Source organism: Malaclemys terrapin, chromosome 5, assembly GCF_027887155.1.
Source record: "Malaclemys terrapin pileata isolate rMalTer1 chromosome 5, rMalTer1.hap1, whole genome shotgun sequence".
Classification (NCBI taxonomy): domain Eukaryota; kingdom Metazoa; phylum Chordata; order Testudines; family Emydidae; genus Malaclemys; species Malaclemys terrapin.
The window spans coordinates 134,496,275-134,784,632 of record NC_071509.1 but is presented as its reverse complement, the minus strand read 5'-3'; the positions used below and the strand labels follow the sequence as shown (position 1 = coordinate 134,784,632).

The 288,358-nt window shown below is 44.9% G+C and overlaps 4 protein-coding genes across 5 annotated transcripts; 2 read left to right on the top strand and 2 right to left on the bottom strand.

The window, feature by feature from the left end:
* Positions 1-93,551: 93,551 nt before the first annotated feature.
* On the bottom strand, positions 93,552-102,357 carry PURG (purine rich element binding protein G). The gene is made up of 2 exons (XM_054028871.1): positions 102,270-102,357; positions 93,552-101,017 (listed from the first exon to the last, which is right to left on the bottom strand). Exon 2 carries the CDS (start codon positions 101,002-101,004, stop codon positions 99,988-99,990), a length of 1,017 nt encoding a protein of 338 aa, XP_053884846.1. The 5' UTR covers positions 101,005-101,017; positions 102,270-102,357; the 3' UTR covers positions 93,552-99,987.
* Positions 102,358-102,618: 261 nt separating this feature from the next.
* WRN (WRN RecQ like helicase) lies at positions 102,619-222,208 on the top strand. Its single transcript, XM_054030237.1, has 36 exons — positions 102,619-102,673; positions 115,760-115,881; positions 126,279-126,394; positions 127,386-127,531; positions 131,109-131,257; positions 139,498-139,647; positions 142,547-142,619; positions 144,387-144,501; positions 149,831-150,251; positions 150,995-151,075; positions 152,110-152,254; positions 153,103-153,178; positions 154,654-154,721; positions 154,935-155,043; positions 157,164-157,232; positions 162,532-162,614; positions 164,272-164,378; positions 165,636-165,823; positions 176,392-176,566; positions 179,057-179,238; positions 179,957-180,058; positions 180,416-180,508; positions 184,895-185,036; positions 190,576-190,746; positions 190,826-190,923; positions 191,568-191,643; positions 192,607-192,680; positions 193,846-193,918; positions 194,296-194,408; positions 197,181-197,295; positions 200,908-201,039; positions 206,556-206,718; positions 210,631-210,854; positions 214,138-214,230; positions 214,869-215,018; positions 220,612-222,208. Exons 2-36 carry the CDS (start codon positions 115,807-115,809, stop codon positions 220,726-220,728), a joined length of 4,464 nt encoding a protein of 1,487 aa, XP_053886212.1. The 5' UTR covers positions 102,619-102,673; positions 115,760-115,806; the 3' UTR covers positions 220,729-222,208.
* A 2,777-nt stretch (positions 222,209-224,985) lies between these two features.
* On the top strand, positions 224,986-283,708 carry GTF2E2 (general transcription factor IIE subunit 2). The gene is made up of 8 exons (XM_054030262.1): positions 224,986-225,090; positions 235,583-235,749; positions 256,202-256,293; positions 256,968-257,075; positions 258,751-258,933; positions 266,870-266,963; positions 281,599-281,714; positions 282,840-283,708. The coding sequence occupies exons 2-8, from the start codon at positions 235,587-235,589 to the stop codon at positions 282,957-282,959; spliced, it is 876 nt and encodes a 291-aa protein (XP_053886237.1). The 5' UTR covers positions 224,986-225,090; positions 235,583-235,586; the 3' UTR covers positions 282,960-283,708.
* On the bottom strand, positions 240,872-247,360 carry SMIM18 (small integral membrane protein 18). 2 transcript variants are annotated; one of them, XM_054030263.1, is made up of 2 exons: positions 247,295-247,360; positions 240,872-241,760 (listed from the first exon to the last, which is right to left on the bottom strand). In XM_054030263.1, the coding sequence occupies exon 2, from the start codon at positions 241,713-241,715 to the stop codon at positions 241,422-241,424; it is 294 nt and encodes a 97-aa protein (XP_053886238.1). In that variant the 5' UTR covers positions 241,716-241,760; positions 247,295-247,360; the 3' UTR covers positions 240,872-241,421. The 2 variants fall into 2 exon arrangements, with proteins under 2 accessions (XP_053886238.1, XP_053886239.1); XM_054030264.1 differs by having other exon boundaries at positions 247,291-247,310.
* Positions 283,709-288,358: the final 4,650 nt, after the last annotated feature.

The following is a 288,358-nucleotide window of genomic DNA, read 5'->3' as shown; positions in this document are numbered from 1 at the left end:
TCTAACCACTGGGTTATGGGGTATTTTGATGTGGCACTCCCTCAGTCTCTCCTGTTGCACTCTAGATAAAGAGTCACCAGAGCAGGTGAACTGGATCCTGGTACTCCCACATGAGCACACTAACCACTAGCCTAGTTTTGAAGCTGTACCACGGTGGATAAATAATGAAAGACGCATTGGGCACTCACATGAGAGGTGACGGATCCCTTCTTCCCCACATTTGGAGGTGGGGACTTAAACGGGGGGGGTCTTCTACATCTCAGGTGAATACCCTAACCATCGCCTGATGTCTAGTGTAAACTTCTCTGTAGGGGCTTCCCACTCCAGTAGGCAAGGTCAGAGCACACTTACTGGATCGGGTTCCACAGGTGAGTTAGGTGGAGGAACACTTGTCTTCCCCTGGTTCACACATCACTCTGGCCCTTCAGCATTCACTCAAAAGCTGAAAACGCAGGCGTATGGGGAACTTTCACTATGAAAATTAAGATGCCAAGAGAGTTTAGGTATCTACCAGGGTTCAGGTAGCTGAGTGGGAGCTTTGTGAGTGGCAGTTATGCACCTAATCTAGCCCTTGGTAGCATCAACCCGTGGAAGGAAAGATATCAACTGGCTTCTTTTCTTTTCCCTTTTGATTATTTTCCAGAGTAATTCCAGAGTGCAGGGTCTAAGATCCAAGTGAAAGATAATCATGACTAAGGCACGAGCAGTAACACAAAAGCATCTCAGCAGAGAATCATAAAGGAAATCAGCCAAAATACTTGACAGGCACAAGAGAATCCCCCAGTGGAAACATACTTTTGAAAACAAATCTTTTTACATGAACCACCAAATTTCAGAAACAGTTTTCACCTCGGCTTCCTCCATTCTTTACAGCAAATACCATTTCACTTAACTTTAAGATCTTTTACATATTTTGGATATTTAACATTAAATATTTTATGATGCTTCCATTTACTTGAACAGCAACTTGAATTTTTAACTCTTAGAAGTCTCTCTCTAACTTCAGTCCAAGCTGTTAAAGAATAAGCAGCAGCATCTCTTATAAAGACAATAAATCAATATTTGCTATGACAAAAGCAATAAAAATTAAGTTTACTTATTTGTAGCTAAAGCACTTGGAATAGATTTCCTCCTCCAACCAACACTTAAATCTCAAGGAAAAATCCTAGCCTGTCTTGTGCAGGAACAGTGGAATAGCACTGCTCTCAGAATTAGGCAACTGCCCTGGATAACACATGCAGCAGCCCTTCGGGGACCTGAAGGGAAGCACTCCCTTCTCCTCTGCATACTTGCTGCCATCGGTTGCTGGAACTGGGAGAAACATATTGTTCCATTTTGAAGTGGTAGCGTGGAGTGCTGCAAAGCATAATTTTGACATTAGGGGGTGAGATATCCATTGTGGAGGGAGAACAATAACAACATAAAGCTGTTTAGAGAATTAGCTCCCCAATGCACTTTTAACATCCTATAGTTACTACATGTAGCTAAATGAATCTTACCAGAATACTTAGGAAATCCTTTAGACAGAAACCTCACAGATGTTATAAGAGGGTCAGTTTCCACCTTCTGGCCAACAAATCTTACTGTTACTACTGCATATGGAAGGCATTGCCTAGGCTTATCCACTGGTTTTGAGTGTATATTGTATTCATAGAAGTAAACCTGTAATTTGAAGAAGAAGAAGAAGAAGAAGGTCACAAAAGTAAGTGGCTTGTTTTATCAACAGCTAAAACTGCAGGAACTCTGGCATTTTATTACAGAACATGGGACTGGCCCTACTGGGTCACATCAGTGGTCTATCTAGACCAGGATCCAGTCTTTTAACAGTGGCCAATGCCAGATGCTTCAGAGGAAATGAACAGAACACAGTAATCATGGAGTCATCTATCCCCTATTATCCATTCCCAGCTTCTGGCAAACAGAGGCTATGGACACTCAGAGCAAGGGGGTGCATTCCTGACCATCATGGCTAACAGCCATTGCTGGAGCTATCCTCCATGAATTTATCTACTTCTTTTTTGAACCCTGTTATAGTCTTGGCCTTCACAACATCCCCAGCAATGAGTTCCACACGGTAACTGTGTGTTGTGTGAAGAAGTACTTCCTTTGGCGTGTTTAAAACCTTCTGCCTATTACATTTCATTAGGTGACCCCTTGTTCTTGCATTCTATGAAGGAATAAATAACATTTCCTTATTTCTCTTTCTACCCACCAGGCAAGATTTTATAGACCTATATCAGATCCCCGCTTAGTCATCTCTTTTCCAAAATGAAAAAATCCAGTCTTGTTAATCTCTCCTCATATAGAAACTGTTCCATACCCCTAATCATTTTTGTTGCCCTTCATTGTACCTTTTCCAATTCTAATAACTTTTTTGAGGTAGATCGACCAGAACTGCAGGCAGTATTCAAGGTGTGGGCGTACCATGGATTTATATAAAGGCATTATATTTTCTGTAGTATCTATTCCTTTCCTAATGGTTCCTAACATTGTTAGCGTTTTTGACTACTGCTGCACATTGAGTGGATGTTTTCAGAGAACTATCTACAATGACTCCAAAATCTCTCTCGAGTTGTAACATCTAATTTAGACCCCATCATTTTCTTTGTATAGTTGGGATTATGTTTTCCAATGTGCATTACTTTTGTGATGGGGCAAGGCCAGATGGCTATAGTAAAGTAGTGAGGAACAGGTATGTTAGCCCCAGGCTAAACAAATCCCTGGTACCATGGTAACCAAATGGCAGTTGCTCCAGGTTAATCAAGACACCTGGGGCCAATTAAGATCATTCTAGAAGGCAGGAGAGACAGCTAGATTGATTGGGACACCTGAAGCCAATCAAGGACTGGCTGGAACTAGTTAAAAGCCTCCCAGTTAGTCAGTGTGGGGTGGGTGTCAGGAGCTATAGGAGGGAGCTGTGCTGTTGGAGGAACGAAGTAGTATGAATCCATATCAGGTGCAAGGAAGGAGGCCCTGAGGTAATTGTGAAGAAGATATTGAGTGGGGGCTGCTGTGGGGAAGTAGCCTAGGGAATTGTACACGCCCTATTTCCAAAAACTCAGCTTTCATAGCTGCTAAGTTTAGGGTCCCTGGGCTGGAGCCTGGAGTAGAGGGTGGGCCTGGGCTCTCCCCCCACCCCCCGATTAATCACTGATACTGGGAGACAACAGAGACTGTGTGAGGGAGGGTTGTTTCTCCTCACCTCCCTTGCTGGCTTATGATGAAAATGGCTCAGTAGACTGTGACCCTTGCCTCTAGAGAGAGAAGGGCTATGTGGAGGGTCACAGTGAGCCTCTGAGGCTAGCAAAATCCGTCAGGAAATGCAGGACCCATGGAGTCAAGGACAGAACTTTGTATTAATCAACATTGAATTTCATCTGCCATTTTCTTGCCCAGCCACCCAGTTTTGTGCGATCCCTTTGTAGCCCTTCACAGTCTACGTTGGACTTAACTATTTTGAGTAATTTTGTATTACAGTACTATAATCCCTGCAAAACCTCTTCTAAAAATGTTAATCTCAGAGTGGATTAAAAACAAGATTTAAAAAAAATTAAACCGCGTTTAAACGCGATTGATTTTATTTTCCTGTTGCTAGTTCTTTCGTCCCACTTTCTAGTCTTACGTCACTAAAGTGGATCTTCTGCACCTGTTTCTTTAATTAGTTTCCTAATGATTGGTAGAATCGGTTTCACAGTTGTGGTTTTATTAGCCGCTCTCACACTTAAAATGTTCATCTACATGGAAAATGAGAAACCCCGCTCCTCATTAACATCCTTATTGTGAGACTGCCACAAACTTACACACAAAACTGACGAGTCAATAGCCTGTGCTACATTTTCAACCAACAACACTTTCCAACGTACTGAACTTCTACACATCAAAAAAGCGTTGACTGGGCTAGAGGACACCAGTGCTTTTGAAAATCCCACCCGTCGGTGCTTAACTTTAAGCTCCGATTTTTAAACATGTTGGCCTTTGTGTATAAAAAAGTTCCTATTAACTTTGTTAAAGTCTTCAAGGTTTAAACAAAGAAGTTAATTACATGTTGTTAACACTGAAGCAATTGTGTTTGAAGTGACAAGGATTTTATGTCACTAAAATGAAAGATGTTAGACCAAGACCAAGCATGTGGACCAAGGGGATCCAGTGGATATAGTATACTTAGATTTTCAGAAAGCCTTTGACAAGGTCCCTCACCAAAGACTCTTACGCAAAGTAAGCTGTCATGGGATAAGAGGGAAGATTCTCTCATGGATTGGTAAATGGCTAAAAGATAGGAAACAAAGGGTAGGAATAAATAGTCAGTTTTCAGAATGGAGAGAGGTAAATAAATAGTGGTGTCCTCCAAGGTTCTGTTCTGGGACCAGGCCTATTTAACATATTCACAAATGATCTGGAAAAAGGGGTAAACAGTGAGATGGCAAAATTTGCAGATGATACAAAATTACTAAGGATAGTAAAGCCCCAGGCAGACTGCGAAGGGCTATAAAAGGATCTCTCAGAACTGGGTGACTGGGCAACAAAATGGCAGATGAAATTTAATGTTGATAAAGTAATGCACATTGGAAAGCATAATCCCAATTATTCATATAAAATGATGGGTCTAAATTAGCTGTTACCACTCAAGAAAGAGATCTTGGAGTCGTTGTGGATAGTTCTCTGAGAACATCCACTCAATGTGCAGCAGCAGTCAAAAAAGCAAACAGAATACTGGGAATAATTAAGAAAGGGATAGATAATAGGACAGAAAATATCATGTTGTCTCTATATAAATCCATTGTACGCCCACATCTTGAATACTGTGTGCAGATGTGGTCGCCCCATCTCAAAAAAGATATATTGGAATTGGAAAAGGTTCAGAAAAGGGCAACAAAATGAGTAGAGATATGGAATGGCTTCCATATGAGGAGAGATTAATAAGACTGGGACTTTTCAGCTTGGAAAAGAGACGGCTAAGGGGAGATATGATTGAGGTCTATAAAATCATGACTGGTGTAGAGAAAGTAGATAAGGAAGTGTTGTTTACTACTTCTCATAACACAAGAACTAGGGGTCACCAAACAAAATTAATAGGCAGCAGGTTTAAGACAAATAAAGGAAGTATATTTTCACACAATGCACAGTCAATCTGTGGAACTCCTTGCCAGAGGACATTGTGAAGGCCAAGACCATAACAAGGTTCAAAGAAGAACTATATAAATTCATGGAGGATAGGTTTATCAATGGGTATTAGCCAGGATGGACAGGAATGGTGCCCCTAGCCTCTGTTTGCCAGAGCTAGGAATGAGCGACAGGGGATGGATCACTTGATGATTACCTGCTTCTGTTCATTCCCTCTGGGGCACTTGGCACTGGCAACTGTCGAAAGACAGGATACTGGACTAGATGAACCTTTGGTCTGACGCAGTAGGGCCATTCTTATGTTTTCATGTTCTTATGTTAATAAAAATACAACAATAGCCCCTGATGTTAAGCACACAAGTCATCCCATTTAAATTAATGGACTATTCATGTATGTAAAGTTACATACCTGCTTAAGTGTTTGCAGGATCAGGGCCTCAATTTGCCATATCTTGTATTTTGCCTACAACACTTTTGTGAAATTCATATAAGATGCCCTACCAAATATGGTATTTCAAAAACAATAATTCATCATTACATTTTAATCTGAAGCTACAATAGCACAATTTTTCAAAACTGATTTTACAACGCCTCAACATGATTTAAATCAGTGATTTAATCACCTTGATTTAAACTGTTCCACCCTGATCTCAAATCCATTATGCTGAAAATTTAAGGGTGAGGGGGCAGGTGGAAGGGAAACAATCTTTTTAAAAGATGAGTACTATTATTTAAATTTAAAAGATAAATATCTTCATTATAAAGTTGTCCAACTAAATATAAATCTGATTTTGATCACATTATGTATAAAAAAATTATTTATTGAGCAGTAAACAAAACTGTCTGCAAATATTTGAAATCCATACATGCGTCATATGTATATTCACAATGCATTATTCAACTAAACAAATTAAGAGGTTGGAGTTTAGGTTGAATGTTGCAGCAATTGTCAGTTCTTGGATATATGCAATAGTACTGCTGGAATGGAAAGTGCGTTAGAGATACTATTAGTATATTGGTGTGGTTGAGTTACTGTGATGGTGTGCTGAGTGGACACAACACAATACGTTCAACTGTCATTGCGTTGTGGAAGGAAATTGTTGTAAATAATATTATTAATAAACTTCAGAAGTAGGCTATGCTACGCATTTTGCTAGAATCTGGAGAGGAGAAAGTTTTCAAGTCTGAGAATTCAGTAATTTATATGCTACAGGGATCTGAAGAGAGGTTAGATTTAGAGTCATTGAGTTTAAGGCCAGAAGGGACCACCAGATCCTCTAGTCGGACCTCCTGTATATCACAGACGACCAACACCATCCAGCTACCAAAATTAGACCAAAGTATTACAGCCCACAGAAGACCAGACTATTATGTGCCACAGGCAGAGATTTTAAGGGGCTGAGGTGTACCAGAGATTGAGGCCCCCGCAGTGGGAGGGAAAAGATTAAGTGAGATATACCCAGATAATCCTGGCAAGTGACCCCACCTACACACTGCAGAGGAACGTGAAAACCCCCAAGGTCACTGCCAATCTGACCTTGGGGAATATTCCATCTCAACTGCATACAGGGTGATCAGACCCTGAGCATGTGAGCAAGAACCAGCCAGCCAAGCCCCTGAGCAAGAAAATGCTCGGTGCCCCCTCAGAGCCCCCTCTGGCCCTCCCTGTCTAATGTCCCATCTCCAGCTGTGAAAGTCCCTATTGCTTCAGAAGGAGGAAATAAAGAAAAAACAACCCAGAATACACTGAGGGGAGGGGAATCGCTTCCTGACTCCTGCAGGTGGCCAGCTGAAACCCTGAGGCATCAGCTTTTAGAAACATAAGACAAACTGGAAACGAGCCCCAGGGCTGCTGAGCCCTTCACTCCACCCAGGCAACCCCGTCATATAATCACCCCCATACATTTGTCCAGCCTTCTATTAAAACTAATTCAGTTGCTTGCCCCCTACAACTTCTGTTGGGAGGCTGTTCCAGAACCTCACCCCTCTGACAGTTAGAAACCGTCTTCTACCTGCCAGGCGGAGTTTGTTCATGGCCAGTCGATATTCATTTGTTCTTGTGCCAACACTGTCCTTCAGCTTAAATAGCTCTTCATTCTCCCCCATTAACCTTCCCCCACCCCAACGTATTTACAGGCCCCCTCTCAGCCTTCTTTTAGCCAGGCTAAACAAGCCAAGCTCTTCCAATCTCCTCTTGCAAGACCCGTCCTTATGAAAACATTTTCTTAAAAAGTCCATAACTATAGGTGTTGCTATCTGAGCCACCTACAATACTTGATATACACATACGACAAACATAAGAAGTTTTAAAAAGTTACAGAACGTATCATCAGCATTTCTAAGGCTGCATCGTCGAAGGTAGCCAAGACGTTGAAAAAGAAGGTGAGCTTTCACCAGGAAGACATGGTTAGAGACTTTGTTGAGAGCTGTTTATTTGGAGTGCAGGGGGCAGAAGCTGCTTGGGAGAGACAACATGGTCCACAGGATAGGGCACTGTTCTATTTGCTCTGCCACTGAGTTGCTCGCTGAGCCTGGGCAAGTCACTTCCTCTCTCTGTACCTCCATGTCCTCTCCCATCCCTTGTTTTGTCTATACAGCTTGTAAGTGCCTCTGGGCAGGGACTGTGCCTTCCACTAGGCACTACTGTGTTATAAATATTGAACAACACTGTATCTATAGAAGAACTGGCAGAGGCAAACCACAAGGAGATCTGGGACAACTGGTAATTTTTGAAAAGAAACATTTAGGATTAAGGGTCCTTTTTGCCTTTATTCTTCCTAACGGAAAGTCTGTGTCTCACCACAGGCTGGCAACTGAAATCTTCACAGGCACTCATCAGGAGCACTCCTTCCAAAGCAGCTACCATCTCCCACTGTACGCAATGGGACTAGTGACAGGCTGCCATTTCCCTACGTGTGCAAGAGAAAGATTAGACTGCCCCCGGCCTCTAGAGTGAAGCTATGCTGCCCTCAGAGAAGATGGAGGCCCCTATGTTGTCAGAAGGCATAGATAAACATGGATGGCAATGGAATACAAGCACAGATGGAGAAGGGGGAGGTGTGTCTTTTCATTATTATTCAATTTAATTTTTTTAAGGTGACCGTATCATTAATGGTCCATATTCGGAAAGTAACAAGGTCTGTATTTTGACTAAACCGAACGTTTTTACAAGCGATGAATACAGCTGAAGGGAAAAAATGTTTTCTGTAGATAGTTGCTACCAGAGATCACCACTCTTGGTTTTTTGCTCAGCAATTGTGACTGGTTCACCCCATCCCTTGATTTAAAGTTTGAGCTAACTCCGGCACACCCAAAGCTGAAGTATGGGTAGCAACTGATTTAGCCACCCATTCTGGATTTTGGGGGCCAGTTTGTGATCTCGTTTACACAGATTAGTAATCAGTAGAGTTACTCTGAATTTACATTGTGTGAATGAGATCAGACAGCCCCTCGAGTCTATCCACAAATTGGAACTGGAAAACTAAATCGGTTTTAGTTCCCACCTTTCATTATTTTGGTGCAAATCTTTGTGTGGGTACTCTTATTCTAGATTAAGAGGATCCACACAGAGATTTGCACTGAAATAACAAAGGCTGTCAATTCAAATCAATTCAGCGATTTTGGTTCTAGTTTACATACACAGCACTAGGTTTTGGAGGCGAGAATGCTCCAGAGGATTGCTATAAAAACAGCTATAGTAAGTAGCCAAAATCTTCTTACAGCAGAGTAACAGCCGTGTTAGTCTGTATCCGCAAAAAGAAGAACAGGAGTACTTGTGGCACCTTAGAGACTAACAAATTTATTAGAGCATAAGCTTTCGTGGACTACAGCCCACTTCTTCGGAAGTGCATCCGAAGAAGTGGGCTGTAGTCCACGAAAGCTTATGCTCTAATAAATTTGTTAGTCTCTAAGGTGCCACAAGTACTCCTGTTCTTCTTCTTACAGCAGAGTGTAACAGAGGCAACATCAACTATATAAGCAAAATTACCCGTCATCATCACCACCATTATTTGCATCACCGTAGCACCTAGGAACCCCAGTCTTGGCCCAGGACCCCGCTGTGCCAGATGCTGTACCACACAGAACAAAAAGGACAGTCCCTGCCATGAGGACCTGACAATCTAAATACAAGACAAGACACACCAGATGGATGCAGACGGATGGTGGAATATAAGGAAACAGTGAGACAATCTTGGTCAACATGATGGGCAGTCTCAGCAGTGTCTTTCCCAGCCCCTGAAGACAGTAATAATAATAGAGCCTCACAATCGGGTTGATTGTCCCAACATGAGACAGTGAAGAAATTCCTATTACTCCAGTTCTAAGCCATTAACATGTCACCCCCATTAGGGTCAGGGCAGCACACAACTGCTCGCTTGTGAGACTGTGATCTTTGTCGCAACATTCAGTCTCTTTATTCCCAACAAAAGAAAAGATCAGAAAAACAAATCCCCCTCGCTTGTGAGACTGTGATCTTTGTCGCAACATTCAGTCTCTTTATTCCCAACAAAAGAAAAGATCAGAAAAACAAATCCCCCCTAACTGCAGGGAAGGTGGATAGGCAATCAGGAATCTATTATCATGCATAGCTCCTATAAACAAGGAATTATATGTCCTTTGTACTCTCCAGAGTTTTATGTGACACCAGTTTGGTTCCAATAAAGCTCCAGGGAAGTCTCTCTAAAACTTCCTAAGGAAAAGAAGAAAAGTTCTTGTACATATCTGCAATAAACAGCAACAACAATCCAACCTAACAGGCACAGAATGCAATGATCATAAGACCATCTTTTTAGTTTTTGTTGGTTTTACACAGACGGGGAAAACTATTATTCAGACAAGACGCAAAACTAGCTACTCGGGGTCAAAATCTAGTGCGTAGGATAGCGGTGTCACGCACAGCCCAAAAACAGGCCCAGAAACATGGAGACACCAAACTCACATTTATGCCATTGTTACTGAACTAAGCAATGCTACTTTGCAAAGAGTATGAAGAGAATTGCCTTGTCCCTACACATCATGCCTGTGACCAATGGGACCTGAACACTCCCTAATGGGTTCAGGACACCTAAAATATAACAATGAGAGAGATCCAGTCACAGTCACCTATATCACACAGAACTGGTGATTTACCACCTAGAACCAGTCAGGCAGGGGCAGCTGCAGCCCAGTGGGAAGTTACCACCACTGTACCAAGGGGTTTTGTTGGGGGAGAACAGCCTTACGTTTCAGATGGGGTTCTACAGAAGGTGCTTGAATCCTCCTGATACACTGGCCTCACCCACTTTTGGGGCTGTCATCCAGCTTCAGGCCGGTAGTAACGGAGGGGGCAAGAGGAACCACTCTAACCTCCACTGGATAAATTTTCCACCTTCAGGTGCTGGCAGATCAGGCTTCAATAGCAGAATTAATAGGGTCTGTTGCTGTTTTGTGTTGGGTTGTTTAATTTGACCTGTTATATTAGTTTCAAATGAAAATTTTTGAGTGGATATTCTAAGGCTTTTAATCCACTCCAGATGAAAACCAAGGGACCCTTAACATCTAACTTGTGGAGATATTGGGCAGGGAATGCCCTAGAGCTAGAGACGTATCTTTCGCTTTTTCCATGTTCAGGTTTAGTTAAATTATAAACAGTTAAAAAAAAAAATCACCATTTCCCTTCTATTGCTTGCGTTCCTCAGAAAATTGTTGGCAGCCTGCCAAAATAATACCACCACCCAAACATTCTACAGCCGGGCCCATGCTAATGCCAGAGCAGCAACGTCACTTCCCATCACCACCCACTGCACTAGGAACCATGTGAGATGCTGGAGCAAGGAGCAGAGAAGGGAAAAAGAGCCAGGCCGGGCTCTTCGCGACATCTTCCCTGCCCCGGGAGACATCACACCCTCCCGGGTAGCAGCATTCTCCTGCTGCCAGCTATTGTAGTCATGTCGATCAAGGCACAGAAGTCTGTGCTGAAGATTCAAACTCTGCTCATGAAGTTCTTGTTGCAGTTGAATGCAATATAATTTGTTTTTACCTTTTTCCTTCTTTAAAAAAAAAAAAAAAGAATTGGAAAACAGGTTGCAAAGCCAGGCAGCTGAAAGTTAGAAAATGGCAGATTTAAGGTTGCCTGTGCCACCATCATTCTGCCCCTTTGGGCATAAGTATTATCATCTTTAAATACACATTCACATACTATTCCTCATTCAGTGCACAGGATGGATCCACAAGGGGACAGAATTTAGGTCGCAGTGTGTCACAGAGTTAGAGGGGCAGGGGCAATCCAGACCAGTGAGGGGTTGTGTCACCACCTACCCTGTAACCCTGAATGCCTCACAATGCTTTGCTGCTGTAGTGCCCACGCTGGAAGACTCACAACCAGCCTGCAAGCATGCAGGTCACACCCTGAGTGTCTGTGGGCTTAGACAGACCTGGTTCAGCAGCTCTGACCCCTGCACCCTGGCTATAGCCCCAGTCTGGCTTCCACCAGCCTTGGTTACTACCTGCAGGGTGACCTGAACACATTCCCAGTCCCAAGTTTTCCCAAAACCATGTGCTTTGCAATGTCCAGCTCTCCCTTGGACAGTTCAGAGATACAATAAGGTTTGTTTGTTCCTCTAAAGACAAAATCCACCATCTTGCCATATTAACTGGTGTTAACCTTCACTTCAATTCAAACACAGCACTGGTGGTTTAGATCAGTGGTTTTAAACCTGTGGTCCACAGACCCCTGGTGGTCTGCAAACTAAGATCTCCAAAGGGGTCAACACCTCCATTTGAAAATTTTTAGGGGTCCACAAATGAAAAAAGGTTGAAAATCACTGGTTTAGATTAATAGTAAAACAAATTTATTTACAAAAGAAGATGGGATTTGAAGTGAGTTCAAGTATAAGAGATAAAGTTAGAAATGGATACAAGTAAATTAAAGTGAAAACACACAACTAAAAGTCTAAAGCTTAATCTCATAAGGTACAGGCTTTGTTCAAGATGGTTTCTCTCCTATATTCAGTTTGCAGAGACTGTCTCTCTCTCTCTGGCCCAATGAATATTCAAGTATTTTGTACAAAGTCAAACAGCTTCAGTAGGAAAAACTGAGACAGACCCATTCCAGAATAGCCAATTGCCATCAAAAATGGTGCCAACCTCCCCTTGGCTGAAGGACCCATCTTTCTCAGCTTGCAAGAGCTCTGTTCCCTTGTTTCTGTCTAGGGATGGATGCCCAGGATGGCTCCTGTCTTTCATAGAATCTCAGGGTTGGAAAGGACCTCAGGAGGTCATCTAGTCCAACCCCTGCTCAAAGCAGGACCAATCCCCAACTAAAACTTTGCTTATATCTTCCAAAGGTCAGTGACTTTGTTTCAAGAGGTAGGATGACCTCATGTTGTTCTTTTCTTCCTGTGGATTTCCAATTCCCCTGTATGTAAATGAGACTTCTATTGTTTTGATTCTACCATGCTTAATTTACATAGGAGACAGGAAAATAGCTACCTTCCCTCCTGTCTAGGAGGGAACCTGTTTCTTCCTCTTTGACCACAGACTTTAAAACATAATATCATTAAGTATACGCATTTCCTCATATATTTCACAATGATATTAATCACCAGGGTGTCATTTGCTTTCAGAAAAGCCCTCACTCTATACACTTTCTAATATAGTAATATTGTAAACAATCACTTGATGCAATTGCTTATCACTTGAGGTTCAGCCCAATTGTCTTGATACCCTGGTAAAGCTTTGCAATAGATTGTTTGAAAAGTAAAACCCAGACCAAGCTTCTCTCTCCTGGTAGATGTTGCTGCCTTCTCCTCCACTTGTTAGCAAGAAGTTTTTCTCCACTCTCTTATTAGTGAGATGGGTCTGTTTATGTGATACGCATTTACATTCTCATTGTCTTTCAAAGTACTCGGAGGTGTCTAGTGCAGACCTGTTTACCAACACCACCGACACACTTGGTTTAAACACACTTCGGTCATAATTGTAGCATATCTCTATAATGCTTAATACCCACCGCGTACACACCTCACACAAGAATATTAATGCTCAGTGAATTATTGATTTTCAGACTATAGCTCACAAGGCATATTTTGTACAAAAATATTATTACAATAGAGAGTAGGGTGGGGTACAGGGGTATTTAGTGTCACACCTCCACTCTCACAAAGCTGCAGAAGGGTTAACCACTGGTCGACCCAGAGCAGCAAGTTAGAACCCACTGTTCTCCAACTCCTCAATATGTTTAATTATGTCCGAAGTGACCATCCTAAACCCAGATTAAGGGGCACCTTTCCACCTCCTTTAACGTCCATACTTCTGCCAGTGGTTGCTTCACATCATCTGGGTCACCCAAGCCACCGAAGAGTTGTCACCCCTGAAGGTGTTTACTCAGCTCTTACCACGCAGTCTGCCCTGCTCTCAGTGGAGTTCTGGCCCACAGCTTTCCCAGCTGTGCCAGAGTCTTCATCGCATCAGCAGTTTCTGGACTACAGCACTATCCAGCTATGCCTTAGTTTCCCCCGGTTGCCTTGATGATCCTCTTTACTGCTTACATGTACATACAGACCTTCATTATCTTTGCCTGACAATCAGGCTGATCCTAACTTTCCAAAACTACTGAAAAACACCAGTGAAAAACACCAAACCAATCACAAAGGTTTTATGAAACAACTCACAGAATACGTACTACATGATTCACTTTGTCAAGTAGATTTACTCCTTAAACACAAAGACGCTCACACTACCCAAGGGAAAAGCATAGCATTTTGTAAGCAAAACACAAGAACGGTGTGACAGAGGGGTGCGAGGGGGCACTCACCTCCTGAGCCATTCAACTAACAACAGTCAGGATGAATAAATCAGGAAGCCCCCACCTAAGACAAATGGAGGTTGTGAACCCACCCAGGAGTTTGGACTGGGGGTGGGGTGGGGTGCTGAGACAGAGGGACAGAGGGAGGGAGAGAGAGTGTGAGAGTGTGTGTGGTGAGAGAGATATCACAGAAAAGAGGGATGCAGAGGCAAAAGCAAGGAAGTCAGGCAACAGCCTGTGAGCATCTGTCTGTTGGCTAAACAGGCTTGTGGCTGTAAGCTAAAAAAACTGCTCCTTTTGTCCTTGGTTCCTCCTCCATTAGGAGAAGCAGGGTTTTGAACATTCCTTGTAAATAAACAAGATTGCTGCAAAGAAAATACCAGACTCCATCATCAATTTCTACTTCATCTGGAAAATCCCCAGGCCCTCAATTTCGACTAGCACTATCTTACCCATACAGACAGATATGGAGCCAGATCTTCAGCCTCTTGCCTGCCAGCTTTGCAACAAGGGACCAAATTCCTGACATTTCAGATTGCGACAAAAGGGGGCTGGCATACTGAAGGGGTTCCTCGTAGAGACTGTCCCAGGCTGGGGGCATAACACCGATCCTATGGAGCCATGACACAGATCACCAAATTTTTTTATACAGTGATTTATTATTTATGTAATCTAATGCGTCAGACCATTCCTAAGAATCTGGAGGCCACGTTTATTGGTATGTTCCAGCTCCGTTGCACTACTCCAGTGACACAAAGCAGGCTGTAAACCCATCTTAACCATCCAGTCAAGCTGACTTTACAGTTACTTTGAGTGGCACAAAGCAGACAGAGTACCAGTGAATCTGGCCCTACCATTTTATTCTCACTTCCAGGGTGGGAACAAGGAAAGATGATCTATACAATTCTATTTAGACCATGTAATAAACAAATCAAGTGAAATGAAAGGTCAGCGTACCGACGAGCCAATGGCCTGCACATCAACTGGATCTTTAAGTGTAGGAGCAATTCTAGACATGTGGCAATCGAAGTTTGGGGTAGGATCCAGGGCAACTTTCTTTTTACCCATAGGAGGCTGAATTTTTTTTACCTTTCCAAAGAGAACCTGTTCAAATAAAGCAAAAGATTTCAACAAGGATGTGCCAAAATCAATCTATTATAGTTTAGGTTAAAGCGAAGGTACACTACCCACTGCCAGAGGAAAGCAGGCAAATTAGGAACACAACAAAAGGGAACGGCTTCCAAGAAATAATAACTGTCTAAGAAAATAGAAGTATTAAAAAAATGAAACCGTTTTAAGGCTTCTGTTGTCAGCATAGCTAGATACTTAGAAATGGTACTACCTGCACACCTGTTCTTATTTTAAATCATCTCCATAACCTCTCCTGTTTACATACTTGATGGAATGTACAAACGGGTGCACTGTTAGTGGTATGTCCCTTGTATACAGTGCACCAGTTTCCAAATAACATTGCTTAAATAAGAGGCAAATGACTCATGCGCACCACAAAGCAATTAGCTTGAAAGAGTATTCACCGGGGTAAAACCTTCAGAAGTGCTTATGTGACCTAGGAACCCAAGTCTCCTTTTCAGAAGCAACTCAGGCACTTAGGAGCCTAACTCCCACTAAAAGTCAATGTGGCTTCTCGGTAACTTTTGAAAAGAGGATTTAGGCTCTGTGACCGAGTGCTGAGAGCCAGCAGCTGACCCGGCCCCCTGGTCACTAGACACCAACTAGTTCCCCCAGAGAAGCCCTAATTGAGGAGCAGAAGACTATAATCAGACTGTGGGCTGATGAGCTAAGGAGTTAATTATCTAATCAGTTGAGAAGGTAGTTAAAAAGCCTAAGAAGGAAGCCCAAGGGGAGGAGAGAAGACTAGCAAATCCCAGGGGAAGCCAGGTCTCTGGCTGGTGAGATTGCTTCCTCTTCAAGCAGAAAGCTGCGGACAGACTGAGGGTGGAAGGACACTACAGGCAGACATGCTGCGTGGGAACTGTGACGGGGCAAACGGACGCTGCAGGTGGAAGTGCTGCACAGCGACTGAGTTGGTGTCAGGAGGACACTGCAGGTAAAAGTGTTACATAGAGGCGATGATGGTGGCAGAGGAACACTGCAGGCAGACGTGCTGCACGGGGATCATGATAGCAGCTGAGAGCAGAAGGATGCTGCAGGTGGCAGTGCTACATGGGGTCTGTAGTGGAAGGATGCTGCAGGCAGAAGAGCTGCACAGGACTGACAGTGGCGGAAGGACATCGCAGGTAGAAGTGTTGCCTGGGGACTCTGACAGTGGCAAAAGGACGCGGAAGGTGGCAGTGCTTCGTGGGGATCGTGACGGTAGCGGAAGGACACGGTAGTTAGAAGTGCTTCATGGGGACTGTGACGGTGGTAACAAATAAAAACTCACTCAGGTGTTGACAATCAAGAGGCGTCCAAGACTGTGTGTGAGGGACCCCAAGGTGGGAGAGGAGCCTGCCCTGTTATCAGGGCCGGCTCCAGGCACCAGCAAAGGAAGCAGGTGCTTGGGGTGGCCAATACAAAGAGGCGACACTCCGTCCGGTATCGGGGCGGCACCTCTGGGTCTTCGGCGATGGGTCCCCCAGTCCCTCTCTTCCTCTTCCGAAGTGCCACTGAAGAAGAAGACAGGGAGTGAAGGATCCGCCGCCGAAGAATGAAGCGGCGCAATTGAGCTGCCGCCGATCGGCTGCTTTTTTGGGGGGGCCGCTTTGGGCGGCAGAAAAGCTGGAGCCGGCCCTGCCTGTTACCGGCGCCTAGAGCACTTGTACACTTTTGAAAATGTTCTCCCTAACTCTGTACATGGCACTTACCTTGAAAACTAGGATGTTTTCTGCACTGATCAATCTGTTTGCATAATTCAAAGCAACATCAACATGTCTGAATAAATAAACTCCAAGGAGGGGATTTCCCAATTCCTTCATTGCAGACTCGCTGGTATGTATTCCACTCTGGTAAATTTTTGAGACCTCATCCCAAGGCAGCACCAAAAAGCAAAAATGTTCCTCAAGTTCTCTGCCTTGCCTTCCTTCCTCACGCATTTTGGCCCTAGCAATGAAATAAAAAGAGGTTACACACTTTGACAGCTAACACAGCCATCAGGTTTCAAAGACGTACATAGATAATACAAGTAAATATTATAGATATCCCAGGGTCCTATTGGCCCTGCTTTTCCCTCCCCTTTGGGAGGCTTGGCTCTGTACGGTTCTGCTCACAGCCAAGAGTGACCCTTCTGCCACACTGAAAAGTCCTACTGGTAGATTTTTAGAGTCCTCTGCTGCCAGGATGGTGTCTGCAATGCAAAACCTTGAGGGTGAAGCATGTGAAGGGGAACAAATGAACAGATCCCAAGGTGCTGAGAAAGGTTACAGAAGTTCAGGGAGCTGGGACAATGATAAGACAGCACTCCTCTGTAGACACAGTGGCATAATTGGTGACAATGGGAGTCATGCTGATTATCGGGAGGAATTTGACCCCTGAGATCTTGTTTTAAAGATTTCAAGGGATGAAGAAGCCACCACACCCCTTGGTAAATTTTTCAGTGGTCAATTACCCCAACTGTTACCAAAACTGGCACCTTATTTCCTGTTTGACTTTGCCTAGCATCAGCTTCCAGGTACTGGATTTTTTTTATGCCTTTGCCTGCTAGATTGAAGAGCGCTCTTCTCCTCATGCAGGTACGTACAGACCACAATTAACTCATCTCTTAACCGTCTCTTGGAGAAACGAAACAGACTGTGCTCCTTGAGTCTCTCGCTGTAAATAAACGACACTTGCTGGTAACTTGTTCTTCAAGAGATACCTCTGCACATGGCCATTCGTGGGATTTGGCGCCCCCGGCATCAAGCTCGCAGAACCACTACCAAAGCTGTGTCCATGTGGCCTGCATGATCGCTCCCTGGTGAGGCTTAGACTAGACCTCTGAGTCTATATAAAGATGTGCAGCCCCAACTGCCTCCGTTCCTTCTCCTAAACTCAGGAAAAACTTCCTAACTGTAAGAACAGTTGGACAATAGAACCAACTGCTATGGGAAGGCTTGGCAGCTCCTTCACTGGAGGTTTTCAAAAGGAGGCTGGACAGAGCCATCTGTCTTGGATGGCTTAGACACAACAAATCCTGCATCTTGGCAGGGGTTTAGACTAGATGACGCTTGTGGTCCCTTCTAACCCTATGATTCTATGATTCTCAACTGCAGAGTCTCTGAGTGTGACAAGAACTCAGAGGACAAACGGAGGGAGGGCAAGGGGTGTGAGTGCATAGAGGGGATTCTCAGACAACAACAGTTACCAAAGTAGCCTCTCCTTTGAAAGTGCCTGTGCATTCCCACCTGTTGGAGATGAGCCAGCCCTACCATGTAGAACGGACACGGGCCAAGAGGTTCTCCAGTTAAGCAGAGACCGCAGCACTGCCTACCCAAATCTAGCATGTGAACAGTAGGCCAGGGCTAATGATTGGTGCTTAGGGAAGCTGTAACCCAACGCCAAGTGGCTGCTGCTCTACAAATCTCCCCTATGGACAGGCATAAGCCTGAAAAATGCCATTGAAGTGGCAGTAGCCCATGTGAAATAGGCTGATTCCTGTTGCTAAGGGGATTCTGGCTCAATAACAACATATACAAATAGATAAGGTGACCCATTTGTCCAACCTCTGCAAGGAAAGAGTCTGACCTTTACTCTGCTTCCTGTTTCCACAACTACAGTCTATTGCACTTCCAGAAGGGCTCAGTTCTCGCTAAGCAGCAACAGAGTGATCTTTTCATGTCCATAGTGTGCAGCTAGGTTTCCCAGTGAGGTTTTGAGAAGAAACCCAGGAGGGAGTTGACCTACTTAATGTGGAAATCTGTCACTCCCTTTGGAATGCATTTCAGGTAAGAATGTAGGGATACCTTATCATTACTAGAGACTGGGTACACTGCCAGCAACTCCCTGGCCCTCACAGCCAAAACAGTGGCTATGGGGAAGGCGGTTTTATAAAACAGGTAGGTAAACCACACCACACTCCTCCCATAATTCAAAGGAGGTTCCCTCAGTTTTGCTAGCACCAAGATCAAGTCTCAGAGGAACAGGCGCTCTCACAGCGGGAAACGCATTGTTAAGGCCTTTAAAGAACTGTATGGTGTGGAGTGGAAAACATCACCAGAGGTTTGCACAGGAAAATGGTATGCAGAAATTGCAGCTAAATGGATCTAAAGGGAAGCAGAGGCAGACGGCTTCCTTGAGGTATAGTAAATAGTCCAGGACAGGAGAAATAGAGGACGACTCTGGAACAATCCCCCTTAGTAGGTGCCAAGGAAGAGAAACCTCTTCCATTTCTGATTGTAGTCCTTGTAAGTGGCAGGTTTTCTAGCCTGAAGAAGGATCTCTCATGATCTTGCAGAACAACAAAAGAAATCAGAGTCAGTTCAGACTCTATCATTTAGGCATCCAAATGCAGGGTGTCGCCCTGATATAATTAAAGAAACAAGCAGGGGCCTGTTAACCAATTCATATATGTTAGGCATAGTATACACCACATTAAGAGGTATTATGTGCATAGTATTAATATAAGTGTCGGGAAGTTATATTAACTTAATGTATTATACTTTGCCACAATTCTGTTCACTTATGCTAAGTATCCCAGAATATCTTGCTTTAGCTGAAGTAAGCTTTTGTTTAAGTAGATAGGAAAACTGTCAGGCTAGGGCATATGGGTGTTTTACCAAAGCAACAAAGCAGGGAGTTACTCTCACAGGCCAGTATTGGAATGTCCCAAAGGAAGAGGACAAAATATATGGTTAATCTACCTGGCACAAACTTAGGAGATGGCTTCACACCCCTTGGTATCTGCACTGCATGTGCTCAGAAAGAGATGAGAGATATAACCATGGTACCAGAAAAACAAGGTAGAAGGCTGGTTATATCTAGTTTCAGAATACACACACAGTACCCTTTTAGTTGTAAACAGGATGGGTATAAAAATAATAGCTTTAGGAGTGTAACTTCAGAAGAACACCTTCTGTGTAAGGTGAATTTAACAATGCTGCACAAGATGGCTTCTCAGAAACTGGTCGCGTTTGAAACTTTCTTCCTGTACTATACTATTATTGACTTTTAGCAATAACCCTGACTGATATTATTTGGTCTCTTGAATCTATTTTATAATGAACCAAAGTGTAGTCAAGCAATTGACTGTACAAGTCATCAAAGCTTTGATCATTCTCATGGCTCTTCTTTGACCCCTCTCCAATTTATAAATATCCTTCTTGAATTGTGGGCACCAGAAATGGACACAATATTCTATCGGTAGTCGCACCAGTGCCAAATACAGAAATAATAGAGTCTCTCTGCTCCTCCTTGATATTTCTGTTTTTAGGGACCACTTTGCAAACCCGCAGCCACACCAGGGCTGCTCACTCAGCAGCACAACCCGGCCAGGAACCCTCCTGCTGCCTTGCAGTGTATCAGACTCCCAGCCGGCTCCTGATCCAATCCCTGTTCCTGCCCCAGCCTTGATGGAGTACCTGGGTACTGCAGCCCCAGAGTTGGCTTCCCTATTCCAGAGCCTTCAGAACCACTTGCCCATCCAGAAGAAGCTTGTCCCACAGCAAGCGGAAACTACTGATGGCAATATGCTGACCTCCTGGCCAGTTGCCTATGAGATAGCCCCTCTCCAGATCAGGACTGGGGACCACTAATAAATATGAAATTCAACCCGATCCTTTCATCGCACTTTCAGGTCATATTGGGCCTCCCCTGGCTCTCCCTTCACAACCCAAACATTTCATGGGCAGTGAGGAAGATATGGTTTAATTCTGGATTTTGCCAGCTGCAATGCCGAGGGAAGACCCAGCAGGGAGAAGCTCGAATCTGAACTGGGAAGGTGTCCTCCCTGCTCGGTACTACCTCAGCCTCCAAAGAGACTGGTTCATCAATCCCGGACAAGTACAAAGATCTTGCAGATGTGTTCGATAAAATGAAGGCTGATGTCTTATTCCCACACTGATCCTATGTTTGCCCTATAGACCTGCAGCCAGGGGGCAAAGATCCTCTTTGGATGCATTTATCCTTCATCAGAACCTGAGCTCAAGGCCCTATGGGATTACCTGGATGAAAATTTGGCTAAAAACTTGATTCAGCCATCCAAATCAACTTCTGGGGTCCCCATCCTGTTTGTTAAAAAGAAGGACAGGACGCTGTGCCTCTGTGTTGATTATCATCAGGAACAAATAACCTTTTCCACTGATCAACAAGCTCCTAGAACAGGTCAGCGAAGCAAACGTCTTCACCAAGCTCAACCTGCGCAGTGCATACAGCTTGGTCCACATACAGGAGGGCAATGAGTGGAAGATAGCCTTCCATCCCAGGTATGGTCACTATGAGTACCTGGTTATGCCCTTTGGCCTTTCCAATACCCCAGCCACATTCCTGTGTTTTGTGAATGATATCTTCCAGGATATCCTAGACCAATTTGTTTTATCTACCTAAACAACATCCTCATCTTCTTGGAGAACCAGACTCTGTATGACCAGCCTGTCTGACAAGTGCTGGAACACCTCAGGAAAAATGGCCTATATGCAAATTTGATTACACCACCATCTATTTCCTAGGTTATATTATCTCACCAGACAGGATCAGCATGGATCCGTAGAAAGTCACTGCCACTATGGACTGGGCCCCGCCAAGGTCCGTCCGTGACATCCAGTGCTTCCTGGGATTTCCAAATTTCGCCTGGGGTTCATCAAGGAATTCTCCTGAGTAGTGGCCCCAATTACCCCAACTCCTCCATAAGAATTATGCCTTTATCTGGACAACAGAGGCCCACCAGGCTTTCAAGCAACTGAAAAGGACCTTCACCTCTGCACCTATATTGAGGCATCCGAATCCATCCAAGCTCTTCGTTGTCCGCAGATGTTTCCAATTATGCCATGGGGGCAGCACTATCACAACCGCAGGGGTCACCAACCATTCTTCATCCAGGCTCATTCTACTCCAGAAACCTAAGTCCTATGGAGTGGAGCTATTAAAGCTGTGACAAAGAGCTGCTGGCCGTCAAGGCCGCCTTTGAGGAATGGCATTACCATTTGGAGGATGTGCGTTTTCCTGTTCAAGTATTCACTGACCACAAAAAAAAAAAATCTTTATGCGCCTGCGATCTATGAAGGCCCTCAACCCGCGCCAGATCTGATGGTCTGTGTTTTTTTTCACGCTTTGAGTTTACGCTGCATTATTGACCTGGAGGTCAGAATGGCAAACCCAACATACTCTCCTGCAAGGGGGAATACCTTGATGGCAAAAAAGGACCATCAGAACCTTCCACCATGCTGAAGCCCCACCATTTCATCAACATATTAGTGAACAGGGATGTTAGCCCTTCTAAAATTCTCCCTGCCAAGTGACCAATTGGTGACTAAACAGACATCGCCCAATGCTGAGCCTGACCCAAGAATGGGGTACTTCTGTTTCACAGGCATGTTAATGCCCCAAAGGCCCACCTGGTATTGCAATCCTCTGACTATGCCACAACTCACTTCTGGCCAACCATTTTGGACACTGGAAGACCATGACACTGATCATGTGCCATTTCTGGTGGTCCAGACTGCACGCCTCTGTGAGGTTATACATCGACTCATGCAAAGTAAGCTGCTGCATGAAGGTCCCCCATACTAAGGCCCTGGTCCCACCACCTACTCCTTCCTGACCCTGGGACTCTCTATCAATGGATTTTATTGTAGAATTCCCTAACTCTAAGAACCACATTGTCATATTAGTGGTCGTAGACTTCCTCTCCAAGATGTCCCACTTCGTGCCCTGTCACAAGATTCCCACTGTAGAGGTGACAGGCCGTCTATTTTTTTTTTTAACCATGTTTTCAAGCTTCCTGGGTTACCTCGTGTGACGGTGAGGGACTCACCCCTGCGGTGCCTCCTGCTGGTCATCTCAGGGAATTAGCGTTTCCAGCCTCCAGAGCGCCCTCTCCAGGCTGGTGTCCTGCTGCCGCTGGCACCCGTGTCCCTCCCAGGACGCACTGCCCCCTACCAATACCCCTGCAGTCTCAGGGTCTCCCCACCCAGGGGAACCCCCAACCCTCTATCCCCACCTTGCCTCAGTCGTGGGCTACTGCCAGTCACCATCTAGCCCCCTTTCACTGAGGCCGACTGCAGTCTGTATAAGCCAGTCATCATAGGCAAGGGAGGTTTTGACCTGCTGACTTTCCCTACAACCCAGTACCTCCAGGGGCCTTGTACAAGGCCCTGCAGCTGGGGAGTTGCTGGCTCAGAGCTCCCCAGCTCCTCTGGCCTTTCCCCAGCCCTGCTTCACTCCAGTACCGTTTAGCACTCAGGCAACTAGGTCCATCTCCCTCCTCAGCTAGAGGGAGACCGTTTGCTCCTGGCCCACTGCCCTCTTATAAGGGCCAGCTGGGCCCTCATCAAGCCAGCTACAGCTGTGGCTGCTTCCCAATCAGCCCAGCTTTCAGAGCTGCAGCCCTCCCCAGGGCTGCTTTTACCACTGCAGCCCTCCCCAGGGCTGCTTGTACCCTGCCAGGGCCGGAGCGGGGTGATCACCCCGCTACACCTCCTAATAGCACATGAGACTGCGGACCACAGTTCCTGCCAAAAGTGGGAGATGAACACTTCTGCCTCTTAAATGCTGACCTATGTCTCTCCACTGCCTATCATCCCCAAATGGATGGGCAGTCGGAATGAGTAAATTAAGTTTTAGAGAAGTACCTGTGGTGTTTTATCAAATTCCACCAGGATGACTGGGTCCAACTTCTATCCTTTGCAGAGTTCACCTACAAAAACTCAGAGCCTAAGTCCACTCAGCGGAGTCCCTTTTTCTCCAACTACCATTTCCATTCCTGGTTCTACCCATCCCTCCCCTTAACTTCCCACGTTCCTGCTGCCTCTGACCGGGTTGAACACCACCATCATGTTCAGGAGAAGCTAAGAGCCTAGCTGGACACTGCCAAGGCAGACTACAAGCAATTTGCTGACCACCACCGCCAGGCTAACCCTCCCATCGCCATTGGAGACAAAACACCCGGACACCTCCCTTCCCTCCTGCAAACTTGACTATCGATACTTTGCTCCCTTCCTCGTCACCCAGAAAATTAACCCAGTCACTTTCCACCACTAGCTAACCCCCATGATGTGAGTACACCCTGTGTTCCATGTCTCCCTACTGAAAACACTTCCCCCCCGCCCAAGCCTCTGCTGGGACAAAAACAGGCCCCTCCTCCTCCAGTAACTTCCACTTGTAACAAGCTGCCAGGGTCCCAGAAGCAGGACAGGCCAGGGGTGTGGGTAAGGGGTAATGAGTGCATTGGATGGGGTAGCCATGGGTGATGATCTCTAACATCTGTCTGTCTGACATCATGTCAGACCACATCCAGCGGAACGGGGCAAAGTGGCTGCATCTCATGTGGTTCCTGATGCATCATCAAGTGACAAAGACAAGAGGTCCTTTGGTGGTGGTACAGGACATTGGTGGTGCTCTGCCCCGGCACTCCGGCAGAGGTGGTCTGGCCAGTGACACCAATGGTGAGAGTAACCTCTTTCCTTTCTCCAGTGTGGTGGAGACCTGCTTCTCGATGCAGGATGGAGGACGCCAGTACACCCAATAAGGCCAGGGTGGCATGTTGTAGGAACAGAGCTGGCTCGTTTGATAGTGGTCAGTCCAGTGCCATTCCAGACAAGCTGGCAGTGGCAGAGCCCTGTAGGGCACATGGACAGGTCCCTCTATGTAGTTGACCACTGCCTGAAGAGAGAAGACATGAATTTATACCCCAGTGGCGGTGAGGTGGAAGACCTCATCTGGGGGCAGCACCAAGGGATTTAGTGCTCTTGGTCCCGGGGTCTGTACTAGAACCTGTAGGTGCGTCAGCATTGAGGATTGCCCTGGTTTTCCCAGAAGCACATCCTGCAAAGTAGGTGTCAATGTCAAGAGGTATGTCACTGGAGCTGGAGTCAGAGGCGTCTGTGTGCCATAGGCTGTTCCTTATCACCAGCCCTCCACATCATGCAGAGCTTGGTGGATTTCTCTCTAGAGGCTTTATGACGTCTGTCCTTATGGGAGGACACTGAGCTCCACCTCCGTACTCAGAGCAGCATTCTCAGTGCTGGACTTCAGTACCAGAGGTCTCAGTGCCAGCTTCAGTGCAGATGATGCTGGGATTGGTTTTGGTGCTGGGGGTGCCAATGCCAGATCCTAGTTTCGGTACTGCTTTGTCTGCACTGGTTTTCAGTGTCTCTTGTTTGCTAGACAGGAAACTGGATGAGGCTGGCTTGTCCACGAGCAGGACTCCGGAGCGTGTGTCCTCAGGGTCTGTTGAGATCTTCATGGATAGCTCTAGGAGATGGAGCTTTAGACTCATGTGTTGGGTATCTCACATACTTGTGGGGAATGACAGGCACACCGAAAAGGTGCTCAATAGATGAGTCTCTCCTAAACAAAAGAGACACCTGCTGTTTCCATCTTTCAGGGAAATTAGTCCATCACATGATGGACAAGGCTTGAAGCCGACAGGTTTAGAGCCTGTCAAGCTATGTAGCCATCTGTAGGTGTTTCTAACCATCAATACTCAATCCAGATGGGTCAACATACACCGTGGAGGGCGTATGTCAATTCAGAAGAGTTCTAAAGGTTTGTAGGACATTTAGCCAATGCTAAGAAACAGCAGGTGGGACCTGCAGCAGGTTCCATTCACTGCCAGAGGCAGAAAAGGGGAACTGAGAGAGGGTAACAGGTGTTCTGCCCTTGTACAGGAGCATGAAGTTGCATAAGGCACGCGTGCAGCCTTGACGGACACATCTAGTCTGACAAACTCCAGTCTTGTGCACGAGGTGAACATGGAGCTAGTGGCGTCCACAATGGCACATGTCTGAAGAACCAGCAACCAGAATTGCTAAAGGGCCTGGTCTTTTCTAGATAAAAGCAGTGCACCTTCTTTACATCTAGGGTAGAGAGGCAAGTTGCCCCGGGAGGAAATGGGATCTGGAAAACAACATGGGCAGAGAAATGCATTGAGATAGGTGGAAATCTGAAAGCACCTTAGGCATGAAGCCTCGATGTGGCCTCGTGGTGACTTTGTCCTTGTGGAGCCACTGTAAGGTGGAGTACCCATCCAAGCACTGAGCTCACTATCCCTCCTAGCAGATGTAACAGCTGCCAGGAAGGATATTTTTGATCAATACCCACTCAAGAAAGGCATGTCAGCGCAAGATTAAAGTCCCATTAAGACATGGGCTCCTTAATGGGGGTGGGGGTAGGGAACAAACACATTTACCAAACCCTTAAGGAACCAGCAGACTGTAGGGTGAGACAAGATGGGTTTGTCCTTAACTGAACTGTGATACTGCCTCTGGGTCTGCATCACTTACTGTGGGGAAGAATCAAATCAACAGACCCTTTGGATTCGTTTTTGAAGGGGTCAAAGGTACCCAGAAGCAGATTGGAGAAGTCGGTACAGGCACAGAGTCAAGCAGCTGAAAACATGCAGTGAAGCAGGTCTCGCCCAGACATACAAGGCACTGGAATTGGGTGCTGGTTTCTGGTATAATCAGTGGGCAGCAGGCACATCTCCAAAGCCTTTAGGGGGCTTGGGACCAGACATGGTCCAGGTGGGGGCCAAAGACTCCTGGTACAAGAGCAAGCTAGGCACAACACGTTCTGTGCTGTGCCACACAAACTAACTACAAGAAAACTATGATGACGACAAGCTAGATGAAGGCAAGAGGTAACTGAGACAGGAAGGCAAGTTCCGCTCTCTGAAGCACTGGCACAAGTGCTCAGGCAGATGTAGGGGGCGCAAACCCTTAGCGTAGGACAATGACGTCCCTCTCATATGAGAGCCTCACACACACCCCAACACATGCAGCTTTTCAAAGCTCTGGGGAGCCAGGCAGAGAGGCCTGTGAAGAACCACCAACTACTACCCCCAACATCCACAACTGCTAGCATGGGGAGAGGAGCCCGATAAAGGGGCACATGCAGAAAGGCAGAAGAGTGGCAGAGTTCCAGTTGCAGGGCACGGTGTGTGGCATAGGGCATTGCGGTAATGGTAAGGCACATGCTTGGGGGTGGAGGAGGAGAAAGCACACACTGTTAGGTGCCCTAACTTTTCATTTCCTTGCTTTTATGGGTTTGCCTCAGTTATGCTGTGTGAGTAATAAATAGCTTCACAAAGCTTTTTGTTCGTTAATATAATAAACTTTTCATCATCAGAATGGTGCCTTTCTAATGCTTCTGACTTGTAAGCACCCAACCACGATAGTGGATCTAGAACTGGTTAGCACGTACATGTGTGTGACAGCAGTGCTGAAATGTATGGGCGTCATAAACCAAAGAAATGTCTCACCCCCTTCCAACTTGTGTTAATAAATAATAATATCCAAGGTAATCACAGATGTGCTGCAAAGCGGTTTTCCATCCCCAGTAATTCCCTAGGAGACCTGCCCTCCCTCAGGGCTGATCTCATCCTCACCTCCAGCCAGTGAACAGAAGTGTCACATGTGGATAGACCAATTTACCTGATCAAGTAACAGGAAAAAACTGGAAACTTCTGGTCAGTTATGGGTATGTGCTTTGCCCTATCATAGATGATATTTTGTAGATTTTATTCTATTTGATATGCTTTTAAATGTTTGGCATGAAACTACAAAAACCAAGGATATTATTAATGAATAGTCACATCGCATAACATGCCTATGCTGTTCAAAGATTAAGGAGATGGGCTGCAGTGGAGGGAAAACTGTCACAGCCAGTTATGGCTCCCTGATCCTCTATCTGGTACAGGTTAATGATGCCTTGGGTCTGCTCTTATTTGCAACTGTTGATGGATGGTGCCCAAGGGACTGTCTGCAGATAGCCGGGGGCAGTGCACTTCGGTCGCACCAGCTCTCCATTCCTTTGTACCAACATGCTCCCTGTGCCTGGAGCTGCCAGGAAGATTACAGTTCTAGGTCTGCCAGCAGCACCCGTAGGAATCATCAGGAGGGGGGGACAAGGCCAGACTCTGCAAAGGGAATGTAGCAGGACAGAGAACCTGGCTCACAGTCTCCTGAAGATCTTGTAAATAAAGAACATGTAGATAGATAAAGAAAGGAGGCAGGAAAAGCGGGGATGAAATTTAAAACAAAATAAAGTAATGGAAGTCGTATTACGCAGCAAGCAAATGCCCAGAATGCCCAGAAGGACACTTTGTAAAGTGAGCACCATGGTAGCGCTGGCATCCCTGACTTGCCATGGGAAGAAGGTGGTCTCGCAATGGAAAGAAATGATGAAAGAATATTAAGAGCAAAGGGATATGTCATGAAAAGTCACCATGGTGAATTCACTGCCATTCGTTTTGCAATAACCTACCTCTTTGCAGCAAATTTTTTTTCCAGATCTTCATTGTGTACCAGTTTTATCTCACCAAACTGCCATGTGGACTGCAGGTCACATCCTGTGTTGAGACGAGACTGGCTCAGAGTATGGCTGATGCTGCTATATTCCCTCTGATTAGTGTAGCAGGGTGTTAAAGAAACTAGAAACACAACAAAGGAAATGGTGAATATATGATGGATTTTCCAATACCCTTTGCAGACGGACATAAGTAGATTTCATTGATAGCAAATTCACTACGGCCTGGTCTACACTAGGAAATTAGGTCAGTATAACTATGTCGCTCAGAGGTGTGAAAAATCCACACCCCTCGCCAATGCAATTAAACGAACCTAACCACGGTATAGACAGCACTAGGTTGATGACAGAATTCTTCTGTCGACCCGGCTACTGCCTCCCAGTGAGATGGATTACCCCTCCCGTCGGCACAGGGAGTGTCTTCACAGAAGCACTACAGCTGTAGTGGTTTATGTGTAGACAAGCCCTAAGTCTGTTAAATTAATTATGGCAAACATTAACCCAGGGCGAGGCAGCGTGGCACAGTGGATACGTTAAAACAATGTGCCTTTGCTGTCTGTTCTGAGACCATTTGTCATGCTAATTACTTTGCCCAAGGATCTTGGCTCTGCGGCTGAGAAAGTTCTGTCTCGTATGTCTCACATAACAGTACAGTTCATTGCTCTTAAGGAAGGTTTCTGTTGTAAGAGATGGTGCTCATAGAGAGGAAAGAGAATCTCTCAGGTAGCTAGGATCAATCCCATGGAAGGTTTAGAATATCAGCATTAAGTGTATGGTCCATGCTCAACAGAAAGCCAGCACAGAGAGCAGAGCAATGGGTGTCCTAGGTAGGCAGGGATCTGCATTCTGTACCAACAGGACAATGTTCAGGGTTGGCAGCTCCACTCTTAGGTGCAGTGAGTCGCAATAATCCGGCCTCACTGCGGGATGGCTGTGGCCAAGTCCACAGCTGCTAAGAAGGGGAGCAGCCCCTGGCCAGTCTCCCCAGGAAGAGGGTGATTTCAAAGGTATGGTAATTTGGGCACTCAGTAGGAGCGAGGATCTACCATGCCGAGCAGGACAAATTACAGTCGGCAACTGCAGGTCTGACCCTTCTGAAGGGTGAAGCTGTGGGCCAGAGAAAGGGTCTTGGTGCCAAACGTTTGACACCCCAGTACAGGAGAATTCAATACCTGTTTGAGGGATTATAGAAAAATCAACTAGAGGGTACAAGTGAGGAGACTCTTGAGTAAATATATAAGCAAAGAACATACACAAAGTTTTCCTTTACACGACAGACTAGGGAGGCTTGGGGACTTGTTATTCCCACTTCTCCTTTCACCTTGAGTCTTCGGCTTTCTCCCTTCCTCCTGACTACTGGGAGGGAGGAGGACTCCTTTCTCTTCCTCTCCCACAGCTCCTCAGAACTCTCCATGTGAGGGAGACCTGGCGTCATCCACAGAGCCAAGTCTCCTTGTTCCCCACACTGCTTGGTAGAGTGAGTGAGGAGTGCACCTTGGATTGGAGCTCCACTGGATTGAACTAAATTCAGGCAAAGGGGGAGGACAACTGAATAATGCACAATGTGACAAATTGAACTATATGACTGGCAGGCCAACAAGAGCCTGACAGGAGGCTACACACAGCTCACTCACCATAGCCATCTTGAAATGTGTTAACTGTCATAACTAGCTACAATTAAATCTTTCTACACAATTCAAAAAAACACCACAATACCAAATACACAAAGCCCCCACAAGAAATGGTTCTACACTCCTGGTCCAATGGAGGCAGAGAAAATAACTGAGGGGGGTGTGGTTATGCCTTCGTCCATGGTCCATGACCCTGTGGGTACGTTTCAGGCCAATGGCTCTAAGTCACCACTTTGTAGGACCTGACTTCAACAGAAAGCATCTCCTCTATTTCAGAAACTGACAAACTCTCTCTTTAACTCCATGTATTGGTGCTCATATGTAACAGAACATATGACATTTGAGAAGGGTTTTCTGGATGTGTTGGCAAAACTGGACAAAACTAAAAAAAATATATTTTAAATTCAAGATATTCATTATAGTCTGTAACCATAAAATCATAGAAGATTAGGGTTGGAAGAGATCTCACGGGGTAATCTAGTCCAACCCCCTGCTCAAAGCAGGAGCAACTAAATCATCCCAGCCAGGGCTTTGTCAAGCTGGGCCTTAAAAACCTTTAAGGATGGAGATTCCATCACCTCCCTAGGCAGGGCCGGCTTTAGCAAGAGCGGGGCCCGATTCCTGGGGGCGGGGCTTGAGCCACGCCGCGGGGGGGGGGGGGAGAGACACGGGGAGACCCGAGCTGCGCCGTGGGGGGGACGGGGGGGGACGGACACGGGGAGACCCGAGCCGCGCCGCAGGGGGGCGGGGACACGGGGAGACCCGAGCCGCGCCGCACCGCGGGGGGGGGACACGGGGAGACGCAAGCCGCGCCGCGGGAGGGACGGGGGGGGACACGGGGAGACCCGAGCCGCGCCGCGGGGGGGACGGGGGGACACGGGGAGACCCGAGCCGCGCCGCGGGGGGGGGGACCCGAGCCGCGCCGCAGGGGGGGGGGACCCGAGCCGCGCCGCAGGGGCCGTGCAGGGGTGGGGGGGACCCGAGCCGCGGGGAGGGGGCGGAGCGTGCAGGGGAGGGAGGAGGGGCCGGGGAAGTGAGCTGGGGGCAGGGTGAACAGCTGCAGTGCAGGGCCCTCTTGACGCGGGGCCCAATTCAGCCGAATCGGCTGAATCGGCCTAAAGCCGGCCCTGTCCCTAGGTAACTCATTCCAGTGCTTCACCACCCTCCTAGTGAAATAGTTTTTCCTAATATCTAACCTAGACCTCCCTTACTACAACTTGAGACCATTACTCCTTGTTCTGTCATCTGCTACCACTGAGAACAGTCGAGCTCCATCCTCTTTGGAACCCTCCTTCAGAGAGTTGAAGGCTGCTATCAAATCCCACCTCCCTCTTCTCTTCTGCAGACTAAATTAGCCCAGTTCCCTCAGCCTCACCTCATAAGCCCCCATATCTACAGAGCCAGTTATCTCATCCTAGAAGGCAATTAGGTTGGTCAGGCATGACTTGCCCTTGGTGAATCCATATTGACTGTTCCTGATCACCTTCCTCTCTTCCAAGTGCTTCAAAATAGATTACTTGAGGACCTGCTCCATGAATTTTCTGGGGCCTGAGGTAAGGCTGACCAGTCTGTAGTTCACCCGATTCTTTTCTTCCCTTTTTCAAAGATGGGCACTATATTTGCTTTTTTCCAATCATCCAGCACCTCCCCTGATTGTCACGAGTTTTCAAAGATAATGGCCAATGGCTTTGCAATCACATCAGCCAACTCCCTCAGCATCCTCAGATGCATTCCATCTGGCCCCATGGTCTTGTGCATGTCCAGCTTTTCTAAATAGTCCTTAACCTGTTCTTTCACCACCGAAGGCTGCTCACCTTCTCCCCATATTGTGCTGCTCAGTACAGCAATCTGGGAGATGACCTTGTCTGTGAAGACTGAGGAAAAATAGCATGAAGTACTTCAGCTTTTTCCATATCATATGTCATTAGGTTGCCTTCCCCATTCAGTCAGGGTCTCACACTTTCCCTGATGTTTTTCTCGTTGCTAACATACCTGTAGAAACCCTTCTTGTCACCCTTCACATCCCTTACTAGCTGCAACTCCAATTGTGCTTTGGCCTTCCTGATTACACCCCTGCATGCTCAAGCAATATTTTTATACTCCTCCCTAGTCATCTGTACATGTTTCCACTTCTTGTAAGCTTCCTTTCTGTGTTTAAGCTCACCGAAGATTTCACTGTTAAGCCAAGCTGGTCACCTGCCATATTTGCTATTCTTTCTGTACATTGGGATGGTTTGTTCCTGCGCCCTCAATAAGGCTTCTTTAAAATACAGCCAGCTCTCCTGGACTCCTTTCCCCCTCATATTAGCCTCCCAGGGGATACTGCCCAGCAGTTCCTTGAGGGAGTCAAAGTCTGTTTTTCTGAAGTCCAGGGTCTGTATTCTGCTGCTCTCCTTTCTTCTTTTTGTCAGGATCCTGAACTCTACCATCTCATGGTCACTGCTGGCCAGGTTGCCACCTGCTTCCCCTACCAATTCTTCCTGGTTTGTGAGCAGCAGGTCAACGGCCCCTAGTTGGTTCCTCCAGCACTTGCACCAGGAAGTTGGCCCCAACACTCTCCAAAAATTTCCTGGATTGTCTGTGCACCGCCGTATTGCCCAGCAGATGTCAGGGTGATTGAAGTAACATGCAGGTTTTTCTGAGCTTTAATCAACTCGGTTCATAATATCTGGTAGGTGCTAAATATGAAACAAGTCAGTTGATTTCAAGGCTTGAGGTTTTACCATGTATTGATTGAGCTTTGGAATAACACACATCACTTACACACGGTTATGCACAATTTTCACTTGACAAAAATGCTCCGTTTTGATTTTTGTTACCAGTTTACCGTACCTTTATCGGCAGTCCTCCTTATTTTAGGGATGGTAAATTTTTTCAAAGGGTTTGCTTCTGCACCAACAGCTGTCATGTATGGTAGCTTCTCATTTGATCTTATTTTTTTCTGCACTTTAACTCTATTAGTTTCTTCCATTTCCATCCTGACGCCAGCCTAAAACAGGAATGAAAGCCATAAGTAACCACCTAAGAAACAGTCCATTGGTATTTCTGCTTTTCTGCTCAACTCTATCCATGTTGCCATCTCATCCTCCCAGCTGCACTGTGTGGTCAGAGAGGCATCAAACTGTACCTGCTTAACAGCCAACTAGGGTATCACTTCCTATCCAGAAGTCCCTGACTTTACTAAGTTCCTCCGACGATACATCTTCATGCTCTGTGGGAAATAGAGGACCAAGAACTGTACAAGTTTAATTCATCTCCACGTCACTGTTCCCTGCCCCATTTGTCTGTCCTGACAGCCTGTTGCATCCTGCCTGTCATGTTGTAAATAATAACATCTCTGGGGCAAGAACTCTCTTCTTTCTTACATGTTTGTACAGCACCTAGCACACTGAGACCCTGATTCTCTAAAGGAATACGTAGGTACTATCACACTACAATGAATAAATTATCAATAGCCAACCTCCTCCTCTGAGAAAATTCTGAAAGCCATTGTTTAGAAACTTTTCTGCTTGCGTATCATACAGCACTTTATTTCTACATTTTTATAGTATGATTACATACACTGTACAAAGAATCTTTGTCACTTAGCATTTTTCCTGTCTCTGCTGCTGTTGAAATAAGAATTCCCTAGGACATTATTCCCCAAAAAGGAGTTGTGTTTATCTTACCACACCTCTTTGTTTCTCTCTTGCTGGAAAAATATGTCTGAGTGACTGTACTTCTGTAATGTCTAAGAGTTTTGCTAGTGCAGGCTTAATGAGCCATCTCATCACCAGAAAGTCTTTAAAGGAACAAAACAAAACACATAAGCTCCTTGGAAGAGCAGATTTGAAGAAGAAAGGAAGTGACAGCGTTAGGAAAGATTTAAGAATTCTTTATCCTAAAGATTTATTTGCTGATGTTATATTTTGAGGTTAGTAGTTTTACCTCGTTACCTTTTTCTCATCATATAAATTTGAACATGTTTCCACACACTCCTTTTTGCCTTTTGGTCTCATTTTTGGAGAGCTGTATTTTTGGTGTCAGCCATTTTGATTTTTTTTAAATTTTCATTTAAGTTTATCTTTATTGAGTGTACTAGAAATAACTGAATAAATATAGCTTTCACACCTTTTAATTTTTAGAGGAAAATGTCCATTTTACCCATTTATTGTACAAAGTCTGAATGACAGAAGATTAAAGGAGATGTGTTAAAATGCATTTTTAGAGAAAAATCATTTTAACAGTACATTTCTAAATAAAGTCACTACAGTCACAAAATCTTAGTAATGACCAAATACATTGTTAATACATACATATGTGATAACAGGCATTTTTAGAGAAAAATATTTTATATGCAGTTATAGGGTTACCATATTTCAACACTGAAAAAAGAGGACACTCCACGGGGGCCTGGCCCTGCCCCAACTCCGCCCCTTCCCCCACCCTGGCCCCGCCCCAACTCCACCCCAGCCCCGCCCCTTCCCCAACTCTGCCCCCTCCTCTGAGCACCCTGCATTCCCCCTCCTCCCTCCCGCTCTGATCTTGGTTGGGGGTTGCTAAGTGCTTCCCTGCTCCCCACTTGCCCTGCAGCCCCTCCGCCCCTACAGCCTCTGTGACCCCTGCTCCCCATTCACCCTGCAGCCCCTGCACCCCCCGCCCCTGCAGCCTCTGCACCCCCCGCCTGCCCTGCCCCTGCACCCCCCCACCCCTGCAGCCTCTGTGAGCCCTGCTCCCCATTCGCCCTACAGCCTCTGCGCCCCCCTGCAGCCTCTGTGACCCCTGCTCCTCACTCGCCCTGCAGTCCCTGCACCCCCCCCACTCCTGCAGCCTCTGTGACCCCTGCTCCCCACTTGCCCTACAGCCTCTGTGCCCCCCGCCTGCCCTGCCCCTGCGCCCCTCTGCCCCTGCAGCCTCTGTGACCCCTGCTCCCGACTCGCCCTGCAGCCTCTATGCCAAGCTACGCGGGGCAACGGGGCCACAGGAAGGGTCCCCCAGTGGCTGGGGGGCCCCCACCCGCGAGGGAAGCCCGAGCCCTCCCCGTTCCCCGCCTGAGCATTGTAGCTGGGGCAGCTGGGCTGCGCTGTGGACCCGGCGGATCGTGCTGGGCAGACCCTGGCTTATGCCTCCCTATTTCCCCGAACATGTCCAGCTCTTTGGAAATTCCCCCCGGACGGGGATTTGAGCACCAAAAAGCTGGACATGTCCGGGGAAATCCGGACGTATGGTAACCCTATGCAGTTAGTCCATTTTAAATAAAGCCTTAAGGTCGAAGGAGTAAAGGATAAGCATCTCATACATAGACAGAATCTTATAAAAAATATGATTTCAGGCATTTACTGTATTTTTAAAGTCATTACATAATTTACAAAATCTTAGTAATAGCAGAATAAAGAAGTGTTAATACATATAAGAGCAGGTTAGACAAACACCTGTCAGGGATGGTCTAGATAACACTTAGTCCTGTCGGGGGTGGTTCTGCTTCTCCTGAATGACTCTCCTTAGTTTGTTCTCAGTCAGGGCGGTTCCTGGACCCTCACCTCCAAATAAGTCTATCAACCCTACAATTTTATGGCTTGCAGTCAGCTTTAGTCTCCTGGCTGTTTTCTTGGGGGCAGCCCATAGGCGCCAACTTCTGCTGGCACCGGAGAGTGCTTGACCCTGCTCTGCCCCCAGCCCTGCCCCAACTCCACTGTGCCCCGCTCCCTCCCGCCCCGCCTCCATTCCAACCCCTTTCCCAAAGTCACCGCCCCAACTCCGCCCCCTCCCTGCCCCTAGTTCAACCCCTTCCTCAAATCCCCCCCCTGGCCCCACCTCTTCCCCTGAACACGCCGTGTTCCCGCTCCTCCCCCCTCCCTGCCTCCCAGAGCTTGTTACGCAGCAAAACAGATGTTTTGCGGCGGCAAGCACTCGGAGGAGAAGCGGGGATGCGGCGCACTCAGAGGAGGAGGTGGAGGTGAGGTGGGACAGGGAGGCAGAGTGGGGAGGGGAGCTTGGCTGCCGGTGGGTGCAGAGCACCCACCAATTTTTCCCCGTGGGTGCTCCAGCCCTGGAGCATCCACGGAGTCGGCACCTATGGGGCAGCCTGGTGCAGGGCTGTCACCCCTTTGCTAGCCCAGGCTTTTCTGCCTCCCCTTCCTTCTGTATATTCTTCCTTTTATAGCAGACCTTGCTTTCTCTAGTGCAGGCCTGCACAACTTGTGTGTGTGTGTGTGTGAGTGTAAGTGTAATATATTATATGCATATAATACAGTGTTAATGAATACATGTATTACTAATAAATGTGGCGTTTTGCCTTATTCCCCCTGAAAAGATCCTGTGCAGTACTTTAAGTACAACATTTTGGTGGAGAATGCGAAAGGGGGAGCAAGCATAGAATCCACAGTTATTATAAAACTGGTGTGCACACCGCCAGCTTTAGCAAGCCTGGCACTATAGGAAAAAGAGTGTAAACTTTCAGTTAATTAACCAAACTCTGAAGGATATAGGAGTTTAGGTTTAAATTGTGTTATAGAGGTACATACACCCTCAGCCGTAGCAAGACTGAGCTAAAGAGGAGAACTTAGTGTTTCTCACTCTGATCCGGGGAAGGATTTGTATAATTGGTGTATGAACCCTCAGTGGTAGCAGACCGAGTAATACAGAGGGAAGCTTAGCGTCTCTCCCTCTGGCCCAGAGTGGGTTAAAAACATAAGATACAGATCTTGTTCTGTTAAACCAAACTCTGAAGGATATAGGAGTTTGGGCAGTGTAGTGTGGTTTATGTTTTTTTTTGTTTGTTTGTTTGTTTGTTTTTTGTTTGTTTGTTTTTTGTAAGTAATATTGTGGTAATTTCACAATTTTGCAGAAAATGTTTAAGGAATGGGACCAGGAAGGGTGGGGGCTAGTTGGAAAGCCCACCCTCCTGGCTAAATTGGTAGTGGAACAAGGCTTGTGCCCATGGAAAGGAACTGTTTATTGGAAAAAGCAGGATCGGGCCCAGGCAAGCAACAGATAGAGAAACTGGAAAACAGGTTGGGTACAGAGAGTTAAAACAGCACTCTCAAATCTTACAGCAGCAGTAACATCAGGAGAAGAAACATTTAAGACCCCAGAAGGGGGCAGACCTTTGGGACCCCTCTGGAGATTGGGAAGGGAGATATTTGAAATATTTGGGTAAATTCCTCCTCCCAGGGCCAAAATGCCATTGAAACAGTTAACAACAGTGCCTGCTTCTGCCTCAGATCTCCAGGCCATGGCAAAATGGCTGGAGATTTTAAAACAGATTTTTTTTTTCTAGATGGAGTGTTAACGCCCTTTTACTGGGAAAAAGGGAGGATTTACACTCACAAGAAATGCACCACTTAATTAGCATTTGTGCAGCCCCAAGTACCAAACACACTGTGGCAGAGACCAAGCAGGTTCTGCCAGGGTAAAAGCACTGTACTCATTTGTTTCCAAGCTTCTATCTTTCAGGCTCTGAACCAGAACATCAGGAGAGCTGGTACCAGCTGAAGAGTTATAAAATACCATGGTCATAGTGTCATGACAAAGTCTGTGTTCAGTGTTGTGTGTTGCATGTTCTGTGTCTGTCTCTAGTGGTGCCCTGTGCTAGCATTGGGTCCAGAAAAAGAGGGGATACTACACTAGACAGGGCAAATGTCTTTTCCTCTCTCTACTTCCCCCATGTCTATCCAATTTATCAATCACCACTTGTGTCCAAAAGACTTTGGTCCCCCGTGCATCAGGGTTATTTTGTTTTGTTAGGTTCTCTAATAATCATTTTGTTGTTAATTTTTGTTCTTGATACATTTGTATTGTTAGTTACATTTGCTTGTATTATTATTAATTCCACACTTTCCTCTATGCACTCTGGTTCTATTTCCCCAAGCCCTGAAGGGTAGTTCTTGGGCCTCCATAACCTGTAAGACCTTGGCCCATAATTGTATGGCCCCATCTTTCAGGTCCCCAGAAACCTCTAAGAACACCTGTTAAAAATAGGGAATTCTACAACATTTTAGCAACTAAATGTTAATTTAAGTCCAAATCAGCTTAACCTTGCATAACAACTGTGGTACTCCTACAAAATCTTATTTGTTGTGTGTGCTTAAGAAGGTCCTGACCTCAGTGACTTTTATTGTTTAATGCCTATTGAAGCATCAAATTTGGGACTCATTTTGTCAATGTACCCAATTATTGGAATGGTAATGGTTTTGTTGTATTTCCAATTATTATAATTATAATTGTTTGCATTTGTGTTTATGTTATATCTGGTGTTTAGTCAATTGTAATGGTTTTAGTTATATTCACCTGGTTATAATTGTTTGGTTTGTTTGCAACAAATACAAAAGATTTATATGGTGACCACTCAAGAATTGTTCTTGAGAGGTCAAAAGGGGGACAATGTAGATAAATCTCTGATAATTTTCATATGACTTTACATTGTGCCTCTTCATATAACCTTGTGGTGGGTCTACCCACGTGTGACCTCTGTTTTCATGGGACTTTGTATCAAAGCCTCATTTAGAAACTTTGCATTGCCCTTGGTATAATATTATAGCCCCTAAGGATAGAATAAGATAGATCTATACCAGATTCAAACTCTGTGTCTGTGTCCATTGGTCCTTTGTGCTGCTTTCTTTTGAGTGTTGTCCCAATGCTGCAAAGAGGGTGTTTCCAAAAGAAGGTGCTTGCTTCTAACCCCCGAGGCCCTCGGTATGTCTGCTTGTCTTTAATGAGCCCACTTGACACGTTTTATTGTCCTTGGGTCTGGCTCCCAGCCCCTCTCCAACAGTTGAGGCTGTCTGGAGGTGCTGCCTTCCATGCCTTCCTCATTCACACCTCATTCATTCAACAGGGCAATTGATTAAGAGTGGTGGGGGAGAGCTCTTGTTCTACTGCTAGCAAAAAGAAATTTTTCTTCCATCTTATTCCAGGAGAACGCGGAGGCAGTGCTCGATAGCGTGGCTCGACCTGGCCAACGCCTTCGGGTCCATCCCCCACCATCACATCTTCGACACCCTACAGGAGTTTGGGATGCCAGAGACCTTTCTCCATCTGATCCGGGAGCTATATGAGGGCTGCAGCACCACCATCCGATCGGTAGAAGGGGAGACCGCAGAGATACCGATCCACAGCGGTGTGAAGCAGGGTTGCCCCCTCAGCCCCATCGTCTTCAACCTCGCCATGGAGCCGCTCCTGCGGGCGATCTCCGACGGCGTCGACGGCTTCGACCTGCACGGCGAGAGGGTGAGCGTCTTGGCCTACGCGGATGACCTGGTCCTGATCGCGGACGACCCCGAGAGGCTCCAGGGCATGCTCGACACCATCGGGAGAGCCGCGGACTGGACGGGACTCCGCTTCAATGCCAAGAAGTGTGCGTCCCTCCACGTTGACAGGAGCAAGAGGGACTCGGTACTGATGACGGAGTTCCTCATCCAGGGCGAGTCCGTCGTTCCTCTGGCGGAGGGGCAGGCGTACCAACACCTCGGCACGCCGACAGGCTTCCGCGTCCGGCAGACCCCCGAGGACACCATCAGGGGGATCCTGCAGGACGTCGCCAAAATCGACACATCCCTGCTGGCACTGTGGCAGAAGATCAACGCCATCAACACCTTCCTGATCCCCCGCATCGCCTTCGTCCTGAGGGGATCCGCCGTGGCAAAGGTGCCACTCAACAAGGCGGACAACGCCATCCGGAAGCTGGTCAAAAACTGGATGTCCCTGCCCCGGAGAGCCAGCAACGAACTCGTATACATCAAGCACAGGCACGGTGGTGCCGGCGTCCCCCGTATGGGAGACCTCTGTGACATCGCGGTCCTCACACACGCCTTCCGCCTCCTGACTTGCCCGGACGCCACGGTGAAGAACGTTGCAACGACCACCCTGCACGCCGCCACCGAGAAACGAATCGGCAGACCTCCCTCCGACCGAGATGTGGCCACCTTCTTGAGCGGCTCCCTGGACGGCGACTTCGCCCGGGACAGGGGAGACTTCGCCTCGCTGTGGACCCGCGCCCGCAATGCCACGCGCCGGCTGGGAAAGCGCCTGGGCTGCCGCTGGGAATGGAACGAGGAACGGCAGGAGCTGGGAGTCCTGATACGGATCGGAACGGAGGACAACATCATCGTCACCCCCGGAGCCAGAGGCGTGCTGGAGAGATCCCTGAAGGCCGCCGTCCACGCGCTCTACGTGGACGCCCTGAAGAAAAAGCCGGACCAGGGTAAAGTCTTCGAAGTAACCAGCAAGTGGGACTCCAGCAACCACTTCCTCCCCACAGGCAGCTTCACCCGGTTCGCCGACTGGCGGTTCATTCACCGCGCCCGGCTGAATTGCGTCCCGCTCAACGGTGCCATCCGCCACGGGAACCGGGACAAACGCTGCAGGAAGTGCGGGTACGTCAACGAAACCCTGCCCCACGTCCTATGCTGCTGCAAGCCCCACGCCAGAGCCTGGCAGCTACGCCACAACGCCGTCCAGGACCGTCTAGTGAAGGCCATCAACCCGCGTCTGGGAGAGATCACCGTCAACCGCGCCGTCCCCGGCACCGACAGCCCACTGCGCCCGGACATCGTCGTCACGGACGAGGTGGGGAAAAAGATCATCCTGGTCGACGTAGCGATTCCGTTCGAGAACGGGACCCCGGCCTTCCGCGAAGCCCGAGCCCGCAAGCTTGAAAAATACGCCCCCCTGGCTGACACCCTGCGGACTAAGGGCTACGAGGTGCACGTCGACGCTCTGCTCGTTGGGGCCCTGGGTGCCTGGGACCCGTGTAACGAACGCGTGCTGAGGACCTGTGGGGTGGGCCGTCATTACGCGCGGCTCATGAGACGCCTAATGGTCTCGGACACTATCCGTTGGTCCCGGGACATTTACATCGAGCACATCACCGGCCACCGCCAATACCGAGAGTGAGCCGGGGAGACCTCGTGCACCCACACACATCCCCTCTCTCTCTGGACCCAATGCTAACACAGGACACCACCAGAGACAGACACAGAACATTCAACACAGAACACTGAACACAGACTTTGTCATGACACTATAACCATGGTATTTTATAACTCTTCAGCTGGTACCAGCTCCCCTGATGTTCTGGTTCAGAGCCTGAAAGATAGAAGCTTGGAAACAAATTAGCACAGTGCTTTCACCCTGGCAGAACCTGCTTGGTCTCTGCCACAGTGTGTTTGGTACTTGGGGCTGCACAAATGCTAATTAAATGGTGCATTTCTTGAGAGTGTAAATCCTCCCTTTTTCCCAGTAAAAGGGCGTTAACACTCCATCTAGAAAAAAAAAAATTCTGTTTTAAAATCTTCAGCCATTTTGCCATGGCCTGGAGATCTGAGCAGAAGCAGGCACTGTTGTTAACTGTTTCAATGGCATTTTGGCCCTGGGAGGAGGAATTTACCCAAATATCCCCCTTCCCAATCTCCAGAGGGGTCCCAAAGGTCTGCCCCCTTCTGGGGTCTCAAATGTTTCTTCTCCGGATGTTACTGCTGCTGTAAGATTTGAGAGTGCTGTTTTAACTCTCTGTACCCAACCTGTTTTCCAGTTTCTTTATCTGTTTCTTGCCTGGGCCCGATCCTGCTTTTTCCAATAAACAGTTCCTTTCCATGGGCACAAGCCTTGTTCCACTACCAATTTAGCAAGGAGGGTGGGCTTTCCAACTAGCCCCCACCCTTCCTGGTTCCGTTTCTTAAACATTTTTTTCAAAATTGTGAAATTACCACAATATTACTTACAAAAAAACCCAAACCAAAACAAACAAACATAAACCACACTACACTGCCCAAACTCCTATATCCTTCAGAGTTTGGTTTAACAGAACAAGATCTGCATCTTATGTTTTTAACCCACTCTGGGCCAGAGGGAGAGACACTAAGCTTCCCTCTGTATTGCTCAGTCTCCTACCACTGAGGGTTCATACACCAATTATACAAATCCTTCCCCGGATCAGAGTGAGAAACACTAAGTTCTCCTCTTTAGCTCAGTCTTGCTATGGCTGAGGGTGTATGTACCTCTATAACACAATTTAAACCTAAACTCCTATATCCTTCAGAGTTTGGTTAATCCTTCCCCGGATCAGAGTGAGAAACACTAAGTTCACCTCTTTAGCTCAGTCATGAACACAATTTAAACCTAAACTCCTATATCCTTCAGAGTTTGGTTAGTTAACTGAAAGTTTACGCTCTTTTTCCTATAGTGCCAGGCTTGCTAAAGCTGGCGGTGTGCACACCAGTTTTATAATAACTGTGGATTTTATGCTTGCTCCCCCTTTCGCATTCTGCACCAAAATGTTGTACTTAAAGTACTGCACAGGATCTTTTCAGGGGGAATAAGACAAAACGCCACATTTATTAGTAATACATGTATTCATTAACACTGTATTATATGCATATAATATATTACACTTACACTCACACACACACACAAACACATTCCGTCTTGTTGTTACCAATTAGTTGCTCCCCTTAACTTCACTGGCAAGGTGAGTTAGATGGGGGAGGGGGTGGCGGGCTTCTGCCGATCCGGATCGATGCTCCCATGTTGACAAGACGAGACCTGGGGTTCTCTGCAAGACACCTCACTTTTATAGAACAGGAGTACTTGTGGCACCTTAGAGACTAACAAATTTATTAGAGCATAAGCTTTCGTGGGCTACAGCCCACTTCTTCGGATGCATCTTTTTGCGGATACAGACTAACATGGCTGCTACTCTGAAACCTGTCACTTTTATAGCAGCTTTCCTCTTATGCAAATCTATACCAGATTCAAACTCTGTGTCTGTGTCCATTGGTCCTTTGTGCTGCTTTCTTTTGAGTGTTGTCCCAATGCTGCAAAGAGGTGTTTCCAAAAGAAGGTGCTTGCTTCTAACCCCCGAGGCCGTCGGTATGTCTGCTTGTCTTTAATGAGCCCACTTGACACGTTTTATTGTCCTTGGGTCTGGCTCCCAGCCCCTCTCCAACAGTTGAGGCTGTCTGGAGGTGCTGCCTTCCATGCCTTCCTCATTCACACCTCATTCATTCAACAGGGCAATTGATTAAGAGTGGTGGGGGAGAGCTCTTGTTCTACTGCTAGCAAAAATAAATTTTTCTTCCATCTTATTCTATCCTTAGGGGCTATAATATTATACCAAGGGCAATGCAAAGTTTCTAAATGAGGCTTTGATACAAAGTCCCATGAAAACAGAGGTCACACGTGGGTAGACCCACCACAAGGTTATATGAAGAGGCACAATGTAAAGTCATATGAAAATTATCAGAGATTTATCTACACTAGGAGGTAGTATCAAAGACTCTCTATTTCCCATTTGGCAGCCAGGCACTCTCTTTCTATCAGTGAGTATATTTTTCATGGGGGAAGAGTTTCAAGTGGATACAAGCTATTGGGTGTTCTTCTCCATTTATCTTTGGAGAAAAGACCACCCCTAGTCCTACCGCCTGTGTGTTTGTTTGTAGTACAAATTCCTTTTTGAACTTCAGGCTATACAGCACGAGGTGTCTGCAGAGTATGGTCTTGAGTTTTTGAAAGGTACTTTCGCAGGTTCCACAGCACCCGTGTTGGGGTGGCATCCCTAGTTAAGTCAATAGCGGGAATGCTATGGTGGCAAAATGGGGTATGAACCAGCAGTAGTAGCCAGCTAAGCCTAGGAAAACATGCACTTGCCTTTTGGTCATGGGTGCCTTTTATACCTGTAAGGCATGAACATTATCCACCAAGGGGCAGATTTGTCCTCCACTGACTCTGTCCCTGAGGTAATGACCTTCTTCCTTTCCTATTGCACATTTAGTGGGGTTTGCCGTTAACCCGGCTTCTCTCAGTGATTGGAAAATGGTAGCTACTTTGTCCAGTCCTTGCTATTGATCGGGGTGGCCAAACTTACTGACCCTCGAAGCGCATAAGACAATCTTCAGAAGCTCGAGAGCTGGGGCGCGCTTGCTGGGGCTTAGGACTTCTGGCCCATGGCAGGCACCTGTCGGGGCTTCAGCCCCACTCCTGCTTCAGCCCCGAGCCCGGCAGGGGCACCCCATATGGCTGAAGCCCCAAGTCCCCCCTCCCCGCTTCACCACCCTGCTGCAAGGCAGAGGTCCCGAGCTCCCCTCCATACAAGTTTGATTTTGTCTTAACCAAAGAGGAATAGGTCTATTGAAATAAAAATGACATTACAGAGTTTAAGAGATATAGTATGCCAACCTTTAAAAAAATATGGGTCACTTGTTCTGAAGTTTTGCCTAAATGAATTAGACAATATGAAAACAAAAAATAAACAAAAAAAAACCCAACAAACAAAAACTTCTCTAAAGGCAGTTTAGAAAGATAGGACATATGCCTCTTAATAGGTTCATCACTTGTAAATTGTAAAGAAATCTTTAGATTCTGGGGTACAGTATAAAAACCCTCATGTTTGGTACCATTGTGTTAATAAGGTCGGTGAAATCAACTGATCTGAAAGTGTTTCTCCAGCTCCTTTCTAGTGGCAGGACCATACAGAAGATAACAACCTCCTACTGCTACCAGTTACTCTATTAGCTCAAGTAGTAGAGGACTGTGCTATGGGTCTAACAATCCCACCCTGCTGATGACCCACCACATGGGGGGGTCAATATGGTTCCATCGGATGAAATTTTTGTTTTTCCAATTTTTAAGTTTTTGGGGTTTTTTTTAAATTACATCCAAAAACAAAACAAAACAAAAAAAAACCTACATTAAAAGGACGTTAAAGTTCCATAGTTAACACTCATAAAATTAAGCAAAAACAACAAGGAGTCCTTGTGGCACCTTAGAGACTAACAAATGTATTTGGGCATAAGCTTTCGTGGGCTAAAACCCATTTAATCAGATGCATAAAGTGGAAAATACAGTAGGGAGGTATAAATACACAGCATATGAAAAGATGGGAGTTGCCTTACCCGGGGGGGGGGGGGGGGGGGTCAGTGCTAACGAGCCAATTCAATTAACCCACTCAGATGAATAAACCCTACACTTACACAGTCTTTTGGAAGGAACTTCTTCCGAGCACAGATAAACACAGATCTGCCTTTGCTTTAGATACATTTTGGTATGACTAAAAAAAAATAAAAATTCATATGCTGAAGATCTCCTAGATTACAACATAGTTCAATAGGACAGTCTACTTGAATTAGAGCTGCAGAATCATGTTCTCTTTAGCCAAGAAGGGCTTTTGAGATACTTTCTCGGGCAAGTGTCAGCTACTGGGGTTTGACAGTAAGTATATTAAGATTTCAGATAAACAGGCTCAATTGATCTATTGATCGGAAGTAAAGTCAGCATGATACAGAAAGGTCAATACGTTACCAATCGAGAGAATGATTTTGCAGTGGCTACATCTTCCCTGTTGCAAATTATGAGCTCAGTTCCACTCATATTTATTTTCCCTTTATGACAGACAGAAAATTCCAGATTCCACTGTACAACCACAGAACTTACGCACCTTTTCTTATCTAGTTTTATACATCACATTCCCAATGTCAGTAGAAATACCTGCACTAACCGTACCTAGCACACAATCCATATTTTGCATACCTCAACAGGATACATTTTGCTTCTGACAGTTTAACTGCTAATACATTTCTACAATAAAGATTAGCATGAGTACAAAATGCTGTATTCTGGAAGATTTTAACTAGCTCAGTATACTAGCACTAGATTAACACTTACCATGAACTAATTATATACTCGCATAGGTTCTTTTTCCCCTCTCTTTTCAAAGTATCATATTGGGCAATAACCATTAAACCTGAATGTGAACCGTAGAAGTGTATAAATAATTTTGGATCTCTGAGACATACAGAGCACTAAGCTATCAAAAAACACAAGCAAAAATGAAAAATTTAAATCTAGACCATAATATTCACTGTTACACTGTTGACAGCTGCAGTTCCCTTTTCTGTTACTTTTTCAGCTGTATTAATTAAGGAAACCCCAGGAACAGACAGGATTAGTTTTATAGTGTGATAATCAGAGCCTTCTTACTAGATGTAAGCGGGGGAATGGTCCCGTTATTGTGGGGAACTTTCCTGGCTTTTGCACTACCCCGGTGAAATGGGCTAGCGAAAGGATCTGAGTCCTCGCTCCCACTTCCTTCACCCAGAGGCCTGCCTGACCTCGAGGGCTCCCCTTCCACTCTCCTGTCTGGCAAAGCCCTCGTAACCCCAACAAGGCTGGGCCCAGGATTCCTGGGGGGCTCGACCCCCAACCCTGCTGTGATCACCCAGGACAGGGGCTAGGGTGTCCCCACTCCAGGGTGCTCTCTCTGCACTGGGCACCTCCCCGACCCACTGATTATTCCATACAATTTAAAGCAAATACAAAAGTTGTTTACTTAACAATTAATCTAAAGAAAAGAATTAGGAAAAATGGGAGAGGTTAAAGGAAAACACATCACCCCGCTCTGTGGCAGGGACATCACAACCAGTGTCTCTGGACATCAGGGCACTTTTCAGTCTGTTCCTTGTACGTCCCAGGCTCCTTCTCAGGCCCTGGTTGTGCTGCAGGGATGCTGCGGGTTGGACACTTGCAATGGTGGTGGCCACACACCTCCGGGCTTTGGGTGGTGGGACCCTTCTTCCCAGCATCAGCCCCCCGTCGGGTTAAGGTCCCCCTCCCGGTCTCTCCTGCAAGGGCCCTTGGCTAGGGGTGTCTTTCTGTGCTGGGCCCTTTGCCCAAGGTCCCCCCTTGGCTGGCCCCACTTGCTCACCACACCTGGCTCTGTGGCTGCAGCTCTGCTCCCCAGCTCAGCTCAGGTCCCTGCTTTCTCCTTAGCTCGGCCCCACTCAGTCTGACCCAGGCAATTCCAACTCACGGGACCCACCCCCAGCCTTCTGACTCCCTGATTAGCCTGCCCGCCCTGTCAATCAGGCTCAGAAGCTGAGGCTGACCTGGAGCATTGGCCTCTCCCCATTCTTTTAGTGCTGGGAGCTAGCCAACCAAAACACCCCCACTGAATGTTAGTAAGGGGGCAACAGTCCCCTTACATAGAGATTGCACATTTCAGACATAAGGGTCCTATTGCACTATAAGGAATACCTTAACTTTAAAACTACCATTAGTTCTTAAAGCCTGGCATAGTAAAGTATGAAAATTTGCCTAGTTTTTGATTTATTCTCCCCCCTTGCGATATTAATTTCAAGTAACAAAGATTACTCTTAGCCTTCAGATTTCATCCAGACAAATTTGAAGTACCAACATCCTTCTTTCTTCTTCCCACTTCCCCCCCAAATATAGGGGGGCCCAAAATCCTTCTCCGTAAATTTTATAGGTGTTTTACCATTGACTTTAGGAGTTTGGGAGTGAACCTTAAATTAGGGTTACCATATTTTAAGTGTCCAAAAAGAGGACACTCCACGGGCCCCGTCCCCATCCCAACTACACCCCTTCCCCGCCCCCCTCCCCCATCCCTGCCCCTTTCCGGCCCCACCCAACTCCGCCCCCTCCCCTAGACGCTTCGCCCCCCTGCCCCTCCCCCTCCCCTGCTTCCCGCGAACATTTGATTCGCGGGAAGCCTGAAGCAGCAGGCAAGCTGGGGCGGGGGGGGGGGCGCGGTGCAGTCCGCCCCCCCGGCCGAGTGGGTCCCTCTGGCGGCTGGCCGGCCCAGGCCAAGAGGCTCTGGCCCTGGCATCTCCCGCCCAGCTTGACTCGGGCCCTGCGGCGCCGGCCCCCGGCCAAGCACCGCCGGCCGCTGACCCCGGCCCCACACCGCCGGCCCTGGGCCCTGCGGCGCCGGCCCCCGGCCGAGCACCGCCCGGCCCCGCACCGCCCGGCCCCCGGCCGAGCACCCCCAGCCCACTTCCAGCCGAGCACCGCTGGCTCTGCACCGCCGACTCCGGCCCGGCCCCCGGACGAGCACTGCCGGACGAGCACCACCGGCCCTGGCCCCCGGCCGAGCACCGCCAGCCCCAACCCCCGGCCGAGCACCGCCGGTCCCTCACTCCCTCCCTATTTTCCCGGACATGTCCGGCTTTTTGGGATTTCCTCCCGGACGGGGATTTGAGGCCCAAAAAGCCGGACATGTCCGGGAAAATCCGGACGTCTGGTAACCCTACCTTAAATCAGCAGATGAAAAAGTGATTTACAAATAGCAAGCTACTGGCTCCCACTTTTCACAGAAGAACTTCATTAATTAATACTACTGAAGTTATCTATTTTTGCATATCAGCAAGTAAAGCAAGCAATTAAAAAAACATCAAGATGTACATGGTTTACTTATTGTAACAAGTACAATTTAGGTTTGATTATTCTTACCAATACCTCACAGTACATTAATAAATACACTGTAGAATACTTCAAAAAAACAACTAAGTCTGAGGCTAGGTCTACACTACAGGAGGGAGTCGACCTAAGATACGCAACTTCAGCTATGTGAATAGACGCGGTAAGTCGATCCCCGATAGAGCGATTGCTACCCGCCGATCCAGCGGGTAGTGAAGACATGCCCTTAGTAACAGGAAAATAAAGAGGAAGGATGATCTTTCGTGCACAAAACCGACAGTCAGGTGATTTGGATTCTATTGCCAGCCCTTTTCTTAGGCAAACCTCTTAATTTTACACATGGAGAAACTAAGGCACAGAATGATTAAGACAATAATAATTCTTTCCTACCTCAAGGGATTACGTGACCAAATTAATTGTTTGTAAAGTGCTTTGACAGCCTGAGATGGAAGGTGCTACAGAAATATTAATGTGGAGACCTCATTTATGCACTACCTCTGTTACTAAACATTTGCCAAAGGAAAATTTTCAGGGTTGCAGATTAACAGAGTTAATGAAGTTCTACTGCATATGCAAACGACCTCTGGCAGAAAGTGGCATGTGTTGAGAACTATTTTTAAATCACTACAACACAAAAATTAAAATATGTAAATTCCACTTAAAAATACCAATTAAGTAAACTTTATATGACCACGGTATATTTCTCCCAGGGTTTGGTAAATGTTGCAGCCAAACTGTCCATTATATTTAATCTTGCATTAGTCTCACAAGCATGCTCTTTTTGAATATATTTACATTAAAATTCCAGACTGGGTAAACTGTGCAGTCTACATATAACAGAGAACGAGGGACTCACAATATACCCAGTGAAAACCTAGGGAGAGTCACTTTTCCTTTTGTAATAGTAACACTATTGAAAACTGTTTGGGCTCCCCCCCAATGACACCAGTAGCCAAATTACCTTCAATGCCAGCTGAAGGGGGCCCAGGAGACCCTGGGACTGATAACCATTTTTTAGCACACCAAAGGCTATTGAGAGAGATACAGGCAGAGGTGAAAGTAAGCTGGTCCGGTCCGGTCTGGTGTACCAGTAAGAAAGTGACAACTGTACCGGCTGGGCCGCTGATGGGGATGGGGCAAAACGGGGGAGCCCCGGGCCCTTTAAATCATCGCCAGAACCCCGGGGCTCCCGGCCGACGCTGCTGCTACCTCGGGGTTCCAGCGGCAATTTAAAGGGCCAGAGGCTCTTGGCCGCTGCTGCCTACCGCACTAGCGGCCAGAGCCCCAGGCCCTTTAAATCGCCACCAGAGCCCGGGGTGGCGCAGGCCGAGCAGCGCTGAAGGGCTGGCTGGGGAATTTTTACCCCAGCCCCACCACTTCTGCTTGAAGCCCTGCCCCTTCCAGGGGCCCAGAGGCCCCCCGCCCCCACATTTCCCAGGACCCCGGCCACCCTGCGTATCGGTAAGTCATGTAAGTTACTTTCACCCCTGGATACAGGTCACTGTCTGAGGAATGAAACATGTTCTGCTAAATTATTTAAAGTTCACATGTGCCTATCATGTGCAGGTATGGGGCGGAAGGTCACACTAGAGACAGGGGCAACAGACATGGAGGGGGGGTCACTCCGTGGGCACGGAGTACGCAAGGGGAGTCACACCGCCAGGTGAGGGCACCCTGGCCAGCACCACGGACCTGGGATTGTCCCCCATATGCCCAGGCTCCGCAGCCCCCAGCCCAGCTGGCAGCTCTGCAGGGCGAGGCTGCTGCTTCCTCCAATCCTCCCCCAGCCCATTAATGACCATCACCACCCCATGTCACCACCATGCTGTGGACAATGTGAATGAAATCAGGGCGGGGCCCAAAGCAACCCACCACAGAAGGAGATACAGCCTGGCCCACCTACCACACCTCTGTGACACTTCCCAAGTACCCAGGGTTGTGAGGCACCTCACTACCACCTGCCCATAGTGTGAGGGAGACTTGTCTGGGCACCCCAACCACAAACAGCTCACATACTCCCCTCTCATCCCCTGTGGGCTCCAATGTCCCCCACACAGGCTGACAGGCACACTCCAACCCCCGAGTCCTCTAGCGTCCCCCTGGAGTGCCCAGGCCCTGATCCACTGGACACTCACCAAATTCCCAGATCCTCTGCTCCCAAAGGAACAGTACAGCACAGCTAGCTAGTTACACCTTAGACCCCACCCAGCTACACTTAACATCCAGCACTTAGATTTGTTTACAGTGAAAACAGGAATAAGATTCTTTAATAAATAACAGATTCAAATGATAGCAAGTAAAATTAATGGAAACAAAGGCTTACACATAAAATAATATCACAACACACATTCTAGAGCTTAAATGTAACTAACAAGATGCCTGCCTCTTGTCTAATAAGGTACTGCTCACCCAAAGTCTTTCCCACCACATTTTTCAACCAGGATGTGGTCAGAAACCCTCCTTTCACAAGATCAAGCCCACTGGCAGCTTGACTTCACTACTGAAGGATGCTAGGATATCTCACTCCAGATATACCAAACCAGGCCTTTGATCTTCACATGAAAACAGGGGCCCCCATTCTATGTTGTTCACCTCTTCCAGAAATTATAAATAAATAAATGGAGATATCCCATCTCCTAGAACTGGAAGGGACCTTGAAAGATCATCGAGTCCAGCCCCCTGCCTTCACTAGCAGTACCAAGTACTGATTTTTGCCCCAGATCCCTAAGTGGCCCCCTCAAGGATTGAACTCACAACTCTGGGTTTAGCAGGCCAATGCTCAAACCACTGAGCTATCCCTCCCCCAATTCACACAGTCTCTTTTGAAAACCTTGCAATCTCTTCATTAGCATTTGACTAATGATAAAACCAGTATCCCAACAGCCTTTGATTGTCAGCCACACAATACACAATGCGGGGGGGGCGGGGGGGGGGGGAAGACGACCCTACTTCCTGCCTGATGAAATCTGCCTTAAGGCATCTACTTCTGGGTAACCTGCATTTAAGCCCTTATGGAAATGATTTCCAGTATATACACACTATCACCGTGCCTAGTAGCCGCACATGCATTTCGCACAGATGCCAAGGAGCAGTGTGACACAGGCTTTGAGCACAAAGTTGACATGAAGCTCTCTGGTGAACAACTAGGATGTACATACCAGACCCAGGGAATCCCCGTAACTCACACCCATGCCTGTGTCTTCCGCCAGCTGGCGTCAAGAGATCCTTGGGTCACAACCCACACTATACACTGCCCATCACTCCATTCCCACGGTACCCCAGTGTCACCCCCCCACGGTACCCCAGTGTCACCCCTCCCCACGGTACCCCAGTGTCACCCCCCCACGGTACCCCAGTGTCACCCCCCCACGGCACCTCCGTGTCACCCCCCTCCCCACGGCACCTCCTGTTACACCTCCCGTGTCACCCCCTCCCCGCGGCACCCCCGTCCGTCACCCCCTCCCCGCTGCACCTCCCTGTCACCCCCTCCCCATGGCACCTCCCGTTACACCCCCTCCCCGCTGCACCTCCCGTGTCACCCCCTCCCCACTGCACCCCCGTCCGTCACCCCCTCCCCGCTGCACCTCCCTGTCATCCCCTCCCCACGGCACCTCCCGTTACACCCCCTCCCCACTGCACCCCCGTCCGTCACCCCCTCCCCGCTGCACCTCCCTGTCACCCCCTCCCCATGGCACCTCCCGTTACACCCCCTCCCCGCTGCACCTCCCGTGTCACCCCCTCCCCACTGCACCTCCCTGTCATCCCCTCCCCACGGCACCTCCCGTTACACCCCCTCCCCACTGCACCCCCGTCCGTCACCCCCTCCCCGCTGCACCTCCCTGTCACCCCCTCCCCATGGCACCTCCCGTTACACCCCCTCCCCGCTGCACCTCCCGTGTCACCCCCTCCCCACTGCACCCCCGTCCGTCACCCCCTCCCCGCTGCACCTCCCTGTCATCCCCTCCCCACGGCACCTCCCGTTACACCCCCTCCCCACTGCACCCCCGTCCGTCACCCCCTCCCCGCTGCACCTCCCTGTCATCCCCTCCCCACGGCACCTCCCGTTACACCTCCCGTGTCACCCCCTCCCCGCTACACCTCCCGTTACACCTCCCGTGTCACCCCCTCCCCACGGCACCTCCGTGTCACCCCCCTCCCCGCGGCACCCCCGTCCGTCACCCCCTCCACACGGCACCTCCCGTTACACCTCCCGTGTCACCCCCTGCCCGCTACACCTCCCGTTACACCTCCCGTGTCACCCCCTCCCCACGGCACCTCCGTGTCACCCCCTCCCCGCTGCACCTCCCGTTACACCTCCCGTGTCACCCCCTCCCCGCTACACCCCCGTCCGTCACCCCCTCCCCGTTAAACCTCCCGTGTCACCCCCTCCCCGCCTACACCCCCGTCCGTCACCCCCTCCCCGCTGCACCCCCGTCCATCACCCCCTCCCCGCTGCACCTCTCTGTCACCCCCTCCCCACGGCACCTCCGTCCGTCACCCCCTCCCCGGTGCACCCCACGGCATCTCCCCACGCAAGCCGCCTGCACCCCCCCGTGCCACCCCCCACGGGGACTGGGTCCAGGGACAGGCACTGGGGGAGACTCACCGGGGGGGAGAGCACCGCTCCCCCCGGGGGAACGTGCTCCGCAGCCCGGGACACCGGGCCCGGGATTCCTCCCCGCACCCGGGGCTCTGCGTCCCCCGGCCCGGAGCACCGCTTTCCCGACCCTCCCCGATCCCGTTACCTGCTGCCAGCAGCTCCTGCCCGGCGCAGCCACTCCGGGCCGCCCCACGTGCGGCGGGCAGGGCGGGAGAGAGCCCGGGGCGGCCCACGGGGGGCGGGGTCCGGCCGCCTCGCTCGCTGCCTCCCGCTGCAGTGCGGCCGGTGTCAGCCGCTCACTGCCCGCCCGCCTCACGCCCCCGCTGCACCCCTGGGTCGTCCCACTGCATCCCCGATGCGCCTCCTCCTGTGTCACCCCACTGCACCTTCTCCCCATTGCCCCCCGTGTCACCCCCCGCGCTGCACCCCTGGGTCGTCCCACTGCATCCCCGATGCGCCTCCTCCTGTGTCACCCCACTGCACCTCCTCCCCATTGCCCCCCGTGCCACCCCTCCCGCTGCACCCCTGGGTCGTCCCACTGAATCCCCGGTGCGCCTCCTCCTGTGTCACCCCACTGCACCTCCTCCCCATTGCCCCCCGTGTCACCCCCCGCGCTGCACCCCTGGGTCGTCCCACTGCATCCCCGATGCGCCTCCTCCTGTGTCACCCCACTGCACCTCCTCCCCATTGCCCCCCGTGTCACCCCCCGCGCTGCACCCCTGGGTCGTCCCACTGCATCCCCGATGCACCTCCTCCTGTGTCACCCCACTGCACCTCCTCCCCATTGCCCCCCGTGTCACCCCCCGCGCTGCACCCCTGGGTCGTCCCACTGCATCCCCGATGCACCTCCTCCTGTGTCACCCCACTGCACCTCCTCCCCATTGCCCCCCGTGTCACCCCCCGCGCTGCACCCCTGGGTCGTCCCACTGCATCCCCGATGCACCTCCTCCTGTGTCACCCCACTGAACCTCCTCCCCATTGCCCCCCGTGTCACCCCCCGCGCTGCACCCCTGGGTCGTCCCACTGCATCCCCGATGCACCTCCTCCTGTGTCACCCCACTGAACCTCCTCCCCATTGCCCCCCGTGTCACCCCCCGCGCTGCACCCCTGGGTCGTCCCACTGCATCCCCGGCGCGCCTCCTCCTGTGTCACCCCACTGCACCTTCTCCCCATTGCCCCCTGTGTCCCCCTCTCTGCTGCACCCCACTCACCCCCCTCCGCTGCACCCCTGGGTCGTCCCACTGCATCCCCATGCGCCTCCTCCTGTGTCACCCCACTGAACCTCCTCCCCATTGCCCCCCATGTCACCCCCCCGCTGCACCCCTGGGTCGTCCCACTGAATCCCCGATGCGCCTCCTCCTGTGTCACCCCACTGCACCTCCTCCCCATTGCCCCTTGTGTCACCCCCCCAGCTGCAACCCTGGGTCATCCCACTGCATCCCCAATGCGCCTCCTCCTGTGTCACCCCACTGCATCTCCTCCCCATTGCCCCCCGTCACCCCCTCTCTGCTGCACCCCACTCACCCCCCCCGCTGCACCCCTGGGTCGTCCCACTGCATCCCCGATGCGCCTCCTCCTGTGTCACCCCACTGAACCTCCTCCCCATTGCCCCCTGTGTCACCCCCCCCAGCTGCACCCCTGGGTCGTCCCACTGCATCCCCAATGCGCCTCCTCCTGTGTCACCCCACTGCATCTCCTCCCCATTGCCCCCCGTCACCCCCTCTCTGCTGCACCCCACTCACCCCCCTCCACTGCACCCCTGGGTCGTCCCACTGCATCCCCGATGCGCCTCCTCCTGTGTCACCCCACTGAACCTCCTCCCCATTGCCCCCCGTATCACCTCCCCCGCTGCACCCCTGGGTCGTCCCACTGAATCCCCGATGCGCCTCCTCCTGTGTCACCCCACTGCACCTCCTCCCCATTGCCCCTTGTGTCACCCCCCCCAGCTGCACCCCTGGGTCGTCCCACTGCATCCCCAATGCGCCTCCTCCTGTGTCACCCCACTGCATCTCCTCCCCATTGCCCCCCGTCACCCCCTCTCTGCTGCACCCCACTCACCCCCCCCCCGCTGCACCCCTGGGTCATCCCACTGCATCCCCGATGCGCCTCCTCCTGTGTCACCCCACTGCATCTCCTCCCCATTGACCTCCGTGTCACCCCCTCTCTGCTGCACCCAGGCTACCAATCGGCATCTTGCAACGCCCGAGCCCTCGGGGGGCCCTGGAGTGCCCAGCCCCTGATCCACTGGACACTCACCACATTCCCAGCTGCTCCATTCGCAAGGGAACAGCAAAGCACAGCTGGCTTGTTACGCCTCAGACCCCTGCTCCCCTTCCTTACCCCCCAGCATTTAGATTTGTTTACAGTGAAAACAAACATAAGATTGTTTGACCAAGAGCAGAGACTCTAATGATAGGAAGGAAGGTTAATGGAAACAAACGGTTACACCCTGCCTGCATCCCTCACAGCACCCAACACCCCACCCAGGTCACCCCTGCTCCTTCGAGTCCCCATATAGCCCCCTCACACCCCTCTGCTCCCATCGCACCCCTTCTCTGCAGCGCCCTCACCTCACATTTGTTAGGCAGGACAGCAAGTAGGAGTGCCGCTGGGGCGTGGTGCCTAGTGTCAGAGACAGGAGACAGAGGGTAGGGAAAAATAGGGAAAGGGTATCACTGTGGTCATACAGGGCAGAACTACAAGGACAACTGTGCCACCACCACCTTCCTTTCCTACAATCACTCAGGGAACAGCGGCTCTTAAGAGATAACCCAGGGGAGGCCCCTCACCCAGGGATGTGTGCACATGCAGGGAAGACTGACAACCCTCCGGAGCTGGTAAAAGTGATGCCAGAAAATCTTGCGGAAAAAAGCGGAAGGACAGGGCTCAGAGTAGAAACAGACAATCTGGCAGAGTTGTGAAGAAGCCGCCTAGTTGTTTGAAAGACTGTATAGTGTATTAATGAGTTTCCATGGCAAGAAGAGATGTTTCAGGAGCGCTGGATATATGTATACTGTGTATGTAAATAATGAATACAGTGCCAGTAGATGGCACTCAAGACACATAGCATAGTTCCTGGGTTGTGTGTGTAGTACTTGTGCGCTGCAAATGACTCTTTATACCAGCTCTGAATCTAGAGAGCTGAAGGCCCTGGCGATGTAAGGCTTTGCCTACATGGGAAAGTTTTATCCGTGTACCAGTACAGTTCCTGATGTAACTCCCTGTTATTCTGGTCCAAAGCCTCATGTACACAGGAGAATTTGTTGGTATCTTTAATTTTTTCAGCACGATCTACTTTACATCTACACACATGATTTGTTTACATTTTGTTTTGTGTTTTATCTCGCTGTAATTAATCCATTTTGGGTGACATAACTATTTAGTTCTACCACGTTAACGTTTGTGTTGACACAGCCCCATTTCAAGTTAACTATACTGTTTCAGGTAGTCCCTAATGCTATCCCATGCTGCATTGCTTCACATCTGGATTAGCCTATCTGGTTACCTATGAGATTCTCTATTGCTCCAGGGTCATCTTGACTTGATGTCCCCCCACCCCACGGGTGCAATCTGTTATACTATGAGGAACAGTTCTCCCCCCCAAAAATGTAATCCCATACCCATGGACCAAAATGTACCATTACCACCCCACTGACTGATGCTCCCTATCTCTACCTCTCAACTATCTCTGCTTCCTTCTGTCTTCCCACCACATGGCAAAATATATATATATAGACAAACAAATGGTGTCCAAGACAGTTTTATTGTAGCAAAAGAAAAAGCAAGAAACACCCCAGTAGAAAGTGCACATAAAGACATAGTTTGATCACTGTCCCTGTAGGCTGCGCTAGCAGTATAGGGCCAGTAGAGTGAGTGCAGCCTAGGGGTTGTCAATTAAGATGTCCGCTGTGTGACCTTTGTGGATCTGCACATGTGCAGAAGGGACTCCTGGCCTGAGGCGTGTGGGTCTCAGTCTTGTTATGGTTATGATTCATGGGAAGGGTGCTCGTCTTACTCTGGCCAGCAACAGTTACGAGTTTACCCAGCAACAGTTCCTGATTTGTTAATCTGTTTACCTATCAATAACTCCCTCATGCTCTGTATTGATTGGTCAATTGTTAATCAGTTAATATATATACTGTTACTGGTTCTTTGGCATTATCTGGCTAGAAGTTAAGAAGTTCATAGATTCATAGATTCTAGGACTGGAAGGGACCTCGAGAGGTCATCGAGTCCAGTCCCCTGCACTCCTGGCAGTACCAAATACTGTCTAGACCATCCCTAATAGACATTTATCTAACCTACTCTTAAATATCTCCAGAGATGGAGATTCCACAACCTCCCTAGGCAATTTATTCCAGTGTTTAACCACCCTGACAGTTAGGAACTTTTTCCTAATGTCCAACCTAAACCTCCCTTGCTGCAGTTTAAGCCCATTGCTTCTTGTTCTATCCTTAGAAGCTAAGGTGAACAAGTTTTCTCCCTCTTCCTTATGACACCCTTTTAGATACCTGAAAACTGCTATCATGTCCCCTCTCAGTCTTCTCTTTTCCAAACTAAACAAACCCAATTCTTTCAGCCTTCCTTCATAGGTCATGTTCTCAAGACCTTTAATCATTCTTGTTGCTCTTCTCTGGACCCTTTCCAATTTCTCTATTTTCTAGTTGTCTGGCTGGGAGTTATCTGCTAGCTAGATTGCCCCTCTCTGACTCTGCCTGACCAACAGAGTTCCAGAGTTTATGATTTAATTTCTGTAATAAAAGCTAGTGTTTAAATAGTCAACAAAGATTCCGGAATTGGACATTGTGACATTGCACTCCATATGATTTTATGAAAATATGCTCATGAGTGTGAATATAATATAACTGGAATATGCTTCGTGCAAAAGGTCATTCATGAGGTATCATTACAAAGCTTATAATCTACTGAATGTAATCATCCTATTTGTATGAATGTATCATTCTTGCATCTGAAACTAGAAATATGAAATATAACTCTGAGGTCCTATTGCACTCTGGAATACCTGTCCAGAAGGCTATGTGCTTATTTTTAAAAAGTGCAGTGCTGTGTGGATACTATGATTCACAAAGGAAGATGTTGAAGCTGCTTTAGACAAAACAGTGTGGATAACATTCTTTTGGTTTAATTTAACCCGTAAAATTATACTGAAAAATATGTTGAAAAAACTTTCCTGTTTATACCAAGCTGAATGTAAATTTGCACTAGGGCACTGATGTGCTGGTGTACAGAATCTTTCAATTGTGCCCCTCACCCCCACCATCCACAGTTATGTGTCGCCTTTGCCCAGATGTGTTGTGAGGACTGATTAGCTAATATAGAAGGCTATGTAAGTGCTTGCTGTCATGCGCATATTACTGTAGTGGACACCCCAGAAAGGCCAACAACAATGTTAAAAAAGCCCTGTGTTAGCTTTTGCTGTTTAAACCATCCAGAGACTGACTTTATTTTCAGAAGTAGCAGAGAGTTCATGCTCATCCAACCCTGCAGAAGAAAGACATAACTTCTACGCTGCTGTTTTTGTCTAAATCAGAGCGTGTTATGTATGGTTATAAATGCAATGCTTTCTCTAGGGTCTTCCTAGTTTTCTAGCCAAGAATTGACTGAATTTTTTTCTTTCACTGTAATTGTGAAAGTAATGATATATAGTGAAATGGTGTTGACCAGTTATACAAAGCTTTCTTAGGAGAAGAAGTAATTTCCGCCGTGGTGTGTGATGAGTTGCTCTGTAAAGTGTTTATAAAATCCCATTAGCAGGTGTATCAGCCCACATCTGCCACTGCCAATCATCTTAGCTCGTGCCTGCAGAGGACACATTAACAAAACAAAAAACATCATTAAAGTGGACTTCAGGGAGATATGTCTGCAGATTTTGTATTTAGCTGTGACACATTGGTTACCTTTTTCAGACTTGAAGAAGAACTCTGTGAAGCCCAAAAGCTTGTCTCTTTCATTAACTGAAGTTGATCCAATTAAAGGTATTACCTCACCCACTTGTCTCTCTCACTGTGTATCATTTCTAGGAGTGGTGCTACTTATCAGTAAGTGCTTTAGGGGTTCTGGGCCTGCCATTAAAATCCTACTGGTTTCCCTCCATAGGCAAGGGGAGCCTACCAGCTGGGGATTAGGAGGCACATGGGGTTAGGTTGGGCCCCAGAAGGGAAAGGTCATATAATTATATCTCGGCTATTATGATTTCCTGTGACATCATCATCCTTACCTTATCTGACTACAGTGGCATTGCTCTGCTGCTCGCGTAACTCATGTGCTTTATCCTGCACATATCTATTCCCCACCTCCACCAAAGAAAGGGTAAGAAGCAGTCAGGAAGGGGACAGACTTTTGTGCATACCCTCGCTGTCTTTGTACAAATGAAGAGAGCAGCGCAGGGTAACTCAGTTACAGGGATCCAGAAACATCCAGAAGGGTGGAGTAGGCACTGGGCATGCTCAGTACTTGTTTCTGAAGATGTACAGAAAATCACCATTATGGGCAAGCCGTTTTGCATAGGCACAGCCTGAGAGCTGAGCCAATCAGAGCTTGGCGGAGGTTATAAATTTGGGAGTTAGTGGACTCCACAGAGGAACAGGGGTGCAGGCCTCAGAGGAATCAGCTGCCAGGTGGGGCTTTCAGTACCGATACCATTTTGGATACAGTATGTCTTAGTCCAGTAGTCACCAGTTAGGGAATCCTCCACTACAATCATCTGTGGTTCTGAGTGGTGTATCTGCGGAGCTAGAGGGGCAGCCCTCTGACCAGTTCTGTGAAATGGAGAGGAAGAAATGAAAGCTGTATCAGGACCGCTACAAGGAGCGTGAGGCCTCCTTGGAGAGGAAGAGGGTAGCGGATTACTTGCAGCATGGTAGGAAAAGGAGAGAAAGAGACAGGAAGTTTCAGGATATGTCTAAATAATGTTTCAACTTTTCCTAGAAAGAACACACACAGCCTTCCAGAACCCATGCCACGTTATCTTTCCCGTCCCCCGCCTCACCTCCATGTAGCCCTTCCTCTGCTCCCACTTTGCTTCCATGCGGAACCACCCACTTGCCCCTGTGGGACCTTGTTTCCATTCAGCTCTGCCTGCTCCCACCACCTCATCTCCTTGTGAGCTCCACATAGCAGCTTTGCTGTTTCAATAAGGGGAATATATTTAGCAAACACCATCCATGCAGCCACCACCCTCGTAGAATGAACTCTAAGCGAGCTGGCAGTGGGGAGAGAAACTCCTCTATAACATTCGTCAGTGCACTAACACATCTAGACAGGGACTGAGATGAAATGGGTTTACCCTGGGAGTTAGTCACCTATGAAATAAATAACTTAGAAGACCGAAAGCCTTTAGTTCTATCCAGATTATATGATAGTGCTCTCCTTGCATTTAAGAAATGTAACCTGGCCTCTTCTTTCCATGACAGAGGCTTTGGAAAGAATACTGACAACTTAATAGTGCGATTTACATGAAACTCTGAGACTACATGAGGAAGAAATTTAGAGTGTGCTCCAAGAACCACCTTAGCTTTATGAAAAGTGGCATGGGTGTGTGTGTCTGCCATCACTGTATGTGTCTCACAATGCAGAAGTAATTGCTATTATAAAAGCCATCTTCACTGAGAGATGATACCAATAACATCTCACTAGAGGTTCAAATGGGTGAGAAATGAGTGGAGTCAAAAATAAATCCAAATTCCATGAAAGGAGAGGGCCCTGTACTGAGGGACACAGGTTCAACAGGCCTTTTAAAACATTTTTCACCAATGTATGTGAAAAAATAGATTTTCCACTATCTTCAGTAATGATTTGCTGCTACATGTATCTCAACAGACGGCAGCGACAACCCCATTAATTTAAGAGTAACAAATATCCTAAAATAAGTTGTACAGGAGCTGAAATTGGGTCAACACCTTTATCAGTTACCCATAAAACAAATCTTTTCCACTTGAACTCAACCCAATTCCTAGTGGGTAGCTTTCTGACATTAATTAAAACTAATTGTCTCCTCAACCAAGTATGATCTTTCTAACTGGCAAAGGTCTATGGCCAGAGCTACCAGATGTAATGTTTGGAGATGTGGGTGAAAGATCTTCCCCTGCTGCTGGGACAGTAAATCTGTTGATAACTGGAGCATCTTGTAATTGCCATTGGATAAATGGAGTAACTCAGTGTACGATGTTGCCTTGGCAGTGCTGGAGCAATGAGACTCACCTTGGCTGAATCCTGTCTTATAAGACATACCAGCACTTACCCTACAATGACATAAGAACGGCTGTACCGGGTCAGACCAAAGGTCCATCCAGCCCAGTATCCTGTCTACCGACAGTGGCCAATGCCAGGTGCCCCAGAGGGAGTGAACCTAACAGGCAATGATCAAGTGATCTCTCTCCTGCCATCTCCACCCTCTGCCAGACAGAGGCTAGGGACACCATTCCTTACCCGTCCTGGCTAATAGCCATGAATGGACTTAACCACCATGAATTTATCCAGTTCTCTTTTAAACTCTGTTATAATCCTAGCCTTCACAACCTCCTCAGGAAAGGAGTTCCACAAGTTGACTGTGCACTGCATGAAGAACTTCCTTTTATTTGTTTTAAACCTGCTGCCTATTAATTTCATTTGATGACCCCTAGTTCTTGTATTATGGGAATAAGTAAATAACTTTTCCTTATCCACTTTCTCCACATCACTCATGATTTTATATACCTCTATCATATCCCCCCTTCATCTCCTCTTTTCCAAACTAAAGCGTCCTAGCCTCTTTAATCTCTCCTCATATGGGACCCGTTCCAAACCCTTAATCATTTTAGTTATCCTTTTCTGAACCTTTTCTAGTGCCAGTATATCTTTTTTGAGATGAGGAGACCACATCTGTACGCAGTATTCGAGATGAGGGCGTACCATCGATTTATATAACAGCAATAATATATTCTCAGTCTTATTCTCTATCCCCTTTTTAATGATCCCTAACATCCTGTTTGCTTTTTTGACCACCTCTGCACACTGCGTGGACATTTTCAGAGAACTATCCACGCTGACTCCAAGATCTTTTTCTTGACTTGTTGTAGCTAAATTAGCCCCCATCATATTGTATGTAGAGTTGGGGTTATTTTTTCCAATGTGCATTACTTTACATTTATCCACATTAAATTTCATTTGCCATTTTGTTGCCCAATCAACATTTTATACATTTGTCCCTTTGAAATGTATGGGCCCCCACCCCTACCCTGAAAATCTCATTAGGGAGCCCACCCCTGGGCAGTCCTCCATGGGCGCTAAAAGAGAAGGTTGAGAAAGGAATAAACACCCCGGTTTGTTATAGATGATAGTATTAAATAGGATAGCCCCTGCGCTAACGGAGATTAAACCTGAGTAAAGTTAAGGGAAACAATTACAAAGGAACAAAAAAGAAGTGATGTTGCTGATTGTGCTGTTAACAGAGAGGTATCACTGATGGGGGCAGCATCATACATTTTACTGTCAGTCTACGGAGGTATAGCAAAGCTTATGTAAAACTATAATTGAACCAAAGGCAAAAAGGAAGTGTAAGGCCTGTGACTACATGGACCACGTGTGCACTAATGAAAACTCTTCTCACACAGCACATTCATACTGAAGGCTGAACATCTACTACTTGGTTTGAATCAAATGTTTTCTGCAAGAGCTAGTAGTGAGCATCAGCCACTTACAAAACTATACAATTTCAGTGATGATCTCTTCTAGCCCTTTAAATAAACCAGATTTTGTCAAGTGCTGTGAGAATCCACACTCCGTCATGCAGCACACTGGCTTCCCAGGAACAGTCCAATATAGAAGTGAAATTTCTTCTTTGATGAGGTGGCAGGTAACACTGACAACCCTGGAAACGCCTTACCTTAATTTCATCGCTTCCAAACGATGGCAGACAGGAACTTCCTTATAGGTGGCCTTTTGATCGGATTTGTGTATCTTGTCCTTTGCATCCTAAGCAGAGCCCGTTAAAGCCAAGCTGAGATGCCCCTCCAAAGCCGTCAATACAGGACTCAGAGTCTGGGTACAGCTCCATCCCAGCTGCCCTAAACTACCCTAACTGTGTCAGCTGGCTGGGGGCAGAATAATGGTATGGAGGGGGTGAGGGAGGGTCAAGAGAGTTCACTAAGGACACTGGAGGCAGAGTTAAGCCAGTGCTGTGCGCTTTTGAAACTCCCCAGGGGTCGAAGAGGGATGTATATAGGGAGTAGCTGGGAGAAAGGGAGAACCTGGGATATGGTATAGCAAAGCCTGCATAATGGGAAAAAAAAATCTTAACTCCCTCAGAGAGTCTCCGCAGAGCAGCCTCCTGCACAAAGCCACTCAGAATTGGAGCCGTGAAGGTCACACGAACATGGACAGCTCTTCGGGATAGGAATGGGCTTCCATGATCTAGGTAAGGCCCCCTGCAGCTCCAGGGTTCACAGCACTCTCTCACCCTGCCTTTAGGCTGGGGGTAGAATAGCAGGCTGCGATACTCACTCCAGTCAGATCACAGAATAGCAATTTCTTGTCAAGAGAAATGTAAACGGCTCCTTACAGCAGATGAAGGATGCAACTAGCTCTTTCTGAAACAAAGTGCCATGCTTCTGTGGTGAGGCTCAAAGCTGGTCTCTCCCCCGCCAAAGTTGGTCCAACAAAAGATATTACTTCAGCCATCTTGTCTCACAAAATTAGCATGGCACACATTACATGGATTAAATGATCGCTAACTGATAGTTCTAAAATGTAAATAGAGAATCGTCATTGGAGAATTGTCAATGGAGAATCGTATATATTTCTAGTAGGGTCTCCCAGGGATGTGTTCTTGCCCCTATGCTATTTAACATTTTTATCAATGATCTGGAAAAAAAAATCACTGATTACGTTTACAGATGACATACATTGCGGGAAGTGATAAATAATGAAGAGGACAGGTCACTGGTACAGAGTGATCTGGGTTGCTTGGTCAGCAGGATGCAAGCAATAAGCATCTTAATACAAACATATACAAAGAATGTGAGGGCAATTAATAATTGAAACATTTCACCAAGGGGGTTGGATTTTTCATCACTGGCAATATTTAAATCGAGTGGATTTTTTTTTTTTTAAATATGCTCTAATTCAAAAAGAATTATTTCCAGGAAGTTCTCTGGCCTGTGTTATACCTATCTCCTAGAACTGAAAGGGACCTTGAAAGGTTATTGAGTCCAGCCCCCTGCCTTCACTAGCAGGACCAAGTACTGATTTTGTCCCAGACCCCTAAGTGGCCCCCTCAAGGATTGAACTCACAACTCTGGGTTTAGCAGGCCAATTCTCAAACCACTGAGCTATCCCTCCCCCCTTATATAGACAAGATGACTGCAGACAAATTATGAAAAGCAAACTGGACTTTTAAATTTCTCAGTATTAGTAATCTCAGGTTAAAAAAATAAATGGAAGGCTGAATCTTTACCTGAGAGTGTCCCTTTAAGGCTAGGCACAAAATTCCCCAACACACACAACTGGGCTCAAAGGACACTAGAAAGTGAAGGGATCCATAATACAGCCAGGCAGACTTATGTTCCCCACTTCTCTCCGCTTGAAGAGAGATTCAAGGGCTTTAATAGAATAGAGTTTTCAAATAGAAGGTCTGAGCTGCTGCAAATACATGTCCTGAGAGGATTCTTTTTTTTTGTTTTGGTAATTAAACTAAAATGTGGCAGTTTAACGAAACTTACAAGATTACAGCCCAGGTTGCTGAGGTTTAAAGGTTTAAAGAAATACCTGGAGACCAATTTTCTTAAGTTCAAAGTTTTACTCTGAGTTTTCCTTTGTGTTGTTCCCTGCAGTTTGTTAGTGAGTCGAACTAGCCAGTCATGATGAATGCGGTGTCTGTATGTTGCCCCAGGTCAATAGGAAGCCTGCCTCATTGAACAAGAGAAATGTTAAATTTTCATTGTTAGAAAGTTTCTAGCCCTTCTCGTTGCAAAGAAAAAGCTTCAGGTTTGAACATATATGTCATCTTAGGGAGACTGCAGACAGATCCGCTCCAGTGCCGCTTAGTTCTTTGTTTTGCCAAGCAACAGCAGCAGAGTGAAATTAACCACATTTTAGTCACTTTCACTGCTGATAGACCAGGAGGCCTTGGGGAGCTGTCAAAACAGGTCAGTTTCATGCTGCTGAGAACAGCTGGGCATAAGAAGAAGGTATGGAGATAGGGTTATTACTAATAAATACCCTTAAGTAAATATGATTCATGGTGAAATGGCCTGAGTAAGTAGAGGCTGGAGAAAGGTAGAGCAGTGGAGACCTGTTCTCCTCCCTCTCACCAAGCACAAGGAGATTGGTGGAGACGTAGAATAGCGGAGACCCACCCCTTTCACAGCAGCCTGGAGACTTTGGAGAGGTGAGAAGGAATAAAACTTCCTCCTCCTTCCAGCATCTAAAAGGGGATGGAGCTTCAACTATGTCAGGCATCTATTAACCAGAGGCTGATATGAAAGCTGGAGCACCCACAGAAACTAAAGGGGCAGTGACCATGAATCTCACTACATTCAGCAAACACCAGAGCATCCTAACCAATAATAGAGAGACTTGGAGCTTCAAAAGAGCTAATTTCCCAAACCTGATGAAAAATTACAATAAAAATTGATTAGAAGAAAAAAAAATTTAGACAGAAAAAGTGTGAACGATAATTGGGAGTTTTTTAAAAAGAATTTATTAGGTGGTCAAAAAGCCACAATTCCACAATCAGGAAAGTGGATAACATTGGGTAAATGGCCAGCTAGATTCAGAGGTGAAATGAAGGCAGAAATTAAGAAGTAATACATAACAAATGTAAAAAAGGAGAAAGATAATAATGGATATAAATTAGAAGTTATGATGTGTAGAAAGACATCAGGGAAAAAGTAATGGCTGGCAGGGCTAAGGACAAGAAGTTTTTAAAATATATGAGGAAAAAACGAAGTCCTAGCAATGGTATAGGCCAATTACTTGATAGAGATGATACAATCATTAATACTGATGCAGAAAAGGCAGAAGCATTCAATAAATACTTCTGTTGTTCTGTATTTGGAAAGAAGCAGGATGATGTACGTGTGTCATGATGATAAAGTACTTTCCAGTCCATCAGTAACTAAGGAGAATGTTACACATCATATTCTAGGGATAAGCATTTTTAAATCAGCAGGATTGGATAACTTACACCCAAGTGTCCTAAAAGAGTTGGCTGAGGAGATCTCTGGACCACTAACATTGATTTTTAAAAATTATTGGAATAATCGGGGAAATTCCAGAAGACTGGAAGAGTGCTAATGTTATGCAAATATTCAAAAAGGGCAAGTGGGATGACCTGAGTTATTATAGGCCAGTTAACCAGACATCAGTCCTGGGCAAAATAATGGAAAAGCTGATACATGATTCAATTGATAAAAGAATTAAAGGATAGGAATATAATCAATGCCAGTTGGTTAACATAGTTTTATGGAAAATGAACGTTGTCAAACAAACCTGCTTTCTTTCTCTGACAAGATTACAGGTTTGGTTTATAAAGGTAACTGTTTAGCTGCAATATCCTTAGACTTAAGTGTTTGAATTAGTACCACACAACATTTTGATTAAGAAATTAGCACCATACAATATCAACAGGGAACATGTTAAAAGGTACAAGAACTGGCTAACAGAGATCTCAGAAAGTACTTGTCATTGGGGAAATCATCCTTGGGGGTGCTTTTAGTGGGGTTCCACACGGATTGGTATGAGGCCTGATACTATTCAATATTGTTATCAATGATCTGAAGGTGAATATAAAATCATTGCTGATAAAATAGGCTGATGACTCAGAGGTGGTAAATAAAGGTGAGAGCATGGCAGTTGTGCAAAGCAATCCAGATCACTTGGTGAACTGGGCACATTCAAACAAAAGGCATTTTTATATAGCCAAATGCAGGGTCATACAGCTAAGAACAAAGAATTCAGACCATACCTACAGAAAGCTCTATCCTGGAAAGCATTTGCCATGGTGGACAAGCAACTCAACACCAGCTCCCAATGTGATGCTGTGGCAAAAAGGGTGAATGCAATCTGTCAATGTATAATCAGGAGAGTAGAAGAGTACAGAGGTTATTTTACCTTCGAGTATGGTATGGGTGAGTGACACTGGAGTACTGCATACAGTCCTGGTGTCCACATTTTTAAAAAGGACATTGAAAAACTGGAGAGGGTACAGAGAAGGACCATAAAAATGGTTTGAGTACAGAGACAGACTTATCAAAAAGAAGACTGAGCGGTGACTTGATTACACTGTGAGTGACTTCAAGGGGAGAAAATACCAAGTATTTAAAGATATAACAAAAACCAGTGCCTGCAAGCTGAAGCCAGACACATTCAAATGAGAAATAAGGCACACATTTTTAACAGTGAGGATGATAAACCATTAGAACAAACTCTCCAAGGAAGTGGTGGATTCTCTCTCTTAATGTCTTCAGATCCAGACTGGAAGCCTCTCTGAAAGATATGCTTTAGCCAAACACAAGTTATTGATCTCAATACTGTGATAATTAGCTCAAATGTAATTGTCTATGATACACGGGAGGACCAGACTAGATGACCTAATGGCTCCTTCTGGCCTTAAAGTCTTAATGTTAAAAATCCTGTCTGAGCAGCTGACAGTGGCCTGGGCTTCTCTCCAGGACACTGCCCAGAGCTTCACTTATAGGGACCCCACCTGTAAATGATGTGCGCTTGTAATCATACTATTCAGCCACTAAATGTCTGTGTGTATGCTATACAGAGCTCTCGACACGGTGTGGTCCCTGATAAACCAAGATGACAAAGCTGGAATACAAGTTATGTGGAAACCTGTTTGTGTCTGGAGTTATACCCATTTAACTCCACAAAGAAAATGGTTAAGAGTTGTGTATGACATTGAAAGCAATGTTAAAATTCAGGACAAGAGCTTTCTTGGAGGCCAGCCCAAGACTGTGGATTGAACTCCCCCAGGAACTAGGACCCATCATGAACCTCCCCATCTTCTTCTCCAAATGCCAGGCACATTTCTTTTACCTGCCTTCTCTGACATGTATATTTAAAAAGGCAAAATAAACACTCCCCTCTCCCCTGGGGAGAAACATGTGATAGATATTAGACACGTTGCTTAACGCATGACTGGAAGGCTCTCTGATACCGCAGTGATGAGCGCAGGATGAGAGCCTACACAGAATAGATCTCTGTAAGATCTTATACTGTGCTCATCACTGCAGTAGCACACACAACTGTTATCCATAAAATGCAGGATCAGTCAATTGTGCTGATCACTCTGATGAACTACAGACAGTTCGTAGCACGTCACAACCGCAGCAGCATCTTCCATACCTACCTCTGTCCATTAAGTGTCTGGTAAATTTTACAACCCCTGTTCATGAGCAAAACACATGCATAGAAAAAGATCATAACTAAAAACACCAGCACATGGCCTGGTTCTCAAGAGATGCTGCCACTGAAGCCCACAGGGGCTACAAGTGCACAGGGCCTTGGAAGATCAGCCACCAGGACTTAGCACTTCCCTGCTATGGATGTCAGAGTGCTTTACAAAACTGGGTAGTCATTCCTGTTTCTATCTTATGGATGGAAAAAGTGAGGCAAAGAGAGGTTAGTTTGTCCAAGGTCAGGGAGCATGTCCCCGGCAGAGTCTAGAAAGTATGATATGATGAGGAGCAAGCACAGATGACTTCAAGAGGATAACCTGGTTAGGCTAAGGTGAGAGGAGAATTGCTGAAAAGGGTTAATTCACATTAAAATGGAGAGACAAACTAAACGTTAGGAAAGAAAGGAACAAATTGAACGCACACATACACTCAAAGGAGAAGGGCTTGCAAAACATTGGAATGCCAAAGCCAGAAACATAGCAGATTAACAGGAGATGGAGTAATGGTTCCCCAAAAGAGATAGGTGCGGATATATATATATATTATATATATAAAAAAATAAAACACTTTCTGCTGAGGTGAAGGCATCATACATTGACGACTGTGGGACTGGTAATATCCTGAGTGGCCAGAATCTTGGTTTGATTTTAAGTCTGCCGGGACATTGGCTCAATCTGGTAGAGAGCTAAAATCTGCAGTCCTCTCACAGGCAAAACTTCCACTGAAGTTGAAAGAAATGATCGGAACCTTCACACCTTCCTAAATGGGCTAGCCATGGAAAAAGCTCTACATCAGTCCTGGGAAAGCAGCAACAATGCAGCCTGCTGAGAAACATCTACTCAGGATGGGGAAGTGGAAGGGATGTGGACCCTGGGCACGCAGGATACACACCGGCAGAGGAGGGTACAATAATTCAGAGTATCACAGGCCATTTAAAGAGAAAAGGAGGGGAGAATCATGGAGAGGAGTCACACACATGGTTAAATGAATGAAGACATCAAAAAGGAAGAGGAGAAGGAAAGCAGAATAAATCATAGTACATTTGATATGGCTATTTCAGAGTTGTGGTCTTGTTAGAGGTTAGTTGATCAGCCTTGTGACCAGCCATGGTCCTTGCATCATTCTGTGGTGGTCATCTGCCCTCAACAAACCAGGGAATGATGTGGTGTGGCCAAGGACATTCAGACATGGTTAGTCCCCATCCAAAGTAGCCTGCCCGCCTGCGTGTGCGCCAAACTGGATCCTGGTCAGTAAACAAGGCTCCTGACCTAGGACAGACAGGGTCTGAAAACAAAGTATTTGAGTAAGGGAAAATTAAACAAGTCAACGTTAGATAAAATTTTAGAACAACATTTGGCCATGTGTGTTAGAATCGAGAATGGGTATGCACCACCAGCAACCTCTGGGCCCCCAAAATGTTTACCTTTAAAACAAAACCACATTCTCCAGGGGATGCCAGGGTTCACTAAATCATTTGGATCCTAAGAACTACCCCAGGCTGCACTGCTTTCAATGGTGGATTTTTCCTCAGCGATTGATTGTAAAACTCCTCTGAGTGGGGGTTACTATAGAAAAAACAATTGTACTCCAGTTGCATTTTAGAGAGAGGATTTTGCAAAAACTTTCCCTGGCAGCGTCCATGGTTTTTTGCTGTTGATGTTGCTCTCAGGGGGCTCATTACCATAAATAATTTAACCCCTAAAGCAAAAAACAACAAAAAAAAACTAAGATTAGAATTTGTTTAACCTGAAGAACTTTCTTAGTAACTACATTAGCTCTTAACTCATTAACATACTGTGCAACATCACTTACCGGGCAGACGAGTTCAATGATGAAAGCTACTGAAAAAGCAGTGAAAGAGGAAAACTAGCAAAATGAATACCAAAAAGGCAAACACGTTAACTCTGAAAGTCTGGTATTCTTCCCCCTTCTCGGGCAGAGTGTTTCCTTGGCCTTTTCATGGAAAGAAACCAAGTTACCGGATTGAAAGACGCAGCCCAATGAATTTCCCCTGAAACACACCCATATAAAATTGATTCTAAAGTAAAACCAAACAGACTTTTTAGACTACACAAGTAAGCAAAATTTATTTTGAGACAGAACAAATATTGTGGCAAACAATATATAAATTCAATTGCTAACAGGGGTAAATATCAGACTTTGTTTTCAAATAGATATAAAATATATTCAGATTTTTTCTCCAAAAAAGCAGCTCTTTTTTCCCCCTTTATTTTAAACAGGCCAAATAACTCATCAGAATATTGGCTCCTCAGCTGGCAGGGAGTTTTGAAAGCCCTATGGGGAATCTGGAGATTTCCCTGCAGCCCCTACTAATTTTACAGTAGTGTAAAATGCACGTGACCAACAAACAACTGCAGAAAAAATGCTATGGAAATGCTTTGTTTTCTTAGTGTAGGTTTGGTCAATTCTGTCTGTTCTGTCAAAGGCAAACCTATTCCCTCCTAGATCTAGGTCGCCTACTTACCATTTTCTTTCCTGGCTTCTTGCCCTAGAAACTCAGAAGGAGAAATCTATTATCACTGCAGACACTGTCTTTATTTTGACAGAAAAGGAGGCTCACAATGGGCACCTTCTAGTGGTCAAAACTGGAACAAACTTAGCTACATGGGTGCTCAGATAGGCACCAATGGTACTAATTTCACAAGCTAGACAGATGCATCTAATTTTTTTGTGGAAAATGTGTGTTCACAAAAAACAAGCACTATTCAGCTCTAAAAATTAAATTCTCTTGTGATTTGCAGTTCAGCTCTGATGGAGCTGCCTTTGGTACAGAACTTGCATACTAACAATCCAAGAAATGGAGGAACTAGTTTTCAAGAGCTGAGGAAATTCATTTGACTCTATATACTATGCTCAAGCAATGGTCTCCAGTGTGAACATCTAGAGCTAGCAGAAATCTACCTAGCCTTTCTGTTACTGCACTTCTCCATTATACTATGGACAGCGTTCTAGGGGGTCAAAGCTGGGACTAACTTAGCTACACAGGTGCTCACATACTGCAAGGAATGAGCACCGATTTCTAATAAGTCTTGGTAAATCCTCCATGTTGCCCGTATTCACCCCTCACAATGCAAGGTCCCTGTACTGGGAATACCATGCTTGAAAGCTGCAGAGTGGAGCAAGCGGTCAGCACTGCTGCTGCACCTGGCCGGCGGAGCCCCGGCTGTGTGATGCAGAGGACTTTCTTCCCTTCAGGGAAGAGTGGGCAGCCTCTGTAGAATTCCCATCCTCTACTGGCACAAGGAATGAAACATCTAGAAACGCCGGAGAGAGCTGCATTACTGCCTGTCACCTGGCTATCCTGTAGCTGTTGTAAGGACCTACCTGGCATGGCTATTTTCATATAAATGAATCTGGATTGAAAAATCGGCTGAGGGTCAAAGAGTTTTAAACACCTGAGGAGTAACCTAGATTCTTGGCCTTGCTAGAACTATGTAGGAGCATGGCGAAACCATCTCCAAGTGGAAATACAAGAGTGTGTTTTATAGAAACAGAGCTGCTTTCTGGAAAAACAATCCTGAACCCAAAGAAAGCACACATAGAAAACAGTAGATTGTCAATGGTACTTTGAAACAAATTCAAGTTTATCATTTTGTGTGTTTACTTCATACAAACAGATGAGAGAGACTTTAAACTTCAAGCTTTGTTCAGCATGTGTGCAGTTAGCATCCTCAAAAGCACCATTGGATATGGAAGAATTAGCACCACATAATTTTAGGACCTAACTGGCAACATGCATCATTAAAAAACTTGGAACATGGAACTGTGTGTGGTACATGGTACAGTCTATTATAAACAATACAAGGCAATTTATGATTTTTCATACAGTACAATACAGTCACTGATCAATGAACCCTTTTAGTACAGTACATGACAAGTAACACCTTGCACCCTGTTAACACTAGAATAGGCTGTAGATTTAAACAGGTCATGTGTGAGAGGGTTAGTTTACCTTCTTCCTACCTTCAAAATTCAGGGTCTGATATTTACATGGTCTCAGAAAGCGTGCCCAGATTTGTTGGTCTCTGTTTCAATATGGGCAAATACCAAATGTGTATTTTGTAAATGTAAAGATACACAAATTAAATGTTAGAACCACAAAATAACCCAATAAAATAGATCTGTAGCCACTCCACTTAGCTTTAGCCTTCCTGAAATCTAGGCCTTGCAGTAGTACACTGACATGGCAGGCAAGGGAGCGCCCCAACATGCATCCGAGTAGATCTGTGGAGGCACTGCTAAGAGTGCTATGCAGTGAGGCAGCTTGGGATGGTGGGATATCCTGCCTCAGTCTGAACGTGAGGTCATGATGTGGGGTTTCAACATTTTGATGTTACCCAGTGTAGGATGAATATGACTGCCCTGCTCTGCAGCTGGGAGCCAGTCTTAAGGCCAGATCTCCAGGGCCAAGAGCTGTACTGGGAAGTAACCAGCCCCCTGTTCCTGAGGTTCAAACACATGAATTACGCTGCTTCCATCACTGCCTTCTACATCACCTACTAACCTGCAGGAATCTTGGATAACTGGGACTTAAAGAGCCAGGGCCTCTACAACCGCTGCCTCCTCGCTGGCCAATAGGTCTCACTCAGCCATGCTCAGCCTCCTCCGCTTCATCTGTCCTCCTCCCCATCTCTTCTCATTCCCTCCCCCACTCCACAGCTGTACTCTCTCCTCTACTGCTCTCACTGGCACTACTGTTTACTCGTGTCCCCTTTTCCCCTCTCACTTACACAACACGCCTCCACTCTCTCTTCTGCTGTCATCTCCTGGTGATAGCTGCCCTGCCTCTGCCCCTGCCCACCCCTTACCTGGAGGTGCTCTTACCACAAACATGGCTTTGGCTGCCACCTTGACACCCCAACCCCCAGCTTACCAATCTCTCTCTTGATTGACAAACTGTCACCCTCCATCCAGCCCCATATCTCAGCCCATCGATGACCGCTCTGCAATGTCCAGTTGCCCTTTCAGGCCCAGCGTACCTCAAGCTAGGTCCTTGATCTTTCCCTCAAGTCCCTTCCCATTTCCCTGCATTACCCTAGAGATCACCATCCCCCCACTCATGCAGGCCCATAACCAGGGGTCTGACCCAGCCTTCTCTCCAGTCTTGCACATGCAGACCATGGCTACATCTTCCTACAGAGCATGTCGGAGATCAGACCCTCAACCTCCGGCCGTGACTCCCTCTGCCTCGCACCCCTCGGATACATCAAGAATGCTGCTGCCCGAACTCATCACTCGGACCACATCAACTCCCTCCACCCGACATCTGCTTCCTTACTCTCCTCAGTGCAGTGATGTTGACAGAGCCTGGCCAGCCAGGGTGAGCGGTGTCTGCCTCTCACACTTGTACCTCCCTATTCCTGACACTATCTCACTTAGACTCTGTCCCCATTAAAACACTAAAACAAAATATGTAACTGACACAGTTGTGTCAATTCTTCACCAGAAGAATTGCTCCTGTGCTCTGTCTACATCTGGACAGCCCCCAGCACCTTTGGGCACTACCAGCTTATAATGGTCACTACTGCGGCTACTAACAATAAGGGGGTGCGGGGGAAAGAGAAGAGAGAGACTGAAAACCTGGTTTAAATGGATTAGTGACCATTGCAGGATTAATGAAAAGTGAATTGCATATGGGTCACTTTAGTTTTTATTTTATTGTGGCACTTGTATAGAGGATTCTGATAACCATGAGAACTGGGATAAAGTCTTGACTCAGGAAATGTAATCAGTGCTTTAGTGGACATGCCCATCTGATCAGGTACACTTGGGGATAAAAGAGTTTGTTAAAGGCAAATTCACATTACTCCTCTAAAGTTAGCTGTTTGACTACTGAAACTTCCCACACACCAACTTAGCTGGCAATGAAATGCCGTTCTAGAAACAGATCATGTAAAGAGACCCTGAACTTTTAGTTGCATTTAGGCCAATTCTGGCATCCTGCAAGATACTGTATAATACACATCATCAAGAAAAGTAAACTCCTGAAGCCAGTCTCACACCAACACCACTTCAGACCTCTGACGTAGTGAGAACAGGGTCCAATGGGAAAAGTGCTAAATTACAGTACATTTGCATTTTTATATGTCAACTATTGAACAGCAAAACAGATTGTTTGAAAACAGAATCAGTATCGTACAGTAAGTTCACATTTAATTCTTCACCATTTCTACACTTTTAACACATGCATTTTATTTCCATTATTTTAATTCCAGTAGGACCAAGATCCTTCAGAACAATGATCTAACATTAAAACCAAAAAAAATCAAGAAAAATATTAAGCATCACATAAGTTTCAGAAAAGTCTGTTAATTAGCATCACAATGTACTCAGATTTACATTTAAAATTTTTCATGCCATGACTTTAAAACACCTTTTGGTTAATAATATTCTACTGAAAAAAAGAGTACTTTTGGGGAATATATATATATATATATATATAGTTTTAAATGACTACCTGCTATATACAGGTTTCTGATAAACTTGACTCATTTCAATGTCATCCTATTACATGTATATAGCTGTGAAATTACTTCAATATAGATTTTAAAAGAATGCTAAATAATTATAGTGACCTTACATGTTGTTAAAAAGAAAGTCAGCGATAAATTACATTAAAACATTGCCTGTGTGCCATTACAATTTATTCTTTAACTATCTAAAAATAAAATACTTAAGAACTTTATCCCTTTTGAAATAATCTTCTGGTGAAAAAAAGGTGCTTTGCTATAAATTACACTTGGGCTTGTCATGTGTGCCATGTAATAAAGAACTTTGTTTACTTTCAATGTCTTGAAGGAGGAGATGTCAAGTAAAAGGGAGGCAGCAATCGTATTTTGGAGAGAAGCTGCTCCAAGCGCCCCATATCCTGAGCTAACTGAGTAAAGGGCATACTGCAGCCTGTTTAGCTCACTGAGAACGTGCAATTTTCAAAAGCACCTAAGCGACTTAGGAGTCCAAAATGCCTTGAAAGTCAATAGGATGTAGGCTTCTGAGTCATGGAAGTGCTTTTTGAAAATGTTACCCTCTAACTAGCTATGGTTCTTACTGCTAAGACATGCCAACACTTCAACTGTTATGGATTTAAACCTGGACTTGCAGAGTGAATTGGGCTATGAAAAAAACCTGTCCTTTATTTTAGCACCACAACTAAAAATATAGACCATAAAAGCCTAATCCTATTTGGCCACTAATATTTAATGGTTTTTAAATCACCTCAATACTTAGTCAAGATACCAAAACAATATAGAGTTCTATTCCAATAGAAAGCTCTAATCAGAGCTGAGAGGAAGAAATCATTAAAATCTATGGTTTATTAGGAAAAAATCTCTTAATTGCTGCAGCAAAATAAATGTAACTGATATATCTACTTTTTAGTTTTAATACACCATATTCAGACGAGCAGATTTTATCATGCTTATACTCTTCCAAGATTATTTCTGCTGTGTCAACTAGTTAATAGTGAAACCCAATATACATGTCACACTTTAGAATGAGCATGCAATTTACTACAGTGGGGATAAGGCATGGGGCCTTATCTAGCATATTTCACATGAGAAGAACTTTCACTAAGAGTATTGCCAAAATAAGAATTGATTGGACCCATAACTAGTAAACTGGGAAAAATATATGTCCTGTAGTGATATTTAGATACCCACAGCATAAATGCCTTCACAACCAGGTAATTTCTTCTTCACTAGAAGAGAATTTGAAGGCTTGTAAAAGAAGCTAAACATCTTCAAGGACTTGACAGAGTACAGCATGTGATGTTAAATATGTACATCTACATCTGAAGGGTCTCACTTTGTTTTCAAAATCATATAGAATTAGCATTATGCTTAGCATACAGAGACAAAATAGCAAATTCAATGAAGTGTCTTTCCAATCAGTCTCTTCCAGGATAGTTTCAAAATCTTCATATTTGGATACCATACAAATTTAACAAGAACTGTGTACATCTAACTGGCTTCCTGCCACAATGTACTTCACATTCCTAATGCCACTCCTAAAATTCAACAAACCCAACAGTCATTCTGCCCAATATACCACCCTCCTAGTATTTTGTAGTTCCTTCATTTGAAAAAGATCTTTTTTTGTTTAAGCCCACAATAAGTCTAAGTTGAACTTCCAATAGAGGCACACAAACGGCTTTTATTGCAATGGCTTAAGCACAGTCTGCACTGACAATGATGTCTAATAAACCTTAGGAATAGTTTTTAATTTGCTTTCCTATCTATCCTTGGTGGACACAAAGGTAAAATTGTGGTACCAAAAGCAAGAGTATGTAGCCATATATTTAACTATATTTCTTATTTCACAGCCAGTGGTCTGTGCAATGCAAAGTATAAAATACAGGGTCTTGCGCTGTTCTTCTCCCCCATAAGGTTTCTCCTGTATCTTTGGTGTTTTTAAAAGGTATGCACTCAATTACCTCAAAATTTAGGACAACCACACTTGTCTGGACATCAATGATTCAGTTTGTAACAGTACACAGAAGTTACATTACATATGTTTGGACTGTTTTGTTTCATTGATTTATATAATTGCTAACATATAATTTACTGAAGTAAAGCACCAGACAGTGGTCATGTTCACTTAAAATTCTTTTTTTGATTGCCACTACATATTTTAAAACATACAGCCTGTGATAGGCTACACAAAGTAGGAAAAACAAATAGCCTGAAACTCAGTGCTAATAGTACTTATAAAAGTGCAGTGCTCCATATAGTCAGAAGCAAAATGACGACTAATACTTAAAGTGCTAGCTTTAAAGTTGGTTTGGTTCAGCATCCAAAACCTGGTTAGAACATGTACGGTAGTTAGGGACTAAATAAAAAAAAAAAAAAAAAAAAAAAGGGTAGAGAGCACTGAAATTGCACATGCCACACCAAAAGTGCTCCAAATTACATCATCATTAGAGATGCACAAAGCCACTGTTCAGCTAATGAACATATACAAGCAAGCATCGGACATCTTCTAGTTTACAATAAAGTACACTTCATAAACTTCATTAGCACAAACCAATTCAGAAAGAAAGGATCACAACTTACAAAAACAGAGTCTTTCAGAACATTTACAAATCTTTGCTACCACGATACTCAAAGTCAAGTGAAAGCTTTCCTGGAAAGCCTGCCAAATGCCAGCAGCAGGCTTCACAAATGCTTTGACATGCAGTTCGCAGAGGAGTCGCATTAGAGACGATCTCCTTTTTCACGCTAGCTTACAGTTCGCCTATATATTTTCAGCTTTCTGAACAGGCGTTAAACTTACATTGTCTCTTGACCACTGTAGCAGTGAAAAGACAATTAATGCAATAACAAGTTTATGAATGCAATCTTAATGAAATTCTTAGCATTAGCTCTTCATTTCTACAAAGGAAAGCATAGCCCATATGTTTTTTGATAAGCAGATATTTTCTTTAAGCTTCTAGCACTTCATACTATACAGCTGTGAGAAAGTGAGGACTTAAACAACATGAAGACAGTGTGACAAACACCAACATCCAAAACAACTGTGATACCCCCATGTAATTGCATGGATGATCTCTAGGAGTACTGCATTTTACACATTTTTTGGAGGTGGGTTGAAGAATACAGCATCCACCCAGGAAATCACTTTATTAGATATTCTGCAAATAAATGGTGTGTGAACATCACTGTGCACCAAAATGTATTTCATTTCAGTTCTTAATGCTTGCGTTATTGTTCCATGTAATCACTTTTGTCAAAGTAAAAGGTCTAAAACCATCTGAGGCAAGAATCTAAACATCAGTAGTCAAGATTGAAGAGAAACAAGTGTATAGTACGAGTTAACGGCTAGAATACCAGCCATTTAAATACATAAAAGATCCGCCACTCTTGTGTGGTCTGAGAAAGTAATCAGGAGGAGGAGAGGGGGGTATGAAAACACACAGTAGACTGGTATCATCACTTCTTACTTAGGGTGACCACGTGTCCCGATTTTATATGGACAGTCCTGATATTTGGGGCTTTTTAAAAAAAAAAAAAATATGGGCTCCTATTACCCCCCCACCCCGTCCCAATTTTTCACACTTGCTATCTGGTCACCCTATTCTTTACTAGTACAGATAAATATAAAGGTCTTTTTTCTTACAGTTTGGCAATGCTCACGTAACTGGTCATGCCAATCAAGACTCAATGAATTGAACTGTAACGTAACCCACTTATTCCTGTACATGGGTTTCAAACAATAGTACCGGCCTGCTGTATTTTAAAACAGAAAAAATGCAAATTGAAACTAAATGTAGAAATAAGAGTTTATTTAATAGATGCAGGGCTCAGAAAACTCTCCCCTCTAAGCCAAATGTAATTCAGTGCCTCGCCTCTGACTTCAAACTGTCAGCAGCTCCCGGTCCCTGGGAGGCTTTGCCGGGCTATGCAGCCACAAAGGCTGATCCCTGGTCAGTAGCAACATCTTCTGTGGCAATGGCCTCACAAGGCTGGAACTACAGCTGCCTGTGACCTTCCCTTCTCAGGTGAAAGTATGGGACACTACCATACCTGACTGTCCCATAGAGCTTTTGGGCTCTGGGGAATTCTGTGGCTTGAGAAAGAGCTGCATCACGCATGTGAAGGGGAGACATCCAGGGAGCCAGAGAAGGAAAGGTCTTAAAGATGTGTCCCTGGCTGACTGCTCCCTTCTGGAGCCCAATCAGAAAGCAGGCCAAGGACTCTGCCAAAAGCCAAAACACAATTAGGGAGAAGCAAGAGCCCTCCATACAGCATGCGGAGCCCACCACCTTCTTTTACATTTGGGAGAGGAACTCTTGCTGGCCCCAATGACCATCTCAGGGCCAACAAGGATTTTTTATTTAATAAAAAGCTATTTGCAGAGAGGGTCCCCCATGCGTCTTCCCTCTTGGAGCCAGGCAGCTGGTACAGCCCGAGCATTTTAGTAACTCTATGAGCTGCAGAGCCCCAGCAGGCTGAAGAAATGGCTGGATAGAACAAAAGCTGCTGCAGTGAGCTTGTTTACTTAAACTCTGCTCTGGAATGTATGGGTTTCCTTTCTGCCCACTGGTATTTATGGCCTCCTTGGACTTGATAGTTATTATTTGTATTGCATGACATTTAGGAACCCCAATGGCGGTGCCCCACCGAGCTAGGCATCGTGCCGAGAGGGAATGGAAGGCAGTGCCTGTCCCAGAGAGCGTACAGCATTATGGACAATACAGTCCAAAAAGCCACAGATAATTTCCTTCTGGAACAGGCTTTTCATAGTCTTAAACAAAAAACACACCGAAGTCAGAGTCCCTTTCCTCTCATAGCTCTAAGGTAGTGGTTTACAAACTGGGGTCTTCAGACTCTCTCTCTCTAAGATTCCCAAAGGGGTTCACACCTCCATTCAAAATTTTTTAGGCATCTGCAAAGGAAAAAACGGTTGAAAACCACTGCTCTAAGGGAAAGCTCCCTCCCTCTCTCAGGGCTGCTTTACCAAATACAGTCTGCTCAGCAGACACAATACATAGGGTTATTTTAGGAGCTCAATGTGTATGAAAAAGAGGTTACTCTTTACAGGTGAGGTTTTCTTAGAAGCCTAAGGGAGGTAGGCCCTGAACTCCTAGTGAATTTCAGTTGGTGTGAACGCAAATCACCATTGACTTATGTAAAGTATTCTGTGCAGCAAGCATCACCCATAACTGTAACAAGTGTTTAAAGGGATGCATCAAGCCATTGCAATCCAGGCTTACATACTCCACACTGAAATCGTTCTACAAAGTTCTTTATAAAAACATATTTGCAGCTGTGCCATAAAAATCAGATTCAGTGATTTGCATTTTCTTCTACCATTCTCCCTTCTTAAAAAGAAAAATGTCTCTCGTGCCATGGTTAAAAATGCTAAACGTCTTACTAAGATATTACTCTGTGGTGGCACATCTGTGCTGTAGCTTGTAGTTTTCTGCAACTAATTACAGGTCTGACACCCAGATTGTGGAGCTAGAAAAGGTCACTCATCCACAGCAATCAGGATCACTTGGTAAGCCAGGTGCAATCAAATGATGTATTTTAATACAACCAAACATGGTTGTCACATATTCAGGAACAAAGAAGGCAAGTCACACTTACAGGATGGGGGACTGTATTCTGGAAAGCACTTAAAAGTTATAGAGGGCAACCAACTGAACATGAGATCCCAACAGGACTAAAGAGGGCTAATGCAACTCTTGGATGTATAGACAAGAGAATACCGAATTGGAGATGGGAAGTGTTATTACCTATGTATACAGCATTAGTAAGCCCACAACTGGGCTACTATGTCCAGTCCTGGCATCCAGACTTCAAAAAGAAGATGAATAAATCAGAGAGGATTCTAATAAAAGATACAAAAATACTTTGACCTGGAAAATCTGCATTGCAGTGAGAGACTAAAGGGATTTAATCTATTTAGGTTATCAAAGAGAAAGTTAAGAGGAAACTTAATCTGTGTAGGTTAAGGCTACTTAATATCAAACATCTTTTTTTCTGTGTAAATACTTGGACTATGATTGAGGTATAACAAGATCCACCGTCTGGAAGCTGAAGTTAGGAAAAATGCAAATTGGAAACAAAATGGAACTTCACAGTACGGATAAACTATTGGACAGTGGAGGACTTGGCTCCTCATCTTTAAAGTAGCAAGACGTTTATACTCCTGGAGTTTATTTTTTAAAAACCATCACAGCTGGAACTGAGCTTGGTCTAAATGAGAAAAATAAAGCATCTCTTTTATATTTGTAAAATGCCTTTGCTCGAGTTGGAATGGGCTGTGTAGTAGGAAAATAGTTCCTTTCCTCACTGCATTTGATCCACAATGTACAGCAGTTCTTTCATTATAATCCAGGGATCTGATTTTTCAAAAACTTTGCCATCCTCTTGCCTTCACTGAGTTGTGTGCATGCTCAATGCCTTTGAAAATCAAATATAAATATTTAGTGTCTAATAAAACCACAAGCCATTCAGGGAATATATTCACTCTTAACTGTACCATATGTTTACACACACATGTGAAGATATCCATGCGACAGATTAATTTTTCTTTATGGCTGTGCAGTTTATCACCTCAGACTGCCTCTCCTACTTTACTCACTAATTATTTCCCTGAGGAATCATTCTAACATATCAACCCCTTGGGCAGCCTCACGCAGCAACCATTTAAAATACAAGTCAGCCTGCCATAGAAATATTTCCTTCTCCCCCCCACCCCCAATAGTTGCACCTGCCCAACACTCAGCGGAATGATCAATTTTCTATACTTAAAATGCTACTTTAAATGGTGTTGAAGCCTTCTAAAGTGAGAAGCAAGTGCTGCCCTCCCGCCCGACCAATTGGGAAGCTGGAATCTCCCATTTCCAGGGTTATAAACCTCCCATTTCAAGATCTGCAGGGCTGGGAGATGATTGACTTTAAACTCATGACATTTTATGTGTAGATGAGCTATTTAGAGTAGTCAGAGGTTTTATGGCTCCATCTGAGCCCTGCACTTCTAGATATATGGAAATTATGTCACCTAGCATTTGGGCATGGAACGATGTAAAACCAACCCCGATATAATTTTTAAATATTAATTAAAACATTTCCACAATACTTGTATACATTGTGGCATATATGAAATACATGGTGATGTGGTATAAAGGTTGTAACTGGCACTCATTTAAGTTGATCGGCATAATTCATATGTTGCTTTACCACTAAGGTCATCCCCAGTCCAGACTGTTTCAGTGGTGAGGCAAGTGATTCCTACATAAAGCATATTGTAGAGTGTACAGGGATTTTAGATCCTTATGCATGAAGGACATAATAAAAATGTAAGACATAAGCTTATGAGTGATTATGGGGCCATTTTAATTACATGCAATTTACTGTAAAAATGTTTCTTGTAGTGTAAGGATGTCACACGAAGAGGTAATTATCCATCCTTTCTAGTCCTAGCAGGTTTCTGTTTGAAGAAGTTTATTTACAAAATGTAAATCTCTGTGCCTTGATGCAGTCATTACAGCCATTGAACTTGGGCCCAATCTTGCAAACCTTCACCATGGATTTCATTAGCAATTCTATGGGAAGAGGGCTTGCGGGATGGAGCCCTTAATCCATCTTCAGAATGGCAATGCCTCATTGATCCTGAATGGACTGTACTCTAGGGTATACTTTGTCTCTGAACTTTTGAACTGTTTCAACTTCAAGTACCGTAAATCAAATATGTTTGATTCAACTGATGCTAGTGGTCAAATGCAACATTTAGTATCGCTACAATGTATCACTTTGACATTCAGAATTTCAGTTTAGATAATAAAAAAATAAAATGTGCATTAGAAAAATCACTTTTAGATGTTCTTAATAAGCAAGTGCCAGCTATGCATAAAAATAAGTAAAATTCTAAAGTTGGCTTGTAATTTTTTCATTTTTATTTGCAGCAAAGTTTAAATACTACATGACAAATGTAGCATTTTGTAGTTATACAAATATAACCATCATGAAGGCCAAAACAAACAAAAAAATGACCATTTTTATACATGGTTCAGAAAATCAGTAATGGATGAAAAAATGAATCTTTCCAGTAGTTCTGCTTTAGTGAAATAAGTTACTGGGATCAATACGGAATAACTTGGTGAAATTCTCTGGCCTGCAATATACAGATCAGACTAGATGATCTAATGCTCTTTTCTGGCCTTAAAAAGCTATGAAGCTACGGTAAAAGTATACTACTACTGAGCCTGTATGTTGTGGTGCACACTGTCAAAGTGCTATACAAACATTACTAAAAAATGGGATTTGTAGAACACAGAATCTTGTGTGGAAATTTCACTGTGTGCTAGCATAATCCCTGTGCTAGCAGCAAAAGGCTGAGTGTGCAGAATTTGCAAAGTAACAGTCTCACATTAACCAGGTCTTAAGATATAGGATAATCTCCATGATGAACTAGGTTAAGTAAGGTTTGCCAAGGAATCAAACAAACAATAAGGAACTCTATCAAGCCCTGGACTTGAAATAGACTACAAACATATGACACACTGGATGAGATAGTCATATAGGATATGTAACCATATTCTATTGTGGAGGATATAAAGATGCTTATATGCAAAACTTGCGCCTAAAACTGTCATTTTCAGATTAGAAGCCAACCTCTGCAATAGCTTCTGCCAGGCTCATCACTGAAGCACTAGTATATCATGTTGGCTAGGGCCCCATTCCCTCCCATTTCTTTATTTACACAGACTTTACAGACATGTTGGGGGTTCCCTTGAGCTCAGAGCCCCAGTACAACGGTCCTCCTTTTTTTCCCTTGTCAGCAGGGCCAGCACTAGGCATCAGCAAACCAAGCACGTGCTTGGGGCGGCACAATTTCAGGGGCAGAATTCCTGTGCTCCCAGAGGGTTTTTTTTATTTTATTTTTTTGCTTCGGAAGTTGCGCTCCTGGAGGTTTTTTTTTTTTTTTCCCCTTGGGGCAGCAAAAAACCTAGAGCCGGCCCTGCTTGTCGGCCATGGCTTCAACTCAGATGTTTGCTGAGTGGTTGATAAATAATGCCAACAGAGGTGATGGTGAAGTAAAGGCTATCAAGAAGTCATGGAGAATGCAAGACTGTGGAGATGCTGAGACAAAAGTGCAGAGGAACTGCAGTCTCCTTTCCATAATCTCTGAGGATACGCAGAGCTGGTATCTTTTATAGAGCCATGCATTCTGGCAACTCATATAGAATGGCAGAAGCAGAATGCTATCATTTGACAAACCTTGTTCCTATCAGAAGGGCTTTTACTGGAACTCCACTGAACAGGACCTATTCAGTTCTGAGGATATCTGTTCAGATCATCCCTGTCAACCATCTCCAGAGAATTTAAGGATTTGGGAGAAAATATACAGTTGCCACCAATACATCTTAAACATAACGGTTTCTGTTGACTGCAGAGTGAATTTCACTTAAGCCCTAGTAACTGTAGTCATCATTATGGATTATTACTGACGTAATCAAGTAAGAATCCTCGATTTTCCTCTCATACATTGTAGTTAGGAGTTGAAAAATCCACCTGCTTATTTGCATCTGTCAACTAGATAGCTTTCCCCACTCAATGGAGAGGCTAGGCTGCAAAATCTAAACTTTAAATTAAAAAAAAGTCTAGCCCCTTTGTTGAGAAGAACTCCTAGACGTGAAGTGATGCAGCACCATGTTTCTGAGTTATGGAAGCAAATGGGTGCAGTGCCTGTGCTGCTGCCCACCGCTGTCTCAACCAGTAGCAGTATGAAAATAACAAGACATTGAACAGTTTCACAGGAATCATCTGTGGGAAAGCAACAAAAGCAGGCACTAAAAGTACTCATGGAATGACAGGAAACACTCAGAAGGCTGGGGGAGAGGAGGAGTGGAGAATCCCTCTTGGCCCCCCAGCTGCTGCAAAGGTAAGGGCAGAGGAGTGAAGCCATCAACTGGAGCATCCAAAATGGTTGGGGAGCGACAGAAGCCCAGCAAGGATGAACTGCCTTTGTCAGAAGGCTCTTGGGGGAGGTTAGAGAGACTCTTCTCTTGTCCAACATATAAAGGAGAGTAGGACAGGAGCTTCAAGTTTATCAGACACCTCTGAGCTGGAGGTGGATATGAAAGAAAACGGCCCAAAAGAAGAGTACAGGGATAGCATGCTAGGAATCTTAGCACTCTCCCTGTTCCCAGCAACTAGGAGCAAAGGTTAGGCTTCCTGCTGGAATACCACCCTGGGACCTCATTGCTTTCCCTCCCTAAAATTTTTATTGTCTCCTTACTCCTCCTCGAGAAATACTCCAGAGAAACCAAAATAAAGGAATAAATGTTGTAATTGGAAATACATTCTACGTGAGCTCTGAACAAAAAGTGAGATGCCATCTATACAACCTTTGGAAGCCTTGATACCACAAACTGACTTTACAAGAATGTTACCTGAATATTTAAAATTTAAGGAATCAATTGAATTTATGGTAAATGATTTAAAAGCTACTGGGAATTTTTATTAAGAATGAAGGCCATAAATTAATGTAAGTTCTAGACTATATTTACACTCCACTAGCAATTTCTCTACAAGTTCTGAATCAAGTGAACACAAAATGTATAAACTCATCAGGTAACCTATCCAAAAGGCAGCACTACAGTACTGAAATGAAATCACTGAGACAAACAACAAAGGTGTCCCAACAGCCACTGCCAAATCAACAACTTGAGACGCACACTTCTGAAGAATAAACATTCCAAAAGTCAGCTCTTTTCACTGGAAGACAACAGGTCATAACGTTGCTAAGTTGTGGGTGAGAAGTGAATCTGCAAACAGACAATTTTTCCTAGCAAGACCCAAGAATAAACTTTGGAGGTACAGGTCTCAGAACACTGACTTAGGCATAACAAAGACATCAAATTGAGCAAGTGAAACTGAAGTTCTAACCCCAGCCAGGACTTGGGAGAATTCATTAGGCATACCAAGAGGACCAATGGCTTGTTCACACATAAATAACTTTTTTTTAAGCCCTAACAAAAATGCACTCTGGGCCTACCTGAGAAAGGAAAGACTGGTACTATGACAACTACAAAGGACTGATTTTCAAGGAACAGTAACTTCTCTTCAAAGCGTTTATTTCTAAGTCAGGTTTATGCATTTACAGAAAAGTCCAACTGGAACACTGAACCACTCAAATGAAATACGAGTTTCATTATAATTATATTATATTATATATATAAACAAACTGTTAGCAGCAATAGAAATGAGCTGCTGCCATCAGCATGGTTATTGGAACAAAGAAGATAAGTGCATTAGAAAAAACTAATTTTTCCTTTTCTTTCTTGTTTCTCCTTTATCTCCTGCAAAGGAATTTTTTGTATTTTATTAAGTGCTTCTAAAATTTCATGTTTCCTTTTTCATGTTGGAATGGTTCAGGAATTTTCAGTTAGCTAGTTAAGATATTTTTATATAATTATGGTCAGTGTACTAACAACATGATTCAAAACAAGAGAAAACTTTTTAAAAGGATAAAATTGTTGCACCAAGTTAACATTTTTATAGGTACAGCATTTAAAGAGAACAATTTAGTTAAATGTCTTGGTTTGCTACAGGGACAATTACTCAGTAATTTTACTTTAATGCAATGAATTTCCTTTAAAAACAAATTCACCCTTTTTGGGGGGTTAGGGCCTCATTTAAAAATATTTAGTTACATTATTGTAGCTTTTTTTGATGCACTGAAAACAAATTATTTTAAACAGGTCTATTTTGTTAACAAGTATACATTGAAACAAGGTTCCTTTGTGTGCCTTAATTTTTAGTAGGTGAATCTCACGTTGTCTGAATAAATTCCAAATCGGTGACCTTTTGTACAAAATGAATAAACTGACGTGTCTGATATGCAAACAGTCCACTGGAACTTGGAGAGAAGCCCATTTTTAACAAGTAATGCATTAGGAGATTAGAAGATAAAGGAGAACAGTTCATTGAACATGATTGGCAAGCAAAGGAATCCAAGCGCTGCTGCAGACAGAGTAGAGAAGAGCTGCACAATCAGATGTCACCTTATAGCAGAGACTGACTGCTGAAGCTAATAGGGGCGTGCAAACCTTTTCAATTTAATTGAGACGGTCTTCTATGTAATGTTTAAACTGGTGAAAGTTTCAGAAAGACATTCCGCTCCTCAGGCACAATGGAGCTGTCTGGGTGAAGCTCATCTGTGCAGGAGACAGAGCTTTCTTGGGGCCATTCCAAGGCTGTGGAATAAAATTCCCCAGCAGGTACCACAAACCTCAACCACCTCCACTACTAGTGTAAGGTGCACTTCTTCATCCTACCTTCTCTGATATAAATATCCAGGTTACTATGTGTACATTAAAAATACAAAACATTATACTGCACATACAGCCGGGGACAGGATGAGAGAAAGAACAATCCTCATGTGACAGATGCAGTCACATGCTTAAATGCACGTCTGAAAGGCACTCAAATATTATGGTGATGATGGCAGTATCAAATAGAAGGAAATTTTATCTAATTTTATCTGCATTACATTATCACATTACCTTGCTTTACACAGACTGGATGAAAATTTGACTGAGGAGAATCCAATCAGCTTTTCAACACAGTTAGATTTTCTGGGAGGTTGAATTACAACCCCACCAAAAAGAAATCACCCCCACAATTCAAATAAAAAAAATTCCTCACCTCATTGGATGGGCACTTGATTGTCAGGAGCCTTAGATGCAAGTTATTGGAGATGAAAGAGATGAAATTGTATGAAGCTCTGCACAGAAAAGAGTATCTCCAAAGAGGTCATTAAAGGCAGTGTTTCCCCCAAAGTAGTTACAAAGAGTGGGTGTGCTTGGCATAACCACCCCCACGCCACCATGTTTTCCAATCAACTGCTGGCTATTCTGGGTTACACATTAAACATGCTGCAAAATGAACCACACACACAAATACACACACTTTTTGAATAAGCAGCATAACACAGTATATCACTTGAGACCCAGCAAGCAGGGGCGGCTCTAGCTTTTTTGCCACCCCAAGCCCTCCCACCCTGACTGCCAGTCCCTGCGAGGGGGGAGTCAGGCTGCCTTTGGCGGCATGCCTGCGGGAGGTTCCTGGTCCCGTGGATTTGGTGGTATGCCTGCGGGAGGTCCGCCGGTCCCGCGGCTTCGGCGTACCTGCCGCTGAATCCGCAGGACCGGCGGACCTCCCACAGGCATGCCGCTGAATGTAGCCTGACTTGGAGCGCTGGTGCCTGGAGCCGCCGCTGCCAGCAAGAGTTGCCTAAAGCAGACTTCTGGAAGAAGCAACTGTAAAGTTGGAAAGCTAATGGGTGAAATCCTGGCCACACTGAAGCTTATGTCAAAACTCCATTAACTTCTGTGGAAGCCAGGATTTCATCCAATGAGTTCAATGTATATTGCTTCCAATTTTCAATCAGATCAGCCTGTAGTATGGTCACTTTGAAAATGCTGAATTAGCTACAACAATATTCTTAAAGAAAAATCATTGTTTGCTGGTCTGTCAGAAAAGAAATTTTTTTTCCCTCCCAATCAAAAACCTTGGTTTAATGTTAGATGCCTTTTTAAGGCTCCTGACAATCAAGATATCACATTCCTAACTGCAAGCAGCTCAAAGACAGAGGAGTATGCTTGAGGGAACAACAACAACAAAAATGCACAGGTCAATCTACAGCAAGCAGAGAAAATTGTTAGATGCAAGTTATTTGATGAAATTGTATGAAGCTCTGCACAGAAAAGAGTATCTCCAAAGAGGTCATTAAAGGCAGTGTTTCCCCCAAAGTAGTTACAAAGAGTGGGTGTGCTTGGCATAACCACCCCCACGCCACCATGTTTTCCAATCAACTGCTGGCTATTCTGAGTTACTCGTGAAACATGCTGCAAAATGAAACTATAGTAAGATAGATCATGAACACGCAGCGTGCAGCCCTATTGCACCCACATAAAAATTGAACCTAAAATTGTGAATATTTAGGGTCCAAGACCCCAACATTTTCCCTTTGTTTTAAAGCAAGGCTTTTATTAAGTTGGGATGATTATGCGTTTATTTGTATGCTGTTTCTATAGTGTAAGATCAGACCAGCAGAACGTGGAAGAGTTGAATTAGCCAATGTTGTCTGCTTGGGAACTTTTTTCTCTTACGACCAGCAGCTGTGAAACTAGAGAAGTTGCAAGCTGGGGGTCTCAGAAGTGAATGCTTCAGTTTTAACTTTTATACTAGCCTTGCATTTTTTAGTTATTTTTGAAAAATTGTAAATATATTTTTGCAAGATGGTACTAAAAAAGAATCTTGGTGGATCTCATGACCAAGAACAGCTGATGTGAATGGACTCCTTCTGTCTGTATCTCAGAATGGGTTTGGCTCCTACACCTATTGAAATCAATGGCAAAGCTCCCCATAACCTTAATGGTGCAGATTCAAGGGCAGAGTTTGTGGTTCTGCCGAGTGACTGATTGGCCATACATTGGCAGCTCTACTGACCTTGCAGAATTTCCAGGCCAACAGGTAACTGAAATGGGGAGATTCTTCACTTCATAAAACTGATCTAACCAAAAACCAATGGATGATGCCAGTAACATGAGAGGGGAAGTGCCCCATTACAAGTTGCCAATGAATTCCCGAAGAGTAGGTATGTGGGGAGAAGCAAACCAGGCCACCATCTTAAAAAATGATGGAAAAAAAGTGCAACTGTTGCTTCTAGATTATGGGCAATGTGATGCCACCACTCTTGACAAGAAAGCCTGTGATTTCTTCATCCCCAGGCCTGGCCACCAAAGGGTAGTACTCCAACAGCTTGGGACCTCTAAGATTTAACACCTACAAGCAAGCAGCTTCTAGCCAGCAAGCAAGTCTGTCAACATTAACCAGCTGAGACAAGAAAACAACAGGCTAATCTTTTCAACAGCAGTATTAGCCTCTTCCAAACCTGAATGAAAACTCCAGAGTTGCAACCACCATCTTGGCCAAGTATGAACCTTTTCTGCCCTTCAGATTACTAAATTACTATATAGTTTACTCCCCAGTCTGAATAATCTAGAAGGTTTTGGCATACATGAGGAGGTCTATATTAAAAAAAAAAAAAAAAAATCCTCACACATCTTTACATTCTCCCTAGAAATTGCATTGACACAAACATTTACCCTCTACCTTCCTTTATATGCTGGAGGAATTCTGTGATGTCTTGAAAATACAACTTATCCAACCAAATTATTTCTGCAGTCAGATCATTGCCAGGTCCTCCATTAGTGGGATTTGGAAAGGCTGATTTACGAGAATAAATTTTTTCACCAAACGAAATACTCCTGATTAACACAAGACTTTCACTATCTGCGGAGGAGAGCATACAGATAATACGGCAATGTAGCTTGAACTCACAAATGCTGGCACAATCTGCACGAGCTTCAAATAGTTAAAAATGGGGTTAAGTGAAAACATTTTGACACCCATAAGACAGCACGGTAAATTCAATACTTCATATCTGAAAACCATGGGGCGGAGCAACAGTTAGGAAAACTACAGCCTTTTTTGTGCATTATAATAAAGGGAGCTAGACCCATATCATTAGCTTGCCTAACACCTTCCATTATAAGAGATTCTCGTAACCTTTTTTGAGAGGTTCTCACACCTCCATTGTTTGCAGCAGGTCTTTGAAATTCAGCCAGAGAATACCCTTAGGCTAGAGAAGTGCCTTTTCTTTGTCCTATTAAGTTATGTTAAGAGATCTACACTGTTAAAAAGCACCATTTGCTGGCTGTGGTTTGTATTCCTCAGAAAAAAAATTGGCAGTTAAAAGAACGTTAATATTGAACAGTCAAGTGCTCAAAATGTAGGAAATACCAGAATTAAGGTTGCCTGTGCAACCTTAATTCAGCCCTCTTGTGCATATTCAGGTGAATGCAGTCTTTAATTCATAATCTCAGACTATTTTTTTCCCCCAAAGAAGCTCTTCCACATTCAGTGCACAGAGTGTCTGGGAATGAGGCAGCTATTGTTTTTATACTCATCATTCCATGTATGACACCACGCCTATTTTATTACACACATTCTAACCCTGCAATGAATATGGAATTAATAAATTCCTCTTGGAATTTTCTGTCACTCACCACAGTAGTATCTGAGTGCTTTGCAAACATTAATGAATTTATCTTCACAACACCTCTGTGAGGTAGTAAGAGATTTTTTTCCCATTTTACAAATGGGTAACTGAGGCACAGACAGAATAAAGCCAAAACTGTCAAGTGGTCATTACTTTTAAGTATCCAACTTGCGACGCTTATGAATGTTTCAGAAGATGTAACAATGTTATAGCAATTTATATGTTCAGAATACAGGGCCCATTGACCTCAGTTGCAACTGTGCTCAGCACTTCCACAAATCAGGCTGTAGGTGTCTCTCAGTGGGCACCCTGAGAATGGTGAACACGGTTAATGACCACCTGTGAAAAGTTCAGTGTAAGTGACTTACAGAGAATCGCACAGGAACTCTCTGGCAGAGGCAGGGATAGACACCAATTCTACAGGGCAGCATTCAGCTGCCTTACCCATAGGACTATCCTTTTTCTTCCTGAAATCCTCTGCCTCACCCACTACACATCTTCCAACTTCTGCAACAAATGAGCCAGGGGTCCTACAGACAACATTCTCCTTCACTGCAAAACCGATTCATTCCCTGTTCACCGTCCATCTTGTGCACTGAATGAAGCAGGGTCCTACTGAAACAAATGATCATGTAATTAAAAGAATGTATCAAAATGTACACACACACACACACACACACACAAGGGTGCCAACTAGCATGTGCAACCTTAATTCTGGCATTTCTTAACTTTTGAGTACTTGACTTTGCAATCTTAACATTCTTGTACTGTAAATCTTTTAAAAAAATGGAATTGCCTATATTTTTTAAAAAACAACCAACAAATTCCATCTTTTGGAACCTTATTGACTCCCCAACTTGGGTCAGCAGCGGGGTTGGGACTTTTAAATCCATCACACAGACCTCCACCACTTGGGCTAATGGAGTAACTGGTAGCAGCAGTAGGCTGTTATCCTCTATGCAGACTACAGCATTAGAGGGGAATGAGACACACACTTCGCAATGGGTTACATAACTGTTTAATGATAGAAGAATGCTGGGTTCAAATTCCAAGTTTGAGAGACAGTGTGGTCTAGTGGTAACTGATCCTTCTGCTTCTATCCCTCCCATTCCCCTGCAGGCCACTTCTGTTCCTGTCCTCCTCTGCTCCTCTTCAACAGAATGTGTTAAGAATGTAACTTGAGAAGTATTTGTATGGATTTAAGGTTGACCCCAAACACTGAGTGCATACATTGCTGGCTATTTTAAATCAATCCGTTACAGAGATCCTGTTGTGCCACCATTCTGAGTGTAAATACATTTTTTTGCATTATCAATTAAACGTTTTCATAGTAAAGCAAAGCTTGCTATTTGCAATATGTACCGAACATATCTGATTTAATTAAAAAAAAAAATCTACTTGCTAGAATTTTTAGCATACTATTGAATATCGACATATTGTTAACATCCTGCCCTCCCAATCTCTCTCACACACTCTTCCTCCTCCCCCCCAGTGTGTTTGTGTATTTTTATAAATATTATATGGGGCGTGTGTGTGTGTGGAAAGCTTCAAAGTCAGAAGTCTTAGAGTAACTGATATGCACTTCTTTTCCTCTCTTGGCTGAATCTATCCATTTTAAAAAGTTATCTTGTTTGTGATCCATATGGTGCATAGGTTGAAATTCACATACTTACGCCATGAAACATCCCTCTGCCCAAGCAGTATTTAAATTAACAACCCAAATCCATGAGCTGCATGATTTTCTGAGTTTAATATTAAATACAGGTAACGTAAGAGAGGTTTGATACATAGGTTTTAAAAATGTATTTGCAAAAGTTTAAAGGGGCATCTTTCTAGGTTGGTTTCACAACTCCCAGTTTCCATCAGAAAGAAGCCTGTCAAACAGGAAAAAGGAATAAGAATGTGTATCATAGAATGGATAAGTAAGGGCTGAAAAGATCAGAAATAAACTTACTGTAAAAAAGTCTTGATTCTAACAAATTAAAAAACATGACAGGCTTTGGTCATATACTTAAAATTATTAAACAGTGCTTGGTAGAACTATTTAATTGTATTAACCACTAAAATGCTGTGTTTACATCAAACTGTCCTCAATGCTTTGATAGTCCTAGAAAATCAGCTGTTATTGATGCGGAGGCTTTTTTTTTTTAGCATTTTTTAAAACACTGATTTAATTTAGAACCTCTTATGAACTCAGCCAGGCACATTCTCTTACATAGAGAAACTATGAGACCATAAACATGATGCATAGCACAAGATAAGAAAACGCTTTCAATGTTACTTGACTCCATGGCTAAATGTTTGCCCCAGCTGGGCATTGATGACCTTTCTTATGCCCATTAAATAGACAGTATTTGAACCGCAAATTGTTGATTCTGGGTAAAATCCTGGCCCCATTGATATCAGTGGCAAAAACTCCCGTTGACTTCACTAGGGCCAGGATGTCGTCTTTGTTATTCATTCAACTGGCTATTTTATTCTATTCCAGAAGCTCCACCATTTCATTAAGTGGAACTCTATCAGAAACATGCCCTTTCAGCTACCTTATGTTTAATTTAACAGTTTTTGCAGTTTACCAAAAATTTTACTTGTTAAGTGTTTAAGTTACCCCAACAGATGGAACTTCAGGATAACAAACACTGGAACTCCAGCAGGGCTGTAAACCCTCCAGGATTGTCCCGGAGTCTCATTATGTCATGTGATGAAACCTCCAGGAATACGTGCAACTAAAATTAGCAACCCTAAACTCCAGTGATAAAAGTTTGCTAGGTCTTGATATTTTTAAAATACTACTGTCCTATACATGCATAAATACAGGTGGTACACAGACCTCAGGTGGGGTAAGGTTTTCATGAAAAGCACTTTGTTATAGAGAGAGCTGTTAATCCCATAACATTTAATAGGCTGTCACCAACATTTAGAGCTTCCACAGATTTGTATTTATTTATTTTTTTAAAAAACAGCTGGGCTAAAAGCCTGTTTTTAATATTTCAAAATACCTGATTCCAGGAATGTCCTTTCTCCTAACATGGATCTTTTTATTCTGTAACCCCACAAATTCTGCCATAAACAAAGTCAGAAACTAGGATTTAATAGGGCTAATAGACTCCTAACATAATAATGAACTGCAAGCATTTGCCATGTAAAGAGAAATCAATAATCTTTACAAGAATTGTAGTCAGATGTAGGTTTTGGTTCTCTAAACAAACAAAAAATCTAATGAGTAAATCTTATGCTACTGTCCAATAATCATACTTGCTTACTTTTCATTTTTTGTAGTAGTACAATAAAATTTTAATGACTCCAGATGAAAGCAAAAGGACAACGAGACTACCTTAGATAGTATCAATAATGTAAAATAGCTATATCCATTGCTGAATTGAGAATACACAGTACAACTATAACTGCAGATTAAGGTCTCCAAATTCAAATACAACTTTTTGATACTGTAGTACCCAACTGCTCATAAAGACGGTATTCACAAATTGGTCCAATCCTGTTCCCACTGAAGTCACTAGAAAAATTCCCATCTGCCTCAATGGAATCAGGATATGGGACAAAACTTAAAGGCAAAAGAGCTACTATCAAAAATAATCATTTGATGGGCCCTAGTCTGCAATCCTTAGTCATGTGACTACTTGCACTGAGATTATGTCAGCTTCAGCAAAAGTTGCAGGACTAGGACTTCATTTGTATTTAAAATTGTGAATATGCCTATCCATGTATTTGACATGTACACTATTACAAATACATGCACACATATACTTGATCCATAAATACTTTGCTGTAATTAATTCTAGGATTTCTGTTGATAGCATGTGTATATAAGAAAATACTTCAAGTTGTTTGTGGCTGGCATTTTATATGTAGTGTACTTTTTCATTTCTCACCTAACTGTTCCAGATCTGAATGATTAAAAAGCATATAGAAAAGACAAGGTGATTTTTTAAAAGCCATGACACAGAAGGATTAAAATATTTTCACCTTAGAGGAAATAGCACAGAAAATAAAATACAAGATGGATAGTTTTTTTAGGACTTATTTTGTAGATTTCGTATATATTGTATTTACAGGAAACATATGTATGTACAGTTGCAATGGGACTATAGCCTGCTTACTAACTCATTTTCCACACGGTGAAAACACTGTACAGTAAAACCAAACCACAAAATAAATGCATTTCCACTGCACAAAATTACTCCACTTTTGGTTAAAAGGGTTGTCAGTCAAGCAAGCAACAGTTCTCCTAATTCTCCTCCCCATAGAGTTTAAGTCATTTTAATAGGCCACTGAAGAAAAAGGATGCAGCCATTTGACTAAAATACATTTAGCAGAAAAAGTACGTTAAAATTGGTTTTGATAATTTCGTTTGAGCCTTTACACAAACAAACCTGTTTTAAACTCTTCTAGCAGCGTATTTGGGATTTTACATTTATCCTACCTAAAGATTTGGAGCATTTGGGGATTTAAAGACAGATTTGAAACACTATGGCAGCTAACAGTAAACCTGCATACAAAGCTGCCAGTAAAGCCTAAGACTACTTATTTCACGAGACACCTTGAAATAAGTTTTTATTTTTTTTCCTCCTATTTTTCCTTCAGCTCTACTGAGAGTCATATACCATCCCCTTCTCCACCAAACTTCAAATAAATAATACATCAAAACATTTAAATGCAGAAATCTTAAAAGGGGTGCAATAAATAATATATGTAACAGCTCTCAGTGAAATAACACATTTAACCAAACTGTTCCAGGCAGAAACTGATTTTTAAGTCCCATCTTTAAACTGTGCACTTCAGATAAATATATTATTTCACTTTGAGCTACTGTGGATTTACAATATACACGTATTGGATTTATACATATTAAATACACATATGAAGCACTTATGATAAAGAGCAGATTGCCAATATATTGAAGCACAGTTTCTTTCTGGATAAAGTACACACAGATCATTGATATTTATATTAAACGTGTATTTCAAGTTTTGTTGCATTAAAATAGATTCCCCACTCTCTTAGGTGCAGGAGTAAATATTGCTGCTTCTGAAAGTCCCTAATCAAGAATTTCTTTTAAGTTTGCTATGTTCTCTGTATTTCATGAAATTTGACAGTCTACTTGGTCACAGTTGGTGAGATGTCCTACATAGTGCCATGGTGGTGAACCTTACCATTCTAGTGCAGGTAACTTTCCAACTCTCCCATAGCACTATTACAACCAACAACATACTATATCTGTACTTTAACAAGAAAGAAAGTTTACACACTATGGCTGGAGTCAATACAAACTGGCTAGTTTCAATACCACAGAAGCCCACCTAATCCGCCCCACTCCTCCAAATCAACATTTCTGGGATTATGAGGGCTTCTGTGACAGCAAAGTGTCACAGAAAGCTAAGTGAGATGGAGTTACTGAACCCAGCTCTATAAAGATTATGAGTACAAAACATAGCTATACATTCATTACAAAATGTTTGGAGCCTGATCTTTCAGAGATGCTGAGCACCCACAACTCCATATAAAGTTAATGGGATTTGTGGCTGCTACCTTGGGGGGGGGTGAGGGGGGAGAGGAAGAGGGGGCGGTGGAAATCAGACTTGTGGTTTTGAAAGGATTTTTAATAGCGCCTGCCTTCTCTACCATACCATTGTAACTGGATCAAGTGATTACAACAGAGCTCTGACAGACGTGCATACAGGAGACCACCTCTTACAGATTTAGGCTATATATTACTGAAGCACATCCTACAAAACTAATAGCAGAAATGTGCTTCTATTATTTACAAAATATAAAGTGCATTATTATTTAATTATAGAACTGACAGACTTTCTGCCTGGACCACACAGCTTTAAAACAGAGGTGAGGGCTTTAATGTAAAATTCTCTCATGAGAACCTATTAATTCAAGAGATTCAGACTGATGCTTTTCACCCTGTCCTCTTAGAATTGTTTTTGGCCATGCTCTTTAGTGCAAACAAGCTTGTGTTTTTCTCAAGTTTAAGGGTCAGGCAGTTTTAGGGCTTAAAGAATGACCATCTATTTAGAATGCACTGGGAATTCAATATTCCTTTGTGTTATAATGGGCCCTTCTGCTCATAAGAAGCATCATACTGCTGCTCTCTAAAGCTGGGACCACACTGCCAAAAATAATGAGGAACCCGTTTCCAAATGTAATCAATGTACGTTTGCATTGCTACATTTTGAGTTTGTTGGTGTTATGCTTGGATCATAGTATTTGCAATCAGTGCTTTACATGTCTATGGAAAACTGGTAGTCAGTGTTTTAACTGCAGATGGCTGGCTCAAGCGTCGTCCCAGATACTCAGGTTCGTATCACCGTGTGAGAGTAAGTGCACTAGCTGATTTTACAAAACACAAGGCAACACTTACCTGTGTATCAGAGCTGAGAACTGAGCTTGTTCAGCAGCCAGCAGGTACTGACTTTCTGGGGTAATAGTTACAATACATCAATGCATTTCTGAAGGCCAATTAATAAATACAGGAAACCTAATTATGAAGCAGTGATGCAAACTGATACCGGTCTACATCTTCACTGGAGCACTTTCAATAGCTAATATGTAGTCTGGCTCTAATTCTCCAAAATGGCAACTTGATAGCAATAACAATGCCACTTTGCACTGGTTTGTTTTTTAAACCTGTGAAAGAAATGTATTTTTTAAATTACTAATTACTTGCACAATTAAAATATTTTTCTCCATTAAGAGCAAAAGAACACATGGAATGCAAGATTATCTGCATTGCACATATTACGTTGGAACAATTTCAATGAATGAGCTTTTTATATCGAGTGATACAAACATTATTTTAGACTGGAAGATGCTGAGTGTAGAGGGGAAAATCCACGAGAAGATGAGGTGCAAGGGGAGAAGTGAGCATAAAAAGGTTCTTACATTCATAGTTCCAGATTGCTGGAAGTTTTGACAAGTTCATCACTACTTTAGGCACTGTGATGGGCAGCAGCAATCAGTGAGATGGTAACTTAGGCATTGATGAATCATTCACTAATATTCTGCTATCAAGCCAACAATAGTATAAATTGTTATTTCAGTATTTTTTTTTTTTTTTTTTTTTTTTTTTTTTTTTTAAGTACTTCACTATCCAATAGGAACCATTAGCTCTAGGACTTAGGTTATAACCTTCAATTGCTTGGTCATGGCCCAAATGGCCCATTAGCAATTCAAGTGACTAAATAAGAAAATTTTGCTTTGGATTAGAAAATATCTGAAACAGCAATCAATACATTAGTGATTAGTTTATGGTATTTTTTTGACACTAGGCCAACTGGTTGTTAGCTCTAAGGGAATCACCTAAAACAGTGAAATTAACTTCTTTACATTTTTCTTTTCGGTCACAGGCGTAACATGTTCCTAATAGTTCTTTGCTGACTTTGGTGCAAGCTTTTTTGTAGGTTGATCATTTTTAGCACCCAAACTAAAGGCCAGATTTTCACTTAATCCCCACATACAGTCCTTCTTGATATTACTAATGGTATATCAGATCAAAGACATGATAAGGTGTTTGAATTTAGTGTGGCCTTCAAGTGTGCAGGCAGATTAAAATTAAGACTGGGGACAATTTTGGGTTGCAGATAAGTGTGTTTAAACAGATTAAACTTTACTGTTCGGATTAAAAGATAGCACACTCAGCTACTTCATTAAAAAACATGATTTGGGTGGTGATAAATTTCTGTAGATATACAGTAGCACTTAAAAAAAAAAAAAACATTAAAAAGGTAGGCAAAATGGAGTCTCTAAGCAAGGGATTTATAGCCCAATCCAACTCCCATTGATTTCAGTGAGAGATGAATTGGCCCCTAAATGCTGAAAAATTTCTTCATAAAAATAAATCTGTTTTTGCTTTGAGATCCAAAAGCATTTAGAATATTCTCTGTCCCCTTTCTAACTCAACCCTCCTGAACAGATAATGCTACACATTTCCCCTCCAGGCAGAGTATTTGGATTTCAAGGCAGCAATCTGTGGGAAGTTGTAGCTCCATAGTCTTCAAGGGGACTTCACGCAGGCCTAACAATCTGGCCACGTGAATCAAATTGCAGGATCATGGCCCCAGCTTTAACATGGTGGGGAAGGAGTGATGGAGGTGGGGGCATAGATATTATCTTGGAATACTAAAACCTATAAAAATAATAATTTGTAATGGAAATGCTGACACAGCTTTAGCCATTGCATTGTAAATGCGCTACCAATAAGTGTGAAATTAGAGAAGCATTTTTATACCAATTAAGTGGTGCACCAAACTCTCCCAAAGGTTTTTCCTCAAAGTAGAAGGACGAAACCAGAAGCTATCCTCATACTTTTAACATCATACCTGTGTTACTCATACAATTGGGAGAAAACCCTGAAAACCCACTTGCAACAAACATTCAGCCACCAAAATGCCCACTTCCCAGCTCCTTGCTAGAGCCCCCCAAACTACCAACAATATAAAAATAGTTTTTTGAAATTTTGAGAGCACATAAAAAATCCTCAACCTTACATGATGTAATATGTAGATGAAGAATGGATTATTTTCATTAATTTGGGATAACCCATCACAATTAAAACACTGCTTTACTTTTCTGTGGCACTCGAATTTTTTGGTTACCACAGAATAATTAAGCTAAGAAATTAATATTCCACTCCTTGACAATCCCTTATAAAGGCTTGACCTGCTATCGAGATTTTATCCATAAAGAACATTGCTTAAAATTCAGTAATTAGTGAACACTGATTTAAAATGTCTACCTTTCCTCGTATAAGTAGATAAAATGCATACAAAGTCAATTTTTGTGGTAAATGACCTGTAGTTAAGCTTTTCAGATTTTAACTCAGCATGGACAATATTCAGTTCTGGAAAACCCGTCATAAGCAGAAACCAATACTTTTCAGCATAAGGTACGTCTGGCTTTTTTGTATCATGTTCTAGTGCAACACAAGCCTTACCTAGACTATTTAAAGGTCAGAATGTCAGATTTTTGTGCTGATATGCATACTTTCATAGTCTTCAATACTTGAAACAGCTGATTCATTTAGATTTGGGAGGCTGATATTCCCATAGGAATTAGAGAGATGTGTTGGGTGTCATTTAACATAACCAGACTTCAGAAGTATTATATACTGGAGTTATTACTAACAACAGGAAAAGGACTTACAAAAAATGCGGGGCAACTTCTTCAAACTACTAAATATTCAAACTACCTCTAGCCAATTTATGGTTTTCTGTTTTGCCTGACGACCAGTTCAAACGCACTCTATTCCAGACCCTCTTGCTCTTCACCACTGTCACCTGTGACATCCATTCTTTTCTCTTTATGGCTGTTGTAAATTCTCCTCATTTCTTCTTCATACTTGATAAAGTTTTCCCCAAACCTTGTCCACGCTTTATACGGGACAGTGATGGTGTTACGGTAAGGTGGTCTCACCTCACTTACCTTCAAAAAAATGCCATACCTGTTAGATCCCACATCAAAGTAGAACCGCTTGTTGTCCACCCTGAAGGAAGTCCCCTCTGGAAGCTCAAGGGGTTCATCACCCCCACCTCTTCGTTCTTCTATATCTCCCTCCCCATATTCTTCAATTAGCTGGACCAAAGCATCCCTGAATTCAATCATCCCTTGGGCTGGAAGGACAATAGTCTGTTCCTGTCCCAAATTGTGGCCAAAATAACCTATCATGCCCGGTCCTCTAATCATGGTTTGTCTAATCCTTAAGAAACGCCCACGTTGATTTTCCTTCAGGTCTAGATAATACTTCCTGTTGTCTCTTTCTATATACTCAGTTTTCAGGACACTGTGAGGATGCTCTTCGGATTCAACAGATGCTGGAGGCGAAGGCAGATGATGCTGTTGCCGCCTTCTCAAATCTTGATCTTTGCCATTACTGTGTTCATGTCTATGACTCTGGCTGCCTTTGAGGCCCAAATGGGCATAGTGCTCTATGAAATCTCCCAGATAATCCTTCAGCTCAGCAGCCACAGACAAGGAAAGAGTCAGTTTGCTTTTCCTGATATTTTCCTGCCTGCCTCTTCCTATCCAGACCTCCGCTATCTTCAGGAAGCGGCCTCGGGAACTCTGCTTCACATCCAGATAAAATCGCTTTTTCTGGATGTCCACCCTTTTGGAGGCTAGCTCCTGGATCTCCATGCAGCCCCCCTGAGAGGAGGCAGGATAGTGATACTGCTGTTGAGACTGGGAGTAAATGCTCCTGTGCAGGCTGGAGCCCCCCACACTCCTTCCTCCTGCTCCTCCTCCTCCTCTCCCTCTCTCCATCTTTACCAGTCAGCTGGAAATAACAAATATATAACAGACACAGACCATAAGATCAGTGTCAGGAACCTGCGCTGCTTCTCAACATATCTCTGCTCAGTGTTACTTTCCCCACAAAGATGCTTGTACCCCGGGCTCCTACCATGACACTCCGCAACTTGGGAAGAGATCCCAATCTCCGTGACTGCTTCTATACTTCCACTTTGTGTGTCACCCTCAAACTTCTCCAATAACCATCCCGTCACAGCCCCCATCACAACTACCCTCCCACCAGCAGCCACCCCACAACGCTCCTCCCCTGATAATCATCCCCATAGCCCCGTTTCTGTCACGCTCCCCCTGTCTAGTCTAACTGTCTACCCATAGTGCCACTAATCTCCATCATTACAGCCCCCAGGACTGGGGGATTCCCCAGGAGACTGGGTGTCACTGGCATAGCACCTCTCTACTGCCACACAGTCCTCTGCAATTCCACCCCCGTCTTACCACTCTACTGCCCTCTAGTTTGTCCCTGGATGCAGCCCTCAGTAAACCCCCATTTCTCCCAGTGATGGGGGCCCCAACCACCCAACAGACATGGTACGGCAGACCAGCCCCCCAGTGACCACCTTCCCCCAGGCTGCAGCACCCCACTGAACCCCCACTCCCCATGACTCCCTCCTCAAGGCTGTAGTGCTCCACCGAACCCCCACTCCTGTGACCCCTACCCTACACGGCAGCCCCACCGAACCCCCACTCCCCATGACCCCCTTCCCCACACCGCAGCCCCCCACTGAACCCCCACTCCCCTTGACCCCCTCCCTCACCCCGCAGACCCCCACTGAACCCCCACTCCCCTTGACCCCCTCCCTCACCCCACAGCCCCCACTGAACCCCCACTCCCCGTGACCCCCTCCCTCACCCCACAGCCCCCACTGAACCCCCACTCCCCGTGACCCCCTCCCTCACCCCACAGCCCCCACTGAACCCCCACTCCCCGTGACCCCCTCCCTCACCCCACAGCCCCCACTGAACCCCCACTCCCCGTGACCCCCTCCCTCACCCCACAGCCCCCACTGAACCCCCACTCCCCGTGACCCCCTCCCTCACCCCACAGCCCCCACTGAACCCCCACTCCCCGTGACCCCCTCCCTCACCCCACAGCCCCCACTGAACCCCCACTCCCCGTGACCCCCTCCCTCACCCCACAGCCCCCACTGAACCCCCACTCCCCGTGACCCCCTCCCTCACCCCACAGCCCCCGTTGCTAGGCGAAAGGGGACACTTACTCCATTACCGCAATTGCCCTTCACCAACCGCCACCGCCGCCCGCCGCTCCCGGCCGCCGCGCACAGTCCCGCCCAGAACCGGGAAGGAGCATCCCCCGCCGCCGACTCCACTCCGCCGAGAAACACGGCGGCAGAACAGGGCCCGCGCCACAGGCTCGGGGGATGGAGCTGGCGCCGCTCACCCAGCTACCGATTCGGCCCTTAAACTACAACCCCCAGCATGCACCGCGACCGGGCCTCACCGAACATGCGCGTACCCTCGCGTAACCTTCCAGCCTCGGCTGGGGGGGGGGGGGGAGGTGACGTGTTTATGGGCGACGGGCGGCGAGCTGATGACGTGGCCTGCACGCAGCGGCGCGCGAAGGGTCTGAGCGAGCCGGGGGAGCGTAGAAGCGGCGCAGCAGGTCAGGGGACCCCCAAGGCGGAGAGTGCCGTGCGCCGGCCTCCCCTCTCGCTGCGGGTGGGTGGTCCCCGGGGTCCTAGCGCGGGGCCCCCGCCTCCTCCCCCCGGGCCCGCCTGCCCGGGGCCTCGCGGCGGCTGGAGCTGGGTCCGCCCGAGCTGCCGCCACGCCTCCCTGGGGCTTCAGCTGGGCCCGTCCCTCGTGAGGAGAAGAGGCTATTTTCGTGGGCCTAGCGGGAGCCCCGCTAGTCACAGTCTGTCTTCGTGTGCTGGGCCACTCGCCCCTAGCTGCAGGGGAGAGGCCTGGGGCACCAGCTTCTGGTATTCATTGCTCTCGCTGCCCTTACCCCGGCCTGTCCCCCCGCAAGTCTGTGCGGGGCAGTGGGAGAGCACTTCGGCCGTCGCTTCTGCCCGGGTTGTCTTCCCACTGCTTCGCAGTCAAGACCACTCCAAGGACTTGTGGCCACAGGCGTCCCGCTTGGGGGGTCCTTTTCTAGTAGTGCCTAGTGAACCTCAGGAGTTTTGTTGGGACAAGGCCGGGCCTCCCTGTTTGGGAGGAGGGAGCGGGGATGCTGAGCTGTAAGAGGGAGTGAATGGTCATGTCCTGCTAGTAGGCATACGTGTGTGCGCAGGAGGACGTGTGTGCACACACAAATAAAGCTAGATGAAGCAAAATAAATTTTTCTGTAAGAGAATTCCAGCTTCCAAACTCAACATACGCAGCACATCTGGGTTGGAGCGACTTCTGCCAATAGACAATATGTGACTTGCAGGGCTTTGGAGCGGAGCCCGGAGCTGGAGCGCAGAGCAGCTCCGGAGCAGTGGAGCTGCAGGTTTTTGCCTGGAGCTGGGGTGGAGCCGGAGCACAGCTCCAAAGCTCTGGTTGGGGAGGGGACTGTTATGTACGCTTTGATTTCTATAGGGGGATGTGCACTTGCTTTGCTCTAGCGACTATTTTGGGTGGGGCTGTATCTAGGGTATGTCACTCTTTCTCCACCCTTGATGTGAATAACAAGCAAATTATGGCAAGTGGGTTTAAAAAAATCATGCTTTCTGCCCATCAGTGCGTGTTCAGAGATGTTATGGTATTTGGGTCTGGAGGTAAGGGACAGAATCAGCCTTTCTGTTGAGACTGAAGGTAGAGGTATGAGGGGGGAGCATTGTGTGTGAAAGGGGATTCTGAAGTGTAGCGCCATGTTGATTCCAGGATATTAGAGAGACAAGATAGGTGAAGTTAGTCCACTAAGAGATATTACCTAACTTGTTTCTGTAAAGGGGACTCTGGTAATACAGAAAATATCACTTAGCTGTGCTATTTACTGACTGACCATTTTGATAAGTTTTGGTCCATTTTTATAGCAGTTGTTGTGAAGGGAGAAAAATAATTTTTTTGGGTGACTTCTGAGAACATTGATTCAAAGTGAAACACAGTTAAACCAATTCCTGGCTGAAGTTCATTACAGTATATATGTCAACACAGGTGCTAAGATAATAGTGGTGAATGCTATATAAATAGGTAGAAATTAAATGCCACAAGCATTGGTAGTCTACAGATGCTTGTCTACAGTCAGTCTTTGCACAAATTTAACTAAAATGAGGGGGGAGGGAGGGCGGGCTACTTAAACCAGTGCAGTCCCCTAGAGAGTATAGTGTTTCAGAAACATGTTATACTGATGTAAACTCTGTGGAGAGTCTCCCGATGGATTCTTCCTCCCCATTTGTGTTGGGGAACCCTTTTTGTGCTGCAGTATGCTCACGCCCATAACCCTTATGCATATGCATGAAGGTTCCAAATCCTTTTTCTTTATTGGGATTTCTGCACCCCATAAAATGTGGGGTACTGTGCTTTTCATATTATTTATTTTCTTTAGCATTTATGGCAACAAGTCCCCATGGCAACATGCGGTTGCTGCAGTATTTTCCATGATGTTACAATCAGGGGCCTTGTGGTTTAGATGGGTACATTGTGGCATATTTTCCTGAACATCACCCATTGGCACATTCTTTACAGTAATCTTGTAACTTCACCGGTACAGGATTATGTCAACCCTTCTTTAGGTCTAAAGCCTAATACAGGGGTTCTTCAAACTGGGGGTTGCAAGATTATTAGCTGAGGGGTTGCAAGCTGTCAGCCTCCACCCCGAAGCCCGCCTCACCCCCAGCATTTATAATAGTGTTAAATATAAAAAAAAATGCTGTGTGAAAGGGGTCACCACTACAAAAGTTTGAGAACCATTGCCTAATATGACTAAGCTACAGTTCTACAGGCCTCAGCCTGTAGATCTTGCATTACAGCCTTACTTTGTTTATATAACTAATACACATTCATCACTCATAAATAATTGTCAACCTTATACCCCTATAATACTATTGGTTGTACTCATTCCTATACTTGTATCTACCTCTGTTAATCACACATTGATTACATAAGAATTAACCACAACAGAAATAATTATATGAAATAATTGGCTACAGAGAACTGCAAAGAAATAAATGCTAGCAAAATGTCAACCTTTTTTCTTTCAAGGATGTTTTTGTTATGAACAAACTTGTGCATCTACATTAAAAAGGTAGGGTCACACTTCCGGAGAAATTATAACAAGCCTTAATGAGATCAGGCAGAAGATATTTTGAGTCATGCTTTATTTCTATATAATGTTCGAGAAGATTTTTTTTTTTGATTGGAAGCAGCACAACTTACTAGCAATAATATAACAATAGCATTGGCTGAAAGAGGCAAACTTTCTGCATATCATAGGCTTAAACTGAATTGTAGGCTATATTAATTGCTTTTCATATTGATAATTACTGCTTGTTGCTTTCATCATGGTCACAGAAGAGATTTGGACAAAAATAAATACCAGAGTTGCCTGTTGAAATAAAGAAAATGGTAATTACTAATACTGGTAGTTGGACCAAAAGTTGAATGATTCTGATTAAATGGGCCTCTGCCTAAATCTTTTACTTACCCAACTTTATACTTATTTCCAACTAGAATAATTTTTGATTGTTGGCATTAAATCAATTGGCAGTTGATGATGCTAGAGGCAGCTGTGTTTTACTTTTTTTTTTTTTTTTTTACACAACTGAACACTGCAAAGATCAGTTTCTCTTTCTGCATCAAAATAGTGAGCATTGTAAAATGAAGCAGTAATAGTGTTTTAACTAAAAAGACAAATTTTTTATTTGTAAAAGCACCTTGATGCAATAAGATTAATGTAAAAGGTCTCTTCTCCCAGGGGTTTATGTACATATCAAGTACTTTTAGTGCTTGAGGGTAAGGCTACAGTTTTGTCACGGATGTCATAGTGGTCGTGGAAACTGAGTTTGAATAAAGTCCATGAAATGCCCCCAAACCAAGTGGCAGTGTGACCGAGTTCACTCAGGTTTGGCATGTCTGCCCCTCCATTTCTGGCTAACTTTCTGTGCATCAACACTATGTGCTAGGGTGTAATACCCATCAAATTTGCCTCTCTGTCCCTGGGACAGGAGCCACTGCTACAGAGTGAGCATAGGATGGGCTCGCTCTCCGATCCCCTCTTCTTCTTTCCATGATCTGTCATTGTTTATCTAAACCTCTGTCGTGGAATGTTTTAAAGATTGGTATGACCATCATAGTCCTACTCGTGTGAACTAGACTTATGGGAGAATAAGACCCTTGGTGTGATGAACTGCAATGCACTAGGGTAGTATCACACATTCAGACTTATTATACCTCTTTATTAGTGGTCTAGATCTAGAAGAGGAACCAAAAGGTCATTAATGAAATTTGCAGAAGATATAAAACTGGATGGTGGGCTGGCGGGACTGGCTTATGAAGGAGACTCTTTGTTGCTTTAGAACCTCTTGTCATGGACCAGGGACTTGTTGTGCTAGGCGCTGTACAAACACCAAAAGATGGTCCCTGCTGCAAAGAGCTTACAGTTTAGGACAAGACAACGGGAATGCAGACAAACAGACGAGGGAGCATAAAGAAACAAGTCAGGAGTGGTTAGCATGCTAGACAGTGGGCTCACCACACCTGCTGCCCAATGGTTGTCAAGAGTTTGGTAGGTATTCCAACAAAGAGGAGAATTAAGAAGAGATGTGAAAGGACAATGAGGTGGCTTTGAGGGTATTTATCGGGAGCTCATCCCATGTGTACAGCATGGTGAGAGAGAGCCTGAAGGTGCTTGTTTAACATGTAACAAGTGGGTGATGAAGGCAGCCTTCATTGGCAGGATGGGGGCGGGAGTTGAGATCTTGATAGCATGTGAGAGATGATAGGAAGTGTGGGATAAGCTGTGAAAGGCCTTGGAAGTGTAAACATTATATTTGATGAACTGGAGAACAGGGAGCCAGTGGAGGGATGCAGAGAGAAGGGAACATAACTCTTACAAACTTTTTCAGGCCTAAATTTACTATAATATATTAAAATCTTTAAAACATCTGCAGTAAACATGTACAGCTTAATATTTTTATTTAATTTAGAAGAAAGTCAGACCACTGAACTGGAGAAGTCACTGGATAAGCAGCTGGAATCAGAGTTTGTTGAAGTGCATAACCAGCTTTTGACAGCAGTAGCCTCTTCTGTAGGCACAGAGAGAATATTTCTTAATTTCAGTTTATTCAACTAATTCAGTTCAATGAATTTCCTCCTCCAGTTTATAAATCAACACTAGGGACATGTCTCCACTACAAAGTTGTCGGTTTTATGTAAGTCGACATCGAGCCTCCGATTTAAGCAAGTCGATCTTGTGTGTCCATACTATGCTCATTGTGTTGGTGGAGTGCATCCTCGCTAGCAGGGCTTACATTGACACACGGAGCATTGCACTGTGGGTAGCTATCCCACAGTGCATGTAGCCGAGTGGAATTTTGGGTTAGGCTTGCAATACCTTATGGGACCAAAACATTTGCGCAGGTGTTTATGGGAACATGGCGTTAGTCTCCCACTTACCTCCCTCCTTGAAATCGATGGCAAACAAATCAAGCCTTTTTTGCGTCTTTTTTCATAAGCCTGGGTTACCCATGCAGATGCCATAGCACGGTAAGCATGGACCCCGCTCAGCTGTATACTATTGTGAGCATTACAAAAACCTTGCTCCTTATCCTGCAGTATTTACACAGCCGATACAGGAGCCACCGTGCGGAACAATGTGATGTCACGCAAGCAGCCCTGCTGGAAGACCTAGAGTGGAGCAATTCGCAGTTGCTGGCGACAGTCACGCATCACCTTGACAGGGTTGAGCACTGCTTGTGGGCCTGGGAAACAAGCACTGACTCGTGGGACCACATCGTTAAGCAGCTTTGGGATGATGAGCAGTGGTGGCAGAACTTTCGAATGCATAAGGAATTGTGTGAAGAGCTTTCCCTAGCACTGAAATGCAGGAATGCTAAAATGAGAGCTGCTCTGACAGTGGAGAAGTGAGTGGTGATAGCTCTGTGGAAGCTTGCAATGCTACACTGCTACCGGTCAGTGGGGAATCAATTGAAGTGGGTAAATCTACTGTGGGATCTGTTGTGATCCAAGTTTTCAGAGCAATCAACAGACTTCTGCTAAGAAGGGTAGTGACTCTGGGCAACGTGCAGGACATAGAGGATGGTTTTGCTGCAATAAAGTTTCCTAACTGCTGTGGGGCTATAGACGGAACGCATATCCCTATCTTGTCACCAGACCACCTTGCCAAAGAGTACATAAACCGAAAGGGGTACTGCTCAATGCTGTTGCAGGTGCTGGTGGAGGAACTCCGGTTTGTTCAGAAAGTTGCAAGCAGGGACTTCCTTTCCAGACTGCAAAATAACCAGTGGTGATGTTGAGATGGCAATTGTGAGCCTGGGGGACCCAGCCTACCCCTTGCTCCCATGGCTCATGAAGCCATACACTGGCAGCTTGGACAGCAGTAAGGACCAGTTCAACCATAGGTTGAGCAAGTGCAGAATGGTGGTAGAATGTGCCTTTGGGCATTTAAAAGGCTGCTGGCGTTGTTTGCTTACTAGGTTAGACCTCCATGAAAACAATATCCCTATTGTTATTGCTGCCTGCGATGTGCTCCATAATATCTGTGAAACAAAGGGAGAAAAGTTTCCGGTGAGGTGGGGGGCTGAGGCAGATGGCCTGGCAGCCAATTTTGAGCAGCCACACACCAGGGCAATAAGAAGAGCACATTGAGGGCTCCCCATCTCCGTGAGGCTTTGAAAACCAGTTTCAGCAATGATCCACAGTAATGTGACACTTATCTGTATTGTTCCTTACCAATGCTCTTCATTGCATTTTCTCCCCGTAAACTCCACTCTCACTAATCAGAGTGTGCTGAATGAATAAAGAGCCTTTTCTCTTCAATCTGTTAAGGTTTATTATGCACACAAACACATAGAGACAGCAAAGAAAAGTAAGATAACCTGGGGCAAAAGGGCTGAAAACACTGCGGGGTGGGGACAAGGAAAACTTGCTTACAATTGCACTGCAATAACAATCAAACAAAGCAATAACAATCCTTGTACCCTCCCCTGGTGTTGAGTGCAAGGAATACCGGACTCCCTCCCGCCCCCGTCTCATAGGATGTTTGGGCAAGGAGGATGTGGAACTTGGCGACGACGGCAGCAGGTTCAGCATAGGCTGCAGACAGACTCTAGCATCCAGTTGCCTTTCTTGAACCTCAACTAGATGCCTCAACATGTCTGATTGCTCCCTCATAATCTGCAGCATCTCTTCCTGTGTGGCACGCTCTTGTTCCCTGCATGCTCTCCTATCCTCCCTGCCTATGTGCAGCTTGTCGGACAGTGTAATCCCCCATGCTCTTAGCTCCATCTTATCACTCTCAGAGGCGTGCATTAACTCATTGAACACGTCCTCCCAAGTCTTCATTTCCGCCTTCTAATCTGGGAAAGTCTCTGCCCCAGTGTAGAGGATGTGCCGACGGACAAGGTTTTAGCTGCAAAGAATGAAAAGCACAAGGATAGCATTGACAGTGCATGCATTGTTTCTGGTGCAAGGTTAATACTTTTTATTTAATAAATACCCCTCAATGCACTTCCCTGCAAGTCACAATGTAATCACAACCACTGGCTATTGCAAGAGTTGGTTTGCTGCTCCAGCCAGGGTGAATACAGCCACGAGGCGTGGGCAAGAGAGGTCTTGTGCTGCAGCTTTTGTGAAGACATCCTTGAGATCACTGGTTGGAACTTCAGAAAAGCCTCCTTTCCCCTAGCAACCTGAGGACAGATTTTTGCAAAAGAGGCACTGGATGGGGGGGGGGGGGGAGGAGAGATAAACAGGAAGCTTCCCACCCCCCTTTTTTTAAAATGCTAGTTGCAATACACAGTGATCCCTTCCAACACAACAACACTATGCTTGGGAAAGCGTGGTTGTGTAACCCAGATTTCACCAAACGGGGGTGGATTACTTGTTGAATTGTTTGCAGCTTAAGGGCTAGCATCCAAAACTTCCCTCCATTTCTCCTAGGTGATCCTATGCGATATCACTCTCCTGAGGGTAGCAGAGACGGAAAGGGAACAGATGCTGCAAGCGTCTGGGTACAGACCTGGCCCTTATGCTGCAATGCTCTGTACTGCAATGATGCCAGCAGAGTTAATACTGGAATGGCGTGGGAAAGTGTCCTACTGTGGTGGATGAAATAAGGCAGCCCTTCCCAGAAACCTTCAGCAAAAGATTGCAAAGAACCTCCATGAAAGCTTCCTAGAGAACTCCATGGAGGATTCCAAGGCCATCCCTGTGCACATAAACAATTTTATCTGAGAGCACCCTCTGCGTAGCTGGAGTGGCCACCAATACCCACTACACCTACTTTTTTGGTCAGATTAAACATAAAAAATAACAGCATGTAACCCTACAGTTTGATTGCAATGTGTACTCACCAGAGGTGCCTTCCCGGCATCACAGTCCACCGGCAGTTGGTCCTGTGAAGGGATGGGCTCCAGGGTTAAAAACAGCTCTTGGCTGTCCGGGAGAATGGATTCTCCACTTGCCTGCCTTGCATTCTCCTCCTCCTCGTCAACAATATTCTTCTCGTTGTTGCTTGAGGTTGCCCGGAGCTCCTGGGAGGTATCCATAGAGAGTTTTGAGGTGGTGGTGGTGTTGCCGTCGAGAATCACATGCAGCTCCTCATAAAAGCGGCATGTCTGTGGGGCAGAATCAGAACAACTGTTCACCTCCCTTGTCTTATGGTATGCTTGCCGAAGCTCCTTTATTTTCACGCAGCACTGCTGCGTGTCCCTCATGTAGCCCTTCTCCCCCATGTCCCTCACGATTTTGGCATAGATGTCAGCGTTTCTTCTGCTGGATTGGAGCTCTGCCTACACAGTCTCTTCTCCCCATACACCAATAAGATCCATCACTTCCTCTGTACTCCATGCTGGAGCGTGTTTGTGGCCTTGAGTCTCTATGATCAGCTGTGCTGACGAGCTCTCCACGCTAATCAAACAGGAAATGAAAATTCAAAAGTTCCCAGGGCTTTAACAGGGGAGCGGCTGTTCCTTGTGTACCTGGCTGATGTGCAGTGGAGTTGAAAGTGCTCTCCAGAGCAGTTACGTCAGAGCACTGCGTGATGCCTCCTGGAGGCCAATTCATTCAAATTACACAACGCAGTGTCTACGCTATCCCCATGTTGAATCAAGTGCTACGCCTCTTGCGGAGATGGAGTACAGAAGTCGACTTTACAGGCCACTTAGGTCGTCGGAAGGGACTTGGTAGTGTAGACACATACATTATTAAATGGACCTAACGTGGCTTATGTTGACCTAACTTTGTAGTGTAGACCAGGCCTAGGTTGTGAGAAGATGAGACCTACTAATTCTACAATCTTGAAGAACCTGGTAATCGGAAACAATACATTCAATTCACTAACCACAGATAATACTTCCATTGTTTAATTAATCAGTAGTTTTAAATGCAAAGCATGTTTTGATAAACATTTACTTATTTTATAGCACATTTAAAGTAATTTTATTTAACTAATTAAAAAAAAAGTAAGACTGTTTTTGTGTGTTTTTAATTGAATTTCCATCCAAATAGTGTGACAAAAATCATGAATAAAAAATTCTTTAGTAAATAAGAAATGCATAATTCACCATTTTTTAAAAATTAAGAATCTGAATACATATAAATTGTTATATAATTGCTTAAATAAATATATATAGATATAGTGTATCCTCCTGATTAGCAAAAAGAATGCCCACATTTAGCTGTAAAGGCGAATTTAATTGCAAACCAGCATGTTTACCAACCAATGAGAATCAGCCTTTCTTTAGAAAAATAAAAAGTACAAAAGCAAACTAAGATTAAAATAAATGATTTAACTTAGTTTCCTGCTTGCTGATAAAATCATGATTAAATTGCTTTAATTTAAATCAATCCACACTGCCACACAGAGAACATCTAATTGGATTAAAGTCTGTATAAAACCATTTCAACATAGTGAGGGTACCAGGACTAGCATTTGATTGGAACCACGGTGGCTTCTGTGGCATGTCTTGGGTACATCCCAGTAGGGAAAACTCTGTAGAACTGCAACTTGAAGGCCAGTATGTACTTTTCATCAGGCACGACTCCATGTGCTTAGCATGGCACTCCAGTGCTCTATTTGGAAAAGCAATGCTGCAGTTTGTATTTTGCTAAGAGCTCCTCAATGCCGCTCACTAATCTCCCACAAGTGGGACTGTACAGAGGCTCTCAAAGAAAGAGAGGTTATCCACCAATCACATGTGCATTCACACTCAATGACCACCTTTCCCCTCACCTCAGAGTCCCATATAACATCAGGACACTGGTTTGGGAGAAGGAACAGGAAGTTAAGGAGGTGGAGTCTCTTATAGCCTTAGTTGCTGAACATTTGATGCCATGAGAGGGCACTTGCACATGTGTGTTCTCCCGTCCTCCCCCCACCCTAGTGGATGCTGCCTTCCAGAAGGTTCTGTGTGCTTGCCACCGGTGGACAACTCCCATAAGTGCCAATGCAGAGAGGTGACTCAAAACATTAGGCACCAATAAGTAACTTCTCTTTATCTCCAGTCACTTCCTCATTTACCTAGTCTATCTTGTCGTCTCTCTCCTTGCCCAGGCTCTCCCTCCTTCCTGTTATTAATCTTCTTTCATCTTAATACTGGCCTACCATTCTTCTACCACTCACAGTCGTGTTGCCCTCTCTGGCGGCCGAGTGGAGGGGAAGCTGCTGAGGATCTTGGGGGCTGAGCTGTGTGCATTTGTTGTGTTGCCCCGATCTCTGCTATGGAACTCAAGAGGAAGCTGTTAGTATCTGTTAGTAAATATTAACCCTATTCTTTTTTTTCTGTTTGTTTGATTAATTTATATATTAACTATTCTTTAAAATTTTTATCAACAAAGAGTGTGTCCGAATTCTAAGGCACAGAACGCTGGCCCTGGACTGATAGGTAACCCTATGCAGGAATGTTATCCATCATGCCGTATTTTAAAAACAATGAGGAGTCCTTGTGGCACCTTAAAAACTAACACATTTATTTGGGCATAAGCTTTCGTGGGATAGGTGGGTATTGTAGTTTTAAGAACAGATTGACAGAGCCAGAAGGGTACCCAGAAGTCAGTTACTACAGGACAGGCCCAACAAAGAAAGTAACAGAACGCCACTAGCCATTACCTACAGCCCCCAGCTAAAGCCTCTACAGCGCCTCATCAAGGATCTACAACCTATCCTGAAGGACAATCCCTCGCTCTCACAGACTATGGGAGACAGGCCAGTCCTCGCTTACAGACAGCCCCCCAACCTGAAGCAAATACTCACCAGCAACTACACACCACACAACAGAAACACTAATCCAGGAACCAATCCCTGCAACAAACCATGTTGCCAACTCTGTCCACATATCTATTCAAGGGACACCATCATAAGACCCAACCACATCAGCCACACTATCAGGGGCTCGTTCACCTGCACATCTACCAACGGGATATGTGCCATTATGTGCCAGCAATGCCCCTCTGCCATGTACATTGGCCAAACCGGACAGTCTCTACGCAAAAGAATAAATGGACACAAATCAGACATGAAGAATTGTAACATTGAAAAACCAGTAGGAGAGCACTTCAATCTCCCTGGACACTCAATAACAGACTTAAAAGTCGCTGTTCTTCAACAAAAAAACTTCAGAAACAGACTTCAACGAGAAACTGCAGAACTGGAATTAATTTGCAAACTTGACACCATCAAATTAGGCCTAAATAACGACACGGAGTGGCTGGGTCCCTACAAAAAATAATTTTCCGTCTGTTGATACTCACACCTTCTTGTCAACTGTTGAGAATTGGTCCCATCCACGCTAATTGAATTGGCCTCTTTAGCACTGACCCTCACCCCCCCCACGCACACACTTGGTAAGGCAACTCTCATCTTTTCATGTGCTGTATATTTATACCTGCTTACTTGTATTTTCCACTCCATGCATCTGATGAAGTGGGTTATATCCCACAAAAGCTTATGCCCAAATAATTCGTTAGTCTCCAAGGTGCCACAAGGACTCCTCGTTGTTTTTGCTGATACAGACTAACACGGCTACCACTCTGAAACCAGCCGTATTTTAATAATCTGTGGCACCTTCGTGTCTATTAAACTCTAAATATTCTTGGAAACAATCTCCTTAACATACTCTCATACATACATATAGGGCAGTGGTTCTCAAACTATGGCCGCCGCTTATTCAGGGAAAGCCCCGGGGGGGCCGGGTCGGTTTGTTTACCTGCCGCGTCTGCAGGTTCGGCCAATCGCGGCTCCCGCTGGCTGCGGTTCACTGCTCCAGGCCAATGGGGGCTGCAGGAAGAGCGGCCAGCACGTCCCTTGGCCCACGCCGCTTCCTGCAGCCCCCATTGGCCTGGAGCGGAGAACCTAGTTTAAGAACCACTGATATAGGGCATATACATAATGCTTACATAAGCATATATAGAATCGGGGAAACTAATAAGGGATGATTGTTACAGCAGATGTTTTCTGTTGGGGAGTCAATAGGGAAGATTGATTGTGGGGTAAGAAGGACCCATTGGGAGAGATTATCTTGAAGAATTGTTAGTCTTCTCAACTGTGAATAATCAGGCCTTCACACATAAACCAGGTGAACTGAGAATGTATAGAAATGACATCAGAACATATGTTCCTGGGGAATATTCTTGCAAAAAAGGTTTCTTTGTCTACAATCCTATATAATGATATTGGTAAGGGAACTTCATTGGGGGAATGAAGGCTGCGCTTCCCTCCAGATACAGTGAGACAGAGCCAGCTCTTGATAGGGTAATAATGTATCTCTTTCTGTATTCTGTATAGTGCTGTACTAATCTCTGATTGATAATCTTAGATTAAATAATTCCAATTTAGCCCATTGTTTGAAAACCTTGAGTCCTTAAATCAGACATGCAACAAAGCAATGAGTTGAACTGGAATTGCTGGAGACAGCACGATGGGCAGTGTAACCGCACCGAGAGCTGGTAAGACCAGCGTTGTGTGTTGCTGCACAATGGGTTCCTCTTCAACGCAACTTGGTGGGGCGGGAACATTCAGGACTAATCCCCATAGCAGAGGCAACCTGCTCTCAACAGAACAATATTCCTACTCTCCACTGCAGAGGAAGTTTTCAAACCATGAATTATGCGAACAGCATGTAACTCTTTCTGAGTAAGAAGGCTAGCTAGAGAACAGAACTGTGCATCACTAGATTGTGTTAAACAAAATCCCTAGGATTCCTTGGTATGTTAGCACCATAGCTGTTAATGGCTGAATTGTTTTAGTGGAAAAATACACAAATCATTTAATCCTAAATTAGTTGGTGCTGTCATAATGTGCAAAAGACTTGACTGAACTTTCTCTCAGGAGGATATTTTGAGATTTTCTTCTTTCATGTGTTTTTATACATTCGTGTATACATGTAGCAGATGATGAAACTCTGATGAAGAACTCCTGCATTCACCTAGTCATGTACATTTCCTTCCCTGTGGACAGATTACTTGAGCCTAAAGTGATCAGCTAAAATGAGGACCCTGGGGGACTCAGAATGATAAAACAGCAATAGTAACTCTCATTCCTATACCAACTGTTCACTAACTGCCTTTTATTCCCCCTTAAATTTTACAGAACAAAAATAACAGAAATGCAGGAGAATTAATCATATAGAATTGAAAATGATTTCTCCACATCATAAACTTCCTCAGTGGATGTCTGCAGAGAGTAAAGACAATGCTGTGGGTGACAAAAAGGTAGGATCTGATGTGAACGTCTAGTTGTTCTGCATTACGCAGATGGTTTAGACTAACATTCAATTTTATTACATTTTCAGCTTGCACCATTGTTCTAGTATTCATTGTTAATATATTTACAGCTTGTCTGTAGATTAATTGTATATATGTGGTACATTTTTGATGATCCATTTTGCCGTACATAATTTTTCATTTGACAGAACAACAATCTTAATATAAATTTCACCATGTAATATGTTAGTACCTGTTAGTAAATAGTAATACTTTTAGTTCTTTCTTTCTGAAAATTTGATTAATTTATATCTATTAACTATTCTTTAGAATCTGTATCTTCAACAAAGAGTATGTCTGAATTCTAAGGCCCAGAACACTGGTCCTTGACCAGTAAGTTACCCTATTTTGGAATGTATTAATTATGCTGTATTTAATAATGTTAGGGTGCCTTCATGTCTCTAAAACTCCAGATATTCTTGGAAACCATCTCCTTAACATTTTATATAATTTTATTTTTATATATATATATATATATATATATATATATAAAAGCATATATAGACTTAGGAAACTAATAAGAGATTATTGTCATAGCAGATGTTTTCTGTTGGGGGAATCAATATGGAAGAATGATTGTGGGGTAAGAAAGACCCACTGAGAGATATTAACTTGAAGAATTGTTAGTGCTCTCAGCAGTAAATAATCATGCTTTGACATGAGAGAGAATATATAGAAATGACATCACAACATATGTTTCTGGGAGAATATTCTTGGAAACTGGGTTTCCTTTGTTGGAGATCCTATATAATGATTGTGATATGAAAACTTGGGCGGGGGGATGAAAACTGCACGTTCCTTCCAGATGCAGGTAAGATACATATACAGCTCTTAGTCTGACAACAAAGGGTAGCAATGTATTTATTTCTGTATTCTGTATAGTGCTGTATTTATCTCTGATTAATAATCTTAGATGAAATAACAGGCTCAATTTAAATTTAAACAATGTCGAGTCGTTAACACAGACATGCAACAAATATAATCTGCTCTATCAGTGACAAAACAACAACATGGTATGAGGATTAAATTAATAGCAGTCAAGACATGAGTGTTACTGTGTATAAAACCCCGAGTAGTACGTTACTGTAGCTGATTGTCTGAGTTTGCTATACTCCAGTGCTATGGAGTAACATCAGTTGCTCCACAGTTAAAGTCGCAGCTGAGTCGTCTTTATAATCATGATTACGAGCTTCTTTTAAAAACCAGAAAAACTGTTACATCATTATATCAACCTCAAAATTCATTGAGAAGATACGTGGTTAAATTAGGATATTACTACTAAATCTGAAGTGACTTGTAGAAGGGGTTCTAGAATAGATGTCCAATAAATAGGTGTTCAGAGTTGATAGTCTAACTTTGTTTGCCACTTCATAGCACATAAACTGAGTGGCCTGTATCACACCACAAAAATTCCAAACAAAGATGGGAGAGAGATAAAACATAGTGGTTGAGACTTAGCACTCAACACCTACGTTTTGTTAATTTTGAAGTATAATTTCAAAATTTGATTGGGATTACCAGCTCTGGCATGCTTATTATAGGATGTCAGATAACGGCTGGAGACCTGAATCCTCTTTTTTTAAAAACAGACAGGTACATTTCTAGCCTTGCTCTTTAGAGACGAGAACTCAGATGCAACCCAAGGTGGGAAGGAGAATGCTTCCATCAAATGTCTTGCCAGGGGGACCAAATCAGCCTGCTAAGATTTGTGTGAGATTCTCCCCTCCTGCAGATCTGAGGAGCCGCATAGGAAGAGAGGGCAATATCCGCCTTCCCCCCCCAAGCCCAGATCTTCCTCTGTCCTCCCTTCCTGCATACCTCCTTAGGTCCTCTGTCATTTGCATCAGCAGGAGTTGGTAGAGTATTTGGACTGCAGAGGCTAAAGTTATGCTGATCTTCTCTTGGCATCAGCTGGCCCAAATTGTTCCTCTTAAGTTGCTACTTAAACTATCATACTGAGTAAGTTTCCCTTCTTCAGTTACAAGGTACTACTCCTGGGGGGATTCTGTGCAAAAAAAAAAAATTCAAAATTCTGCGCCAAAAAATTCAAAATTCTGCATATTTTATTTGTCAAAATAATGTAGAATAATCACACCAGTTTCAATTGTTTTGGTAATTTATTTAAACTACAATACAGAAAAAGTCACAATAACTATTCAACATTTCTTAAACACATGAAAATTAAGTTACAAACACTTGGTGACTAATACCTTGCATTCCAGTTATAATCCCGTCATTTTAATTACATTACAGAATACTAAACGGGGGGGGTGGGGGGGGGAAAGAGTAGAATGTCATTTTAAATTGCTCAGACTTTCACACATGAAAGTCGTAAAAGTTTGCTAATCATTGTCCTGGACTTGGCCAGGTACTTTGGGAAGTGCTTAGTTCTGATTGTCCTAACATTTTATTGACGGCTTGGTAAATGTTTTATTTGCCCTCAGTCTTTTTTTTTTTTTTTAAACGGGTAAGGAAAATAAATCCTGAGCTGTAATCTAACCCCATTGTGCCACTTTGACACAGGAAAAAAGTGAGAAAGCAAATAGATCTTCCTAGCTGAGGATTCCCTTACTGTAATTTATAATAAGGCTCCTTTACATCACTCTGGCAGTGTAGGGGCTTTAAAACTTTCACAGGTTTTAATGCTCCTGGGGGAATTGATGGAGAATGGGAACAGTTAACGAACAATAGGAATAATAGGCAGGCTGCTACATTTCTGCCTCAGAGAATGAGATCAGTTAACTCAGGCAGGCACTTCATTTGTGCCTCTAGCCTGCCTCGTGCATAATAAAAAGCCCGACCCTTACAGGCCAGGGAGCTGCAGTCACAAGAGGGAGGGACAGCGTCTCTCGCTTGCTCACTTGTTGGCACGCACGTACGCTCAGCCCCGTCCCCTCCCCTCCCCCGGCGGTGATCACGCAGGCACGAACCCCCAGCCCCCCTCCCCTGTCTCTGAAGCTGCTCCAGGCACTTACGCGCTGTCTGGGCTGCTGGGGAAGAGGCGCGTGTCCCCCGGCAGATTTTTTTGTGTGTTTTTCTGCATGGGGGGCACAGAAAAATGCGGGCCATATGAATTCTATGCCCCCGCATGGGCGCAAACCCCCCCCCCCCCCGGAATAAGATACTGGGGTGTGAGTGGAAGGTAACTGATTGTTTACATGAAGTATAAGTGCAGTATCCTGGGAGTATAGTATGTGTATACGCTCATTTCTTACTGCACATCTACACAACCCGTGGTGGAATTATTTAAGTTAAAGCAATTCAAATCATGTAATTAAAAAAAAATTAATTGGTTTTAATTTGGTTGAGGCTTTGTAAAACTAATTTGAAAATGTGTGTGTCACACTGACTCGAGTGGCTCATCACTGTAGGTGCCCACCTCAGGGCAGACTGTCAAGAAACAGGGCATGAACCCCAAACTAGTTGTGTGTTCTATACTTAGATTTAACCAACCAAGTAACAAGTGTTAAATCCTCAGGTACTAGAACAATCTTAATAGGGAGCCACAGACAGTGCCCTTGGGTACTCTGATCTATCTTGCCACCCAGGCAAGCCTTCCTCTGTGATAGGTGTTCCCTAAGGTTATGTCTACACAGCAAAGAAAGACCCGTGGCTGGCCTGTGCCAGCTGACTCGAGCTCATGGGGCTCGGACTCCAGGGCTGTTTTATTGCTGTATAGACTTCTGGGCTCGGGCTGGAGCACGGGCTCTAGGACCCTCCCACCTCGCAGGGTCCTGGAGACCGGGCTGCAGCCTAAGCCCAGATGTCTACAAAGCCTTGAAAGAGCCCCGCAGCCTGAGCCTTGCTAGCCCGAGTCAGCTGGCACAGGCCAGACGTGGTTTTTTCTTTGCTGTGTAGACGTACCCTTACACCAAAAATCACAATTATATTCAGATGACTCCTAGTCCCAGAGGACCAGTCACTTACTCCTGGTCAATTGCATCTCAGATCTCAAACCAAAGACAATGCTTGTAGCCAATCCTGTAATTAACTAAAGGTTTATTAACTAGGAAAAATAAATATGTTGTTTACAAGGTTAAAGCAGATAAACGCACACAAATGAGTTGCAGTCTTAAGTTTCAAAAATTAATAGAAATTTATGTAATAAGCCAACTCTGTGTCCTTTAGGGCAACCCACACTAGACAGCAGGGGAGTCTTTGCCTATGCCTAGAAGTCTTCGCCCCTAAGAGTTCAAGCAGCATTTCTCCTTAACAGACATTTTTATTCCATTCCCCAAATGTTCAGTCCGTGATGGGATGAGGGCTTGTGCACCTGCCATTTTCAGGAGTATGGGGGAAGCAATCAGCAAGTCTTTTGTCCACAATGACTTGTCTGATGTCTGTAGACCTTCTTTTATTGGGGAGGAGAGGACACCTCTTGTGGTAAACTAGCATTTCACACTTGGTAATGCTTCTCCCTGGATAGTGGGGGATTTACAGTCTTTGCAAACATTTTTATAGTTACAGAGCAAACATTACCTTATAGCGTGGTATTATGAGTAGGATTAATACACACAGCATCCTACAAGCATTCTATAAAATCTAAACAACTCAACACATTCTTATAACTCTGATATTTATTTTAGCAATGCTAACGCACAGGTGAGCCAGATTGGTTTTTGTCAGTGTTCAGTGAGGCCATGCATCTAGTTTTGTGTCTTCCAAACTGTCTTTTTCTTACCTTCCACTTCTAAGTTTAACACCCTGTTTCCTGCATAGTCTTCCTATATGGCGCATTTTATTAAGAGGGGTCTTGGTGATGCATGAAGGCTCAATGGGTTGAGAGAGTCGGGGGAGGGAACGACTACAATGGGATCTGTGAAGGAGGAGTGTGTACATTACTCCTGAGGGCATTCTGTACCAAAAAAATTAAAAATTCTGTGCACAATATTTTAAAATTCTGCAAATTTTATTTGTCAATTGTTGGAGGCTCCAGCATAGCATTGGGGAGCACAGGCCACTGGCTGCACAGAGGTGGGAGATCACTGTGCAGCACCCACCGGAACATGGACTCAGCAGTGAGGCTGCACCCAACGACACAGTGCAAGGACCAGACTTGTCCAAGAAACATCCCAGGGCCCTGCCCCTCCGTGCCAGGTGCACCAGGTCGGGACAGGCAGGCTCAGCAAGGCAGGATCCAAGTGTGGAGGGGCTTAGTGTGGGGGGATCCAGGTGTGGGTTGAGAGGGCAATCTGGGTGCGGGTGGCTCAGTGGGGGATCTGGGTGCAGAGGGGATCTGGATTGGGGTGTTCTGGGTGGAACAGTAATGGGACTCTGCAGGGGGGGTCCAGGTGAAGGTGGTTGGGACTCAGCGGGGGGGAGGTCGGGTGTGTGAGGGAGATAGAGCTCGGCAGGGGGTATGGGTGTGGGGGCCTCAGGGGAGGCCCAGATGTTGGGGCAGTGGGGCGGGGATCCAGGTGCAGCTGGTTGGGGCTCAGTGGGGTGGGGATCTGGGTGCAGGTGGCTTGGTGGGGTGGTCCAGGTGCAGGGGGAGTGGGGCTCATCGTGGGGGTTCTGAGTGTGTGGGGCAAGGCTCAGCAGGAGGGCCTGGATACACGGGGCTTGGGTAGATGGGGGAGTAGCTCCCTGTACAGTGATCCCTCCCCCTGCAGTTGAGGAGTGATGGGTGCAGGAACTGGGGAGTGGAGGGGGAGAGAGTTTGCAGAGCTTCCTGCAGCTGGGGGAGAAATCTGAGGGTGGGTCTGACCTGGCCCCAGATGCTGTGCAGGGAAGAGGAACCAGCCGAGACTAGCAGCTGAGTTGGTGCAGGGTAGGAACCACCAGCTGGGTCTTCTCCAGTCCCGCCTCCTGTCCCACAGTGATTTACCTCTCTGCCGGCTGCCCTGGGCCCACAAAACACACTGCGGGTGAGGTGGGGGGGTTGCATGACCACTCCTGTGGCTTCCCTTTGCTTCCCATCAGAAAATCATTTTTCTGCAGGGAAGCAAAGAAATCTGCGGGGGACATAAATTCTGCACATGCGCAGTGGTGCAGAATTCCCCCAGGAGTAGTACATGCAGCTGCTTACAGAGAAGACTACATGTATGAGCAGTTTCTGGTGCACATGAACCCTTATATCCCCGGAGATGTACAAAAAAACCCCAAACAAACAAAAACCAATACTTCTCTGTTATGAGCAGAAGCTGCATGTTACAAGACAGCAGCTGAATATAAGTGGCACATAGTTATGTACAAATGTTTTTGCTTATGATCAATAACTATCAACAAAGATCTGAAATGCAGTTCCCCTTACCCCCAAAGGTTGCAGCTGATCTTATCAGGATATACCTCTCAATCAAGAGATGGATGCACTGCTATGGACAAATTTCAGCCAGAGTCAAATTATAAATCCTTTCTATTTAAAAAAACAAAACAAACAAAAAAAAAAACAACCCCTTCCCCCCCCCCCCAAAAAAAAAAAACAAAAAAAAAAAACTTAACCAAAACTGAAAAGAAAATTCAAAGGCTATAAAAACTGAAATTTTACACCAAAAGGCTACTACCTACATTTACAGAGAACAATTTTATTTCTGCTTTAGAATGTAACCATAACTATGGAGATGCTACTATGTCCATGATGTGCAATGTGGCCAGATTGTGTTGCCTTGAAGGTGCTATGGATTATTTTTCTCCTGTGGGTCTGACTCAAGGTTGTTTCCAAAGCTGGGTATTTCTTACTGTAGTGTGTTATGTTGGCTGCCAAATAACTGATGGCTTGTCTTCCGTACAAAATTGTATGTTCTTTACAGAGTAGAATTCACTAATGTGATGCTGCCAAGGACCAGCTGTGTTCAGCATTGTGTCAGGTGTTTAAGGATAAACCCTGATCTACGCTGACCGCATAGTCACAGCCAGCATTGTTTGATTACTCTAATTTTTAGTCCCGTCCTAGTGCTGTTAATGTGTAGCAAAGACAAGGCCTGAGCCACTGTCTTAGACATAATAAGTTTTATAAGAAGGAACAAAATAAAAATTTTAACCAAGGATAGATGAGATGAAATATCAACTACAATTGATATTACATTTAATATTTATATGGTAGTTTTAATGTTCAGGGCTCCTGACTAATAATTTAAAAATTACTCTTCTGCAGCCCAACATTTCACATGCTCCTGGGTGTTTGGGCTACGCTCCTCTCTGCCGCTTCGTGGAGGTGCTTGCTCTAGTCACGCCCTCTCTGCTGCTGTTTGCTGCCAGACTCTGCCTTTGCAGCAGCAAACTGTGGCAGTTTCTGTTTCTCCCACCCTTACTCTTCTGTTTTCGCTTGTTTTGCCCAGTTTTTGTGAAGTGGGGAGCAGTGTTCTCCCTCTTCAGTGCTCCTCTTTCTCCCTGGGTTGGTTATCCCTCAGGTTTAACCCTCCTTCGGTCTCCACTGCAGCGTCTCCCTGCCTGCTCTTCTCCCCCTGTAGAGGCATGACAGGGCAGCCAGGAAAGCACTGGGTCAAATCCAAGCGGTGCTCTATATGTGATGCAGCCTTTCCAGGCTCAACAGTTGGGGAGTTGTGCCCAGACTGCACCCAGCCTTCTGTCTCAAACTCTCTTAGGTCCCCCTTCACTCCTCCTTTGAGGAAGTGATTAGGGATGAATTGAACAAGTCTGATAAGGGCAAGCACATTCACAAAAGTCCCCCACCTCAGGGTCTGTAACATGCAAGAGCCAAAGGCCTCTATTGCTGAGACATCAGAGGTGGACGTTGCAGTAGCCTCTCTCGCCAAGGATATGGTTATTCCCTCAGGAGGGGAGTTCTCCCCGAAGGATCCCATAGATAGAAAGATGGAAGTCACTCTCCAAAAAGACTTTGAAGTCTCCTCTGCCACCCTCCGAGCGTCCTTGGCAGTTCCCTGTTTGGCTGGAGCATCTCTTTCCTGGATGGAAGATCTCAAAGGCCTTAAGCCCAGAGATCACCTTGTCTTTGGTTCCATTTTAAAGAGCATCTCCCTAACAACAACATTTGTAGCTGATGCCTCAGTGGATATGATCAGGCTGTCAGTCCAAGCCATGGCTTCTAGCTGAATAGCCAGGCACCACCTATGGCTCTGACCCTGGAAGGTGGATACTCACTCTGAGCAAGTCCTATGCTCAGCCAAGTTTACAGTTTCCCTCCTTTTTGGAGAAAAAGTTGGCTATGTTGGTGGCTGACAATGTGGCAAAATCCACACAGTCTCTCCCTTCCTCACTAACTGCCCTCAGGAGAGACTGTGGACCAGCCTTCAGACAGAGGCACTCCTTTCGCTCCTCATCTTTGCAGAGGTACCAGCAAAGGGACACAGATTCTTCCAGGGAAAACAGTGGAATCAGGCCCTGGGGTTGGGAAGTGTTGAGGGAGCAGCTCGCACCCACCAATCCAGTGCAAATCCCAGAAACCCTGGAATTCCAACCATTCTGGACTTCTTCCAAAAAGGCATAGATGGAGGTCTTCAGCCCAGTACAGTTGCCCATCAGTGTCCGCTCTTAGTAGCATGCTATTCACAACATGCTTAGGTTTCTTCATGGCAGACAAGCCACAGGTAGCCAGATTCCTTGGAGCAGTCTGGTTAGCCAGTCTGGCAGTCAAGCCACTCTTCCCAAAATGGGATTTACTGCTAGTTTTGGGGGCCCTGATAAGCCATCCGCTCAAACCGCTGACTACAGTGTTCTTATTTGTCCATTAAGACGTGTTTTAGTAGATGCTGCATCCTCCAGGCAAGTGTCGGAGCTGGCAGCCTTATCTATGCAGCAGCCTTTACTGCATGTTCCATGAGGTCAAGGTGGGGTTCAGGACTCCAGAATCTATTTTTACTAAGGTGAATTCCTACTACTTTGGTTCCCAAGAGGTTGTGCTTCCTTTGTTCTGTCCAAAACCACAGCAGCAAACAGAGATGACATGGCATACCTGAGGTTTTTAAGGCACTTCTGACATCTATATCTATCTCATAGAGCTGGAAGGGACCCTGAAAGGTCATCGAGTCCAGCCCCCTGCCTTCACTAGCAGGACCAAGTACTGATTTTGCCCCAGATCCCTAAGTGGCCCCCTCAAGGATTGAACTCACAACCCTGGGTTTAGCAGGCCAGTGCTCAAACCACTGAGCTATCCCTCCCCCCTCTATCTCAAGTGTACACAGTCCAGAAGAAGATTGGGCTTTCTATTCTTGTCCTTCCACTCAAAATGGCAGGGACTTAGAGCTTTCAAGTCCTCCACTGATAGGTGGATTAGACTATATATTGTGGAAGCCTACAAATCATTGGAGGTTCCTAGCTCAGAAGAGATCAAGGCACGCTCCACGAGATCTGTAGCAACCTCATAGGCGCAATGAGAAAATGCATCCCCTTTGGAATTTGAAAAGTGAACACTTGGTCTGCAGCTAACACCTTCATTGAGCACTATAGAATGGACTTTCTTCTGCAGTGGCCTCCTTTGGCAGAAAGGTGCTGTGGGTGATGGCCCAGAAATAATATAGGGCTTTTGGGTGAGCTCACTCAAAAGGGGGGGTACTTCTTTTCTACCAAACTCTTGTTTTATACCCCTCCTTATGTCTAATCACTGCTTGCTACTTCCCAGACATCCAGAATTGTGGGAGATGCTGCTTGCAGAAAGGAAATTGATAGGAAATTTTCTGTTCATTTTAATGAACTGTACAAATTTTTTCATATGTCCATGTATTGCACCACAAAAACTATATTAAAATAACATTATTAAGGTTGCAAAGTCAAACATTCCAAAGCTAGGAAATGCCAGAATTTAGGTTGCCTGTGTGACATTAATTTGCTCCACTTGTGAATGTGTATACAGAGACTTTATCTGCTAAGCCCTAACAAGTCTCAGCTGAGCATGTGCAATTTGTTACAGGTTTATAACTTGGCCAAAATTGGGCTAATTTTTACAGGGATGGTAAAAGGCACATCCCTGACCCCAAAGCTATCTCCTGACAGATTTCAGGTTCCTGCTCCAAAGCACGGAGATGCTACAGCATTTTGAAGAAAAGGTTGCCAGAAATTTTTAACCTGGACAAAACGTATTTTTCCCTAGTCTTGTTCTCAGAAATGATGAACTCTTTTGGCTGAAGTTTTACAAAAACAAGTCAATAAAAGGCTGACGCCTGGCATGGAAAATTTCAGCCCAAATGGTTAAAGTTTGGCAAATTTGTAAGCAAGTGAAGACAGGGTCTTTAATAAAGGGTGGTGCTCTGAGCTGTCTATTTTAAAGTTTGTAACTGTTCTGCTAAATAGTTTTACAGTAACAAACCAATCCCCAAATTGTTTTGGTAGCCAGGACTATGGCTTTAAGAAAGTTGTATTGCTAATGAATGTGTTTGCAATGTGGCTAAATATGCCCTATAACAGATCCTCTTCTAAATGTTGTTAAACAGAAATCTCATGTTCAGAGGAGTGTTCTGGAAAATGACCTGCCTTTCTTAGAGTTCCATGGCTCTGTCGTTTATAGCTACGATGCCAGTGACTGTTCCTTTCTGTCAGAAGATATCAGGTAAAAGCTTGCATGTTTTCTTGGTGTGCGTGTGTCTATTGCTACCTCGGAAGGGTTTGTGTTTTTCACATGCACATCTCTACCTGTTGTGCAATTTTCATACACATAGTGGGTCAGCTACTCAGCCATAGAAAATGTCTGTCGATAATAGATGTCTTCTCTTTAGTGTAAGTAGCAGAATTCTGTCTGGTTTTACATATTGTTGACAAGCACCAAGTGAAATTACAGTTTCTTAGGACCAAAAATTATCCATAAATGCTACTGAATGACATCTGCAGTGAGTGGAAATTTAGAAATAAACTTTTAACTTTAGCTGACTGGATGTAGTTCTGCATTTGTACCCTTTTTGTGAGACTTCATGTCTGGAGACAGCAGTCTTTAAAGTGCAAATCCTGTACTCTACAAGTATGTAACTTTTCACATTGCGACTAACTCCATGGAGTTCAATAATTTCAGTAGGACTACGGTGTGTAAAGTATGTGTTTGAATCTCTGCCAGATCGGAGTCTAAAGATATATTATCAATTCATTATGCAAATTGTTGGTTTCTGGATTTGGATAGTGCATACAATGTTTTGGGGGACAAACTTAACATAAGATCATCAATAAATTGAGAAAAATAGTTATGAGCAAGAACTTCCAAAAATATATCTAAGGAAGGAGTGTCCAGTTTCTGTTTTTCTCTCCCTTGGGGTGAATTTAATTGTGGCACAGCAGGCCAACGAACCAGTGTCTGTACTACATAAGACCTGTAGTTAAGGGTGTACGTTGTTTGGAAGGTGTCAGGTGAGCCCTTTGTAGTAGGGTGAATTTCACCATCAGTGTGGAGGCTGTTTGACTACCACTCTAGTAACAGCCCCTGAACAGGGAGTGAGAGAAGTAGTTTTTTAGTCGTTCATTCTAAAGTAAGCTATACTGTTGTCATATGTTATAGATGATATATGTGTAATAGAATTACTAAATGGGAATTAATCAACCTATTTTCTCTTCAGAAGAAACCTATCTGGTGGAGATGTGATAGGATTTGACATTGAATGGCCACCCTCATATACTAAAGGGAAAGTAGGGAAAGTCGCCCTAATCCAAATATGCGTCTCGGAGAAAAAATGCTACTTGTTTCACATTTCTTCAATGTCAGGTCAGTATCATTCTTTTTGTGCTCTGGTTCATATGGCCATGAATTGCCTCTCTGTGTCAGGTTACTTAATCTGTGCTTTTGCCTCCAGAAGCAGACAGTACTTCCTGTTTCAGCTGATAGAGAAAACCCACCCCCACTATAGTGCACATATCCAATTATATAATTCTGTGTGGGTATGTTAGTCTCTGTCAGCTCACAGAGGTCGTTTATATCATGAAAGTGACCGTTACTACAAAATTAATTTAATTAAAAAATCCTTATTGGTGGTGTTAACATTGTAAATTATGGCTGAATCAATTTTAAAAGCTAGATTTTTTTCAAAAGAGTTTAGTATCCAGAAGGTCCCATGTGGGCACCTAAATGAAGTGGCCAGATTTTCTAAAGTGCTCGGTATCCAGCAGCTCCCATTGTTCCAAACAAGGAGGAAAGAAAGTTTCCTTCTCATTTACTCTGCTAATGTTTTCATTTCTCTTTGAAGACGACTGTCATAGCTTACTTACACAGTCACTTTCTTGTGCTGCTGAGGAAGGGTTTGAATTCAGGAAAACTATCTTTACTAAAATAAAAAATATTAAACATTCATACCATTTGCCCAATATAATTTGTTTGGTTTTCCCCCTCTCTCCACAGAAATGAAACTGTAGGCCTATATTTTGCTGGCAACAACCCTTATTACCTTGGCTCTACTGGTTAAAAACCTTATGAGTTGTCAGAATGCTATTGGTTCTTAAAATCTGTGTGTTATCCTGTATTCCTATAGGGGAGGTATCAAATATCTGCTGTGCAGACTCGTTCTAGCTTGCTTGCTGTATCTGTGGCAAGCCTGGTGTGTACAGTGTCTGTGGAACCTAAGCTTTTGTGGTTGTAAATGAAACCACCTAAATGAACAGAGAGTAAACTGATGCAATGTTGTTGTCATGTGTCTGCAGACGTTGTGAATCTGTGTGAAAAGGGCCATTATTCTCATTGGGGTGTTCACTCTAATGTTTAATAATGACACTTTAAATGTCTGTATTCAATTGCTTATTTTAGCAAATGTGGTGGGGAGATGTTGAAGGGTAGGAAATTCAGATGGAAGAAAGGTACAAAGATGTGAAAGAGGGAGAGAAACAATGAAAGGAGGTCAAGTATCAGGGGGTAGCCGTGTTAGTCTGTATCTACAAAAACAACAAGGAGTCTGATGGCACCTTAAAGACTAACAGATTTATTTGGGCATAAGCTTTCGTGGGTAAAAACCTCACTTCTTCAGATGCAACTGAAGAAGTGAGGTTTTTACCCATGAAAGCTTATGCCCAAATAAATCTGTTAGTCTTTAAGGTGCCACCAGACTCCTTGTTGTTAATGAAAGGAGGATAGAGGAAGAAGAGAAACAAGGGCAGACATGCTGGTGATCCTAAAGGTAGAGATTTTCCCACTGAGTGATGATAAATGGGATGACATTGAACATAGGATGCTGATAAATAAAAGTTGAGTTACTAGTTGAAGGGATGTATGTTACATCCTGGATCTTTTTGCCAACCTTCCACTCATATCAGTAGGAGGTGCCTTATGAATTGAGGGGAGTATAGAGTCCTAAATATAAACTCTGGTCCACGAACAATAATCCAACATAAACTTTGGAGTCTGTTCAGAATGGGGACCATACAAGTACCAAGATTGTATCATAAAATGTAGGCATACACACATGGTGAAATGTTGAGTCTGCAAATACTTATCAAGCTAGTGGAAAGCTCAAGTTTGGATAGTAGAAATTGAGCAAGTTTCTAGGTGTGAATATATTTGGGTGCAGATTTATAAGGGGTTTAGGGCTTTAAAGATTATGGCCAGAATAGTCAAATGTGGGTTCGTGAAATCAGGCCTTAAATCATAATTAGGTTCCTAGATAAGATGTCCAGAATACAAAGCACCCACAAATCTGGTGGAGAATAGGCCACTTCTGTTTAAATACGTAAAGCCTGATTCAGGTGCTGAACTGTAGTAAACCAAGCTTGAATGTTTTAGGCTGTGCCCTATAACCTTCAAAAATACTCTATGACTCAGTATTGTTATGAGATCCACTTGATGGAAATTCAGGGTTTTAGAGCACCAAACCATGAACTCTGTATGCTCTGTGAGAACTCTAGCTCATGTTCTTAAACCCATACTGAGGAATACAGATATTACTGTTTTTCTCTTGCATGTGTTACTCTGTGTCAAAAGTGCAAAAGAATGCTCTGTGACACTGAATGATTTCAAACTTAAATATGAGAATCTGAGTTACACATTTTTGGCCTTTCAGAGTTTATCTAAGTTCTTGGTTTACTCCAGGCTTGCTTTTTTGGCCTACCACCCACACTAATCTGGTCCTAACCCAGTGTACATCTTGGACTTGGCACTACAATGCAAAAGCTCTTCATGGGTGTAATTTTATGGGTGGGTGATGGTCTCTCCTTCCAAAGGATGGTGTGTCTATATTTGGAGTGGTCTTTGCACATGATGAATTGTATCTTGGGAGGAGGCAACCACAGCTCCCATTGCCTTCGGTAATTGTTACTGGCACTTATAGCAAAGGACCTTGCCCGAGAGACCCATATTCTTGTGTCTGGGCAAATGCGGTAGGAAGGAATATAATTGCTCACAACTCATTTATATTTAAATTGTCAGTGAAAAATGCATCTCAGTTCTATCTCCTGCTTGGAGTCACTGGGAGCTGTTGGTGTACAGTACTTCTAAAGATCCTGCCCCATTTGTTTAGAGTTTGCTGTCCCCACTGGGCAACCACTGCAGGACCTACTCCTGGTATCAGATTTCTCCCAAATATCACGTCTTTCTCAGAGTACTCTGATGGCAGCAACGCTTCTGCTTGGCTTGTTTTTTGGTTAAGTTGCTTTTAGTATGCTATTCCAACCCACCTGAGTTTCCAGGGAAATCTACTTTCCTAACTGTGTTTTTTTTCCAAGTGCTTTGAACAGTACTCTTATATTAGTAGTGTACTGAAATTTATTTTCCTAATGGGTCCCTGTGTGTCTGGTGGCCTGTGTTTTAAGTTAACATAAAACTGCATACAGTGTAATAATTTGGGAGTAAATATGTGAAAAATATTGAAATAACACATTCAATTTTAGTGATCGTTCAGCTATATGGATCAGAAATTTATTTTCCAAAAGCAGTTTCCTGTTTTTTGCTGATTGCCATTCATGCTGGTGAATGAGGCATTTAGAAGTAAATATTGGATTGGAAGCCATTTTTTGATCTATTGTTTCCATAAGGAAAAACCCCCCAAACATTTGCATAATTTCAGTGTCACTTGCCTCCAGATGAAATTATACTACAACCAGTTGGAGTTCCAGCTAGCACAAAATATAAACTGATTGGCCTGCCTTGGCATTAAAGTGCCATACTAGAAATCACATGCACTTGTTTGATGGCTAAGTTGACTGCTTTATAGATACAGATGTAGTGACCATTTGGCTATTACTATAAAAAAGGTAGATTGCCCAAATTTATCCTTGATAGGATTCTACCTATTTCTATATGAAATTAAAATCTGGCAGCTTTTGCCATATAGTTGATTATATTTGGATTTAATCTGTTTTAGGTTTTCCCAAGGGACTCAAAAGATTGCTTGAAGATGAAGCCGTTAAAAAGGTTGGAGTAGGAATTGAAGGAGATCAGTGGAAGCTGATGAACGACTTCGAAATCAAACTGAAGAGCTTTGTAGAGCTGGCTGATGTCGCCAATGAAAAAGTAAAAATTCAGTTTCATGGAGCGGGGGGGTCTTATTATGCTAAATAAAGGGAGGTTTTTGTTTTCATAGAAATCTAAATGTGGCACCAGTCATACACCGTAGATCTATTACCAGAGATAAATATTACCAGGTGACACTTCTTAAAGTGTTTGAATTTGGAAGGAACTCAAGTAAGAGTTATAGTATTAAATGCTTGTATTTTCATTGCACAGTATATTTGATTTTCCCACAGATCTTTTTTTCCCCCTCAGCTCAGTTTCTGGCCATTTTGTTCCATTTGGAACATGTTTTTTTTTTTTTTTTTTTTATTTAAATCAATCGAATTGTATTCCCTTTTATGTTTACTAACAGGAATTGCCAGACTGGATCAGACTCAAGGTCCATCTAGTCCATTGTCCTGTATCCAACAGTGGCCAGTACAATTCCTTTCAATTTCCTTGTCCTTGTATTATGAGAGAGGGTGAAGAGAAGTTTCTGAGCCGCAGTCCCTATGGTATTTGTTATTTTGTAATCTTGTATCATGTCCCCTCTCTAAGATGTAAAGAGTTCCAATCTTTTCAATATCAATTAATAGATGAGGTTTTTCCATGCCCCATCACCTCATTTCAGGTGAGGACAAATGATTGATTCATGTAACGAGACAATATTTTTCCATAGTATTCTCCATGCCATTCCTTATGAACTCTAACGCCTATTTATTTTTCTGACTGCTGTTGCACATTGGCCAGAGGTTTTCGTTGTGCTGTCTGCAATGATGCCCAGGTCATTCTCCAAAGTTGATGCAGTTAATTATTTAGAACTCAGTTAAGGGTACGAGGAACTCAGATTATTCCTTATCAACACTGAATTTCATCTGCCCTGGGTGGGTTCCCCACATTTGCCTTGCATTTGTCCCATTGCTTAGATCATTACCCTTTCCCTGACTCAGTTGCCTCAGAGTCAGAGTTGATTGCTTTTCTCTGGGGCACCAGGCAGAGCTGCTGTCTGCTAAGTCACTGAATGCAACTCAGGTTGTCTTTGAGTAAAACTTTATTATAGAAAATAAAAAAAATCCCTAAAAATTGTTAAGGTGAATGTAAACTTAGATTGAAACATCACCATATTATGTTTACAACATATTGGATTAAATTATCCCTTCTATCCCATGAACAACTTCTAATTTCCTCCTAATTTTCATGTGTGTTTCAAATACCTTGTGCTCATCTCAAAGAAATCTTTGAATTTGTGTAAAGGGTTAGCCTTAAACTGACTGCACAAATCTTAGAGACAAAAAAAATCAGTGAATATCATGGAGCTCTTCAAAGGGTCTGTACTCTACACTTACTGTTCCAGAGGACTGGAGAATAGCAAATGTTGCACCTATAGCTATAAAAAACTCTAGGAGCTGGTCTACACTAGAAGCGGTACATTGGCACAGTTGCGCTGCTGTAGTGTGTCTGCTGAAGATGTTCTGTGCTGATGGGAGAGAGCTCTCCTGTTGGCATAATAAATCCATCTCCGCAGGAGGTGGTAGCTATGTTGGCGGGAGAAGCTGTCCTGCCAAAAATAGTGCTATCCACAGCGGAGCATAGTCAGTGTAACTTACGTCGCTCTGGGAGATGGCTTACGCTCACTCCTGAGGAATGTAAGTTGTACTGAAGTCAGAGGTAGTGTAGACTTGGCCTAGGAGTGATATGAGGAATTGCAGACCACAGAAAGTCTTAACTATTACCTAGGGTTACCATACGTCCTCTTTTTCCCGGACATGTCCGGCTTTTCGGCAGTCAAACCCCCGTCCGGGGGGAATTGCCAAAAAGCGGAACATGTCTGGGAAAATGGCGGCTCTGTTTAAGAGCCCGGCTGCCTGAACGCTACCGGCTTCGGGCAGCCCCGTGCCTGGAGACCCTGCGCCGCTGGAGCCCGGGAGGGGAAGTGCCCGGCTGGGGGCGCAGGGTCTGGAGGCACGGGGCTGCCCGAAGCCGGTAGCGCTCCGGCAGCCCGGCTCTTAAATAGAGCCGCGGGGACTGGAGCCTCCAGCCGCCGGGGCTGTGTGTAACTGACACAGTGTCAGTTACACAGAGCCCCAGCCGCTGGAGGCTCTGTTTAAGAGCCGGGCTGCCCGAGAGCTACCGGCTTCGGGCAGCCCAGTGCCTGGAGACCCTGCGCCCCTAGCCGGGCACTTCCCCTCCCGGGCTCCGGCTGCGCAGGGTCTCCAGGCACGGGGCTGCCCGAAGCCGGTAGCGCTGGGGCAGCCCGGCTCTTAAACAGAGCCTAAGAGGAGCAGAGCCTCCAGCTGCGGGGGCTCTGCTCCTCTTCGGCTCTGTGTAACTTATACAGTGTAAGTTACGCAGAGCCGCCGGAGCCCCGGAGGGGAAGTGCCCGGCTGGGGGCACAGGGTCCGGAGGCATGGGGGCTGCCCAAAGCCCGAGCGCTACCGGCTTCACGGTTTGCTGGGCAGCCTCCAGACCCTGCGCCCCCGGCTGGGCGCTTCCCCTCCCGGGCACCAGCTGTGCTGGGGAAGCGCCGGCTGGGGGCGCAGGGTCTGGGGGCTGCCCGGGAAACCGTGATGCTGGTAGCACTGGGGCAGCCCTTTCCCCCTGGCTGGGAGTGGGAGGGAGGAGGGGGCGGAGTTAGGGTGGGGGAAGGGGCGGAGTTGGGGCGGGGCTAGGGGTGGGGAAATGGGCGGGGCCATGGCCCATGGAGGGTCCTCTTTTTTTATTTATGAGATATGGTAACCCTATATTACCTGACAAATTGGTTGAAACAATACTTAAAAATAGAATAAGAAGTCATCTAGAAAATCACAATAGCATTGGGTCTAATTAGCATGGTTTCTGCAAAGGAAAATCATATTTGATTAATATGTTAGAATTCTTTGAATATATGAGTGAAGTAGTGGATAAAGGAGAACCAGTTAAGAACATAAGGTGGGTGCATAACTGGTTGGGAAATGGTTCCCAGAGAGAGTAGTTATCAGTGGCGCACAGTCAAGCTGGAAGGGTTTATCAAGTGGGGTCCCTCAGGGATCAGGCCTGGGTCCGGTTCAGGTGACTTATTACTGTTTAATTTATCAGTTTGTTCCAAAACCTTCTTTACTGACTCAATAAGGGGCAGTTCCTCAGATGTGTCACCTAAAAAGACCGGCTCTGGTGTGGGAATCTCCCCCTCATCCTCTTCAGTGAATATTGATGGAAAGTACAGTAACTCCTCACTTAAAGTCGTCCCGGTTAACGTTGTTTCATTGTTACGTTGCTGATCAATTAGGGAACATGCTTGTTTAAAGTTGCGCAGTGCTCCCTTTGGCAGCTGCCTGCTTTGTCCACTGCTTGCAGGAAGAGCAGCCCATTGCAGATACCTGGTGGGGGCTTGGAACCAGGGTGGACCGACAGCCCCCCTATCAGCTCCCCACTCTCCTAAGTTCCCTGTGCGGCAGCTGCCCAGCAGGCTATCAATTGCCAGCAGTTCAGCTGTCCCTCCTGCCCTCTGCCTTGGAGTTGCTCCCGGGAACCTCCTGATTGCTGTGCCAGGGGGGAAGAGGTGGGCTAGTGTCAGGGTGTCCCCCTGCACCCTGCTCCTGCCCCTGCTTACCTCTTCTCCATATAGAGCAGGGTGGGGACATGACAAGGCTCAGGATGGAGGGGGCTTGCTGGCCACAGCTGCTGTCTCAACTTGCTGATCTACTTAAAAAGGCAAGGTACTTAGAGTGGTATCAGCATACTTAAAGGGGCAATGCAAATCTCTCTCTCTCTCTTTCTCACTCACAGAGTGTGTGTCTCTGTTTGCTATGTTGTCTTCCCTCCCGCCATTCGTGCTGCCTTGTAGAGTGTGAGGCTACATTAACAACAATGTGTTAACTGTTGAGGGCTCAGCCGAATGCTAGTTCATCATTTAGCAGTAAGGCATTCCCTGGGAAACATCCCACCCTCTTCTTCCACCTTCTAACTTCACCACCCCAACCAAGCTTCACAATCATCATTGCTGTGTACAGTATTACATTATTTGTTTAAAACTTATACTCTGTGTGTGTGTGTAGTTTTTTTTTTTGTTTGTTTTTTTTTATTTGGGATACACACATAGTTGGCGCCTCTGTTATGATATTTTTTTTAAAGTTTCCGTGCAGCCTGCAGGCTTATCACTCTTGTTCCTTTTAATTTCAATATAACTAGCTTCCTTGTCTTTGTTTAGTTGCCTTTTTTGAAGTTAAATGCTACTTGTGGTGGGTTTCTTTAGTATTTTCTCCCCGACAATGATGTTAAATTTAATTACGTTATGGTAGCTATTACGAAGCAATTCAACTACATTTACCTCTTGGACTAGATCCTGTGTGCCACTTAGAACTAAATGAAGACTTGCCTCTCCCTTTATGGGTCCCAGGACTAGCTGCTCCCAGAAGCTCTCTTTAATGGTGTCTAGAAATGTTATTTCTGCATCCTGTCCTGAGATGACATGTTCCCAGTCAGTAGGGGATAGTTGAAATCTCCTGGTGATATTGCATTTTTTGTTTTTGTAGCCTCTCCAGTTTCCTTGAGCATTTCACAATGACAGTCGTGATTCTGGTCATGTGGTAGATAGTATATTCTTACTGCTATCCTCTTATTATTCAAGCGTGGAATTTCTGTTCATTGAGATTCCATGATACTGCTTGATTCATATAAGATTTTTACTACTTTTCACTCTATGCTTTCTTTCACATATAGTGCATCTCTCTCACCAGCGTGACCTGCTCTCATCGCTGTATATTTTGTATCTTAGTATTATCGTGTCTCATTGATTACCATCATTCCCACCAAGTTTCTGTGATGCCTATTACATCAATATCCTCATTTTATTCCAGGCACTCAAGTTCACCCATCTTAGTATTTAGACTTTTAGCATTTGTCTACAAGCACTTATGCTAATATTTAGTTGTCTGTCGTCTTGTGCTGCAATTGAATGGCGGTCTTTTCCGTTTGAGTGTTTTTTATTTTCAGTGATCTGTACTTTATCAACTTTTCTTCTCTTTCCTAGGATATAGAGTAGCATATTCAATAAATCCTCCCTTAAGGTATGTATTGCACCGTGTGCTCCTTCACACCTGTCAGCTTTCCCCCAGCCTTCATTTAAAAAGTCATTTACGACCTTTTAAATTTTACATGCCAGCAATCTGGTTCTGTTTTGGTTTAGGTGGGCCCATTTTTTCTGTATAAGCACCTCCTTTCCCCCCAAAGTTCCCTAGTTCCAGATAAATCAAAATTCCAACACCATTGTCTCATCCACGCACAAACTCAACTGTCTATATTTCTGATATTGAATCCACCATTGCTATTACTTGTCCCTTCCTAATAACAGGGATCGTCTCCTCAGTGTGAGAGGATACCATGAGATCAGCTGGTAGGAGGGTCCCAACTATGGGATCACTTCCCTCTGCTTCAGCTTGATGTTCTTTCCTTGAGACTTTCATCCTTCTCAATAGCATAGAGGCTGACAGACTGTGGGGTGGGACCTCTATTGTTGATACAGATTTATTTAGATTGTTGAAAGGCCTCTGATAGTGTCCCATATGAGCCACTAAATTAGTCATCGGGGAAGAGGCAAAGAACTCTCTCCTGGTTGGTTTTTGATCCAGACACAAAACAAAGAGTAGGAATAAATGGCAAGTTTTCTTCATGATGAAAGGTTGACAGTGGCATGACTCTAGGTTCCATACTGGGTCCAGTGTTTAATTTTGTAGGTGGTGCAGGTAGTGTGCCTATAGTTAACATTCCCCCAACACGTTTTTTCCCAAGATTTCACTTGGAATCTTGGGCTGAAATTTTCTATGCTGAGCATTTGCCTAAGGTTGTGTTATTTTGGAGAGTTTTAGCTAGAATGGTTCAGCTGTTCCTGAGAATGAGGTTTGGGGAAAACGCATTAATTTATCCAAGTTAAAGTTCTTACAGCTGCTTCATTGAACAGCTCTATTGCCTCCAGGCATCAGAGCAACGGCACAAAATTTGACAGGGTGTCAGGAATGTGCCTTTTATTGTTCCTCTGAAATTCACCCTAATTTGACCAAGTTGTAAGCTTTTGGAAAATCTCAGTTTGCACATGCTCGGTGGAGTCTTCTTAAAGTTTACAAAAACACACGAGGAGTCCGGTGGCACCTTAAAGACTAACAGATTTATTTGGGCATAAGCTTTTGTGGGTAAAAAACCCCCACTTCTTCAGATTCATGGAGTGAAAATTACAGATGCAGGCATAAATATATGGAGCAAGCTGCTTGACTGGCAGAGAATTAAGGAACAAGGGTGAGGAAGTAGGGGAAAACATGCAGGGCGGAGGCAGCAGCATATGGGGACGTGATATAACAGGAGGGAGGGGAGATTAAACGAGGCAGGGTCCTGTGGAAAATATATTATTGGGCTCATGTAATTACACTGTATCATCATGCATACACACAAGGGGATGAACTAGGGTTCCAATGGAAACCTTAATACTGGCATTTCCTAACTTAAGTGCTTGACTTTGTACCCTTAGTGGTATTTTAATGTAGGTTTTTTGGATGTACTCTTTGTTTCCAATCTGGGAAGGAGTGATTACTGAAGTAGCACTATTTGCAGATGACACAGTTATTTGTTATGAGCAGTGTGGAACTTCAGAGAGACCTAACCAAGCTGGGTGAAAAGGCAACACAATGTGAAATAAAAGCCAATGTGGATAAATGCAAAGTAATGCACGATGGAGGGTAATATTTAGAACTCTGTGAAATATACTGGTAGTTTAACTGTATCAACTCAGAAAAGGGACATGGGTGTCATAGTAGATGTTTCATTGAAGGTGTCTGCTCAGTATGTAGCAGAGTTGTTGAGGCCAGCAGTTTATCAAGGCCCAAAGAGGGATTGGACAGTTTTATATGGATAACAAAAATATGCAGCATTATAGGAGTTAACACTAATAAAAACACTGTTGGAAAGGGATTTTAAACATGCTTCAGGGCTTAAGCCAATCTCTAACTATTCGAGACCAAGAAATGAGACCTGATGTGGGGAGCAGACTATCTCCCATCTGCCCACTGTGGGGTTTCCTTCATCTTTCTCTGAAGCATCTGGTGCTGGCTTCTCTTGGAGGTGGAACACTGGGCTAGGTGGGCTATGTGTCTGCTGTTCTCTGGCAGTTCCTAGGTTTTACTCCCTGTCGTTTTGAATAATCATTCTCTCTTGGAGCAGGGCCCATTAACGTGTTGGTGAGTACTTCCTTGTCTCTGTTCCCTGTATGACTGTCAGATAGCATAATGCATAGTGCTTAAATTCCCCAAAGTACTACAACTGATGCAGTTCCCATTTTCAAGTCTGAGCGTTGACCATTACATCTGCCCCTTTCTCTGTCCCACCAGGATAAAACTTTACTATTCTAACCTCTATCCAGAGCCCAAACGTAGATGTTGGTAATTATTGATTAAACCTTCAGATATCAAATCCAGATGTGCACATACGTTTGTATTCATGCATCTGGTTGCATTGGGAAATACCTATGTACTAGACAGCTTGGCTCAGGGAGCAAAGGATTCTATATCTGGGATAAGAATGAATTATTTTGGTCTCTACTGGCCTAATGTCATATTGCTAGAATACAGATGTAGAGAACATAACTTCTGACCACGCTTACTTCTCCTAGTGATAGGCATGGCATACAGAAATTAAAAAATCTTAAGGTGAAGTTTTAATACTTAGTAGAAGGCTGTGCCTTTGAACCTGGTTTGAGAGAACCATGCCACATTAAACTCACGGAAACTACCATTTAGTAGAACCAGAAACCATGTGCTGGGAGGCTGAAACAATGACTGGTAAATGGGAACAGCATCATCTCAGGAAAGCACCATAAAAGCCTTTTAAGATGATGGTGAAGTGGAAAGGTTACAGTCAGTGCTTTAAAATGACCAGTATTGAGCACTTGTGTGGTGTATTTCTCCCTTTTTTGCTATGCTGTGGACACCAACTTCTCATTGCATATGCTGATGGTGCCCTGATGCAGCAATCTAGTTGGCAAGAAGGGAACACTGTGCAGGAACACTGTGTCAGGGCACAAATGCTGTAGTTTTTCAGTTGTAACACTGCAGTTGGCTCTGATGGGAGCAGAATCAAGTTGTACATTTGTAGGTCAGTCATTTTATTGAGGAATGAGTTAATTATGATCTATTCAGAGTCTCCACTTGTAATGTTGAATCAGCTTTGTTACCTTATTCTGAGAATTATTTTTACCATGTACAATTATTTTGAACTTAATAAATATTTCTTATTTTTAGCTGAAGTGTAAGGAGATATGGAGTCTAAATGGCTTGGTAAAACATCTGTTCAGCAAGCAGCTTCTGAAGGACAAGTTTGTTCGCTGTAGTAACTGGGAAGAATTTCCACTCAGCGAGGAGCAGAAGTTGTATGCAGCCACTGACGCTTATGTGGGTACAAATAGAAAGCTCCACTCCATGTTTTAACTATTTCATTCCTCTTAATACATTATTTGCCGACCTTTTTAATGTCTTGCTGCAGTGGAACTCACCAATCATGTAATTCAGATTCTTCGCAACAAAATTGTTAGTATTCAATCTTTGCCCCGCAAAACACTCTATAAAGCTTCATAGTGTCGGTGACTGAGCTGTGGGCAGTCTGGCTGAGAGTTCGGAGCAAGAGTCCGGCCTACCAGTTAGAGTTGAATCCAGACAGCGTGGGTACAGGAGCGAAGCCAAGGGTTGTAGCTGGGTGTCAAACCAAAGCCTAAGCCGCAGGGTGAACCACTGTCAGTCAGAAGGCAGAGCCAAGGGTCTGAGCTGGTAATCAGAAGTCAGGAAGAATCTGGGAGCAGGAGCAGGTGCAGGCAATGGCTGGAGCCAGGCTAGAGACAGTGAAGGCAGGTAAGCGCAGCTGTGGGTTAGGAATGTGTGGAGCAGCTCCTGAGCTTAAGTATCAGCCTGTTGACTCCTTCAGCCAATCAAGTGGTGCAGTTGACTCCTTCAACCAATCAGGGCCAGCTGCACTCATTAGGTTGCCAGAAGAGTGGCTCTTTGCAGGCTGGCCCCTGACACATTGTGTAGGCTACTGTCCAACACTTTCAGTTCTTGATTGCATTTTAACCCATGTATTTACTGGAGGCTGTTTCTCCAAGGTATTCTCTCCGAGTGGGTCTGATTTGTGAATACTTCTATAAAACTGTACAGTTTAGAAGTATAAACCCATAAAATTTAAAAAGTTAGGATTAAATTTGCCTAAACAGCAGCATTGCTTTAAAGACTTGTTGCATCTTCAATAATAACTTCAATTCTGTGGATCAGAATAGGAATGGCAAAGAAAAATATCAAACTTGTCAAGTCCTGACCAGAAATGATACCATCCCAATATAAATATTTATCATTTGGCACACTAAGGACACAGTCTTTTAGCAGGAAAAGTTATCCCTCAGAGAAGTATTAAGAGCCCATTCAGGCAGGCATAATATCCAATCAAATAAATGTTCTGTTAGTTTTGGAAACAATGCTTAATTATTCATTAGAAAAGGGGATGGGGGACAAATGGAGGAGCGGAAAGGTCTTACTTCACTGAACAGTTGCATATGGGAATGAAGTAATTACAATATCTAGCGCTTTACATCAATAGATCTCAAAGTGCTTTGCAAAGGAGGTTAATATCATGTCAGTTTTATAGAATTTCTCTGCCCACGTCTCCCGCCAGCTACCCTAGGGACTCCCCTCACATCTCAGCACCTCATCTTTCCCCTATACCAATGCTTTCTCCCTCTTCTCCCTGGGAAATTCATGAAACCAACCAAACCCGGGAGCCTGACTCTCCCTCTCCCCAAACCCTGCTCTCCTCCCCTTTGGCCCATACAGGCCTCTCGCTCCATCAGGCCAGGGTAGGTGGGGAGAGGTGCCCACTTGGAGTACTTGTTCTCAGTAGCATCAAATTCATATACATCATAATAGTTCCATCTCAAACGATGACCTGGCCACAGTGGCTTGTGGTTCAGCATTTCCAGGCTAGACTATTGCAATTCTCCCTCCCTGGGTTTAGGCAAAACGTTGAAAGAAGTTACAGCTGGTGCTTCATGCAGTAGTCTGTCTCCTTACTGAGATGAGCTGAAGGAGCATATTGTTTTCTACAACATTTAGGTATAACCTTGAACAAGGCACAAGGAAGAGCCTTTTCAACAGCAGCTCCAAGACTGAGAGTCCAAGCCTCACTCTATGTGAAGTTGCTTATTGACCAAAGTACAGTTCTCCTCATTCTCAGTAAATGATGCTTTTTCTAATACACCTGGAGATGAGCAGTGAACCAGAGATTTATATATATCTTTGAGTTCACTTACGAGACTTATCAGGAGGTTACCAGGAACAGTAATTGTTGTAGTTCTGTTTAGTATTTTATAGAGCACTGTAGATGTCCATGAGGCTCTCTATTAAATGAAAATAGAGGACATGGTCTGCCCACATTTTGTGTGCCATGGAACACGAGGCAGATGATACTAATGTTTTAGCTGTGCCATAATCCAGTGGCTCTCAACCTTTCCAGACCACTGTACTTCTTTCAGGAGTCTGATTTGTCTTGAGTACCCCCAAGTTTCACCTCATTTAAAAATTGTTTGCTTACAAAATCAGACATAAAAATACAAAAGTGTCACAGCACATTGTTATTGGAAATTGCTGACTTTCTAATTTTTACCATACAATTATAAAATAAATCAATTTGAATATAAATATTGTACAATACACTCACATGTGTATAGAGCAGGTTAAACAAGTCGTATGAAATTTTAGTTTGTACTGACTTCACTAGTGTTTTTTATGTAGCTGGTTGTAAAACTAGTCAAATATCTAGATGAGTTGAGTACTCCCTGGAAGACTAGTGTCGATTTAGCCGGTAGTGTAGACATGGCCTGTGTGTCGATCTGACTGGGCCCATGGGTGTAGAGCAAAGGCATTTTGGGTGCATTGTTTAGCAAGAGTTTAACTCAGCATTTGCTGTGTTTCTAACTTTTTAAAAAATAAATGAACACACCTCTAATGTCTTGAGGTAATGTTCACTAAAATCATTGATCTGTTCCTGCACCCTTAACTTTACCTTAAGAAAGTGTTAGGCTAAATTGTATTTTGTATTGAGTTCTCTAACTTAATGTTGCATTATTGACATTGTTTGGAACAAAAATCCTTCACTTTAGTGTTAAATTGAATTTACATCTTGGATTGGAGAAGAAATTTGTAGCCTGTTCAGTTTGTTTTAAGCTTTTCCAACCATGGAAGGAAAAAAATGTAATATGTGATCTGTATGGAATCTGAAGCATTAAATTTGTTTTGCTTTTCTTCACAGGCAGGCCTCCTCATTTACCAAAAACTGGAAAATATGAATAACTGTGATCAGAGGCTCTATAGTATAAAAAACGGTAAACTGCAAATTAAAAGCATAAAGAATGTGTGTTTTTTCTAATTGGACATTGAACTGTTTTGGGTTTACAGACAGCTTGCAGTGAGAGTATTCTATTTGGGTTCTTTGTTCACCTGTATCACCTGGGTATCTGAGTGTTTTCAAAAAGGGGCAGTAAGTGACAGGGGAGCACAGTCTCATCGTTCTGTGGTGTGTGGCTAAGTTCTATGAGGGGGCTGGTAAGAGATCTCACTCTTACTTTTGTTACTCCACACCGTAATAGGGTCAGATGCTTGAATAAACTATTGGCCACTTTGTGAATTACAGCATGTTCAGTGCCATCTCATGCATTTGTGAGAAAGATGGAAATACCATAGTGTCTCCTGCTTCTCATCCTGCGGTGGAGTGAGATCTGCCAGAGCTGGTCTTTTTTTCCTCATAGCTCAGGAGATGTAAATATCCCATGGAATACCAGCAAACTGTAAACTTCCGCTTTGTCCTAGGGGCACACAGCGTTTGAATTTTTTGGTATATAGATTATTAGATTTAATGGAAAATGTCACAGCTGATTTTGCTTCATTTCTGCCGAGCGAGAGAACTTGTCCAGATTTTATAAAAAGCTTGTTACCCAGTAGTTCCTATTTAGGTACCTAAATATATGCCCAGATTTTCAGAAGAGCTTATCTCCCATTTTCACATCAGTAATAATGAGTTAAGCTAAAAATCTTAGTGTTGCTCTTGACCAGGGAAAGCCGCATGGAAAAGGTTTTATTCTCTTTCTATGCAGGCTGTACCCTTATTTTCCCTGTGATGACCATGCAGCAGCAATGCTGCCTTCTTGATCACAAGGCTTAATTTTTGTGACCTCTTTTAGCGGATGTCTCTATATTTGCAGCTTGTGCATGATTCAGCTGCATGGTTGCTCACTTTTTATGAGCGTTAACAAATTAAACACCTTTTAGTTTAGTTTATGATACTAAAGTCAATGGAACTACTCATGTTTAAAGTTGCATAAGTCTTTGTAGGATCTGGGCCTAAGAACATTTAGTCTAAATGTGTGGGCTGTTCACTTTGTTTGTAGCGCAATAGCATGTACATGTGCTCAGACTTGTTTAAATGAAGCAAGTTTCCTGTCCCAAAGAGCCTTATGTCCAGATTCTTAAAAAACAGGAGCTTAAAGCTAGACTCCTAATTCCATGCGGAGGAGCATACATAAGTGGCCTGACATCTCAAAAGTGCTGTGACACTGTGTCTCCCATTGGCTCAAAGTGAAGAGTCTGTGAGTGAGGGGGTGGAACAAGCAACCCATCAGCACAGGGCAGAGAAAGTCTAGAGTCAAGACTGTATGATGACGATGTTGGTATCTGCTCGTGCCTTTGGTAATACTTGGGAGGCTACTTCTGTGTCTGTTCCTGCTGAATTTCTTTGGCTCTTTGGGCTGGCTCCACATGGCTCAGGGGAGAGAGTGCTGCATGAGTCCTGGTGCCCCTAGGAAGAAGTGGGGTAACCTCTGTGCAGTTCTGGGTCTGGATGGTGCTGGTAGGGATGGTTTGTCCCAGCTGGGTCCTGTTTTCCCCTTCCCCCTCACTGTGCAGCACCTTGTCAGGCTGCTTCCGAAAACGGGAAATAGACAAAGCTATTAACTGTAACTATAATTATAATTAACTATAGCAACCACTCTCTGTTTCTCTTGAGTCAGTAACGTTCTAGTAAGCTTATTTGCGTATGCATAGAGAAGAGAGGTGAGTTATATGTAAAGAAACTTCACTGACATTGAGTTTTTCAGATGGGGAGATGTTGCCAAATGAAGTCAAGAAGCAACTGTCCTCATTAGCTGAAGAAATGGTGGAGCTGGCTAATGGTCTTCCCAGCACTTTTGGACAACTTAAAAATATGCAGAGGTTAGATGTTGCTCAAATCTGCTTCCTCTTTATCTTTGAAATCCCTGTCAGTGGTATGTTCTTATATCTGTACTAATGGTATCTAATCCAGTGCACCCTATCTATAGTTACAGATCCATGTGTATATTGTGTTGGGTGAGGGCCTCCTGGTGTCCCCACCAGACCACAATATAGGCTGCTAAGAGTCCTTTTCTGGCGTAAGGCATACAAGGGATTCTCCAAACAAAATAAACAAACAGGTTCCTTTCCCGGGAGATGGTTTGGCTTACCTGAAGTCTCTGGTATCCTTAATCTGAGTTAGGGTCTGCCTCCAGCTCCTCCTTTTGGTAATCCTCACTTTATACCTGGTCTATATAGTCTCAGGGATGGTAGAGTAGAATCATAGAATACCAGGGTTGGAAGGGACCTCGGGAGGGCATCTAGTCCAACCCCGCTGCTCAAAGCAGGACCAATCCCCAGACAGATTTTTGTCCCAGATCCCTAAGTGGCCCCCTGAAGGGTTGAACTCGCAACCCTGGGTTTAGCAGGCCAATGCTCAAACCACTGAGCTATCCCTCCCCCTGCAACTGTCTCTGTTGCCAGCTATATCCAAGGCATAGCAGTCTTCCCCTAGTCACCACCCTTCCTGTGGCAGGCTTTCCCTTTTTAAGCTTTGTGAATCCAGGCAGAGCAAGTCTTGCGGTCTGTCTTGTTAGTGCTGGCTGACCCCATGAGAGCTTGTTGGGGCACCCCTCACAATGTGTATACCCCCCCTTTTTAAAGAAACTTCAGTCCATGAGAAAACTTCACTTTTCTACTCCCAGATACAAGGATGCAACTTTTCCTTGTGTAATAGCAGAGGATTGGTGGTTTAGCACTGCCAGCCATGTTCTATAGGACTCTTATAATCTGAAGGGAAGCCTGTGAGCCCTGGAACTGTGACAAAGCTTACCATAAACAATTGCTCAAGTGACCAATGAGTTTTGGATACTTAATGCAACTAGCCTTCTAATCAAGGTGGGACGTACCTCTACTCAGTGTGTTTGGGAATTCTTTGAGTCTCAGGATAGGCTGTTGCCTAGGAAAGATGGTCTCGCACAAGTTTTAGTTTACGTAGCTGATTACTAGTTTCAGGTTGCTTCTTACCGTTCATTGTTTAAATATGATCGTTAATAACTTGATAGAAATGGTTCCATCTAGGCCTGATGGGAAAAGATGTAGGGCAGAATGTCATCTGCGCATTGATACTCTATCACAGGGATGTCCGGCCTCTTCAGCTTGAGGACCCAACATGATGATGTTTCAGAGAGTCAAGAGGCCACAATCAGTTAGTTCTCTTACAAACCCAGTACAAAAAACTGACGACGACGACTACTATTGACTACCTAATGTCGGAGAATAACAGAGTTTTTACTTTTTGTTTGGGTACAGCAAGTTAGATACTTTATTTTTTTAAGCAATTGCGTAGAGAGAGAGAGCTAAACAGGTCTTTTAACAGGTAAACAATTAAGGCAAGCATTTATACCTTTTGTTACAGACAATAATGAGCAACAGCTGCATTTTGTTTATACATAGGTCATTCTGATATCTTGTTTTGCTTACTAATGTAGACTCTTAATCTACATTCCATATTATTTACACATTATTTATACAAGGTTGCAACAACTTTTTACACAGTGTTTTTAATTTGCTTTATACATTTTTTGCTTTTACAAATTTTGCGTTATTAGGGTTACAGTTAGCCTGACTTTTGCTAACAAACTGTCATGTATTGCAATTTTCTTTTTGTTAGCTTTTTTTTTTGCTTTTACAACCCCCCCCTTTTGTACTACTAGTACAACAAACATTTTTAAATCTTTATTTGCATTAAGTCTTGGAATTTAGATTTTACTTTAGTTAACCTTAGGGGTTTTGATTGGATGTAATGACAGTGCATGATGAGCATGGACATGAAAGGTATTACTATTATTACGTCCTTTATAACAACAATAACATACTCCTACACTAACTAACACCAACACAAACAATAATATTTTCATAGCAATAATATGATGGGGTTGTTGTAAAGTTTTAGTTAGAATACACAATACATTATAGTTAGTACATAAGGTGGACACTTTATAAGCTGTATGAAAGGCTTATTTTTTAACTTGATATATATATTGAAGCATGTGAATTTGCCCTTGTATTTTAGAGATTTTTTGAACCTCTGGTAACAGTGAAAGCAAATTTTGAAATTGATTAGGTACTAAACTGGTCCAATTAAAGGGTATTTGGAACCTAAGGTCTACTTGGAAAATTCTGTCTGCATAATATGATTGCCTGCAGTGGTAATGAGATTAAAATGTATGTCTTGCAATGTGGTGGCTTTAACATTCGCACAACTATTATTAGCTTGAAAAAGTAAGTGTCCTGTTAGGGTAGTTTCTTGTCCCCTACCCTCCCAGCAAACGTAGTCATGAAGAGTAACAACTTTTTTTGGCTTCAATTTACGGATACACTGAAACTGTGGGGGTTTTAACGGCCAAAATGTCCGTTGACTCCCTAACCCCATTTAAATGTCAGATGTAATTCCAGGAGCACTGACTAAAAATTGATTGGGCATACTAGGTAGTTTAATTTTTTAGATGTTTTGGTGAATTATTTAATTCCACATGCATTTTTCCCATGGACCTGGCAGGATTTGGTATGTGGGAGCCCACACACCCCCAACCGGTCCATATACTTGGAAGGAGCACTGAGTCTTTAAATATGTCTCCATGGCCATAGATTAGATGGTACTCCTGATGTGTCTGTAAGGGCAGTGGGCCAAGCCTGATGCTTTAGATTATTCCGAATGGCCATTAGCTGGTCATTCAGGAAATTTTGAATTTTTGAACATGCTAGATTCCACTGCAATGCCTTCCCAGCCTCAGTGATATTTAATACCATTTTTGTTAGCAACTTCTGGGTCATAGATCTAAGGGCGGAGATAACATGTAACTTACCAATTCTAGCCTGTACCTGCGTAGCTGTTTCCCAGAAATAAGGCTAGTGCCTTTTCTAATTGCCCCAATTTTTTATTATGTTTTTGGCTTTTAAAAATATTTTAAACTGCTGCTGCACTATTGGCCCCATCCTAAAGGGATCCGGTCAAGTCTTTTTTTTTTTTTTTTTTTTTAAGAGGAAATAACCCAAGCCCTTTGTTGTGCTAATTTAATGGCAGCCCTTTTTGAACAATTCGGGTATGTAGAGGTGATTTGGAAACTGGATAAGGGCAATGAAAATTTAACAGTTCTTAGTGTAGTGTTAATTACAGTTTATTGATATTTTAATATATTTTTTTTGGTGTAGTATTATACCACATTCATTGGTTGAACACCTTTATGTACTTTTGGGAGGCATTGATATTAATGGCAAAAGAAGGGGTGTATTGCAATAAGGTACAGGTCACATTATTAGTCACTGGAATAATGTTTTATGCAGGTAAAATTTCCAGTGGCAAAACAAACTCTTTGGGTATTCGTTTAATTGTTTACTAATTGGGTGACCAAATAACAATAAGGGCCTTTTTTATTTAACACAGTGCAAATTTCAGGAACATTTGCTATAGAACCCATTAATTGCAATTACAGATTTTTGGGGTTCACTGATAGTGATATTATATACTTTTATTTTTATTGATTTTTTTTTATTTAATTGTTTACTTATATGGGATATTTTAAACCTTAAAAATTTTTTAAGCAATATTTAAATAAATCACTAAAGTGTGAAGGCCTTGGCCATTGGTTTTATTAAATATATGGCATTGTCTGTATTTGGATGTGTTACAGGGGTAATAGTGTAATGGAGGAGATGGCAGGGGCAATGGCAACAAGGTGCCTTTGGTACTTACAATTTAAAATTCAATTAGGGAGGACAATACATGCTGAAGGACTTATTTAAAACACAGGGTGCAGCCTGTAGAATAAACCCCAAAATCCAATCAATACCACGTTCCCAAGCATGGGTCCCACAAGTTTTTTTGGGGGTGGTAAAACAATTCCCCAGAACCGCTTTGCATCTGATCTTACTGCACAGTCAATACGTTCGGATGGCATGAGCCCAACAGGGACAGACAGCCCCACGGACAGTCCTCCTCCAACACCCCAATAGAGATTTCAAAAGGTCTCCTACCTCTATTGTGACGCCATGGTGTTCGAAGGGGAACGATCCGTAGCAGCTGCCGGTGCCTCTGCGGGCATTGCCATCCTGGACAAGCCCCCAGATTGTCGGAGAATAACAGTTCTCACTTTTTGTTTGGGTACAGCAAGTCAGATACTTTATTTTCTCTCTATCAATTGCGTAGAGGGAGAGAGCTAAACAGGTCTCTCAACAGGTAAACAATTAAGGCAAGCATTTATACCTTTTGTTACAGACAATAATGAGCAACAGCTGCATTTTGTTTATACATAGGTCATTTTGATAGTTTGTTTTGCTCACTAATGTAGATTCTTAGTCTACAGTCCATATTATTTATACAAGGTCGCAACAACTTTTTACACAGTTCTTTTTTACTTGCCTCACACATTTTTTGCTTCTACAAATCTTACGTTATTAGGGTTACAGTTAGCCTGACTTTTGCTAACAAACTGTCATGCATTGCAATTCCCTTCCTGTCAGTTTTTTTTTTGCTTCCACACTAATAATTTGCATCCGAAAGTTTCTTTACCCCGTCAACTTCTTGATTTCCAGCTGAGTCTGAGATGATCCCACAGTACACCAGCCAGGCTAAAATAGTCTTCATGATCAATTCTTACTTTGTCTTTGTGAGCTGAAAATGTTTGTTCATAGATGGGTAGGCACTTCCAAAGTTGACAGATCTTCTTAGAGTGCTGGTTCCTATGTGTATTCCGTGGTGGGTACGGGTGTGCTCCAAGTGCCTGAGACTGGAGAATTCTTGCAAGTAGTGTCCGTTGGTTCATGTCTGATCCCTGCCCTCCTCATGCTCCATACCGAGGATAAAAGGGATGGGCAGACTGACTGCCCTTCCTGTTCCTTCTCACCACTGCATGGCCTGAGTTGGAACCTCTGGTGCCTGGAGCTTATATATTTAAGCAGCGTAACTGCATGATGAAAACTGTTTTCCCTCCAGAAATATAGGTATTGTATATTGATTTTTGGTTGAGGAAAATTTTGTATGCATGTAAAGATTTTTTCCAGCTGGAACAACGAAGCTGCATCTATGAAGTTTTGAGGAAATAGGGGGTGTTATTTTGCTATTTGTTAGAATTATCATTAATGGCAAGAACTGCCTTTAAAAAACCACTGGTAAGATATATAATAACATTTATTTACAGCTTCATTTAATTCTCCTTTTTTCCCCCAATAGAGCTGTAGAAATATTAACTGGTGTATCAGAAAATATATGTGCCTTAAGAAACATGTTGCTTGGTGAACCCAACTCTCAAGCAGAGCTGGGGAGCAGCTGTGTTACAGCTCCAATGAAATCTGAAGTTGTGTCTACCATTGTTGAAGAAGAAAAGGCCGAAACACTTGAATTTCCTACAAGAGTTGAAGATGATTTAAATGATGACATAGATGATGATACGTTACTGAGTGTCAGTGAAGGGGACCTGACTGGTGGGGAAATGGAACTTAGTAAGCCTGAGCAGAACGATGGAACTGCAGACAGAGGATCTAAGGAGAATACAGACAGAGACTGCTTAATGTCACTTGACATTACTGAATATGAACTTCAAATGTTGGAACTTAAGGCCAACGAAGAAATTCTAAACGCTGCCTTGCCTGAGGTAATGGATTAAAATCCATACAAATGATGAACATTATCAGGAAAAGTGATCTTATTGTTAATTTACCAAGGGATTTTAAAGAGTTGACTTCCAGAGTGACAGTTGATATGTGAGAGAGGAAGGGATATTGAATTGCTTTCCCAAAGCTGAATTTAAAGCTTTAGTCTGGTCAATATCCATGAAACTTGTCGATCTCTGAGCCTCTCTTTAGCACTGCTACCACTTAGATCCTTGTTACTTCGCTACATACACGAACTCTAGATTCACTCTTTCTACTGTGAATAATATATTTACAATATGAATTTTAGGGGGTACCTGGCCAAATTCTGTCACTGGACATACCTCCACAGTTCCCATTGTAGTCACTGGAGATGTGCAGGTCTCTTACAGGGTACAATTTGGACTACAGAGTTCATAAATTGTAGCCCTTTTAGGGACTTCTCTTTTATGGGGCTAGATTCCTTTTAGTTTCTGTAATTGATTTTACTTTATTTTCTTTTCATTTGTGTGGTTTGTCTGTATCCAGGTTAAACGGAATCTTTAAACTTCTATGGAAATTTGCTGTGTTCTCCTAAAATTTTTCCAAACATGTTTTACTATGGGAAGGGTCCAGACCACATTGTTTAGCGAAGCGTTATCTGCAACTAACCCTTGAATGACATATAAATAATGTGTCTAGTAGAGGAATAGAGGGGTGGTGGACTTTCAGTGAAATAAAGGCTTATTTTGAAATATTCCTTTAGGAACCATATTCCAGAGAGAATGAACAAAAGCTTGGTTGTGTCATTGAAAGTGATGAAGAACTGGAAATGGAGATGCTTAAAGTAGGTGCCATAATGTTTGTTTCCCTCATTGAGGTAGTTGCTAGTCACTTTGGTTGGGGGGAAGAGAGAGGGGAAAGAGACTCTTTATTATAGTGTGGGTTTTTCCAGCATATTCTAAATATTTTTGACAAAAATCAGAAATCATCCTGTCATACTCATTCTCTCCCCCTCATTCTGGCCCTAATCCAGCAAAGCACTGAAGTGCAAGCTTCAAATTAAGCTTATGAACCATCCCATTGAACTACTCACATAATGAAAGTTAAACAGCGCTTTCCTGATAAGAACATAAGATTGGCCACACTGCTAAAATATTCAAGCTTTTCTTATATTACTTGTCCCATTGAATGTCACATCACATCAGGAACTGCATCCTTTCTCCATCTATTTTTCAAGTCATTAGAAACGAACAAGGCTATTTTTCCATAAAACCTCAGTTCCCACCTCTCCCAATCAAATTCACAAAACAGAATCCCAAAGGAAGAGAGAGAATCGGAAATGAAAGCTGTTGCACAGCAGTTTAATCACACATCCTGAAAGAAGCTATTTAAAACTCAACCTGATGTTTTTAAAATTTGGAAAGACCGCCTCAGAGGAAGGATTGGAGAGAATGCCATGTAATTGGCAAATGAGAATAACCATTTCTTCTTCAAGTGATGTTCCCTATATGTATTCCAATCATCGCTGAGTATGTCAGTAGAGGGGATGGAGGGCAGGTGTTGGAATACAGATAGGGTTCACATATCTTGAAGAACCTCCAGTTACAGGTAAGTAACGTCCTCTTATAAAAGGTAACATTTAGTGGGATTTAAATTAATAAAACAATAACATTTGAACCTATGTTGCCCTCTAATAATGGCAGTTTCTCACAAGATTGATCTTCTTTGTGCCTCATGCTGAAGGATCTGAGCCAAGCCATAATTAGAGTAGAATTCATGTGCCCTTGAGCAATATTGGTTCAAACAAAATGGCGGGTTTTGTTCATTATTATTTCCCCTTCATGCAATAGGGGTTAACTTTTTACTTCCAATTTTCAGTCTATAGAAGATGTAGATAATTCTAAAGTCAGTCGAACTGACTCTACCTCCATTGAAACCAAGAGAATTGATGGCACAAAATTACACCTTTCTCCAGATGATGATGAAGATGAAGGCATTGAGGAGGAGGAAGAGGAGAGTTGGGGTAAATACTGAATTACACTATGAAGTATGAGTAAAAATTGACAATAACTCTGTACTGTGTGTAGAAGCAGACTCGGAAGGTCGCGTAAAGCCCTGTGTTTAGTTTACTGCTCATGCAGACACCAAGCAAACGTTGAAGTTCTGAAGTAGTGCTCACTGATACTAATGAGACCAAAAGATAACTTAGAGTCAGATTTTGTCCTTGGCTAAATGTAGGTGACTCCTTCTAAACTAAAACTGGAAACATATTCAGAACAAGGTAGATGGGATGGAGAATCGTTTGTCCCAAACTGATGCCCTCTGCACAGCCTGTCTTCCTCTCATCACATCCATCTCACAGCTCCCTGAAGACTCCATCTGTTGACCCTGGCTGGTCTGTCTTCTCCTGGTGATTTTGACCCAGTGGTTGGGAACTGGTTATGTGGAGACAGGGCACGTGGGGAGTGCTGCCGAAGTGAGTCCTGGCCTGCTCAACCCTTGCTCCCTGACATCTTCCCTTCTGCTAGGCAGTCTCCAGATTAACTACCTGACTCCACCCCAGCCATTTCTAAGGAGTTATATTTAACTGATGTGTTGCAAATAGAAATTGGCAAGAATATCCTAAGGTTATTGGTTGCTAGTATTTCATAGGGTTATATAGGTTGAGAGAAGTAATCTTACCAACTTGGCATGAAGAAAGAGATTCATGGTTTTATTCCTAACTGTTTTGCAAATTTGCTAGACTTTCGTGTTAGAGCGGCGTGAATCCAGGGCCCAGGAAATGAATAGCAACAAACTTCCTAATCTCTTTCAGTCCATGGCTTTTCACTTCTAATAAAGCTAAATATGCATGCATTGTTTTTCCTTCAGATCCTTTGTTGCCTGTACCTAGTGAAATAGAAGTCACATGCTTAAAGACATATTTTGGACATTCTAGTTTTAAACCGTAAGTGTGTTATCAATTATATTATGTACGTGTGCAGTTCCTATCTTTTATTTAATTTAGAATGATTTTCTATTGTTGCTTATGATAAGTATCAACAGTAAGCTTAGTGTTGTAGAAGACGCACAAAAAAGGCACAACCCCTGCCTTGAGGAGCTGTCAAAGTAAATCTCATAGTGAGGTACCTATATCAAAGCACTTATAGAGTAGACATCCATGTTCTTGTCACTTATCTTAGCAGGCCCGGATAATAAAGGTGTTACACTAAAATAACAAAGGCACTGTAGATACCTCAAAATATTTCAAACAAAAAATTTAAATTACTAACTTGTCACAGTAAACTTCATAATTGAGGTGGTTGGTTTTTTTTGTATTTGTCAGTTAGACACACAGTGTGGAAGAACAGAGTGTGGTAATGCACAAAGGGCAGTGATAAAAAGATAGCTCTACAAACAGTGCTAGGATACAGAGGATAGATTTCTAAGGCCTCGTAACCGATATGCAGTATTGGTTTATATACATCATATAACAAATTGCCTAGAATATTATGTAGCAATTTAACCATCGGGATGTAGCAACTACTTGGTAACCTAGGAGCAATAATGTGCATATTTCCGTGTTGCTGTAGTTGTGTTGGTCTCAGGATGTTAGATGTGGGTGAGGTAATATCTTCTGCTGGACCAATAAAATACATTCCCTCACCCACCTTGTCTCTCCAGTAATGTATATGACTTCTGCGCACTGCAACACATCTAAAATTTATCAGTGTTAGATCATTATATGGTCTTATTTTCAATATAAATAGGATAAAATAATTCTTAAAATGCCATATGGCTTGCAATGCTCATGGAGTAAATTTTATGAAAAATTGCTTTGGGGAAAAGTCAATTTGGTAAATTCTGAGACACAATAAGGCAAATTTGGATTTTTCTCAATTTTATTTACATTGATCCCCTATCTTTAGTTGCACACAAAAAGGACCAAAGCTGTGTTTGGCAGCAGCGTAGCATTTCTCTGCCTGTTGTGGTGAAAAAAATTGGTAAACCTATTTGAAGATCAGCTTTAATAACATACTAGGTATCTACTGCATTTGTAGTCTTTCATTAATCATAGAATCATAGAAGATCAGGGTTGGAAGGGACTTCAGGAGGTCATCTAGTCCAACCCCCTGCTCAAAGCAGGACCAACCCCAACTAATGATTGAGGCAAATCCTGCTTGCCTTAATCTTACACGTAGTCCCAATATGACTTCAGTGGGACTTCTTGTAGGAGAAAAACAACCACCGTTTGGCTGTAAGTAGTGTGTGGGGAGAGGGAGCACACCTAGAATACTAAGGTGGTTTCAACCGTGGTTTTATTGAACTGACAGTTTTACTTAAGTTCTAATGTTACACATGTGGATGCCAGATATGTTGTATAGTAGCACAAGATACAGTTCCTGGTAGGCAAATAAAAATTAATATGTATTTAATTTCAAGGGTCCAGTGGAAAGTGATCTCTTCTGTTTTACAAGACAGAAGAGATAATCTCGTTGTCATGGCAACTGGTAAGTACTCACCTTATGTTAAAAGGAACATATGTAAGCTTCTTTTATGATTGCTTTGTAGGGAACATGGTCTAAAAATTGTCTTGCATGGATTGATTGAGTGTTAGGAAATACACTAATGGGGAAGGTGAGACGTGAAATGAGGCTTTGGGGAGGAATTAGAGTTTCAGGTATTTAATACTTCTGTTGTTAGAGATATGTTTTCTTTTTAAGGATATGGGAAGAGCTTGTGCTTCCAGTTTCCACCCATTTACACGGGCGGTACAGGGATAGTCATCTCTCCTCTTATTTCTTTGATGGAGGACCAAGTGCTGCAGCTTGAGTAAGTCATATAACCGTAGCAGGCAGGTGCCATGTCCCTACAGAAACCCACAGATGCTGCATCTGCCATTTGTTGGTGCGAACGGCTGCATCTTTGACACTCACTCTTAGGCCCAACTTCTCTGACCCCCCTGCATACCACAGGCCAGAAAACCTCACCCAGTGATTCCAGCATCCAGCCCAATAATTTCTAGTTGAGCTAGAGCAGATCTTTAAGAAGGAGACATCCAATCGTGATTGAAAGTCGTCAAGTGATGGAGGATCCAACACATTCTTCTTGCCTTCGCTCTCACCATTTCACCCGTGGGAATAAAGAGCAGCATGGCTGCACCCATCTCTGTTCCCTCCTGCCCCCTGTGGCAGTCAGAACTCACCAGTGTCTTCCCCACTAGTAAATAATTAGAGAATGTCTTGTAAATAATAATCGTTAACGTTAAAGATTAGGTTATAGTTAGTTAGTTTAAACCTAGTTCTGCTCATTTGGCAGCTTCTGGTCCCCCCCTTTTTTTTTTTTTTTGGTCCGGTGAGTCTTTTTCCTCAGATGTTCCCACCTTCCTGCCCTTATGGCGGATACTAAGCCTTTGAGGTTCGAACTCTGCCCTTCTGGTCATGGGCTGATTCCCTGGACTGATGGCCACTGCAGACGCCATTTGTGCTTGAGGGGATCTCATGGGCCCTCTTGCGGTTCAGTCTTCAGCTCCTGTTTTACTTGGACCAGAAAGTCAAGGGAATCTCTCTTAAAATGGCACCTGCTAGAACAGTGCACAGGGGAGACCTCAGACCCTGAGCCAGAAGTTGTTGGAAGCTGATGCTGGACAAATTCAGGCTACAGTTAAAGCACAGTTTTTTAACCAGGGGGGTAATTAACCACTGGGACAACTTACATAGGATGTGGTGGCTTCTCCATCGCTTGAAGTCTTTAAATCAAGATGCGGTGTCTTTTTCTAAAAGTTTTATAGGCCAGATTTAAGAATCACTGGGTGACATTTTCTGGCCCGTGCTATAGGGGAGGTCAGACTCAATGATCACAATAGTCCGTTCTGCCTTTAAATTCTATTAATATTAATGTTGAATTTTCTGGATTTATATTGCTTGCTTTTTTATATAACTACAATACATGTGCCATTATTTTTCCTAAATTACTGAGATGTACTCTCAAGGAGAATTACGTTGGCTCAATCTCTTCCACCCTGTGCAAACTAGACATGGAAAAAGCCTTTCCCAAAGAAGGAATTTTTGTATTAAGAACTTTCTTTATATTTGCTGTTTTCTGCTGCAAACTATGGTATTATGTAGATGAGTGGCTATGATGTAGGTGAGTGGCTGGACAAACTAATCTTGCTGCCCACAAGCACCTAGGGACAAATACTGGCCAGATTATGTTTGTGTATCTAACCTGTTATCTAGATGTTTATACTGCTCCCATCAATGTAATCTGAGTGCCTGTTTATTCACCACCTGCCCACTGGCTCATTAATTTTGGACGCTGAAGAGATTTGATCTCTGCAGCCCCAGACACCCACTAATTCAGCTGTCAATTTGGATGAGGTCCATGTTCCGGTGCTGGAACAAATGGATAATTTAAAAAGCAATAAATCACCAGGCCCAGGTGGTGTCCATCCGAGAGTTCTGAAAGACCTCGAGTATGAAGGGACTGAGCTGGTAGCAAAAATACTGAATTGCTCATTAAAAACAGCTACTTTACTGGATGGGAGCAAATTTTGTACCTATATATTTTTAAAGGATCTAGAGGTGATCCAAGGAATTATAGACCAATAAGCCTTACATCTGCATCTGGTATATTGGCTGATACAATAATTAATAGAATAGTAAAACACCTGGAAGATCATGGTATGATAGGATTTAACCAGCATGGTTTCTGCAAAGGAAAATTAAGTCTCATTAATCTGTTAGAATTCTCTGAATAGGTCTGTAAAGTAGAGGTAAATGAGAGCTGGTTGACATGTATTTAGACTTTCAAATGGCCTTTGATAAGGTCCCTCACAAGAGGCTAGTCATGGGGTGGGAGGCAAAACACTGTCCTAGATCCTAAACTGGCTAAGAGACAAGAAACAGATCCACATGAATGAACCCTATCTTGCTTGTGCTTTCTTCATACAGAATGTCAGGCATTGCAGCTTGCTTGCTTGGATCAGCTCAGTCAAGAAATGTGATAGGGGATATCCGAGCGTAAGTTTCATTACTTTTTAATCTCTCGACTCTCAGGTCCTGAGTACAGATACCTAAATTTCTGGAAAGAATTTAAAAGAATTTCGCTAAATCAGCTAAAGTTGTGCTCATGTTAATGAGCCGTGAAATAAGTATGAAGTTTTCTTCAAGTGTTGATTTGTGGTGTGGGCCTTTTGGCCAGCAGAGTCTGTTGGGCCCTTTGCCCCCAATGGGAGGGCATGTGGGAATGTGAACACGACTCTTACTGCCTGTGGCAGGGAGTCGGAAGGCAATTGTATTTCCCCTGCTCCCTGCACTGTTTTTTCTGTCAGACTTCGCCTCTAGCTCGTACTGGTTAGGATAGATCATTACTCAGTTAGCGTTTGATAGTTTTCTCTGCTTTATTGGCTCTATTTATTAGTTTCCTTTATTGCTGGCTGTCCCTGTGGCTCTGATCACATTTTTCCAACTCATGGCTGAGGCAAAGGCTTTAAACCCGACCCCTCGTGTGATGAATTAGTGACTATTGGGGATGGACTCATAAGGTGAAGGCCCTGTCCTCAAGAGAAGCTTGGGTTGCCTATTCGTCTCTGCCAGGACTTGATATACTAGAGCAGCTGCCTGAAGCGCCATCTTGTGGAGTGTTCTGATGGGTAGTGCCGGATTCTGAGCAGCAGCAGCAGCTCTGCCCTAGATGTGGGTTGTTGGTCTGACCCTGTGCTGAGACACAATCCCTTAGTGCCTGGTGAGCAGGGAATTCTACCCTGTGGTCCTGAGTCTCTGGTACCAAAAGCAGGGAAGCTCATGGGAGTTGCTTCCAGTCCCCAAGACTGACCACTTCATCAACCACTTCAGCTCTGCTGAAGCCAGCTCCCTTGCTGTCACGGTAGGCCTGAGTGCTGTTCAAAGGGAGGATAGTGGTACTGGTCCTCCCCCTTGGAACCAGGGTGGGAGAAAAAGAGGAGCTGTCAGCCCTGCGGCTCCCCTGACACAGAAAGTCTGAGTCTGACGGCGCTGTGTCTGCCCGTGCTGCTGCGTCAGCCTGACTGCCCCAGTGCCCATCTGGGAGCTGGCCACCCCAAGGGTGGCACTGATTTTCTCAAGGTAAAGACATTTCAGGGTTTTGGTGCTAAAGAAGCATTGTTCATCTTCAGCTGGGTGTGATGTGACCCCACAACCCTGGAATCCTCTCCAGACATGCATCAGCCGTGGGTCTGTGCTTGGCATGGTGAGCCCTCCCTGTCTCAACCTCACCGGGAGTCATGCCATGACCAGGTCACCACACAGAAGGCCTGGTCTCCCGTTCTGATAAGATCCATGAACCTATGGGCTCCCAATGAGCAGGAGATCCTGGGAGAACAAGAACAATGAATCTGGCCTTCAGGACGTCTCTCCTCGAGCTGAAGGACCTTGCTCTCCAAGTCCTGGCAGACAGCGCCACAGCAACTCTGGCAAGTGCGACTCCCTGTGGCAGGGAAGGGGTTGCTCAGCCCTGGCACCCCCGGGATGGCGCACACATAGTCCAGTCAGCATATAGGAACTGTGAGAAGGTTACAGCATGCTCAGTGAGGTCATAGAATCATAGAATATCAGGGTTGGAAGGGACCTCAGGAGGTCATCTAGTCCAACCCCCTGCTCAAAGCAGGACCAGTCCCCAACTAACTCATCCCAGCCAGGGCTTTGTCAAGCCGGGCCTTAAAAACCTCTAAGGAAGAAGATTCCACCACCTCCCTAGGTAACCCATTCCAGTGCCTCACCAACCTCCTAGTGAAATAGTGTTTCCTAATATCCAACCTAAACCTCCCCCACTGCAACTTGAGACCATTACTCCTTGTTCTGTCATTTACCACCACTGAGAACAGCCTAGCTCCATCCTCTTTGGAACCCCCCTTCAGGTAGTTGAAAGCAGCTGTCAAACCCCCTCTCATTCTTCTCTTCTGCAGTCTCAATAATCCCAGTTCCCTCAGTCTCTCCTCATAAGTCATGTGCTCCAGCCCCAAATCATTTTTGTTGCCCTCCGCTGGACTCTTTCCAATTTTTCCACATCCTTCTTGTAGTGTGGGGCCCAAAACTGGACACAGTACTACAGATGAGACCTCACCAATGCCGAATAGAGGGGAATGATCATGTCCCTCGATCTGCTGGCAATGCTCCTATTTATACAGCCCAAAATGCCATTAGCCTTCTTGGCAACAAGGGCACACTGTTGACTCATATCCAGCTTCTCGTCCACTATAGCCCCTTTTCTGCAGAATGGCTGCCTAGCCACTCGGTCCCTAGTCTCTAGCAGTGCATGGGATTCTGCACTTGTCCTTGTTGAACCTCTGTATCCTATCCCTACCCTCCAGTGTATTTACCACTCCTCCCAGTTTAATGTCATCTGCGAACTTGCTGAGGGTGCAGTCCATGCCATCCTCCAGATCATTAATGAAGATATTGAACAAAACTGGCCCCAGCACTGACCGTTGGGGCACTCCGCTTGATACCGGCTGCTAACTAGACATGGAGCCATTGATCACTACCCGTTGAGCCTGATGATCTAGCCAGCTTTCTATCCACCTTATAGTCCATTCATCCAGCCCATACTTCTTTAACTTGCTGGCAAGAATACTGTGGGAGACCATATCAAAAGCTTTGCTAAGGTCAAGGAATAACACATCCACTGCTTTCCCCTCCTCCACAGACCCAGTTATCTCCTCATAGAAGGCAATTAGGTGAGTCAGGCATGACTTGCCCTTGGTGAATCCATGCTGATTGTTCCTGATCACTTTCCTCTCCTCGAAGTGCTTCAAAATTGATTCCTTGAGGACCTGCTCCATGATTTTTCCAGGGACTGAGGTGAGGCTGACTGGCCTGTAGTTCCCCGGATCCTCCTTCTTCCCTTTTTTAAAGATGGGCACTACATTAGCCTTTTTCCAGTCATCCGGGACCTCCCCCAATCGCCATGAGATTTCAAAGATAATGGCCAATGTCTCTGCAATCACATCCGCCAACTCCTTTAGCACCCTTGGATGCAGTGCATCCGGCCCCTTGGACTTGTGCTTGTCCAGCTTTTCTAAATAGTCCTGAACCATTTCTTTCTCCACAGAGGGCTGGTCACCTCCTCCCCATACTGTGCTGCCCAGTGCAGTAGTCTGGGAGCTGACCTTGTTTGTGAAGACAGAGGCAAAAAAAGCATTGAGTACATTACCTTTTTCCACATCCTCTGTCACTAGTTTGCCTCCCCCATTAGTAAGGGGCCCACACTTTCCCTGACCTCCTTCTTGTTGCTAACATACCTGTAGAAACCTTTCTTGTTACTCTTAACATCTCTTGCTAACTGCAACTCCAAGTGTGATTTGGCCTTCCGGATTTCACTCCTGCATGCCTGAGCAATATTTTTATACTCCTCCCTCGTCATTTGTCCAATCTTCTACTTCTTGTAAGCTTCTTTTTTGTGTTTAAGATAGCAAGGATTTCACTGTTAAGCCAAGCTGGTCACCTGCCATATTTACTATTCTTTCTACAAATCGGGATGGTTTGTTCCTGCAACCTCAATAAGGATTCTTTAAAATACAGCCAGCTCTCCTGGACTCCTTTCCCCGTCATGTTATTCTCCCAGGGGATCCTGCCCATCAGTTCCCTGAGGGAGTCAGTCTGCTTTTCTGAAGTCCAGGGTCCGTATTCTGATGCTCTCCTTTCTTCCTTGTGTCAGGATCCTGAACTCGACCATCTCATGGTCACTGCCTCCCAGGTTCCCATCCACTTTTGCTTCCCCTACTAATTCTTCCCTGTTTGTGAGCAGCAGGTCAAGAAAAGCTCTGCCCCTAGTTGGTTCCTCCAGCACTTGCACCAGGAAATTGTCCCCTACACTTTCCAAAAACTTCCTGGATTGTCTGTGCACTGCTGTATTGTTCTCCCAGCAGATATCGGGGTGATTGAAGTCCCCCATGAGAACCAGGGCCTGTGAGCTAGTAACTTCTGTTAGTTGCCTGAAGAAAGCCTTGTCCACTTCCTCCCCCTGGTCTGGTGGTCTATAGCAGACTCCCACCACGACATCACCCTTGTTGCTCTCACTTCTAAACTTAATCCAGAGAGACTCAGGTTTTTCTGCAGTTTCATACTGGAGCTCTGAGCAGTCATACTCCTCTCACATACAGTGCCACTCCCCCACCTTTTCTGCCCTGTCTCTCCTTCCTGAACAGTTTATATCCATCCATGACAGTACTCCAGTCATGTGAGTTATTCCAGCCAGTCTCTGTTATTCCAATCACATCATAATTCCTTGACTGTGCCAGGACTTCCAGTTCTCCCTGCTTATTTCCCAGGCTTCTTGCATTTGTATATAGGCACTTAAGATAACTTGCTGATCGTCCTGCTTTCTCAGTGTGAGGCAGGAGTCCTCCCGTCAAAGTTCAGACCCTTTGGAGAGTAATGCTGCCAGTTTCTCACCTCTGCTGAGTGGCAGAGATTTCTTCTGAGATTTTCAGAAGCTCATAACTTGACCAAACTTGGGGAGACTTTCCTGGGGATGGCAGAAGGCATATCTGACACTGGAGTGACATCATCATCCCCTGCACCAAATTTCCAGTCCCTGCTCCAAAGCATGAAGACACTTGAAGTTCAATTAAAATAGTTGTATTTTTTTTTTTTTTAACATGGGCAATTTTTTTTCTAATCTCCTTCTCAGAAGTGGTTGAACTATTTTAACTAAACCATTCCAGAAAATTCAGCCTGCGGCAGACAACTGGCCTGGGAAAATTTCAGTCTGAATGGTTAAAGCTTGGGAAAGTTATAAGCAACTAAAAACAGGGCCTAAAGTTGGAGAGTGTTAGGTAAATGTATGCATTGCTTCCTGCACAGCCTATGACTGACTTTTCCTTTGTCTTTCAATCTATTTCCCTTTCAGTGTTACTGTTCTGTTTTATTTAATATTTGAGCTTATCTTCTTTTCCCCTCTGGAGTCTTTAAATCAAGTCTGGATATCTCTTTCTACCTCTTTAACTCAGCCACAGGTTACTGAGCTGAATGCAGGAATCTCTGAGTGAGATTCTCTGGCCTGGGCTATGCAGGAGATCAGACTAGATGGTCATAATAGCCCCTTTTGGCCTTAAAATCTAGAACTTCCTTTCCTCTTTCTCTATCCGCCTTCCCTCTTTTGTTTCCAGTCTCTCTACCCTCTCGCTGCATCATTCGTTTCCTCTCAGGGTCCCCGTTCACAACCTCTCTGTATTGTCCCCACCTTCATCTTATCTGATGCACTCTTTCATTTCAGTTGGATGGATTGTTTGGGATCTCTTTCATCTGCTGCATATGACAATGTATTTTCCCAATTTTGTAGGGGCCACTATAGAGTTGTGTATATAACTCCAGAGTTCTGCTCAGGGAACTTACCGCTACTTCAGGACCTCGACCAAACCATTGGTATGTTGTGGTAGGTTAATTTTGGGAGTTGTGGGGAATTTACTCCTGGGGGAATTCTGCGCCACAGCACAATTGGCACAGAATTACTGTTCCTTGCAGAATTTTAGTTTTTCATGCAGAATTTGTGATTTCCATCAAAATGTTTCCTGTTGATGAAAATCACAAATTTCGGCCCCGCACATAGCAAGGCTCCCACTGTCAGCTCTGCGCATGGCGGGGCTCCCGTTGACAGCCCAAGCCTCACCAGGTGTGGGGTTGACAGCCGGAGCCCTATCCACCCGGGGCTGACAGCCCTAGCCACACTTGCCCTGCACGGGGCTGACAGCCGGAGCAGCATTTGGCAGAATTTTTAAAATATTGTGAGTAGAATTTTTTTGGTGCAGAATCCCTCTAGGAGTAGCAATTGGATTACGTTGTTTTTATTCAAAGGTCCTACCAGTGATGTGTTTTAATATTTTTTTTCTCTGTATTTGTTTAATATATCCTGTTTTGAGAATTTTTCAGCACTGTTTCTCAACACTAACAGCAAGTTCAGGGGCCATTATGGCAATCCCCACTGACTGGTGTCAGCAGACTGTTACAATAACATTAAGATAATCACTATATAGAGATATAGATATAGCGAGGGCACATAATGTTCATTCTGCATGAAATACCAGCTAGTAAGAACAGGGATAATAGAAGGATCAGTGTAGGCTTTTCAGAACATGCACTCAACATTCTCAGAAGTATGCATGCAGTACGAGTATTGTGGCTACTAAACTATTTTTCTTACTAAACACAGTAATGAAGCTAATGCCCCAAGTGACCATCAGGACAACTCAAAATCATTCAAACGTCAAACAATTTTTGTGATGTCCCCAATTTAGTGCCCAGTGTTGGGAGATGCAATGAGCGTCTTGAAAGCCATTGGAATCAATAGGATTTGAGTCTGCTTGGTACCTCCAGGACACGGCCCTTAAATTGCAGAGTCCTTTATATAACAGGTTGATAAAAGCACTGGTTGCAGAGACAGAGTGATGGTTCAAACCACAATATGTGATGCATGTGTTAGTATGAAGAGTTGCTTTAGAAGTTCCTCTCCCATCAGATTTACCTATACTCACATGACCTCTTAAGAGGACTGGAGAAATCCTGGGATTCTCAGGCCTTATTTCACTGCCAAGGAAACAAAATTGATAAACACCTCGATGAAGATTAGCAAACTGGCCTGAAGTCTTTATTGGCACCAAAGGAGAGAGGAAACATGCCTTGCTGTGTAGAAGGGGGGAGCTGATGTGACACACATCTTATGAGCAGTGGGTTTGAAGGCCAGGGACATGGTGAAGGGAAAAGTGGAGCAGAGGGGGAAGGTCTGTGAATCTCTCGTGGCTTCGTATGAAAAGAGGTCAGTGTGAAAATGGATTTCCACTGGTCATTACGCTAGAAGCCATTTTAGAAACCCACACAAACTAATTGTACCTTTCTCTGGAATTATCAGGGCTCCCATCTGCATAGTATCCGAGGGCTGATCAGACTTCACTGTAAAGTTTAACTTCAGTAAAAGAGATTTTTATTTTCTAGAACATTTGGTATCCTTTCCTAAATCAGTCTAATATTATATAACTTTTTTGTGTTCATTTTTTGTGTTCCCCCTCCCCCCCCCCCCCAACCCCAGGTATCACGCTGATAGCGGTCGATGAGGCTCATTGTATTTCAGAGTGGGGCCATGACTTCAGAAATTCATTTAGGACTTTGGGTTCGTTAAAGAAAGTGCTCCCTTCGGTGAGGCTCCAGGGTATAGCTCATTTGTAAATAAGATAAAAAAGGATGTTGTAAATTATGTGTTAAAAGTAAATTTTTCTAGTAGGGTTATGACTTTTTTTTTCCTGACATTGCTCTTCTTTAGACATGCTTGAAGCACTGAGAAATTTGAATAAAACCAGAATGCACACCCGATCTATTGTGTGCCCTGAAATACTCCTGTGCCATGTAAATTAGGGTGGCCACTTTTCAAGCCTTCATAGCTATGAAATATGCTTTCAGATATAGGTACCTACATGTTCTATTTCAGTTCAAAGGCGATGGAAGTGTGTGTGTGCATCTGATGGAAGAACTTGATTTATAATGTATTCACATTTATATTAATGCAGTGAATGGCTGTCAATATGCAGACCCTTAGTGATGTTTTTGTAACCTTTTTGGAAAAGGACACATTTTAGTCATGGGGAAAATATTGGTCTGTATGTAGGTACTGATACATGGGCTTCCACCATTCAAGCAGGATTAGTTTTTTTTCACTCAGGTGCTAGACTTAAAACATCTTATTCATTATGTCACCATACTTTCAAATTTGTGTATCCTGGAGTTCTGGTGCTTTTGAAAATTTTGCCATTTATTTAGGTGATAAAACACAGACTAAGTGCCAAATTTTTTCAAAAATAGGAGCCTCAATTTAGGTGCCTAAATATGGATTCAGGAGCCTACGGATGGGATTTTGAAAAGCACCCCACTGACTTAGAAGCACAGATCTCATTGACTTCTGGTCACATAGGCATCTTTGAAAATCCTAACCGTAGGTGACTGAAATATGGACTTAGGGGCCTAACTTTTGGCACCTATTTCTAAAGATCTTGTCCTAAGGTACCTAACTTTAGGCACCCATATTTGAAAATTTGTGTAATCCTGTTGAAGAAACTGTAATGTAAAGATAATTGTCCAAATCCAGTTTGAAAAAAATATATGTTTAAATATAGTTTCTGTTTCCCCCATGTAGACAGGTGAATGTCCATTTGCTTTTATGGAAGGATAGCTAAAATATATTTATTTGTGACAATAAAAAGCTCTGGGAAGTATAATATTGTCTGTATTCTTCAGAAGCATACAATTTTCCAGGGACTTTAAGCAGATCAGGATATCTAGTCTCATCCCATTTTTTCCTTAACTTTGAATCACAATAATAAAAAAAAAAAAAAAGCAAGAATGACGTGTCTCAGTTTTTGTTTTTTTCCTTCCATCATTTCTCTCTGCTTTTCATTTCAGGTTCCTATTGTTGCTTTAACTGCAACAGCGAGCCCTTCAGTTAGAGAAGACATAGTGCGCTGTCTAACCCTAAAGAATCCTCAGGTCACATGTACTAGTTTTGACCGACCTAACCTATACTTAGAAGTTGGACGAAAAACTGGACGTATCTTTCAGGATTTAAAACAGTTCCTTATTAAAAAGGAAAGGTGAGACTTTACTAGCTTGCTTGTTCTGTCACCTCCTGCTGTTGTATCTCAGATATTATCAAAGGTGTGCCAGACTGGGGGTCAAAACCAAGAATAACAAAGTGGACTTGGACTGGACTGGGACCAGGAGACTAGGTTCTCTTCCTGGCTCTGCTGCTGAACTGCTGTGTGATCTTGGGCAAATCATTTCACGTCTCTGCCTTTCTTCCTCCCACCATTTGTGTCGTCTATTTAATAAGTTCTACAGGGCATGGATAGTCTCTTGCTGTGTTTGTACAGTGGCCAGCATACAGGGGCACTAATCTTGGCATTAGTGCAATGCAAATGCTAATATTCAGCTGTATAGTGGATTACCTTCTAAACCATATTATGTGGAAAAAAAAGACTAGGATTATGCTCAAATTCAGAGTGATGATTTTGATTTCTAGCATTGCGTTTTCATTTGCCTGGCTGGAAATGAAAAATTCCAAATGTGTTTCCTTACAGGTAGGCTGGCACGGACAGTCTCTTCTTTTTTTTTTTTTATTGACTTACAGATACACAAACACCAAAATGAAAGCATGATACGTATGTAGGGTGGGCAGGAGAAGGTTGGGTTTCAATGGCAGTCTCTGTAGTTGCTGATGGGTCACTACTGTTGTGTTGTGATTCCATTCATATGGGCAACATATAGCTATTTGTGTCTGCTATTTCTGTTTGTTTATTGTATTTTTATTTTCAGGGGAGGGTTTGGTTTTGTTTACAAAAAAATGTGAGAGCTGTTGATCTGAGAAGATGTGGGGTGAAGGGTGGCAGGCTGAGTGGATTGGAATGAGAATGTGTGCAGGGGGGGAAAGAGAAGGGTGCCAGGCTGGGTGGGTCGGAGCGAGGGGTTGTGTGTATAACTGGGGGTTGCAGGCAGGTGGGAGGGTGCCAGGCTGAGCGGGTTGGAGCGAGGGGTTGTGTGTATAACTGGGGGTTGCGGGCAGGCGGGAGGGTGCCAGGCTGGGCGGGTCGGAGCGAGGGGTTGTGTGTATAACTGGGGGTTGCAGGCAGGTGGGAGGGTGCCAGGCTGGGCGGGTTGGAGCGAGGGGTTGTGTGTATAACTGGGGGTTGCAGGCGGGAGGGTGCCAGGCTGGGCGGGTTGGAGCGAGGGGTTGTGTGCATAGCTGGGGGTTGCAGGGGGGAGGGTGCCAGGCTGGGCGGGTTGGAGCGAGGGGTTGTGTGTATAACTGGGGGTTGCAGGGGGGAGGGTGCCAGGCTGGGTGGGTCGGAGCGAGGGGTTGTGTGTATAACTGGGGGTTGCGGGCAGGCGGGAGGGTGCCAGGCTGGGCGGGTTGGAGCGAGGGGTTGTGTGTATAACTGCGGGTTGCAGGCGGGAGGGTGCCAGGCTGGGCGGGTTGGAGCGAGGGGTTGTGTGTATAACTGGGGGTTGCAGGCGGGAGGGTGCCAGGCTGAGCGGGTTGGAGCGAGGGGTTGTGTGTATAACTGGGGGTTGCGGGCAGGCAGGAGGGTGCCAGGCTGGGCGGGTTGGAGCGAGGGGTTGTGTGTATAACTGGGGGTTGCGGGCAGGCAGGAGGGTGCCAGGCTGGGCGGGTTGGAGCGAGGGGTTGTGTGCATAACTGGGGGTTGCAGGCGGGAGGGTGCCAGGCTGGGCGGGTCGGAGCGAGGGGTTGTGTGCATAGCTGGGGGTTGCAGGCGGGAGGGTGCCAGGCTGGGCGGGTCGGAGCGAGGGGTTGTGTGCATAGCTGGGGGTTGCAGGGGGGAGGGTGCCAGGCTGGGCGGGTTGGAGCGAGGGGTTGTGTGTATAACTGGGGGTTGCAGGCGGGAGGGTGCCAGGCTGAGCGGGTTGGAGCGAGGGGTTGTGTGTATAACTGGGGGTTGCAGGCGGGAGGGTGCCAGGCTGGGCGGGTTGGAGCGAGGGGTTGTGTGTATAACTGGGGGTTGCAGGCGGGAGGGTGCCAGGCTGGGCGGGTTGGAGCGAGGGGTTGTGTGTATAACTGGGGGTTGCAGGCGGGAGGGTGCCAGGCTGGGCGGGTTGGAGCGAGGGGTTGTGTGTATAACTGGGGGTTGCAGGCGGGAGGGTGCCAGGCTGGGCGGGTTGGAGCGAGGGGTTGTGTGTATAACTGGGGGTTGCAGGCGGGAGGGTGCCAGGCTGAGCGGGTTGGAGCGAGGGGTTGTGTGTATAACTGGGGGTTGCAGGCGGGAGGGTGCCAGGCTGGGCGGGTTGGAGCGAGGGGTTGTGTGTATAACTGGGGGTTGCAGGCGGGAGGGTGCCAGGCTGGGCGGGTTGGAGCGAGGGGTTGTGTGTATAACTGGGGGTTGCAGGGGGGAGGGTGCCAGGCTGGGCGGGTTGGAGCGAGGGGTTGTGTGTATAACTGGGGGTTGCAGGGGGGAGGGTGCCAGGCTGGGCGGGTTGGAGCGAGGGGTTGTGTGTATAACTGGGGGTTACGGGCAGGGGGGAGGGTGCCAGGCTGGGCGGGTTGGAGCGAGGGGTTGTGTGTATAACTGGGGGTTGCAGGCGGGAGGGTGCCAGGCTGGGCGGGTTGGAGCGAGGGGTTGTGTGTATAACTGGGGGTTGCAGGCGGGAGGGTGCCAGGCTGGGCGGGTTGGAGCGAGGGGTTGTGTGTATAACTGGGGGTTGCAGGCGGGAGGGTGCCAGGCTGAGCGGGTTGGAGCGAGGGGTTGTGTGTATAACTGGGGGTTGCAGGCGGGAGGGTGCCAGGCTGAGCGGGTTGGAGCGAGGGGTTGTGTGTATAACTGGGGGTTGCAGGCGGGAGGGTGCCAGGCTGGGCGGGTTGGAGCGAGGGGTTGTGTGTATAACTGGGGGTTGCAGGCGGGAGGGTGCCAGGCTGGGCGGGTTGGAGCGAGGGGTTGTGTGTATAACTGGGGGTTGCAGGCGGGAGGGTGCCAGGCTGGGCGGGTTGGAGCGAGGGGTTGTGTGTATAACTGGGGGTTGCAGGCGGGAGGGTGCCAGGCTGGGCGGGTCGGAGCGAGGGGTTGTGTGTATAACTGGGGGTTGCAGGCGGGAGGGTGCCAGGCTGGGCGGGTCGGAGCGAGGGGTTGTGTGTATAACTGGGGGTTGCAGGCGGGAGGGTGCCAGGCTGGGCGGGTCGGAGCGAGGGGTTGTGTGTATAACTGGGGGTTGCAGGCGGGAGGGTGCCAGGCTGGGCGGGTCGGAGCGAGGGGTTGTGTGTATAACTGGGGGTTGCAGGCAGGTGGGAGGGTGCCAGGCTGGGCGGGTCGGAGCGAGGGGTTGTGTGTATAACTGGGGGTTGCAGGCAGGTGGGAGGGTGCCAGGCTGGGCGGGTTGGAGCGAGGGGTTGTGTGTATAACTGGGGGTTGCAGGCGGGAGGGTGCCAGGCTGGGCGGGTTGGAGCGAGGGGTTGTGTGCATAGCTGGGGGTTACGGGCAGGCGGGAGGGTGCCAGGCTGGGCGGGTTGGAGCGAGGGGTTGTGTGCATAGCTGGAGGTTGCAGGGGGGAGGGTGCCAGGCTGGGCGGGTTGGAGCGAGGGGTTGTGTGTATAACTGGGGGTTGCAGGGGGGAGGGTGCCAGGCTGGGTGGGTCGGAGCGAGGGGTTGTGTGTATAACTGGGGGTTGCGGGCAGGCGGGAGGGTGCCAGGCTGGGCGGGTTGGAGCGAGGGGTTGTGTGTATAACTGCGGGTTGCAGGCGGGAGGGTGCCAGGCTGGGCGGGTTGGAGCGAGGGGTTGTGTGTATAACTGGGGGTTGCGGGCAGGCAGGAGGGTGCCAGGCTGGGCGGGTTGGAGCGAGGGGTTGTGTGTATAACTGGGGGTTGCAGGCGGGAGGGTGCCAGGCTGGGCGGGTCGGAGCGAGGGGTTGTGTGCATAGCTGGGGGTTGCAGGGGGGAGGGTGCCAGGCTGGGCGGGTTGGAGCGAGGGGTTGTGTGTATAGCTGGGGGTTGCAGGGGGGAGGGTGCCAGGCTGGGCGGGTTGGAGCGAGGGGTTGTGTGTATAACTGGGGGTTGCAGGCGGGAGGGTGCCAGGCTGGGCGGGTTGGAGCGAGGGGTTGTGTGTATAACTGGGGGTTGCAGGCGGGAGGGTGCCAGGCTGGGCGGGTTGGAGCGAGGGGTTGTGTGTATAACTGGGGGTTGCAGGCGGGAGGGTGCCAGGCTGGGCGGGTCGGAGCGAGGGGTTGTGTGCATAGCTGGGGGTTGCAGGGGGGAGGGTGCCAGGCTGGGCGGGTTGGAGCGAGGGGTTGTGTGTATAGCTGGGGGTTGCAGGGGGGAGGGTGCCAGGCTGGGCGGGTTGGAGCGAGGGGTTGTGTGTATAGCTGGGGGTTGCAGGCGGGAGGGTGCCAGGCTGAGCGGGTTGGAGCGAGGGGTTGTGTGTATAGCTGGGGGTTGCAGGCGGGAGGGTGCCAGGCTGAGCGGGTTGGAGCGAGGGGTTGTGTGTATAACTGGGGGTTGCAGGCGGGAGGGTGCCAGGCTGGGCGGGTTGGAGCGAGGGGTTGTGTGTATAACTGGGGGTTGCAGGGGGGAGGGTGCCAGGCTGGGCGGGTTGGAGCGAGGGGTTGTGTGTATAACTGGGGGTTACGGGCAGGGGGGAGGGTGCCAGGCTGGGCGGGTTGGAGCGAGGGGTTGTGTGTATAACTGGGGGTTACGGGCAGGGGGGAGGGTGCCAGGCTGGGCGGGTTGGAGCGAGGGGTTGTGTGTATAACTGGGGGTTACGGGCAGGGGGGAGGGTGCCAGGCTGGGCGGGTTGGAGCGAGGGGTTGTGTGTATAACTGGGGGTTGCAGGCGGGAGGGTGCCAGGCTGAGCGGGTTGGAGCGAGGGGTTGTGTGTATAACTGGGGGTTGCAGGCGGGAGGGTGCCAGGCTGAGCGGGTTGGAGCGAGGGGTTGTGTGTATAACTGGGGGTTGCAGGCGGGAGGGTGCCAGGCTGGGCGGGTTGGAGCGAGGGGTTGTGTGTATAACTGGGGGTTGCAGGCGGGAGGGTGCCAGGCTGGGCGGGTTGGAGCGAGGGGTTGTGTGTATAACTGGGGGTTGCAGGCGGGAGGGTGCCAGGCTGGGCGGGTCGGAGCGAGGGGTTGTGTGTATAACTGGGGGTTGCAGGCGGGAGGGTGCCAGGCTGGGCGGGTCGGAGCGAGGGGTTGTGTGTATAACTGGGGGTTGCAGGCGGGAGGGTGCCAGGCTGGGCGGGTCGGAGCGAGGGGTTGTGTGTATAACTGGGGGTTGCAGGCGGGAGGGTGCCAGGCTGGGCGGGTCGGAGCGAGGGGTTGTGTGTATAACTGGGGGTTGCAGGCGGGAGGGTGCCAGGCTGGGCGGGTCGGAGCGAGGGGTTGTGTGTATAACTGGGGGTTGCAGGCGGGAGGGTGCCAGGCTGGGCGGGTCGGAGCGAGGGGTTGTGTGTATAACTGGGGGTTGCAGGCGGGAGGGTGCCAGGCTGGGCGGGTCGGAGCGAGGGGTTGTGTGTATAACTGGGGGTTGCAGGCAGGTGGGAAGGTGCCAGGCTGGGCGGGTTGGAGCGAGGGGTTGTGTGTATAACTGGGGGTTGCAGGCGGGAGGGTGCCAGGCTGGGCGGGTTGGAGCGAGGGGTTGTGTGCATAGCTGGGGGTTACGGGCAGGCGGGAGGGTGCCAGGCTGGGCGGGTTGGAGCGAGGGGTTGTGTGCATAGCTGGAGGTTGCAGGGGGGAGGGTGCCAGGCTGGGCGGGTTGGAGCGAGGGGTTGTGTGTATAACTGGGGGTTGCAGGGGGGAGGGTGCCAGGCTGGGTGGGTCGGAGCGAGGGGTTGTGTGTATAACTGGGGGTTGCGGGCAGGCGGGAGGGTGCCAGGCTGGGCGGGTTGGAGCGAGGGGTTGTGTGTATAACTGCGGGTTGCAGGCGGGAGGGTGCCAGGCTGGGCGGGTTGGAGCGAGGGGTTGTGTGTATAACTGGGGGTTGCAGGCGGGAGGGTGCCAGGCTGAGCGGGTTGGAGCGAGGGGTTGTGTGTATAACTGGGGGTTGCGGGCAGGCAGGAGGGTGCCAGGCTGGGCGGGTTGGAGCGAGGGGTTGTGTGTATAACTGGGGGTTGCAGGCGGGAGGGTGCCAGGCTGGGCGGGTTGGAGCGAGGGGTTGTGTGTATAACTGGGGGTTGCAGGCGGGAGGGTGCCAGGCTGGGCGGGTCGGAGCGAGGGGTTGTGTGCATAGCTGGGGGTTGCAGGGGGGAGGGTGCCAGGCTGGGCGGGTTGGAGCGAGGGGTTGTGTGTATAGCTGGGGGTTGCAGGGGGGAGGGTGCCAGGCTGGGCGGGTTGGAGCGAGGGGTTGTGTGTATAACTGGGGGTTGCAGGCGGGAGGGTGCCAGGCTGGGCGGGTTGGAGCGAGGGGTTGTGTGTATAACTGGGGGTTGCAGGCGGGAGGGTGCCAGGCTGGGCGGGTCGGAGCGAGGGGTTGTGTGTATAACTGGGGGTTGCAGGCGGGAGGGTGCCAGGCTGGGCGGGACGGAGCGAGGGGTTGTGTGCATAGCTGGGGGTTGCAGGGGGGAGGGTGCCAGGCTGGGCGGGTTGGAGCGAGGGGTTGTGTGTATAGCTGGGGGTTGCAGGCGGGAGGGTGCCAGGCTGAGCGGGTTGGAGCGAGGGGTTGTGTGTATAGCTGGGGGTTGCAGGCGGGAGGGTGCCAGGCTGGGCGGGTTGGAGCGAGGGGTTGTGTGTATAACTGGGGGTTGCAGGCGGGAGGGTGCCAGGCTGGGCGGGTTGGAGCGAGGGGTTGTGTGTATAGCTGGGGGTTGCAGGCGGGAGGGTGCCAGGCTGGGTGGGTCGGAGCGAGGGGTTGTGTGTATAACTGGGGGTTACGGGCAGGGGGGAGGGTGCCAGGCTGGGCGGGTTGGAGCGAGGGGTTGTGTGTATAACTGGGGGTTACGGGCAGGGGGGAGGGTGCCAGGCTGGGCGGGTTGGAGCGAGGGGTTGTGTGTATAACTGGGGGTTACGGGCAGGGGGGAGGGTGCCAGGCTGGGCGGGTTGGAGCGAGGGGTTGTGTGTATAACTGGGGGTTGCAGGCGGGAGGGTGCCAGGCTGGGCGGGTTGGAGCGAGGGGTTGTGTGTATAACTGGGGGTTGCAGGCGGGAGGGTGCCAGGCTGGGCGGGTCGGAGCGAGGGGTTGTGTGTATAACTGGGGGTTGCAGGCGGGAGGGTGCCAGGCTGGGCGGGTCGGAGCGAGGGGTTGTGTGTATAACTGGGGGTTGCAGGCAGGTGGGAGGGTGCCAGGCTGGGCGGGTTGGAGCGAGGGGTTGTGTGTATAACTGGGGGTTGCAGGCGGGAGGGTGCCAGGCTGGGCGGGTTGGAGCGAGGGGTTGTGTGCATAGCTGGGGGTTACGGGCAGGCGGGAGGGTGCCAGGCTGGGCGGGTTGGAGCGAGTGGTTGTGTGCATAGCTGGGGGTTGCAGGGGGGAGGGTGCCAGGCTGGGCGGGTTGGAGCGAGGGGTTGTGTGTATAACTGGGGGTTGCAGGGGGGAGGGTGCCAGGCTGGGTGGGTCGGAGCGAGGGGTTGTGTGTATAACTGGGGGTTGCGGGCAGGCGGGAGGGTGCCAGGCTGGGCGGGTTGGAGCGAGGGGTTGTGTGTATAACTGCGGGTTGCAGGCGGGAGGGTGCCAGGCTGGGCGGGTTGGAGCGAGGGGTTGTGTGTATAACTGGGGGTTGCAGGCGGGAGGGTGCCAGGCTGGGCGGGTCGGAGCGAGGGGTTGTGTGTATAACTGGGGGTTGCAGGCGGGAGGGTGCCAGGCTGGGCGGGTCGGAGCGAGGGGTTGTGTGTATAACTGGGGGTTGCAGGCAGGTGGGAGGGTGCCAGGCTGGGCGGGTTGGAGCGAGGGGTTGTGTGTATAACTGGGGGTTGCAGGCGGGAGGGTGCCAGGCTGGGCGGGTTGGAGCGAGGGGTTGTGTGCATAGCTGGGGGTTACGGGCAGGCGGGAGGGTGCCAGGCTGGGCGGGTTGGAGCGAGGGGTTGTGTGCATAGCTGGGGGTTGCAGGGGGGAGGGTGCCAGGCTGGGCGGGTTGGAGCGAGGGGTTGTGTGTATAACTGGGGGTTGCAGGGGGGAGGGTGCCAGGCTGGGTGGGTCGGAGCGAGGGGTTGTGTGTATAACTGGGGGTTGCGGGCAGGCGGGAGGGTGCCAGGCTGGGCGGGTTGGAGCGAGGGGTTGTGTGTATAACTGCGGGTTGCAGGCGGGAGGGTGCCAGGCTGGGCGGGTTGGAGCGAGGGGTTGTGTGTATAACTGGGGGTTGCAGGCGGGAGGGTGCCAGGCTGAGCGGGTTGGAGCGAGGGGTTGTGTGTATAACTGGGGGTTGCGGGCAGGCAGGAGGGTGCCAGGCTGGGCGGGTTGGAGCGAGGGGTTGTGTGTATAACTGGGGGTTACGGGCAGGGGGGAGGGTGCCAGGCTGGGCGGGTTGGAGCGAGGGGTTGTGTGTATAACTGGGGGTTGCAGGGGGGAGGGTGCCAGGCTGGGCGGGTGGGAGCGAGGGGTTGTGTGTATAACTGGGGGTTGCAGGCGGGAGGGTGCCAGGCTGGGCGGGTCGGAGCGAGGGGTTGTGTGTATAACTGGGGGTTGCAGGCGGGAGGGTGCCAGGCTGGGCGGGTCGGAGCGAGGGGTTGTGTGTATAACTGGGGGTTGCAGGCGGGAGGGTGCCAGGCTGGGCGGGTCGGAGCGAGGGGTTGTGTGAATAACTGGGGGTTGCAGGCGGGAGGGTGCCAGGCTGGGCGGGTCGGAGCGAGGGGTTGTGTGTATAACTGGGGGTTGCAGGCGGGAGGGTGCCAGGCTGGGCGGGTCGGAGCGAGGGGTTGTGTGTATAACTGGGGGTTGCAGGCGGGAGGGTGCCAGGCTGGGCGGGTTGGAGCGAGGGGTTGTGTGTATAACTGGGGGTTGCAGGCGGGAGGGTGCCAGGCTGGGCGGGTTGGAGCGAGGGGTTGTGTGTATAACTGGGGGTTGCAGGCGGGAGGGTGCCAGGCTGGGCGGGTTGGAGCGAGGGGTTGTGTGTATAACTGGGGGTTGCAGGCGGGAGGGTGCCAGGCTGGGCGGGTTGGAGCGAGGGGTTGTGTGTATAACTGGGGGTTGCAGGCGGGAGGGTGCCAGGCTGGGCGGGTTGGAGCGAGGGGTTGTGTGTATAACTGGGGGTTGCAGGCGGGAGGGTGCCAGGCTGGGCGGGTCGGAGCGAGGGGTTGTGTGTATAACTGGGGATTGCAGGGGGGAGGGTGCCAGGCTGGGCAGGTTGGAGCGAGGGGTTGTGTTTATAGCTGGGGGGTTGCGAGCAGCCGGGAGGGCACCAGGCAGGGCAGGTTGGAGTGAGGGGTTGTGTGTATAACTGGGGGTTGCGGGCGGGCAGGTGGGTACCAGGCTGGGTGGGTTGGAGCGAGGAGATGTATGTGTAGAAGGGGGTTGGGGGCGGGGAGCGTGCCTGGTGAAAAGAAGGGGAGTGAATTGAGGGAGGTGGGCCATAGGCTGCCTGCCAGGGAGAAAAGATTTTCACAAGATTTGTCTCTTTTTAAAAATGCTTGGCACCCTCAATCACAGCAAGTGTATCTGAAAATAGTACTAGGTTACAGAGTGGTAGCCGTGTTAGTCTGTATCAGCAAAAAGAACGAGGAGTACTTGTGGCACCTTAGAGACTAACCAATTTATTTGGGCATAAACTTTTGTGGGCTAAAACCCACTTCAGCAGATAGAGTGGAAGATACAGTAGGGTATAAGTACACAACATATGAAAAGATGGGAGTAGCACTGATCCTCCCCCCCCCACCCCCCACTTGGTAAGGCAACGCCCATCTTTTCATATGCTGTGTATTTATACCCTACTGTATTTTCCACTCCATGCATCGGATGAAGTGGGTTTTAGCCCACAAAAGCCTATGCCCAAATAAATTGGTTAGTCTCTAAGGTGCCACAAGGACTCCTCATTGTTTTTTCTGAAATTAGTACTGTGATTCACACAAGAAGTGCACTAGACTGAACATCACCCAGGAGAGTTATAATGTGGCAACAATATATGATGTTGGTAAATGTTTAGAATCTTTCAGATAACAAATACTATAGAAATGGAAGAGATTTTATCTTTTCTGAACCTCTTTGTGTCTGACAAGATTCTTAACCTGGCTAAGAATCCAGGAAAATAATAATAATAATAGATATATCTCAATATAATATATTTTATCTCATAGAACTGGAAGGGACCTCGAAAGGTCATTGAGTCCAGCCCCCTGCCTTCGCTAGCAGGACTAAGTACTGATTTTTGCCCCAGATCCCTAAGTGGCCCCCAGAAGGATTGAACTCACAACCCTGGGTTTAGCAGGCCAATGCTCAAACCACTGAGCTATCCCCCCCCTGGAAGAGATCCTTAGCGGGTGTTAATTGTCATAGCTGCGTGGAAGGCTATGGAGTGGTGACGGTTTAAATCAGCTAGATATCTGCCCCCTAGAGAGAACATATTAAAAATAAATGAGAAGAATAATGCAGATTTTGAAGCTGCTAATGCCCAGGATAATGAAGACTTGCTGCAAAATCTACAGCCTGGCAGCCCTTAGTCTGTTGAGTCGGATGTTGAACGTGTGGTTCACAAGTGGCCTCCTTATCATTTACAGCATGTTTATTTATTGTATTATTATTTTCCTTAGCTCTACATATGAGTTTGAAGGACCCACTATCGTTTATTGCCCTTCAAGGAAGATCACTGAACAAGTAGCTGCTGAGCTGATGAAATTAAACTTGTCCTGTGGCACATACCATGCTGGCATGGGAATCAAAGCAAGGAAAGACGTTCATCACAGGTTCATGAGAGATGAAATTCAGGTATAAATTCGTACTACAGGATGATGTTCTGTAGGAAATGGGTTAGTTATTCCTTTGACATGTACAGAGTGAGAGAATTTTGAAATATCAGTCTCTTTTTCAAATTTACTTTGTACCTTTGACATTATGGGCAAGAAACTATCCTTTGGCTTCCACAGTCTGTCTACAGTGACATAATTTCTGACCTTTGTGTTAACCTCGTTTACTTTATAAAGATCTTAAACATACACTTCATCCTCAAATACTTCAGTCTTTCCTGGCTGTACAGCCGTAACAGCGACATCATCAGCCCATCTGAACTAACTTCTCTTTTTTCCCCAAAAGTACAGTTATTACTACCATTGATCCTATCTAAGAGACTGTCAAACAATGTGGGGAGGAGGGTGTTTTCCTTCTAAAAACTGTCTACAGCTAAATGGAAAGGGAACAAGAGATGTTAACATGAAAACCTTATTTAATACTTTATATTTCAAATGCTTTAACTGTTTTTCCTTTTCTGTCTCTTTTTAATAAAAGGTTTAAAAGATTTTTTTAATAGTTTATTTGCCATGGTGCCAAGCACGCTGAGGTCTCTGCATCCAAGCCGTGGACCTTGTTTCGAACTGTTTAATGTTCGACAGTAACTGGTTTATGTTAACACCCTTAGTCCATATATCGCATCTAAATTAGTACAACAGTGATCAGAAATCTGATAAACAATCAACTGCAAGTTTGCTTTCACTATGCTTACCAAATCGCTGCTGTATCACACGTGCACAAAGAAACAGTTATAGCTTGCTGCTTTTAAAGATTGACTTTTAGTATTTCAACCTCTTTGCCCTGATGAGTCTCTCTTTCGCTCTTAGAGGAAAATATAAAGTTGCAGGTCATTTTTATTACGTCTCTGATCTGAAAGAGCTGTGCAAACATGTATTTGTTACTCCTGGGGGAATTGTGTGCCACTGCGCGTGCGCAGAATTCATGTCCCCCACAGAAAAATGACTTTCTGACAGGGAAGCAAAGGGAAGCTGCAAGAGCAGTCACGCACCACTCCCTAGCAGTGCAGGTACACTGTTTCAGGCACCCGGAGCAGCCGGCGGAGAGGTAAATCACTGCGGGGTTGGGGACACCCCAGCCAGTGGCTCCTACCCTGAGCCGAGATCAGCTGCTAGACCTGGCTGGGCTGGAGGCAGGAGAGGACGGGACTTCCTCTTCCCCTGCAAGGAGTGGCTGGGGCTGTGTCAGACCCACCCCCAGAAACCTCCCTCAGCTTCAGGAAGCTCCGCATCCTCCCTTGCTTCCTCCCGCCATCGCTCCTCAGATGTGGGGGGAGGGGTCACTGCATGGGGAGCTGCTCCCCCATACACCCAACCCCCATGCATCCAAACTTCTCATACCCGGACACTCCTGCCAAGCCTCCCCCAGTCCATCCAGAACCACCCTAGACCTCCAAACCCAAACCTCACTCCCATTGAACCTCAAACCCTGCATCTGGAGCCCCCACCCCTGCACCCCGACCACCCCAACTGAGCTCCCTGCACTCAAACCCCCACACTACTGACTGCCAACTAGCTGCACCCAGACGCCCACCCCACCAAGCCCCCCTCCCCCAGCACCCAGATCCCTCCATTGAGACCCCCAGACCTCTCCGCTGAGCCCCAACCACCTTCACCTGGAAGCCCCGGCAGAGTCCCATTGCCCCTGTACCTGGAAACCCCCCAATGAGCCTGTGTGCATCCAGATCCCCCCACACCTAAACCCCCCAATGAGCTGCCTGCACCCAGATTGTCCCACACAAATCCTCTCACCCCACACCTGGATCCCTCCACACTGAGCCCCTCCACACTTGGATCCTGCCTGGTTGAGCTGCCTGCCCCGTACCTGGCACAGAGGGGCAGGGCCCCAGGGTGTTTCTGGGGCAGGCCTAGGCCTTGTGCTGTGTTGGAGTCAGATGCAGCCTCACTGCTGAGTCCGTGTCCCCGGGGGGGGGGGGGGGGGGGGCGGGGGAGGAATAGGGAGGCTGCAAGGTGATCTCCCACCTTCGTGCAGCCAGTGGCCTGTGCTCCTCACTGCCATGCTGGAGCCTCTCCATTTATTTATTGACAAATAAAACTTGCAGAAGTGTGTGCAGACTTTTTAATTTTTTGGCACAGAATGCTCTCAGGAGTAAAAATGTGTATATCTGTATTCTATATGGATAATCTCAATCACCAAAAGTTACAGTGACTTGTTCTATTGGTGGTTGAACCCAGTGTTCCTAACTTTTCATCCCCTGCTCTAAGCATTCTAAGTCTGCTGACTCATTATGACTGTGATTAATGATGTGCTTATGCTGCGACCAATACATGACTCCTTACTGACAGCAGTAAAGAAGCTGAGTGTGATTTGAAGCTACTAACTTTAGGCTGAATTTGAATCCGTGGCACAAAAGTCATTACACACTGTGTTGGCATTAATAGAGGTTTAGACATATTTTTACAGCTAAACATGTATGTTATGATTATTTCCCAGTGCATTGTGGCTACGGTGGCCTTTGGAATGGGTATCAATAAAGCAGACATCCGGAGAGTTATTCATTATGGTGCCCCTAAGGAAATGGAATCCTACTACCAAGAAATTGGAAGGGCTGGCCGTGATGGGCTTCCTGCTTCTTGTTACGTATTTTGGACTGCAGCTGATATGACTTTTAACAGGTATAGTATTGGGAACAGCCTGGGGTCATGGGAAACTTGTTCATTCTGTAGCCAGAATTTACTATCATGAATGAGCAGGAGGGGGCGGGTTTAAAATGTTTGCCGGTAGCGAAGATACGCTGTTTTGCTATATGATGCCTTCACTTAATATATGTGAAAACATTCGTTATGCAATGATATCCTCCAGGAACACAGTATGTGTCCAGCAGTCTTCTGCTTCGTCCCACCCCGCTTCCCTGAGAGGGTCCATGATGTGATGGAAGGTAGCGGTTAGAATGCTAAGTACAGGGCCTGTTCTTATTTTTGGAAAACATATACTTAAAAGCAACATGAATTCAGTCTTTCCCTAAAACTGACCTGTTCAGGCTTGGACTTCTAGATAGTTAGTGCACCATCCTTGCAATCCCTTAGTCTAGTTCCCACTGATGATATGTCAGTGTTTCTCTTACAAAGACACCCACAGAAAGGAAGATTACAGAAAGGTCTCTCTCATGTCCATCGCCATCTGCCTCCCCCTTCCCCTTGCAGGGATCTTGAAGGTTTAGTGTGTTGTGCTGTAGGGAAAGACTTTTTGTGGAGCACTGTCCAACTACAGATTGAGAACCACTGCTGTGTGTGAAATAGGTTGAATGTGGTAGGTACTGTGCTGTCACTATTAGTTCAAAGAGAAACTTGTGGACAAGTGTTTAAGCTTATTTGTTTTTTGTTTTAACGGCAGATATCTTTTAAATGAGATACGTAATGAAGGATTCCGACTATACAAATTAAAGATGGCGGCAAAGATAGAGAAGTACCTTAACTCAAACAGCTGCAGGAGAAAGTGAGTATTATATTTTACTGCACATTTTCTGTAAGTCCACAGTACGCAATTCGTATTGGCCATTGCAGTTCAGTCACAGCTGAAGATGTAGCTACATAACTTAAATGCTTTGCAAAAATGCAATTTTATTTTAAAAAGTGATATTTACCATCTTTTGCATAATTAAATACCAGCATTAGGAACTTCTGATTTACTTTTTAAAAACAAACGTCCTTGTCTCTGGTGAAATCAAGTGCAAATAATTGGCTCCCAGGTGAATCAATTAATGATGATGAGTTCAACTCATTGTTTTTTTGCAATGAATTTAACGTGTAAATTCTTGTTCTTTTATTTAATTCTCAATGTTCCCGTGGGTAGAATCATCTTGTCTCATTTTGAAGACAAACAACTCCGGAAGGCCTCCTCTGGCATCATGGGAACAGAAAAATGCTGTGATAATTGCCGGTCCAGGTAAATGTTCCTCCCTAAAGACTACAGTGTTTAGACTATCTATCTTCCCTATAACATACAAGACAAATGAAAATAAGTACATCAGTAATTTCTCCTAATAAAATATTCTGTTTTTTTGTGCACTTATGTTTGTGAGTATTCTGATCAATACAAAAAGCCTCCTGAAATTTGCTTTTGTGTTTGAACAGCAGTGTCTGTAGTTGTAGGCTTATCATCTCAGTACCTGAGTGTGACAGGAGGCAATGCATATGCACCACACCAAATCCTAGATTGTAGTAAAGCCTGTAACAAAAGATCACTGCGGCTATTAAAATGTTTTTATTTTTTTTAAGTGACTTATTGCAATACTCCTGAAGACTGTAAAATAAATGTTACGTTTCACACCTTTTAAAATCTTTGGTATCTGCCTCACAGAATTAATTCTGAAGAAAGTTTAAAAGCTGTGTGTGCCAGCAATTGTTTTTATACTGCTTGACTGTCATAGATTTCAAAGCCACAAGTGACCGTTTGTGGTCATCTAGTCCGACCTGCTGTATAACACAGGCCATAGAACTTCTACAAAATGATTCCTAGAACAGGTCTTTTAGGAGATTGTTTAAATCTTGATTTAAAATGGTCAGTGATGGAGAATCTACCACGACCTTTGTTAAGTTGTTTCAATGGTTAATTACGCTCACTGTCAAAAAGGTATGCCTGATTTCCAGTCTGAATTTGTCTAGCTGCAGGTTTCAGCCATTGGATCATGTTACACCAGGGGTTCTCAAACTGGGGGTCCTGACCCCTCAGGGAGTCGCAAGGTGGTTACATGGGGGTCCCGAGCTGTCAGCTCCATGGGGCTGTCAGCCCCAAGCCACCATTAAATTAAATTCCTCCCTTCACTCCCCCCCCGGTTTTTAATTTATAAGTGGGGGGCACACTCACAAGCTTGCTGTGCGAAAGGGCTCACCAATACAAAAAGTTTGAAAACAACTGTGTTATACCTTTCTCTGCTGGATTGAAGAGCCAGTATTAAATATTGGTTCCCCATGTAGGTACATATAGACTGTGATCAAGTCACCCCTTAACCTTCTCTTTGTTAAGCTAAATAGATTGAGCTTTCTGAGTTTGTCACTAAGGCAGGTTTTCTAATCCTTTAATCATTCTCCTGGCTCTTCTCAACACCCTCTCCAATTTATCAACATCTTTCTTGAATTGTGGGCACCAGAACTAGACACAGTATTCCATCAGTGGTCACACCAGTGCCAAATAGAGTGGTAAAATAACCTCTCTGCTCCTACGCAAGATTAACCTGCTTATGCATCCCAGAATTGCATTAGCTCTTTTGGCCACAGCATCACACTGGGAGCTCACGTTCAGCTGATTATCCACCACAACCCCCAAATCGTTTTCAGAGTCACTGCCTCCCAGGTTTGAGTTTTCCATTCTGCAAGTATGGCCTATATTCTTTGATCCTAGATGTATGCACTGACATTTAGCGGTATTAAAACTCATATTGTTTGCTTGTGCCCAGGATACAAAGCGATCTAAGTCACTCTGTATCAGTGACTTGTCTTGATTATTTACCACTCCCCCAACTTGTGTGTCATCTTTATCCGTGATGATTTTATGTTTTCTTCCAGGTCACTGATAAAATGTTAAATTAGCATAGGGCCAAGAACTGATCCCTGTTGGACCCCACTGGAAACACACCTGCCCAATGACTATTCCCTGTTTGTTTACATTTGAGATCTATCATTTAGCCAGTTGTTAATCCATTTAATGTGGCATGTTAATTTTATATCTTTCGAGTTTTTAATCAAAATGTCATGCAGGGCCAGGTCAAACGCCTTACAGTAGTGTAAGTATATTACATCAACACTGTTACCTTTATCAACCAACCTTGTAATCTCGTCAAAAAAAGACATTAAATTAGTTTGGCAGGACCTATTTTGCGTAAATCCATGTAACTAATGCAAATCAACATTACCCTCCTTTAACTCTTTATTAATCGAGTCCTTTATCAGTCACTCCATTATCTTTCCTGGGATTGATGTCAGACCAACTTGCCTCTAATTACCCAGGTCATCCCATTTACCCTTTTAAAAAAATTGGCACAACATTAGGTTTCTTCCAGTCTCCTGGAACTTCCCCAGTGCGCTGAGACTTATTGAAAATCAACATTAATGGTCCAGCAAGCTCCTCCGCCAGCTCTTTTAAAACGCTTGCATGCGAGTTATCTGGACTTGGTGATTAAAATTGTCTAATTTCCTCCTGAGATATTAGTGGAGTGAAAAGAGTAGTGTCATCACCATCTGATTAGACTAATAATCAGTTTTTTCACCAAATACAGAACAGAAATATTTTTGAACACTTCCGTCTTTTCTGCATTACTCATAATTCTACCATTTCCAACTAGCAGAGGACCAATATCATTCTCAGGATTCTTTTTTTGCCAACTATATTTAAAAAAATTCTTCTAATTGTCCTTAACTCTGCTGGTCATACATTTCTCCTTGTGGCCTTTTACTTCCCTTATCAATTTTCTACAATTCCTAACTTCTGATTTATATTCATTACTATCAACTTCCCCTTTCATCCATTTGCTATAAACCAGGTTGTTTTTTTAACCAGCACAGTCTTCTTCCTTGACTGTGGCTTTTTAGGCATCTAGTAAGGTGTTCTTAACTCTGCTGTTTGATGGGATTTAGTCTCCTATTGCTACTTGACATATGCATGTAACTAATATCAACATTAATGGGACATATGTTCAAGGAAAGATAAGACCACTACATGTTTGAATAACATCAATAGAAGTAGAAATGTCTTTCATTTTTGAACTTGTAGTAGACTGTGTGTCTGTATTCCCTGGCAGTGTAAGAATTCTGGTATAAGGCATGTAGATCAGTGGTTTTCAAACTGCGGGTTGCAACCCAGTACTGAATCGCAGAATGTAAGGCACTGGGTTGCGAAGGCTCTGGTCAGCTCCGCCAACCGAGTTATTAAAAGTCCTGTCGGTGGTGCTTCCTGGCTAAGGCAGGCTACTCCTTATCGGTTCTGACATCGCACTGCGCCCCAGAAGTGGCCAGCAGCAGGTCTGGCTCCTAGGCGGGGGGCCACGGTGGTCTGCACGCTGCCCTCGCCCTGAGCACCGGCTCCGCACTCCCATTGGCTGGGAACCGGCCAATGGGAGCTGTGTGGGGTGGTGCCTGCAGGCGAGAGCCATGTGGAGCTGCTTGCGCGCCTCTGCCTAGGAGCCGGATCTGCTGCTGCCCACTTCCGGGGCACAGAGTGGTCCGCGGTGCCAGGACAGGCAGGAAGCCTGCTTTAGCACCCCCGCTGTGCTGCTGACTAGGAGCCACCCGAGGTAAACCTGTGCCCCAACCCTGCGCCCCAATCCCCTGCCCCAGCCCTGAGCCCCCCCCAAACCTGGAGCCCCTTCCTGCACCCCAAGTCCCTCATCCCTGGCCCCACCCCAGAGCCAGCACTCTCAGCCCAGAGCCCTGACCCCCTCACTCACCCCAACCCCAGCCCAGAGGCCCCCTCCCACACTCTAAACCCCTCATTCTCGGCCCCACCCCGCAGCTCTCACCCCCACTCCCAAACACCTCGTCCCCAGCTCCGTTGGGTCGTGGGCATCAACAATTTTCTTCAGCTGGGTCACCAGAAAAAAAGTTTGAAAACCATCGATCTAGATGTACTAATGCTGCTCTCAGAAGAAAGTAATCAGTTCAGCTATGCTTCCTGTCCGTTCCCAAATTATGGGATAATCCCTTAGCTGCACTGTAGTTATGATTAGAGCAGAATTTTATTTTAGAGATGATTTTTCATTGTGCCCTAAATCTACATGCAAAGTCACATTGGCTTTACAATTTCAATGCCAGTAAAAGGTCTTGGCTTAAGTTTGTGTTAATTTTGCGGTTGTTTGGGAGATATAGCCCTCCCCACTCCCACCAAATGACCTGCTTTTAATTTTTTTTGGTGTTTTTTTCCCCCATGTACCTGAGGAGAACTACAATCCACATAAAACTGGTATCTCAGGACTTCCTTAGCCCCATGGTAGTTAAATGCAAAAAGTAGTGTAAAAGCAACTTGAAAGCTGTTGGGTAACATACTAGAATACTCAAGATGTTCAAAGGGTTAAGAGTTGTTCACACAGTGCTAACTCTGCTACAGGTCTTCAGGCACAAGTTAGTGTTGCCAACACAGTTTTACCTCATGGAATTTTGACTTTTGTATCTTGAACACTAGATTTTTGCATTTAAAGGTATATTCAATTGCATAATTAAATGTAAAAGCTGTAATTCAAGCATACGCTTTATATTTTTAACTATATTTTAATAAATAACGCCCCTTATTTCTGAGTGTTTAGCACTTGGCAGTTACTCTTTGTTTTCTTGTGCATGTTAGAACCCATTGCTGCACTATTAACAGTGACACAGAAGAGAGTTTGCAGGACTTCGGTCCGCAAGCGTACCTGCTGATGTCTGCAGTGAAGGCCTTAGACGAGAAGTTTGGAACTAGAGTTCCAGTTATGTTTCTCCGAGGATCTGTAAGTGTGGTTAAAATTCCTTGTGTATTTTTGGGGTGGAGGGATAGCATTCCTGTGATAACACCCCTCTTCCTGCTCCCAGAAACAACACACACGTTTCACTTAATAGTACCTCTCTCCCCAACCCCAGCAAAGGCCAGTCTTATAGTGTAGTGAGCCTTCCTCTAGAGAGAGGCTGAACAGACTAATTCAGTAGCACTGCTGTGTTAGCCCTGGAGCTGCTCTTTATTATTATGATGGATTATTTGTATTGCAGCAGTGTCTATAGACCAGGGCCCTTACTGTGTACAATGAATAAGTTGATGGTCTCTGCCCAAAAGAGTTCACGATTTTAGGCTCCTTTTTCTAAAGGTTAAACGTTCAACATCCCCAGCCCTTTCTGGCCGAAGAGCTTGGATCCAAACTAAGATCCTGTACTTAGCAGTGTATTGAGCTGCCTCTAAACCTCTAGACTGACTCTTTCTGGATTGTTTATAGTCAACTTTTGAACAAGTGGCAGTAACCTCGAATACTGGAGGGGTTATCGAAACTTTTCCACTACCTGTGAACATTTTACCTGCAGTTTAATCTCTTGTATTGTTTATAGCAACTGAAATACTTTTCGAATGGGAGGAGGTATTCCTCTCTCCATGCAGGTGCGTAACTTCCATTAACACTAAAAGGAGTTTTGTTTACAGTGAAGGGAGAATCCCTCTTTCTGTTCTCTACATTTTAAAGTAGCTAGCCTGTTGACTGATGATTGAGTAGAGTAGAAGATTATGCTTGTGTTAATGAGCACTTTTGTCTTGCTGACTTAATCTGGTGGGTGGGGTTGAAGCAAAGCGCATTGAATGATTTATACAGATCTTTACATGTAAAGACTTTTTAAACATTATGGGGAAAATAATCACTGAAGAATGAAATATGAAGACAGTCACAAAACAAACATTTTGAAAAAGAGTGTTTTTAGCTTGGAAGAAAATTACTTGTTAATAGTAGGGAAATACTTGATTAAATTTTTCCCTTTATTAGGAATCACTCATGTTAAAAACTTGGCATTGATACACTTAATAAAATATCCGGATCACAGTTTATATGCCTCTGGTTTTTTTTAATTTTGTTTTGTTTTTTAAGTTAGAAGGCTTTATAATGTGAAAGTTGCAGGCTACCCCAAACAGCAATGTAAATGGTAATGAAAATTATCTCCAGCTGTGAACCTCAGCTCAACTGCTGTCTATAATGTTTCTGTTTTTTGTAAAAGGTGTTCATAAGACTTTGAAAGTTGTGTAATAAGGCTAAATATCCTAGAAAATCCTAGGAAATAACCCATCCTTATCACCATAAGATATCTAAATACTTTAAAAGGTTTGTGTGAAGTTCATGAAGAATTGTGTTGGCTTGGATTTTATTTAACCTAGCAGTGTCGTTTCATAACAAATAGGTACAGGTGGGCTCCTAGACAGACTTCAGGTGGGTCACAAGAGAGATCAGATTTCACCTATTATTTGAAAACTGAGTCAGCATACGGTACTGAACAAGTCCTCCTGGGAAGCTTCAAATTAAGAAGTTGCCTTGACTGAAATTTTATACCACCGCTGCTAGAAAAATATGCAACTTTAGAACATGACCACATTAATAAACTGAAATAATGTGGGTACTTTTTTATTGTGAGATACTCTAGGCTCCAAAATCTTTGTGGGCACTCATGTGAATACCTTTTAGTCATAATTCTAATATTTAATAATATCTAAGATGTTAGTCATTGTTCCAGCTAATTACAGTTGAAATACTGTTAGTCCTATTTATATGGCAATATCTTGTAAAACTCTAGTTGAAAAATTCATTGTATTACATTTAAAATACATAAAAATGTGTAAGTATTGTTTTCAGTGAGCACTTCCTGAAAGTAAGTATTGCACATTACATATCCTTACTATATATATTTTAGAGAATAATTTATATGGTATAATACCTGTAAATAAAATACCATTCTTTTTAAACTTCAAAAATCCATAAATGAAAAAGTTTAAATGAAGGCATTACAAAAACAAAATCAGGAACACAAATGTCCATGATTCATTCAAATTTTGTTTGCAAAATTGGATCTGCAGATCAACAGCCAGATTTCCAGTATGTTTTATGCATATGAATCGTATCAAATATAAGAGATAAAGAACTAGCAAGCATCAGCAAGAAAAAAGAATTGAATGAAGGTATCTCAATGTGACAATATGAAAGACTGGCAAAAAGAAGTATAAAACACACGTTTCAGTGATCTCAGCAGTGTCACATAAATGTGGTGCTCCGTGCAGTTACCTAATTCACAATTGATTAAGTGTCCCTTTTCCCCAGAAATTGTTTAAGGTCCTTTTCAGTCCTAAGTTTCTCTGATTCTGTGACTTCTGGTGTTTGAGTTCCACTGGAACTCCACTCCTCGGTCGGCACATGTGCCTTTAAGCAAGGCCACTTTCATCTCTTTTGTGGCTAATCTCAGATTAGGACAGGGGAGTTCTCAATTTTTGACAGAGTGCTTAATGGAGCAAGCTGCTCCTGGAATACAATCTCTCTTCTGGGGACCAGATAGGGAAATCAGGAATGTGTCTCATGTTGTTTGATAGTCCTGTGATTTGATGTATGTATGCATTTACAGATTTGTTTGTTTGCTTAACTTTTATAAAAATGCTCCCGGTTTTCCTTCTGGGCACATATACAACCATTTAAAAACTGAAACAACCAATAGACCAAAGGTCAACCCTCGGAAGAACGACTCTGTCTCCATTGAGAATATTCTGCTTCCAGTGCCTCAAGGTTCAAATCTGGGGACAGCACAAATGTCTGAACTGTTTGAAGATGCTCCAATACTTCTGTTAGTCTATAAGGTGCCACAGGACTCTTTGTCGCTTTTGTCTGAAGATGTTGCATTGGGGGAGAGAGTCTGTGAGGTATCTGAAACACATACCCTAGAGGGCTTTTGTAGATAAAAGTCAGCGCCTTGCATTGTACCCAGAAGCAAATAGGTAGGTGGACAGTACAGTTTGCAGAGCGCAGGTGAGATCTGCTGCACATGGCAGGGATCACTAAATAAGCAGGTATGTGCATGCAGTCTGCCATGGCTGAAGATAGTCAAGATGCAAGTAGGCTCGTTGAAGTAGTTCAGTTTGGATGTCAAAGGCATGAATGACCGTGGTGCAGATATATCGCAGAGGAGGTGCCTTTCTCCTTTTCTCTCTCTAGTGCAGGAACTGGCACACGTCACCCACAGAGTCCTTCGTCTGTGATACTCCCCTGTGTCAATTCTGCCCTCCACACAACTAGCCCTTGACTCAGTCTCCTGGAGAATGGAATGACGCTACTCCCTAGAGACCTGGTGCGCCATCATTTTACCATCACAGACCACTAGGTCTGCTCTTAGCCTGCACTCATCCCAGATACAGATGATAACAGGAAGGAATAGCAGCTAACAAGGAGTAGGAGACCCTAGCCTGTACCAGGAAATGTCACCTCCTTTCTCGATCACTGTGGACAATACCAGCATCCTGCCTGTCACTCAGACCTGTAACCTGGGCGCCATCTTCAATTCAGACCACTCTAGATCTTCACATCTGGGATATGCCTAAATCTTGCCTATTGTTTCTGCATAACAGGTCTAAGATATGGCCTTTCCTGTCCATCCGCACAGCTAAACTCTCAGCCAAGCTCCCATCATCTCACACCTTGATTACTGCAGCATCTTTCTCTCGGGCCTTGACAAATGCTGTCTTGATACATTGAGAATGCTGCTGCATGGATCATTTTCCTAGCCCATCACTTTGACCAAGTCACTTCTCTCTTGGAATCCCTCCACTGGCTCTCCCTTCTCTAGCGCATCGAACATAAGCTGTGTGGCTTCACTTTCACGGCCCTTTGCACTCTATTGCCCCTGACCTAGTATCTCATATTCACTATCAGGATGTTGACAACAGCTTCAGTTGGGCCATGATGTCCGCTTCCATCATCCACTTGTTAAGTTTTCAAACAAGCGCCTTCCTGCTTCCTCCCATGCTGCCCATCATGCTTGGGAAGAGCTACCTCATTATCCACCTTCAAACCCTCCTTAAACCTCTCCTCAGCTGCGCTGCCTACAAACCCTGCCCCACCCATCCCCATTTTGGCTGCTGGCTTGCTGAGGCCACAGCCAGTGGGTCTAGTGCCCCCAGAGTGTGCATGTAGCATCTCCCCTGCACCGTTCTGGGTCCAGAAGGGCGCTGGGAGAAGGGTGGCCCCTGCTGGGCCTCATTTTACTCTGTTCCCCCCCTCCCCCAGTGCAGCAGTCCCTGTTTTGGCTGCTTCTGCCCCTACCACCTGGAGTCTCTGACTGGCTCTTCTCTGCAGTTCACCCAAGGGGAGGAGGGAAGAGAGACGCAACCTAGATCCTTGTGCTTTCAGAATTGGGGATCTTCTCTGTACTGGGTTCAGGAGATGCTAGCGGGAGTGGTGGCCTTGGATCCTATCAGACGAGCAAATTGTGGCCACAGTCCTTAGGCAGTCTTGGCAGAAGGCCCCGAAGTGGAATGAATAGTGTGACAGACCCAGACCAGTGGGGTACAGGAGTCTGGTAGAGGGCAAATATACTGGTCACTGGATGAGTAGTTTTCTGTTCCCTGAGTGACCAGAGCAGGGGCTGCACTAGAGTAATCAGGAACCTGCTAGAACCAGTTCAGGCAGGCTAATTAGGACACCTGGAGCCAATTAAGAAGAAGCTGCTAGAATCAATTAAGGCAGGCTAATCAGGGCACCTAGGTTTTAAAAAGGAGCTCACTTCAGTTTGTGGTGTGAGTGTGAGGAGCTGGGAGCAAGAGGCGCAAAGAGCTGAGAGTGAGAGGGTGTGCTGCTGGATGACTGAGGAGCACAAGCGTTATCAGACACCAGGAGGAAGGTCCTGTGGTGAGAATAAGGAAGGTGTTTGGAGGAGGCCATGGGGAAGTAGCCCAGGGAGTTGCAGCTGTTAAAGGAGGCACTATAGACAGCTGCAGTCCACAGGGCCCTGGGCTGGAACCCGGAGTAGAGGGCGGGCCCGGGTTTCCCCCAAACCTCCCAATTGACCTGGACCGTGGGTTCTTCCAGAGGGGAAGGTCTCTGGGCTGTTCCCCAACCCACATGGTGAATCTTTGAGGCAAGAAAATCCATCAATAAGCTCAGGACCCACCAAGATAGAGGAGGAACTTTGTCACAACAGGCACAGAGGAAAGTACCCTGTCGTCACTCCAAGTGACAGCAGTGAGGTACATTGGCGTGGCCCTGGCTCTAACAACGAACAAAGGGAAGGATTCAGATTCAACAGTTTCAAATTCAGCCATTTTTAATGGGTATTAAATGATTCTGCCAAATATATTATCATGTTTGGAGGGGTTCTCCCATAGTTCTGGCATTTTCAGTCTTCTTCAGCTTTCAGTTCCTCATTTTAGTAATGATGGCTTATATTCATACAGGACTGCATGACTATTTCTGTGCTTTACCAGTTATGGTGGAGTAGTTTTTCTAGGAATTGAGGAGTCTGACCAAAATGTTTGAATGATTTCAGAATTCCCAGCGACTCCCAGACAAGTACCGAACTCACGCTCTCTTTGGTAGTGGAAAGGACTGGCCAGAGAATTGGTGGAAGGCTTTGGGCCGACAGCTCATCATTGAAGGTTTCCTTAAAGAAGTTTCCTGTCAAAGCAGATTTGCAACTCTGTGTGAGCTGACTAAGAAGGTAATCTTGTTGTAAAACCTTCCTGTCAGAGGTTTCTTTTGGGAATGTAAAGTTGAGTGACTTGGTCTGTATCCCACAGGGTAGAGACTGGCTCTGTAAAGCTAGGACTGAGTTGTGTCGGACCCTTCTGCTACAGCCCAGTGAAGAACTATATCTAAGGAAACCTCACCCCCAAAGGTAACTACAGCCATATATATTATGCATGTGTCACTTTTATGTTGGGAGAACAAATATGTGAATCCTGCTACTGGAGACTACCTGCGCCAAGGAGGAGGTTTCTGCACTAAGGTTTTTTTTGTGGGGTGGGGAGGGTGTGTCTCTTGGGCACAGTCTTGCTTGCATAAGAGGGACTACGCTCCTCAGAATCAATGGTATCAATGGTTCCCTCCTCCTTGGGGACTACCCCAGTTTCCATATTACCTGTCACACTGGCCTTACTGGGGCTATGGGATCCATATATGTGACATCCCAAATCTCTGTGATCCCACTGAGAGTCTAGACAGCCCTCTACATGCAGAGAATATCATGAACCTCCTTAAGAACTAATGGAGGAAGAGGAGGAACCATAACACAGGATCCTGTGGCTCCACCAGCTCCAACAGGATTGTCATCTTCATCGCCAGACAAGGAGTTGTATTGGCTTCACTGTCACCCCCTGATGATGACAAGCAATTTCAAAATCTTCTGAGGAAGGTCACGCACCCGTTACCCTTCTTTGCTCTTTGTATTCTGAAACCATCCTCTCCCCAGGTGTATTTTGAAATGTCAGCCTTCATGTCAGCGTGGTTATTTTTTAATGATTTGAATTCATTTTCTTACAGCCATAGACAGATAACTTCAGTTGCAGGACCACATTCACCAGATACGAGGTCAATAAAGCTGACACCAGAGAAACAGGTCTGTATTTGTGAAAAATTATTACTCATCATACACTTCCTTATTCTTTTTAGTGACGGGCACGTGAGCTAACAGATCAGTATATCTAGCTATAAAGTCTTCTCCACATATTTGAAAGCTTAAGATACACAGTAAAGCAGCACAGAATATAGGATTTACGAATCATTTGTATGATAGTTGTGTGGTGAACCAAATAATTGGTACACTGAACACATTAATGTGTGAAAGTGAAGTGTAGTATTAACACCCAAATATGCACTACCTACTTCACAAAAGACATGGAAAATCACAATCCCTTCCTCGGGATTTTGTAATCTAAATGTTTACAGATGACATGGAATGAGGGAATGAGAAACAGCAGTAACACTGTCTATAGTGCAATCTCAGCCATAACTCTGGATTAAGTTATTTATCTGGGATTAAACTAAATATAAAGACCGCCACTACAGTTTCTAAGGGGTTTCAGAAAATGGGGTGAAACTCCAATGCCTACATTAGTGCAAGGGGCTGAGAAGGAACCTTAATTCTAAACTTGTTAGATTTTCTCAGTTTTTCTTAACATGAACATATTTTACTATAGTGACTTGTTTATATAAAGTGTTTGTTCATTGATTCTGTAAATTGTTGTTTTATTACAATTTCCTCTTATACTGTGACTAAGGTTAGAAACTTTAAATCTGTTTTCTAATGAGAATCAACATACTGTAACACACATCTGCTTTTTACTCATGTATGGTGTATATTTGTAGTAATGTACTAAAGGGACACCAGGTACAAAGAGGAAAGAATTTTTCTGTTATGCAACAGACTGTAGTGTGTTTTGAAAAAAATTGATCCCTTCCTTCACTGAATATCTTTTAAACAAATTGGTATAAAAATGTAAATGAATATTTTACTGTTAATATTTGTATGGGGAAAAATGTGGATACCTTCTTTGATTTTCTGACTTTTTTTTTTTAACAGACATATTTGCAGGAAATGTTTTCTTATCAAGGAGCAAGTAAAATTTCTACAAGAGGCAATGTCTCAAATGAAAGGTACAATGGACTAAATTATTTCTACTCGTATCTCTTTCTCTACTTATTCGTTCTTTCCTATGTTGTGAAGGTGGTATCTGTAGAGCAACTGTCAGAGAAGAAAGTAAATCTGTTTGTGGTGTAAACTTAACTTTTTGTTTCAATGTCTCAAATCATTAGTGTGAAAATAAGTGCTGTACGGATGCCAGACTTCATTTAACCTTTAAGAAACATGGCATAATCTGTCTGTCTGAAAGACTGGTAAAACAGCATTAAGAGAGCAAATAATTTTGATAGGTAAATTAGCTAAACACTTAATTTTGCCTCACATAACATGCTAAAATGTCACAAAATGTAAGTTAGGTTATGCGCTGAAGTAGGTAGGGTTACAGTGTGTTAAATGGCTCTTTAAAACATCCCACATTAATTTTAAAAAAGTGACTATAAAATACTTCTATTGCTGATTACCTGATATGAACCAGTAACTGAACATTTATATCATACAATTAAGTAGACCATAACTGTTCAAAAATCTTAACAGGCCTTGTTTTCTGCACAATACAAGTCCATGAGCCTTTTTAAATGCAGAGTTAATTAAGTCTGTTTTAGGTTTGATTTTAGGGGTGTGTTTAAGCTCTAAAATTAAGACACATTTTCATTTGTTGATATTTTAAATCCAAATGCAAGGGAAATAAACATTAATTAAAAAACAGGCTATAAATAACTTATTTATTCCAGGTCACTTGGTTTTTGCTTAGTTTCTATTTTTTGATAACTTGGAAATGTGATACATTTTTTGGATGGATCAGGATAGTATAAAATGTAAGAATCATTTGTTTCTGCGCCCCTCACAACGGTGTGGCTGTCGTGGCCCAGCCAGGCTGTTGTAAGGGGCTCAGTGTGGACATAGCCTAAATGGAGAAATTTAGCAGCATAGCTATACTGCTATAATTATACTGCTGTAGTTATACCAGGATAACTCCAGTGTGGACTCTGTGTCTGTGCAGATGTGTTTTAATGCAAATGACAACTAGACAGGCTGAGACCACAGGTCTGGATGGCTCATATACACTTGGACTCCCAAACCTACCAGTCTCAGCAGAGCAGAGCTGGTACAAAGTGAATTGATACATTGATCTAATAGGAATATGAATATCACGTTTTATTTTATTTTTAAATTTAATAGTGACCTGGTGCAGTCACCAATCAAACTGAAGTCTCCAGAACCTGCTGTTTCATCCAGAGAGAAGGAACTGCACGTAAGTCTATTAAACAGGGCATCTGCTTGTGTAAGAAATGCATTTAAATTGTGCTTGTGTACTCTAACACATTCCTAGAGACCATTCCTTGTCCCTCCAAAGTGTCAACCAGAAAAACTGCTGTTAAACTGGATTTTTCAGCTGTTACACTAAACTTTAAGAAGGTGCCTAGAACTGGAGTCCTTGATGAGAATTAAACATTATGTGTGGATATGGTTTAGATTCTGACTGCTTATCTGTTTTATTTTTGGGCTGTAGTTTGCTTTCTCATGTAGAAGTTTTCTTCCCATACTTTAATCACATCCAAGTCCTTGACTTAAAGTGTTCTTTAAAGTAATGTCTTACATGTATTCGTACTTTGGCTTTGTTCTTTACAGACTGTTCTATATGGCAAGCTGCTGGCAGCCAGACAGAAGCTAGCCAGTGAGAAGGATATTCCTCCGGCTGTGTTGGCAACAAATAAAATACTGGTGGACATGGCCAAGATAAGGTAAAGTCTTCCGTTTGAAAACCACACGTAAGTCCAAAGATGTTCTAGAGTCTTACCCTCATTCCGTCAAGCCACGTTAGTAACAGAAAATGATGATGATGCATTACTTCTCATGTGCCATAGATTTTAGGTGTTTTACATAAACATATTGAGGAATTCTGTTTTTCCACATGCTTCCAGTTCAGTAACTTTCTGCATCAGCAGAATTACTAATCTGACTGAATTTTGAAGAAAAACTTCAATGGATTCTCATTTTGGTACACTGTTACTATCAAGAGGTGCAGGAAGAACTCCTCAAACTGAACGCTTCTGCTGTGTGTGTCTGAATTTTGTGATCACATAAGTTCTGAAAATGTATGTGTAAAGTTTATTAGCATTTTTAGTAGCACCAAAGATATTGTAGCTACCTCCATTCAACATGTGTAGGGAGCTATGTGAACTATGTGAACTCAGGTGTTATGCAAAAAGAACAGGAGTACTTGTACTACATATAGAATGGAACATATATATATTCTATATGCATCCGAAGAAGTGGGCTGTAGTCCACGACAGCTTATGCTCTAATAAATTTGTTAGTGTCTAAGGTGCCACAAGTACTCCTGTTCTTCTTTTTGCGGATACAGACTAACACGGCTGCTACTCTGAAACCTGTCAGGTGTTATGCAGATAGAACAGCGTTGCAGTTATTGCTTATGTTGGTTTAGCTCTACAGGTGAAATTTGACTGCATGTATGAATTACTCTGTTACAATACTTGTTTCTGAAAGTATCTTGTCATGTCAAGCTTTACCACCGCCAGTGAGGTCTGCCTTCGTAGTCCATTTATCAGCCTCTCCCACAAGCAAATTCATGCTTTCTTCTAAGCCACTGCTTATGCATGAAGCCTCTCCCTGAACTAAACTGTAGAGCAGGTTCCTTCTTCAAGACCCACTTCTACCATGCTGCATATGGTAAATCACCAAGTGGTAAAGACCAGGCAAGTGTCCAGCAAAGGCTGCGGGCATCAGACATGCCCCTTGCTTGTAGCTTTGGGGAAAAAACTAAAACCTGCAAATTTTGCTTGTATCCAGCCTTTGTAACCATGCCTTCCCGGCTGGCTGGAGAGGGGATGGGGGTGCAGGGGAAGCAGCAGTGTACCCTGCTCAACCCTTCCTTCCCTGCTCCCTCTGCTTGTTCGTTGTATTAGCTTGTTGCATTTGTCTTCATTTGGATTGTATGATCTTCAGGACAGGGACTCTCTCTTACCCCGTCACCTGACCAGGGACTCTGTGCACTTCTGTACTACAAATGAATAATCAGGGTGTTACAATAAAAGTCTCCAGAAAGATAGAGAGAAGAAATGAACTTCCTTACATGATTCCCCACTATAAAAGCAAGTATTGTAAGACAACCCAGCCTATAACAGCTGCAACTGGTTCTGCAGTGTGTTGCCTAATGCAAAGTCATAGGTGCCCCACCGGTGTCCCTAAATAGGACTGACAGCATGAGGTGGAGAAGTTCTTTCACAGGGTCGAGATCCATGTTGATGGCTCCAGCTGCTGGGAGCATGCAGACACAAAACGGCTCAGCTGCATATGTTCGCCGGCAAAAACCATCAAAACACTTCTGCTCAATTCCTGTGGGATAGGCAGACAAGTTCTCCCATAATGCACTATGATCCAAGCCATAGAGTGGCCACAGCTGGTGAGGGCACGAGGAACCCAGGTTATGATGGTATTCACCTACAGAAGCTGAAGTTGTGACTGTGTCTGCGTAGTGCAGTATGGCTGTGCCAGCACAGGGGTGAGGCTTGGGTTTCCTGTGCAGTATGGACACTCAAGTGCAGGCTTGGAAACACCGCATCTGCAAGTGCAGGTCACACAGACAGGTTTATTATGCCGTGTAAACAAACCCATAGAGTTTAAAGCTAGAAGGGACTTCCAGATCATCTGGCCAGATCTCCTGTATATCACAAGCCACCAATTCCACCTAGCACCCTCTCACCAAACCCAACAATCAAAATTACACTAAAGATATACAGTCCATAGGAGACAAGGCTGTAATGTGTCACCGGGAGAGAACAGGAGGGACTGAGGTGCACCAGGGATTGAGGTCCCTGCAGTGGCATAGATGAGATTTACCCAGATAACCCGGGCAACTGACCCTTATATCCACACGCTGCAGAGGAAGGTGAAACCCCCCCCAAGGTCCCTGCCAGTCTGACCTGGGGAAGAGTCTTTCCTGACCCCACACATGGCAATCAGTTGGATCCTGAGTATGTGAGCAAGAACCAGCCAGCCGAGCCCCTGAGAGACTGAATGCTCGGTGCCACTTCAGAGCCCTGATCTTCCCTGTCCAGTGTCCTGTCTCCAGCCGTGGCCATCTCTGATGCTTCAGAGGAAGAAGATAAAAACAGAAAACCCAGAATACATTGTGGAGGGGATCCCTTTTTGACCCCTGCAAGTGGTTGAAGCCCAGTTTATAGCCAGTTTGCCATGACAGAACATTAAAAAAAATACATTATTTTGCAACTAAGGACTAATGTATGTGCCAGAAAATATTAAGCCCTAGCAAAAAGCCACACACTTCCTCCACAGATCTTTTTATAAGAACTTTGAAAAATAACATGACTAAACCTCAGACCGTGCCGTGATGGCAGAGTGATCACCTGTCAGTGTAATCTGTGGTTAAAGTGGGGATTGTCATTCGTGTTCTGTTCTACACTCCATGTTCCAAAACATAAACCAGCAAAGCCCGGTAACTCTCCATTGTGTTCTTGTTCTACCCGAAATAGGCCTACGACTGTTGAAAATGTGAAGAGAATTGATGGCGTATCTGAAGCAAAATCTGCCATGTTGGTTCCTCTCCTGGATGATATCAAGGAGTTTTGCCATGCAAATAATCTGGAGGTAAGATTTTTCCCTCAGAAAGCCTTCTGCTTCTCTGCTGGAGCCCTTGTGATCTACCTCACCTTGGGATTTACAAGTCCCATTTTTCAGGCTTTCTGACATAGTCCCGGCCCTTCCTCCAGTTACAGGACAGGGCTCTTGTTGTAGCCTGTGAACAGTCCTCCTGAATCACCTCAAGTTGCTGATATTGAGCAAAGCCCTCCTCTCACTCCTCCTCGGGGCTGATTATGTTTCCTCTGCATTAAGAAACTGCTGGGCCTAGGTAGTGGCATCCAGCTCGTCTGGTTGGTAGTGTGGAGGATGACAAGTAGACCAGAGAAAGTGTGCTTCTAAACAGGTTTCTTAAGAAGTTTTCAAAAGACAATATAGACTCCTCTCCTTTCATTTCTTCATGCCCTTGTTTTTCCCTTCATGTTCTCCTGTTTCCAATGTTCTTTCTCCCATCTCTTGTTAAGGATTCTTCCTTTCTCTTACCCAATCTGTCTGTGGCGAAGTAGGTGCCCTCCTGAGATATGACTGTCTCATGTACATCATAGCTAAGCATCCTGTAGGTTACTCAAGGGGCTATCTTCATCACTCCTTGAATAACTGACAAGTGGCTACTGGGATGGGTGGGTAAGCTTGATCTCCCACACCCTGGGCTTGGCATGTCATGATTACAAGCTTCTCTGTGGCCGGGGGCGCTGGAACAATGAGTACAGTGGCGGGGCTGAGAGCCATTGAACCAAACTGTAAACCCTGTGTATGGGGGAAACCATATCAAGCCAGGGGGTGCGGCAGCACCCCTTGTTCCAGCACCTATGCCTGAAGCTGTTCATTTCTTCTCATATGCCGTGGAAATCATTTTGATCCAGAAGTTCCAGTGCATAATGATACTGGATACGTTCTATATAAATACCTGTGGAACAGATTAACGGCCGTGGCTGGCCTGGAGAACAAGCAAAACACTGGGGTGTTGAGAGCCTCATCCCTAAGGTGGGGGGGACTCTCATCTAAATCCCATGTAGGCCTTAGCAATTCAAGGCTTGGCTTGATCTCTCTATCTGGCGAAGGGACTAGAAAGTGAGGAAACACTTGGTCTAATCCCCCTCCTACTGGCAGCTATGGAGCAATAATACCTGCTGTGAGATGAGCCCTACAACAAGGTTTCTTTTAAATGGAACCTGCTAATGGCCACAGTCAACATGCCCGTGTGGTGCTGGTAACAAAGAAAGGAACCTCACTGTTACTTCCCCAAGAAGGAAGGTCAAATGGCAGCAGTGGAGAGGTTAGAAATTACTCCATGCTTGGGTACACCAATGTTCCTAGCCAGCCAATTCTGGGAATGAAATCTTCTGAATCTGGGATCAATGCACACATCTTGTTACACCTAGAGGAGGCCTGATTATTCACCAGTTCCCCAAGGTTGCTTTCCGTTCTTTTAGAAATCATATATAAACTCCCTAAAATAGTGCGTGGCAAGCATCCAGTTTTTCTTAAAATAGCTCGTAACTAGGCAGCCTGTTTTTTAGGCTCCATGGTAAATTGCAGACTGAGCTCTTTTGTCATCAATGCTCTTTTTCAAAGTGGCTCGGTTTATATACAATCAGCATTCCCGCTCTTGACTTTCAATGGCTCATATTTGAAAACAAGCAAAATGGGTTTTGTTAGCCATTGGTTTTTTTTAAACGGTATTGATTTGTGGTGCTAAATGTGGACCAAAGCCTGCAGTTATTCACTCAGGCAAAACTTCCAGTAAAGACAGACTGCAGGATGTGGCCCTAAACATAGTGGCTGGCAAATCTCTAGCGGAAAGAAATGGATATTTCTAATTATAGGGAGGACTGCAGAAGTCCTGGGGCTGTGCTGTTCGCATCTGATCTTAAATGTAGGCGGTTCCCCTCCACACACACAGACACAAACACCATCACTGAACTCCTGTCAGGGTCCCTCTTGAGTCCTAGGACCGTCTCAGATGTAGCTTGTGCTGGTGTCTTTCTTCACTCAGGTTTCCTTGCTGAGCTGATGGAATTCCTGTCTGGTTTGGTGCTTCAGCCACTGAGCTGATTGTCCTCAGTGTCTTGAATGTCCTTTCAAAAAATAACTGGTCTGGATGGGTCCATTATTTCATTGCTGCCATGACAACCATGGGACTCTTTCAGATGTTTCTGGTTCCGCACACAAAGCTGGTACATCCCAGAGTTGATATTTGGGTTGGGGTTGAAGACTGAGACCTATGGAATTTGCCTTTGTCAGGGTCAGACTATTGCCTGTCCTGGTTTGAGGGCAGGACTCATCTTTGCTTCCCATTTTATTGGTCCATCCTGGGAGACAGGTGGACCTGACTGTTCTGAAGGATGCTTTGGCCAGTGGACCCACTCTTTCAATACTCTCGTTGAACCTTGTGATTCTCTTCTTGTGGCCTAGTGGACAGAGCACTGGACTTCGATTTGGGAGGTCAGAGTCTGTTGCTGATCTGCTGTGACTTTGGACAAGTCATTTCACTGCTCCATGCCTCAGTTTTGTGAACTGTAAAATGGGGATAATGATACTGACGTCCTTTGTGAAGTGCTTTGGGGATCTAATGACGAAAAGCGCTAGATAAAGAGCTGTCCATTACTATCCATATGGTGGCACCCTGTCCCAGTGTGCTTTCTTCGCTGGTCATTGTGGCGACAGACAAGGCACAGGGGAGCTTCTGTGCTGCCAGTGGCAGAAATCCTGTTCTGAGTTTTTGCACTCTTATGCTACCCTAGAGGTGAAAGGATTCTTCTTCTCCACTCTAGCATCTGCAGAGTCCCAACCAGCAGATACATCCAGGCAGGAAGAGTGCCTGCTGAATTGTCTGTGGTTGGGTAGAGATGAGTGTTTCTCACTGTTGTGAGGAGTTTTTTCTCTCTGCTTCACAGATCAGGTTGCTGGGATGTAGGCTGTCTTGGCCCCTTCGGTGGAGGCAGAACTGTGTGCGTGTGGCGTGAGGTTGGGAGAAGGAGTCTTGTCAAGTTTTTTTTAAAAAATTCTTAACTCAGAATACACAAAAACACGTATTTATTTAAAAATAAAAGATTACTCTGCATTACTATATTACAGTACATACGAGTATCAAACTCTTTTAACAGTGTAGTGGTGGGAGGGGATAGCTCAGTGGTTTGAGCATTGGCCGGCTAAACCTAGGGTTGCGAGTTCAATCCTTGAGGGGGCCATTTTAGGGATCTGGGGCAAAAATCTGCCTGGGGATTGGTCCTGCTCTGAGCAGGGGGTTGGACTAGATGACCTCCTGAGGTCCCTTCCAACCCTGATATTCTATGATTCTATTATTATAATTCAGAAACTTTAAAAACCAGTCCGGTGTGTGTCAGTCCAGACACCAGTTATTTTGTGACTCCTCGGGTATGTAAGCAGACTATCCTATAGCTTGCTTCAGCACACCTGTGTGTGTGTGTGTGTGCGCGTGTGCATATGAATTATAAGCACCATCTTGGGATTGTTCTACTCTTTGTGTGGAACACAGTCTGATTGTACAGTTTAGTTTGCTCAAAGTCTAGCTCTTCCATTTCCAATTCCAGAGCAGATGACCCGACAGGATGATTTCTTGGGCTTTATTCCTGCTAACTCTTGTTTGTCACCTTACAGATGGACTCATTCCCTACTTGCGGATCTAGGGAAAAGCGGCCAGCAGTCCTCCAGAAGAGAGGTGGGTGCAGCCCCCTTCCACAGTCGCAGCTCATAACGTACATGCTGTTCCACGAGAAGAACCAGTCTTTGGTAAGTTATTTCCCATTGGTGGGGATGTGGATATGCTGGTTGTCTAAAGTAGGTGGTGGGAATATTGTATGTATGGGGATTGCAAACTTGTTAAAACATGAGACTTGAGGGCTAGACTGAGGGAGTTGCTGCTGTTCCCTTAAATTCTCCCTACACTGCTGATGAGCCCCAGGCTGGTGAGTGCCATGTCCCTGTTCTGGATATAAAAAATCAAACCCTTTGCATTGTACCTCCATGTAAGAGTCGAATGGCCTGAAAAAAGCCCCACAGGAAAATTCAGTGCAAAATTGAAAGACGAAATATCAGTGCAACTTTCTGATGGAGACTTCCAAAGCTGTGACTCTTTCTGCACCCTGATCTCAGCCATGTTACTCACATCGGCTAAGACAGGCACTCGGGAGTTGGTAGTGCACAAAATACTTCATTTGCACAGTTCTGGGAACTGTGACTTGGAATTACCTTTTGTGCATTTAAGGGCAAATCTGCCCTTGCAGCAGAGAGAGGTCCCCAGGCATCAACCCAAGTGTAGCTCTTCTATCCAAGAGAGAAGATTTGGAGGTCTGCTCACCAGGTAGGCACCTCTCTGTAGTTCATACAAGGGGTGGGCAGATGGCGCAAGGACAGAGAGAAGTTAAGAGTTTAAATGGAGAAGATTAATTATTTGGGCAGCGGATAGGAATGTTGACCCAGATTCAGCCCTTACACAACTGGTTTTGGAACACTTGGTACACTTAAAAACAATGGGTTTGTTTCCCTTGATTAAAGTCCACCTGTCAGCAATAGCAGCAGTATATACTCATGTAAAGGTTAAAGCCACCTTCTCATACAGTCTGGTGAAAAACTTTTTTAAAAGTTTATTGAATCCGTATTCCCCAGTTCATGACCCGGTCCTTCCATGGAATTTGAATTTAGTACTAATATACCTATATCTTCCCCATTTGAACCTCTACGGGATTGTTCTCTGTTTCATCTTTCTATAAAGACAGCTTTTCATAATAGCAATTTCTTCCACTAGAAGAATTAGTGAGTTGTATGCATTGATGGCAGACCACCCTCCCCAGAGTACTTTTCATAAAGATAAAGTGATCTTAGGCCACATCCTAAATTCCTTCCAAAGGCAGTGTCGGAGTTCCGTATCCATCAGAGTATAAATTTACCTGCATTTTTTTCCTAAACCTAATTCACATAAAGGGGAGTCTAGATTACATTGCTTACAAGAGCGCTCTTAGCTTATATTACTAGAATAGAATGAAGAACTTCATGTCTGCGTCCAAGTTATTTGTTTCATTTGCTGGTACTTCTAAGGGTCAGGCCATTCAGCACAGTCCCTATCCAGATGGGTTAGACTTTGTATTGAGGAGTTTTACCAAAAAGCTTCCCTTTCTCCTTCTGGTCCTCTTAGAACCCATTCTACTAGAAGGGCAGGTACGTCTGTAGCAGTCTCCAAACATATTCCTCATATTGAAATATGCAGGGCTGCTCCATGGAGTTCAAGTCACGCTTTTACAAGACATTATGCATTGGATCTGGCATCCAGCTCTGAAGCACAGTTTGGCAGAGTGGTCCTTCAGTCATTAGTTAATTAAAACTCCGCTCCCTTCTTCCTTATTTACAGTGCCGCTTGTCAAACTGTCCCAAGAGTGGGAATGTGCAGAGGACACTCGAAGAAGTAGTGAAGGTTGGGTGTTTGTAATCGGAATTCTTTGAGGTGTACTCTTCGTATTCACACTCCCCACCTGCGTTCCTTGCTCCTGTGGTGTCCTAATGTCACTGTTACTTGGTATTCCACTGTAGTAGTTGGAAGGAACTGAGAGGGCAGTAGCGCCAAGCCCCCCTTTTATAGCCACATCCACAGAACGCGCCCCAATGCTCGGGGTGGGGGAGGGATGTGCACGGACATGCACTGCTGGTAGAAGGTGGCACTGTCCTGGCTGCTCCCAGTCAGTACATCGCAGAAGTGAACATGCAAGAGTCTGTCTCAAAGAACTCCACTTACAAATAGCCAACCTCCATTTCCTAATCATAACGTGACCTTAACATGGGGCTTTGCACTGAACTCTTTTTATTAATTTGTTGTGTAGGCAGAGAGCCATAACACACTGGGAGAAATAGGCATGTTGCTTTGTGCCCTTTGAAGGAGTGTTCCATAATCCATTGCTTTTATATCTTTTTTGTTAAGCCTCTCACTTTTTATCGCTCGTTGATCCGTTAGTATGATGCTGAAATAGCGTCAAGCTCCTCTTGTCCCTCCCAAGAGTGCGTGAGTGAACCTTGTCAGAGAGTCGCTAAATTAAAATGCCCAAGGACTAATTAACGAGAAGCAATAGAACAATTAGCGTTAGGTAATTTGATGCCCAGGATCAAATAACCGTGATTATTGCATTTCCCCTGTGTGTATTGTCTGGGGGAAAGTCAATAAAAGAAACATAAAGCTTAATTCTAGGGAAAATAATTAATTTTAAATCCATCCTGTAAAAAAATCCAACTCTAGTTAAGCAAAATCAAAGAGGTTGCCCTAAGATTGTGGGTAATGGAGTCCACCTAAAAGAACTTGAAATACTCAGCTTTTGTTTGTTATCGTTTCTATTCCGGTGGTGCCAACAGACACATTAGGAGTCGGTGAGGGTTGCTGCGTTTACAGATCTCTTTCAGTTAAGGTGTAGATAATTGGCTGCTTTATTGGGGGACGTTTTGGGCTTTAACAAACCGAACGTTACAAGTGAGCTGAGCTGATTATACAGTTACAGCTACTAGGTTGTCCTTAAACTGTCTCTCCATCACCAGTGACATCCTGTAGCCCCGGAAATAGCTGTGGAAGGCCCCATATGCGGTGAAAATATGATTCTGTTTGCATGGTGCAGACTGCCATGCTCAGGGATTGATCCACTTCTTCCAGGTAGCAGAGCAGAGCTTGGTGGTGGCTGTCTCCGTAGCAGTGTAGGGGCGATTTGTGAGCAGGCCAGAGGTATAGCGCAAACCATGGAGATGCAGTGGCCCAATGTAGCATGTAGGTCCTGGCAACAGCTCATTGTCTCTTTTTGCTCTAGCCCCATGACAGTGCAGTAGCGAGTCTGGAGCGGCTCCATGGCCACTGCTAGAGGATGAATCTCTGGGTTCTGCTCCTTAGACATTTGAATGCAGAGCAGAATCCTTTCTACGCCTGGGATTTCAGGGTCACAGTGAGAAGTTGCTCTCCAAGCCAGAAATAATCTTTCGAAATGAAACCTCTTTACAAATTGGATTCAGTGTCTGAAAGAGATCAGAAAAATGTGCCTTGTGATGTGGTTTGGAGTTCTTGTTGTGTAGTCGAATGTGATGGTCTCCTGTTCTTGCTGTTGGTTTGTGAAGCAGCAGCACCTTGCATTATCATTTATTATTTGTATTACCATGGTGCCTCGGAGCCCCTGTCACAGACCACGACTCCACTGTGTTAGGGGCTGTACAAACAGAACAACAAGACAATCCCTGCCCTAAAGAGCATCTCGGAGCAATCTAAGCATAGATTCATAGATTCATAGATTCATAGATTCTAGGACTGGAAGGGACCTCGAGAGGTCATCGAGTCCAGTCCCCTGCCCGCATGGCAGGACCAAATACTGCCTAGACCATCCCTAGTAGACATTTATCTAACCTACCCTTAAATATCTCCAGAGACGGAGATTCCACAACCTCCCTAGGCAATTTGTTCCAGTGTTTAACCACCCTGACAGTTAGGAACTTTTTCCTAATGTCCAATCTAGACCTCCCTTGCTGCAGTTTAAACCCATTGTTTCTGGTTCTATCCTTAGAGGCTAAGGTGAACAAGTTCTCTCCCTCCTCCTTATGACACCCTTTTATATACCTGAAAACTGCTATCATGTCCCCTCTCAGTCTTCTCTTTTCCAAACTAAACAAACCCAATTCTTTCAGCCTTCCTTCATAGGTCATGTTCTCAAGACCTTTAATCATTCTTGTTGCTCTTCTTTGGACCCTTTCCAGTTTCTCCACATCTTTTTTAAAATGCGGCGCCCAGAACTGGACACAATACTCCAGCTGAGGCCTAACCAGAGCAGAGTAGAGCGGAAGAATGACTTCTCGTGTCTTGCTCACAACACACCTGTTAATGCATCCCAGAATCATGTTTGCTTTTTTTGCAACAGCATCACACTGTTGACTCATATTTAGCTTGTGGTCCACTATAACCCCTAGATCCCTTTCTGCCGTACTCCTTCCTAGACAGTCTTTTCCCATTCTGTATGTGTGAAATTGATTTTTCCTTCCTAAGTGGAGCACTTTGCATTTGTCTTTGTTAAACTTCATCCTGTTTAACTCAGACCATTTCTCCAATTTGTCCAGATCATTTTGAATTATGACCCTGTCCTCCAAAGTAGTTGCAATCCCTCCCAGTTTGGTATCATCCGCAAACTTAATAAGCGTACTTTCTATGCCAATATCTAAGTCGTTGATGAAGATATTGAACAGAGCCGGTCCCAAAACAGACCCCTGCGGTACCCCACTCGTTACGCCTTTCCAGCAGGATTGGGAACCATTAATAACAACTCTCTGAGTACGATTATCCAGCCAGTTATGCACCCACCTTATAGTAGCCCCATCTAATTTGTATTTGCCTAGTTTATCGATAAGAATATCATGCGAGACCGTATCAAATGCCTTACTAAAGTCTAGGTATACCACATCCACCGCTTCACCCTTATCCACAAGGCTCGTTATCCTATCTAATCTAAGCATAAAAGAAGAAACAACAGATGAATACAGACAGGCAGGGAGAGTACAAGAAAACATCAAGACATGACAGGCAGTGATTGCAGCACACCAGCAGCCTAACCATTGTCATGTTTTGTGTAGGCATCACAGCGAAGGAGACTTTTGAGGGCAGGTCTACACCACAAATGAACATCAGCACAGATGCAGCTTTGCTGCTGTAGCATGTCTGGTGAAGACGCCGTAAGCTAACGGGAGAGCGCTTTCCCATTGGCTTCATAACTCCACCTCTGCGAGAGCTATGTCGGCAGGAGAAGCTCTCCCACTGATACAGCGTTGCCTACCCGGGGGATTAAGGTCAATATAACTATGTTGCTTAGGGGTATGTATTTTTCACATCCGTGAGCGTCATAGTTATAGTGAAGTAAGTATGCAGTGTAGACCAAGCCTAAGGAAGGTTTTGAAAGAGGATAAGGAGTCAGTTTTGCAGATGTTTATGGGGAGCTCCTCCCAGGCATGCGGGGCATGGGAGAAAGCACCAAGGTGCTAGTTTGAAAATTTAGCAAGTGGGTGATAAAGGATGGAGCCATGGGCCAACTGGAGGCAGGAGCCAACCTTTTGATACTGAATGAAAGCTCAAAGGTAAGTGGGAATGGGCTGTGAAAGGCATTGGAAGTGAAGAGAAGAAGCTTATGTTTCATATAATAGAGAAAGTGAGGAGTCAGTGGTGGGATTCAAAGAGAGCTTTGGTTCTTTTGTTGTTAGATCTCATATACTTTTACCACTTCAGATTTCTTCTCTCATTGTTTCCCCAGAAGAGTATAAGTGAAAGCAGGTCTCTGCCTCTCTCTGTGGTTGGGTCTCATTTATCCGAAGCCATGAAAGCTGGCTACCCAGTCGACTTAGAACGAGCGGGTCTGACTCCTGAAGTTCAGAAGGTTATTACTGATATCATCCAAAACCCTCCCATCAACTCAGGTGAGAAGCACAGCTCTAGTCTGAAGGTCTCAATGACAGTCATTGGGATATGAATAAAGCAAACAAGAAACCTGTGTATCCTGTTTGTTCCTTTGGTGAGAATTCATCACTCTGAGGACCCATTCTTGAGCCAGGCTGATCATGGCAGGGCGAAGGACGTTCCCCTCAGGTGTGAAGCCAATGGGAGATAAGGGTGCATGGAAAGCCACAACCTCAAGCCATAAAGGAGAGGAGGAGGGGAGTTTTCTTTAATAACTTCTGAGTTGAGTGCAGACACAAGATTGGTGTCTCAATAATATGTAAAAAGATCCAGACATAATTTTTTAACTGTGTCCATATTTAGGCACCTAACTTCAGCCTCTGAGTTTGAAAACGTTGGCCCCAGTGAATAGTTATACTTAGGCACCAGCAGCATGCCAAGTGAATCCTTGAAAATATCTTAAATTTCCTCACATTGCAAACCTGGGTCATTTAAGATACTGGGGTGATGAAAAGAACCAGACAAGTAAATTAATAAATAGGTTGTTACCTGCATTTTAAAACTTATCAGAATTCTGATAAATGTTAGATGGGCACCTGATTTAGTGATTTAAGCTCACAACTGGCAGCCCCAAAGCAGGGTTTTGAGTTCCAGCTTTTCCACTGATCTACTGCTTAGCCTTGGGTGAGTCATGTCATCTCTGTGGTTGTTTCCCCATCAGAAGGAAGCAGCTTTCATCCCTCCATATTGCAAGCGAGGTAATGGAGAAGTTGCATTTGTCACTTCTAGCAGAGCTGGAGCTAGAACCCAGATCTCTAATATGGCAAATAGTGATGATGATCTTCATTCTGTTTAACAGGAAACCAATTACAGTTGTAACCCCCACACCTCCTGGGTGTGGTGCTCTGTCCCATCTAGTGCCACCGAGACCGCTTAGAGAGAGAGAGAGAGAGAGAGAGAGAGATAAAAATGAGTCTGCTCTACAGCCTTAATTAAGAGCCAGTTGGCTTTTAGATCATGTGGTAGAGACTCCAGAGGTCCCTGGTTCAATCCCCCTTCCAACGACCGGGGTCTGTCGGCGTTACACAGTAAAAATAAGGAAGAATGCTCTGGGTCTTCTCTTCTTTCCACACCCCCAACTCTACCAGGACCATTCATGAGTCACTGACACTTGCAGGAGAAAAGCGTGGAGCGTAGAATAAGGAGAGGAATTTCTGGGAGTCTGAAGACTCATTCTCACCAGCTCAGCAATTCCCTGCTGTAGAGCTGGGCTCCATTATTTTTGGACTTTGTACACTAAGCTGACCTGTAGGTAGGTCAGTGATCACATGCCACTTTCTAAGGCTTGTGGGCCCAGAAGCAATTCAGCTTTGTACCTGTTAACCAGCACTGTCAAGATAAGTTTCTTATCTGTACTACAGATAACCCCATAAAATCTCAATGACTTCCACAGGGTGGAGTGTTTAACTCTGTGCACTTCATTCAGCTGGGACAGTGACAGCTGGCTGCCACGTTTATGGTCAGTTACTCCTTTGTTTCCATGTGCTAACACAATGCGTGGTGTTTGGGCTGCCGCACTCTGTTCAACAAGTTCTGCAACAAATCTACTTCCACTTCACGACAAAAATCAGGAGAACACTTGTTAAGCTTTTCTGTAAGGTTTTGGATGTAAACTACTTTAGTCCCTTTTAAGTAAAATGAAGAATATTGTCAATATTTCCCAGAGATGATTCATTTGTGTTCTGTGCATCCCTTTATTTCTAGATAGCAGAGTGTGAGCAGTTGTTAAATGATCAACAAATTTCAGACTAGAAAGAAGATGTAGACTTTTAACAGTGAGGGCAATCACTGGATGGAGCAATGGGCCAAGGGATGTGGGTGGATACTCCATCGCTTGGAGTCTTTAAATCAAGATTGCATATTTTTTATAAAAGATCTGCTCTAGTTAAACAGCAATTAATTCAGGTAAGTTTTCTGGCCTGTGTTATACAGGGGGCCAGACTAGTTGATCCCAATGGTCCCTTCTGACCTTAAACTCTGTGAATCTATTAAAATTGTTCATGAAAGGTACCAGCGCCACCTTATGGTGTGTAATGATTAGAGGGGCAAGGGAGAGTTGGATGAGGAGATTGAGATGGAGAGGTGGCCATGACATTAGGGTTTGTGATTGATAGTGACATCACTCGATCATTGGGGTGATTCTGAGGATGGGGGAAAGAGGCTGCAGAGGGATGTATTAAGGAGAGTGCAGGCAGACCTGTAGCATGGGAGCTTGGCTTGTTAGGATGTGCCGTCACCAGGTTGGCTGATGTGATTACAGATAAGTCCTTGTTATGTCAAAGTAAGAGCAAATGATATTTGTGACAAATGAGCACATACTCCCTTAGGCCAAGTTGCGAAGGACTCCTAGTATACTGGCTCTGTCACATATTGTATGTGATGCAATGCCTAAGCACTTGGCTGAGTTGGAGGTAGTCCAGTTAGAAAGTGCCTTTCATGACCTTAACATGTGGCGAGCATGTTATTCCGGTTAGTTTGATTTTATCACAGATACTTGTAGTAACAATGAACTCTCTGAAAGATTATTGAGGTAACACTCATAAAGAGCTGGCATCGTGCACAGCTCTGTATTTACTGTAAATGCTAAGCGTTATGGCTGGGATTTCACATAAACCTCAAGGAGCAAAAACTCATGAGGCTCCTTTGACAATCCCAACCTGTATCTATAAATGGGGACAATAATGCTTCTCACAGAGTGCCGTGAGAACGTCAGGTGGCAAGCATTCCAGAAGTGCTGTTATGTGTTGTTTGTGGTGGTGAGGCTGACAGCTGTTCTTAGGAATCAGTGCCAGGAGGGCAGTTCATTATCCCAACCCCAAGGTGTGGGGGCCCGCTGCTGGTTTGGGGGCAGATGAGAGAGAGACACAAACTTTTAACTGAGAAAATGACCACTGCTCTGGATAAAAATGAAGAAATGATAGACGTTTGTGGCTAGCATTTATTGTTAAAGTTGATATCATGATTGGACATGGTCCTTTTTGAATATGTTTTGTTTAAATAAAACAACGAAAATGCCACACCACCTTTTTAAGCACCAACGTACAGGTACACATTCTTATGCTATGAGAAGGAGATATTGGAGACATATTTTTTTCTTTATTTTTTTTATAAAAGTGTCCTTTTAGCTTTTGGTCAGTTTTAGTTTCTCTGAAATTTCCAGACCCCTTCACACTCCTGCTTTTCAATGAGCCCAGAAACCCTTTTAGGAGCAGTTAGAGGGCTAGCCAGACACCTTCAACTTCCTTTCAACGGCATAAACTCAACTGGTGTGGCAATTTCAGTTGGACAGAAAGTCAGGGTTGCACGGGCCAGTGCTGCTGAAAAGCAGATGAATCAGCGGAATAGAGGAGTTTGAAATGACTTGTTTACCGTGAGCCTTTGGCTCCATCTACTACCAGTCATAGGTGGACAGACTCCTACAGTGCTCCTCTTCACTAAGAAACTTAATTAAGGGCATTGTCGATGCAGTGTCTTAAAATAAGAGGAAAGCCGTAGAAGAGCCTAGCTGCCTTTAAAGTACAGCGCCTGGCTGGAGTAGGGGAAGGAAAGTTGGGGGGAAGAGTGCTGATGGCTTATGGGACCAGATTTGACTGCAGTGGGGTTGCATGGCTGTAAGTGAGGTTAGGATTTGCCGATTGGGCTAATGTTTTCCTTTCTGATGAAGTTCAAGCTGTGAACTGTAGTTTATTGTATTGTTTAACCCATTCCCTGCTGTAAAATATGCTGTGCTTTAATGAGGGGAAAATTCACTGGCTGTTGAGGTTGAACCTTCCTCCCCAAAGCTCAACGGAGTGCTCCTGGAGCTCTAATTTGGAGAAGCACTTCAGGAACTTGGGGAATGTATTCAAATCTCTCTCTTTTTTCCTTCCAAGATGGAACCAGAATGACAGCGATTAGAGCACTGGTCCCTGCGAATATCGAGCTGTACCTGATCCGGATGGCAATTGCGCTGCTGCAGAAAGGGTGTGGAAATGGGCAGCGGGGCCAGGCGTGTGACTCAGGCAAGAAAAGCCTCTCAGCTGAGTGTGACGGGCTGCCGGCCAGCGTGGGGCCAGCCCAGAAGAGCAAGGAAGGAATGTCATGGATGGAAACAGAGGTTAGTAAACCAGGTTATAAACCAGTCTGCTTCTGCAAAAAGAACATTTATTTTGTAGAGACATCGTAATGTTTGATTTAAGGGGCTTTTTTATAATGCCTTTACGTGGTGTTCTGATTAATTTCGGTTACCAATGAAAGTAGCTGCATTTTTATCACAATTCACGTTTTCAACCTGTTAATCACTGAAATCAGCTTTGCATAGGAGAAACCTCTAAAAACAGCACGTTTAAGATTCTAGACACACCATAGAATGTAAGTGTATTCCTAAAAAAACATACAGCTCTGGGCAATATTGGAAGTGCCTGTAAGTTTCTGCCACCTGATAGCTGTTTATTTGCTCTGGTCTTGAAAGTATGGGTGTCTAAGGTACATAGATCTTAACTGACATTGGATGGCAACCAAATTGACAGTTTCTGAGCGGCGAATGGAGACTGGCCTCCCCCATCATCTCTGGGAGTGATCTCTCATGTTTTAACTTCAAGGTACCTTGGGTCAGGTGATGTCCCCAAGACTCACAGGTGGAGGGGGACCCTTCTTGGCTGACACCCTTTTACACAGTGGAAAGGGAAGAACTGCACATCTCTGCATCACAGTCCCTCCCTCCTTCAGATATCGTGCAGAGCTGTCGGTGGGGCTAAGGACCTATGGGTGGGGAGGGGTTGGACTGGGTTTAGGGTTGTCCATCATCCTCTTCTTTCCAGGCAAGCCCTGCCAGGGAACTGGCAAAAAAAGAAGGTAGCTTAAGTCTTGTACTGCAGACTGTCCCACTGTGAGTTCTGGTCTACACTGACTGCTGTGTTGTGCTCAGCATAGGGGCAGGTAACAGAATTGCTGGTAAACATTCATGGTGTGGACTAGGCCTAAGCCTGCTTTAACTTTGCCCTGCGGCCCCTCCATTCTCTGCAGCATGCGTCCCATTGACAGCTGCACGGGGGAGTCCCTTGCCGCACGGCTCCATCCAAGTGGTGGTACAGAGGAGCTGGGGTTACACAGATGATTCCCAGAGGTCAGGGAGCCCATGCATGTGGTCTGTGCGTGGTGCGGATCCCCTGGTGTCCACAAGCCTGGGGAGGAGAACTCCCTGCTTGTTCTACAGCAGGGGTAAGCCTGTTCTCCCTCCCCCCCTTCCCTATCCCCCCAGAAAGGTATGTGGGAGTTGTGCAAGAGGAATATCCTGGAACTTTTCCTGCTCTCAGCCAGGTAGCTCCTGTGTTTTCCACGAGAAGGGCTGTTCTGAGCTTCAAGTGGAGAGGGGAAGCTTTTGCGATCCCATGTGCTTTCCTGTCCTGTGGGGAAATGACATGAATGCTCAGAAGTGTCTCTTCCTGCACTGTCCAGACACTACCTACTCCTGTGTGGAATTATGAAAACCTTGTTCAGACTTCCTGTGTCACCTGGGCCAAGTCACTCAGGCTCCCTGTGCCTCAGTTCCCCATCGTACAGTAGGGATAATGCCCTGCCTCACAGGGGTCTTGTGAGGGTAAACACATTACAGATTGTGAAGTGCTCGGTGATGGAGCCCTATGAATGCCTAAGATAGATTGAAGACTGTGCCAGGCATTTAGGAGCAAGGTGGACTTCTGGACCCTGTGCCCCCTGGGCAGCAGAGTTCAAAAGCTGTACTTGACAGGTCACTCATAAGAACGGCCATACTGGGTCAGACCAAAGGTCCATCTAGCCCAGTATCCTGTCCTCTGATAGTGGCCAATGCCAGGTGCTTCAGAGGGAATGAATAGAACAGGTAATCAAGTGATCCATCCCCTGTCGCCCATTCCCAGCTTCTGGCAAACAGAGGTTAGGGACACCATCCTTGCTCATCCTGGCTAATAGCCATTGATGGACTGATCCTCCTTGAACTTATCTAATTATTTTTTTGAACCCTGTTATAGTCTTGGCCTTCACAACATCCTCTGGCAAAGAGTCCCACAGGTTGACTGTCTGTTGTATGAAGAAATACTTCCTTTTGTTTGTTTTAAACCTGCTGCCTATTAATTTTATTTGGTGATCCCTAGTTCTCGTGCTATGAGAAGGAGTAAATAGCACTTCCTGATTTACTTTCTCCACACCAATCATGATTTTATAGACCTCTATCATATCCCCCCTTGGTCGTCTTTCTTTTCCAAGCTGAAAAGTTCAGGTTTTATTAATTTCTCTTTATATGGAAGCTGTTCCATACCTCCCATCATTTTTGTTGGCCTTTTCTGTACCTTTTCCAATTCCCATATACCTTTTTTGAGATGGGAAGACCAGATCTGCATGCAGTATTCAAGATGTGAACCTACCATGAATTTATATGGAGGCAACATATTTTCTGTCTTATCTATCCCTTTCCTAATGATTCCCAACATTCCAACTCATGAAGGAAATGTAGCACTGTGAGATTGCAGCTGAAGGGCTGTTTATACCTACATGGGTATGTATGTCTATGCTGGCACTGTGGCATTAGAACTACACGAGCAGGGGAGTTGTGTTGCTCTGAAAAGCAGAATAACTATGCTAGTAAAAGTGGAGGCTTTTGTCAGAGATAAAATAAGCACGAACGTGTTCCAGGTTGAGCTGAAAAAAGGTGAGTTTTGCTCCAGTCATCATTAACGTAAATAATTTTGTATCATCTGTTAACTTTGCCACCTTCCTGCTCACACCTTTTCTAAATAATAAATATATTAAATAACATGGGAACCACTATGGAACCTTCAGGTTCCCACTCTTAACCTTTTGCTGATGAACCTTCACCATTTACTCCTACTTCTCGTTTCTTGTCTCTTAGCCAGTTTTTGATCCATGACAGTACTTTGCCTGTCACCCCATAACTACTGCAGCGTTTCTTTAATAGCCTTTTGCTGGGGATTTCATCTTAACGCTCATAAGCTCTCAATCCATTTTACTGGTTTTGCCAGGGTTCTGTCTCTGTTTCCAGAAGTGTATCCTTTTGTCTCTGGTACCCTCTGGAGTCTTGCCACTTAGCCGTGCTGGTTTACTGCTTTCCTTCCTGCTTTCGTTGTTTTCTGAAGTTGCTTCCATGCCAGATCTAAAGACTTCAATTTCTGCATAAATGTACTTCTGTTTGTAACTGATAGAGCAGATCCAGTGATGGGAAATTATTTGCATGGTGCATTTTAACAGTCACAATAAATTTACCGAAGTATTTTAACAAGATGAGAGAACTGAGCTCCTGTTCATTTGTGACCTAGGACCAAGTTCAGTGCCTTTGAAAGAGATGCTAGGTCTAGTAACCCAGTGTCCCGCTAGTACCAATCTCACATTTGTTATTGCTTTTAAAGGGGATTTCAGTGAAGCCAACCACACACACATACAAGTTTGTGTCCAGGGAAGGAGCAAAACAAGATCATCCACATATGGATTCTTCACCTTGGGTAAATCTGTGTCTTTATATTATAACACGTGATAGTTTTGCTGATAGTGAGTGAGATGGGTAATCATAGAATATCAGGGCTGGAAGGGACCTCAGGAGGTCATCTAGTCCAACCCCCTGCTCAGAGCAGGACCAATCCCCAACACCCTATCTATTCCAACACCCTATTTTTGATGTTCATATCTTTCTGAACAACTTTATTTTGGGCTGAAATTTCCCAGCACTTAAATAATAGGGTGATAGGTGCTGTACAAAAACTTTAGTGGATAGAAACATCTCAGTTCAGCTCTATATATTAACTAACCCCTTTGCTGGAAAGAACACCTCTGAGCAATAAGCAGTTTTGAGTCACCACCAAATATTTAAAGGCTCCAAAACTGCTGTGGGATACAGTGCCTAATGCTTCTCAACACGTTTCAGCACCTTGTGTTTGAAATAACAGTGCTCCGTTTCCTGATGTTCTGAGTGGTCTAATTAAGTAGAAGGCACTATATATCCTCCCTTACTATAGCGTAAGCTTATTTTCAAAATAAAAAACTTTCCATGTATGCAATATTAATTGTTTGGATTTTGAATCTTAATGTTGTAAGTGGAAAGTTTGCTTTAACAGGCCATGTTTTATTCTTTTAAAATGAGAAGCTTGTAAAGAGCAGCAAGATGGACGACAAACAACCCTCGAATGCAGAACGGGATGTACCAAGCCATCAAACCTCCCTTCGTTTAGCCTCCTGGAATCAGCCTCCCCTGGATCCTGATGAAGAGGAACTGTTCAGTGACTCCCAATCAAAGGTAGCGCTCTGATCCATAATCTTAGGCCTGGTCTACGGGGAGGGGGGAGGGCGTGATTGATCTAAGTGACGCAACTTCAGCTACGTGAATAACGTGGCTGAAGTCGATGTACTTAGATCGACTTACCGAGGTGTCTTCACCGCGGTGAGTTGACTGCTGCCACTCCCCCGTCGACTCCGCCTGCGCCTCTTGCCGAGCTGGAGTACAGGAGTCGACGGGAGAGCGCTCGGGGGTCGATTTATCGTGTCTAGACTAGACGCGATAAATCGACCCCCGCTGGATCGATCGCTGCCCGCCGATGTCTACATTACCCAATCTGGCGGGTAATGTAGACATACCCTTAGTTACACCTTGCAGGGTCCTAGAGTCGGGCCCGAGCCCAGAAGTCTGTACAGCAATGAAACAGCGCTGCAGCCTGAGCCCGTGAGCTGAGTCGGCTGGCATGGGCCAGCTGCGGGTTTTTCTTTGCTATGTAGACATACCCATACAACTTACTATTTTTTTCCCCTGTGAGGTAATTATGCTTTGTAATCAAGCTTGGCTCTCTCAAACTAGACACATTAAGCTCTTCAAGTCTCTCACTGTAAGCCATTTACTCCAAATCATTTTTATGGCTCCTTTCTACACTTTCTCCAATTTTTCAACATCCTTTTAAAAATGTGAACACCAAGATTGTACAAAGTATCCAGTATCAGTCTCACTAATACCATTTACAGAGGTCAAAATCTCCTCCCTACTCCTTCTCACTGCTCCCCTTGTTTATGCATCCAAGGATTACATTAGCTCTTTTGCTGTAGTGTTGCACTGGGCGCTCCTGTTCAGAAGATAAGGCAAGTTCCATATATAAGTTCTTACATGTTAGAAAAAAATCTACCGTGAAGCTAACAAACCAAACAAACTTGTAAGATATCACTTACTATCTTTAGTACCTTCTCACCATTTAGAAATATTGGTTGCCTATCTTAATTCAGTTTCTATATACATGAAAGTACCCTATCCTTTTTGTAAGAATATGCTGTTTAAACTCTGATCTATAGTAATTAATGTTGTTTCTTTTATACTGTGGTAGGACCTAAAGGCTTCAGACAGGTTGGGTCCAATTGTGCTAGGTGCTGTACAGATATATAATAGTTCCTGCCCCAAAGAGTTTACAGTCTAAAAATAGTGCACCAAGTATTATCAGCCACTGATTATTTACAATTATTGTGAAAGCAGAATTTAGTGAAAGTCCAGTCACTTCAGTGGGACCGATTTCACTGAGTAGGAGGCTCATCCGCCCATCCCCCCTTCACTAGCCATGCTAGTGTCTTGTTTGTACAGAACTTCTTACAATACTCGGTGTTAACCTCCATAGAAATGTAAATGTAAATAGGGAAGTGTTGGTGCATTGTGGCATCTTTGGTTAGCAGAACGTCTTAGTCCTGCTTTATTTTTAACCATCAGGAGTCTCCCTCTCTGCCCTAAAGATGCCAGACTCCATCAATTCATATACAGTAATACTCTGCCACAATCTAGCATCTCATAAAAGATCTTATAAGACCCTGATCTTATAAAGCAGGGAGCGTACTGGGTTTCCAGTCTTGGCTCGTAGCTTGATAGGGAAGCATGCAGATCCCAATCCACCTAAGGCCTTTTTGCTTTTCTTCATGTGTATCATCCTTTTCTTTTTGTCCTCTCCTAAAAGAGGCACTGTGGTGCCTCTAATAACCTGCTAGTGGTGCTACTTTGAGCATGGCTGTTTCAGTTCCAGCCTGTTCTCATCAGCAAAGGAATAGCTGTTAATCCTGCCAATCAGAAATCATCTTACTTTGCAAGCAGGAAGACAGCCCAACCCGATCTGGATCTGTGACGAACTGGGACTGTCCTTACTGGGGTGTGTGAATGCTGACAGGGGAGTGTGGCTGGAATAGTCTGCATTGGAGGATGGGAGACAGCCCGAGGGCGCATACCTGAGTGTGTAACACGAGAACCCAGGAAGGGGTTGAAGGCCAGGTGACTCCTTACCCCGGGAAACTGAACAAAGGCTGTGGGAGGGGTCGCTGAAGGAGAGTGTGGGAAGCAGGCTGGAGAGATGGCTGGGAGGCAGAGATGGCTCTGACCTCCCAAGGGGGGCTGGGCTGGGATGCCTTGGGACCCCAAGATGGACCTAACTGAGGGGGTCCCTGTTGTCTGTGCCTGCAAGACCTGTCTTGGACTGTATTCCTGTCATCCAAATAAACCTTCTGCTTTACTGGCTGGCTGAGAGTCGCAGTGAATCTCGGGAAGAGGGGTGCAGGGCCCTGACTCCCCCACACTCCGCAACAGGATCCAACATTGAATCACTTAGCAGTCTGGAGTTTGGATCACAGTTCCCACTTGCTGCCCAAAATAAGGGCTTGGATGAGGTTCTTTAGAATCCAGAGTTAACAACTATAGTGAATGTATTTTCTTGGTTTTATCCAGTCCCACTCACACTGGAGTCTTTCTGTCCTTATCCAAGCCACACTTAGAGTTCTGCAGTGTCTCACCCCATCTTGCCTAATCTCTCTCTCTTGTTCTTATACTGTGCCCATCTTCATGGTACAGCGTCAGCACCTTGAGAAGGAGTGTGATCTGGAGCAGTATTTCTCAACGACTGTTCTGTAGACGGGTGCTGGTCCCTGAGAGCTCCCTGACGCAGTTTAGTAAGCCAGCAAGCTGGTCCCTGGTGTCAAAAAGGTTGAGAAACACTGGTCTAGAGGAGTGAACACAGGGTTAAGAGTGAAGAGCTCCTTTCTTCTTATCCACATTCCTCCAGCGAGTCTGTTCCCACTAGGAAAAACGTACTTTTTAAAATCAGGTAACTCACGTTCACTGATGTGCCTGCAAATGCTACATGGCACCTACTGTAGACGCAGTTTAACACCTGGACATTGGTATTAGCTAGTGGTGGGGTAGCCAAGGGTACATCGCTTTAATTCTGTTTCTCCATCGGTAAATGGGGATATAGCCTGAGTAGCTGATGGTCAGCGAGGTTTGTACAGTGCTTTGGACATGCAGAGTAATTTAGGTGTTGAAGCACTGTGCATGGCAGGGGGTGGAGAAGGGCCCATCTTGCCTATTCCTATCCTACACGTTTGGGAGAAGGTTTCAAAATCCCACAAAGGGTGGCTAGAGTCCCAGCTCGCTCTCCCTGGGGAGTCGCTGGGGTTGGCGTTCAGTAAGCTGAGAGCCAGGTGAGGATGGTTTGTGGAGAAGGTCACTGCCTAGGTCTCTGTGGGGCACTGGGGTAGAATTGAGTAGTGGGCCCCTGCCCTGACTAGTATGGGGCTGAGAGGATGCATCCTTCCTTGGGCCTGTGGGAAGTTGGGTGTTGGGTTCTTGTCCAGCTTCCTGTGGGGCGCTGAGAAGGTTGTGGAGGGAGAGGGTCTCTGGGTGAGCTTCTTGAGGAGAGGATTCCCTGTCCGGGCACTCTGGATGGGGTAGGGGAGTCCCTGCCTAAGTTGCTTGGGGAAGGGAGGGTTGGAAGGAAAGGAAGTCCTTGCCCGGGCTGTTTGGGGGCAGGGGAATTTGGGAAGAGGGCTCTGCCCATCCCATGTTGGGTGAGGGAGAGCCTCCCCCCTACAATCTGAAGGTGACTCTGCCTGACTTGTGGAAATTTTATGCCATGGTGGAATGTTTGCTTAAATGTCCAGCTTTCACATGATGAAACCTGGGCTCTCCCACTTTGCCATAGCAGGATAGATGGGGGACGGAGAGAAGTGGTCCCTATAATAATTGGGCTGTAGCTATTTCAGGGCTTTGAAAAAGAGAGACCCTGAAATGTACCCAGGATTTTATTAGCAGCCAGTGCGTGATGAGGAGCACTGGTGTGATCATACCAGTCAAGAGCCAGGCCCCTGTATGCTGCATCCAGGCACCAAGCCTGGTTTACCTCACGTTCTGATTACTTTGGTCATTCCTAACCTGCAAAAGCCATTGTTTCCTTCTCAAGCTGATACACCTCAACAACCAAAAATTACCCAGCTTCTCCTTGTTCTTATTGGACAGGGTCAAACTGGTGGGGAGTGGGAGCGGGGGATGGGGTGGCAGCACTCATCCTAACCCTGCCCGTGAATCACCAAAATGAGATGTGCTCACTGTTGTTTGTGCAGCTTTTGACCCCCCTCTTGGGCTTGGCTACTCTTTGGTGGGGAATATACATGCTTATGGCTCTGCCGGCCTCCATGGGTTTGAGGGGGGAAATGTATGTGGTGGTCTCCCGTGACACCAAAAGGAGCTGTCACTCACAGTAAATGGCACAGATCTGTAACCCTCCCTCCCCTTTGTTACATGTCATGACAAAAGAGAAATACTGAATGTCAGCATTTAAATCATCATCCCTGGACCTCTGCCTTATCCCCTCACTGAGCTGAGTCGGGCTTTGTTCCAGGCTTTCTCATGACTCTCATAGCTGTTGCTGCATCAGTTCCACTAATTCATATTTTTGAGTTTTCTTTGCAATCATAACAGCTAGAGACCTCCCCCCCACCCCCACCCCCGGCCGCTTTTTTGAGATTCTGAAGAACAGCCTAACGGCTTCAGTGAGGTGCTGGTTTGCTATACCGGCATGTGCCAGCCCATTCCGAGCCCTGGGTCCTGCCGTTGCTCTGGTGGTGGACTGTACTTCATGTTCACTGGAGTCGTTTTCAAAACACGCCCCTTTTCCTCATAAAGAGTGTTTTGAACCTTAGAGTAAGGTAACATCTATTTGCATTTCTCCAGATGAGCATGATTTTTATTGTTCAGTTGAGGTGTGGAATAGTCCATATTATTACTGTAACATTGTGGATTATATGTAAGGCTATGTTTTAGTCACGGGTATTTTTAGTAACAGTCATGGACAGGTCACAGACCGTAAACCAAAATTCACGGGCCCGTGACCTGTCCATGACTTTTACTAAAAATACCTGTAACTAAAACTTGGGAGGGGGGCCGTGGGTGCTCTGGGGGAGGGGGTGTGGTCCAGGGGGGCCGCGGGTGCTCTGGGGGGGGGGCGCAGGTGCTCTGGGGGAGGGGGGATGGTCTGGGAGGGGCCACGGGTGCTCTGGGGAAGGGGGTGTGGTCCGCGGGGGGCGCGGTCTGCGGGTGCCCTGGGGGTGGTGGCCGGGAACCCCCGCTAGTGCTGCAGGAGGGCTGCAGCTGCAGCCCGGGACCCCTGCTGGGCAGTGGGGAGGATTGGCGGGGCTGGCAGGAGCTTCCTACCTGGCTCCGTGTATCTGCAGCTCCTAGGTGGCAGATGCAGGGGCAGGGCAGGGGGTTCTGCTGCTCCCGCCGCAAGTGCCGGCTGCTGCAGCCCCCATTGGCCAGGAACCACAGCCAATGGGAGCGGTGGGTGTGGGGCCAGGAGCTGCAGGGTGGTCATGCCAGTGGGAGCTGGGGAGCCCCCCACCCTGAGGTAAGCGCCACCCTGCACTCCCCAACCCCTGAGCCCCCTCTCCACACCCAAACTGCTGCTGCTGGCCCAGGGACTGCCTGGCTCGGGCAGCCCCTGAGCCAGCACCAGCCGCTGCAGAGGTCACGAAAAGTCACGGAATCCGTGACTTCCATGGCAGACTCGCAGCCTTAATTATATGTTCTACTTATCTCCTTCCAGACTCAGCCTGCAAAGAGGAAGTTACCAGAATGGTTTGGAACTTCAAAGGGAACAGATGCTTCCATTACTACTGGCAAGAAATCCAAAGTGGGAGCAAAAAAAGGTCTTTTTGGTTGAACTTGGAAATATCAACAACTTTCTCTTTTAAAGAAGCTCAGAGAGAGCATCTCTATTTTTAGTTTCCAGGACAACTAGCATTCTGAAGGACATGTTCACTTGTTCACCGTTGGAACCGTTACTGAGCTTGGGCTGGAACAACTTGTCAGTGTGAGGGGAGCAGCCGCAGCAAGCTCTTGAATTCAAGTACCTAAAGAACGGACCCAAGGGTTGAATTAGGTCATATTAATATTGTTTATAGAGGCTGTTTGCTGTTTTCACTATTAGGATCAAACTTTCCAAGATTTTTACTGTCAGTTTATTATATATTAGTACAGCGGTTCTCAAACTTCAGCAATCCGAGGACCCCCATTTTAATTTAAAATTCTGCGGACCTCCCAACCCTCTCCACTCAGCCCCAGGCCCTGACTCCACTCCTTCTCCCAAGGCCTCACCCTTGCCCCACCTCTTTCTGCCTCCCGCTCACTCCACACACACACCCCTCCATCGCTCGCTCTCCCCCGCCCTCACTCATGTTCACCAGGCTGGGGTAGGGACGTGGGGTGCAGGCTGTCAGGGAGTTGGGTGGGGGGTATGGGCTGGGGCAGGGGTCACGGAGCGGGTGAGGGTGTGGGCTCTGGCCTGTAACGCTTACCTCGGGCGGCTCCCGAAAGTGACCAGCCCATTACTCTGGCAGTGTCACTTAGGCGGCAGTGTTCCTGGCCAATGGGAGCTGCAGAGTTGGCACTCGGGGCAGGGGCAGCACGCGGAGACCGTCCCCTTGCCCCCCTCCCTCCCCAGGGGCTGCTGGGATATGCCAGCCACATCCGGGAGCGGCATGGAGCCAGTCTTAGCCTCGCTGTACCTCTGGAGGGGGAGGAGTTGATCAGCGGGGCCTGCAGACCCCCTGGAATACCCTCAGGGATCCCCAGGGGTCCGTGGACCCCAGTTTGAGAAATGCTGTATTAGTAGATTCCATTTATTACCATCTAAATGGAAAATGTGGGCAACTTCTGTGAAGTTCTTTCCAGACCATCTCAGCTGCTTATTGTTGTGCATTTACTTTCTCCGTGAACATCTTCATAACCTTATTCTCATCAGTTGGCATTGAGTTTATTATGCAGGTGCTACGTTTTTACAGTGGCTCTTTTTTTTTTTTTAAGGATGGTAGTAGGCATGAAAGAATGTGGAATATGGGGGATCTTGCAGATGGTTCAGTGCCACAATATTAATAAGTGTTATCTTGCTGTTAATACATATTATGTCAGCTCAGCATTCTGCGTCTACTAACATTAGATCTGGTTTGATCTGATAATACTGTGCGGTATATCTGATGTAAGATGTACTGTATGGAATTCACTATATTGCTATTGAATTTTGAAAAATTATATATATGGAAAAATGTGATAAATAATACTTTTTAAATTGCCATTATGCACTTTGTACTTGCACAGTGGTGTGTTTTTTTATAATAAAATGCTGCATAACAGTACTTACAATACATATAGTTTATTGATTTTGTTGCCGGCACAGGGGCCCGAGGACAGCAACAGTGGGGTTCGTTGCCCGGAGTGCTTCGCGCCAATAAACATACCGGGGTGGAGAAACAATCAAAGTTTATTTGAGATCTCAAAGTGGTGCAAGGAGACAGGCAAGTCTCAAATCGAGCACACCAGCAAAAACAGTTTCTCTCTTCTTTATACATTTTACAACTAAGCCCCCCCTCTCTCCCACCCCCCCCTTCTCCCCCTCCCCTCTGTACCGAAGGCATGTTTATACATTTAAGCAACTAAATCATTCTAGGGCTATAAATCTAGCTTGTTAGTAACTTCTCCCTAAACAGTTATTTGGTCCTGTTTACCCTTAGTTTATTACCCCTTCCCCAGCTAGAAACATGCAAACCTCATCATTATCGTTTGGTATCTGAAATGAACAAGGTCGTAATTGCTAACTGGCTATTTACACATTCCAATTCCTGTCCTTGGTTGTTAAGGTCGATTAGAGTTAAACATGGAAGGACAGAGTTTAAACATGGAAGAACTCTGGCTCAGGCAAGCATAGTAACCCCAACAATTTCTTTCTGTAATCCTGTTCATTTACCTTTTTTGAGAAATCAGACTTGTTTGTAATTCCAAGCATCAGTTATACGAGATGAAATTTCAATTTTTAAAACGTATGGATAGCGTGGGTTGGATTTTTTTAATTAGGGATCAATAAAAGTTAAAAATTCTGATTTGAAATGTAATGTCAAAATCAGCCAGCATACACCTACAGCAGTAAGTTAGTTACCCACCAGACACAGTATAAGATACAGGAAAATGTTTCATAGCAAAACTTAACCCAAAGGAACAATACAGTACCAGGCTGTTCTGGGGGAGGAGTGTGTCAGCCTAATAACATGATGTGTCTCATTTCCATTTTGGTTTATCTGGTAAAGGCCTCTCATAGAATAAACAAAGAGCAGCATCCTTTCATGCATCTGTGCTTCCTGGTATACCAGTTCCTCTTCACTTCTGCAGCAGAAAAGTGTGAAAAAATTGTGATACTTTCTCTTAACTATTGTAATTAGAATTAATTATGAGTCGCTCCTACAGGATCAACCTTCATCCTCCTTAGTCTGTGTGCTCTAGTTTAATACTGAGTGTGACTCAAGGAACTTCCACAATGTAATGTCTCCCATAGTTTCTCCTGAGGGATTCTGCACCAAAAAATTTAAAATTCTGTTTTATTAATAATTAAATGCAGAGGCTCCAACATGGCAGTGGGGGAGCATGGGCTACTGGCTGCACAGAGGTGACAGATCACCCTGCAGCTCCCCTACCCCAAGGACAGGGACTTGGTGGTGAGATTGTACCCAACCCTGACACAGTGCAAAAGTCAGGCTTGCTCCAGAAACACCGCTGGTCCCTGCGCCTCCACACCAGTCGCATCAGGTGTGGGCAGGCAGGCTTAGCCCAGCCGCATCCATAGGTGGAGGAACTTAGTTTGGGGGGGGATCCAGGTGTGGGGTGAGAGGGTTCTGTGGGGGGCAATCTGGATGCACAGTGGCTCACTGGGAGGTCCGGGTTTAGAGGGGACTCTGTAGGAGGGTCCAAGTGAAGGTGGTTGGGCCTCAGCAGAGGGGGGGCTGGGTGTGGGGGGAAGGAGCTCAGCAGGGGGGTCCGGCTGCAGCTAGTTGAGGCTCAGTGGGGTGGGGATGTGATGGGCCTGCGTAATGGTTGAGTCCCAGCTGCTGCTGCCACCAAGGGGATGCCACATGCCGAGCTCCCGCGTCCCCCTTCCCCACTGCAACCTCCCCATCCCCTTCCCCTCACTCCTCCTACCCCCCTGCCTCCTCCCCCTTCCCCTCCGCAGGCACTCGCCATTCACCATTGTACAGAAAACAGGATGGATTCCATGCAGGGTACCCAGCACACACACCAGGGGATAATAACCAGCATGAGGACCCAGGGGGTGGCATCCAGCTGCAGTCAGTGAGCCAGAATGGCATCCTCGCCACCCTCCGCAACCCCTGCATCTCTGCTCACAGAAATGGGGGGGAGTGGCATGTGACTCCATATGCCTCTATTGTGTGTGTGTGTGGGGGGGGGGGGGCAATGCTCCCCTGCTCTTCCAACTACACCGGGGAACATCCCCAGGGTGCTTTACCTCTCTGCTGGCTGCTCTGGGCCCTCGAACGATGCCCCTGCACTGCTGGGGACAGGGACATGATCGCTTTTGTGGCTTCCCTCTACTTGTCTGTGGGGAAGCAAAGAAAGCTGCTGGGGCATGAATTCTGCGTGTGCGCAGTGGGACAATCTCTCCCCCCCCCCCCCCCCAGTAATATTCAGGCTGGTACCGTTCCTGAGGCATTTACACTAGATACGGGGCAGGTGACATCGAAGTGTAAAACTCGCCCCCGTTTGAGCCCAGCTTTGTAAGCGGCTGGTAGTCAGCGGAGGCTGGTGGGGCGGGCCGGGCACCCCTGCAGGCAGGCGGGCACAACCCTGCCCGTGGCCAAGGGCCCCTCCCCCAGCCTTGCGGGGGGCCCTGAACCCGGGAGCCAACGGAACCGGGGGCCCCTCCCGAAGCACAGGCGCGGGAGGGGCGGTTGAGAGGGGGGCCCCGAGCAGAGAACCGAGGGAGCCAGCGGCGGCGGTTGGGGGCCCGGGCCGGCCCGCGCGCCTGCGTTGCTGTGGTAACCGAGGCTCGCACATCCGGCGGCGAAGGGCCGGCACGTCAGCGCGCGGCGCGGGTTCGCCGACGGCCGCGCGGGGCATGACGGGAGGAGCGGTGGGCGCCGCTGGGCCAATAGGAGAGCAGCAGCCGCGGCTGGAGCCTGCTGCGTCCCTTCCTGCTCCCCGGTGCCCCCCGCCCCGCGCGTCGGGGCGGCCTCGCTCGCGGGTGAGTTCTCGTGCGCGAGCGGGGCGGTTGGAGCGGGGCAGCCCGGGAACGCGAGGACATCAACCCCCCCCCGCTGCACGGGCCGGGGGGGGGCCTGGCTGTCCTCCCCCCCCGCGAGCTGCACGGGCCGGGGGGGGGCCCTGTCTGTCCCCCCCCCCCCCCGAGCTGCACGGGCCGGGGGGGGCCCTGTCTGTCCTCCCCCCCCCCCGAGCTGCACGGGCCGGGGGGGGCCCTGTCTGTCCTCCCCCCCCCCCCCCCGAGATGCACGGGCCGGGGGGGCCTGTCTGTTCTCCCCCCCCCCCCCCGCGAGCTGCACGGGCTGGGGGGCCCTGTCTGTCCTCCCCCCCCCCCCCCGAGCTGCACGGGCTGGGGGGGCCCTGTCTGTCCTCCCCCCCCCCCCCCCCGAGCTGCACGGGCTGGGGGGCCCTGTCTGTCCCCCCCACGAGCTGCACGGGCTGGGGGGGCCCTGTCTGTCCTCCCCCCCCCCGAGCTGCATGGGCCGGGGGGCCCTGTCTGTCCCCCCCACGAGCTGCACGGGCTGGGGGGGCCCTGTCTGTCCTCCCCCCCACCCCCCCACGAGCTGCACGGGCTGGGGGGGCCCTGTCTGTCCTCCCCCCCCACCCCCCCGCGAGCTGCAAGGGCCCTGGGGCGCCCTGTCTGTCCTGTCTCCCCCCCCCCCCCCCCTCCAGCTGGCCGGGGGCGGGACCCCTTGTCTCTCCTTTCCCCTCCCAGAGCTGACCGGGCCAGGGCGGATTTCTTCTCTCCCCACCCCGCTATGGGCCGGACCCCTTCCCCCAACTCCATGGGTGGGGGGGGACTCTCCCTCTTTCCTCCTCCCCCGAGAGCAGCGAGAGGGGACCCCCTGTCTTCTCACCCTCTCCACACACAGAGCTGCGTGGCCCACATGGCTCTCTCCTTCCCCCTCTCTCTTACACAGAGGTGAGTAGGGCAGCAAAGACCTTCCCCCTCCCCACAGCTGTATGTTCCTGAGGGGACCCCTTCCTTCCCCCCTACTCACAGACATAACGGCTGTTGTGCCTAACCGGTCCCAGCATAGCTGTGGATGGGGCCCACAGGAAAGCTCTCCGCGAACCTGTTGCTGTAGCCATGTCTCTACTGCTCTAACTGCAAAAGACAGCAGGGCTCATGGGTTTGCTGCTTATTGCCAAGTGTCACTCAAACCAGAGCTGCTGGAGTCATTTTTATAATGGGAGTGCTGAGAGCCATTGAACTAAACTGTAAACCCTGTCTATAATGGAAACCACTTCAAGCCAGGGGGTGCTGCGCCTATGACTCAAACATCACCTTAGTGGACAGTCGTGTGTGGTTCCTACCCGAGGCCCTCACCTAGTCCTTGGCCGCCTTACTGTCGTGGTGGCTGGGATTTTAAACGTATTTCTTGTTCCTTGTCCTACATGAGACACCCCCACGTGCTCCAGGGGGACCTGACAGATGGACTAGATGCTTAGCCTTGTCAATGTACAAAGTAAACAAACTCCAAAAAATAAAGCGAAGAAAAATAATCTTCTCTTTCTGTTAATTGAGTGTTTGTAATAATAGTAGAAAGAAAATAAAAATTCAGACAAGTGATTAAACTGATGGTGTCCTTTGTAAATATCCATCTCCCTATCCATCCTGTGTAACCTCTAGTGTAAGGTCAGGGAACTTATGTGATGATATTGCATCTTATTGACATCTTGAGCCCTGTGGGGGTCTTGGTGATTTAGACTGCAAGTGGGGTATCTAGTAACATTTTCTATCTATACATTTCAAGAAGGCCATGGAAACCCTCCCTGCCCCCATACAGACACACACACACACAGCTAGATGGGCATAGGAGGGGAGGCACAAACACACACACACCCTACAGTCTGTCCAAAAGCAATCCAAGCAGCTTATAGACAGTAAGTTGCTAATATAGTTGTAAAATATCCTTTGCTTGTTGTAAAGGTCCTGTAATGGGGCAGTGGCATGGACTGTACCTGTCTTTGGTTGTAAACTATTTTCTCATTAAGGGAAGGCAAACTGAAAAACATTCTGTGAGTGTGTACGTCAGGGGTGGCCGACGTGTGGCTCTTTAGAAGTTAATATGCGGCTCCTTGTACAGGCACTGAGTCTGGGGCTAGAGCTACAGGCGCCAACTTTCCAATGTACCGGGGGGTGCTCACTGCTCACGGGGGGGTGCTCACTGCTCAACCCCTGGCTCTGTCACAGGCCCTGCCCCCACTCCACCCCTTTGTGCCCCCTCCCCTGAGCCTGCAGTGTCCTCGCTCCTCCCCCGCCTCCTGCACACCACGAAACAGTGATCAGGAGGTGTGGGGAGAGAGGGGGAGGTGCTGATCCGCGGGGCTGCTGGTGGGTGGGAGGTGCTGGGAGCGGGGGGGGGGCAGGGAGCTGATGGGGGAGCTGCTGACGTATTACTGCGGCTCTTTGGCAATGTACATTGGTAAATTTTGGCTCCTTCTCAGGCTCAGGTTGGTCACACCTGGTGTAAGTGGTACATGCATAGTGGGTGGATGCTGCTTCCTAAAGTCAGTGAGACTTAGGCTTTTGAGCCTATTTTACTTATTGCTATTTATTATTTGTATTCCTGTAGTGCTTAGGAGCCCTAGTCATGGACCAGGAGCCTGTTGTGCTAGGTGCTGTACAAACCGAAGAAAAAACAGTCCGTGCCCCAAAGAGCTTACTTAGGAGCAGAGCAATTTAAATGACCAACTTTAATAAATCACCAAGCAGGAAACCTTGATGTCAATCATCAATTTTAATTGTCTTTTTAATTTGTACTTTTTAGTTATTTTCCTGAAGAAAAGTTGATTTTTCCCTTTACACTAAATTTGGTAAAAAGAACAGGAGTACTTGTGGGACATTAGAGACTAACAAATTTATTTGAGCATAAGCTTTCGTGGACTACAGCCCACTTCTTCGGATCCGATGAAGTGGGCTGTAGCCCACGAAAGCTTATGCTCTAATAAATGTGTTAGTCTCTAAGGTGCCACAAGTACTCCTGTTCTTTTTGCAGATACAGACTGACATGGCTGCTACTCTGAAACTAAATTTGGTGATGCTTTTTGCTAACCAGGAGGATATGGTATGGCTATGTACATTTAAGCAATTATATAGCTTTACATTTACATTTATTCAGATTTTTAATTTTTATATTTTTGATTGTTAGAAATTGGTGAATGATACATTTATTTTTTACAAGATAATGATTCATTTTTTATTTGTGTCAACCTCTATTTGGATGGAAATTCAAATTAAATTAAAGTGCATTCAATTGAAACAGCTTTTTAAACTATTTTGTTAAATAAAACTAGCAAGTACTGAATTCATAAGAAATTATTTTTATCAAAGTTTATCAAAACATGTTTTGTATTTAAAAGTAACTAATATATTAAACAAAGGAAGTGTTATCTGTAGTTAAGGCATTGAACTGATTGGGTCTGGTCACCATGTAATTAGAGATTTTAGGACTAGTAGATCTCATCCTCTCTTGCCTAGTTTTTATTCATATATTTGAAGAGAAAAACAAGCTGTCATGCCTTTTCAACTCCCATTTAATTTATTAACTTTGAATGAACTAGTCATTGAACTGAACTAGTTGAATAAACTGAAATGAAGAAATATTCTTTTTGTACCTGCACCAGAGGCTACTGCTGTCAAAAACTGGTTTAGCATTTCAGCAAACTCTTGAGTCCAGGTGGTTAGCCAGTGTCTTGACTTTCTTTAAAATATTTGCTGCTTAATATTATTATTTTTTATTTAATTTAAATGATTGTAATAAGTTTATGCCTTAACATAGATTGTCAATTTCAAATGTATTTTTAAATAGGTTTATTTAAAAAAAAACCAACCCTGTATTTAATTTAAATTTAAAAAAATATAACAACATTATTGTATTTTTTTAAATAATGTATTTTTATCCTCCTTCCTTAGGGGTATTACACTTTTAATCTTAATCTTTATTTTGAATTTCCTAGTTTTCAGGCTTTTTGAATGACTTTTCTGCTAAACATTTTTCTTTAAGTTATTGATACGTAGCTAACAATGTTTGAGAATATCCTTTGTTTAGGGCCTTTTCTTTGAGTATGAGAGGGTCACTGTCTTTCAATGTGTCTGCACTGCCTGGCCAGGTCTTGGAAACTGCTGGAATCCATGCAGATTTTTATAATACATGCATGGACGCTGGCAAATTGACTCATTTAGGGCCTAGCAATCCCACAGGATGGTACAGATATACACTTCAGGGAGCTTGGCTGTACTGTAGTTAATACTTAAACAACACCACAGAACTAGTTGACAACAGTAGAATAAGATTACATTTGGAGTTTTTACAGTTTCTTACATAGGAACAAGAAAATGTAAAGACTTCAAAAAACCTCATCTCACAAATCCTTTCTTCAGTTTGCTTCGTAACTTCCAAGGCCAGAAGGGCCATTGTGATCATCGAGTCTGATCTCCTGTATAACACTGGTTCTCAACCAGGGGTCCATGGTCGCCTAGGGGACCGCGAGCAGGACCAGCATTAGACTCGTTGGGGTGCAGGGCAGAAAGCTGACACTCCACTGCCTGGGGCTGAAGCCCGGGACCCTGAGCCCCCCATCCGGGGCTGAAACCTGAGCAATGTAGCTTTGTGGGGGCCCCATGGCATAGGGCCCCAGGCAACTGCCCTGTTTACTATCCCCTAACACTGGCTCTGGCTTTAGTATGCAGAAAAGCAGTTGTTGTGAAACTGGTGGGCCCTGGAGTTTTTATTGCATGTTGGGAGGGAGCGGGCCTCAGAAAGAAAAAGGTTGAGAACCCCTGCTGTATAAGACATGCCATAGAACTTCTTTCAAATAATTCCTACAGCAGATCTTTCAGAAAAACATCCAATCTTGATTTTAAAACTGTGAGTGGTGGAGAATCCATCACAACTCTTGGTAAATTTTTCCAATGATTAGTTACTCTCACTGTTGCAAATTTATGCCTTATTTCCAGTCTGAATTTGTCTAGCTTCAGTTTCAAGCCACTGGATATTCTTATACCTTTCTCCGCTAGATTGAAAAGTCCATTATCAAATATTTGTTCCTCATGTAGATACTTAGACAGTGTTGAAGTCAAATCTTCTCTTTGGTAAGCTAAATAGATTTAGCTCCTGGAGTCTCTCACTATAAGTAATGTTTTCTAATATTTTAATCATTCTCGTGGCTCTTCTATGAACCCTCTCAAATTTATCAACATCATCCACCAGAACTGGATGCAGTATTCCAGCAGTGGTTTCACCACTACCAAATACAGACATAAAATCTCTATTCCTACTCGAGATTCCCCTGTAAGTCCTGCATTAGCTCTTTGGGCTACAGCATCTCACTGGAGCTCATGTTCAGCTGATTATCTACCATGATCCCCAAATCTTTTTCAGAGTCATTGCTCCCCAGAATAGAGTCAACCATTGCTTACCAAGCAATCCAGATAGCTCTGAATCAGTGGCCTGTCCCAGGGCTGCCGGGGGGGGGGGGGGGGGGGCAATTTGCCCCGGGCCCCGCAGGGGCCCCCAAGAGAGTTTTTCGGGGCCCCTGGAGCGGGGTCCTTCTTCCGCTCCGGGTCTTCGGCGGCAATTCGGTGGCGGGGGGTCCTTCTGCTCCGGGACCTGCCGCTGAAGTGCCCTGAAGACCCGCGGCGGAGGGTCCTTCCGCCCCAGGACCTGAATCCTCTAGGCGGCCCTGGCCTGGCCTCTTAATTATTTACCACTTCCCCAATTTTTGGGTCATCTGCAAACTTTATCAGTGGTGATTTTATGTTTTCTTCCAGGTCATTGATGAAAATGTTAAATAGCATAGAACAAGACCTGATCCCTGCAGGATCGCATTGGAATCACACTTGCTTGATGATGATTCCTCATTTGATTACATTTTGAGACCTAACAGCCAGATTTTAAACCGTTTAATGTGTGCCATGTTAAAAAACTAGAAAACTATAAAATAAATCAAAATGTTCTGCAGTACCAATTCAAATGCCTTACAGAAGTCTAAGTATGTTTAATCAACACTATTACCTTTATAAATCAAACTTGCAATCTCAACAGAATAAGATATCAAATTAGTTTGACAGAATCTGTTTTCCATGAACCCATCTTGATTGTCATTGACTACAGTATTCCTCTATCAGCTGTTCCTTTATCTTGCCCAGTGTCGATGTTAGACCGACAAACCTATGATTACCCGGGTCATCCCATTTACCCTTTTTAAATGTTATCACAACATTTGCTTTTTTTTCTAGTCTTCTGAAAAGTCCTTGTTGTTCCAAGACTTATTAAAAATCAACATTAACAGTCCAGCGAGCTCCTGGGCCATCTCTTTTAAAACTCTTGGATGCAAGTTATCCAGAGCTGCTGATTTCAAAATGTCTAACTTTAGTAGAGTGTTATCATATAACTATATGTACCATATATACTACAGTAGAACCTCAGAGTTATAAACACTAGAGTTACGAACTGACCGGTCAACCAAACAACTAATTTGAAACCAAAGTATGCAATCAGGCAGCAGCAGAGAACAAAAAAAAAATAAAAATAAAAATAAAGAGCAAATACAGTACAGTATTGTGTTAAAGAGAAACTACTAATAAATAAAGGGAAAGCAGCATTGTTCTTCTGCATTGTAAAGATTCAAAGCTGTATTAAGTCATTGTTCAGTTGTACATTTCTGAAAGAGGTGTTCAGAATTACGAACATTTCAGAGTTACAAAGAACCTCCATTCCTGAGGTGTTCGTAATTCTGAGGTTCTACTGTACATCTGTTTCCCTCCCCCACACAGAACAGAAATATTGATTGAACGCATCTGTCTTTGCATTAGTATTGCTAATTCTATCATTTTCATAGTCACCATAGTAGAGGCTCAAATTAAATGTATACCCCAAATTAAAAAACATAGTAAGGGGACCAAAAACGTGCCACTATAGCTAAACAGGAAAGGACAAGAAATAGAGGCAAAAATGCATCCTTTTAAAAACTGGAATTCAAATCCTAACGAGGACAATAAAAAGGAGCATAAACTCTGGCAAGTCACGTGTAAAAGTATAATTAGGCAGGCCAAAAAAGAATATGAAGAGCAACTAGCAAAGGACTCAAAAACTAACAGCCAAAAATGTAAGCACGTCAGAAGCAGAAAACCTGCCAGTCAGTGGGGCAACTGGACAATGAAGGTGCTAAAGGAGCACTCAAGGAAGATAAAGCCATTGCAAAGAATTCACTTAGCTTCTCCTCATTGGTCTTCACTACAGAGGTTGTGAAGGAGAGTCCCACACCTCAGCTGTTCTTTTTAGGTGACAGATTTGAGGAACTGTCCCAGACTGAGGTGTCAGTAGAGGAGGTTTTGGAACAAATTGATAAATTAAACAGTAAAAAATCACCAGGATCAGATGGTATTAGCTGAACAGTTCTGAAAGAACTCATATAGGACATAGCAGATCTACTAACTGTGATATGTAACCTATCATTTAAATCAGCCTCTGTACCAGATGGAATTCACTCAAGAATTCTGAAGGAACTCAGATATGAAACTGCAGAACTAACAATTGTGGTATGTAACCTGTCACTTAAATCAGCCTCTGAACTAGATGACTGGCCGATAGCTAATGTGATGCTGATTTATGAAAAAGTCTCGAGAGGTGGTCCTGGCAATTAAAGGCAGGGATGCTGGAATAATCTGTATAGTGGGGATGCTGAGAGCCATTGAACCAAACTGGAAACCCTGTAGATAATAGAAACCGCTTCAAGCCAGAGGTTGCAGCAGCACTCCTGGTTCCAGCACCTATGATTACAGGCCAGTAAGACTAACTTTCAGTACCTGGCAATTTGGTTGAAACTACAGTAAAGAACAGTATTATCGGAAATATAGATAAACATATATGTTGGAGAAGATTCAACGTGACTTTTGTAAAGGGAAATCAAGGCTTGCTAATCTATTAGAATTCTTTGAGGGGATCAACAAACATGTGGACAAGGGGGATCCAGTGGATATAGTGTACTTGGACTTTCAGAAAGCCTTTGCCAAAGGCCCTCACCAAAGGCTCTTAAGCAAAGTAAGAAGTAATGGGAAAAGAGGGAAGGTCCTCTCATGGATCAGTAACTGGTTAAAAGACAGGAAACAAAGGGTAGAAATAAATTGTAAATTTTCGCAGTGGAGAGAGGTAAATAGTGATGTCCGTCTGGGATCTGTACAGGGAGCAATGCTGTTCAACATATGCATAAATTATCGGGAGAAAGGGATAAACAGTGAGAAGGCAAAATTTGCATACAATATTAAATTACTCAGGACAGTTAAGTCCAAAGCAGATTGCAAGGAGTTACAAAGGGAACTCGGAAAACTGGGTGACTGGGTAACAAAATGGCAGATGAAATTCAGTGTTGAAAAATGCAAAATTATGCATATTTTAAAACATAATCCCAGCTATACATACAAAAGGATGGGATCTAAATTAGCTATTACCACTCAAGAAAGAGATCTTGGTGTTGTTGTGGATAGTTGTCCGAAGACATCTGCTCAATGTGCAGCGGCAGTCAAAAAAGCTAACAATGTTCGGAACCATTAGGAAAGAGAGAGATAATCAGACAGTAAATATAATGCCACTGTATAAATCCATGGTACACCCACACCTTGAATGTTGGTTGCATGCAGTTCTGGTTGCCATATCTCAGAATTGGAAAAGTTACAAAGAAGGGCAGCAAAAATGATTAAGGGTATGGAACAGCTTCCATATGAGGAGAGATTAACAAGACTGGGACTTTTCAGCTTGGAAAAGAGACGACTAAGGGGGGGAGGGGATGTCACAGAGGTCTGTAAAATCATGAACGGTGTGGGGAAAGTGAATAAGGAAGTGTTATTTACTCTTTCCCGTAGCACAAAAATCAGGGATCACCTGATGAAAGTAGGTTTAAAACAAACATATGGAAATACTACTTCACACAGCGCACAGTCCACCCGTGGAACTCATTACCAGGAGATGTTGTGAGGGCCAAAAGTATAATTCCAAAAAGAATTAGATAAGTTCGTGGAGGATAGGTCCATCAAGGACTATTAGCGAAGATGATCTGGGATCTAACACCATGCTCAGAGTGTCCTTAGGCTGTGATTGCGAGAAAATAGGAGTGGATGACAGGGGATGGATCGCTCAATAATTGCCATGTTCTGTTCATTTCCTCTGAAGCACCTGGCATTGGCGACTATCAGAAAACAGGATACTGGGTTAGGTGGACCATTGGTCTGACCCAGTATGGCTGTTCTTATGTTATGTTCCTCTAGTAATGGACCAATAGCATAGTTAGGATTCTTTTGTTCCTAATATTAAAAAAAAATCTCCTCCTTAACTCAGCTGGCCATAGATTTCTCCTTGTGTTCCTCTGCTTCCCTTATCAATTTTCTGCATTTCCTAACTTCTGATTTATATTCATTACTGTCCCTTTTATTGTTTTATTTGGTATAGCTGTCTTACCTCCCATCTAAACCTGATCAGTTTTTTAACAAATATGGCCACCTTCCTTAATTGTGGGATTTGGGCTTTTTGAGCAGCTAGTAAGGTGTTTGTAAACAATTCCCAATTATCATTCAGAGTTTTCTTTTTAAATTCTTCCTCCCAGCTGATTTGTCTCAGGTGTTCCAGAATGAAACAAAAAGATTGGAACACCCTACTGCCAGAAGTCCTCTAGGATTAGCAAGAGGTTCAGTTTACAGTGAATTAGTGTAGTTGTTCATTATTTGTTTTGTGATAGCTCTTAGGAACCCCAGTTTTCCCAAAGTTAGTAGGAGGTCATAGTGCAAAAATCAGGGGAAAATTTATAGTGGAAAATTAGCCTCAGAGGTCATTCGGGAGAGACTAGTATCCTTATCTAAGCATCCATTGTTATGGTTGAGATTATTAAAACAGCAAGATTGTGAAAATATCTAATTAACTTTTCACCACATATGCTTATTATATGGATTTCCCTGAGTCTGAATTGTGAAAATAGACTTGTCACTTGCACTTTTGTTTGTAGTCAGTCTTGTTTTTCTCCTGCAATGACACAGTACTACAGTATATATGAATTGTAAACAAACCCAAATAAAATGTTTCATTTGAATTATAAAGATCACAAAAATGTTTTTATTAATATTGTATTTAGAAAAACCTTTGTTTTTTGCAAAGTGTAAAATTCAAGGTCAAACTAATAGATGTTATCTGTTTTTGTTTTGTTTCCTGCATATTTATAGACATAGTTACTAAGAATGACCTCAAAAAATCATGCACTGATGTGTTAGCTTTTCAAATTCTTGTTTTGGAGAATAACATCTTGGTACATTTGAAATTGCATTTTAAAAGTACCCCTTTCCCTGTATATTACCTTTCAAAAAGAGGCATTTATAAATTCTATACATAAGAGAATTTATAATAAAATATTAAAATTCCGTACGCTTTAGATACCTCATTGACCTTTTTGATTTTGATTTTCCCTATTCCTTTTTCTCATGACAGAATTATGGATCCAAGCCTGCTAAGAGAACGAGAGCTATTCAAAAAACGAGCACTCTCCACTCCTGCTGTAGAAAAGCGTACGGCACCCTCGTCTGATTCAGCATCTTCCAAAAAGAAAAAAGCAAAACTAGAGCAGGGTGGATCATCAAGCTCAAAACAAAACACAGGTTGGTGAAAGTACCTCTGATTGTTTCTTTCCATCTGTCCACATACCCCATTGGGTCAGTCTTTCAGTAAACTTCCTGTGTGGCCAGAGCCATTCTCCAAAGATATGATCCTCTAGGATTCTTATGCTTGGGTCTTAGCTCCTGAGCATGAGAGTGCAGGAACTTCTACAACTCTTAAAGAATTTTGACTCTGGAGGATGGAGGTAGAGTGTGGGTCAGGCCCTGTACTGTAACTGACATGCCATCCTCTGGATGATGTAAATGCTGGTCTCTGAACTTTGCAGCCAGTTTATGCTTGACCCTGCTTCATGAAGAAGCTCCTGGTGTGCTATGGTTGTGCATCACTCCTGCTCTTTTTACTGTATGCTTTTCAGTGTTTTCAGCTTTCCACCCTGTCTTTCCTTTTATTTAGGCTACTATATTGGTGCCCATCACTGTACCATCGCAGGTCTGATCTACACTTAAAACTGAGATTGACATAGCTACTGCTCTCCTGAGCACCATAGCTATGCTGATATAAACCCTCAGTGTAGATGCGGGTTTGTCAACGGAAGAACGCTTATGTCGACCTAGCTCCATTGCTCAGGGAGGTAGAGATACTACAGCAATGGGGAAACCGCTTCCGTCCGTGTAGTGTGAATCTACACCATGGGGTTACAGCTGCATAGCTGTCATGCCATAGCTGTGCCGCTAGAGTCCCCATAATATAGACAAGCCTTGAGTGTCTCCCAAGAGTAAAGTCAACAACAAAGTGATCTCTCTCTCCCTTCCTTGCCAATGGGCTAGCTAAGATTTTTTTTTTATCATTTAATAAAAAGGTGTATGCTTGGAGAAAGAACTGGGTTTTATATTTTGCTTTGTGTGCCATGTGGTTAGGGTCATTCTTGTTTTGTCTGGCAGTAAGTCTTGATCTATCAGTCTGGGAAGGTTCTGTAACCTGTGATTACAAGTTGCTCTGTATTGGCCAATAGTTTCACTGGAATCAGAAAGCGAGAGAGACGGTGTCTCAGTAGCTAAGGCCAGTTCCATGCAGAGTTTGGCAAGGCACGTCAGATGTCTTTAAACTGACTTCCATGTTCAGTAAAGAGCCAACAGAGAGCAGTGAATAGAAGTGATGTGGTCCTGGTGACCTGTATTGCTGAGCACAGGGACAGCTGTATTCTGCAGTCAACTTCATACTTTGCCTCAGTGCTCCAGTGCAGTTCTGCAGCATATTAATGATTATTTTGGTGCTCTAGCATTCTGGTGTGCCTCTCCGCTGCTTATTTTTCCTTCTGAGTGCATTTTCGACCAATCAGCTTCTGCCTCAGGCTTTCCCACTGATTTTCCGTTTTTTCTTGATGCACCCTGTCTTTGTTGCAGGAAAGTTTTCTGAAGAAAGAGACTGCTCAGTGATTTCAAGACATGACTGTATGGCAGAACTATGTCGGTATGCTCTATCTGCCTAGATATTGACCATAATAAGCAGAGTATCAGATGTGGCTGCAGATGTCATCCTGTGCCTGAAAGAACAATGCAGCGTGCCTCTGAACTCTCCTTTAGACACCTCCGGGGGACTCTTGTGCCCTGAGAATATTGCTGTTGGCGCAGGAAGCTGTGGCTTTGACATTGCCACCCCCGCGCTCTTGCACTGGTGACTTTGGCACAGTCCGTGTTGATGCTTGCACGGAAGCTGTAAAATGCTCCAGATTCCCAAAGGGTTAGCAGTTACACCCAGTGGGGGAAGGGGCACACACCTTACCATTGCCACAACTACCCTACACCACACATCAGGACCTTAACGTTTCCCCAGTAGGGATGCCAGCCTTCCATCATCCCCTTTACCCCAACCTACCCTCTCTCAGCGTAACCAACTACTGTACCAAACATCCACAAGTACTAATGTTGGATAAATATCATCTGGGAAAGGGGTGTGTGTGCAGAACAGCAAAGAGTTTAAGTTGTGGTCTGTAGTGTAGGGTGGTATTGTTAACGGTAAAGTGTATGCCTGTGGGTGGGGGGAATAGAGGTTGTGTACTGTTGGAGGGCATAATTTTTCATTTCCTTGCTTCTGTGGATTTGAGTCCTGTATTTTGTGTGCGTAAGAACCCTAACTGCTTAGCTGTGTTTTGGGTATTTAGGTCAAAGCAACTCATTGGAAGCTATTTCCTCTTTTATGTCCGTGTCAGACCCAGCCAATATCAGAAGTGTTCAGTACTGCTACTGTGTGTCCTAAAAGGAATGAATTTGGTCTGATTCTAGTTCTGAGTGAACAGTTGTTTTGGATGTCTTTTTGTCCGCTCAAGCTCAGTGTGGCTAAAACAGAGCTCTTAATTACCCCCCTCGCCAAGTCCTCCTCAGTACCTCCTTTCTCAGTCACTGGAGACAACCCCACCATCCTGCCTGTCACTCAGGCCTGTAACCTGGGGGTCATCTTTGACTTGGACGTCTTTCTAGGCCCTTATGTCCTACCACAGTCTGGGTATAGGGCTCCATAGTCCAAAGGCCCTCTATCCTCTGCCTCTTGTCTGCTGCGGCAGTCAAAAAAGTGAACAGAATGTTGGGAATCATTCAGAAAGGGATAGATAATAAGACAGAAAATATCATGTTGCCTCTATATAAATCCATGGTATGCCCACATCTCGAATACTGCGTGCAGTTGTGCTCGCCCCATCTCAAAAAAGATATATTGGACTTGGAAAAGGTTCAGAAAAGGGCAACAAAAATGACTAAGGGCATGGAACGGCTGCCGTATGCGGAGGGATTAATAAGACTGGGACTTTTCATCTTGAAAAGGACACGACTGAGGGGGGATATGATAGAGGTCTATAAAATCATGACTAGTGTGGAGAAAGTAAATAAGGAAGTGTTTTTTACTCCTTCTCATAACGCAAGAACTAGAGGCCACCAAATGAAATTAATAGGCAGCAGGTTTAAAACAAACAAAAGGAAGTACTTTTTAACACAATGCACAGTCAACCTCTGGAACTCCTTGACAGAGGATGTTGTGAAGGCCAAGACTATAATAGGGTTCAAAAAAGAACTAGATAAATTCATGGGGGATAGGTCCATCAATGGCTATTAGCCAGGATGGGCAGGGATGGTGTCCCTGGCCTCTTGTTTTCCAGAAGCTGGGAATGGGCGACAGAGGATGGATCACTTGATGATTACCTGTTCTGTTCATTCCTTCTGGAGCACCTGGCATTGGCCACTGTTGGAAGACAAGCTTCTTGGCTAGATGGATCTTTGGTCTGACCCAGTATGGCCGTTCTTATGTGTCCTCGGGCGCCGGCAGTCCCCACAGCTCCTCGGGGCATTCATCTGAGAGCAGTTCTGGCAGTTCCTTGGGATACTTGTCCATCTCCTCCAACTGCAGGGTGTGGCTCCACTTGGGGGCTAGTCCGAGATCCTACAAAGATCTCTGCTTCCTGGAAGAGATGTCTGCTTCCTCCCGTGTTCCAGCCCCAACTGAGCTCTGGGGCTCTGCTTTTATATTTCCTGTCCCACCCTGGGTCCGGTGCGGGGGGTGGGGAGGTTTTAGGTCTGCCCACCAGAGGAGTATAGTGGTCCCTTGCTCTCTAGTTCGGGGGGAGGCTGCTCCACTTCACTACACTCCCCCTTCATGGAGTTACGGGCTTACTCTGTGCTTGGTCTTCCTCTTGTTTCTAATGTATTTGTATGATGTTTTCTTGTTACCCTTTATGTCTCTAGCTCGTTTAATCTCGTTTTGTGCCTTGGTCTTTCTAATTTTGTCCCTACATACTTGTGTTATATTGTTTATATTCGTCCTTTGTAATTTGACCTAGTTTCCACTTTTTTGGGGCTCTCTTTTGAGTTTCAGATCGTTGAAGATCTCCAGGTTAAGTCAGTGTGGTCTCTTGCCATACTTTCCATCTTTCCTAGGCAGTGGGATAGTTTGTTCTTGTGCCCTTAATACTATCTCTGAAATACTGCCAACTCTCTTGAACTGTTTTTCCCCTTAGACTTGCCTCCTGTGGGATCTTACCAACTCCCTGAGTTTGCTAAAGTCTGCCTCCTGCTGTTCTCCCTCCTACCATTCCTTAGAATCGTGAACTCTATCATGTCATGATCACTTTTACCCAAGATAGTCTGTCAATAATACGTATTTCATGGCAAGGAAAGATTGATAAGAGAGTCTAAAATAGTCAAAGTCGTGCTAACTCTGGACAGCTGGGGCCTGGTCTGTACTACAGAGTTAGGTTGACATAAGGCAGCTTATGCTGACCTAACTCTGTAAGCGTCTACACTAAAATGTAGCTCCCACCGATGTAACTCGCCAACTACACTGACTTAATAACTCCACCTATGCGAGAGGAATAGTGCTTAGGTGGATGCAGTTAAGTCAATGCATTGTCAGTGTTGATACTGTGTTGCTTACATTGACTGTTCCTGCCTTTCAAAAGCCATCCCACAATGCCCTACACTGATAGTTAAATCAGTGTGCGCGCTCCTGGTGAGGATGCACACTGCCGACACAAGGAAGGTAGTGTGGACAGGCAAAAGAGATTTAATTACTGGGGTGGCTGTATGTCAACGTAACTTAAGTCAAATTAATTTTGTAATGTAGGCTTGCCCTAATATAGAAACTCGATACATCCAGCATGAAAGTGTGTTCTAACGTCTGTAGCCAAAAACAGTGGATCTGTAACTCAAAAGGCAATCCCCTTGACTGGTAGAAGTGTGGGAGGGAGGTGGAGATCAGGAATGATCTGTGAAATTATGGACTTGGAGACAGGAAGATGTGGGAGGGAATCTCTTAGGTGATTTGTTCTTGTATGGGGGGGAAAAGACACTCATTTCCCTCCAGACAGTACTCTTGATTAAACACTCCTTTGTGGAAATATTGAGGTGACCTCACTCTGATGTGATGATAAACTCTAACACCTAGGAATTGACAAGCAGTTCGGGTGGGGGATAGGGTGGGACTTCTGAACTGCAGGGAGAAGCTGTCAGGTCCTTCCAGGAAGTGGAAGTGGTCAGAGAGGTACTTGTTTTCTGGGGATGAACATTTTTCTTTTTTTATCTAATAAGAAAGCCTACCGCACTGGGCTTTGCAAAATATTCAGATGCAGTGTGTAATGAAAACCATTTATTTTGTTTTACTGACATTTTTTCCTTTTAATAAACTTGTTTTTAAGAAGACTACTATTGTTTGGGTAAATTTTGTGCAAACTTCCCCCAAAAGGAGAGGTGCTGAAAGGTAAGGAGTTTCTGGAATCCAACCCACCTCTCCTGATTTCGGGCACACATGGACAGAAGTATCCTTTCACATTAAGGTGTATTGCATGTGGCTGTGGCAGGCAAACATATGGGAGAAGCTTATAGACCAAGGAGGAGACATGAGATGGCAGGGGTGAGGGTGACAATCAGATTGATCTGTATTTCTCCAATTAAGCAACATTGTGAATTGTTCAGATGAACAAATATTTACTCTAGTAATCAAATATAGATGACAAAAGTTCATTTAAAAACGAAAATCTTTCTTCCCACATAACATTCTAACAGGTGGGCCATATAAAGATTTTGCTAGCCATTCAAGTTCACATCCAGAAGTGAAATAATTGTTGCTAATAATGATTTTTAAGGCCCAAAAAGCACATGACTTGCTCATAAGATGCAAGAGGCTTCATTTTCTTGTTGGTTCTTCTGTGAGTTCTAGTGATCAATCATTACTACACCACTTCTGTTTCTCTCTTTCTAAAGCTGTCCATCATGGTTCTAACTGGATTGGATTCATTCTCTAGGTCTTTCATGGTTTTATTTTTCACACAGCAGCAACAGTCAAGCAACTCGTAAAGGAAAGCCAACGCCACCAGAGAAACTACAGTAAAGATAAATAGAACCAGAATAATAAAGCAGGCAGTGTTCCAGTTATCATGGAAAGGGTAAATCTTTTGCACTTGAAAACCAAGGTATTGGTAAAGGGACGTAGTCGCGTTCCAGGGACTGTTGTTGAAGGTTGCCATGCTTGGAGAGTTCTTTTATTGTGCTCTCTGCAGCAGACCTATAGGCTAAAACAAACAGAGAAACAAAGATGACGTTTTTAGTTTCTAAAATGTCAGTTTTTTCTTTTACCAACTAACTTGGAACACGAATCATTTTCCCTAGTTGGAAGAGTTTACTTTGAGAATGACAGCTAATTTCCTGTGGCAAGCAGGGAATATTTTTTGAACTGGAGAACTTTGGACATGTACATACTTTTTGAAGTGAAGCTGCATTAAACTGGCTCTTTATTTTGCTTTAACTCAAAAATATATTGGATCAAAATGCACAGCTTGACTGTGTGATGACTTTTTGAAATATATTTTATTGCAAGACTAATACACTGCAGCATGTTTCAATAAAGTTAAGGAGCATCTCTCACTTAATCCAAAGCTAATGCAAAGACGCAATTTTACAGAGATTATTTCCATCTGCATGGGATGATTTTAGAAACATGTTCTGTTTGTTACTCTTAAATGTTCTAGTTTTTTAATGGTTTGAAAACCCGCTCTGTGCATGTGACGTTTCTAGCAAAACAAGGGACCCATGTGCTGTTACTGGATATGTGCATCCTAATGACTGGAATGATTAACATGTGGTATTCTTCTATGTTCTTCCTTTTTTAGGGTTTTTCTCTTCCAGCTCTATGAGAGAGAATTTGTGGTTTTAAGTACAGTACAGTTCCATTTATCAGAATGGTCTGGGGGCCATCTGATTCCTTTGGGTAACTGTGCGTTTGGATAAATGGAAGTGGAATGTTAAGTGGCAGGATTTCTGGGTAGGATGAGGAAAAGAGGGAGGCAGAGAGGAGGGTAGAAAAGAGAGAAAGAGCCTTGTTAGTGCTGCTTTAGTAGGGTGACCAGATACCCCGTTTTTAAAGGGACAGTCCTGTTTTTTGGAACTTTTTCTTATATAAGCCCCTATTACCCCCCACCCCCTGTCTCATTTTAACCCTATGCTTTAGTGCTTCCCAGCACCGTCAGCGTTAGGGGAGGGAACTGGCCGTTCCCCTTGGTATTTGTATTGGTGTCTGCAGAGCCCAGGGCTGTCAGCATTGGGAAGCATTCAAGCAGCACCTCTCCCGTCTTCTTTCCTTCCCCTTTTCTCTCCCTTACCCTCCTCTTTGCCTCCCTTCGTTTCCCTCCCTCCTTTCCTCATCCTATTGGGAAATCTTTCTACATCACAGTTCCCGCAGCCTTAATGTTAGTTAATCAGTTGGTATGTAACTGACATAGGGCTACGTGGGGGACACAGTGTTGTTTTGGATAACTAGGCTGGGTCATTTGAATTTGGTTGAGTGGAATTACAGTACATTTAGAAATTGTAACTGTCTTGGAGAACAAGTTTCCAAAAACAAGGTTGAACTTTCAACTGCTCTCCAGGTTTATAATACAATTTCCTTACCTCCTCTGTAAGCGCTAGTATCACTCTTCCGGTTAACATGCAAGCTTCCTAACACATTAAGGGCCAAATTCTCATAGCGTTCAGCACGCAGCAGCTTCTGGAACTGAGCCCAGAACAACATTGTATTGAAGGACTGGCTGCGGACTGAACTAAAATGGGAAAGGGAGCCCCTTGAGGCTTGGTGTTTTCTTAAATTGGTTACCTCTTCCAGCACCTCTGAGGGTAGAATGGGTGAGGGCTTAGTTGGGAGAGATGATGAAATGGGGCAGGGAGAGGAGGGGAGAGATTAAAGCACAGTTTTTACTCGGCTCTCATCCCTCACCTTAGAGTGTGTTAGACAAATGTACCTGTTAGAGTACTATGAATTAAGTCATACATGCAGAGGAGCAGGCTAAGGGCTGCTTTGGATATCTTTAAGATGAATTGAAAGATATATTTTTAAATACCAAAAAAAACTATTTAGGAACTTCAGTTATTAACATGATATACTACCCTTACAGTCCAACAAATAGGTGTAAAAGTGAGTTGAAAAGTTCTGCTTCTGCTCATGCACGAGTTAATTATATCAATCATTTCTAGAGTAGGGAGGAATGTGCATTTTTCCTTTTTAAAAAGAGCATTTATTTCTTTTAACTCTGAATTTCCTGACTTATGAACAGGTTTAAACATCAGTCTTAGTATAGTATTGTAGTTTTTGCATAGTATAGAGGACCGGAAGTGACTCCATAGTTAAGAGCTTGTCTACACAGGGACATCCAGGAAAATTAATCTGAATTGACTAAAGGTGTGAATTTGAAGTGGATTAGTTAAACTGCATTAACCCCTCCCCACCCCCCAGCGAACACCTCATTCAAAATTAAAGTGGCTTTAATTCTCTTTAAACTAATATGCACAATGGCGCCAAATTAAAATCACAGAGACAACCTTCATTCTGGTATTTTATAACTGTGCATGACTGTGCAGCCTTAAAGTTTTCTTTTGTATGTAAATTTTGCTACACAAACTTGGTACCAGAAGACTGAAGGTTAGGTAAGAAAGGCTCTTGCATGTTATACTCATGCAGGTGGGATATGATGTAACATTAATTAAAATCAGAGCTATCTAGCTAATTAAGGAAAGATGCTCAGTTTGATTGTAAAAAATGTATGTTTTATACTGCGTATAATTACACTGGACATGAGGCAACTTCATTCACTTAAAAGTTGAAATTCCTTACAAAAATCTTAAGATAAAGTGATTTTTGTTTTGTAGATAAGACAACAAATAAAGGCGTAGCCTATTAAGAAGTCTACCTGGTTATCTTTTATTTAACTTTACTTAATCAAAATGCTACATGACCAGAAAATACTAATTGTAAAGAAAGCATTGATGTTTTTGTTTACAAAATTGGAAACCAAAATATATGGATAATTGAAAGGAAAAATGATAAAGCCCAAATTTCATATTTCTACCTATTTTAAACAGTTTGTCTATGAATTTACCAGTAATAAAATTGGGCCATTATTAATATAAAACAGGAAACAGCCACTATGCAGGGGGGAAATGGTAGGGGGTAGAGCTGGTAGCAGGTATGATATTGACGCCCTTACTTCTGCGCTGCTGCTGGTGGTGGCACTGCCTTCAGAGCTGGGCGGCCAGAGAGCGATGGCTGCTGGCCGGGTCCCAGCTCTGAAGGCAGCACCGCCACGAGCAACAGTGCAGAAGTAAGGGCGCCAATACCATGCTTGCTGCAGGGTTCTACCCTCTACTCTTTCTTTCCTAATTTTTCCAGGGCACCCTTCCCGAGCTTTGTGCCCTGGGCAGCTGCCCCGCTTGCCCCGCCCTGGTTACAGCCCTGTAGTTGCACCAAATTGTCTGGTTATCAAAAAATAATAATAAAAAAAAAAAATCACAAGCATAGCATAATAGTTGAGTGTTTATATTGTTCCAGCACATTTTTCTTAAACAAATGGGTCTGCTGTGGCTTTTCCAAATTACTGCAATTAATAAAGGTCCATTATTACTTTTTCACAATTTTCCATGTCTTGTCCGCAACTCAGCCGCTATTATTTGAAGATCATCCCACGATTTGGGTAGTGTCTTAGCTATAATTAATTTTTAAACTCTAGTAACATGAGTTGTAAGACAATATTTTTAACCCCTTTGATATCTGATAGCTAGTGATTTAGTTATATGATATGCCAATTGATGTTTTGAAGCTAGTGCTTAGCACTTCTTGAATCGGGGTGGGCAAACTTTTTGGCTTGAGGGCCACATCTGGGTATGGAAATTGTATGGTGGGCTATGAATGCTCATGAAATTGGGGGGTTGGGTTGTGGGAGGGGGTGAGGGCTCCAACTGGGGGTGCGGGTTCTGGGGTGGGGCCAGAAATGAGGAGTTCAGGGTGCGGGAGGGGGCTCTGGGCTGGGGCAGGGGTATGGGTGGGGGAGTGAGGGCTCTGGGATGCAGGAGGGTGGGACCAAGAGGTTCGGAGGGCAGGAGGGGGGATCAGGGCTGGGGCAAGGGGTTGAAGCGCGGGAGAGGGTCCAGGCGGTACTTACCTCAAGCAGCTCCCGGAAGCAGTGGCATGTCCCCCCTCTGGCTCCTATGCGGAGGCATGGCCAGGAGGCTCTGCATGCTGCCCCATCTGCAGGTGCTGCCCCTGCAGCTCCCATTGGCCCTGTTTGCTGGCCAATGGGAACTGCGGGGGCAGCACTTGGGGCGGTGGCAGTGTGTGGCACCCCCTGGCTGTCCATATGCGTAGGAGCCAGAGGGGGGACATGCCGCTGCTTCTGGGAGCCGCACAGAGCAAGCCCCCGACCCCGCTCCCTGGCAGGAGCTTGAGGGCTGGATTAAAACGTCTGAAGGGCCGGATGTGGCCCCCCAGGCCGTAGTTTGCCCAATCCTGTCTTAAATGGTGGCTAGGAAAATTAACTTCCTCCATTGAAGAGAGAATTTCAGATAATTCTACTTTATAAACATATTTGGGGCAGAGGTCCAGTTACTCGGCTGTAGGCTGATTTTGATAATGTTCTAGAGGTGTTGGCTCTCCCCTCGTGACTATAATCCCCCAGACTTGACTAAAGCCAAGACAACTGTTTAGTCATCTACCAACACTGTTGTAATCATGAAATACAAGACTAAAGACTTCATTGCTAATCCACCAAAATTAAGTGCAGCACTGATAAGGTAAGAAAGGACACATCTTTGAAAACTATCATAGAAACTCGGGTTCAACACAGTTGCATTTTAATTCTAATTGCAGTAGGAATATTTAAAATTTACAGTGAGCCAATTTGATTAGTATGCGTTGCAGGTATTGTGCGTGAACGAAATCTAGTAGCGGTTAAATATTTAATTTAGTTCTATAATTTCTATAATAGGTTTTAATTTAAAAATCAGTCTTTGGATGCTGTGATAATGTAAGCCTACTTGGAATTGTATTCAGAGGAGCAGTGGCAAAATGACTCATTTTAATGCAGTGCTGAGGAAGTCTCAGATAAGAAACAACTGGACAAACAGCTTCGTGTAATGGTATCTAGAAATCTCTCATGGATTCTAACCTGTCTGTCTGCATCGTGCAGATGGATTAACACTCTTATATTTACCCCAGTAATATGTTAAGTGATAAGGTTGATTTTCGTGCTAGTCTAGCAAACCAATTCTTTAGAACACATTTATAGCCTAGTTGGAAGTATACAGTCTCATTCTTAAGCAATTTAGTGATTGCTTTATTGTTCATATTTGAAAAATACACCCTCTAACATTTTTGGTTTTTCTTTGTTACAGAATTTTTTTTTTAATAAAAAAATGATTTTTAGCATCTATTTAAAAACAGTCAGAATCAACTAAATGGAACGTGAGGCTGCAAGAAAAGAGCTACTAGCTAGTAAACATCAAATACATTTTGTTTACTGCGCATTGGCTTGGGTGTATTGGGTTTCTTGTAAGATGGAGTGGTCATCAATTTTCCATTAATGCACAGATGGTAAAAGTGCTTGTCTGATAGTAGCAGATTAAGGATTATAGCAGGGTAAAATCCTGCTTAACACAAAGAAAATTCGTGCTGGCTTTTATAGGAGAAAGGCTTTATATAGAGTTCTTTTCTAAGCTAAAGATATATTTCCTTTCAATAACCAATATAAACACAAGACAATTTTAAAAAATGGTACAGACCTACCTCTTGTCTGAAAGGATGCTGAAAGAGCGCTGGTCTGCTCTGTTTTTTTTTTAGTGCAGCCTATGGCACAGCTAAAATGGAGCTTTTCTACTATTGGCCAGAGCATAATGCTGCTGACAACTTCCTTTATGCTCATTTGCATCAAACCCACTACCCCAGGAGTAAATCATTCACAAATTTAAATGGAATTGTGTAGGATGATAAACCTGCTCTCCCCACCCCGTATCTTATTCTTTTACCATGTGAGCTTATTAACGGTGAGGTGTATTAGTGAGACAGTGGTTGTTTTGACATGCTTGAGCTTTGAGCTGGAAGACAGGGAGCCAGAGCATAACATTTCAAATGTTAATACCTGCAGATTTCTGTTTCTAATCAGTATTATATTTACTTACAATAAACTGTAAATGTGCCACAGTCTGGTAGATTAAACAGGTTAATAAGAAACAATATTGCTGCCTTTGATTTAATTCTTGGACAGAACCATTATATAATGTATTTTCTTAACCATAAGTTATCAGTTGTGGAGATAGAGGTGCTCTCTAATTTTTGTTTTACTGATCTCTTAGGTCTGTAACCATTAAGATTTTTTTCTTTGGTAAATTTCCTTCATAGAGAGGATTTAAAAAAAAAAATTGATACAAAATAAAGGCGGCTTGCTTTTGTTTCTTTGTTTTCCAACTTCTCAACTGCAGTTTCTGGAGAGGGTCTATTCTGTTATACCTGGATTTATACCGCGTAAGGTCTATGATCTAATAAATAATATAGAAAACAGTTATTCGATTAGTCATGTGTGTTACATTTTCTATTACTTCAGATTCCTCTTTTGGTCCATGTCCGTCTGCTTACTCTTCAGGGAAGTCATAATCTTGGAGTTATGACATGACAATCTGTTTCTGAATTTTTGACATGGTGTTCATTTTTACAGTGTTATGCTTTTGCTAAACCTTATAAAAGCTCCTGATTTCAATGTAAGTCTCTACAATAATTAGCAAATGGGTCAAGGAAAGTATGTATGAAAAACAAAAAAAAGTAAATACTTCTTTTTAAAATCTGACAATTTTGAAAGTTTGTTTCACAGTCTTAGAAAGTGACTTGCAAATAAAATTAGTTCATAACTGGCAGTGTGCCAAATGCTTCCTGCCTCTTCAGAAAGGCCGAGATGGATAGTGTGGGTGTATTAGCAGACTGAGTTTTGAAAGTTAATTTACAGTTCCCTTTAAAGAAGCAAGGGCATGCTAAATTTAAACACAGTGAATAGAACACATTTTCTCTGAGTCTACCACTTATGTGATAACCCACTTTCTGAGTCTACTCCCTATTTACTGTGAATGATTGGTCCTTAGCAAAAGTCTCAAATAAATTTCCTAGAATACAATAGTGTATTGGACTAGATCCACAGAATATGTCATTGCTAGTTGTGCTCTGTACCTGTACCTTAAGTAGGGGGTAAAAAAAAAAAAAATCTGACCAAGACTTTCAAAATAACTGTTGATTTTGAATACCTTAACTTTTGGATACTCAACTGGAAACATGGATTTTCAGTGGCTGGATGCTGAGAACTTTAGTAAGAAAATAAGTTTCCATTTTCTGCTTTTACAGTGCTTATGGGCAGATGTGTTTTGCAGAGTGTTAATGTGTGCTATGGCTTATAAGACAGTATCCCCCAACAATAGAATTCCCAGTTGGAAACCGAACCCTCAGAAGTGGTATTAGAGACACGTAGGCCTTGTCTGCGCTAGTAATTTTCCTAACTGCCATTCCTATGCATCATTTGTGCAATCATCACTCAAAGCGTTGGTGGAGACAGGGCAACAGCATTTTTAACATTGTGTTGTCTAACCCTGTTTGGAGCACTCAAAGTCTTATTTTTGAGTTTGGGAAGGGCTTTGCTGTAAGTGAATTAAGGACTGTTATAAAGCAGTAGGTTACAGATAGAGCTGAGGTGAATCTCCCTTTCTGAAGTGCCCTGTGTTTAGAGAATCATATCAGTTTATTAATTTATATTTTGTCAACCAAAGATTGTGTTAAAAATCACTTAAGACTGCTTAAGTGCATATCCCAGCAACCAACCATAAGAAAGACTGGAAATTGCCATTTAAGTTCTCATATACCTGTTGCAACCTATAACTATAAGTTTGCCTTCTCTTCATTCTCATCCACACCACAGATGACTTTTCCTTCCGCGCAAAATGTGCAGCGTTTAACTCCAGCCATGTGAAGTGGTTAGAAATGGTTATTGACTAGTTATTTAAAATATTAAAATGGCGTTGTGTTAACTTGGAGTCTTTATATCAAGATTAGATGGCTTTCTAAAAGATGTGCTATAGTTCAATCTGTTAATATTCAGGAATCACTGGGTGAAATTCTCTGGCCTGTGTTATGCAGGAAGTCAGGTTTGGTTGGCATAGTAGTTCCTTCTAGCCTTAAAATCCGTGATTTTATGTGGGTAGTATGTATAGAGAGACTTTTACTTGATTTTTTTTTTTGTGTTGGTTGGATGATGAATTTTTAAGTAGAAATCGTTTTAGTCTGTTTATCTTTTGGGGACTGTGGCAAATGGCCAGCGCTACTGGGGAGGGTCCCGCACTTTTTCTTGGTGTGGTGGCTCAGGGCGTTGCCCCTTACCCCTATTCTTGGGCATTGTGGGCTCCGCTAGTGCCCCAGTGGGGGAGAGAGGGGAGCGGGGAAGGGACCCAGCTCCGCTCTCCTACTCTGGGTCCTAGCCCCTTCAGCTTTGTGGGCTGCTTACCCTCTCTTCCTTTGGGTAGGGTTTCCCTCAGTCATCTGTGCCAGTGGAGCCCCTAAGTCCTCTGCTCTGCTTGGGCAGGGTTTCCCTTCCCCTGGTCCTCTGGCTAAAAGCAATACTCCTTCAAACTCTAGTCAGTGTTCCTTCTCTCTCTCTGTTTGACTGAAGCAGGGTTTTTTTAATTAGGTCTTGTGGTGGGGCCTTAATTGGCTCCAGGTGCTCCAATTACCCTGTAGTAACCTTTCCCTAGTCCACAGGGAATAAGGCCTTGACCATCCTAGGGCTTATATACCTCCCAGCACCCAATAAGACCACTATCCTGTAGTGGTCCAGGACCCGGGCGACCTGGTACGGGTGAAGGCCTGCCAAACTGTGTACTTAGTGGCCTCCTCTGCCCAGGTCAACTGGGTCAAGAGCTCTGGCCTGCTGGTCGGGGCCGGGTGGCAGGCGAGCTCCCTCCCACCTGCGCTTCAGGCCATTCGGTGGGCCGTGGGTCCATTGCTCTATCTCGGCGTTTATCTTTCTGCCACGCATCCTTCGCCGCTGGAGAACTGGCACATGTCTATCTGCAGTGCGCCAGGCTGCAGTCCCTCTTCCGGCTCCTCCAGAACCTCTTGTTGAGGTTCTGCCTGCACTTTTCCCCACACCTGTTTGTTTATGCACACCCCATGCGTGGCCCCACAAAGTCGCGGGACCACCTTGTCAACCTCCTCCTAGCCATGGCCAAAGTGGCCATTTATAACACCAGGGAGAGGAGGTTGGCTGAGGGAGGGGCTTGCAACTGTGGGGCCTGTTTTCATTCTTTCATCCGTTCATGCATCCGGGCAGAGTTCCTCTGGGCAGTGTTCACTGGCTCCTTGGATACCTTTGAGGAGCAGTGGGCGCTGTCCGGGGTTCTCTGCTCGGTGTCCCCTTCTGGTTCCCTAATTTTGGCCCTTTGACCCCCACACCTGTTCCTGTTTTTTTTTTTTTTTTCCGTTGTCCCCCGACTTTAGTTGAGTTTTGGGCTCTGTAGCTCCTCCCCAGGCTGGGGGAGGGGCCTTTAGCTGTGGGCGGGCTTATGCCTACCTACTTCCCAGTACCCAATAAGACCACTCTCCCACTGCTCCCTGGCCCTGCTGTATCACAGGACGTTATTGTTTGTAATGTTTCTAGTAGTGTTATTGAGGTGTAATGTAATGAGGAAGTGGACTGTGTTTTATTTCTTTATTTCCTGTTTCTGTGGTAGAGTTATAGTTGCTTGTGTAATGGGAGGAGATGTGTTGTGAGTGAGGGATATGGGGCAACACTTTGGGAGATTGGCAGTGGGGGACAGTGGCCATGTCTGGGGGTATATGGGCAGAAAGAAGGGTGAAAACAGGGAGTGGAGGGTTGTGAGGGGGAGAGAGTTTTGTTGAAGAGGGCATGGGAGTGATTGGGAGTGAGAGGTTAAGAGAGGGAAAGGATGGAGGGTCCTTGGTTGCCTGATAACTCAGGTGTGTGTGTGTGTGTTGGGGGATGTGTGTACTTGCAGAACTCCTTCCCTGCCCTCCTAGCACTGATGCCTTGAAGCAAAGACACTTTGCTCCCACATGCTGGGTGGGTGGGGTACCCTGATAGACAAAGAATGTCTGCATTAATGTGTCATCGCAGAGCCACTGAGCTACCCTGAACAGCTATGAAGCAGTTATCCTGAGTAAGGGGAATTACTCTGTTTAATTGTAAAAATTCAGAATTGGTCTGTGTCCAAGATAAGAATGGGCATACACATTTGTTTGTGAGCTCCTGAAGTTTGTGGGACCATAGGATGGGCCTTGACCACAGAGTTTACATTCTAGAGAAAAATACAGACAGAGAATCGGGGGAAAGGAGGAAACATAAAGCAAAGTCATGGTGCGTATATGTTCTTCTCTCCTCATTCATCGCTGATGTTGGGTTAGTGCTTCCCCCTCTCCCCTATGGAATCTGGAGGCAGTCCAGTGTTTTTGTTGGAGTCTCCAGGACTAAGACCTGTCCTTCAGCTCAGGCCAGCAGATTTTCTGCCTCTGGTGAAGGACCAGGTTGGTGGTGGTTTCTCCCAAACATTTTGTTTAATAACTTCAATTTTTATTCATTTTCATAAAGTAGCGACTTATCTTTCCTTCTCCTCTCCTGGATCGAGTATTTGGCAGCATGGTAGATTCAACCACCCAAATCTGCCACGGCAGTGTCTCTTCTTTGGAGCGCCTCTGGCCGTGGTCAGGCATGGCAGAACTGTTCTGCAAACACCAGGCTAAATCGAAGTGGTGTTCCCTCTGAGCGACAACATTTATAGGCTCTAAACAATAACTTCACGGTGAGGGGCAGGTGGCTTTTAGACCAAGAACCAGGGCCAGAGGTCAGTTGCTTGGTGCACTTGACCTCTCCAGCCCACTAAAATTGAATAAACTCGCAAAGATTAGCTTTTTAAAGCATACTGTCTCTTCAGACTTTCAGACATCTACACTGGGAATGAAAATGTCACCTTCACTCCAGTTTACAGTATTTAATCTCTTCTTATTAAGAGTTTGTATTAATAGTTTGAGATTGGATTTGAAAAACGTATCCGTGATAGAGATTATATTGAAAGGTTAAAAGACAATGTCCTGTATTTTACTCAACATCAGGAAATATACATTTCTCCATTTTGATACTGAAAACTCATATGCTAATTACATACAGGTTGTTGTAAAATCATTGCAACCACTTTCTTAAAGTCTAGGAAGACTTTTAAAAGTCTGAGTGATTTATGGTGTTTACATTCACTGGATAGGGAATGCTCGTGTTTCTTGATTCTCAGTTCCAGTTGGCATTAACCAAATAGTCTGTTCTACCCTCATATAATTTTGTTTTGTTTTTGGCACCTTACTGAATTATGCTCATATTTTCTGTATCAATGTATGATTGAATAAAACTTATTTTAAGGACTTGTGCAATATTTCTGTTTTGTATAAAATATTTGTATTTTGTCTATAATGTCCATTCAACCTCCGAGTAAGAGTGACACTTTCATGGTGTGAGGAAAGGACATTATATTGTTTGCATTTCATTGTTTATTACTGATTATGTATTTTATTTAAAAAAAAACTTGTAGATTAGGATTCTCGGATTATTTTTTATAATGTGGCACACGATTTAAAATAGAGAGACCCATTCAAAATTGTGAGGACAACCTTTTTTCTTTTTCATCATCACATTTTGCTACTTCTCTGTGGTAACTGCAGCAACTGTTTACAAAAGTAATAAGAAAGTATTTAATGTATTTTAACTTGTCTTTTGGTTAAATTTAGTAGCTGGAAACGAAGAGCCAGTGTCATGTGACCAGCCAGCTCTCTGTGAAAATTTTTCAGTTTGGACCCTTCTGCTATAGATATTTTTACTTTCTGTTTTTCTGACTGACATTTGCTCATATGTTAAAGGAGACATTTATTTGCATAAGACAAGAAGACTGAATATTTTCAGAAACTAGTGCATATATATATATTAATGTACATGTTTGATGTAATGGTCACAAACTATTGTGCATGCTACAGTAACTGCTGAGAAAGATGTTTACCTGTGTGACAAACACTGGTACCTTGGGTCAGCCACACTCATGTGAATATTTGAGAGCAATAGCTAGAGATATATTCCTTCTCAGACCTTTTGATTGCAAGTACTATGTGACGAGTTTTGTGACAGATAATCTGGCTGATACAGTTAAGAGGAAAGTTTTGCAAGAACTGTCCTATACTTAGATTGTAAGTTCCTTAGGTCAGAGACAGTCCTTTTATTTTGTGTTTGTACAGCGCCTACCACAATAGAGTCCTGGTCAATGATTGAGGTTCTTAGGTACCACAGTAATACAAATAATTATAATAAATAATAAAAATATATTCATGTAGTAGCATATTGTTGTTCTGTACACTAGCAAATTTTACTGTCAAAAGACTTGGAAGGAAAGAGTACCAGCGATTATAGAACAATAGTAATGTTGGGCTGGAAGGGACCTCAAGAAGTCATCAAGTCCAGCCCCCTGCACTATTGCAGGACCAAATAAACCTAGACATGGGTTTCTCAAACCATGGGTCAGGATCCAAAACTGGATTGCCAGAATGTTTCAAAGGGTCGCGTGGCAGCTCCTGCCGGCTGGGCTCGCCTCACTGCTCCAGGCATTGCAACCTCTAGGGTCCCAGCGCCACTCAGGATGGGCCCAGCTGTCATGATGATGGGAATCTGGGTAGGCCAAATTTGAATGAGTAGCACTGCAACCCCATGAGCAAGTCACAACTCCACTCACACAAATTTGGTCCAGTTGGGGGGCTGGACTTGATAACTGGGGGCTGTGGAGCAGAGAGCTGAGCCCAGCCAGTCAAAAGTACAGGAACTGCAGGACCCAGCGTCCCTGGGGCGCAGGAGCTGACTGACCAAAACCACCCCAGAACCTCCGCCCCCAGATTATTTACTGGATCGCGACAGGCCATAAACATTTACAAACAGGTCCCGACCCCAAAAAGGTTGAGAACCACTGACTTAGACCATCCCTGACAGGTGTTTGTCCAACTTGTTTTTAAAAACCTCCACTGCCAGGGGATTCCACAGTCTCCCTTGGAAGCCTATTCCAGAGCTTAATTACCCCTGTAGTAAGAAAGTTTTTCCTAATATCTAACTTAAATCCCCCTTGGTGCAGATTAAGTCCATTACTGTTTCTCCTACCATCAGTGGACACAGAGAACAATTGATCACCTTCCTCTTTATAGCAGCCCTTAGCATATTTGAAGACTGTTATCAGGTTCCCGTTGGTCATCTTCTCTCAAGACTAAACATGCCCAGGTTTTTTAACCTTTCCACATAGGTCAGATTTTCTAAACCTTTATCATTTTTGTTGCTCTCCTCTATATTTTCTCCAGTTTATCCTTTTCTAAAGTGTGGTGCCCAGAATTGGATGCATGACTCCAGTTGAGGCCTCACCCATGCCAAGTAGAGCGGCACAATTACCTCCCATGTCTGATATGTGACAATCCTGTTAGTGCACTCAAGAACGATTTCGCAACTGCATCATGTCGTATACAAATTGTGTTCCACTATGTCCCCCAGATCCTGTTCAGCAGTACTACCATCTAGCTAGTTATTCCCCATTTTTTTGGAGTGCATTTGATTTTTCTTTCCTATGTAAAGTACTTTGCACTGGTCGTTATTGTTTTCATCTTGTTGAATTCAGACCAATTCTCCAATTTGTCAGAGTAGTTTTGAATTCTAAACCTGTCCTCCAAAGTGCTAGCAATCTCTCTCAGCTCAGTATCATCTACAAATTTCATAAGCATACTCTCCACTCCAGTAGCTGAGTCATTAATCATATTATCTCTGTGATTAATTTTTTTCATAACAGCCACTTAGCAGCTGCTACATATAAACAGGAAATTGCTCATATATTTCATTCTTCATGAACTAAGGTGGAACATTTTTTCAGATTGTTCAGAAGTTTGCTTCACGGCGCCCCAAGTTAATGGAAATCTGAAAAGTATAGTCAGTATATTGGCTCTAGTTTGCCAGAATTTAACAAATATCACTCTGAAGAGGCATGCTGAGGGATTGTTTCATGTATAGAAACCAGTAGCAATGGCATTTGATTCTGATACAGTTGATGGACTTTGCTGCTGCAATTGATTTTAGGTTGAAGAAGCTCAGATTAGAAGCCACATCGGAATAGAGAAGGGCATTTTAATTGGTATTGTATTGCTTGCAATTTTAAATTAAAATTTCTACTCCTGGCTCACAATGTCACGGCACATAGGTACCATTCAGTCATGTGGGTGGGTGGGAACCTTGAGCTTGCCTGTAGATGACATTCAGTGAATACAATTATAGTTGTTTAAAAGTTGGTTTCAACAAAAAGTCAAACATGAGATATTAAGCCTAGGAATTAAAATTTACTCCTTTGGTATTGATTTTTGCTTACCTCCTCTTTAAAGCAGAAATCTTAACATTTCTGCACTTACAGAATTACATAGAGACACATTTTCCTTCACAGTGAGCCAGCTGAAAGTGCCCAGGTCTTGACTTCTGAACTATGTATACTTTTTATTTATGGTTGTAGTACCAAAAACATATGCATAATTGAAGCAGGGTTGAGTGCAAAACTAAAAATCCGTTTGTGAGAACATGTTCTTTTGCTTCTTTTGCAGACCACAGCAATGGGTCATTGAACTTGAAAGCCCTTTCAGGAGGCTCTGGCTACAAGTTTGGAGTCCTTGCTAAGATAGTGAATTATATGAAGGTATAGTCATTTTATTTCAAGTATAATTTTTCTGAAATGTTTATACTTATTTATCCACTCGTCAGCTCAGAAACATTTATATAAGCTGACCTTTCATTGTAGCAGTAATATTAAGAACTTTTATCAGACACGCAGAACTACTTATTTAATGCCAAAAACGTCATTGAAATAAAAATTGTCATTGCAAGATTCCCCCATGTTTGTATCCCAGTGACGCCAGCTCAAGGCTGCGCAGTTTAAAAGTAAGAAGATGGTTGAGAGTCTGCTCGCGTAAACCAGAGATGAGAACTGATCAACGATCCAGGAACCATTTCTCAAAATCTCTTTCAGGGCTAATTTCTTCCATATGTTTAGGAATGTCAACTATCCTTAAATTTATAATTTGACTCATTTCCTGTCATCAGCTTTCATTTTAAGTGCTGTCTTTCATCATAACAGACGTTATAGATTCATTTTCTTACTAGGTTTCCAGAGCAAAATGTTGAAGATTTCAGTCCTTGAATTAATATTTATTAAAATACTGTGTATCATGACTTTTTTCTTTTAAATTAAAACAGCTAATTCTGGGGGGTGGGAATTGCCATAACATGCTACCAGTCTTATTAAATTGCTGTAGAGTTCATACTTCCATTAAGTACCTGCAGAGCGCTAATAGAACGTATTTATTTTATCAGACGCGGCACCAGCGTGGTGATACACATCCATTAACTCTAGAAGAAATTTTGGATGAAACGCAACACTTAGATATTGGACTCAGGCAGAAACAATGGTTAATGAGTGAGGTAAAGAAAACAAATTTTCAGACTCTAACTAACGACCAGTAATAATAAAACTCCACTCATATACATTTGCTTAATGATAAACTCTGTAATATAACTGTTCTGCTAAAAATGTTGTGTCCTCTTTACTTGTATTACTTCTCAAGAATAACCAGTGCTGTAGTGAAACTAACTCTGAAACTGAAATGATTCTAAAATTGTGAAAGATTGTAAAAAGAGTTAGGAGGTTACTGTTTTGTATATACTTTTCCCTTTTGTGAAAATATGGTATTTAACCTCGTTGCCCCCATCCTCCTCCTCATAACACACTTTTTACCTGATGAGAATGAATGTCTTTATGGTCCTTCAGTATGCTTTAGCAAAGTAAAATTCCATAAAACGCAATGGTTGGAGTCTGGTGTCTTTAAATGTAATCTGCAAAATACCACACTGCTTTTCTTCTTCTGCTTCATTTATGAGTGAAACATTACTTACATTTTTATATAATACCAACTAACATAGACATATAGCAAGAAAACAATCAGTATATGTAGTAGTTACATTAAAAAGACAAGATATAGTAAAAGTAGTGTGGCTATAACAAAAATATCTTTCAACATTCCACTGGCACTAATACCCCTGCTAAATCCCAGAGATGCCCACCTGTAGGGTAAATCCTGGCCCCAATTAAGTCAATGGCAGCTTTGTCGAGGATTTCACCATTAGAGCATTATCGCATAGATGCTAAACTAAGAAGAAAACACGTTGTTAAATTATTATTGCATTTATAAGTGATAATAAAGTGTGAACAAAGGCTTCAACAGCATGGTAGTCTAGTAGGCTATTAACAGGCACATTATGGCAGTTCGCTTTGGTGGCTTACATAATCTCTTGAGAATTTGGTAGGCTACCAAAGTTAGTTAACTTTTTTATGATGACTGTGTGTTCTCCCTCCTTTCTTCTTTCTGTGTCTCTTCTCTTTCTCCTTTCAGGGTCAGGCTGGCAGCTGCAGAAGAAACTAAGTAGGGTTGCTCTCTCTTGCAGAAGAACTTTCATTGTGGTACTGGCTGTGAAACAGGAACGTATCTTTATCATTTCAATTGTCCATGAAATCCTGTTCAGTTTCATTCTGAAGTTGCCATCAGGGGTAAAGTTCTTCTGTGCAGGAGGTCTGCTCTTCTCAGTTTCTTCTGCATCTGCTGGTGCCGGTTGACACCAGTTGGGGAAGACTGACTACAGATTTGTTCATCCCAGGGTAATGTCTTTCACATTTGTAACCTCAATATGAGATCAGTGCGATACGTTGGGTAAATAGTTTGTTTGCATTTTATGTCCAGAAGAATTCATATTTTTGTATCCCCTGGTATTTTTATTTCTCTAATCTCCTTCCAAAAAGGAGCTGTGCAGCTTTTTGTAAAACAGCTGCCACAAGTGTCTTTATGGATCTCCCAGCCTAAGGTGCATTGTATAAATAGTGCTTAACCCTCCTCTGTAAAGTAAAAAGTACCATCATGATGAACTCTGCCTGTACTGGATCTGAGATCCTGAATCCCAAGCCCACTTCCTAATCGAGCCTGTTAATTGTCAGCTACAGTATGTTGCTGGTGTGCCGTCATTGACAGAGGACAAGTTTGTTTAGTCCAATATACACATACATTCATGTTTTTTCTTAAGTTTAAAACTTATGTCCCTATTACAGGCTCTAGTCAGCAATCCCAAAATAGAAGTTATAGATGGGAAATATGCTTTCAAACCTAAGTACAATTTGAAAGATAAAAAGGCTCTGCTCAGGCTCTTGGACAAGCATGACCAGCGGGGACTGGGAGGAATCCTTCTGGACGATATTGAGGAAGGACTGCCCAATGCACAGAAAGCAATAAAGGTAAGTAACACAGTTCAGTCTATTTGTCTTATCAAAGAGTAGGCTGGGGTGACTTGATCACAATGTAGAAGTACTTACATGGGGAACAGAAATGTGGTAATAGAGGTCTCTTCAATCTAGCAGCCAAGGATATACCAAGACCTAATGGCTGGAAGTTGAATCTAGACACATTTAGACTAGAAATAAGGGGCACATGTTTAACAGCATGAGTAATTAACCTTTGGAACAATTTACAAAGATTTGTTGTTCTGCATCACTGGAAATTTTAAAATCAAGTCAGGATTTTTTCTAAAAGATCTGCTCTAGGTCATGCAGGAATTAATTCAGGAAAGCCATGTGGGCCTGTATTATACAGGAGGTCAGACTTCACAGTGGTCCCTTCTGGTCTTAAAAATGTCTGAATCAGTGATCTTTTCACATACTGTAATTGAACTTCAAGATACTGCAATGACTTATCTCCATTCTCTGGTAAACTGTCATAGCAGTAACTGCTTCACTTTCACAAAAGCAGACTTGGCTCAGTGAAGTGCACAGCCTATGTTAATCAATGCAAAAATAAAAACTGTATTAAGGTACTAAGTTACAGAAAAGTATACGTTAAATTTCAATATTTGAAAATTCCTTCACTCATAGGAGAAACATTGAATCTTGGACTCAGGAAATTGTAGATAAATGATTTATAATTTGCTTAATCCGCTGCAAAATATTGATATGTGATCTTAATCTTGTTTTACAAAAATAAGGATTCTTGAAGATCTTTTTTAAGAAATAGCAGTCTCAGGAAGAATCCTGAACTATGGTAGTGTTGCTCATGATTCATAATTCTAAATTATTATGTATTTGTTTAGAAAACGTAATAAAAAATTGTAAAAAAAAATCAAATCAAATCAAATCAAGACAGTAAATTAATGGAGAAATGATGCCACAACCTTGCCTGTCTATTGTAGGGTTGCCAACCCTCCAGGATGGGCCTGGCGTCTCCCAGAATTGGCATCCATCTTCCGGTGACTATTGAAAGCAATCCAGGAGATTTTAATAGGATATTTTAAGAAAATGACATTATGTTATGTTGGGGGGGAAATCTCCCGGAATAGCTCCAGTCAGAGTTGGCAACCCTAGTATTGCCACGTAGCCTGATCCTGGTCAATAGGAATTAAGTACTCAATTCAGATCAGCTTTTTTTAAGGCTCAGGCCCCTGATTAGTTACTAAGGCCTTGTCTACAAACAAACTTGCACCCATTTACCTTAGTGTGTTTTTAAATTGGTTCAGCTGAACCGGTGCAAATTTGTGTGTAGACACTCCTATTTTAGTTTAATAGTGGTTTATTTTGATTTAGCTTAATCTGGTTCCTTAATCCAGTATTATGCATTGTTCTCTATTAGCTGGTTCATAGAAAGTAATGGCTTGATGCCAGCTATTGTAGTTAATCCTTTAGTTCTAGTGATAGAAGTCAGTGCTGAAGTAAACAGAATAGATTTTTTTTTCCTTTTAAAAACATACATAGGAAATTTACATACAAAACCTTACGTTAAAGAAATGTTTAGGCTGCAAAGTCAAAACTCAAAATGCCAAAATGAAGGTGGCCTGTGCAACCTCACTGCTTCCCGTGTGCATAAGGATTATGAAAGAGTCTTTAATGACATGATTGCGTACTGTTTTTTCCCCAGGACCTTCCTTCATTCTTTGCAAAGGATGGGCCTGATCTAAGCATGAATCAGGGTTGTGTAGTGAATGAAGCTGTTGTTTGTATGACCCCTACCTTGTTTGTGGACAGAAGTTGGAAGATGTGTAGTGACGAAGGCAGGAGGTTGCAGGAAGAGAAAGGATAGGGAGTGTCCGCCTGGAGAACTGGACTCATCCCTGACTGCCACAGAATTCCTGTGGCCTAGTGGGCAAATCACTTACACCAAACACTTCACACATTACCACTAATTACGTGTTCAGAATTTTCTGGATGCCTTGCTTGAGACACCTGGGTGCTTATTTTCTGAAGCGCTGTGCACTCTCAACAGATGGCAGCTGAAATCAGTGGGAACTGTGGGTGTTCAGCACCTCTGGCATCAGAGCAGTGTGGTCTGAAGGAGTGACCATAATACTGGGAGTCAAGAGACTTTTGCCCCTGATTCACTGTGTGGCCTTGGGCAAATTGCCTCTCTGTTTCAGTTTCCTTGTGTATAAAATGGGATAGTGCTACTTTACCTCCTACCGCCTAGAAGTGCTGTGATGACTGATTAGTTAATGCCTGAACGTGCTTAAGCAGAGAAATAGAAAATTACCTCCTACCCAGAAGTCCTCCATTTTACTAAGTTCCTCCTGCAACATTTTCCAGTGCTCTCCGGGAAGTGGAGGACCAAGTTGAACTCCACTCCCCGTCTCCCTGTCTTTCAAATTGTTAAACGTTGTCTACCGAAGAATGTAAATCAGTGAACAATTCAAAATAAAATTCAGATCTTTTAAAACTAAATATTGATATGTCATCTCACTAATTACATATAAATACTGCCTGTATTCTAAAGATCAAGTCTTTTCGGGGGTCTTTTCAGTCTTCCAGAGCGTATTCTCACTTCTGAACAGTTTCCTGCAGGGACTCATTTCCCAACAACGTGCTTGCCAGCTCAGGAGTGTCTTTGTTACATCAGAACACACTGAAGATGAAAGCCCTTGTGTCACAGCCGCTGTTTGTTGAAGAACTTTCTCCAGTTTCCCGCGGAAGTTGCCACAAACATCCTGTGTAGTGTAGAATCTGATTAAATTTTTGCAGACTCTGTCCTTGGAGTGCTTATATTATTACTATTTTAATTGCACTCACTGCTGCTCTAGTGTCAATTTTAAATTAAAGGTTTCATCCATCCAGATTCATCCTAGGTGTTATCTGTTCTACTGAGGATCTTTTCCTCACCAGTGTGAACTTATTTTTAACTGACTCTTCTCTTCTCTTCTCTTCTCTTCTCTTCTCTTCTCTTCTCTTCTCTTCTCTTCTCTTCTCTTCTCTTCTCTTCTCTTCTCTTCTCTTCTCTTGCTTTCACTGTTCTTGGTGACCTGCATAATATTGCAAAATGTCCAGTTTTGTGGCATCCCTTACACACTACATCCTTTACTGGACTTTTTTCCAGCTGTGAATTGGTGCCTTACCACAACTTTTCTGTTGTTTGCTATTTATAAACGTTCTTTGGTCTCCCACTCTCTAGTTGTGCACTGTTTTTACATTATGCACTTAATCCCATTGCGCCTTTCAATTTGTTCAGCTCATCTTCACTTTGTCAAAGTTGTCCGACGTGGTGTCCATTTTGCTGCTACCATCTAAGTCTCATTGCTGCTTCCCTATAGTTTCTTGCATTCTCACTTTGTTACAGCTTTTACCAATGCGAGATCTGGTAGGTGTATGGCAATACTCCAAAAATAACCTTTTTTTTTTAAATTTAAGGTATGTATCCTACTGTAACATTACCCAGGGTACAATCTGGACTGTCGAACAGCTGTGTCCCCTCAATTCTCGAACCTGGGGTGCCTTTAACACTGCTTCCCTGTGAGAGCAGCACTCCTGGTATCTGCCCACACAGCCTCCAGCATGTAAATCACTCCCAGCTATACTGTACAAGAGCTATGGCCAGCCACCCATGAATTACACTATGGACAACACCAGCAAACTCCCAGTCCCAGACTCCCCCCCCGAAACGTGTATCTTGTTCTGCCCAGCGCCCTCCTGGACAATATCAGCTCATGCAAAGTCTGTCATTTCATTAATAGAAAATGATATGCACTAATCTTATCTCAAATGGAGTTTCCCAAACCCACACTGGTTTAGATAAAACAATAAAACAAGTCTATTAATTACAGAAAGAGAGATTTTAAGTGATTACAAGTAATGAGGCATAAAAGTCAGAATTGGTCACAAGAAAATAAAAAATAAAACACAATTAATATCTAATTTGACAAGCTAAATAAATTCAAAGCAAAGGTTTCTCTCACCACATGCTTTAGCAGTCTTACTGGCTGGATTTCTTTCAGCCAGGACCCCACCCCTGTTCAGAGTTAATTTCCTTGTCCTTCAGGTGTTGTTGATGCCAGGGGCAGAGAGAAAGAGAGGGGTATTTTGGGGCATCTGTTCCCCCTTTCTTATAGTTCTCTTTTTCTTTGAAAATCCTCTCCAGTTGAGGTTAAGGAGACAGGAGGTCTGTGAGGAAGGGAACCTCCCGCTCTTTCTTTGCCAAAATGTTGATTTCTTTCTCTCACCCTTTTTCCTGCTGAAGAATGTCCACTTAACCAGGTGATAATCCATTTGATTTTGTTGACACCTGGCTAAGGCATCGGTTTGCCTTTTGTCTCTGAGGAACTGGTTTGTGGCTGCGTTTCTAAACTTGGAACATGTCTCAATAGTGTTATACAGTGGAATCTTATAATTTTACGTACAATGTTTCCACACATATTTTCCAGGACAGGAATTATCAGCAAATGATGAGCTTTCAAGTGAAACCTCACAAGGCATATTTCGTACAAAATCCATCATAGTCTTGTAAAAAGGGTGAACATGGGGATAGAGACTGTCACACCTATACGCGCCCACATCCATATATCAGTTGAAAGCTTATGTTATGTACATTTAGATGAGCTATGATGTGGACCTGGCAAGTGGTGCAGTAAGCCTGTAAGCGAGGTGAAATAATGGTACCCAAAATGAGACACTATCATTTTTTCATAGTTCCAGAAACACTGCAACAGGACTATGAATTTTCACTGTTTAAGTTAATTTCAACACCTTAATATTAGAGAGTCAGAGTGCGTGGGGGAATATCTTTTATTGGCTCAACTTCTGCTGGTGAGAGAGACAAGCTTTTGAGCTTACACAGAGCTCTTCTTCTGTGTGGCTCGAAAGCTTGTCTCTCTCACCAGCTGAAGTTGCTTCAATAAAAGATATTACCTCACCTACCTTGTCTCTCTAATATCCCGGGACTGACATGCTACAACTACACTGCATACAACACTTTAATATAGTGTTTATTGGTAAGACCTACCAAATGACAAAGTATTAAAAACATTTTATTGGTTTTGTTTGTGCAAGTATTTTTTTAGAAATGATGAAGCAATTTAACATGTGGCAAAAATGGCGAATATCAACATTTTGCAGTATACTAACATGAAATGTTTTCACGTCACATATTCTTAATTGTCAAAGTGTTTCACAAGTGATTATAATAGTTTTCTGTCTTTTCAATTGAAATTTGCTGACCAGATGAGTCTCACTGAAGGTTGTGCCCCAGCAGCAGTAGATTGCATGCCCATAATTTGTACTACATAGTGGGTCGATATAAATGTACATGAATTCCTAATGTAATGCTTCTCCATTCATAAGTTTGTATACGTACGATGTAGCATCTCTTCTGCCTCGTGGAAGGTTTTATTTTGTAATTGCCTATGCATGCAGTACTAGCCTTTGAAATGTTCTGGAAACTAGATTTTTAATTCAGTGACACTTATGCACAGGTCAATATTAGTATTAGAAATGACAGTACACAGCTTCATATTATGAATATGCAAAAGTTATGAGAGAAAGAAGTGGCCTAATAAAAAATAGTGAAGACAAAGACAACAAACAAGTCTTTACCTCTGCACTGAAGACGGATGAAGAGCATGTTACAGCTCTTGCCAACCATGTCATCAACAGTGTGACAAAACCCATTTGACCCTGAATCAGATCCAGAAGTGCTTATCAATGTATCTACTGGACTGCATGTAACATCAGATGTTCAAGAGTCTACTGAAAAACAAATGGAGAGATTTGCCAGAGGTATACTTGATTCTGATGGTTCAGGTAGTTTCTTCAGCCTCGTCAAGAAATTGACATCAAAATATTTGTTGACATGGCCAAGAAGACCAAAATTATGTCTGGCAGTGGAGGGACAATCACAGCAGCTATCAGTCCAGAAATTGTGTTCCGCGGAGCCCTGTACTTCGTAAGATGCAGAGATGATGTTTCAGTGGTAACTGTTCTTAGTCACTCAGTTGAACCTGTGCCTATGTCCTTCTTTCATGTTGATGGAACAATGAGAGGAACAGACAAAGCTGAATCATCTTGAAGTTCAAGTTGAAAAAATCCACGAGCTAAAAGCATGCAACAAAGAAAGCACAGTATGCATCAGAGAGCTGATCTCCGCATCTGTGTGAAGGAGTCATCTTCATCCTTTGAACTTTCCTCTGTATTGTCATATCCTCCTCACCCTCATTCATGGTCTCACATGTTTGCATCCTATATACCAGTGAGCATTTGACAGGTTGAAGAGTAATGAGGATATGGGAAAATATTGTTGAGCTTCTCTATATGGCTTCTTTGTATGTGGCAAAAATCCATCCTGGCAAATGCTCCCAAAATCCCATTCTTCTCATGGCTATAATTAAATGGAACCATTTGATTCAATCAGAGAACTTTTTTTAGTGTCAGACAGGGAATTTGGAATTGTACCAAGTGAAACACACTAAGGCAATGAAAAGAATCAGTACTCCGGGGATGCTTACTAAAATCCACGAAGTCATGTATTGTTAGTTTGGGCATAAGCCATATTTGTCTGGCAGAGAATAGATTAGCGAATAAATTTGCATTAGCATTTGAAGTGCATTAGGATGGTGGTTGTCAAATTCATCCAAGGAGCAACAATCTTTGGAGCAGAGGGCAAGGATATAATTTATACACTCTAGCTGAGCGATAGACAATGTGGTGTTTACCACTGTATGGAAGAGGAGTAATGGCTCTACCTGGCCTGCCTTCTTGCTGCTAGCCACAATTTTCCAAAGTGATGCACAAATCCAAAGCTGTCTCACCTTGGGATTAGTTTGGGGAAGGTGGGGAATGGTTTGAAGGTCACCGTCCCTTGCAGAACTGTGGGTGAAAAGTTCTCTCCTTCTCAGGACTGAATCTTTTAAAAGTTCCTACGTTTGTTTTTAATTTCTGGGAATGCGGTAGTTACATTGTCTTCTACTGTTTCTTAGTACTTTATCTGATGTATTATTTTTATCAAAATAGATTCATAGATTCATAGATTATAGGACTGGAAGGGACCTCGAGAGGTCATCGAGTCCAGTCCCCTGCCCGCATGGCAGGACCAAATACTGTCTAGACCATCCCTGATAGACATTTATCTAACCTACTCTTAAATATCTCCAGAGACGGAGATTCCACAACCTCCCTAGGCAATTTGTTCCAGTGTTTAACCACCCTGACAGTTAGGAACTTTTTCCTAATGTCCAACCTAGACCTCCCTTGCTGCAGTTTAAACCCATGTAAGCACACCAAGCTTGTACTCCGTTCTACTCTGTAATTGAGCTCTGTTAGAGTTTTAATATTCGTCATCAGACATGAATCTGTCATTTGCTTAGTAATAAGCTCTAGCTCTTATAGTGACCATATAAAATCATATTGGTATCTCAGAGTCCTGTGGCACCTTTAAGACTAACAGATGTATTGGAGCATAAGCTTTCGTGGGTGAATGCCCACTTCGTCGGATGCATGTCACCCACGAAAGCTTATGCTCCAATACATCTGTTAGTCTTAAAGGTGCCACAGGACTCTCTGTTGCTTTTTACAGATCCAGACTAACACAGCTACCCCTCTGATAATTGGTATCTCAGTCTCCTTTTTCTGCCAGGTACCCATGATACTCGGCTCTCTCCTGAGGAATATACTCATCATTCACTACCCAGGCACATTTTGATAGAGTGGCTTCAAAACATGTTTCTGTACCAATCTAATGCCACAATCATCCTCCAAAACTGATATTTCACTGCAAAGTGAGAGTTCATCTTACAAGACATAATGTTAAAGGTTTTTCCCTGCTCCCTAGCTAATTGACACAGCAGAAAATTGGAGTATGTTTATTTTATAAATAGAAATACCAGAAATACACACTAGTAGTTTGACTTCTTTTTTTCTATTTGCATTTGAGGCTTTAGGGGACCAGATCACCTTTATTACTCGTCCTGATAAGAAAAAAATCCTTTTCTACAACGACAAGAGCTGTCAGTTTACAGTAGATGAAGGTAGGTGTGTTCTTTATAACTTTTCTACTTGTAATTGATCTGCATGTGTATTCCATTTGTTTTTTTTAAGCACCTGTACATAAGTAATCTTTAGGTATTATGGTCTCTTAAAACACCTCGATTAATCAAAATGCTAAATAAATCCCAGTCTATCTCTGTGACGGGTTGGATCACAGAAACCCCCTTGGGAGCTGCCACCCGATGTGCAAAGACTACCCCTGCTTCTGTTTTCCCTGCCAGCTCAGGACTCCAGCACCCTGTCTTGCTGAGCCAGACACTCCCGTCTGGCTCCAGACACAGACCCAGGGTCTGAATCACTTGTCCCAAAGCTGCAAGTTTACCTGAAAACAGCTCGCAGTAGCGTGCTTGTCTTTAGCACTCAGATGCCCAACACCCAATGGGGTCTAAACCCAGATAAATCCGTTTTACCCTGCATAAAGCTTATGCAGGGCAAACTCATAAATTGTTCGCCCTCTATAACACTGATAGAGAGATATGCACAGTTGTTTGCTCCCCCAGGTATTAATACATACTCTGAGTAAATTACTAAATAAAAAGTGATTTTATTAAATACAGACAGTAGGATTTAAGTGGTTCAAAGTAGTAACAGACAGAACAAAGTAAGTCACCAAGCAAAATAAAATAAAATGCGCAAATCTATGCCTAATCAAACTAAATACAGATAATCTCACCCTCAGAGATGCTTCAGTAAGTTTTTCTCAGACTGGACATCTTCCAGGCCTGGGCACAATCCTTTCCCCTGGTACAGCTCTTGTTGCAGCTCAGGTGGTAGCTAGGGGATTCTTCATGATGGCTCCTCTCCCTCTCTCTTCTCTTCCCCCCTTTATATATCTTTTGCATAAGGCGGGAACTCTTTGTCTCTCTGGGTTTCCACCCCCCCTCACTGGAAAAGCACCAGGTTAAAGATGGATTCCAGTTCAGGTGACATGATCACATGTCACTGCAAGACTTCATTACTCACTTGCCAGCACACACATATACAGGAAGACTCACAGGTAAATACAGCCATCTGCAGACAATGGGAGTCATCAAGATTCCAAACCATCATTAATGGTCCACACTTTACACAATTACAATAGGCCCTCAGAGTTACATTTTATATTTCTAGTTTTAGATACAAGAGTGGTACATTTATACAAATCAGATGATCATACTCAGTAGATTATAAGCTTTGTAATGATACCTTACAAGAGACCTTTTGCATGAAGCATATCCCAGTTACGTTACATTCACTTATTACCGTATTTTCTCTAAAACCAGCTCAGTTACATTATATTGACTTATTATCAAGTTTTTATAAAACCATATAGACTGCACAACGTCACAATCTCAAATTGCATGTTTTGTTAAATCAATTGACCTAAGAGATGATGAGGTGGGTTCACAGCCTTGGATAGCAAATCTCAGGTTTCAGGAGGGTCACATCTATCCTTCTTTCCTTATAGCTAGATGGGAGGAGGGTCTCAGAACTTTTCTGTGGAAACAGAGGGTCACCGTATGGAAGAGGTTGAATACTTAGAATGTAAGCTCTTTGGGATAGGGACTGTCTTTTTGTTCTGGGTTTGTACAGCGCCTTGCACAATGAGGTTCAGTCCAGGACTGGGGCTCGTATGCATTACAGTAATGCAAATTAATAATAATAATACTATACTAGTGAACTCTTATATTGAAAACAGTAACTTACTCTGTAATCCTCAGCAAAAATCTTGTGGATGGCTTCTGCTCCTTTTCCACCACCTGATAGGCACAAAGGGAACAGGGCAGCATATGCACCCCAAAGTATGGATCTTGTTAGAAGAGTGGAATGGGGAGCCACGGCCTAGGGACATGGGTCTGAGCAGAGGGAGTGGGGAAAACAGGCAGGAGAGGGCAGAGTCAGGAGTTGTGCGGTGGGGGGATAGGAGCTGGGCATGAAGAGCAGAGGGCGGGGGACAGAATAAGGGAAGAGGGACGGGGTGGGGGACGCCGGGATCAGAAGGGACAATAACTACTAGAGCACACTCCTCTCAGAGCACAGAACTCAACCCAGGATTCCTGAGAGTTCCTTTGCTGTCTGGCAAATAGCTGTGAAACCCAGTGGCTAAGTGTGTCTCCATTCTGTGCACTGAATGAGGCAGGGTCCTGTGAGAAAAGTAGTGTGTGTTCATGTAATTACAGATTGTATCCTAAGGCATACACACAAGGGGACCGACCTAACATTGCAGAGGCATACTTTCAGATGATGTACTTGCCATAATGAAGTAGAACTCTGTGCAAGCTCAACAGAAGTTGGTACAGTAAAAGATGTAACCTCTCACCCACCTTGTCTCTCTAATATCTTGGGACCATCACAGCTACAACACTGCATGCAGCAGTTGCCAAACTAGCATTTGTTCTACTCTTGGCAACTTCAGGTCTCTTCTGGTACAGCAGGAGAAACAGTTACATGTCAGATTTGCACCAGATTCTGAAGATTAATTAAATTATGTTGAAAATTTATCTTCAGAGGAGCTATCCATACAGTACAATAGTGCCTAAGATAGCATCTTAAATTAGAAGAAATGAAAACAGTTTTACATTGAACTTTGAATTTAACTTATTCACAGGGCCATTAAAGCAATAAATAAAAGTTAAATATGTTGAGCAAATGTACAGTGAGCCATTCATTGATCTTTTCAGAGAATGCAGCAAGTGAAAATGCATGTTATAGATGGATTCCTTGCAGGGTACGTTTACACTTTCAGTAATAGCTTTATTCTGGGAAGAGATGTTAGAAGTTGCATCACCTAAGACATAAGAAAATTGTAGCTCTCTCCAAATTTTGGTGAGTGAGTCTGAGACTTAAGTTCCATGTTTTCCTTTTTTTGTCTTTAAATTTTCAACCCAAACTATGCCTGGCAGGCAAAGATGTAAGCCGTTCAGCCTTGCCTACCACAGGGAATTCTTTTCCCGCCATTGCCTAGCACTGTTCAGCTCCACCATTAGTTGCAGTGTTGGAAACCCTAGGGCAGGTTGCTCACTAATTTAAAATGAGCACCGTGTCCGCTAATCCTGTTCAAAAGGTGACCCAGTGCTTAAAACCCCAGCAGCCCATTTACACGAGGGACCCCAACGTAGAAACCCAAGCCCTCCGCCCCAGCCCTGAGCCCCTCATCCCTGGCCCCACCCCAGAGCCCGCACCCCCAGCCGGAGCCCTCCCCCCCCTGCACCCAAACCTTCTGCCCCAGCCCTGAGCCCGTCATCCCTGGCCCCACCCCAGAGCCCGCACCCCCAGCTGGAGCCCTCACCCCCCCTGCACCCAAACCTTCTGCCCCAGCCCTGAGCCCGTCATCCCTGGCCCCACCCCCGAGCCTGCACCCCCAGCCGGAGCCCTCACCCCCCCTGCACCCAAACCTTCTGCCCCAGCCCTGAGCCCCTCATCCCTGAGCCCACCCCAGAGCCCGCACCCCCAGCCGGAGCCCTCACCCCCCCTGCACCCAAACCTTCTGCCCCAGCCCTGAGCTCGTCATCCCTGGCCCCACCCCAGAGCCCGCACCCCCAGCCGGAGCCCTCACCCCCCCTGCACCCAAACCTTCTGCCCCAGCCCTGAGCCCGTCATCCCTGGCCCCACCCCCAGCCGGAGCCCTCACCCCCCCTGCACCCAAACCTTCTGCCCCAGCCCTGAGCCCGTCATCCCTGGCCCCACCCCCGAGCCCGCACCCCCAGCCGGAGCCCTCACCCCCCCTGCACCCAAACCTTCTGCCCCAGCCCTGAGCCCGTCATCCCTGGCCCCACCCTCGAGCCTGCACCCCCAGCCGGAGTCCTCCCCCCCACCTCTGCCCCAGCCCTGAGCCCCTCATCCCTGACCCCATCCCAGAGCCTGCACCCCCAGCCAGAATCCTCCCCCCACACCTCTGCCCCAGCCCTGAGCCCCTCATCCCTGGCCCCATCCTAGAGCCTGCACCCCCAGCCGGAGTCCTCCCCTCCCCCCCCCCCGCCCCAGCCCTGAGGCCCTCATCCCTGGCCCCACCCCAGAGCCCGCACCCCCAGCCGGAGCCCTCACCCCCCCTGCACCCAAACCTTCTGCCCCAGCCCTGAGCCCGTCATCCCTGGCCCCACCCCCGAGCCTGCACCCCCAGCCGGAGCCCTCACCCCCCCTGCACCCAAACCTTCTGCCCCAGCCCTGAGCCCGTCATCCCTGGCCCCACCCCAGAGCCCACACCCCCAGCCGGAGCCCTCACCCCCCCTGCACCCAAACCTTCTGCCCCAGCCCTGAGCCCCTCATCCCTGAGCCCACCCCAGAGCCCGCACCCCCAGCCGGAGCCCTCACCCCCCCTGCACCCAAACCTTCTGCCCCAGCCCTGAGCCCGTCATCCCTGGCCCCACCCCAGAGCCCACACCCCCAGCCGGAGCCCTCACCCCCCCTGCACCCAAACCTTCTGCCCCAGCCCTGAGCCCGTCATCCCTGGCCCCACCCCCGAGCCTGCACCCCCAGCCGGAGCCCTCACCCCCCCTGCACCCAAACCTTCTGCCCCAGCCCTGAGCCCCTCATCCCTGAGCCCACCTCAGAGCCCGCACCCCCAGCCGGAGCCCTCACCCCCCCTGCACCCAAACCTTCTGCCCCAGCCCTGAGCCCGTCATCCCTGGCCCCACCCCCGAGCCCGCACCCCCAGCCGGAGCCCTCACCCCCCCTGCACCCAAACCTTCTGCCCCAGCCCTGAGCCCCTCATCCCTGAGCCCACCCCAGAGCCCGCACCCCCAGCCGGAGCCCTCACCCCCCCTGCACCCAAACCTTCTGCCCCAGCCCTGAGCCCGTCATCCCTGGCCCCACCCCAGAGCCCGCACCCCCAGCCGGAGCCCTCACCCCCCCTGCACCCAAACCTTCTGCCCCAGCCCTGAGCCCGTCATCCCTGGCCCCACCCCCGAGCCCGCACCCCCAGCCGGAGCCCTCACCCCCCCTGCACCCAAACCTTCTGCCCCAGCCCTGAGCCCGTCATCCCTGGCCCCACCCCCGAGCCTGCACCCCCAGCCGGAGTCCTCCCCCCCCACCTCTGCCCCAGCCCTGAGCCCGTCATCCCTGGCCCCACCCCCGAGCCTGCACCCCCAGCCGGAGTCCTCCCCCCCCACCTCTGCCCCAGCCCTGAGCCCCTCATCCCTGACCCCATCCCAGAGCCTGCACCCCCAGCCAGAATCCTCCCCCCCCACCTCTGCCCCAGCCCTGAGCCCCTCATCCCCTGGCCCCACCCCAGAGCCCACACTCCCAGCCGGAGCCCTCACCCCCCCGCACCCCAGCCCTGAGCCCCCTTCCAGACTTCAAACCCCTCGGCCCCACCCCGCCACATGAATTTTGTTATGTGCACCAATATGAAAGTGATGTGTGACACAGGGTCGTGTCACACATCACCTCCATATTGGTGCACATGACAAAATTCATTCCGCACAAGGCGCAAATTTTAACAGTGATTAACCATTAGAACAAGCCACCCCGGTGGATCTTTTTTGATATTTTTAAATCAAACCTCAGTGGCTTTCTAGAAGATGTGCGTTAGCCAAACACAAGTTTTTGGGCTCAGTCCAGGAGTAACAGTGAAACTTTCTGCCCTGGCCTGTATTATACAGGTGGTCAGGCTAGACGATCTATTGATTACGGCTAAGCTTTTGTCACAGATATTTTCAGTAAAAGTCATAGGTCACAGGCAATAAAGAAAAATTCATGGAAGCCATGACCTGCCGGTGACTTTCATTAAAAATATGGGGATCTGCGGGTCCCCACACGGGCTGCAGTGGGGCATCTGTGCATGTGGCTAGGAGGTCTGAGGGCCCCCGCTGCGGATTGGGTGTCGGAGCTCCAAGGTCCCCCGCCACCCATGGTTGGGAGCTGCGGGGGACCCCGCTGCCTGCAGGAGCTGGGGGCTGCGGGGTACTCCTGCCACCCGCAGCTCTGGGGCTCCCCCTGCCGCCTGTGACGGTCAGGAGCTGTGGGGTGCCCCTGCCGGGAGTTGTGGGATACTCCCATCTGCTGCAGGCTGAAGTCATGGAGGTCACTGGAAGTCACAGATTCTGTGACTTTCGCAACCTCTGTGACTAAATCGTAGCCTTAATAATGATCCCTTCTGGCCTTAAACTCTGTGAATCTCATTCCTGTACTCATGGCTGTAGAGGGCTTGAGGGCTAGAATTCGTGAAATTAGAGAAGAGACTTGGGAGTGACTCCCTCCACCCACTCAGGACCATACGCTCTCCGTGTGTAAAGAACTGTGCACGTATTCAGCTGAGCCTGTTACTCCTGGCCTAAGAAGGGAGTGAGAGAAGCAAGGCTTGGTTTCAAGGAGAATTGATTGGAATGGATACAGCTCTCCTGGAAGAATTCTCCCTTTCTCCATCTGGCGTGTTGGCAATACTGTTAAACCTGTGCTGGATGTGGCCGTGGTGCTGCTGAAAAGAAAACTGTCTAATCTTTTACTTATGCTCTAAATACCTTGAACGTTTCTTTCCACCACAGAGCAGTTCCATACGTTTGGTACTTTGGGCTAGACAGAGCAAAGGCATGGCCACGCTTCACAGTGATATATAGCATAGGACACCATTTTTTAAAATGTGTGGGCTGAGCAGTTTTCTGTAAAAGAAGCTTTTTGCTAAGATCAGTTATCTAGTGCTGAATTTATTCCCCTTTTTAGATCACTTGACCCTCCCAATAGGTGGTGGTAATGTTTCCTGACAAAAGCTGTTGAACTGGTAGGGGGAAGATAGTTTAAAACTAGTTGAGATCCTGTGATGATGTCTGACAATTAGGCGTTTAAAATGTATGATAAATGGACCAGTACTGAAATTATGATTATATAAAGTTGTAGTACAAAGTGGCATTTCTTACTTCGATCCACAGGTGGCAGCATAATCCCATCTTTTCATTCGTACAAAAAGGGTATGTCTGTCCTGCCCTGCACTCTGCGCTGACTGGGAGGGAGGCTGAACAGTTTCTGATCTATGGCTTTCATGATCCATCTATGCAATATAATTTTTTTTTAATCACCAAACTGACATTTTAATTCAAGTAGCGCTTATTAGCCAATCATGCTATGATAGTGTGAAACCTGTACAAGAGGGTGCTGCTTCTTGGGGCAATCTCTTGGCCTGAGACTGCCCCAAAGTATCCTCAAGTGTATTGACTACAATTCTTCTCAGTGTTAAGAGAGCCACGTCTGTTAAAGGCTCAACAAAAATTGTGTGCATACTTTGGTTGCTTAAGACAGGTTTCACTCTGCTTACCATCATATTTCAGCTAATTATGTACATGTAAGTAGCCTTGATGTTATAAACAAAAAACCAAACCAAACCCTGAAATGTTGGCATGCTCAGTCTGAGCTAGCAGGTGATGAACTTTTTGAATAGTTCATTGTTGAATAGTGTATCCTGGAATGTGGACTCAGTGCTCCTGGATGCCCCGTTGTACAAAAGGATGTTCTACAATTTTGAATCGACATTGTGTTCTCAATGGCTTGTTAGAGACCGTCCCTAGAAGGGAAGGATTTCAAATATGTTTTGAACAAGTTTTTCTACATCACTTTCCCTGATTGTTTGGATAAACTAGTGAATTATTGCAGTTTTGGGGTGGTGCAGAATTCTTACCTAAATTACCCTCTCCCTGGGGCAATTTGTATTATGAAATGACCTTCATAAAAGGGGGAATGTGATTAGCCAAAGAAGGTTGAGACTGCATATGCTCCTTTTTAATTTCCTGGGTAATTAATCAATTCTTTCTAAAATATAGAAAAAAAGATTTAGAAAAGTAATGCCAAATTTCAGGCACCGCAGGCAGCTAAGCGAAGTATTTGCACTTTTGCGGAGGGTGTTAAAGCACTTCTCTTTGATCTCAGGTCTCAGTGCACTGGGCGAATGCTGAAATGCTAGTATAGTCAGACACTTATTAAAGAAATGGAATACATTTAAGAAATTGCTGCCCCTGTATAACATCCTTTCACATTTGAGTGTAGTGTAGGTGGTATTGATTTTAGTACTTTGGGGGATTTTCTTCTTAAATAGCTGTGAAGAGATTTCTGTCAACACTGGAAGTGCTGATATGTTTCAAAATGCAAATATATGTGGGATTGGTAGGGCCCTTCATTTTTGTTTTTCCTGTTGAAAACTTCTGAAAAATTTCCAGATTTTAAAAAACCTAGTTATTCAGGTTTTGCCAATTTTAACCTGAATTTTACAAGAACCAGAACACCTGAGACCTGGCTCCGCTCTCGCAGTTTCCAGTTGTTAGTTGGTAGCTGCTACAGCTGCAAAGTTGGGGAGCAAGATGGTTCTATACCAGTAAAACAGCATGGCTTGCTTTTTTTAGGTCTGGTTGTGTTTAGTTTAATTTCTGGTGGTGCACTGATTCCTTGTTCCCGGACTAGACGATGAATATATTTCTTGTATCCATTTGGTGACACCCTAAATCCAAATTGTTAGCATATATGGGCCTAGAGAAGGATGATAGCTGTGTACTCATTCTCTGCTTTACTCATGTAAGTTCGGAACGAAACAAATGCATTAGTGTCTGCTATTTGCAGTAGAATGCATGCTTGTGAACTCTGACTTGCCTAAATTGTTCCAGTATAATTCTGAGATGTTTTGGCACTAATGTCCATCTGCAAACAAACACGAAAAAAAGGAGCCTGGTGAAAATATCCAGTCCAAACAATATCTCTGTATGCAATTTGATTTCTAAAGCAATGTTGTTTTAAAAGGAGTTGCAGGATATTACATAACCAGTCTGCAAAAGCGGATTCATTTATTCATTATCTATTCGCATGCAATGTCAATTTTTGTTTTACAGTTGACTCATAGACTCATAGACCTTAAGGTCAGAAGGGACCATTATGATCATGTGGTCTGACCCCCTGCATGCTGCAGGCCACAAGACCCTTCCCTGGACTCTGCCGTTGAAGTCCCCAATCCTGTGTTTTAGTGACTTCAGTCGGCAGAGACCCTCCTGCTAGTGATCCCTGCCCCATGCTGCGGAGGAAGGCGAAAAACCTCCAGAGGCTCAGCCAATCTACCCTGGAGGAAAATTCCTTCCCGACCCCAAATATGGCGATCAGTAAGACCCCGAGCATGTAGGCAAGAGTCTCTAGCCTGACCCTTGTTGGCCATTATGCTATTTACGTACCATTGCTTGGTTTTCCTTGGCTACTATGTTTTACCATTAAACCATTCCCTCTATAAACTTATCTAACTTAATCTTAAAACCGGACGGGTCCGTCGCCCCCACCGTTTCCCTCGGAAGGCCGTTCCAATATTTCACCCCTCTGACGGTCAGAAACCTTCGTCTAATTTCAAGCCTGAACTTCCCCACGGCCAGTTTATATCCATTCGTTCTCGTGTCCACATTAGTACTAAGATGGAATAATTCCTCTCCCTCCCTTGTATTAACCCCTCTGATATATTTAAAGATAGCAATCATATCCCCCCTCAGCCTTCGCTTTGTCAGACTAAACAACCCAAGCTCCTCTAATCTCTTTTCATACGACAGGTTTTCCATTCCTCTGATCATCCTAGTCGCCCTTCTCTGCACCCGTTCCAGTTTGAGTTCATCTTTTTTAAACATGGGAGACCAGAACTGCACACAGTACTCCAAATGAGGTCTCACCAGCGCCTTATACAACGGAAGCAGGACCTCCTTATCCCTACTAGATATACCTCGCCTAATACATCCCAAGACCGCATTGGCTTTTTTCACCGCCACGTCACATTGTCGACTCATAGTCATCCTGCGGTCTACAAGGACCCCTAGGTCCTTCTCCTCTTCCGTTACTTCTAACCAATGCGTCCCCATCTTGTAACTAAAATTGTTATTAGTCATCCCCAAGTGCATCACCTTACACTTTTCACTATTAAATTTCATCCTATTTCTGATACTCCAATTCACAAGCTCATTCAAGTCTCCCTGCAGAATATCCCTATCCTCCTCCGAATTTGCAACTCCTCCCACCTTCGTATCATCCGCAAACTTTATCAGCCCACTCTTGCAATCGGTTCCGAGGTCAGTTATAAATAGATTAAATAAAATGGGTCCCAAAACCGAACCTTGAGGCACTCCACTAGTAACCTCCCTCCAACCTGACAGTTCACCCTTTAATACAACCCGCTGCATTCTCCCCCTTAACCAATTCCTTATCCACCTCTGGATTTTCATATCAATCCCCATGTTTTCCAGTTTAACCAATAATTCCTCATGGGGTACAGTATCAAACGCTTTACTGAAATCCAGGTATATTAGGTCCACCGCATTTCCCTTATCTAATAAGTCCGTTACTTTCTCGAAGAAGGAGATCAGATTCGTTTGGCACGATCTGCCCTTCGTAAAACCATGTTGTAATTTATCGCAATTGCCATTAACCTCAAGGTCCTCAACTAGTTTCTCTTTCAGAATCTTCTCCAGCTCCTTGCACACTACAGATGTTAAACTAACAGGCCTGTAGTTACCCGGATCACTTTTTTTCCCTTTCTTGAAAATAGGAACCACGTTGGCTATTCTCCAGTCTAACGGGACCACCCCTGAGTTTACAGATTCATTAAGTATTATCGCTAATGGGCCTGCTATTTCCCGTGCCAATTCCTTCAATATTCTCGGATGAAGATCGTCCGGTCCTCCCGACTTAGTCCCATTAAGGCGTTCAAGTTTTGTTTCTACCTCGGATGCGGTAATCCCCCATCCTGTATGCCCCTCTGTAATGGTGCTAGTATCCCTAATACCTTCATTGGCCTCATTAAACACCGATGCAAAATATTCATTGAGATATTGCGCCATGCCTAGATTATCTTTAATCTCCTCTCCGGCTATAGTCTTCAGCGGTCCCACTTCCTCTTTCTTTGCTTTCTTCCTATTTATATGGCTGTAAAACCTTTTACTATTGGGGGGAGGCCATTTTAGATTTGATTCTGGTAAGTAGTGAGGACCTCGTTGAGGAAGTGGTAGTGGGAGACAACTTGGGCTCCAGTGATCATGAGCTAATTCGGTTTAAACTAAATGGAAGGAGTAACAGAATTAAGTCAAAGACTAGGGTTTATAATTTTAAAAAGGCCAATTAACAAATTAAGGGGACTGGTAAGGGAAGTGGATTGGGCAAACGTATTAAGGGATCTAAAGGCAGAAGAAGCCTGGGATTACTTTAAGTTAAAGATGCATGAGCTGTCAGAGGCCTGTATCCCCCAAAAGGGAAAAAGATTACTAAGCAAGAGAGTTAGACCGAGCTGGATGAGCGACCGACTCAAAGGGGCGATTAGGAAAAAACAGAAAGCGCACAAAGAGTGGAAGAGGGGAGGGATCAGTAAGGAAACTTACCTTAGTGAAGTCAGAGAATGTAGAGATAGAGTGAGAAAGGCCAAAGGCCATGTAGAGTTGGACCTCTAATTGATTTTATATTCATGTTGGTCATCTGCTTTAAAAAGATGGGTATGAAGTTATAACCAGGGTATAAAAAAATAGAGACATGAAATATCATGGTTAAAAATGAACCATAGGGTCCAACTTTTTGTTTTGATTTTTGGAACATCAGAAGTTGTCTATTTTCCAGTGTTAATTTTTCACTTTGTTCTTGAAAAGATTGTACAATATGATTAACTGTTCCTCCTCTCCCTGGCACCCTTAAACACCAGAATCCATAATTGGGCACAACTGTTAGTAGGTTGTGTACTTGTACTCTTGTTGAACTACGCAACGTGAGTTCTAATAAGGAGACAAATGATTTGTATTCATTATAAAGCACTGTAGAAATAATATTACATTTTCATGTAAAAGTTTTAGTATTTTGACTGTAGCGTATGTGGGTGTGTATCACATAAATGATAAAAGCAGTTGATCCACACGTATGCAGCCATGTACTGAGTAGCCTCGAAAAGCAATGTAGCATACCACAGCCAAGCTCTCCGTGTATTTAACTGGAATTGATTCTATATACTTATTACATGCATTTCTAAACTGCCTATCACCTTAGAATGTGGACTTCACTGAAATAAGTGATTTGAGGAAATTGTTTATCACAAATTATAGAGTAGTACTTTGCTTTCCTGTTCCCATCATTCAGCGCCACTTTCCTAATGAGACCAGGTTCTGGTACCAACCAGCCAAGGTACCAGTTGTCAGGGGAATAGGAAACATCCAGAGACTCATCTTACCTCATGTCCTAAAAGAGGTCGGATTCTCAGCCATAATAGGCTTGTATTGAGAATTCTGTTGAATTCCAGAAATAAGTGCCCATTACTGACATCATCAGATCCTCACTAGTTAAGTTATGGGGATTAGGAGATCATGTCTTCTGAGGAACTGTCCCACATTGAGGTGTCAATAGAGGGGGGTTTGGAACAAATGGCTAGATTAAGCAGTAATAAGTCAGGGCCAGATGCTATTCACCCAAGAGTTCTGAAGGAACTCAAATATAAAATTACAGAACTATTAAGTGTGGTATGTAACCTATCACTTAAATCCGCTTCTGTACCAGATGACTGGAGGATAGCTAATGTGAATCCAATTGTTTAAAAATGCTCCAGAGGAGATCCTTGCGATTACAGGTTGCTAAGTCTAACTTCAGTACCAGGTAAATTAGTTGAAACTAATTAGTTTCAACAGAGTTGTCAGACATGTAGATGAACAAGATTTGTTGCGGGAGAGTTAACATGGCTTTTGTAAAGGGAAATCCATGCTTCACCAATCTATTACAATTCTTTGAGGGGGATCAACAAACATGTGGAGAAGGGTGATCCAGCAGATATAGCATACTTGGACTTTCAGAAAGCCTTTGCCAAGGGCCCTCAACAAAGGCTTTTAAGCAAAATAAGCAGTCATGGGATAAAAGGGAAGGTCCTCAATAACCAGCTAAAAGATAGGAAACAAAGGGTTAGGAGTAAAGGGTCAGTTTTCAGAATGGAGAGGGATAAATAGTGGTGTCCCCCAGAAGTCTGTAGTGGGAGCAGTGTCGACCGGTGGAAGAGTTTCATAGACATAGGAGACAGGACCCTTTCCAGGAGATGGACCTAGACTATGGAAGTCATTCTTGCAAGAAATAAGTGATCTTGGTTCTCGCCTACAGTCTGGGAAAAAAGGGAGAGAGGATTTCAATTTTAATTAATTGGGGGGGGGGGGGGAGGTGTAGGTACAACTTGTGAGGGCTGTAATAAGTACAGTCATCAGCTTCAGCCTCCAGTATGACAGTGATTGCTGGTTTGAAAAAGATACATGGAAGAAATGAGAGAAATTTTACTGGAATGCATTTTCAGGGTAGTGTCAGAAATGACTTTTTCAAGTTAAAACCAGTCCATTTGTGGTGGGGTTCTTCATCCCACTGACAGAAAGGAGGGTTGTTTTAAAATTAAGCTGATTATGCTACTAGCCCAGTTGTCACGGGTGACATGATCAGAAACACAGTTATTTTGTATTGTTAAAACTCCTTAGCTTTGTTTTGTGGAAAGCTTAAAATAGTTCCTTTTTTATTGGTGGGGGAAAAGAAAGAAAACTGATATTGAGGAGCGTGTGATGTAGTCTTTTAACAGAAACGTTAATGTTTCAGTAACTGAATTTATAAAGTGCTGTAAGCCTTTTTTTCCCAAAGCAACTGTGTTCTGGAGTTAAACAAAGTAAGTGCTAATGGAGCCAGTGTGTCTGAAGCAGGTAACGTCAGTGGGTGTTTACCAGCATCAAGGTTTTAAACCATACTGCATAAAATAACTTCTTGAGGACATATGAGCTGCAGTTGTTTTGACAACTGTATATTAAATGTATATGGAAATTCAAAAAATCTAGTCTTACACAGCATTGTGTGCCTTGTGTTTTATTTATGGTTTGTTAGCCAAACCTGCCGACAGGGTATATCTAACTTAATGCCCATGGAATGAAGGGAGGTGGGATTGTACCAGTCGCTTCGTGGATAAGGCATTCCAGAGAATCTGTGGAACTTTACATGATGCACAGTGTTTTCACTGTGGATGACAGCTGCTCCAATTAAGACTTTGCTCCTCTGTTCTTTTTTTCCTGCTTCCAGGGTTCTTAGATAACTTTTCTCTCTTTAACACAGGAAGGACTTTAGAAATCCATTAACTGTATGGCATTGTTTATATTATAGAGGTAATATCATCCAGCAGATTGATGCAGTAAATGTCTCAAATCTTCATTCAGTTAGAGTAGGAGGCTGACAAGTCTCCCGTGATAAGGGCAGCCGAATCTCAGAAAATTAAGCTGCTGTCTCTGGCTGGAGTTAATGGGTCATCAGGATATTTTGAACTGAGGTTTGTAAAGCACATTGAAGGTCTAAAGAGCTGCATACGTGCCAAGCAAAAGGCTAAAATCATTATTGAGTTAATATTAAAATGTGTTGCCTGCAGAGTGCTCCCCGCTAGCCAGGCTCTGGGGTATACTCAGTTTCAACTGCCCTTTATAATTTAACATCTTTTCTCTAGAAATCCATTTTCAGAGTGGCTAACTGTGTGCTCATTCTCTGATGCTACTCCTACTGTGGTTTGCAATCAGACTTCTGGTATCTGTGTTGTCATAGAATGATACGGAGGAGTGTTGGGCAGTTGAGGTTTGCATATTCGTAGTGTCCATGAATGGGATGGTTTTTTACCTATGCGTCATTGGCCAGACTATGGAATGAGTGTTTGGTTTGGCGTTTTAGAATTTCAGAAGCTGTGGAGGAGCATTCCCGTGGATTCCATGGATGAGGAGAAAATAGAAGAGTATCTGAAACGACAGGGTATTTCTTCCATGCAGGAAGCTGGACCAAAGAAAATAGTAAGAGTTACAAATCACAGATCTTTCCAATGGGGCTTTTCCTCAGCTCCCACGATATTCGTTCCAATGGAAAAGAATCAGTGAGATGGGATGGCGCGTATTCACTCTCGCTTATGTGGGGCTGGACCTACCGATTTCCACTGTAGCGTTGTGACCTCTACAGTTCATGTTTAGATTAGTGTAATCCAAAAGGCACCAAGGAGGAGGGGGAACAGGAAAAAGCCACTGCAGCTTTTTCTAAAAGCGGTACCGTCCAGTTGTGGGGTGGTGAAATCCGTTAAAATGGTGGGGAGAAGGTTTCCCCCCCCAGCTAGCCAACTTAAGTATTGATACAAAGCACGTAGTCAGCCCCACCACAAAGGCTGGGGATCAAATACCGGTGTTTTTGTGTGGAGATCGAAACATAGCTATGAGCTCTCCATAAAGGCCCCGTCGACCTTAAAATAGACTTTTGACATTAATTCATATATAGCGTATTACATCTCTGCTGTCCTACCTCAGACTCTCAACCTTTCCGTGGAATGATTTTTAATGTGGTAGTGGAGAAAGAATTTGTCCCTGTTTTCTGTTCATCTCCACATTAGATATTTTGGTGCCTGTCACCACATAGCTGTTGCCACAGGTTCATACCCGTCCCCTGGGGTGTTAAATATAAGCTCATTGGGAATAATCAGTATTGCCACTGACCATATCGTGTGTAGATGTATCGAGCATATGTAATATTTTCTATGTAGTGTACAGTATATTCTGTATAGACAGGTTTCAGAGGAGCAGCCATGTCAGTCTGTATCCGCAAAAAGAACAGGAGGACTTGTGGCACCTTCGAGACTAACACATTTATTAGAGCCTAAGCATATTGACTCTGCTGTGGTGCTCAAAACGGAGGGGAATATTCCATACAGCCAGTCCTCACTGCGGATATTTAAAACAAGTGACCTTTTGGTACAAGTTGAGAGAGAAAGTGCCGTCACTTATTTCTCGAAATAATGTGCTGCTTTCCCCACCGGAGCACTGTTTTACTACAACATTTCAGACTTCAGTGAATAATGTTGAATTCTGTAAGAATGTCAGATCCTTGTACACCTGGGTGGCAGCCTTGTGAGTACTGTTCCCTTCTCCTTTTAGGCTCCTATTCAGAGGAGGAAGAAACCTGCTTCTCAGAAGAAACGGCGGTTTAAGACTCACAATGACCATTTGGCTGGAGTACTGAAGGATTACTCAGATGTTGTTCCTGGCAAGCAGTGAAGTTTGGTTCTGGAACAAACATGCTTTTTTATACAGGCTCTTCGTCGCTGGAGTTCAATGTTTGCTTGAAGACTGACTGACTGTATATAGTAATGCGGTGTGTCCCCATCCCTGCAACTGTCAAGATGAAACAGTTCTGTTTAAGAGCAAGTACAAATTACCAAATGTAGAGTTTTATTTTAATTTAATTAGCGAACGGGAACTGTGACTGTGTAAGAGGTCTGAAAGGACAGCCTCTTGCCACTAGGGGGTAAAAGATGCAGAGCATGTAAACCTAGAGCTCCCGGTAAATGCTTCACTGTGCTTCTCAATGATTTAAAGGGGATTTTTCTTGTATTGCTTTAGAGTGGGTTTGCAGGTAGAGGTGAATACAATATTCATTGTATTTGTTCCAAGAGAACATACAACATAATTGCAGAAGCATTTGTTTAAAGGGGCAAGCGCAGTCACAGTTTGTATATTTCTTCTTTGCTTTGGCATTGAGCTTTAATGAAAGTTGATGTTGTCTGAGGCTTTGGCATGGAAATACACCACCAGAATTCCCACCAGGCTGCGTGCTGGAAATGGGGCTGCAACCTCACAATGCTAATCAGAAATTGCCCTCGGGATATTGCTGATGACGTTGTATTGGAGGCACATGCACTGCACAGTTCTGTGTTATGGGTTAAAAGGGTCAGACAATAAATAAAATGACAATGTATTACTAAAAGGGACAGGTTTTTTTTAAAAAATAAAGCCTATAAAACTGGCGTCAGTACATTTCTTCTTCAGAGACAAACCAAATTAAGGGATAACCAACATCTGTTGTGACATCACATTTTCCTTCACAAGTTGAAGGATAGGAGTTTTTGAATTAAAAAATCCAAAGTATTGGTTCAGTTTTCATTGCTCTGAGCTAATGCCTTTTATTTTTCTTCTTGGATAAAAATAACACCCTAAATGTAAATATGCACAAGATTCTATATGTATGTGTATACTCCTGTGAAACTTACCAGTGGGATATAGACAATTTGGCTAACTTATAATGAATGGGAGGGCAATTAACACTAGTTTTTTTGTGGAATCACAAGTGAGCAGCAGATGCCCTGCACCTTAGGGAGTAGCAGTCACTCTTCTCAAAGTTAAACAGTAAGGATGACAGACAGGGTGGACTAATTGAAATCAAAACAGTTTAAATCACTGATCTAAATCAGCAAGCAATAAACCTTCATTTAACTCATCAGTTTTAATTGTGTTTTGCATTTATATTTTTTAGTTATTTTCCTAAAGAAAGGTTGATTCTTGTTGGTTGGTAACCGGTAAATCATATTATTTGTAACTAAACATAGCCTTTTCACAAATGTGGTGCTGCTGCTTGCTAACCCAGAAGTTACTATACACATTTATTAAAGTAATTATGTAGCTTAACTTACATTTATTCACATTCTCAATTTTTACATTTTTGATGCTTAGAAAAAGGTGAGTGATACATTCCTTATTTACTAGATGATTATTAATTATTTACTTGTGATTTGTGTCACACTCTATTTGCATGGAAATTCAAATTAAATTAAAATGCACAAAAGAGCATTTTACAAGTTTTTATTAAATAAAACTACTTTAAAAGTGCTGGATACATGAGAAAAAGGGTATCAAAGTTTATCAGAACATGTTTTGTATTTAAAACTACCTGATTTATTAAACAAAGGGAGTATTATCTGTAGTTGGTTAACTGAACTGATCGTTCCTGGTTACCAGGTCCTTCAAGGTTTTAGAACTAGTAGATCTCATTCTCTTACACCTAGTTTTTATTTATATATTGGAAGAGGAAAACAAGCTTTTCTGCTTTTTCAACTCCCAATTGGACAGTGACTTCCACCAGTTCAATGGTTTAACTTTCTTTAAAACTTGGCAGCAAACATGTACTGCTTAATATTAGGCTTTGTATTTATTTTAAATTATTGTAATATAAGTAATTTAGGTTTTAACATGTCATAAGTTCAAATTTAATTTTAAATAAGTTTATTTAAATCTGGGGTGTTCTTACTTTTTTTTTAAATCATTAATTTTTATCCACCCTGATGACAGTAGTATTCTGCTGCCATTAATTATTTGTTTGTGTGTACAAGTATATTTATAGTGTATGAGGTAATATTTATGCTTCCACTGCAAACATACTTTTAAAAATCAGTCTGCCATTTTAAACACTGCACAGCACATACGGAATTGCACACGTCAGTCTGATCCAGTTTAGGGAGTTGCTAAATTGGTAGTAAGAGTCTTTCTTTTTCTTTTTTATAAGAGTCTACTGCTCCATCTGCTTAGTTTTTCCACCTGTTCCAAGTCTCACAGGCAGCATAAGAGGTTCCTCTCATGTCAGCGGTTACTCTGGCAACTTGAGAGCTCCAATTCTGCTTTTAAAAATCGGTGCCAGTGGGAGACCCTGCTTTGTCATCACGTGTCACTGCTGGGGGTCGTCAGAGCCTGGCAACTTGACATTCCAGGTGCTGAAAGTGCGGGAGATGGCTCTTCTCCCCTCAAGACATTGTGGAAAGCTGCACAGGCGCTGAGCGATGTGGCCATACCCCCTGTTGGCCAGCAATGCAGGAGAGAGGACCAGGGCGAGATGCTGACCTACACATACCAGTGATTTCCACCCTCCCTATCATCTCCTCCTTCCTCCCTTTCACCCTGTCCCTCCTTGTCCCTTTCCCCAGACCCCTCCTGTCCCCTCCCATTCCATCCCCCCATTCCCCTTATTCTCCCTCTTCTATTTCCCCAATCTCTTTCACCTTGTTGCTCCATCCACCCACATATTCCTCTCTGCACTTCTTCAGTCCCTTTCGCCATCCTAATCCTTCTGTTAACTCAGACCACGAGTGCATGGGAAAGGAGTATGACATTTCAATAGAAGAGTCACTTGCTGAATTAGATTGTTGTGTTCTTTGGCTCAGAAATGTGCAATTTACGGGAGCAGTTAGATTTCTCCCGTCAGTTAATATAGGGAGGGGAGGTGGGCATGGGACCCTGGGAAAATAATCCCCACAACATGTCTTGTTCAGTGCACCAAGCTATAGGGACAGTCCCCAATGCCAATGGGGAGGGGCCAATGCCCCAGGTCAGCCTGATTGACAGGGTGGGAAGGCCAATGAGGGAGTCAGGAGTCCAGGGTCCCGGTCCTTGGTGTGAGCTGGAGCTGCCCGGGCGGAGCTAAGGAGAGCGCAGCCGCCTGAGCTGGGCTGGGAGCAGAGCCGCGCAGCCAGAGCCCGAGGAGCAGCCCAGGGAGGGCTGGAGGCAGAGGAGCTGGAGCAGTCCGGAGCCGGGTGCGGTGAGCAGCTGGGGAAGTGTGGGGGACCTGGGGCAGAGGGCCCTGTGCAGGGCGACGCCCCCAGGGGAGGTGGGGGGGCAACGCTGGGAAGAAGGGTCCTGCCACCTAGAGCCTGAGGGCGTGTGGCCACCGCCAGAGCAAGTGTCCAACCCACAGCATCCCTGCAGCACAGTCAGGGCCTGGGCAGGGGGCTGGGATGTGTGACGAACAGACTGAACTTCCCTTGTGTCCCAGAGACGCTGGCTGCGGTGCCCCCCGCCCCAGAGCGGGGTTACTTCTCTCCGCTAAGATTTCCATTCGTCCTTCGTTTTTTATTGGTTGCTGTTTAATAAATTGTATTTGCTTTGAATTGTATGTAATGGGTCAGGGAAGTGTCCGGTGTGAAGAGAGTACCACGGAGTGGGCACACCTTAACCCCTGTCCTAGGTGACCATGGCAAGGTTGGGGGTCGAGCCCCCCAGGAATCCTGGGCCCAGCCTTGTCAGGGTTACGAGAACTCTGCCACATGGGAGGGAGGAAGGGGAGCCCTCGAGGTCAGGCAGGCCTCTGGGTAAAGGGAGTGGGAGCGAGGACTCAGATCCCTTTACTAGCCAATTCCAGCGGGGGAATGTATAAGCCAGGAAAGTTCCTCACAATAACGGTACCATTTCCCCGCTTACAGCTCTTAGAAAATAGAATTTAAATAGGGGATAGTGGTGGAGCTCCTGGCCTGGATCAGGATTTTCCCCTACCACGACCTTTGGAATTTATGGCCCACCACCACGGCCCAGCTGTGCCACAACTGTTTTTCTGCATATAAAAGCCGGGGTCAGTGTTAGGACATAGCAAGGAGGGCCCCCATGCCACAGGGGGCACCACAAAGCTAACTTGCTCAGGCTTCGGCTTCAGCCCCTGGTGGTGGGGCTCAGGACCACGGGTTGCAGTTTCATGCAGTGGGGCTTCGGCTTTCCACTCTGGGCCCTAGAGAGTCTGACGCCGGCCATGCTCCCCCTGAAACCTGCTCCGGTTGAGAACAACTGCACTAGAGCAAATGACAGACATACCATCACCTCTTTTGTAAGGTCACACCTCACAATTCTTAGAACAGCCAAATGGTCCTGACTCTGTTTTATTTTCTGGAATGTAAAGAACCTCAACACTCCAAAAGGGTGTACTTGTTACTAAAGAGCGCAAAGGCAGAGGTCGTGCTTTTGCAGGAGACACATGGATGAGGGTTATATAATAATAAATGGAACTATCCCATCTCCTAGAACTGGAAGGGACCTTGAAAGGTCATCGAGTCCAGCCCCCTGCCTTCACTAGCAGGACCAAGTACTAATTTTGCCCCAGATCCCTAAGTGGCCCCCTCAAGGGCTGAACTCACAACCCTGGGTTTAGCAGCCAATGCTCAAACCACTGAGCTATCCCTCCCAGGGGAGCAGTGGGGGCAAAAAACCTAAATGGCTTCAAGACTGAGCTTGATAAGTTTATGGAGGGGATGATATGATGACACTGCCTACAATGGAATGTAGCTGATCTGTGACTTCTAGCAGCAAATATCTCCAGTGGCCGGTGATGGGACACTAGATGGGGAGGGCTCTGAGTTACTACAGAGCATAGGCGCCGACTCCGTGGGTGTTCTGGGGCTGGAGCATCCATGGGGAAAAAATGGTGCATGCTGAGCGCCCACCAGCAGCTCTGGTGGGCCCTGCAGATCAGCACCCCTGCCTCCCGCCTGCCACAATCAGTTGTTTTGCGGCGTGCAGGAGGCTGGGAGGGATGGTGGAGGAGTGAGGACGCAGGGTGGTGCGCTATGGGGTGGGGGTGGAACTGGGCGCGATGGGAAGGGGTGGAGTAGGGGCGGAGCCAGGGGTCAAGCACCCCCCAGGACTTTGAAAAGTCAGCACCTGTGCTACAGAGAATTCTTTCCCAGGTGTCTGGCTGGTGGGTCTTGCCCACACGTTCAGGGTCTAACTGATCACTATAGTTGGGGTCGGGGAGGAGTTTTCGCCCAGGTCAGATTGGCAGAGACCCTGGGGATTTTTTGCCTTCCTCTGCAGCATGGAGCACAGGTCACTTTTCAGGTTTAAACTAGTGTAAATGGTGGATTCTC

Excerpts from the sequence above, each read along its gene's own strand:
- PURG (XM_054028871.1), bottom strand. The coding sequence starts at position 101,004 with ATGGAGAGAGGGAGAGGAGGAGGAGGAGCAGGAGGAAGGAGTGTGGGG.
- WRN (XM_054030237.1), top strand. The coding sequence starts at position 115,807 with ATGATTTCTCCACATCATAAACTTCCTCAGTGGATGTCTGCAGAGAGT. Across the intron at positions 152,255-153,102 it reads GGAGGAAGAGGAGAGTTGGG|ATCCTTTGTTGCCTGTACCT; the intron begins GTAAATACTGAA and ends TTTTTCCTTCAG. Across the intron at positions 215,019-220,611 it reads TCAGTGACTCCCAATCAAAG|ACTCAGCCTGCAAAGAGGAA; the intron begins GTAGCGCTCTGA and ends ATCTCCTTCCAG.
- GTF2E2 (XM_054030262.1), top strand. The coding sequence starts at position 235,587 with ATGGATCCAAGCCTGCTAAGAGAACGAGAGCTATTCAAAAAACGAGCA. Across the intron at positions 256,294-256,967 it reads AGATAGTGAATTATATGAAG|ACGCGGCACCAGCGTGGTGA; the intron begins GTATAGTCATTT and ends TTATTTTATCAG. Across the intron at positions 257,076-258,750 it reads AACAATGGTTAATGAGTGAG|GCTCTAGTCAGCAATCCCAA; the intron begins GTAAAGAAAACA and ends TCCCTATTACAG.
- SMIM18 (XM_054030263.1), bottom strand. The coding sequence starts at position 241,715 with ATGGCAACCTTCAACAACAGTCCCTGGAACGCGACTACGTCCCTTTAC.